Raw genomic sequence first — 233,952 nt, 5'->3', positions numbered from 1 at the left:
AGAACACACATCAAATTTCAGTCAGATCGGTATATTTCGTTGTGTTTGGCATTCGTTTGAATCGAGGGAGTCGAGTGATTTCTTTTTTCCATCATGACAACGCAACCAGCTCACGTCTCAGCAGTTGTGGTCACAAAATTCATGGAAATAGGATTACAACTCGTTTCACATCCCGATTATTTTCCAGATTGTTCCCCAATGTGAAAAATTGGCTGCTGGGAAAAATATTTTGTTCAACCGAGGTGGTGATTGCAGAAACGAATTGCTATTTTTCAGAGTTGGACAAATCCTTTATTCGGAATTATAAGCCTAAAGGAAGGGCCAATATTTCTATTATATTTCATTAAAACAAATTATTTGTGATAATTTAGTATTGAATAATTTTTATTTTTCAGGCCAAGGCGTAACTAGACTGAACTCATTTTTACGAAATGCACAAAACAATGCATATAGTAGGTTTGCCTTTCGCCTTCGTGCTTATTTTTCAATATAGACTATTTATCAAGTGTTTGGTATTCTGTAACAAAAATAAAAAGTTCTTTTCTTGATAAATTTTCAAGATGACAAATTGACAAATAAACGAATCAATTAACTTTTAAAGCAGCTTCAGACATTTCAGAATTGTGCTAAATTGTGTACACTAATTAGTGAAATCTAATCAAGAAAGTTTTATATACCACCTTTCTGTAGAGCTAGGTTAGGTTAGGTTTGGCAGCCGCATCGCACCTAGAGACAACGATGCCACTTAGATCACGAAATTGGTCCGTTGTGAGCCGCGTGGGCTGGGCTACATTTCCCTCTCCGTATTGAACCATCCTGAACTTTTGACAAAGTGTAAAAGGTTGTTGATACCTAAAGTGTATAGATTATCTAAATTCGTTAAAAAGTAGGATCTTAAATATCGGTTGCTGCTTCTAGCTAGAGCTGGACATGTGCAAAAAAGGTGTTGAATTGTTTCCAACTACTCCTCATTTCTGCAGCTACGACAGAAATAATGCGTGTAAACGCCTAATCTCCTTTCATGATTTCCTATGAGACAATGTCCTGTGAGGGCCCCTACTAATAAGGTCCTAATTTGAAGTCTACTCAGTTTTATAATACTCTTGGACAGACGTAGATTTAGCCATGTAGACTTGGCCATGTTTGCCTAGCAATTTCACAGGTGTTAACGCTAGTCCATCTTTGATTTCCAGAACTGATTCTGTAGAGCTAAAAAACAAGACTCTTGAATAAAAATAAAGAATTTATATGGCTTATTATAAAAAAAAACGCGGAATGAAAACATTTATTAACTTTTATTATAAAGAAAACCTCTACTCATCTGAAATTTTTTGTATTTTATCCTAGGAATGTAAAGTACATAGGAGACAAAACGCTGCAACTACCGATGTGTAGCTCGATCGTGTTTTGATTTTATAGTATGTAGATAAACCGCACAATCCAAGACCGTTGGCAGCCTTATCAATATGTATTATAACATTTATTCAATTATTTTTCCTTACCTACGTTTATTTGTTCCCTCTTGGAAAGATGTTTGCGCAAAGTGTTGTCCCTTACGTGCAGTAAGCATGAAGACATTTTTATAGAAGTAATGAATTTCAAGTATAAAGCCCAGAATTTCTAAAATAAATTTATGCCTATCTCCATTACCGGAGTTGATCGATTCCGAGCTCCTTTTATAGTTGACCCTATAAAAAGTTAGCAATCAGTTAAACGGGCTTTTTTAATACATTAGAAATACTCCTAGGCTACAATTTCCAAAAAGTCGTCGTTATAGCCTAAAAAAAGTAAAATTAATTCTTTTCGAAATAATTCTGAACATTTTGCTTTCGTTTATCAGATTAATGTTGTGAAATGCCTTATTTGTTGTCGTAACTTAATTAAAAAAGAAATATGAAAAAAAACCCAAAGTCCTCGGACGTATGGTATACCTCACCGAGTATTTCTACTTGTATTAATAAAAAACAAGTTTCTGAACATTCACGCTGCAGCTTTTCTGGGAAAATATTTATATAGAATTTTGGTAGCTCATGTTTTTATAGGGCCCCGAAAATAAAGAATGCTGTTTTAACTTTAAACTATTTTATTAAATTATTTCAAACTTAATTCAATAGCTTTAGCTTACATTATTATCTGGTTTAAATAATAACAAATCTATATGTATTATGAAAAGAGGGAAACAAATTGATCTTTGCATTAAAACCAATATCAATTGCTTAATGCACCTCTGCGTTTTGTCAAAGTCTCAACAATCTAACGTTCAATGCGTAGGTATGTGAAAATTTTCTAAATTTGTTGATCTTTCGCAAGTTAATTTTTCTCTAGAAGTGCCTTATTTCGATTCATCATTATTTTGCGAACTTTCCTTTATATGCCTATATATTTATATATGTAGGTATGTATGTACAGATGTATCTCGTAAAAGAAAGGCTTTCGATTCGACTAAGGCCCTTACAGTTAAATGCACTTAACCAGGAATGCCACATTTGAAAATGCCTTCCGCTCTTTTGCCGTTTCAAATTCGGACCAAGCTAAAGGGTTAAGTATTATTATATAGTTACTTTGTCAATATTTTCATGTTTCGAATATGTTCCAAATAACTATCTGGCGAGTGTATCATAACTGTATAACAAAGCGTTATTTGTATAATTAACACTTACACACGCATGCATACGGTATTTTGGTATTTGTATGTGTGTGCCAAGAGAAATGAACCCTGAGTGATTTTCTTCAATGCACTATATATGTAATAGTATTTTACTATTAAGCCAATGCTACTAAACTAATTATATTTTATTATACAACCTTTAAAATTACCGTTTTTACGTGTAAGATTATGCGAGCAGATAAAAATAAGTAGCTAATAAATGAATAATTAATTGTGTTAATATTTGTATACAATGTCTGTAAATGTCATTACAAGTGTGTGTAAAATGGAGAACAGAAATACATGCATAAATCGATAAATTATAATTATAATTATTTATTCAAAATCTTGTTTGTTTTTAGGCAAAAATTAAGCGAATTAAAAACTAAGTACAATAAAAGATTTAAAACCAATTATGATTTTTCATTCAAATCAGTATCAGAAAATAATTATTAGAGATTCCGACAGATTTGAATATCTTTTAACGAAAGTTGCTGGGGTGGCACTCCTTGGTCAGATATAAATCTGGGTCGTTCCGGCAACGTAGAACCGACTGTGGTGGGAACATTACAAACAGGATTGCTGTGAATTTAGTATAGGAGCCGCTGGACCCAATGCAGATAAGAAGTGATAAATATTGGGAAGGTAATGGGTTACCTTTGGATAAGTGCCATTAATTTCATTGCCGCTCTTGAGTTCTGAGCATTCATCAGCGTAAGAAATCAATGAAATTCCATTTGGCGGTTGGAGGTGCCTCGAAATGCAGAAATTGAACAGTAGTGAGGATGGGAAACACAATAATTTATCCTCCCATGCTTAGATGTTTCATATCGAGATATTATGGGTCAGATCTTCAGTCCTTGTAAAAGAGTGGAGTGCTCAATGTTTACCAGTACGTTGTGTAACTGACGGTATCAAAAGCCTTGGGAGTTTTGGTTAAGTCCAGTATTTTCACCTCCACGGAATAAGGAGATATCAGGAGATACGGCTCTCCTTAGTTGGCGGGATTCCCAGAATTCATTAGTTCGGCCACTTTTGCTAAGAGCCAGAAATAAGAAGGTTGGGGGAATGTACGAAAAATAGCGCTATGCTATTCCGTAAGCACCGGTGCTGCTAGATGTGATGAAGTACTAGATAGTGTTCAGAGCAGGGTTATTGCGGCACTCCTTGGTCGAGATCTATCCGATCCACACAAATACGCAAGACAGATTAAAAAAAAAGAAAACATATGTCACATCGAATCGACAATTGCAGTTCTTTAAATAAAATATGGATTAAAACTTGGATTCGTATCCAAAAATTGAGATGTACGAATGGACGGCCTATCAACAGGATATAAATGACACCCATCAAGTACTAATTAACATCTTGTTACACTCTCGCTTCATAAATACCCTTATCGGAGACCAACCATTACTCAACGCAAACAGAGATGGGGTTGTCTCGTGAAACCCACATAACGCCTCCACAACGTTCCGGATTTTGTGGTATGTTAAACTCCTACCGATCCAGTATAGATCCCAATAAATCTTAGTCGGACTTCTGCTGAGGCTGCTACAGTAAAAATTGATATGGGGAACATATCGCACCCTAAATACAAAAGGGTCACAACTCAAAATTTTCCACACTCGAGCCTAACTTGTTTACAGTAGCACAGAAAACAAACTATGTGACATATCACGCTGAAATTTGCCATGTAAGCTTATAACAGTCCTACCAAAAAACCAAAAATTTATTTTTGCCATATGTCATCCGCGGACCGTTTTATTGATAACGTCTCGTTCATATTTGAGCAGAACGTACATTTTGAGTTGTGACCCTTTTGTATTTAGGGTGCGATATATTCGGAAGCATTTATTCATGTCGAATAAACTTTACAGTAGTTTGCGAATATATGTAAATAGCATTACACTATATTTATCAAACAAATCATTCTCTGCATCAAACCTGACTACGTTACTCGTATTGCACTTTCTATTATAACAATTAGCCTCTCAAAATAGGATTCGAGAACTGTTCCGTATATGGAAACCATTTGCAGTAACAATACGAAACTTTTGTCATAGCAGCAGTAGAAACTTCTGGAGCCACACTTTCACATTGGCATCATGTCCAAGCGATACCTGTTTTTCGCGCGGAACAGCTAAGACCAGGCAATTTTGATGCGTTTGGTTGCTATGCTCAAGTATTCGTCCGTCAGAGGGTTTAAATGCTTGTAATCATGCGATCTCTTTTCACAGGATATGCTCCTTCCCGCTTTAGTTTTACTAAATCTATCGCTTGATATTTGAATACACTCAGATCCATCTACATCCATAGGCAAATCGGCAATACATTCATTGGCTTTGTTGATTGGCTCTTTGCCGGTTTTCCCCTCCAAGCCTTTGAACTCCGGCTGCATTTTAGTTTTGCGATGACTTTCCCGGCGTGCCAAAGGTAGAGCAAACGATTTGTAGATACGTACAAGTTCATCGTGTGGCATTTCCCGCAGGTTTGGTATGTTTAGTTGACGCTGTAAGAAATGTTTGCAAAAAATATATTATGGCTTGGTTCTTCCCAGAAGTGAGCCTCACCTCAATTAAAATGTTTAACAACTGTTCGTGCGTTAATAGTTCTGCAAACATATAATCCATGTTGTTGGATGCCACTCAATATAAATGCGTAAATACGGTTAAAATTAATTTTATTCTTGATGTTGTTCGATTTGATCTCCATTCATGCACGCATAGTTGCCAACTTTTTGCTTTAAGCACTAGTTTTAGTGGAAATCAAAGCGCCCAATTGCAAACTTGGTTCTTGTCATTGCCAGACTCAAATGCAGAAGTTGAAAGAGTTTTCAGTGCAATGAATACTTTTAAAAGCAAAACTCATAACCGTTTTTCCCTTCTTAAATCAAATGCATTATTATTATACATAAAAGACGGATAAAAAGAAAAAATTGTTGTGGCGATAATAATTTATCCAGGCACCTTGAACAGGTAATCGCGGGCAAAAACAACGAGAACAATGTATTTCGTTCTAAGTTTTGGGCATAGAATGTCAAATTCGATTAAAAAATGACTGTTAAGAGAAATAAAAAAATAAACATATATTTACAATTTAAAAACCAAATAAATAGGAACAAATCAAATCAGTTGCTCTATTGATACTACCTGTTCAATGTGCCTTGAACATACCAAATAATATAAATTGCTACATCGATTGTAAATACGTTTATAAAAATTCTATGAGGCAGTAGTCCGTTAGCCGTAGCACATTCATCGTGTGGCAAATGCAACCAACAATTCTATGTTTTGTCCAAAGGTGTCTTATGGCCCAAGTGAAGCGGTAATCTGCAAAAGATATTATTTGCGCAAATAAAATTGACGAAAACACCCAAAGTTGAATTTAATAGCTTGGCGCGATAAATTTCGTATGGGAAATCATGCTTTTTAATTATGGATTGGGAGTTAAGCACGAAAAAGCAGATCATCTACTTATATGGTAAACGGAAAGCCGTTCCATTCGCATAATTAAGGGGGAACGTCACTGTAAAAATTAAAAAAAATAGATTTTTTTTGCATAAATTGTTAGTATAACTACTCAAGAAAATGTGGTAAAAATTTTAAAGCGATATTCGCGTTATTCCCGATTCTATGTGCACTTAAGTGAGCGCCCGTCGATTCGGCCCCGTAGCGCTTTCGATACGATGCTTTATTTCAAACGCGTTTTTCTCCAAACGACTTTTTTTAATACGGTGGCAACGATTTCTCGAAGACTAATGAACCGATTTTAATTTTTTTTTTCAAAATTTTTGTTATCGCATTGGCTATCGTTGTACGTAGCCGATTTTCAAAATTTTGAAAATAACTAATATATTTTTTTGGGCCTGTTGAAAATCAAAAAAATGGTGAAAAACACACATCGAAATTCAAGTCTCCAACATTTTGTCAAAAAAAAAGAACGGCTACTTACAACGATAGCCACTATTGTGTATATTAATACAAGTTTTGGCTTTTGGAGTTCAGATAATTATTCATTGCTGTATCGCTGCCACCAAATACGCCATTTGTTTAACTCGTTACGTTTATTTACATAAATTTGCCAATTTTCAATAGTTTTTAATAAAAATTTACATCAACACAGTTTAATACACATATAATAAATTGCCTTTTGTCCGATCCTCGAATAATTCCTACTTACAAAAACAAATTCCCAAAAATCTACTATTTTTTGACCTCCCACGGCGGCGTTCCCCTTTAATCTTGATATTTCTTTTCTCGCACTATTGTCACATCTTGTTAAATTTCGGCGAGAGATACAAAATTTTCATGATCATATGTCAGCATATTCGTAGGGTTACGTGCTATTATTAAATTAAAATAGTTTTAGGAGATCTGTCTATTAAATAGATTTTAAAATCCAAATCAAATACCGCTAACAGAGTTTCATAAGTTTGATTGAATTTACTTATCCCATTCTCATTACATTCAATGAAGGTAATCTGTCTTACCATGCTATAAGTCATATTAAAATATAGTGGGGACTAAGTGTAAAGTGTAAGCACTGAAACTGACAACTAGCAGATGAGATTTGACAGCCACTACTCAGAGTTAAGGTTCGCTTTTGTTTTGTTGTTGGTTGCTTTATATTGCTTTTCTTTGCATTGCTTTTACGACACATGAGACATATATTGTGTGAATATTTTAATAATTAATACTAATTCAAAATGTTTAGAAAGTAAGTTTAGTGTTTAATGAGACCATTCCTAAAATTCACTTATTTCAATTGTCGATATTGCAGATTTGAAGAAAAGGAAAGTGTTTCATCGCTTCAGCAACTGAAATCTTCTGTCCAGAAGGGTATCCGTGCGAAATTGTTGGAAACGTATCCATTGTTGGAAACACACATTGACTTGATACTACCAAAAAAAGATTCGTACCGCATCGCTAAATGGTTACTATTATTTGTATACAAATGAAATGGTTTTAACTTCTTAATTACTTTTTAGCCACGATCATATTGAACTTTTAGTCACAGGGAGCGGCGAAATAGCGTTCTTCCGGCATCGCGAGGGTCAGTGGATGCCGACTTTGCGATTACTACACAAGTTTCCATATTTTGTAACTATGCAGCAAGTAGATAAGGGTGCCATTCGATTTGTATTAAGTGGTGCTAATATAATGTGTCCCGGCCTTACGTCGCCTGGCGCACAAATGACACCCTCCGATAAAGGAGCTGTTGTGGCAATAATGGCCGAAGGCAAAGAACATGCATTGGCCATTGGCATCACCACTTTGTCTACTGAAGAAATGTAAATTACAGCCTAGTGGTCTGTATTCTTATTAACTATATGTTTTTGTTTTACAGCTCGAAAGTTAACAAGGGCGTAGGAGTGGAAAATTGCCATTACCTTAATGATGGACTATGGAAAATGAAAGTTATAAAGTAAAAATCATAAAATATTAATCCGCATGATTGCAATAGCTAGTCTGAAAGAGCTATATTTAAATGTCTAAATGATTTTTGTATTAAAATACATCTATTTCTTTAGCTTATTGAATAAACATTAATTTTAAAGATATTTAATAATATGTTGTGTAGAAATATTTATAAATATGGATTATACTATTTAAAAATACTATGGATAAGCAGATAAGTAAGAATCGTTGCTGCATCTTTTTAATTATATGCCAAAATATGCGCGGGTCGAATCCAAGACCGATTGCTGGTGTGCTGCGTCACCAATTGGCGTTGTTGTTGTAGCAGCATAAACATTCCCCATACTTACATACGGTGAATGCTGCTGGAGTGACAGTCCTTGGCCGGATATAAATCTGGGTCGTTTCGGTAACGGAGAACCGACTGTCGTGGAAACGACCAATTAGCGTCGTTGTTGCTGTTGTTGGTTTTGTATCAGTTTACAAAGCCAATTATCGCCCCATGTTTATTACTTACTTATTTTTGTTTAGTTTTTGCTTACATACATATTGATATTCATTTAAATAATGTAGTGTGGTTTCTTGAGGTTAATAATGTAAGGTCTTTTTAATATCTTTAGCATGCCAAATCAAATGACGTATAAATTGTATAGGGTCATCTTCAACGGCGATTCGATGGTGACTTTCGCAACAAAGCAATTTCTTTGACCGGTCTGTAGGAGTCAGTTGTGGGTTAAGGCGTTCCAAAATAAAGGTAAAAAGAGAAAATGCAATAGTAAAGTGGTAATTCTATGATTTCGTCCTGGTGAGCCAATTGGTAAATTGTTGAGAAAATCATGAAAATCGCCGGAGCGGTATGTGAGACTTATTCCATAGCCCAGAAATTGAGCAAAAATTATAGAACTCAGTTTTACCTCTTCTTTGTTTCCTTATCTTTATCCCCTTCTTTTTCACTATTTCCATCCTTTTCCTTTTATTTACCTTTTTGGTTGAATTTTTGTCCCTATCTTAATCTTCACTATTTTATCTGTACGCATCTCTATTTTTATTTTTATCTTCGGCTTTGTGCTTTTCTTCAGCTATATATTCATCATTACTTTGTTCTTGTATTAATCATTACCCAAATTTTATTCCTTAACCCCTGCCTTTTCAGTCAGTATAATATTAAAGCATACATTTAGGAGTCATCCCATATATACAGGTTCTAGCATTTGTAACTATTTTTGTGTGAATTTTTTTGCCTTCTACATCAAAATATATTTAATTCTTTATACCTTAGAAATATGAATAGTTTATGAGTAAAAGGGATGTAAAGAAAACATGTTTGCCTATTTATATATAATATATTAGCATGTTCCTTGTGTTATTCCAAATACTTAATGTTGCCCTTGCAGACCCACCAGGTTCAGACTGAAAATCTATATTTTATGAAGAATCTAACTCCAATTGTGCGTCGGGATCGCTGTCATCAATATTTGATGAGACATATTCAAAGCCAGTACCAAGGCTTACCTCCGCCTCTTCTCGAGTGCGATCTCCATAAAAAACGCTAGGTTTCACTGACTAATCTCTATACACCATCCATAGGGTGTCGACGCTAATCTTCTTTTGGACTTCGGTATTCAATTTCTATTAGTTTATAATAATAGTAAATTTTTAGTAGAGGTATTTGTTTAGAATTGTTTGTCAGCCTATCCGGCTAATGGCCATTCATATGTAGGTAAGCCGAAAATATAAATTCTTAACCGAAAAATAAATCATAAAAATCACGAGCTTGAAATGAATATCTCTGGCATATATGGGCATACTCGTATGTATGTGGATGAGAAGGTTAGATATATGCACACACATTATAAATAGGTGATGAAAAAGATGCATTTTTCTTTTGTGATAAAACCACCTGTTGGAGTATTGAGGGATTTTCTAAACGAGAACACTACAGTTGATACTTGTGCATTTACTCATACGAACATTCTTATATTACAAATAAATAAATAGCTGGCGCTGGAGCCGTTTTCACGTACACGCCTTTATGCATACAAAAAATAACGAGCAGGGTAATAAGGCATAAGGCACTTCATAAGGATTAAATATCATGTATTTATGTATTTGCCATATACATACATATGTATGTACACACTACACATGACAGATAACATCAATATGCGTGTTTTAAGAGGCCCAAGAAAGCACGTGACCTTACGAGGGCATATATGCACTCATACATTTGTATGTGCTTTCAAGGATTAGTGGATAGCTGCATTGAGTGACGAACTACCAAGGAAGTATTTTAGCGATAAAACTGTCGAAATCACGCATTATTTTCGTTGACAATCAAGCAAACAAACCTGGGAAATCATGACAGGATGCACCATACAGCCGTTGAAAAATACTTAGGAACGATACCCAGTTCTCTCTCACTTAAATGATTTGCATATAAGTTTTTATTTTATAAATTAAAAATGTTTTCAACCTGTGTACTGAGTTAATTTTTACGTCGTTTTAAAGATGTTCTAGTGGATTTAAGTCGGCACTCGAAGATGCCCAATCCAGAACAGTGATCGAAAAGTCTTCGAAATACTTTTTTGCCACACGAAAAGTGTGCTTCGGATCATTGTCTTGTTGCAATTTCCAAATCACCGGTAAATTCTCTTCCGCATATGGTGGCATTACGCTTTGAAGTAACTGAACGTACCTGTTCACTTTCATATTAGCTTCAATGCGATGAATTGGCCCGACGCCGTTCCACGAAAAGCAGCCACACACTATTATTGAGCCTCCCCCGAGCTTTATGATTGGAGAGATGAACTTGGTACATTTTGGTCACCGTACAACTCCCTATCGCCTGGACCAACTTTATTATTTATTTTTGTTTCATCGCTGAATAAAATATAACGCTACTGATTTTGAGTCGAGGATATGTGCTCTCGGGCAAACTCAATTCGGCTTGGTTATTGCGATGCTGCTACCAATAGCTTCTTCCGTGCCAGTCGACCGTAAAGCCCTGCTTCAGCAAATCAAAGCGCTACTGTTCTTTTCGCCCCTTCCTGCGATCCTGTTTTGACAATCAAAGATCATTCTATCAGTCTGGCTAGTAGTCGTTCGTGCCTCTTTTTTCTGGGAACGTTTTCTGCAATTTTATGAGCAGAAAAATATTTCAGAGCATTAAGGGGGTAGTATGGTTAATTCGGTGTAAAACAAGCATATTTTTCGAAATTTTTTTTGTCGACACAGTTGATTTATTCAAAATTTTAAAATTACTTCATTATAAAGTCATATTTAAAGAATATTGTGTGAAATTTTCATTGATTTTTATGAAGAAATGAGTTGGTGGCAGCGAATCTTCGCGGACGTCTCATAAAAAAGTTTTATTGCGGTGTCCCTCAGAACTCATTACTGGATCAACTAAAATCAAAAAACCAAATTGATTTCATCAGCTAATAAAGTTTCGCAGGTCACAACGTCGAATTTTTTTTTTTTTTTTTTTTTTTTTAATTTTTTAAAGCGCTTTGAAGTCAAAACACCGATTTTTCATAAAAAAAACTTGAAAACTTTGTTGTTTTAAAATATGACAAAATTTAAAAAAAAAAAAAACTCGAGGTCATTACCTCGTGAATAAAGTAAAGAAACAAAAAAACCAAATTTGAAAAGAATCGGTGCAGTAGATATGAATCTACAGTGGACACCGACCGTAAAAAAGGCAAGTGTGAGAAAAACGCGTTTAAAGATTTGTGAAGCGTGAAATCCGGTTGGAGAGGTAGATACTTAATCCTTTGTGTCTTTGTCAATTTTACTCTAATGCACTTCAAACTTTCACACAATAATCTTAAGATGTTATAGAATAATTTAAAAAAAAAATGAAAAAAAAAAAATACCATACTACCCCCTTAAAAACCATGGTTTCTGAAAAGTTTAATGATGTTGAAATAGCACTGTAGGATAATCCGGTGTTTTGCAACTCTATGAAGAGCTTGGTTTTTACAAAATTTTGGACAAAGACCAAATCGTTCTTAAGTAAGTTTCTCACAAAAATATCAGTGCTCCTACTAAAACGCCAAAAAATCAATGCGAACCCTTCAACAGAAATAGATAAATGAACGCATTTCAATGAATGTGATCATTGCAAATATATTCCAGTGCAAAAAGTACCATTACGGGATCGTGCTCGATAAAATATGCGCATATAAGGTTTCCAACGCATCGTTCTTAAGTATTTTTCCACGGCTGTATGTACGTACTTTGTAGGTAAGTGTATATTATATGTGCATGAATGACGGTAAGCGGCTACCAGCAACAGACAGTATCGATTTTTCCAGTCGAGCAGCAGAAACATTAAGCAAAACATCCAATCGCTGGTCGCCAAAGTGATGGATGCCCGGACATGCGCCTTGGCTAATATTTTGATTGTAAAAGGCTCGATAGAGAACGTATCGAGTGACTAACATCATTCATGTGCAGTAGTGAGAGTCAGTTTTGTTTCCGATTGCCTTTAGAAACAACGTTTGAAGCCAATTTGGCTATTTGTGAATAGTAGAGGTCAAACCAGCAAAACAACTTTGTCAAGATGACGAGAAACGCTTGACTTTCTTCCCGACTTAGGTTGGATAAAATTTCATTAGAAAATCAACAACGAATCTTGGTAAAAAGTTAATATAATAATTCGCGCAGTGATGGAAGTGAGAGCAGTGCATTTTATAATATACCCAAAAAGTCTCGACTGTCTGTGAAATGGGATACACACACTTTTATTTGAGTATTCCCATTTGAAAACAGTTGTTATCAATTAAACAAAATCGAATTAAGTTTAACAAGAAAAATCAATATTAAATATTACAAATTTACTTCAATCGGAGATGTAACTACAGGATCTACATACATTTTTAAGTTAGCAAAGACGTGGGTCATTTATGTGAATTTTGTTTATTGTTGTACATCGTAAGGTCACAAATAAAGAAGTTCATAGTAAGGATGAAAACAAAAGCAATTTTCTCTTCAATTGATGCGAAATGATATCCTTGAAAGTGCATCAAAAGCATCTGTTGTATTATTGATTTTACACACACGAATTTATGTACATACATATATACTTAAGTACTTACATATGTATGCATATTTGAAGCACGTAAGATTATATTTTCTTTATGTTGTAGCTCTACTTGAATGGCAATCAGCGAAGCGAAACAGGATAAAACCCTACGCAGACAATAGTAGTGCTCACATCGACATCAAAGGAAGCATTTAGTGCAGTATGTATTTGCACATACATGCATACATATAATACATATGCTGCAAATATAGTTACTACAAAAACAAAAAAACCAAAAACACAAAAATAGCAAGCATAATACCCTATTAAGCATAAAGCTTCGGCAACAGGAAAAGTACTATAATTCGAATCAAACAATAAGCGACGTGGCTGACGGGCTATACGCGACATGGAAGACTTATTTTTGTTGATAATCAAGGAGTCGACAGGGACGAAGCACAATGCACTGAGGCAAACTGCGCAAATCGCCTACGGTGAGTGGATTTGCCGCATCAGAAATGTTCCCATTATTGTTCCCATGTTTTTTTTTGTTTTCTGCATAAAGTTTATTTGTTGAATTCAGCACACAGCGTAACTACTAAAAGTAATCAAATCTTGTTGCCTAAACCAATATTTTTCCACTATTTTCGCCATTGTCCATGTGTTTTATATATTTTGCAAATATAAATATATGTGTTTTCCTTCAAATAGATAAATTATATCGCCAGCATGGCATCCATCGGGATCCAGCACATGAGCTCCGTTCTGTATGTTTCACTGCACTACAAATGGCCTTAGACACGAAACGACCAAAGTTCATTACCATGGGCCTCAACGGACTTCATGTAAGTGAATATTAGAGCTGAGTTAAAGATTTGTACGTATAATAATTGTGAACAAAAACAAAATGATGCTATTTTCTGAAGATTGGGAATGGCTTAAGGCTGTAAATATTTTTTTATTTAGTCTAAGAATTTACAATCCTACAGTAAACAATCTTTACTACGATTAGCATCAGAAAAAATTAAGAAAAAAGCAGCCCTTGAAACAGAAAAGTTAAGGGAGACAGTTTGACCTCTTCTTCTTCTTGATTGACGCGATAACTGCTGGATCTTTATTCGCTGCACTATGCCTATGTCGTCGTAAATCTTATACAACTTATAGTTCCTTCGCCTACGATACGCGCCATCGTAAACGTGCTAAAGTCCAAAACTCGTCCACAGAATCTTTCTCTCAAACACTCCAAGCGTCGCTTCATCGGTTGTTGTTATCGTTTAAGCTTCTGCGCCATAACATAGAACGGGCATGATGAGAGCCTTGTAGAGTGTTAGTTTTGTTCGTTGAGAGAGGAGTTTACTACTCAATTGCCCGCTTAGTCCAAAGTAGCACTTGTTGACAAGAGAGATTCTACATTTGATTTCAAGGCTGGCTTTTTATTGGTGTTAATGCTGGTTCATAAAAAAACGAAGTCTCTTACAGCCTCGAAATCATAACTGTCAATAGTGGCGTTGGTGCCGATACGCAGGAGCGCCGACTGTTTGTTTGATGTCAGAAGGAACTTCGAAAGCGGAAGAAAGTTACGAAAAGGATCTTTGGGAACATTAAATCGAATACGTTTCAACCAAAAAAGACAATCAATTGCATTACTGCTGATGGCTTAGAATAGACGATTTTCAAGGGACTTAAGGTTTATGAGTAAAAGACAAGGAGGACATCACGGTACTTAAAGAACGAAGAGTGAATTTAATAAACAGTTTTTGTACACTTACAAAGCCTATTGGTGAGAAGCTGATTGCCGACCTTCATATAAAAGCAGCATATTCCAGACGTGGCCTAATAAATGATGTGAACAGAAGCTTAAAGGCGTTGCTGTTGAAGTTGCTGATGTTAAATGTGTTTTTTGACTCATGCAGCTATTGGCCTGCAGGCTGATAGTACCTACCTTGTTAGGTGCCGAGAAAGCAGCTACTGCGGCTTGGGCGTATAACGGTAATCGCTTTGTCCATATATTATTATATTTTATGGTATCGCCTAAAAAACGCATCTGCCTACAGTTGATTGGGTCTCTGGTTTTGCAGTTGCCTTTCTTTCAGCACCTGGTTAAGCTCACGTTGTTGGCCGTTGGTGCAAAATATGAATCATAGCGATCTGGGTCGGGTATCTGATCAATCGACGGCGTTTTAAGATTTAATGCAATGACGTGGAAGTCAGCTGAGTTGCTATTTCTTGCGAAGTCGCACCGGCGCTATTTTGAACCATCGTGGCTTTGGAGTCCATGCGAGGTGTTAGCAATTTTTTGTTTTGCAGAGGTTTACCCTTTTTATGGACGGCGTGTGCCAATTTTTTCCAAAAAAATTTAAATTACGCTAAAACGATCAGATCAGATCATCACTTTAGTGTCTTTTATTGCGAAATCCTATTTGGAAAGCTTAAGGGGCCTTGTAATTATCTTGTGTTGTCAGTTTGGCGGTCTGACGAAAATTTGAGCTGTCTATGCTACAAACTGAAAAGGTTTCTTGACTTGACCTTGACCTGGTACTTTCCAGCCGATGCTAAGAGCCAATTTGACAAAACAGAGGACGTCATTAAATTTAGAAGGCTTCAATTAAGTTGCACAGTAATATCTATGTTTGTATGCACGCATTTATTTAATGTCGCTCAATCGCAATCCAAAACCCAAATCCAAAAATCCATAAAATTTTTGCGCAAATGGCTTAAAACTGTTTCTCGGCGATACCACGAATACTAAGATGCCGGTTAACTTCCATTAATTCTGTAATTTTATCGCAATTATCTACATTTTTCTTAGCATCAAAAATGCTTAAACGGAATCGAGGAAACCAAAATTGCACATAATGAGTTGTTACAGTATCGACATCATAAACACCATTCATTATCAAAAAAAACTGTAAAATGTAATTTTATCTTTGTTGACTGCATTGTTAACACCCTGTAACTAACAACTGAATGGAGCAAATAAAAAACAGCAAAAGAGTGTTTTTAGTGTGAAATGTCACCTTGACAATGAACATAAACTTTAAAATGTTTGATCGATACTTGACGAGATATCGATCACCATAGCCATCTACAGAGAAAATAATGGATTCCTTTTTCGCGAAACTAATATAATGGATAATATATTATATTATTTGTTTAATATGTCATTAGTTATAATTGTCCTCTTCGTGGTCGTGCTTATTTATTGATTCTTGAGTCTTCGAACAAGGAAGTCTATTTATTCGGACTATTACAAAGGGCTTTGTGGTACCAAATGGTTTGTCAGCAATAAAGACAAATAGCGCACCCGATTAGACATTAAGAAACTTAAAAAGAAATTGCAAACTTTAATATTTTTAAATAAATCCCTATTTTATTTATTCTGACTAGGAAACCTATTTTGTATAGTATAGATGTAGTACGTACATATGTACATGTATGTGTATGAGCACTTTCACATATCCATCCAACTCTTTTTTATACGGTAGATATGCTGCGTTCCTTAAAAAACTATGTAAAAAATCGTGTAAATAATACATGCGACATACGACAAATTGAGGCTAGGTTCCACAACTTTAAAAAATCATGTAAGATGAAAAACTCTAAATATTTTCCCAAAAAATCGTGCAAAAGAAGCAATAATGAAGTCCATATTACACTCAAAATAATTTTTTTATTCAGTACAAAAAGTATTCAAAAACAAACTTCGACTTCATATCGTAATAAACGATCTTTTTATGCAATCAATAACGTTAAAACTAAATTGTTTTCAGATAGTACCGTTACTAGTTGAAGTAGATACAAGGAAAAAAAAATAGAAATGGCTAACTCTTTGTTGTTTACACTTTACAGAACACTTCAAGTTGATAATCGTAAGCAAACCTGCGTAGTTAAATAAAAAATAATAATGTTTGTTTTGGGAAACTCAGTTTATCGTAATTAATTTATTGATACTGTAAGATACCCAAATGGAAGACCGGCAAATAAAAATTTAATCTAACTTGTTCGCTTTATAGGGAAAGCATTAAAAAACAAAATAAATAAATAATTGGCGCGTACACTTCTGTTAGGTGTTTGGCCGAGCTCCTCCTCCTGTTTGTGGTGTGCGTGTTGATGTCGTTGCACAAATGAAGGAACCTACAGCTTTAAGCCGACGCCGAAGGGAAAATGCTTTTTATGAGGAGCTTTTTCATGGCAGAAATGTACTCGGAGGTTTGCCATTGCCTGCCGAGGGGCGACTGCTATTAGGAAAAACTTTTTCTTCATTTTGGTGTTTCACGGAGATTCGAACCTACGTTGTCCTAATGGTAGTTACGCACCAACTTCTTCGGCTGCGGCGGTTGCCAAAGCATTAACCAGTGAAATAATGTCTGTGTGTATTAGTGACTACGAGTATATTCTCATCAGTTTAAAAACAGCCGTCAAACGAAACTAATTTACATTTCTTTAACGAATGGTATATTAATTACTATTAAGATAAGCATCGTTTACTTTCATTGAGAAACAATATAGGATAGTAAGAATAGAATAGTAAATAATATACTGTAATGTGCAATGTTGATTATGAGTCATAAGGAACGAAAACTGCTTCGCCAATAAATATATTTTATGTGCATACATCGCCGGCATCACTAGCTCCGTTATGCATTTTACGCCTATTTACTAAATGTGTGGGTGTGGGTATGTTTGCGTATAGAAATATTGGAAAAGGTCCCAAAAACCCTTTGCAATGTTGATAATTGCCTTCCAGTGACTTATTAAATGTTAGCCACTAGGTTGTTCAATATGTTTTGCGGTTCGATAAGAAAAACTCAATTTTATGGTTTGAAATACTCTTTATTTTTCAGTACATCCTTAAAATCAACACAGTTGATCCAACGAGATTCCAATTTATGAATTCTATCCCTGAAGTGAGAATCGGGAAGTGCTGACAAATACGCTTCCACAGCTGTTATGACCTCATCATTTGATGAAAAACGTTTTTCACGCAAGAGTTTTTTAGGTTTGGAAGTAGATAGAAGTCTCTAGGGGCCAAATCTGGGGAATACGGTGGATGTTCCAACAATCCATGGATTTTAGCCATTGTCAAAATGCTCTTGTGATACGGTGCATTGACCTGATGAAAAATATTTTTTTTCTTTTGGAAACTGGTTCTTTTTTCACGAAATTTTTCCTTCAGCTGGTCTAAAAGGTTACAATAATATTAAAAATTTATTGGTTTACGAGTTTGCAAGTAGAGTAGGGTAGGTGAAATGGTTGAAGTGCTGGTCTGGCACTGCTCAAGTAGGACTAAAGCGCCGTTTTGATACCATTATGAGACGTCCAACAGGCAGATATCTACAGCCAGCCAGAGCTGTTGATATAATGGAGGCGATTCATTGGATTTAGGTTGGCGCACTGCCACAGGCTGTCGAAGAAAAGAGCGCCCAGTGGCCTTAATCGTCTAGCTGCCGAACCCGGACATTTACAGAGAAAATGCTCTACAATCTCCTTCTCTGAAAGGTCCCCACAGGTTCTGCAATGGGTGGTAAACCCTAGCTAATACACAAATGAAATTCCTTTTGCATCCCAATAAACTGAAAAACTCCGGAACCGAAGAACCAGGTTCACACCACTCTTTAGCCTCTTGTTTTGATTTAGGATCCTGCTGATAGATCCAAGTCTCATTCATAGTAATGAATCGATGCACAAGATTCATTTTATCCTTTCGAAAACGCTTCAAATGTTGCTGAGAAAGTCGTATTCGAATGTGCTTTTGTTCCATTGTTGCGAATGCGGCACCCATTGCGCACACAGCCTTCTGAAATCCAATACTTCAGTCAAAATATTGTTTAGACTGCCCAATGAGATTTCCAGGATTCTACTAAAACTCTTCCAATCACTCGACGGTTTTCCAATACGGCAACCAGTATTTTTTCTACGATTTCTGGTGTTGTTGCTGTTTTTGGACGCAGTTTTCCATTGTAGAAAGTATTGTGACACGTCGGTACTAATTGCCTTTGATCAGATTGAAATGAAACTTCACAAAAGTTGATAAGTTGAAAGAGTGTACCAACATAACAAAAATAAAAAACAAATTAGGCTAGTAGAACAATGGCGTAATTAAATATACTTATCTGCATTTCGATGTGCACTTCACCTAAATCCGATTTTTATATTTAGGCTCGCTTTCTTGGAGCTTGGTCTTGACAATTTTGCTTAATTTAGCAGGTGATACGATGTTTGGAAGCTCTAAGCATTTTTTTCGATTCTATTCGTGTACTTGAACCATAGAATAACTCTTATTTGCTTCTGGAAAATAATTTCGATTCATAATATCCAATAGTTTTAGGCGGTTTTTTTTTTTCAATTATTAAAAACTAATTTTGTGCTTTTGCATTTATTTAGTTATGTATAATATTTCTGTGAAAGTAGATATTTAATCGGTTTTCATTGCTTTGTGTGTAGCGCATTATCAAGGATGAACGTTTTTACATCGGCCTGGAACCGGAGGATGACTCAGTGTGGTTGCCCGCTCAGTTGTTGCGCGCCACAAATGGGATTTTACCCACAACTAGCAGTGAAGAGACCGTAATCAATGTTTTACGCTTGTTTTTGGCTATGGCTTGTTCCCCTGCGTGCACTTTAAATGGCCGGCTTCTCATCGAGACACTTTCACGCTGTGGCGAGTGTTGGGAATTGGGCTCACGTGCCACCAAAGCCGCCTCACTGGCAGCAGCATCACAATGCTTGCGCACTTTTTGCGCCTTTCTTATAGAAGAAGCAGAAGAGGTGAAGAAGACTGCACCGCCTGGTCTAATGACACAGACACAGGCATCGGCAGTGTACAATGAAGTGATTCCGGTAATGCAGTGGCTATGCAGTCGTTTAGTAGAGCCGGCGGCGAATGGTTCACCCAACAAAAAGCCTGAGAATAATTGCTCGCTTTATTTAACAGAATGCATTTTAACACTGACTTCGGCTTTGCCCCGAAATGTCCATGCAAATCCCCATTTCACATCATTCTTGTGGCAGAAATTCTGTCCTACTCTTGCAGCAGCATTGGGATCGCCAGGCCGCATTAATTTGGATAAAAAATTCACTTATAAGTAAGTGGGACTTATATTTATGTACCAATACGCCTATAGCTTTAATAAATAAATATGAAATTTCAACAGAGATGCGCTGAATATGATTGAAAACGAAGCTCGTGGCTTTTTTACTGGCCCTGGCCTAGATGGTCCACAAGCTCGTTGCGTGTACTTGACTGGAATCCAATTGCTGCGGATTGCAGGAGCCTATGGCTCGTTGCGACCTATGCTGGAGGCACTTTTTCATCGCATGCTTTTGCTGCCAACACCGCAAAATCGTACTGAGCCATTGAAATGTGTTCGAGAAATTCTGAAGAGTCCAGAGCGTTTGATCGATCTGGCGGTTATTCTTTACGTTGATAAAAATACTGGCCAAGGTTGCAGTGATGAAATGGCATTATTTCGACTGTAAGTTTTAAATGGTTATATCATGAGCGCATATCCATTCATATGCAAAATATTTGCACGTAATTTCAGTATGATCGATGCAATGGAAGAATGCGCTTATGGCATTAGTGCAGGTGCCGGAGTTGAGGCAGGCCTTCAGGCCAGCGTGGAGTGCATGGTGGCACTACTGGATAGTTTGCAAATTCTTTGCAGCGGCGAACTAACTGAATCAATGATTAGCGATCAGGTAATCATAATAAATATGTAACTAAACAACATAAATTAACAGGAGAATTGTCGTCCGTTTACTTATGTGTTTGTCTGTAGATTGTGAGCACCGTCAACAGTCGTCACGAAACATTAAAGGATGCCGATTACACGGGCCCATTAACTTATCAATCGATGGCGCGGCTGCCTGCTCCTTATCGCGATGCGATTGTAGAGTTTCGTCAAAGCGTTTTTGAAACCTCTTCAGGTTCAGACAGTGATGGCGATCATCCAGAACACGATGCAGCTTCAAATGGTTCAGGTGATACAGAGGGGCCTGAAGAGGAGGAGCAATCAACATCGAGTGATGAAACGTCACGTGTAGAAAACAGATGGCCCTACACCCACCTTGAGGCCCCAGTCATACCAGTACGCACCGATATTGACAATGATCGACAACATGCCCGAGATTTTGCAAAGGCATTGCGAAAAGATTTGGTACCGAAGCTGTTACGTATACGCTCCTGCATTGAGGTAGACGAGGCCATGCAAGAATTCGCCTCAGTCGTATGCCAAGAAAACACAATGAACTTCTCCGATTTCGATTATCACCTTACGGCCATCAATGCTGACGGCATTTACTTGGCGATTTATTCATCGTTACTGCTCAGTCTGCAACTTACAAAGGCTGGATATTATGAAGACATGCAGAAAGAGATATTAATTCCTATGTCGGAACAGCAGTTCGTTACATCTGTCCAGAACACTGGTGTTTTAGTGTACCTTTCATCTCCTTGGCTCTGTGAATTATATCAGTCAATATTGGTTTCGAATGGCTTAGAAGCGATGAGCAGGGAGGAACTGGAAGGTACCAATTCACGAAGTGCCCTGGTGGATATGCTTTGTGACGCAGGTGGCTTGGGACCCACCCAGATGCTTTCTGAGTGGCAACGGTTACAAATGGCAAATATAAAGTACACCGACGAACGGGACAACAAACGACGCGAGGCTGCAAAGAAACTTTGCCGGCGACTTTTGACTTGCTGCTGGGATTCGATGGTTATAGTTTTGAGCTCGGGTCTAGGTGATTTATCGTGTAGTAACTCAAATAAATTGATGGCCTTGTCTAAACGTACACTACGTGTCAAGACAAAGACAAACAAAACAAATGGAGAGGCATTATATGCGATGTGTCTGGACGGTCTGCATGCGGTAAATCCTTAAACAATTTATAAATCTATTGAATTTGCAAAATAATAAGATCTTGCACTTTCCTCAACTTTTAGGCGGCCACTTTAAGTAACAGCTTGAATCTACAGCACTTAGCTGGAAAAATTTTAAGCCTTTTGGCATCAAATGTGTGTCAGACAAACGGGCCGAGAATTTCTGCTAGCCAAGCAATGTCTATGGATGTGGTTTTAAATGGAGGCCTAAATTTAGGTTCTTATAGTTCGGATTGTTGGCAGTCAGTGTTTGCTGTGTGTCGTCATGTCAGCCAGCTGGAACACGAAATTTTCAGTTTACAAAATTCATCGATTGGAACGTCGCCGGGTACTGGCCGTCGAGATATGGAGACCGGTGAAAAGCTAAGCAATACAACTCAAAATGATAAGCTCAACTTGTCATCACTTCCTATAGATGACGACGAAACCTGGTAATATTGTTTTACAATTTATTTAGCTTAATTCACACATTTTTTTGTAATAAAAGTTTATTATAAAAGTTTACTCAACATGGCATAAACGTGAAATTATCATATATTATATGTATTTTTACAGCGTGGACGTCTACAGTTTCCTTCAAGCACCTCTACAGAGCCCTAATACTAATATCACATCAATACTGAAGGTTTACTCTGGCACTAATGAAACTGTGCTATTGAGTCAGAGTGACACCTCAAAAGTACTCTGCGCTTTATCGCACCAGGCTGAAAATCTCTTCTCCGATGCTGCTGAGCGTTTAAGTCTCCCGTCGCTGTGCCAGTTTCTGAAAAACCTTTGTAAAGCATCTCGCGAACAGCTCTATAAAAATACAGTTACACGCAAAGGCAGCCGCATTTGGTGGCCAAGCAAGGGTTGGAAGAAACTCGACACTCTACCCATGTCGCTTTTATTGCACCGCATCGGAGATGTTACCTTGAAGGTATTTAAAAGTTCCAGACCGCTTTTGCATATACTAAAGGTATGGGCTATCACTGGACCTCATCTAATGGACGTGAGTATTGAAACACGACTTATGTTGTGCAACAAAAACATCTATTGAGCTTTAAAATCTTCCAGGCTTCTTGCCATAGAGATCGTGTTATATCCAAAAGAGCCATAGAGTACATTCATGACGTAATTACAGCACTCTTGGTAGAGCAATCAGAGTTGCCACATTTCCATTTTAATGAGGCGCTACTGAAACCATTCGAAAATCTTTTGAGCATGGACACGTGCGACGTTGATGTGCAGGTACATTCATTCATTTCATAAATTAAATACTTACAGGTATGAAGTTAGGTTTATTATTAGGAGGATCTCTCGACAGTTGGTCTCTAATTCTCTTAAAATTTTTAAAAGCGTTACGAGCAGTTTTCTAGCAAAACGTTGTGAGAAAAAAAACTGAACTTAAAATTTTGGTTAAGCAAAGTGGTTGGTTTTTTACTTTTTAATTCAGTTTTTTTCTTTTCAATTTATGAAATAAATTTAATTAGGTATTCTTGTATACTCTTGTTTTTGCTCTACTTAGAGATTTGTATATTTTTCGCAACAAAACGAAATCAATTTCAAACAATTACGAAGGAAAACTTTGAAGCTATTGTCACGCGAGTTTCAGGAAGTCAATAAGACTCCTTTTATTTACCGTCCCTAATTTATTTCGGGCTGTCGTGTCGAATCAATAATCCTTTTTAGCCTTTTTTTTAATAATTCGAATTTTAGTTAATAGAGCAAAGAAAAAAAATATGTGGGCAATTTGCACAGCCAAATTTTAGATTATTTAATACGCAGGGTTGGACATTTTGCACTACCACTCAACTGCACTATCAGTAATTTTTTAGTGGTATTTAAAATAAGGATTTCATTTTCACTAAGTCTTCAGTTTTTCAGGGTTTTAACTATCCGCTTATTGTATTAATTATTTAGTGCATTACCCCGTTCATAGTATGTCGTCTAAGCACAGAGATGAAATAGATTTCACAAATCTGTCTTCAGTTTTTTTTTTGCGAAAATTACCCATCAAAAGTGAGAGGAGGTCAACTGTCAGCGCATAAGGTAGTGCTATGAAGTTATGTCTACCTTCTATATGGCATTAATACGTCTATTAAAAACCTGTTATGAATCAGATTTAAGTTTCCTTACCATTCATATTTCATTATCATTTAGTTTCTAAAATTGCATTATTACAACAACAAATGGCGGTAATTTTTATCATGTCAAAATTAGGAAAAAATCGCGTTTAAAATATTATGGCACAGACGATAGAGAGCTCAAATGCGGCTTAAATGAAATGTTGAATTTTAAATGTCGTAAAATAAGTAAAAATAACAATAACTTGTCTCTAATCGTAGTGTTGATTGGTGCATGCAAGAGGTAATGAAGCCATTCATTACGGCTTTTTATCATTGCTTACATACGAATTTGTAAAAAAGTCCTATAATAATTACCATAATTTCACTTTCTTTATAAATGTCCGGGATTGGCAACTAGACGATTAAGGTCACTGGGTTCTCCCTTCTTCGACAGCCTGAGGCAGCATTCCAACCTAAATCCCATCAACCTTCTCCTCTACATAAATCAAAAGCTCTGGTTAGCTGTTGAGGTCTCAAAATGGTATAAAAACGGTGCTTCAATGCTACTTGGAGAGTGACAGACTGTTACTTCAACCATTTCCCCTACCTACCTATAAGAATTGAACAAAATTTTGCCGACCAGTATTTCTTACATTTTTGATTATCCGCGAGTTTTATTTTATAGTTTTATTTCATTATGTCAAAGAGAAAGTATTAGAAAAAACCAGCAGTTATTTCAATGTGTATGTTCATATATAAGTATTCATATTAGGTGAATTGATGTACAGTTTAAATGTATCCTTACGCAGGTGTTTTACGAGTATTTAGTAAGAACTTTGTGGAAAGGATTTCGTGTTCTTGGATTGTAATTAGGTTATAGTTAAGTAATTGTAGTGAAATTACTTTTAATGAAAAGTTTCTTTCTCTCATTCAGGATCAAATTGTTGCCTGCTTGTACGAAATAGTGGAAGCACATCGGACGGAAATTCGTTCGGGTTGGCGCCCGCTTTTTGGAACATTACGCAATGCTCGGAGCCGAATGCTTAATATGAGTAATATTATCGACATATTCAGAGTCTTCCTTGATTCGGATAATACACTGGTATTTGCTAATGCTGGTTTGGATTGCATACTCTGCTTATTGTCTTACCTCGAGATATCTGGCGGTGGAGGGCAAAATAGCAATACATGCGGCGAAGAAGAAAACAACTTCCGACCGACAGAATTTTTACATGAAACTCTGCGTTTCCTGGAGCGCTGCTCATCCATTTTAGGATTTATGTTCAACATGCCGAAGTGTCCCAACTTTCATTCCACATACAAAATTAAAGGCATCTCCTATACCCACATAATCGATGCAAATATTCCAAACTCAATGGAGAACTTCACATACTTCGGTAATGATTACTTACAAACGAAAAATGAACAGCACATGATATCGTATCGATCGCTGCACATTGACAAGGATACAATCGTGAAGATCGATGAAATGGATAAACCGTCAGGGGTGTTAAAAGTTTGGTTCCTTCTGCTAGATGGCCTTACAAATTCACTCATAGTGTGTCCTTATTCACATCAAGCGCCAATTCTTCAAACAATTTTTAAACTCTTTAAAAATTTGCTATGCAGTCCCGGCATCGATTTCGGATTTTACTGCATAAATCATCTGTTGATACCGATGATTCAGGACTGGCTTCGTTATATAAATAAAACTGGTGCTCCATGGCCATTAATTGAGAAAAATTTCAAGCACTGTTGCTGCATGACCACCGATTTGGTAGTGGAATTCATCGAGAAGTCAGTAACAGATACCAGAAGGCAGTGTGTGCTAAAAACACGTGTAACCCAAATCGTACACACACCTCCTAACCTTAACTCGGGCAGCACTTCCAGCAACATTAACACTGAAAACTCTCTGTATTCTAAATTGAAGTTCGTCACCGAGCGGATTGACGATAATGAAAACACTCAGCATCATAATCAATACGACAGTTCGTCGTCGAGCGAGGAAAGCGGCACCAACATTATCGATTCGCCAACGAAAATATCCGGATCAGCTACATTGGCACTGAAACAACTACTACTTGTATTAATAGAGTGCGCTGCCCAGGCGCAGGAATCAGTGGCACGAGTGGGCGTTTCATGTCTGAAGCATGTCATTTTATCCACTGGCATGCTCTTTAATGAATCACAATGGATGATTGCCTGTTCGGCCATACACCGCGCCTGTACTGTGACCATCGCACCCTTGCGCCAATTGTCCTTTGCCTTCCATGAGAAGTCGAATAGTTTTTATGGAGACTGTGCTAATGTAAAAGTAGCAGCTCGCCGCGATAGTACCATGGATGAGTTAACTCGCATTTACTCATTGGCGCAGCAGGTGTTTCTTTCCGATAATCAAAGAGAGCCGGCCGCAAAGATATCCAGCCACTTGGACAAACATTTGACAGATGAACGAAGTTACTCCTTTCTCTTGTATCCATTAAACAATGGTTTTAATTCGAATCTAGACAATTTTGTAATTCGTATACCTTTCAAAAATTTGGTTGTTGGCTTATTGGCAAACCAGATGCTTTTACAGTTAGTTGCGAAACTTTTACTCTCCCGCTTAAAGTGTGTACCTCAGGCGGTGTCAACGTGCATCTTCGACAATTATGCAACATCAGCTTCAAGTCACGATTATGACTTGGACTTTCGCTCCAAGGAAATTCTATTGCGTTGCGTCAAACAGTATTTGACGAGTTCCCTAGAATTTGATTCCCGCCCCGGACTCAAGTTTTTAATGCAGAAGGTATCCAATATCGAGTATGCAGCAAATTTATATAAACAAATGACGTCATCTTGGATGATCTACTATATTGCTTTAGTGGATTCCTATTTAAATGACATTGTAGTTTATAATCTGGGCCCGGAAGATCTGAACTTTATATTGGAGTCCTGCTCCCGCCTAAATACAACCACCGTTAAAAAGAAGGAAAATTTTGTGCGATATTTGTTCTGTCTACAGGACGCTTGGAATCTTGTGTGCGAGCTATATTTAAATAACTCAGCAATGCATGAAATTGAAAATGGAAAACTGCGTTCTGGAGAAGCCGGAGATAAGCGCAGTTCGCAGCAAAAACTGATAAGCGCCAAACCAATGCGCATATCCATCAACAGCAATAGCGACAATGTCAGCACGTCCAGTCACTCAGAAACGACGGACTCCTCGCCCAATAAGTGTATTCAACTCGAGGAGGAGAATGTTACGATGACAACACTGATCAGTGAGTTCCAACCAAAAAGTCGCAATAATCCTTTCGACACGAACCGTCCGCAGAAGTGCGAATCGGAAGCGATTTCACCGGAAATAGAGCAGCAGCGCGCTTCAAGCATACTTAAGGACTCCAATTACAAGAAAGCTGCTTTAGCTCAACTCGTTGTAGCTTCAATGGAGCTGCTACATTCTTTGCCCGGTGAGGCCGAAGAGAATCTTAAGCTTCTAATGACACCAACGATAAGGGAAGCCTTCCGGCTTGTACAGTTGCAAGGCAATGAATTGAAGGTTAATCAATTTTAGGCTATGCTTGTTGAGTTTTATTTTGATTTGTAAAAGAAAGGATTTCGTAATCGAACTTCATTGAGCCCGATTCGAGCATAGGACTGGCAATGGAATTGATATACATACATCGGAATCATATAAGACGACTGAGCGGTACACATGCTGTCCATATACATACATAAATACATAAGGCATTAAGGGACATACATTTATATAAATACATGCGTATCCATACGTATATGTGTGTATGTGTATGTGCATATGTTTCTATATATATACATACATACATCCTACAAATATCACATAATTATGTACATGCATATTTGCCTACATACATTCGTACATACATACATTCATACATACATTGCATGCATACATATTAACATTCACTCCCCGCTGATTGGCGATACTCGTTATTTCTGCAGTTGTACGTAATTTCGAAAATACTTAATTCAGAAATATATAATATTTAACAAAATTGACAGTAAAAAAATTAAAAAAAAGGTTAGTAGCATATCGAGAAGCTTGAGGTATGAAAACTTGTACCAACAACAAATGACAAATCTCGCCAATCAGTATAGTAGTGATAAAATTTATTAAAAAAATATATAAATGCTTTATTTTTATAATGGGATATTTGCTTTTATGCGCTAACTACAAAACTATGCACGTACAAATTAAACTATATTTTTTAATCTGAGAGTAATACTTACCAAGACCTAATCAGCCTATCCCTAACGGTTTATTGGAATCCGGTTGAGAAGTACAACCACAAGAAACTTAATCATACCTAAAATCCACCACGTTTGAAGCCTACATATATTTGCCTAAAAGTCACTATCTGATAACTAAATATACTTATACATACATATACTACAATAAATATTTAAGTACAAGTCCACCAAACAAACTAACCATTTCATTTTCATGGGATGGCAGCAGACGGCAACACATTTCAAAATAAAAACTCAACACTTTGAGTTGACCAACGAAAATACCAGCACACTCTCGTCCTACATACATTTATGTAGCTCACTAATGTGTACTCTCTTAGAGGAGATTTTGGGGAAATTAATTCAAGGGATAATCACAAAACATATCCATGCAAGCATATGTGTACATGTGAATGCTAATATAAAGCAAATGTAAAGTATGCAGAATTTAAAAATGCGAATGTGCATACAACAGTTTCGGCGATTGCCCATAGAAACAATAACGCTTAGACTGCATTGGAGCTGAGAAATTTTCCATGGTAGGAAATGAAGTAGAAAACCGAACTGAAATAAAATATTATATATCGTTGCCAAAATAAACAAAGGCGAAAGGGTTAGAAAAACTTAAACAAAAGAAATTTTGTATTCGATTCTATTCGTATTAGCTAATTACAAAAACGAAATTTTTTTGCTTTAATACTCTAATTGGTTATGTAGAAGCGCACTTTAGTGCAGATTACCATAATAAGTAAAAAAAGAAGAATTTGGAAAAAATGCTGGTTAGAGCCTTTGTGCATTTTGGTAACCATATGTAAATATTTCATTCACATGTACATGTGTACGTACATAATTATTTACATTAGGGTGACCTATTATTTACAAACTCTGAAGTATTAATCTACACAACACGAAAAGTTCTTTGCTCAATTCCATGACTTTTATTGCCGCTTTCTTAATACTTTGAAAAGATTGTACTTAAGATGTTGGCGCAGAGCCAAACCCTCTTAGCCGTTTTTTGAAGTTTTTTAATATTAGAAATGAGAAATAAAACCCCAGACTTGAAAATATTTTACTGGTATATTTTACTAGTTTTATTATAAATATTGCAATACATGCAATTCCTTCGTTTTGGCAGTTGCCGCAGTCCAAAGAGTTCCAATACCACAAATAGATGGATAAGATTCGCCTAAGGAACTTTCAATTAATATTGTTAGCATTATTATTATTATAATTGTTATTATTATTATAAGTTTATTATTATTATTATTATTATTATTATTATCGAAAATTCGCATTTTAAACGAATCTTTTCGTTTAAATTAAAGTACGAAGTTTATTCCACCAATTTTTCCACGAATTTCTACTAAATATACTCACAAATTTTTTGGCGTCGGTTTTATACCGACAGGGCGAAATTTAGATTTCATTCCAATTACATTTTTTGCAAAATCTATTCTAATGAAATATTTGTTTGGGGTAAAAAAATAATGTCTCAATTATTTAAAGAATAGCTTTCTTCTAAGAAAGCCAGGTCACTCTAATGGAAATACTTATGCTTTAAATGTCATAGAACCCAGCAAAATGTAAAACTTCGGAACAATTGACAAGTTTTGATACGAATTCAAATAGGTATTCCAAACACACTATACATACTCGAAGAGAAGCACAACTTTTGAAACTCATTGTATCGTACTTTGTTTTTTTTTTTTGTTTTTTTGAATAAATATGAAATAGTACATAGTTGTATACACATTTATCTGAGTAGACCTTTGAGGTGCATATAAGTTCAGAACAGAATTTCCCTCCAACTCTGTAACGCAGGGAATCTACACGTGAAGTCAAATGAGTATAGAAATTTGTTGATGGGGTACATGTGTTTATAGATCTATAGTAAAAAACGTACATGATAATATAAATAAAATATGATGAATAAGCATGAACCGTGTGCGCGCCTAACGCTAAGTATAAATGCTAAATACATACATATATAAATTTATAAAACTATTATAATGTACATAAACACATCATAATCGTATATTAAAAATTATATTCTAGTTTAAGCATTATTGCCTACATTACAGTACACAAACAGTTTATTTAAAAAGGTGCAATGAACCCACGTTGCATAGACGTACATACATACATATACAATGTATAAGATATGGAAGTTGCCTTCGTACACACATACATGTGTGCAGAAAGGTAAGTAATTTAAGTGAGATAAGGCATGCGAAACATAATTTCCTTTTTTAGTTATATTTTTGGGGAAATTTATGGTAATAGTATTAATTAGATTTACTGATATACACACAAGCAAAGGAAAAGGGAAAAAGGGAAATTTTAAAAACAACCGTGACATTTTTTTATTAATTAACAGGGAACTGTTTTACACACAAAAACAATTTTTTTATTCACTTTACGTTTCAAATATGTTTACCGTTTTATATAATAAAAACTAAGCTTATACATGTACGGACATCCTTATGCCATATATAAGTATAATCAAATATAAAGAAAATAAATATTAGTTAAGGTCTTTCGGTATTTCATTAGTGACATGTTTGTTGCCATACATTACTTACACGCGAGTAACTTACATATGTACATATGTATACAACTGTAATTTTATTTACAAATTGGCTTGAGCTAAAAATTACCGCTTTTAAAGCGAGCATTTTCTAAGCAAATTTACGCTCATACACATAAATGCAAACACCTACTTGTAATAAAAATTAAAATGACAGTGTGAAAGCTTCTCAGCTTTTAAATATAATATTTTTTATGAAATGGGCGTGTATGTATGTGCATGCGAGAACTTTGCTTTTATTTTATTTTCATAGGCAATAATTCGCGGCGAAGAGAGAGGTGGAGTAATTGCGGCGCAAAAATTCGCATACCTTAAATAAATACAAAACACTCCTTTTCCTCTCCAAATATGTAGGTTTGTGGTAGAGAGGCACGAAGTATTTGTACTTACATGAAGAACTTTCGCTGTTTGCACATTTTTTTTATAATAATAAATAATATTATATACCTATCTGGAAGAATACCAGTTCTTCAAGTTTATAAAATGGGACAATATGCATATCTTTAGAAAAATATGCGTCATATATGTATGTATGTATGAAAGCAACGCAGGGTGTGTTGGTGTGCTATTGTGTGTTTAACTTTCGTACTTTTTTATTCTAAAATACAATAAATTATCTACACTTTTACAAAGTAATTAAAATATTATATTTTCGCTTTGAAAACTAAGCATAAAAAAGTTTATATACATACATACTTACTTTGTTGTAAACAAACTAACAAAAATTTAAATGCAAATGGATAATTATAAAACCAATAAAAAAGCGCTTTCGCATTCAAACCCAATTAATTTAAAGTATTTTTATTTATGAAAAATAGCTAAAAGCAACTCGTCTAACGCTTGTTTAAATCTTACAAATAAAAAGCGATTTAAAAAGGTGTAAAAGAGACTTTTTTAAACTTATATGGGACTTGTAAACTTATATTATAAAAAAATTTGAAAACAATTTTTGCTATGCTTTTCACTTTTTTTGAAAAGTTTGAACAGTTAATAATTGTTTTGCTTTAAATAACTTTCTGAGCAACGGTTTTCGAACCCGGCGTCACACATCATTTACTTTGGTTGTCACATCCAAAACGTTAACCAGCCAACATTTTCAATGCAGATACGTTTTCAGTTTTCTATGAATTTCCGTCAATTCTCACCTTTTTCTTGCTCTCCATAAATAATCCAATTTTTAAGCAACCTCTCAAGAGAGAGAGGTGCCAAAAACGTAAGTAAACCAAAACAAGCAAGACCGTGCATGTTTTCGTAGACGTGGGCTAAATACCCTCTACGAAATTGAAAACTGAAATATAATTATTATTAAATTATTGTAATTATATTTAAATATACAACTTAACATTAGAAGAGATACAAATAGCTCGGTCCCAATATTTATCATTCGAAACTTCCGCCAGAGCTGAAGAGGTGCTCCGCAACTACCTGAGCGGTCGTCACTCGTCAGTGATTTTTCGAGACCAAACATCAAAGCAGAGGAAGATTAAGCAAGGAGTACCGCAGGGTGGTGTCCTTTCCCCCTTTCTGATCAACTTCTACATCACGAAGCTCCACCAACCACCAGAGGGAGTCTCCCTCGCTTTTTCACTGCGAGGAATCTTCAACTTCCCCCACTAAGTACACGGCGACCCTCTTTATCACCTGGACAAAGGAGATCAAACTGCCCCTCAAGGTAAAAGTCGACACACCAATTCCGACGGTAAACAATCCAAAAATTTTGGGTGTAACCTTCGACAGTTTGCTCTCCTTCTCAGCGCACACAACCGCAATTGCCACAAAAGTCCAAAATCGCAACAAGGTCCTCAAATCGCTTGCCGGCAGCACTTGGGGCAAAGACAAAGAACTGTTGCTTTCGACATTTAAGGCAATTGGTCGGCCGGTACTAAACTATGCTGCGCCAGTCTGGTCGCCTGGGACTAGCGACACGCAGTGGATAAAGCTACAGACATGCCAAAATACTGCAATTCGGACTTCAACACTTTCACAATGAGGCACAAATGCTCCCTGTAATGGAGCAAAATAAACTGCTCAGCAAGCAGTTCCTGCTAGGATGCTACCGCAGGTCTCACTGATGCAGTCACTTGTTTGAGCCAGAGCCGCCTGCTAGGCACGTCAGGAGACACCTTTTAAACTACGCCGACGAGATTCAGGACAAAACTGACAGAAATCTACTGGACCAGGCAGTGTTTAAACAGTCAATAAACGACATTCACCGGGAAACCGTCACCACCTTCTTAAGCTCCCGTGTTATGAATGCCGTAATCGGAGTCAAACCACCACATATGAAGAGTTCCAGCTCCCCCGCGAGACACGTGTAACACTGGCACAATTACGTTTTGGATACTGCAGCAGTTCAACTCCTACTTATCCAGAATTGACCCCGACATACCTAACATATGTCCGGTATGTGAAGGTACCCCGCATGACACTAACCACCTTTTCACATGCCCTTTAAAACCGACTCATCTAACACCCCTTCTGGACCCAACCCGTCGAAACAGCATGTTTCCTGGGCCTACCTTTAGATGAGCCAGACGAAGACGACCGGTGATATACCCTACACTGACGGGGCTTCTATTACTGTTAAGGGGGGAAGGTGGTCTAGAATTTCGAAAAAATCGAAAAATTTTTTTTGTCTTAAAAGGTGCTTTAGGGCCTTAGAAATAATATACCAAATGAGGGATGCCAGCAAAAATGTCTAAATACCCAAATTTTTCATTCGACGGCAGTGCCTCGCAGGTATGCCCCGAACGCTATTTACAACTTTAAGCGCGTTTTTCTCGAAATCACTTTTTTTAAACTGGCCGAAGACATAACTCGAACAAATCTTTACCGATTCTTACGAAATTTTGACAATACATTGGAAATACCTTTCTCCGGAGACGTACGTAGGATTTTTTATTTATATTACATAGTTTTTTTTTAATCAACAATTTTATGTCGTTCTTTATAGTGAAAATTGTAACTTTTTGTTCAAACGTGCACCATTTCGCGAAAAAACAAAATATCGAAAAAATCCTACGTACGTTTCTTTCTGTTGTTATATAGAAACTAAAAAAATTTTATTTTTTGATCCAGGACAAAAATTAAGGAGTTTACGTCTTCGGCAATGGACCCACTAGAAAAAAAGGCGCCTTAGGAGAACTGCTGGACAGCGGCCATTTTGAAATTAATTCAGACGAAAAATTTTGTATTTGTACCATGAAAGCTATATTATTAAACCTATTTCACAGATTTTCGATTGATTCCTTTGTTGAGTCAAAATAAATTCATAAAATATGCCCATTTTTTGCGCTCTAGACCAGCTTCCCCCCTTAAAACAACAACAACAACCTCAAAAACTTCGGGCGTTGCGGCGCTTGTAGGATATGTATTGCCGTCTTGCTGCAACCACTGCTTAAATAATAGTTTGGAGAAAAAGAAATCCATTATTTTCACGGTAGATGATCAAACAATTTAAAGTTTATGATCGTTGTCAAGGTGACATCTCCCACTATTGTGCATTTTACAGTTTTTCTTTGATAATAATAAAGTGCTAGCCAGGCTTGTAACAGCTAATTACATAAAATTTTGGTTTCGTCGATCCGTTCCGGCATTTTTGATGTTAAAGAAAATATCGATAATGTCGGCAGTAGCATCGTCCAGGAACTAAAGATCGACCATAAAACAGTTTTAAATTATTTCCGCAAAAAAAAACATAATGTATTTCTTTTTCCCCAAACTCATTTATCGACGATGTCGAGTTTTGCCCGCAGGAAGTCGGTTAACATTGCTCTATAACGAGGACCGTTGACGGTAACGGGGTCTCCTTTCTCATTTCGGAAGAGACCACCTTGCCAGCAATCGAACCAAACAGTTAATCTTTGGGCATGCATTGATGCTGGGTTGAATACTTGAGGATTGTGTGCGCTCAAATAATGAAAATTTTACTTGTTAACATAGCCGCTGAGACAAAAATGCGCAGCGAATCTTCTTATTTTCAACTAAGCCGGAATTTCGTTAATATCTTTTAATAATTTCCACAACGCAGAAAAACCGTTTTTTATCGTTTTAGGTGTTTCGAACGGGGTTTGTACCCGTGCACTGTCGAATGGCAGTCACGCACAAGCATTTGCAACGGCGCCCACAATCGATTATAATCGCTGATTTCAATTATTGTTTTTAGGAAACCATAAAGTAGTGCAAACAGAACGAGCTATCGTATGAGTGCTTTACGAAAATACAAATTCAAAAGCAATAAAACAAAACTGACAAAATTAAATTCACAATTTAATTATTTTACGACAATAAACACTTAGTTTAAGTATTTAGCCTATTAGAACTAACATTGGATCTATCGCTAGGCAGCCGCGAAAACATTACTTCCTTCTTATCCGATTATTTATGGTACACCTTGAGGAGTTACATTTAAATGACTTTTATCAAACAAATACAAATTCTGACGGATTAAGGGACTCGGTTAGATTGAGCGGATGTATGGAAAGAAACGCTCATGAAGGGTATATGAATTATATTTTTCTACAAAAATGATTCATAGAATGATTTGTCAAAGAGTTCGGTTATGATCTGGTCACACAATTCTCATACACACACTAGGCAAAGCAGTCAGTTTTGGATTCTAAAATGAAGAAATCATGCTAAATGACAAGATATTTTGCAGTCAATAATATCGAATATTTTTGTTCTTAGTTTACTTTAAGTATTTATTTTATTAAGAGATTTTTGAAAGCGCGGTGCTAAGCACAATTTGTATCATCTACTGAATTCAAAAAAATTGCTTTGGCTTTAAAATTCCTCTTATTATAAGGCCTACATAGCACTGCAGGGAATAAAATGAATTTGTTCAATGAGTTTTGCGTGCAACTTAGAGCAATCATTTGCGTATATGTATAGACATATTGTTCTCATCTTTTCGAATTCATTCATAATTAGCGAGTTGTAATTATTACGTATGTACAAATTTATTACAAATTTAAAGTATGTTATGTGATATGTGAAGCAGATATAATCAGCTGTATGTCTTTTCATGCAGTGCTTTGGCATGCCGTGCACTGCTATGTACTACGCATAACCATAAGGCTTTTAGCATGTAAATACATATGTACATATGTACGTACCCATGTGTATGTACTACATAAAGCTAAATGAAAAGAAACCGAACGCCTCATACGCTGCGTAATGTACCACATGTCATTTGAGGGAAGGCCATTTTCTCTCAAGAAAAATTTGTATCACATTTAAAGAGTAAATGTCAATGTACAAGAAAATTGTGCAATAATGGCATAATGGTATCTTGTATCTCATTAAAATTGTATGAAGTACGTATACATATCATTATTGGCAATTTTGATAAACCTTTCTGTACATTTGCCATTTTTGACTTATCTTCGTCTTGCAGGAAAGCGACATGCTAAATTGAGCAGCCAGAGAGAGCGCATAATATCTGTCATGAGCGGCGAGCAGCCGTGAGTACAGTGAAATTTCACTTTGCATTTCATATTATTTTGGATAGTGGTAACGAAGAGAGTAGATGTGCTGTCTGTGAGTGGCTATATTTCTATGGCTTGTGCTTTGTGTTTAGTATTAATTTTCGTGCGTGCTAAATAGTCCATGACTTGGTCTAAATATTGAAAAAATTTATATATAATATATATATAAAACATCTGTTTCATCGAATAATTGAAAATATATCCATCTGAAAACTCCTTTTGTTTCAAAAATCCTTGTGAAAAGTATGGGGATGCGGTAGCTAATTCACATTTTCAAAGTAGTAATGTGTCTCTGACGATTACATACTTGGGCATGTATGTATGTATGTACTTGCTGGCCATCGGCATTGCTGCAGAAGGCATTGTTTGGTTGCTTTCGCTGATGCTGTCGTGTTTGACGCCAAAGTTGACGTTGACGCTGACTCCGCAGTGCCGAATGATACACAAATTTGTATCGTAGTCGATGCCAGCGCGCGTTGCAAAAAATTTGGAAGTGATAAAAGCAAAATATGTATGTGTATGTTTACAAATGTGTGTGTACCCATGTGCATATATTTACACATGTATATATAGTAAATAAAAAGTAAAACAAAAGATAAATTCAGTTCACTCAAGTCAATTTAATTGAAAGAGTTACAAAAGTGAAATGGTACTTGAAATCGCCAAACAGATGCAAAATAGTAGCATGGCGAATGGTGCGAAAATGCGATACATGTCGCACAATCAAATTTAAATTTGTGTCATTAGTGCATTTTACATTTATCGATCGAATTCTACTGTTGGCCCACTGCTGGTAGTATTTGGTGTCGGACGCAAGGAGTCAAGTGACGCGTATATGTCAGTGCCCGTCCCTGTATTTATACGACGCCGGTGCGTCCTATACATTCAAACAAACTATCTGTATATTTATGGTACATTCATACACATCCACATACATATAAACATACATGCTTACATACACAATTTATTTTTACAACACAGTAGAGTACTTTTAGTGTTAAAATTTTTGGTAAATGCGAAATGGCGCAAGCCTTGCACATACATACATACATATGTATGTAGGTAACTGGCTCCGATTTTTAAACAAACTACGGATTGAAGAGTGTTAATTGCCAGTTCCTGGACATTTAAAGAGTTTGAAGTGGAATCTAGAACCAGCTTATGCCAAAAAGGAAGAAATAACGTTAAATAAAGTGGCTGACACTGCAGCTAATGCCACCCACAAGCGAGCTACATATTTATCTGCACCGCAATGATAGTCTCTTCAGCTTTTTCACAATTCATCAGCATCAGTGCCACCTGCTTTCAATAACCGAGTGCTTCTAAAATCAATCTAAGGTAATTGGTTTTCAATCAAACATACAAACAAATGTATTATTCGCAATGTAGCTAATCCTACGCGTAAACACATACACATATAAAAATATTTCTGTGGTCACAAACAATAACCGCTCAAATGGTACTCGTTTAACTAAGCTTTCCAGTTAAATAAGTTTAAACGCCCAATTTGGCAGGCTTAAACTCAGTTTAAAAAAAGCACATACATTTTGCAATATATACTCTATTTACATATCTACATATAAACATAAAGCAATAAGTTGTTATTAGTGCTTTCACATTTAAAGTCTGAATCTGGATTCGTGTCGCCACATCCCTGAGCGTGAAAATTGAACTAATAAAAAATTGTTTTTCGAACGCCGATATTCGTGAGTGTGTGAGTAGCAGAATTTGAGCGATTATATAGTGTTTGTTTTTTGCGAATTTGAAGGTAAATCCAATATTCAGAGTATTCGCACAATGCTCCTCTCGACTACCCAACCAGATTTTTCATCTCCGAAAAGTGTATTTTCAATTAATTTATATTTTGGTGTTTAGGTATTTAAATCTTAGTCGATAGTTACTCTACTTTCCTTTGTAAATAGTCTGTAGGAAACTTGTGTGCATAGACTAAGTAAACAAATAATTAATTATTACAAATTAGTACAAATAATTGATTATTACTCCCTATCCTGCTACCAACGGTAGATGCCGCATCGAATTCTTTCAGAGCTGTGTCGTTTGAATACATTCGCACAACTTCACCTAGGCAGTGAGTTCGAAGGTATTTCAAGTTGCTTCCTGATATTTCCTATTTATTATTTATTGTATGCGTATGTCTGAACCCGCCTTAGCAATTTGGCTCCAGTTCAACAAAGCGCGCTTTTGGTGCTTTCCTCAAATCCAAGAAGGGGTTCGGGTACTTTTTCCCCCGGGCCCGGAGTTCTCCGATGGGCCCGGACTCGAGATTGTACGTATTTATATGAATTAGATATTATTGGAAAGGGCCCGCATTTGAAATTTTCCCCCGGGGCCCGGATATGCTCTCTACGGCCCTGGTTCAAAGTATCACTATTCAATAATGAGAATTTATCTTGGCCTTCAAATCAGTATGTAACCTTTAAACAAAGTTAAATTTATAACTGGCAACTAAAATGTGAACGCATCCATTCGCTTCGCTTCTTTATCCAGTTTAGAAGAGGCAAAAGTCTCAATGCGATTATTGAACCCGACGATATCAATACTAATAAGTCGATTTATTTTTCTGGGAATTTCACAAAATACTCATGAAAAAAGATTGAATACGATTTTAAGCAGTCCGATTTCATTGCAGTTGGTGCATATTGCCGCACGCAATTCGCGTTCATACATTCGTTCGACCATATTTCAATGACTCGGCAGGCAGTCCATCGGCTTATGCGGCTATTTAATGTATTCACCACTCACGATATTCAGTGAATAGTTCCTTATGATCAGATAATGGGAAGCCGGTTCCAAAGTCCCCAATGTTCCCAGAACATTGGCAACTAGATCACCATTTTTATTCCTGCATGGATTTGCTTAAGTATTAAAATTTATGCTTTTTTTTTAAGTAGCGCCGATCCATTTTGCAAAGGTAAGTGTTCGCTGATGTCTAACGACTTGCTCTGTGGCGCTCACACTGTTTAAGTCGTGGTGTGTAAAATTTATTGCCAAAATTTGTGGTTGGAATGTAATAAATTGTATCTGCTATAAAATACATATGTATATGTATTTATGAAGTTAAGTGCATATGCAAAAAGGCAATGATAACCTTATTCACGGGTCAACTATGCAAGCCGAACATAAAGTTTGTGCACTACAGAATGCCACCGGAGGGGAATTGCTTTCGACTACAGATACATACCTTCAGTTTTGCTGAAGAAATATTTTTAACTTTTCCCAGAGTGGAAAAATCAACAAAGCAATGTCTTGCAGATTTGAGTTGATGGGATCTACCCCCATCCAGGTGATAGACTGTTCACTAGTCAGGGCTAGTTTAGACAGGCCTAGGGTCCGGCATGTGAAGGCACCACGCACGACACTAACCACCTTTTCACATGCCCTTTAAAACCCACTCATCTAACACCTCTCTCCTTTTGGATCCAACCTGTCGAAACAGCATGTTTCCTGGGCCTACCTTTAGATGAGCCTGACGAAGATGACAGATGATATACTCTACTCTGACGGGGCTTCTATTACTGCTACAACAACAACAAAAACAACCCCCCCATCCAGATCCCTTATTTGACAAAACACAAACAATAGGAAGTTAAATAACAAACAGAGGAATTCAATAAGACCGGAGACTTTCTTTTATAAATAAAACAAAACAAAATTTGAAAAAACGTTTTTTTTTATCTCATCTTTTTTTTACGTATGAAATACAATATCCGTTAAATACCTACCACGACTCCTATGGTAGCACAGGATGCCATACCTAAAATTTTTCATGAGTTTTTTTCATAGTTCGGGCTATATAGGTTAGGTTATGGTGGTAGTCGGTCTGCACGACCAACTCACTTAGACCTCACAGGTCCGTTATGATACCACTGTGCTACACGGGAACCTCATTCATCTTCCTTCGTGGAACCATTTCGTGGCTCTTATGAAGCGTAGTATTGATGCCAACCCCACGCCAGACAGTTCTGTAAGAGAATTAAAAAAGTATTTACCTAGACAACCTGCTCTGATTTTAGCTAGGGCTGGACAATTGCAGAGGAAGTGCTCAACTGTTTGTTCCTCTTCCTCATCTCTGCAACTTCTGCAATATTCATGGGAGAAGACTCCTAGCCTCGAGGAATGCCTGCCAAATAGCCAGTGACCGGTTAAGCAAGCCACGACCTTCGAGATATTGTCTCTTGAGAGACTAAGCAATTCCTTTGTTCTTTTCTTGTTTATTTGCGGCCATAGTAGCCTAGCTGTTAGACACGTATCTTCATTTTTATTATTATTTTTATTATTAGTTTACTCGTGGCCATGGGTACTCCAATGGTACTTTTATCACTCAGCAGTTGGAGAGCGGTAACCTTTCTGGCTAGCTAATCTGCTTTACAGTTTCCCTCAATATCTCTATGTCGCGGAACGCAAATAAGGCTGACCTTGAATACGTCACTAATATCATTTAGAGCTGCCCGGCATTCCTGTGCAACCTATATATCATTTATAATGTGTATGTTTCTGTTCTTCAGACCAGAAGTTCGTTGTGGTCAAACCGTAAATATCGACGGCCATTTGACCTCGTTGTTTGGTGAGATAATGAGTCCTGGGAGCTCCATACGCAAAAAGACAATTGTTTCATGCGCTGTGAGACAAGGGGCACCGCCCGCACATTATAGAAGTCCATGTTATCTACTTCAGATCCTAAAAAATTTGTTATCATAATAATGATATCGTTCATCGTTCACAGTAAAAGAGTTATCATTTTCGACGAAATACCTACGGTCCGATGATTCTATCAACCTGAAAACTATACCATGCGTATACTTTTTTCTTGAATGACATTTGGATTTTCTGTACCCTAAATCCGGCAGTTTTGCTAGTTAACGTATACATCATTTAAGGGAAAATGTGCCTTATCGCTTATCACGAAATTTTTATAAAACGCTCCATGACAAAGTTTGCCAGTTTGAAAAAAATTACCATATTACAATTAATTGCTGTCAAAGATATGCATCACCATTGAACCACCCTATATTTTCATGCAAGGAATGAAATTTCATGTGGATTAGGGTGGTGTGCCTTGCCCCAGTATAATATTCGCCCAACTATATCCTGCATAAGAGTTAGCACCACTATTTTTCAATAACTCAGACGGGAGCCCTCTTCCGCAACGCTGTTGTTTTCTTATTATACAATAACCCATTGTCCATTTCAATTCGCCACTTATTTACTCACTTAATATCTGATCTGTTCCCTTAGCATAGAGTTTGTATGAGAAAGCAACAACAAACTTAACATCAAGTAGAAGTGATTGGAATCGACCTGAAGCGAGTTCGTTTATAGCTGCTTAGCTCGCACGCAACTTTTTTTGATCAGTACTTCCAATAATTTACTAAATTTATTATAAATATTTACTGTATGTATATATTTTATTTTGTTCATTTTGCATGATCGCTCTGAGGTTCTCCACAACTCTTTTCCTCGCCAGCTATAAACCAAATACATCAGTGCTGCCAAATACATATGCAACCAGCAACTTCATTTGTTGTTACGAGTATACCCGCGCACCTGTACCCAAGGGTATTATAATTTTGTTCACATAACAGTTGCATGCAATAGCATAAAGGAATCGAGATAGATACACTTATTTAGTGAGTCTTTGTCTTGCGGAAGCTACATATTCTTAGGGAATGGCCTTTTTGTTTTATCACCCAGATAATAAAGACTGCAATGCACCGTTTAGTATCCAGTGAGAGTTCGTAAGGTCTCTCTATCGGTACTATACGCTTTGCCTGCCTCTGTCACGGACTTTCCATTCAGTGTCGTATGAATTCCACGTTCTTCGATTTCTGATTCATGGAATCTAGCTATCATGACCTTCATGTCCTGGTACCCAGCTCAGTAAAATAGTGAAGATTTCTATGAGTTTGTTTGATTCCAAAAATTAACAACCAACCCAAATTAAGTTTTATTCAAATCTGCGCGTATATACAAAGTTTGGTCCGAACTGAATTTCGTCTCCCTTACTTGTTTTATTCGCGAATTGCTAAATGGTTGGCGAATCGAAAGAAGGTATTGATTCCTTCCGCCCCAACTGCAGCGGCGAATTATTAATTATTAAGTTCAAGCGCACTCCGTCACGCAAACTTGAATGGTTGCCTGCCTGTCTTCAATAAGCCAACTTTTAGTTATATACTCGTACATTCTAAACTTAAGGTTTGCAATGAAGGTGCAACTGTAATATTAACGGAACGCAATACCCGCGTGCATGGTGAAATCATGCTCTACAGATACCGATTATGCCCTTTGCGTAAAGTCTGCGCTAAAACCAAAACTGGTTTGAATGCCGTATAACTTTTACACGTTCATTTTATTTGCGATGCATTTAGTACAGTTAAAATCATTTTTTAATATCGTCTGATCGTAATGATATGCATATTACTTATAAATAGCCATTTATCTTCTAAAGCTGCCTGAGGTATGACTAGTTAAATGTGCAAAAAGTCAAAGTCCATCTAAGCAAAGTGTCGGAGTAAAATTAAAATTTCTGATTGGAAATTGCAGGGTTCGGAGAAAACAGTTGCAGTTACTCAAAGTTACGCCACATTGGCTCCGCTTGTTGGAAAAATTAAAAACTCGTTTAATAGAACGTCAGCCCTTCCCTTTATGCCATTTGTTTGGCATGATGATTATTATTATCGGCACATCCCTTTCGCTAAATTTGATTTTAAATGTGGGTATCTTAAAATACGAATTTATTCATGTAAAAAGAGTTTTGAAATTATAAATAATTATAAAGTTATTGATGTTTTCAATTTTCACAGTTGCTGTAGGTATCTACGGTAATTTCTGAGAAATCTTGATGAAAAGTGGGTATCTAATTCAAAATTTTTTTCTGTAACTCAGTCGGAGTTGTTGCTTTCATGCTGGTCGAAAATAACGTATCTACACTGCAGGTTACAAATACATTGTTTTAAAAAGTATTCTTGATCGTTTCAGTCCTACGGCCGCTTTGTTTCTAATTTGAACGTTCATATCTACGTTCTTTGTTAGTAGTAAATATAGTAAAAATGCTAAGCCTTTTTTTCATCCTAATAAATATTTTCGCTGCCATACCTTTGCTCTAAGTCGTTTCTTTCACTACGATTATTTCTGAGTGTGGCAGTCAAGAAGTAGATGCAGCATTATTTCTAGCAAACTTAATTTTTAATGTGGGATTTTTAGAACTACTTAATTATACTGTAAATATAATCGTGTTTGTTGAATAACACTGTGTGACAAAAAAAAAATTAAATATACTTTTATGGAGACCTAGCACAACTTGTGGCTGTAGAAAAACTAAACAAAATGGTATAGGAGAAATTTCCAATACACCCCCAAAATCTCATTTTATGGCCATAAAACCGTTTTTCAGTAGGTTGATGTGAAGAATCACTCCTAACTTCGCCAATTTCCATCCGATTTCAAATTTGTTTTTTAAGTTCGAAAGAAAAAAAACAAGACTTTTTCACAGTGTGTTGACAATTTTTCTGAAATGACAACTGACGAGACTGTAGGCGGAAGTATTTGGATTTTTTTTATTTTTTCTCTATTTTTTCAACTTTGACATAATTTTTACGATATTATCCGATATTAAGGATTTTTTTTAGTACACTACTGTTATAGTAAATTTAATTTTGCGTCGAATGAGCTATATTTGACTGTAATTGAATTAAAATTAATATAATAGAGTTGTATGAGTTTTAAGATTTTTTTTTTTTTTTACTAATTTGGTATGCGTTTCGAAGCATGAAAATGATAACAAGTGTCATTATAAACACATAATATTTATTGGAGTATTGTGCAGTGCAGCACTGTATGGTATGGTACGGTGCAGTACACAACGGAACTGGTTCCAAACTAAAAAATGCATTGGAAACAGCCCTTTGGAGTTTAGTATGGTACGGTACATTTGTCATTCTCTTCATCAGTTTTGAATACTTCTCTGTAAGAAATTCGACCATCATCATTCATCTGAAGTCGTCATCAACTAAATTCCATTGTTTAAATCGAGAAGCGAGCGTTTCAGATTGTCTTCCCGATAGAAGTAAATCACGAGAAAGGTCCTGAAAATCTGAATTTGATACAATGTGTCGTTCTGAAGACTTAGAACCAGACAGAAAGTATGCTTCATCATCAGGTTTATTGTTATCAGTTTGATCGTCATCAGCAATGAGTTGAACTTCCTTCAGTTCCTGCAGTTGAGTCAATCATATCATCCAAGACTACGGGGTTCTTAACAGTTGCAACATCAGCATACTTTATATGCTTTCGAGCTTTATAATGATGACCGTTTACGTCCGTTTTATAAAAATAACAATCATCTGGTTTATGATAAGGATGATGATGCCACATCATCGGAGAATATTGAGAAATTCGACTTTTCTGGCAACGTTTTGATTTCTGTCTCTTGAATATCAATGAAACAAACAATAAAACTTTAACTTTTTAATAAGGTTAAATTATACTAACAAACTTCTTTTGTTAATCAATGTACAGTATGAACTTAGGTACACTTGGGTGCTTTTTCATATTTTCATTGAAAAAAAATGTGCTATAATATGTCAGATATTTTCGTAAGTTCTAACCAGTTCCACGTCCTTATTCCCATTTAGCGTAAAGTTATACCTTCATACCAAATTAGTAAAAAAAAAATGAAATCTTAAAACTCACACAACTCTATTAATTTTAAATCAAGTACAGTCAAATATAGCTCATTCGGCGCAAAATCAAATTTACTATAACAGTAGTGTACTAAAAAAAATCCTCAATATCGGATAATATCGTAAAAATTATGTCAAAGTTGAAAAAATAGAGAAAAAATAAAAAAATTCCAAATACTTCCGCCTACAGTCTCGTCAGTTGTCATTTCAGAAAAATTGTCAACACACTGTCAAAAAGTCTTGTTTTTTTTCTTTCGAACTAAAAAAACAAATTTGAAATCGGATGGAAATTGGCGAAGTTAGAAGTGATTCTTCACATCAACCTACTGAAAAACGGTTTTATGGCCATAAATCGAGATTTTGGGGGTGTATTTCCAAATTTCTCCTATACCATTTTTCTTAGTTTTACTATACCTACAAGTTGTACTAGGTCTCCATAAAAGTATAAAAACACTGTCGCACAGTGTAATTTTACTTGCCATTCGGCAATTGTACAGCTTTCACAGTTTAATTTAATTTAAATCATTAATTTTTGCTTTCAGATGCCTGGACTCGTCGTGTTTAGACGGCGCTGGTCAGTAGGCTCAGATGATCTCGTAGTACCAGGAGCTTTTTTGTTGACTACGCATCTTATTTGGTAAGATATATGCATACACATTTAGTTAAATGAGTAACTGAACTTTAACATTTTTGCTTTTTTATAAAGTTTTGTAATAGTGTTGCTGTCATTATTGGTCTTCGAATACAACCTTGCGATTCTAAACTTGAAGTTACTTTTCGCTCTGCAGATCTGTTATTTGATAATATTATTTTGTAAGTATTCATGTGGATATACGATTTGCTTAAAATAATTTCTACCAATTTTTGTACATGTTGGATATCGCAACGAAGGCTCCGTTTGCGTTGAATCTGGCATCTGTGTTATATCTATGCGGGGTAGTATTTTGGACTCTGCCGCCCGAACATCGATCAACCTTTGGATATATCTAAAAAGCAGTAAGTGTGCATATCCATACATACATACATACATATATTCATACATGTATTCATATGTATGATAAATCTGTGCTGTTTCCATATGTGACCAATGTCGGTGTGAGTAATAGAGCCGTCACAATGGGCCCGTTGCGGCAACGAATTCGACTGTCAGCAAAATAGATTATGTGTATTTGAGACAAATTCGGTACAAATTGCCATACGTCATGTCGAAATGCACAAAAACTTACAACTTTGCCGTACGGCAAGTGCGGCGAACATGACATCTTTTTAAAGAATAACAATTTTGTATCGCGCGAAGTTCTATCGATGCATGGTCGCACTAACCGTCTACGACTATCATAAATTCTATTAAAACCCTCTTTCGTTTCAATAACCATTAATGTTATAATATATTTCACAACCGGCAAAAAACTTTTTATACACAACGAAATATAATATTTGTTTTAATAACATCTGTTTTTTACATGCAGCAATACTTTCATTCTGGCAACACATCAGTCAAATGGTTTGCCGCAACAGTTGCAACCCACCCATTATGACAGCCGGATTTACATTGTGTGATTTTTTGTGTAACAGTACGCGGGTTTGGTCCCAACGAAAGAACTGCCGGATTTAATACATTTTAAGAAGGGAAAAGCATAAATGAAAAATTAAGGGGGGAGCCTGGATTATGAAGTCTAAAAATTGCATCTCTTTGCGATTTTTTTTTTAAGGAAAAAATTAATTTAGCACTGCAAAGTTTTTTCTATCTTTTAATGGACATTTAAAAAGTATAAAAAATTTTTGTACTGGTTAAAATAAGTTGAAATAATGTTTAACATAGAAATTAGTAGAGCGCTGCAACGCTTGAGTTTCCAACTAGCGGAGAAGATACAGCTCGTAATAATCATGATTTTTTATTCTAGATGAACTAAGAAAACTGAGAGAAATTCCCAAATTTGGACTTTTTGGAGGTTTTCAAGAAAAAAATGACTTTCTATAAAAAAAAAATTCACTTCAACTTGGTATAAAAATCTTGAAAAATTTTTTTTATATATTTTGTTAGTTCAAATAGAAGAGAATTTAATACTGAAGGTAACAAGCTATGATTTATTTCAAAAGGTTCATTAGTTTTTTTTCATTCATGTACGCCAATTCAAAGAAATCATAAAAATGAAAAGTCGAGAAAAGAAGATAAAGTTTGTACTATAGCTGTCCGGTCACAGCGTAACTACCTAACGCTCGCCTACCTTTGGCTTTATATCTACGGGAATATTGAGAATTAGGCTCTGTAGCTTTGTGTGAATATTCTGAAATATATTAGGAATCGCTTAAAACGAAAAAAAAAATTGATTTTTTTACCTTATAAACCAGGCTCCCCCCTTAATAAAAGCAAAAAATTTTAAATACACCAAAAAAATTATGTACAACTGAGAAAAATCCTTTGTAACTTTGGCAATCTTTTCGTAAATATTTATCGCAAATTATTCATTTATTCCCACTTTCATATCCACAACAGAAAGAAAGTTACAGATATTTTTTACTAACAACCTGCCTTCAATAGCAAAAACCTCTTCTATGCGCCACTTGCCCGCTCGTTATTTTTATGCTTGATTAACTTGACGAAAAATCTCCATGTGAAAGCAACAACAAAGTTATAGAGTAAGATTCCCCGCTAGCGAGTACGGTTATAACTCATAAAACTGGTATTACTCACTACCTCACAAACAAATGTAATTTTAAGCAGCTCTATTCCAGTGCTGCCAAGATGTGTTCATTTATACCAGTTGCTTCATCTATTCGCCAGTTGCTAACGCTTGGAGAAAAGAATAGGCCTCAAGTAATTCTTTTCAAAATATGTAAGTTATGATAGATGAGCTTATCCGAAATTACTCAACACTTAAAGCGTGGCACAGGGAGCGATAAAGTTTCATATGCTTATCAAGGATGATAGATTACCAGGTTTGGCCATCAGCTAATGTGAAAAACCAAATTGTACGAATACCTTCAGCTGACACGTCACATGGGACTCAACAGCAGAATTCTCCGCCCATTTCACACAGATTCACATTCGTTGTGCAGTTGTCAACGAAGCAACGTAAGCGTCGACTGTGTTATTTTTTCGTATATCAGCAACATAATATCAATTGTTTCGTAAACAAACCGTTGTCATGATCAATGTGATGTCAGCCCATAAGCTGATTCTTTTAAATTCGCTGAAAGTCGGTTAACGGTCTGATCTTCTGAGAGTCCACACCTCTAAAAATTTGTTCACCATGTATGCACCTTGTGCCACTGAACACTTTTAATAGTATGATAAGGATATTCATCTAAACGCTTAAATCCCAAGCACTTAAACAACCTCAGAAAACCGCTGTCGATATTTATATGAAAGGTGATTTACACAAATTATGTAAGTTTAAGTGCCAAATTTATTACAGAAATATTTCTGGAAGTTATTCATAAAACAGAGGGTGTAGGTAAATATTTATATTTCAGGGTTTCGTAAATTTAGGCATTTAGATGAGCACCCCTCATGATGCAAAGAATAATGAGATGGCGCCCATCGTGGTCCCGTTACTTTGCGCTCAGCGAATTTGACAACTAGTTACGTGATTTTAGCTCCAGTATGGCCAGATTACCATTTTCGTAACTTGATTTATCATTTTTTTTTTTGTTATTTTTATTATTTTTTGTCTCGGAGTTTTAGTTCATTCCACATGACATTTTTCTAGCCTATTCTAATTAAAGGAATGTTTATAATTTTGTAAAATATACATTTTTTAATAATTATTTAAATAATTCACTCAGTTTTATTTAGCTTTACTTTTTTTTAATATCTGGTGGCATTGCCCGCGATTGCCGGTGTTGTTGGTGTTCTTCTGCTTTCGGCAGTCAAATCTCTCTCTCGCTACTGCAGAGTTGCCTAGCTTTGGATATACAAACGCACTAAATGCCCATTTAAAGAAAATAAAACACGAAATTTTTATTGAATTACTCAAAGAACTTTGTATGCGTGACAAATTGTCTGTAGAATGTGCGTTTTTTTTAAATAAATGTGTTATGCTTATGTACAATTTAATTTGAGTTTTTTTTGTTAAGCGAGACTCTTTTATTAAGGGAACGACTTTTTTGCTATATTTGAAGTTATGTAACTAGATAAGGTACTCTTTCTGTAAAAATGTCAGTATGGTTTCTTTAGTATTTTCTGGTATTTTGTTGCTTATTTTTACTATGAATACACCTCTTGATGCTCTATGTCTCACTAAGGATTGATGACCGGAAGAAACGATTACATGGTTTTAATTCGCATTCAATAAATTCAAAGGCTTTTTAAAATGTGTAAAAAGGTTTTCAATCTTAAGAAGAGTTGAGAGATAGGCATTTAATATTTTTGCATAACCTTAAACGGAGCCAAAAATTAAATTTGCACTTTCAAATTATCAAATTTTATAGGAGTAAAAAAATTTTCATTAGCACTAAAATCTTCTCAGAGTGGCCTTTTTTAAACTTCTTTTGTATAATAATACAGTTTTTTTTAACCTAAAGTTTCGCTAGCCTTAAATTAAAAACAAAAAGAAACAAACACCAAACTTAAAAATTGTCGCATTTTCGGTATAAAAAAGCACTAAATTTATTGCGAAGAGCAAATGGTTGGCAATACTGCACAACTCAGCAAACGTGACGTCACGTACGCTCTGATGGGCGCAATCTTGTTTCTATCATTCTTGAGCACCCCTTATGTACTTTTACAATATACTAGTCAAAACCAGACCCTCTTTAGTTTGCCGATAAAGTAGAGTTGGAAGTGAAGTATTTATTCTTACGCTTTGCGCAAAACTAAAAATAAATAAATTTTTTGGTTGTCCGTCCCGAAAGCCGATGCGCAAATGCGTATTTCAACGCAGATTTAATCACAATATTTCAGTGACTGACAATGGACTTACTTTATTCCTCTTCTCAGAACATGTTTCCACTGATTGCAGACAGCCTGCAAATACTTGATTAAGTAATTTCGCTTGCTGGTCTTTTCGGACCCATTATTATAAATTATTTGATTCACAAACACACCTAATTAAAGTCTCGCACAGCACAGATTCATTTGTAAATATGTATACTTATATATATTAATATAACGCATATTCGTACATACACGCGTATGTGTCTTTTTGAATTATTAAAAAGCGATTTCGTTTTTTTCCTTCCCCATAGTGGTAATATTTTTTGATATTACGTGGCTGGTATTAGGTACGATATGGTTGACAAACTATTATTTTGATGCACCCATCGATGAGGCCAAGAAGATCTTCATGGGTAATTATTATATAATTATTTCATTTTTAAATAAAGCGTATTTCATATTATTGCGATTTTGTTCACAGCCACCGTAATTTGCAATTGGGCATTGGTGTTCATAACTCTTATTACCATTTGGTGCACATTCGATGCTGCCGGCCGTTCATGGGTCAAAATGAAAAAGTATCAAAGGTCAATGAGAGAGACTGAGTCTCGCTTCAATTACAAGCGCAGCAACAGCATGAACCGTAATTGGCGCCAACGGTCAGTTCTTATCTAGTACAATAATATATAGTACAGTGTGCGCCACCTAACGTTTGAAATTTGAAATAGCTTTTAGTGAGAAACCAATGTTTTTTTTTTGTTTTCAATGTAAAATTTTTTATTTGAAAGTACAATCCTTACGGTTAATTATATATGTATATATATACATAATTGACGCATACACCCTCTTTGGGTACTTGGTCGAGCTCTTCCCCGTATTTGGGGTGCGCGTCTCGATGCTTTTCACAAATGCAGGGATCTACAGCTTTAAGCCGACTCCGAGCGGCAAATTGTTTGTTGAATGAGAAAATGCAGAAAAACGCACTGAGATTTGCCACTCTTTGTCGAGGAGCGATTAGAAAAAACTTTCTCTCAATTCGTGTTTTGTGCCCGGGGTTTCGACCCATTCGACCCTCAAGCCATTCGGCTACAAGGGTTGCCGATTAATTATGGAGTAGTATTTCACTGAAATGATTCCATGACTGCTCCTACAAGAGCCGTTGCGATGAACCCAATTTTTCAGCACATTTTCGATTGAATGGAACTACGTTTGGTCAATAGCTGCATTAATTTCATTTTTTTGTGAACGCAAAATGTTGCTGGATGAATCGCGAAATATTTATCTTTAATGACTCCTCACAAATAACAATCCAAGGGAGTGAAATCGTAGTGCTGGAAATGAACTTAGTCGGAAAAGCTGATTTTTCGGTAGAAATGATTTTCTTGCAGTTTCCGAAGGTGAATCACCATTTCAGAAGTACTTTTTTTAATATTAATGTTATTGCTGAAGCGTAAATGGACTCATTTCGAAAACCGCAGATGTTAACTTAATTTTCTGTCTTAATATCAATGAATTTAGGTTGACACATTAAAAATGAGCAGTGGTTAAAGTTTCAAACGTTGGATGGCCCACCCTGTATGCACTTATATATTTCCTATGAAAGTTCTTATTTTTTAATAGTTCTTATTTACTTATTAAACATATAGTGCATACATATCTACTCACATACATATACCTATGTAAATTTTTTTCTAAATTATTGTAGAAAAGTGATGCGTGCGTATCAAGACAGTTGGGACCACCGGTGTCGTCTACTGTTCTGTTGCATGGGTGGCACAGATCGCAATCGGAACTCCTTTACCGATATAGCCCGCCTGCTTAGTGATTTCTTTCGGGAACTGGACGTGGTGCCTTCAGATGTTGTTGCAGGCTTAGTGTTATTGCGAAAGTTCCAAAGAATAGAACGCGAAGCCGTTGTTCGTCAGGTAATTTTATTGTAATGCAGTTATTGCGCCCATTCAAAGGAAAAATGAAGGTATAGCTGGCTGGGTCTCAATTGTTTTCTTTTTAGCATTTACTCGCCTACAATATGTGGGGTCTTTTATTTATTTATTTTTTTCTACTAATCAGATTTTAAATTGTGGGTGGTAACTTTAGCCAAGTATTGTGCGTGTCTTATCTTTGAATGCATTCTCGCTATGATATACAATTAATTGTAGCCTCATACGTGGCATATACACATTTGACAGGGGACTAGGCCGAGATTCTCCTCCAATGTGTGGTTTCTGTTTTATTGGTTTCCATAAAATGGAACGTTATTATTTCAATATTTCATTTCCGGAGTGGGGTTTGAACCTATGAGACACTACCGGTATGTAATGCGCAAGCCGTCCCACCTGAAAAAATGGTAGTAAATAAAGTCTCATTTAACGGTCTCAGTATTCATTTATTTTATTTTATAAAGCCATATATGTAATAAATGTTGGTTTGCATCAATGTGTGTTTAAGAAGGATCTGGTTTGATGTTGCACCATAGTTTCAAAAACATCATCCGAGGGGAACACAAATATGAACAATCAACCAATGCTAGCCATCTCATTTTTAACATACAGTAGGTTCTGTTTTTATGCGGCTTTTTTTTATGCGGTTTTGAAATAGTGCGGTTTTTTTTTAAATTACAAAATGCATGTCGACCTATGGGGAATTGTACATATAAACAAGATTCTAAACCAGCTAAGCAAAAACTCATCACAGATTGCATCAGAAATGCTAACCCTACAAGTATAGAAGATATATAAAGATATAATTTTCAAAGATACAATATTTTGTTTATGCGATTTTATTTAATTATTTCAGATTCATGCGGTCTATGGAACGTATCTATAGTAATAATATGGGACTAGTGCCCTTTTTTATGCGATTATTTCAGATTTATGCGGTTTTAGCATTTGAAACGTATCTATAGTTTTACTATAGAACTAGTAGCTTTTTTTATGCTGTTTTTTCTTTATGCTGTTTCTTGCGGAACGTATCTACCGCATAAAAACAGAACCTACTGTACTCGTATATAGGTGAATCTAATACTACAAAATTTAAATGGTAAATGTAAGAACAAAAGTTCCTTTAAGAAGGAAACTGAAGCTTACGTAGCAATACATGGGATGAAATAAAAATTTAAACAAACTGATTGGAGTTATGAAAATCGTCATCTATTTGTTTCTTCTGCTAGAAGAAACATAATAAGTTATAAATCGATCTGTCATCGTCGAACTCAACTAGCAGTAAGACCAGGAAGATGAGTAGGTTTAAGGGAGCATGTGAAGAGGTGATTAGTGTCATGAGGGGTATGTTCCCATGCCGGCTATATATGCCTAATACTCTAAGGAAAAGTGGAGTTAATGTGTCCAAAGACATGATTCGAAGTCGTTTACGCGAAGAAGACCTCAAACTCCGGAGCAAAGAAACTGCTGCTTTCATTATCACACTCACACATTGAAAAAATACTTGTCCATACAAGGGCTAAGGCATATTCAGAACGGAATTGGACAAATGTAATATTCACATATGAATCTTGCTTTTGAGCCAATAGTTGTATACGTCGATCCTGGTGTTCTGCTGATAATGGACAACTTCAACGAACTGTTAAGCAACCGAGAAGCAACCTCTCCGAAAAAGGATTTGGCCGTTTATTTGTATGCAGTTTTGATGAATAAAATTTACCAAAAAGTATTATTACCGTCAACTACGAAGATGTTTGGAAGAACTAGCCAACCTTGGATTTTACAAGAAGACAATGATCCCAAGCATCGAAACGGAAGGTGTGAAGAGAGGAAACAACAAAATGGGATTAAAATGTTGGAGTGGCTTACATAGTCGCCTGATACCAACTCTATTGAAAAGGTCTGGGCAATAGTTCAGCGAAAGCTTAAAATAAGCATAACTATTTTCAAGAAATACATAATACTTCTGACGAAAGAATTGAAAAAAAGTTTCTTATTCAATAATGTTATCAATATATTTTGAGCAAAAATAACTTCAAATAATCTTTTCACTCTTCTAAAATGATTTTTGTTCGTATTGCAAATTTCCCCCAGGACGAAAGGCCTAATTATATTGCAATCGACAAAATTCGACGAAAAGTTAGGTTAGGTTAGCCTGGTTGGCAACAAGCCACGCATAGATACCAGATGGAGACCGACCTCTATGAATACCGAAAGTAGACATCATGTAGGATGTCAGCGCTTTTGGCATTCGACGAAAGGGCTAATTATATTTCAGTCAGTATCAGAAATATCAGAGCCTGAATTATACCTCTAAGTAAATTTGTACGGAGTTCAGACCAGCGTGTGTTCGGATTGCCGAGATGGTACTGTAGAAACTTCAATGTACCGTCTTTCGGAATTTGAGCTTAGCTGTCCTGTGAAATTTAGTTTCATGGGTATGCACACTTATTTATCGATAAGCGCTTATGTATTGCTATTGCATTCCAAATCTCTTGTAATTTTTTCTTTTTTGTATTTAGCGGAAAAATGGCACGTACGAGTTCTTGAGTGGTGTGCCAATTACTGACCGCACTCAGTTCCTAGCTTTAAACGATGCAAAAAACTACGATTTCTTCCAAACTATCATACACTACATGCATTTCGCTCAGGGTGCCTACGGCTGGCCAATGTACTTCATAATAAACCGTTCGAAAATGTATAATTTGCTACCTGAGTTAAAGTGAGTAAATAATTACTTTTGTCTCTACAAATATTCATATGTATATTTTTTGTTTGGAATTTAGATGCTTTACTTGTTGTTGCCGTCCCCAAACTGATACGCCCCCTATTATACAGGACAACTGTTGTTTTTGTAATTATGCCGCCCTAAAGAAAACTTTGCAAGTTGGTGATATAGAAATCATCTACGCCACCTACCATGTTGATGTGGGTGAGACGCCGTTTTTCGTGGCTGTAGATTATACTCAAAAGAAAATTGTAGTGAGCATACGTGGGACACTCAGTATGAAGGATATACTCACCGATTTAAACGCAGACGGGGAAGTGCTGCCACTCTCACCACCGAGAGACGACTGGCTGGGCCACAAAGGCATGGTGCAGGCAGCTATTTATATTAAGAATAAATTAGAGGAAGAAGGACTGATCGAGCGTGCGTTAAGTCGTAATCGTGATAAGGGAACACACACATTTGGATTAGTGTTAGTGGGCCATTCACTTGGTGCCGGAACTGCGGCTATATTAGCCATACTCATGAAAGCAGATTATCCGTCGTTACAGTGTTTTAGTTACTCACCACCAGGTGGGTTGCTCAGGTAAGCGACTGCTTTAAAACATTCATGACCATGCAATGAGTATATTTTTTGTTTTAAAGCATGCCCGCGGTGGAATATACAAAATCGTTTATCACATCCGTTGTGCTGGGGAAGGATGTCGTACCTCGCATCGGCTTACACCAGATGGAAGCTTTGCGTGCTGACTTAATTAACGCTATCCAACGAAGTGTTGATCCCAAAGTAAGTAATCGTTAAACAAACTTCTGGTGACATACTTACAACTCTGCACATTTATGTTTTTAGTGGAAAACAATATCCTGCTCTGTTATTTGCTGTGGCTGTGGACCCGAACCCACATCTGTTGTTGAGATGTCCGGCAAAGACACCCATATAAATCAATACCAAGAAGTAGGAGAGATAATTTTTAATAATATTTTAGCACTATTTATTTTACAATTTTTATGGCTTACTAGCAAAGAGACTCAGCACGTGCAACAAGTGCGCATCCAACGGACAGCTCTATTGCTTTGACATTACACCAGGTAAGCACGAATAAAACTCATGCATATGTGAAGCACAAATAGTAAATGAAATATTTTCTTCTTCATTTACTTTTAAGCCACTATACCCGCCCGGGCGCATAATTCACATAGTGCGACATCATCCGAAACCAGAAGAGTAAGCTTCTCTTTTATTTATTGTACATCTTTTCAATATGTCATGTGTGTATGTATTTGAGCTTTATTGCCGGCGCGTTTGAATTTTGGAAGAGTTTTAAAAATTTTAAGTTTGAGCCATGAGTTTTGGGAATAACGTTAGCATTCATTTTCTCTCTGGTCGGAACTCAGACTGCACTCAGTCTGTTTCATTACTTTTGGATTTATTTTCATCTGTGTTATGCCCACTCTATTTGTGATTATTGCGTGTTAAAGAGATATCTTGGGCGTTACAGATGTTTTTCTCTCAACACATTTTGCCCAAAAGCTTCATATCTAATCCTAACGAAGACGAGGCAGGCGTACATGAAGTGTTCCGCCGTCTCATTGACTGCCACTGTAGCAATACTCCAAAACAACTTGTTTTATTTATTCAGTCTATTGAACACACAAAAACTTCTTACAGAATTATTACTAAATTTATATAAGAGCTACAAAATGGAGTCCCGTAAATTTTTAAAAACATCCATTGAAAAGCAAAATCAAATGGTACATTGTTCGAGATCATGCTAAGTTCGTTTATACTCGAGGCGTGGGTAATAGGGGTTTTTTAAAGGAGTAATTAGTTTTGCGGCCGTCGTAGCCGAATAGCTTGGTGCGTGATTACAATTAATTCGGTGGTGCGTAGATTAGAATCTCCGTGCATGACGCAAAACCATAGCGGTCGCCTCTCGGCAGGCAATGGCAAACCTCCGAGTGTATTTCTGCCATGAAAAAGCTCCTCATAAAAAAATATCTGTCGTTCGGAGTCGGCTTGAAACTGTAGGTCCCTCTATTTGTGGAACAACACCAAGACGCACACCACAAATAGGAGGAAGAGCTGGGCCAAATACCTAACAAAAGCCTACGCGCCAATTATTTAATTGTAAAACATTTTTTAACATTTAAAGCAAGACAAGTTTTATTGTACCAAAAAATGTAGTTAATCTAGTTCAGTCTGATGCTGCACTGAACTCTAAAGTCTTCAGTATATAACTCAAAAATTAGCCTCGTAAAAGAAATTACTTATATTGCTGACGAACAGAATAAAAATAAAGGCCCTAATATACTCCCTTGTGGGACCCCAGATGACGCTTTTAAAGGCTCAGAAGCTCCCCTTCTATTGTGACTAAAGAATACTTATTACGTAGGAAAGATTTAATTTATCGCAACAAAAAAAATAATAATAATAATAATAATAATGAAACCCCAAGTACACTAACTAACGTATTAAAATTGGACAGTGTTTTCTGCTATTACAAAAACAACAATACCATCAATAATCAATTGCGCATATCGTCCATTGTTAGGTCAGAACTTACTGTAGATTACCGAGAGATACGTTGTTCAATAAGTTTTGCGGTTAGATAAGAAAGCACAATTTTGAAATACAGTTTATTATTCATTATAGTCTCCCTGCACATCCAACGAGATTCCAATTCATGAACTCCATCCCATCTTTTTTCCCCATCAGCTGGTCCAAAAGGTTTATTGTTTTACCAGTTTGCAAGTAATCCACAAACGAAATTCCTTTTGCATTCCAAAAAACTGATGTTAACACCTTCTTGGGCGATTTCTGAAGACGAACTCCTTTTGGTGCCGAAGAACCAGGTTCACACCACTCTTTAGCCTCTTGTTTTGATTTAGGATCATGCTGATAGATCCAAGTCTCATTCATGGTAATGAATCGGTGCACAAGATTCATTTTATCCTTTCGAAAACGCTTCAAATGTTGCTGAGAAAGTCGTATTCGAATGTGCTTTTGTTCCATTGTTGCGAATGCGGCACCCATTGCGCACTCAGCCTTCTGAAATCCAATACTTCAGTCAAAATATTGTTTAGACTGCCCAATGAGATTTCCAGGGTTCTACTAAAACTTTTCCAATCACTCGACGGTTTTCCAATACGATATCCTGTATTTTTCTACGATTTCTGGTGTTGTTGCTGTTTTTGAACGCAGTTTGATTTTTTTCTATTGCAGAAAATACTGTGACACGTCGGTACTAAATGTCTTGTAATCAAAGAATGGATTGTCGGATTAAAATGAAACTTCACAAACGTTGGTATGAAGAGTTTACCAATATAACCCTCTGTTATCGAACCACAAAACTTATTGAACAACCTAGTATTAGAGAGTTCTGGTCGTCGTGAGGGAGTAAATTGTATGTGTGTATTATTCGGTTATTTCCGGAATCCATAAACCCATTGTGAAATATTAATGATCAAATAATAGAAAATATCCTTTCTAATGTTCGCCCCTGAGCAGGCTATGAAAAGGCTACTCTTCGGATCTTAGTAATGCTAAATTTCGTCATATTCGAAAAAATTACGAATTCGTAAAATTTTGTGAAATTCGAAAACAATGGTAGCCGACGACTTTGTATTACTACTACAACAACAACAACGACTTTAACAAAATATAATATATGTATTTTGATACATTTTTCGTTTTTTAAGTAAATAATTAATTTGCATATGAAACGGGTTTCAATATAATAGTTTATTAACATTTCAGGCAAAAGTACGACAGCGGTTGGAGGTAGGCAAAATTCACCATCGAAAACTAGCCTGTAGTGCTTCCATCTGCACCCATTTATTGTACAAGTGCATGGCTATAACTTATGGCATGATCTCTGTATTATACTGATTTGAAGAGCCCTGTTCGTATATAAAAATAAAGTTGCATATACATAGTATACATTCATATATATGTATGTATGCATAAGTATTTGAAATTATAATAGTTTTTGACGATATTACCCACTTTTAATGCCTATTTTTCGTCCATTATCGAAAACGATGATTTGTAGAGTTGCATGATCTCCAAGCATGAAATACATACGAATATTGTGTATAAGTATATGTGCATTATGGCAGAAGAAGAGGAGTATGATCCCCTTACAATGAAAATGTATTTCCGAATTCCTTAAATAATTTTTTTAGCCACACTTGTTAGTCTCTAAATCTAGAAGTCTAAGCATGCATGTAAGCGTAAATAGTAAAGAAACTTCCTAAAATCTACAACTATTTATGCACATATATAGAAATAGATATACATATGTGTGTGTACATGTATATTGCAATTAAACATGTGAGTGTATTTTTTATGATTCCAGAAGTGTTCTAAAGAGTCATGAGCCGGTCTATCAGGCCATCTGGGCTGATACGTACGATTTCGATGAAGTTCTCATATCGCCGGTAATGCTGCAGGACCACATGCCCGACAAAGTATTGGCGGCGCTAAAAAAGGTAATTGCCGGCGCTACTGACGGTAGCAACACTTCGCTGTGTAGTACTGAGTCCTAGATGTTAAAAGTGAATTCTGATTTTAGTATTATATTAATTTTTGTAAAATGTATATGAAATTTTTAATTATTCCTTAAAGTCAAATCAAAGCTTGCCTTTTTTCGCCCTAGTATTATTGTTTACTTTGCTCTCTTTTTTTCACATATACCTACATTTAAGCCATTTGAGCCAGAGCTTATTGTTATTCAATTATAATAAGATACGAACATCACAGAAGGGTGCGATTTGCCCACAATTAATATATTTTTACGTTTTGAAGCTTTAATCAAAAGTAGAAACTAAAGTATTCGTTTTTCATTCAATTCAATTGTTTTGACTTATTTTTTATGTATTATTTGCCTATTTATTATATTTTGTAAAACGTTTCATTGTTTAGAAAGAACATATATTAATAAAGCCGTTATACACATTTGATATTTGTCGATTTCTTCCCCCCTACTCAAAAAAATATTGAACTGAAGGCATGCATCCGAATTAATCCTTAAAGCCGTTCTGCTTATTAATACATATGCACAGTTACATATACACATTTATGGCCGTTTCAACTGCAGCTGTAAACCACCTCTCATACATACATACATACATACATGTATTTATACACAACTCCAAACGCAGTTTGCTAGATTGCGATTATAAATATCTTCATATTTGGAACTTATTTGATTTATGTATGCACGTGTACTTGAGTGTAATTATATACATACATATATATATATATAAGCAATCCTTTAGCAGATCAACATTAACTGCACACAATTACTCGGCAGGTCGTGCGTAATAAAAATCGATCCGTAAAGGCATGCAAACCAGATCGTACTTGTAATGTCGATTCGGCAATATCCTCTCACATCTCTGCATCTCTTAATTGCGATACAAGGTATTATAACAAAAAATATAATCTGGTTATTTATCTTAAAAAAACAAAACAAAAAACATATTGTTTTCTTTTACCTATGTATGTATGTAAAATTTTATCTCTATGATACTATCCCTCGAATATACCAATCACTTGTTTCAATTCATTTTCGCATCTACTTATCGGAATAAGAAAACAAGCTTTTCGCTCTTACGCTTCAATCTATGTACTCAATAGTATACGTTTTCCTCTCCATTAACTTTTCTAACGCCTTTAAACCCTCCTCAACTACCAATTAGTATAAGGAAAGTGCGATGTTTGCCTATTGTGGTATACCAAATTATTTTCCATATAACACCCAACAAATCAACTAAATAAGCTAATATATCCTCCCTCTTCATTCACACTTAGTCTTTTGTACATACGCATGTACATATTTACTGCGACTTCACAGTGATTGTGTGCACGCCCGCTCCTTCGACTAATTGCTTATATTTTACATAAGATTTCATTACGATATTTCTTTTATTTGCTTTGTTTGGCGTTTTCGTTGGCTTTTTTGTTGTGGCAAAAAACAAAAAACTTCTTCAAGCAATACTTCGTTTTCTGTCATAGGTTGTAACCACGAGTGGACCGCGTAAACCGCAACGTCAAACCTCGAATGCCTTCTCCACCATATCCAACGATTGTAATCATTATGACTTCGATGTCGAACGTGTATCGCCTCTGGGCTCTATCGACCCGATAAGCATTTTAAAACTTGAAACCAACTTTAAACGACTGTCGCATAGTTCTTTTCCCAACATAAGCAGCTCTATCAATTTAACACCTACAACACAACACAAAATCTGTCATGAAACCTCTTTTGCCAATTTACAAGGTCCATTGGATATGCAAACGATAGGCACGCAATATTTTGCTGGACAAAATTCGAGTAAGACGTCATCTATTGCTGGCAGCATTTTGGGCCGAAGCCAGCTAAGTTCAGCTCAATACGACATATCAGTAGATGAGAGCATAACAACGGTAACGCGCCGAAGTCCTTCTGTACCGAGCGAAACTGCCACGGTGATCATAAATGATCCTGATCAATTACCCATTCAACGCTTAAAGGCTGTTGCTTTCGACATTGATTGCAATTCTAGTATACTAGTACAGTCGCCATCTCTTTATAATGCACCTAAAGGTATTTTACATCGTCAATATTCGGCACGCGTTGAGAAGCGGAAGCGTAATATGCCCATAACAGCATTGCGTAGGGCTTCGGACGCCTCACGACCAGTAGATTTATTGCATGATGACTGGCTCGGTTTGGCGCCGTTAGCTAGTCCAGAAACATTGTCTGAGATCTCTAGTATCTCGTCGCGCACAAGTGCTCCCATCAGTTTAGCTAACAGCATAGAACGTTATTTGCATAATTTAAATTTGAGCGGTGAGAGTGCAAACGGACGTGTCATGCTCGAAGACATATTCGAATCGCAACTGCATACCCCAAAAATTATGCGGCGGGCACCAAAGTTCAGTGAGAACCTGTCAACCTGCGCAGAGGATAGCCGAAATTTAGATCAATATAAACGTATGGGCCGAGTGTTTGTTACATTTCCGCCCATATTTGACAACGTTTATAATAATAACAATAATAACAATCAGCAGTCCAGCTTCGACTCGAGCGACGATAGTTACGAATCAGCGCAGAGTCTTAGTCGACTTCAGTCAAAACGTAATCCCACCACAGTACGTGAATCAACAGGCACCAATACGCTTCAACCGAAACAGAGTTCAAAATCCGCGGATCCATTAGATGGTGATACAACGGAACAAAGACAAGGTCAATATCCCATAAAGAAGTTAACTTTTAGTGATAGTGAAATTCTAAATGAAGATTGTTCGAGTCAGTGCCCCAATTGTCCATGCCACTTGGATGTAGGAACTGAAGTTAAAGTCGAGTGCTGCCAGCGCTTGGAACACAGCCAATGTTTAATGACGGTTTTAAACAAAGATGGAAACAGCGGATCAGCTGACACGACTTTTTATAGTGCCAACTCCTCCCTCGAACAATTCTCGACGCCGGGAAGAATGATGAGCCATAACAAAACCGCCTTTAATAGTAACTCCGAGTACCAAAGTGTCACCGAGGACACATTCAGCATACGACCAGGTGTTCTCGAATCACATTTTCCTGTATACGAAACTGATTCTCATCCAGTGCACCATAACGGGTCACAATCTGGTAATGCCTCCGAAATGCATGAAACTCCTAAATGTCCCTCATGCGATTTAGCACCCTCGACACAAATAAAACAAGATGTTATTGGTGGTCGAATACGCAAGAGGCTTTCATCCGAAGAATTTATATTTACTCGCAATGATGACTTTTCTTTGATTGCCCAATTGGGGGAGAAATCGAACAAACGTAAAGGTTGCGTCTATCCAGCGGGGAGTAATTGCAATATGCGGATAGCGCAACCACTGATGTGCACCAATACAGCAACAACGACTACTACAGCAGCCGCTGCAACAAAATCTTCACCAATTTTACAAATACAAAATTACTCAAACCAACTTGATTCACTATCTGTTTCGAGTCCCTCTAGCAAATGCCCTAGTCTAATACTTCATATAACTAATAGCGAAGAAAGTAGTGTCTGAAGCTCGTGGCAAGTACCTAATTAAATATATTAATATAATAAGTTTACATAGTATTAGTGCACGAAAGTATGTTTATAAGACATACAGTAGCCGCTCGTGTATGGGACCTATTTCAAACAGGCTTCGTTCACTCGAGTGCATTGTTGATATATTGGAGGCTGAATTTATATGCAGTTTCACTTATGCATCTTAGGTTGGAGAAAAATATTTTATCACATACATATGTGACATTTTAACAATGAATTACTAGTTTTTAAATTGATAATTTAATTTTAAAAAATATTGTAACTTATTTCGCAAATAGAGACTAAATATAATAATACTAAAAAATTATCTCTTAAACTCGGCGAAAACCGCTTAAGTGGTTAGCGCTGCAATCAAGAAAAAACAAATATTTTAACTTAAACTGAATGAGTAAAGTTTTTTTTTGTTTTTTTTTTATGTACCTCGCAGTTTTTATTTTTTAGTTTTTGTTCTTGTTGACAACCACCATTAACTGAATATTAACCTCGGAGCACAACTAAGAAATATAATTAAATAATTTAACTGCAAAAGCTGATAATTTCGTGACACTTTCATCTTCTTATAAGGAAATAAGAACTTCTTCTTTTTTGCTTTAAATTTGATACATGAGTCTTATGCGAAAAAGTCCTTTATATTAATTACAAAGGGGAAAATATTCTCTTGAATCAAATACTGCAAATAATCAGATGATAATGCACACATGAAAGAGAGGTCGAGTTCACTCTTTAGAACCGGCAGTTCAAAATTTGTCAGTATGTATGTTTTTGTTGACTCTTTCGGATATACAAGTGAGTGTCTATGTAACCGAGCGTCTACTGTATTTAGATCTTGTACAGAATCCTAAAATTGTATTTTTCGGCCGAACCTGAGGAGCTCTCCAGTTAGTGAATCATCAACACTTGTGCATTGTAAGGAACGAAGTGCAATACAAACCAGCTATACAACTGTGATCAAAAAAAGAAAAACTGTTTTTATTATAAAATGAGATGTGTTGTAGTATTTGCTGTAAACAAGTATGATTGGTAAATAAAGTATCCTCAAGCAGTCGGCTAAAGACGTTTTGATATTGAAAAAAGTGTGTTTTTGTATTCTCGTCGACGTATGGATACGATATTTCATTAATCAAACTCTTAAGAGATCTTAAAGTAATCTTATATTGTTTGTTAGTATTTTAATAATGGCAGCGCATGAACCACTTACACGATGAAAAAGATGTTTCAACTTCTACCATAAATAAATTCCAATTTGAATGCAAATAAATTCAAAAACAAAAAGTTATCAAAGGTAAGTATGCGGCCGTCGCACTGTGGTAATTCTCCCTATAACGACGTCTCAAAAATGATTCTTGTGAAAATAGGTTTTCCCCAATTGCTTTGATGTAATTCAATAGTTACTAGTCAAATAAGTCACTGAAAGGCAGAAAGATAGAATTACTTGACAGGCATTTCAAAAAAGTTTCCTATACGTGTTTCACACACTTTTCGAAAGTACAAGCCTTGAAGTAATGACAAAAAGTAAAATCGTAACGGTAGTACCGTGATCAGACATGTATGCTACGAGAAATAACTGATATATCATCAAATCCTGTGTGTATTATATGTCGAGCTAGATAGATATACTATAGAGATGAATGGTCTGAACAAAGCTTGACCTAACTTCGAAAAACGAAGAAGTATTCCATTACGGCCCTTCCACACTCCAGGCCTGGATTAAATTTATGGAAACCATTTTGCACATTTCATAGAATTTCGCGTTCAAGAAATGGTAAGCAAAACTCCCGAAAATAAAATAAGCAAAGAAGAGAAGAAAAAAATGTGCTAAGTAAGTTTCAAAATAGACAAACCCTGACGAGGAACTGGCAACGGCAATGATGGTAATACTGCGCGAAGATTTTTTTAACTATCAATATTTAGCCAATATTACTGGCATCGAAAGTTGATAAAGCGGCTATATAAATATTATATAATATTACAAACTACGTCAACTGAATTCGCAACAATGCTACCGGCCAATGCGCAATGGACCCTGCTCAATTATTTGTAAATAAACATAATTAGTATTACATGCCATCCTCACTCTATAAAATCCTTATTGATGGTGAAAATGTTATAAGACATTTCATAATTTTGCATATACGCCAATTGTCTGAGGGTACACAAGAACTCGAAACAAAGATTATAGACGATATCGATTATATAATTCCACGCAGAGTAATCGTTTAGCAACTAATGAGGATGTTCTACTTTAATTATTGTTCACATCAGATCCATATATATCAAGCCTAAGAGCACCAAACGTCACTTTAAAAAAGTAATTACTTAATGTTGCCAAAATGATCTAGGATTTGCTTGGAAACCAAAACTACAATGAATAATATATTCTGCTTTGATTAATAAATCTTTATAAATGCGCATTATTTCAAAATTTTATTTTCTGTTTATCATTTTCGTCTTTTCAATTTTCAAACCTTATTTTTAATAAAGTTTAATTCTAATTTCATTTAAATTTAATTCATTAAAAAGTCCATAATAGTAACAAATTTTCAAGTTATTACCACTTAAGATAAAAAAGATACACATTTTTGAGACAGTGTGCCCGTTTCCGTCTCACTGTGCGCCGTAACCATAGTTGGTTGTATGAGGCTACAATTAGCAAGGTTCCGGATTTGAAATCCACTATAGGAAATACCAATTGATAGAAAGGTTCTTTCCAATAGCGATCGCCCACCGACAGGCAATGACAAACCCACTGATATATAATATTTTACCACGAAAGAACTACATATTTTACTCATAAAAAAACCATCTGCCATTCGGGGTTGTATAAAACTCTGAGTTCCTCTAATTGTGGAACAACAACAATACACACACATCAAATTGGAGGAGGCGCTCGGCCAAACATCTTATAAAGATATGAGCACCAATTATATATTATTGTATATGTGTATGTATATAATAACTAAATATAAAGTAATTGAATAAGCTCTTTCTTTTTATAACTGGCCGTAATATTAATACAAAACTATACCTAATATAAAAAAATTAATATTTTTATTTTTCTCCCCGGTATTCATTCCGGTGTTACAGGTGTGGTAGGGATAATTTATAAGCTTATTTAAACTCGATTATTGCCCGGTTTAACTCCTACTCAAAATGCATATCCTTTATATAAAAATAAAAAATAGACTTGCAGGTGGCGCAGGAGCCTAAGTATTTGTACAAATAATATTTATGGCTCATATTCATATTCAGATAAGAAATCAATATTTTTTTTTATTTATTTATTTAAATAAAGCCACTAGGCGAGCAACGAGTGCCGCGAGTGCAAAATTATATTGAAGCTAAAAATAATTATTTTTACATTTAAACTAATAGATGTAATAAATTAAGTTAAGTAAAATTTTATTAACCATTTAACATATGCATACATTTAATATAGCAAGCAAATCATAGTCATCTATGAAACAAACTCAAAGTTTCAGATCCTTTTTGAAACTTACGACCTTGATAAAAAATTCCCGTAACAATCTCATAAGATGCTCTAAGTCAATTGATTTAAGTTCAGTTTGTTTTTGTTAGATTGCCACATTTGTGGCATTACCTATTTCCTATCAAAATTGTATCGCAACTGCTTGACATTTGTAAAAGTTACGCCGTCTTGAGTAAATCTACCTCTGCACGTGTTTTGGTTTCTTACATTTTTAAAAATGGATTTGAATTTACAACAACGAGTTTGTATTAAATTTGGGGTTAAAAATGGATTCAATGGTGCGAAAACCTTAGAAATGTTGAGAAACTTTTTCGGTAATGATAAAAAAAAAAATAAATAATTGGCGCGTACACTTCTGTTAGGTGTTTGACCGATCTCCTCCTCCTATTTGTGGTGTTATAGGAGCTTTTTCAAGGCAGAAATACACTCGGAGGTTTGCCATTGCCTGCCGAGGGGCGACCGCTATTAGAAAAATGTTTTTATTAATTTTACTTTCACCGAGATTCGAACCAACGACCTCTCTGTGAATTCTGAATAGTAATCACGCACCAACCCATTCGGCTACGGCGGCCGCCGGTAATGATACTCTAAAGAAAAAAGCCGTTTACGAACGCTTACATGAACGCTTCAGACGAGATCATGAGTCCAACGAGGATAACGAACGTAATGACAGGTCGTCGACATCGAAAACTGATGAAAACATCAGTGAAGTGAAAGAAAAGTTAATCAATAACCGCAAATTAACTATCAGAGACCTAGCAGAGAACTTGAACATTGCTTATGGATACGTTCAGGATATTGTTAATGATTTGTATTTGCACCGTGTTGCTGCAAAGTCGGCCACAAAGGCCTTGAATTGCATGCAAAAAAGGGACCTCGTTGATATCACCCAAGACATCATTTTCAAGGCTGAATCTGACCCAACATTCATCAAACGCATCAATATCGGAAACGAGATGTCGATATATGAGTACGACGCACAACCCAGACATAAGGCGAATGAATGGATGGTCCCAAATGAACCAAGACCAAAAAAACACGTCGATTTCACTCAAAAAGAAAGCGATCAACGGTATTGTACGTCACGAATTCTTCGCAGAAGTTCCGGCAGTTTATAAGGACTATTATTTGGGCGTTAATTCACCGAAATCGAAGGTTAGCTGGGATCCAGATTTAATCGACAAACATTATAATATTTATAATATTAAAAATATTTCAAATAAATTTGTAAAATACTAAATACATGGGACCGATGTGGTTAGTTGTGGTCATGTATTGTATGAAAATTCGTGGATGGATGATATTCCCTTAATTCTTAAAATGTTGTCTTTTTAGATCTAACGTTTTGTGAATTTGATAACCGGCTGCGTTATACACCATAATAATACAAAACCAAACATTGGGTTGGTGCATGACTCCCATTTGGGAGTGCGTAGGTTCGAATCTGCGTACATGAAACACCAAAATGAAGAAAGTATTTTATAATAGCGGTCGCCCATCGCCAGGCAATGGCAAGCCTCCGAGTGCCATGAAAAAAGCTCATCATAAAACACTATAAAAACCTCCAAATGTGGGTTTTTCCGCTTTCTTGCAGATAATGCCGTGGCAAGAAAATGTGTAGGTGTGCGTATAATATCTTGTGTTTGGTATTTTTTTTTTTTGCTTTTGCATACTTTTCCTCTTCACAACCAAATAGTTTCCCTTGCTTTTGTTTGTACTATATATTCTCGGGCAAGACGTCGCAGCAAATTCAGAAGGCGAAATCTTGTATTGGATCATTCTGGGTGCAACATGACGTGCTCAACTGCCATCGTTGTTAAGCAAGTTGAGCGGGATCGGGGCTCACATTTATTGTGCAGATGTTTGGTTGAGAATAGTATTGTTCCTAGTCTCAATCTAAGGAGTGTTATGTATTACTGACGAAAGAGATCAGTGTTATGATTTGATTTGGTTGATAGATTATGTTTTTTTATGAGATGGGGTCGAACGGTGCCAGACGTCAACGTAATATCTGAGTATAGGATGATAGATTGCCAAGTTTGGCCATCAGCATGGTGAAGAGATTTTTAAAATGGGGCTAAGATTAGACCGTTAGCCGGTGCTCAGCGAATTTGAACGAAACAGCTAACTGACTGACGTAACCGGGGTACAGCGGTTTTTTTATGAAACAAAGCGAAATTGTTTTGGATAAGTGAAAAAAGATCAACACAGTCTTCGCTCACGTTACTTCGTTGACGTCCGAACTGATTGGACGAGTGTGTGAATACGTGTGAAATGAGTCAGTGACGTGGCAGTCGAAGTGACTCGCTAAATTTCGTTTTTCGACATAGCGGATTGCCAAACCTGGTAATCTATCATCCTTGCAAGAATGATAGAATACAAAATTGCGACTTCCGAATTCGCTGCTGCCTAATGCTTCGAGAATATACAAACAAAAGGAAGAGAAATTGCTTGTTTGTGAAGAGGAGGAGTAAGCGAAAGCAATAGAAACTACCAAACGCAAGAAAGGCAAGGCATGGTGTACTATACCGGGGCGGGAGCCCTAGTAAACGGGGAAAATCAGATTAAATCTGGTAACGTAGAAACGGCAACAATGGGACACCGCACGAGACTAACTTTCTATTTACATGCCCTATCAAACCTTCTCACCTAATACCCCTTTCCCTCTGAACCCAACCTGTCAAAACAGCACGTTTTCTGCGTCTGCCGTTAAATGAGTTAGACGAAGACAACCGGTAACTACAATATATCTCACTGACAGGGTTTAGAAAGATGCAACAACAACAAAAACCAAACACAAGAAATTATACATGCACCCACTTTCTTTTCACCACTTCATTGGTAAAAAAACTGAATACTCACAAACAAGTAATTCGTCTTCCTTTTGTTTGTTTTGTATTATAAGTATTCATAACGTCAGCCAGTTTTTAAAATCGTGCAAAATGAAGTAGCGGTTTTCTGAAGACGCAACCTTTAGTTTCTGTACACCGTGCATTTACCTTAGGAACAAATCATTGTGTCTTCTAAATTTTAATGAAATTAGTTGTCAAGGCAAAACGAAGGAGTAAGCCAAACACAGAAACAAGTGAATCAACGTTGAATAATAACCAGAAAAACTTATTTTATAAACAGCAAAAAACAATAACAAGAAGTAATGCTGCCAATGTGTATTACGAATGCGCCGTGGAAGCAGGACAATTCGTGAATTACGTGCCGTGGGAACATAGCATAATTTTAATATATTAAATGAGTAGTGGTTTTATAAACACATATCGATATACGATTATACTTTCTTTAAAACAGCATCGACATTCAACAGAACGATAGTAAAATATAATCAAAATCGATACACAATATAAGAAATTTAAATAAAGTCGGAGCTGATTTTCTCTATTAAAGTAGTTAGTTGAATAATTCAGTAATCTGTTTCCTAACAATATTTATTATTTATAAACTTGTAATGTTGAGTACAAAAACCTTACGCTTTATTCCCTTTCAATTCATACGACGCAGACTAATACTATACACAGCGAAACGAGCGGGAGTATGTAACCATAACGATGAGGAAAGTTGCGATATTGACAAATACCTGGAAACGGGTTTCCTGTTATCAGAGAAGAACAAATTACGAGCTATGCAATGTATGCGAACACCACCACCCATTGGGTTAAGGTTGGGGAAGACGACAAACGAAACGTCATTTGCTGCTGTTCTGATTTGTCTCTGCACGGATGAAAGGGTGAGATTAGTACATTCATCGTTGATCACATATGTATGTACTTCAGAAATACACATTCCTAAATTATAAGACTCTGGTCTATTTTGATTGAACTATAAATATCAAACAAAACGAACTGTCCTTTATATAACAGTATTAAAATATACTCGAATAAACTGTGGGATGTCAACAAGCGGCAGATGCGAATGTATGATGCAGTTTAGTGTAATTCGACTAAATATTTGTTCATCAAAACTTATTAAACCGTCGATTGATTTTAATGCTAGAAATAATCCGAAGACCATAACTAACTTGATAGGTTTAATAAGGTAGTGCATCTCCTGAAACTCCAATATAGACAGTGTCCGAAGGTTTCCCCGTTCTTGTCAGCAGTGCATACTGATAAATATTTCATGGCATTCAAAGGTGCAGAGAGCATGCATTTATGTACATACGAAATAATAATAATGATGACGTGTTTTCGAATATTTATTTCGCTAAAACTAATGGCTTGAGGAAAATACATGTGAAATTTGATTGAAGCATTTTTTAGTCTTCTCAATCTTATTTTATAGGATGAGGTATCAATCCTGTACACCCGGCGCTCCAGTCGACTTTCTCGTCATAGTCGACAAATATCTTTTCCTGGTGGGTTACTAAGTTTTATTATTCCGTTTTGGTTTAACATGTTGTGTTTAGGTGGAATAATGGATCCGGACGATGCTGACTTCATAGATTGTGCGTTACGTGAAGCAGAGGAAGAAATTGGATTGTCTCGTAGACGCATACATGTCTGGGGATCAGGTACTATTATAAAACCTCGACATACTGCTGCTATAATGCCTGTTGTTGCCGTTGTGAATAATTTTAATTTGAAAGAGTTGAAACTCAACGAGGACGAAGTAGAGGAGGCATTGCTCATGCCCCTCAAAGAGCTGGTGCATCCTAAAACCTTGAGGCATACACAGTTCAGGGGTGGTTGGAGTACCCCCAATTTTGTGATTGGCCATAATAAAGTGTGGGGCATTACAGGCTTCATAACAAATACTTTTCTCCAGTGCCTGATTCCAATAGATTTAAAAAGACTTAAACATCATGCCAAATACATTCGCCCTTTTAAGATAAAAAAATAATCAAATAAACGAACAACTCTGTATATATCATCACTTATATTATTAAGTAATATTTTTGCACTAGGAAAACGAATTTAAAATGTATGTAAATAAATGCAATAGCGAAATAAATCAATGCTAGAAAAATGGAAAGGTGGTTGTGCCTAATTGTTTTCTGCGTTTGCTGCAATCATTCCATAGCAAATATTTAAATACTAATCACGTTCAGCGAAAATAGTAGAAAATCGAAGTTAGAGGTTTAGAATATATTTACAAGGTAGGCATGCTGAAACTGAGTAGAAAGTGAAATTAAGATTTTTTTTGTATAAAAAGCCTGTTTATTGTCATAAGTTACCCTGAAAATACCTTTGAGAGGTTTTTGAGAGCTCAAGTTTGCCCATTCCCTTCAAATTGAAACCTATCTACTATTATTACCTTATTATCCCCTCTTATTTAAAGGTCAAGTATGAGAGCCGAGAATCGGCATAGACACGAGCTGTCCCCAAGCTTCTGGGGCTTGTTCGTGGTATGTAATAAATACTAAGCTTTTATTTTTCTGATGCTCATTACATACTTATTTTGCATAGATAGGTGATGGTAAATACTTAAAAAAATAATGTAGTTTTCTAAAAATATTTTCATTGATTTGGCGGTAATTTACTATTGAAAATGACGACGAAAATAATGAAGCAATCATGCAAACAAAATTTTTAAGATGCAGATTTTAAGTCCTGTGCGCAGCAATGGCCGAATTTTGGGCAACTGGAAAGCTACACTTTTGATAGAATTAAAGTTATTCTAACTTCACATCGAACGTCATACGTCAAAAAATCATGGGACACAGCGGTTGTGATTGCTACTCGATTGTTCCTCACGAAACCACTGGTAATATTACGTTTGCCTAAATTCTCAACAAAAAGAAAAAGATGTTAACATCCTTGATGATTTTGTCCTGATGACCGATAGTTTTATTAACCGCCTCTTCTTATACCGGTTAACTATGGTGCGTATTCTAAGAGAAGTAATCCATGGGATCGCAGCAATGATTTCCTATGAGCTCGTACGGGTATGATTTTAGTGAGGGGTGTGTTTTGTCTGGCGCTGGATAATGCTTCATTGCCACTACGTACTATCTCTTCGTGCGTTCGCCTTCTCTTAATGGCCCTGGTAAGCCTTTTTAGTGGTGAGGGTGTTTTCCTGCAGTTTCTAGGTGGACCAAAGGGCAATAGTTGGCAAACAAGTTAAAGTTGTATTTATTCTAAGCTAAGGATTTTATTTATCGCGAAATTCGACCTGCTTGCTGAGCTTCTGCTTCCGCTAGTCGCCTCCATGAGTTAGATGGCCTACCACATCTCCGACTGCCTTTCGGTATAATCTAATTTTTCACAATACTTGCCATCACCAAGTAGGTGTCGCTCAATCAGATACATTCTGAATTTGAACTAAAACGGAGGTTAATTACAATTTTTCTCAATATCTCGACACAAGCGATAAATAAAGACTATTTATTGTGGTATCAAATATGTACGAAATTTTTATTATGTTTTATTTGATTGCATATGTATATGTAGAATCTGTATGTATATACAAAACAATTGTATCCTAAATTTAAGTAAGTTCGCATAGTTATAGATATAAAAGCATATAGAGAATATTCCATATATGCGAGTGTATTATTTTAATGTTACTTCTTGGCGTGCATACCATATTTTTAAATGTACATCTCACTAACAAGCGCATATTATATATTGCGGTTTTTAATTCAACGAAATTGTTTTAATTGAAAGCAATGGCATACTCGCTCCATTTCAATTTCAACTTTTTAAGTCCTCGTTTATTTAGTTTAGCTTTAATTCTTTGTTAATACAAATTTGATAAATACTTATCGTAAACATTAAAAAAATATGTATAATGAATGCATTTAAATCAAATGTCAGAGTTGGCAACAGAATCAAACTTATATTAAAAAAATAATCGCACTTAGTGTAAATATTTTCAAAATACTTATGCTCATTAAACAAAATAGATTCAAGTAAACAGTGTACATTGCCAATTTAAAGCAGAAACAAACTTAACTTAGAAAAAATATAACTGAAAAACTGCATACATATAAACATATGGTTTTCTTTTCGATTCTATTATCTTTATAACTGAAAAATACTTGTATGCTTCACCCGTTACATTGTATATGGGTATGTGCATGTGTACTGAAATTGGAATATTTTTGAAAGCAGAGATGTGGCTTCTTAACTCTACACGGGTTATGTTGACTTCAAGTTAACTTCTCAACTTGATCCGGTCATATTTCATCACCTAAACAAGATCTCCATTACTCTGTAATATCGATCGGAATGGAAGTAGTAAATGTTGGAGTTTCAAGCTCCTCGTGCTTTTTCATTTTTAACATCTGTAATTAGGTAATAACTTGTAACGAAACGTTTTGATTAGTTTAGTGATAATGTGACCCACCTGCTGTAATTTATAATGATTGATGATATCCTGATCTGCTGGGCATGACTGCGTGAAGGCATCCAACTGGTACATGTGGTACATGTAGCGCCATAGTGCAGTGAAATGTGTCTGCAAAAGCGTAAATGAAAGCTTACATGATGTAAAATATTTCTAAAAGATGTAATTTACCGGTATTTCAAAGTCCACAAAATATTTGCCTGCCACGCGGATATGCTGCAGTCTGGGCATAAGTTCGCAATCGAAGCAACACATGGTGTCGCCGGTTAGGAAGCGGGTATTTCGATTAGCCAAGTGGTCATTGATTTTTCTTAAGTGACTCAATAGCGCATTGTTCTTGGCTTCGTCCTTCTTCACCAACATAAGCTTGAGCTTTACGTACAAATTTTCAATCAGTGTTGCCACTTCTTTATCCTGTGTGTAAACAAAAATGTAAATATAAGGTCATTTGCAATTAATTTTTAAAAATTCAACTACCTGTACAAACAAATTGTATCCGCCAGGAATATTCTTCATAATATGCCTTTCAATTTTGTCATTCTCAAGGATTGCCAAACCATTATCAATCAAAATAGGCGGATGTGTGGCCTCGAAGTTGGTCCGAAAATCTGGCGGTGGCTTTTGCATGTCAACCGTCGTCACCTAATTTGATAAACATACATGAGCATTTAGAGTCACGGCGTTGACAAATAAGTTTTCAACTTACTTACCTTCAAACTGATAGTTTTAAGCTCTGCCAAAAGATACAAGTCCATAAAGTACTCCTGGCAAAAAAGGCAAGCACCTTTACGCCTGCCATCGATTGTGGACGCCTGAAATACAAATCAATTGCGATACGAATATCATTAGTTCGTCCGTACCAAAATACTTCCATTCAAAATACCAGCCCCAGATTCTGTTAACTATTCAACGAGATTCATGATGTTATTTATAATCACCTAAAGTTTCAATTTGCAAATGAAGCAATAAACAAGTCTCCCCAAATTTATGTGCAGAGATGGTTGCGCATGCCAAAAATGTATGCATCGATTCCCGACGGTTCACAGTGGTTGGAAGAGCAATTTTTGCGCGAACATTTTTTGGAAAAACTTCAGGGAATTAGGAGAAATTTGTAAGTTTGTTCATAAAATTGTACCAAAGGCCAAAAATATTCATTTACCAAATGAGTAACAAAATTTAACTAGCTTCCACTTCTTTAATAGAAAACTTTAAAACTACTCGTATTTGTTAGATGGCAAGATGGCACGAGTACCACGGGTACACTACAAGTAGCACCAGAGTGCTGTTTTGATACCATAATGTAGACCACTACACCTGCGAGAGTTTACACAACTTAAAGGAAGAAAATTTGCCTCGGACTATCACCAGACGGCCCACTAAGAAACCTCAAGCGCCTAGCCGCCAAACCCAGACACTTGAAAAGAAAGTGTTCAACAGTCTCTTTCTCTGCAGCATCCACACCGCTTCTGCGCATGAGTTCCGGTCACCAAGTGACTGGTGACCACCGCTATAAGTTTGGAAATTGAATAGCATGGCGTGTGAAAAAAATACTCGTATACAATGAACAGAATTTATTATTCCCACGCTAATTGATATATAAAAGTTCATATAATTGGGTTTCTTCCTTTTGTTTTTATAGCAATAAATAAATGGGTTCATTCACAAAAGGTGTTGGATGAAAAATGGCACGTGGTGAAAATAGGTTTTTCTGCCGGCATAAATGTTGTCCGACACATGGTTACTAAATATTATTGAAAATTGCATTTTTTTTTTAATACAGTATAGCGTTCGCCATAGCGAATCTCCGTGCTTGAAACACCAAAATCTTAGAAAAAGTTCTACATAGCCAAAACGACCCGGATTTATATCTGGCCAAGGACTGTCACTCCAGTAGTATTCCCCGTATATGTATGAGTAATGTTTATGATGGTACAACAACAAAAAGTTTTTTCTAATAGCGGTCGTCCCCAGGCAGGCAATGGCAAACCTCCGAGTGCATTTCTGCCGTGAAAAAGCTGCTCATAAAAAAATTTGCCGTTCGGAGTCAACTTAAAACTGCAGGTGATGTATTTGTGGTTTTTTTTTTATTTATAGAGATAGACAGTTTATTTGACAACTGCCACCTATCGAAATACAAATTTTATGGCATATTTGGATTCAATATGAGTAAATAAATTTCTAAAATTTCGTTCTCATCGGATCAGTCTTCGCAATTTTTTGCAAAAACTAATTTTTTATGTTTAGTTTTGGCTTGTTTAATATGTGTTGAAGTAAAGCTACGGCGACACGCTCATGCATTTGCTGTCCAGCAGCTTATATGTGTGCGTGTCGGGTGCATGATGCTTGCCCGCGAAAAATCTGAAATTATTGATTTTCATCATGCAAAAGCCGACAAGAAGTATGTGTGACACGAAACAAGTACGTGTGTCACCCGACACGCACGCATATAAGCTGCTGGACAGCAAATGCATGAGCGTGTCGCCGTAGCTTAAATAACAAATCAAAATATTTGTTTCAATAATATTTATTAAGAGGAAAATTCATGTATGAACAGTCAACAGTCCTAACCAATCATTGAGATCCAAAATAAATAGAAATAATCAATATGTTATTCTAAAAGATGATCCAGCAAGGACTGCTCTAGCATTTCTTCATCTTTATCAAAAACCGTTAGCAAATCTGTATAACATTTAGGTGATACGCAGGGCGACTTGCTTTCCTGCATTTGTGATTGCTCATCTATATCTAAATCATCAAACGCATTCGAAGCATTATGAAGTGTGTTTTCCTCGAGGTCGTTCGAGCATTCCACCGGCACACTTTTGCTACTGTCATCAGTAACTGCAGTTGTAGACGCGGTTTTTCTTCGTTTTATGTATCGCCATAAGGTCGTAAGCGGGAGCGAGAAGAATTCTGCAGCAAAACGCACTGACATGCCGTTTACGATGTGACCTCGATATGCTTGCTTTAATCGCTCTTGAACGCCATGATCAACCATGTCCTTACTGCCGTTCCTGATCCATACAGGCGGCAACATTCCACTCTCCTTAAGTCTTGTTTTATGTAGATGAACGGTCGATTTGGGCACATGCAAAGAGCGTGATATTTGCGATATTTGTATACCGGCCATAAGTTTACTGTGAATAAGCTCATCTAATTCCTTGTTAGCCCTTCGTCTTTTACGTTTGGGATGTTTTGCTACACGTGAGGACACGGTTGAACGCACCACATTATAGCGTTTTGCTGCCTCACCCAGACTCATGCCACCTTCCAGCACAGCATTCACCGCAAGTTGAACCGCTTCAGAGTTATGGGCACTCTTTTTTCTCTTCGCTGGAGCACTGAGATCACCAGAATCCGAAGTAATCTCAACCCCTTGGTAACTATTGCTATTGCTATCGCTACTGTCGGTATATGATCGCAGATCATTTTCAATTTCATCGAAAATTCCCTCGCATGCCTCAGCTACCATAGCGGCGAAGTCTAAATTACTCACTGCGCTACTGCAACGCAAATGTTCCTCTTTGACTGTTGCTTCTTCCATCATCTGATTTTGAGATAATGGAACTCTATTTTTCTGATTTATAGGCAGGCGGTCGTCAATCTTTCCGCTGTTCAAATTATCACTTAACTGGTTGGTTGTTGTGCGTTCTGTAATTGAGACAGTCTGTGATAAGTTTTCGTCCGGTTTCGGTGTTACAAATTCGAAGTAAAAATGTTGACTATCGTGATGAGTAAGTGCAAGAACATGATCCTCTGTAGCTTCGTTACTGCGTTGCGCTAAGACATCTTTGAGCGGAGAGGGTTGTTTTTCAGAGTTTATTGTTTTGCACTCATTGACATTTTGGTGCTGCTGCTGTGGCTTGAGATATAATTTCGATTGAGCGATATTCTCTTTCTCATCTACGCCATTCAAGACTTCACTCGGTGCTAAGTTGATTTTGCTCCCGTTCGCATTCCCCAAAATTTCATTTTCAAGCACAAATTCTTCCTAGAAAGGGGCAGAGGATAATGAAAGCATACTATTAGGGGTTCAAATCTTATCATATTGAGTTTACGAGAATATTTTCTACACTGAGTCTCCACCGTGCACACTCGTTTGCAATTATACAGCTAGAGAAACCCTTGTTAATTGTATCATGCGAGAGAGAGTTGAGAAGCGCTCACACATCATACGAGTATATATTTATAAGTATGCACTAAAGAGCATAAATGCTTCATATTAGCTATTAGACGCGGAGAAACTAGCTAAAACTAAGAGATATCTTTAGCTCCTCACTTTCACTTATTCACATACTCAATTCTACATGCTGGTGTTTTTATCCATTAGATGTTTAGTTTTCGCTCATTTCACAAAGCATACAACAGATTTCCTTTATTATTTAATGTATGTAAGTGCGCATATGTATTATGCTTTTAACGATATGGTTAGATTTGCTCAAATTGCTTATGTATATTGGCCAAGGTTAAAATTTTTGTTGAGCGCACGATTATTTTATGATATTGCATTTAGTAGTTGCGGTATTAATTTGAGCAGCTTTTTAGAAGCGTTTGAAAGTTATTTAATTAAAATAGTATAAAGAACGCAACATATACAGTGTCGGACAAAACTGAAGCACCGTCCTTTGGCTATATAAATTTGTATTTGTGTATTTAAAAAAAAAACTAAATATGTATATTAAATTGCACGTTTAAATGTGACTGGAAAATAACAATATACGCGAAATAGACGCGCATTATTACAGGTGTTTAAAAAATAAAGGTGTTTATTGTTAATATTTGGTTCATGTCCATTATTTTGTATGACGGCTTCGCACCTTCGGGGCATAGATTCAATCAAACTGTTTAAAACGTTTTGCTCCAGTTCAGCTAGAGTAAAGAGAGAATCCTTTTCTTTTAGCCGTGTGTTTGGGATCGTTATCGTGTTGGTAGATCCACTTTAGCAGAATTTCATCTCCAGCAAAAAATAACATAATATTCTGAAGGATATTTTTTATATAAAAATATCCATTATGCTATTAATGCGATGGATCGGTCCAACGCCATGATCTGAGAAACATCCGCAGTCCATTATGTTGCCCCTCCTTTTTCACAGTACCTTGCGAATAGCGTGGGCTATTCCATGCCGTTCCCACGGCAGTCGTCCTACGTTACCGCAACGCCCCGAGTTTATATCCCGCTAAGGACTATCATTCCAGCAGCATTCCCCGTACATGTATGAGTAATGTTTATGCTGCTACAACAACAACTCAAACAACAACGATGACCTGGGTTTAGTCGTTGGCCTTTTGGCCTTCGTACCAGCTTCTATCCATCAGAACCTTTGACATTTAATCAACGTTCGTCGATTATTTCGAAATATTTGGTTTCCTAACACTTCTTTAGGTTCTCAAGCCACATTCAACAGCTCGTCGCTAAGTGGATCTATAAGAAATGTTCAAGTGTAATTCACTTTGGATTGATTCGGCGGGATGTCGTTTTACAACGCTTGCGACTCCCATGTAAAGTGGTTAGGGAGCCAGAAGAACGAAAATGACTTATTGCGCTTGTGATTAATGCTACTTAATGATTCACCTTCTTCAAATTCGATTATAATTTTTCTCTATGTACTGCCAAATATTTGTTGCGAGCCATTTCACAAACATTTTATTGGTTTTTAACACGAAGCAACGCTGGCGGGTAAACACGAATGATTAAGCAATGTGGTACTTGTTGAGCAAAGTGAGTATATATAAACATGTGGGCTAGTTTTGTTGCAGTATATTCCCGCTAGGGATTGAAATATTCCCAGGAATACATGAAGTTATTAAAATTTTCTTCAAACAATGTCTCTATTTTAAAACATGAAAATACAGACAGATAATAGAAATCTACATTTTTACTGGTTTTGCTCGCCCTTAATTCAGTGGCCTTGAACCGTTCCCATTTTTATATATTTGGGGCAGGTGACAGCTGCACTAATTACCTCCGTATTTGTAAAAACCAAGCATTTCTCTAGGGTTTTTTCCGTGTGTTGATAGCCTGTGTTTTCAAGGTTTTCAATCCTTTGTTGTTGTCGCGTGAAAGTAGTAGTAAGTGGAGCGGAGTAAAACAATTGATCGCGCGTTTTGCGCTACCTGTTCAGCTGTTCAAGGTCAGAATAGTAGAGAGCAGAGCAATGTTTTCGGTAATATTGCTGCCACGAAATAGTTAATGCAAACACTGATTCTCACATTATGTCAATTTTTTTTCACAAAAGCAATAAAAAGAGGTTAAATTTGTTGAATGTTTATTTTAAATATATGTACATACAATCCTCCCCCTCCCGTATACACAAAAAATTCGTGCTTTAGTTTTTTCCGACACTGTATATTCACATTAAAATTCTACTAATTTGTATATATAAAAAGATCACATAAGATTCACGCAAGTTTTCTCTCTCTCTTAACCTGCCGTTATGCGCTGCTGATGTAGTTGATACAAGCAACGATTTCTTTACTGTAATAAGGTATTAATCCTTCTTTGGTATTCAAATATTTCCTGAGTATTTTTTATAATATATTTTGAATTGAATAGTTTTGTTATAGAATATTGTTTACAAATAATATTATTAATTTGCAGCTAAAATCTGGACATTGAAAGTTAATGATATAAACCAGCTATTACGATTTGAAAGAAGCATTGTGAGAAAAATCTTCGGCTTGAAGACGGCGGGTATCGTATCTGTTAAAACAACGAAATTGAAAACCTTATTGGTGGTGCGAATGTAATACGTTTTATTAAAGCGCAACGGATTAGAAAGCCAAATGAAAGAATTAAAAAAAAGTGTTTATTTTACGTCCGATAGAAGGAAGAAAAAGAAGCCAACCAAGAAAGAAATGGATGGCTTGGTGACGTCGAAGCAGACCTGACATGATGAATGTTCGTAATTGGAAAAAAATTGTAGCAAGAGAGAGTGAACTGGAGGAAAATTGTTGATGAAACTATGGACCACGACAGACTGTGAAGCTAAGAAGAATAAGCAGATACTGCAGCAAAGTATGCAGGGAAAGCAATAATCTTTTAAATCCCTAGTATGGGGGGAAACTGCTCACTTATGCACTAGTCTCCTACAGTACAACAAAGCACCAGAAGAGCACACACTCAACACCACCATTACTCAATCATAAACACAAATAACACACCTGCCACACCTCACGGTCAAACATCTCCTCAAATATCCGGTACTTCATTAGATCTTCCTTCTTAAGCAATCCCACAACCCAATCAATCTACCTAAACCTCCCACAACTCATTCGAACCATTAACGTTAAGATATAATCTCCTATTTTTATATTATCGACACAGCCAATAGCCATGGCCGCTAGCACTGTAAATTTAATTCAATAAATAAATAAATATTTCTTCATCTTTATCTTTTTTATATCAATTTGATGCATCGCAAACAATATTGCGCTCATTGGAAGATTTTTTAAATTTTTTAATTATCAGGGTTATTCTCTATATCTCGTACGCATCTCTTAAAATTGTATTTCATTCGGTGGTGGGCTTAAACTGTTGAGCTATGGGCCGTTGTGATATTGACTTATCTTTGAAAATTCACTAAAAAAGGATGAAGATCCACCAACATAAATCCTATATGTCGAGTTTCTTATAAAGTGGTTTCCAATAAGAGGTGTTATTTTGATATTCAAAGAATGGTAAGAATGGGTTCGTTGCTTGTGTTGCACGTAGCACCGTCTTGTTGAAAAGAATCGTTGCCCAGATCAATACCATCCAATTCCGGCCATAAAAAATCGTTAATCAGCTCTCGATAGCGCAATCATCACCGTAACTGTTGCTCCAGCTTCATTTTCGAAAAAGTAAGGTCCAATGACTCCGCCGGACCATAAATCGCACCAAACAGTCACACGTTGAGGATAGAGAGGCTTTTCTACAATAACTCTTGGATTTTCTGAGCTCCAGATCCGACAATTTTGCTTGTTGTCGAAGCCACCGAGGTGAAAATGGGCCTCATCACTCAAGATGATTTTTCGATGGAATTCCGAAATCAGCAAAGACACGACGTTGTTGATGATCGGGCGGCTTGAGTTCTTGTGCTAACTGGACTTTACAAGCCTTAAGACCCACATCTTTATGCTAAATACGGTGGAACGACGTTTGTGGAATGCCTAATTCCAAAGAACGACGAGGAATGGACAAACCTGGGTTTTCTTCAACACTTTCGGCTACAACAGCAATATTTTCGGCTGTTCTTGAGCGACGTGCACCGGTTTTATTCTTCACATCACTAACTTGTCCTAACAGCTCGAATTTTTTCACCAATTTCTGTATTGCGGTCTGCTTCACGATGACCCAAAAATGTTCGAGTTTTACGAACCGTCTCTGCCAAATTTTCACCATTTTTATAGTGAATTTTAATAATTTCAATGCGTTGTTTAAGCGTTTATCGTTCCATTTTCAGTAATGGCGTAGTTTCTACTTGTCAAATATCAAAAAATGACGGCGCACACCCGAAGAAGTCCGTGTACTGGTGGACTGATGAAATCTGCGGGCTGAGGCAAATATGCATCAAAAAAAGGAGGAAGTACACAAGAGCACGTAGAACAGGTCTCGCCATAGAAGAGCACGCCGAATACAAAGATGCAAAACGCATCTTAAAGACGGTCATCCAGAAGAGCAAGAAAGAAAAATGGGAGGAGCTAAGACGCGATATAAACCAAAACCCCTGGGGACTAGGATACAAAATTGTGCTAAATAAGCTAGGGGCAAGGCAGCGCCCTCCTGAACTTAGCGAAGCCACTATGGAAAACATAGTGAATACACTCTTCCCTACGCACGACCTCAGAGCAGATAGGGAATACATAGAAGAAAACGACTTGCCACCGTCTTTCACGGTAGAGGAATTGAAGGCAGCAGCAGCAACCCTCAAAAATAACAAAGCGCCAGGTCCTGACGGAATCCCATCGGAGGTGCTGAAAGTCATCGCAAACGAACGTCCGCAAGTACTGCTAAACATGTATAATGCCTGCTTATGTGAAGGAATCTTCCCAAAAATCTGGAAGAGGCAAAAGCTAGTTCTCATAAGCAAAGGTAAAGGAGACACGGAAGCCCCATCAGCGTACCGCCCCTTGTGCATGCTCGACACGACAGGGAAACTGTTAGAAAGACTGCTGAAGCCACGAATAGCAGCAGCGATAAGCAAATCGGGTGGCCTCTCAGATAGGCAACACGGTTTTAGGCAACGCAGGTCGACAACCGGAGCAATTGAGGATGTAGTGAAGAGTGTAGAAAAAGCACGGAGCAGAAATCACTTCTCCCGACCGATCGTGCTCTTAGCCACGATTGACGTAAGAAACGCCTTCAACAGCGCAAGATGGGAGGATATGATTGACGCACTTGAGAAGCGTTACAAAATACCTCAATACCTGATGAAGATGATCCGTAGCTACCTCAAAGATCATGTACTCATTTACGACACGAGTAGAGGACAACGGACAAAAGTGCTAACTGCAGGTGCGGCCCAAGGTTCAATCTTAGGCCCTGATCTCTGGAACGTCAGCTACGACGGCATCTTCAACATCGATATGCCCGACGAGTGTTATCTAGTAGGATATGCGGATGATGTTGCAGCAGTAATTACCGCACGCGATTTAGACGCGGCAAGACGGAAACTCTCACAGACGCTGATAAGAATCAAGACATGGCTCGACTCGCACGACCTTAGCTTGGCTCCGGAAAAGACGGAACTAATTCTACTTACGAGGGCGCGCATACCTCTAGAAGTAATAATGCCGGTCTACACGGAGAATATAAGGACTTCAAAAGTGGTGGAATACCTGGGCATCAGACTTGACAACAAGCTGACTTACTGGGCACAAATCCAACACGCTGCTGAAAAATCTGCCAAAATAATCGCAAACTTATCACGATTAATGGCTAATATCGGAGGCCCCATCGCAAGCAGGCGGAAGCTGCTCATGGACACAACGATATCCATCTTGCTATACGGCTGTGAAGTATGGGCGGACACACTCAAATCAGAATGTCGTCGGAAGATTCTTGCCAAGGCCCAAAGAACTGCTGCCCTCCGTGTTGCCTCAGCTTACCGCACGGTATCGGAAGCAGCAGTACTTATCATCAGCGGTACGATACCCATAGATCTCCTAGCGAGGGAACGAAAAGAACTATGGGACCTCAAAAAGAGCGAGACAAATGACACAGACGACCACACACGCGACCGCACAAATACCAGAAGGCAACAAGCTCGAGCACGCACACTCCAAATATGGCAAGAGCGCTGGGCGTCAGAGGCGAAAGGAAAATGGACAAAGAGACTGATACCAAACATAGATAAATGGTATGACAGGAAATTCGGTGAGGTGAACTATTACATCACCCAGATGCTATCTGGACATGGGTACTTTTATAAATACCTCAACAAAATAGGGAAAGCAGAAACTGCTGAATGCATCTACGGAGATGCACCCATTGACGATGCTGATCACACATTTTTCAAATGTGAGAGGTGGACAGCAGAGCGCAAAGCAATAGAAGATAGGCTAGGCCCCTTAAAAGCAGACAACATCATCCAAAAAATGGTCGAAAGTGCAGAAAGCTGGCAACTTATTGACACGTACGTGGAGCGCATTCTACGTGCCAAGAAATTTGACATGGATAGAGATGATCAATATACATACATCCATCCTACCTGAGTAGAAGATGAGCCGATAGCGTGATGCTGGCTCCAAAATTGGCGACCCTGGACGCAGGGGGAGTAGAAAAGGCTTCTTTCTGAACAGAACGCCTACTTGGATCTCCTCTGCCTACGATGAAATACTACCGGAGTCCCGGGGCAGAGGAAACATCCGGGAAGGAATGGGGAGGGATTGTTTTAGTGGCTACACCATTCGACGCAGTAGACGACGGTTACTGTAGTGCGAAGGCATTTTGAACCCTACCTCACCGCCAAAAAAAAAAAAAAAAAAAAAAAAAATCAAAAAATGACAGCTTCAAAAGTGACATCTACCGAAATAGGGGGCTATTCAAAATAACACCTGTTATTGGAAAACCCTTTAGAATCCGAAATGTTACTTTTGAAGTAAATATCTGGGGAGCGGATGTTGTTTGCAGCCTTCTCAACCTTTCTGCAACAATTTCATTTGGATCTTGTTGAAATTTCACACATTTAACCTACTATACTTGACACCTTCTTCGTTTAACGAATTTTTAAGTTTTATTCCAATGATTTTTGCATATTTGATCTTTAATACATATAATATATTAAAAAGGCATATCGCTAGTTTAGTGGAAGTGTCGTAATCCATTTTTTTTTAGATAAGAATGCTGAAGTTATCGCAAGCGATGCCATAGCGAAATAAAAGAAAACAGCTCTGTTCATAGACAATAATAACTAAATTTCTGACGTTCTTTTAACAGCACGCGAAATATGCATAAAATTGGGCTGTCAAAGTCAGAAAGTCAGGCGAAAAAAAATGTCGCCATGCAATTCTGCAACCCACATAAGAGTAGCGTTATTCTACTTTGCGGTATTTATTATTTTCAATAATGGTAACAGAGAAAACGTGTACTAAATATTTCATAACTTATAACTAAACATCTCAAATTAGGTATATTGAACTTTCATTTGCCCGTTTAATAGAATATTTTTTTTTTTGACATGACAGTTCCTAACGGATGTAATTTAATTAAAAACAAAAATTTTACCTATACGATGAATTACACGATGAATTACGCCATAAACTTTTAATAGTCCAGTCAAAAGAAGATTTAACTTAGTAACCTTCGGCTGTAGGAGTAGACCTTCTCTTTCATGTGGCCCCAAAGAAAAAAGTCACAAGGTGTTCAATCACAAAATCTCGGTGGTCAATTGTGATCACCTCTTCGAGAGATAACACGGTCTGGAAACTTTTCCCGTAAAAGATCAATGGTTTCGTTGCTTGTGTGACACGTAGCGGCGTCTTGTTGAAAGTAAACGTTGTCCAGGTCAATACCATCCAATTTCGGCCATAAAAATCGTTAAAAATCTCTTGATAGCCTTCCATATATTTAAATAACGTCTGTTATTGGAAAACCCTTGAGTTTACATAAAGGGAACCGATTAATCAAATACAATTTTTTACATCAAAAATTATTTAGTATTTTGTGTCACAGCAACATGTTGGGACTTTTCCTTTAAGGGTACCATCCTTCTTGTATTCCGGTCCACAAATCATCACAGTTTTTTAAATATTTACTTGTGACTTTCATTTTCACATCGTTCTACAAATTTTCTATGGGTCATTCCAAAACCTTAATCCATTGCTTGACGGTCTTTGCTTCGGATCGCTGTCCTACATAAATGCCCAATTTAATGGCTGAGACTCATACATAAAGACTTCTATTTTGTTTATTAGTTTAATAATAACATTATTAATATTGTAATAATAATAATAGGTTTGCACTTAAAACAAAATTATATTATTAATATTGAAATAATACAATAATATTATTAATATTATAATAATAATATTACTATTATTACTAATAAAATTGTATTAGTTTAAAATTTGTTTTTTTTTTTTATGTGTTCATAGCTGTATATCATTCAGGCCAATACCGTTAACCGGCTTGCAGCAATTTTGAAGGAACCAGCTGATTTGCTAACGTAACAGGGGATGTGACAGCTGTTTGTTTACGACAGAGGTCGGCAAAAAACGAGAGTGTTTTGGTGATGTACGAAAAAATCAACGTAGCCACTGCTCATGTTACTTCTTTGCCCTCTGAACAACGAAGGTTGATTGTATTCAACTCTCTCTCTGATACATCCCCTATGAAGTAACAGCAAAAGTTACTAACAATTTTGCTTGGAGTGGCCAAACCTTGTTCCTATCTTTCTTGGATGTATGGATGTAGATATGTATGTGACAAATACCTGATAACTAAATTTTCATCTTTACATTTATGTATTTTCTTACTACGTTTTCTTTATTCATATTTATTAATTTACAAGGCGGCTTTTTTCTCAGGGCTCAATGCATAACGTTTACTATATTAAAATATTTAATATTCCCATATAAATAATCATTGCGAACAGATTGAAACATAAAAGCAAAGATATTAAACAATGTATAATACCTTTGAGTTCCTAAAACTTTTGATAGTTTTTAATTTCAGGAAATTAAACTAAAGTAGACTTCAAATTTGTATGTGCTTTTCTAATCAGCAGACTAACGATATTGGCGTTCATCCAGCTATTCCGTTGTGTACACTTCGACAGCTGTAACAGTTATTTGTTTTAGATATTACATACAATATCTGCATTGTTCATCAATTCGTTAATGAGTAGGCAAAGTGCCGGTTGAGCATTTAACAAACATCAAGTATGATGATGTCATGCAAATGTGCTTCGCTCAAGTGTTCACGCCAAAAATACAATTGAAGAAAATTAAAAGAAGCTCTACGTTGCGGTTATGTGGCAAATATGTATGTATGTATATAAGTATATAGATGTACATATTAATACCCAGCATAATACGGCAACGGGTAAATGTCTGCAAATTCGAGTTAAAAAATATGCAACCTTAGTTATTATTAGATGACCGATATATTATTTTTTGTTTAGTTATTATTTCCTATACGGATACTTTCATACGTTTGTATTAATTTTATTTTCTGATCAATTAGATCTATGCGGCGGAAACTAGACATAATTTGTCGATCAAGGCACTAGTTCCGAACCGGCCAATTAGTAATGTAAAGGCGAAATATCAATCATTGCCTAGCAAAATTCTTCAATTTCTAAATGCGACCTAGTACGGCATAGCCTTTACTCACCAGAAGAGCACTAGTTTGAAAGAGCGGAACGCACTACAGGCTAAACGTATGCCTTACGAGTACAGATGTGTATTCTAAGCACAACACACATACATATTCATACATGCCAACAAATATGTATATATACATACATTAACAAACTTAGAAGGAGATAAAGTAAAATTGTAAAAAAATGGAAAATCAACAGCAAAACGAAGCAATTACAGCTCTGTATAGTCCTATAATTGTTTTCAATAAATAAACGTGAATATGAATGGAATATTTGCATGTGCATATATGAATATTCGGGGGTATAGCTTTGATATTAACTTTGTGTCGCATAATTCCGAGATACTCATCGAACTTTAACGGAAAAATAAACCTATAAACCTCAAAACCTATAATCAGTGAAGTTTTCTCGTAATGCTTGACTTCTTTTCACCTGACTTCGTAACACCTGATTCTAAAAACGGTAGCGCTTTGGCAGTAAAAAACGAACAACTAAAATTGTTAACCTTTTCATCTACCTATAGGGTAAGATCAAACGATGCCAGAGAAAAGAGAGGTAGATATGCCCATACATACATACTTCAGAGATATTTTCAATGCGATCTGGCTCACGAGCAACCCCATAAGATGTTCTAAATTGTATAAGAAACAAATTAATGTGTATACATATGTATGTAGGTATTTATGATTTTAAATTAATTTTTTGCAGCATTTCCAAAATATTTGCATCGAACAACCGAATTGACTGTACATTTACACTTTCCGATTCCAGAAAACTTGCCAACATCTATACAAATACTGTCCCTGATGAAGGCTAATGTTGATTATTATTAATGGAATTTTATGCTTGCTACCACTGATAAGATAATTCTATGCGTTCTTTGGCTCATGAACTGAAAAAATCATCAACTTAAAACTATTGTAGCCCCGCAAGGTTTTCTGACATATTTGAGATATTGCAAATTCCACCAACAAGGGAATCCAACACTCTTCATTATATCGATTTATTTGTTTTGCTTGCTTAACGTTCCAATCATGTTCTATTTAAAAATCATGAAGTCATTGGCTTACCAACTGTACATTAAAAATATATTAGAAAATTCCAATATTCAATGCTATTGAATCTTTTGTCAATTATTTATTGATATATTGGAAATACTCAGGTAATTAATTTTAAAAATTTAATTAAAAACAAATATTGCATTGGGTAAGGCTAGTAGCTGGCACCAAACCATGCAACGTCCTTACTTGGAGGGTATGATCAGAAGAGTTTTAAAGATCTCATAAACCTTCCTAAGAAGAAAGGCATTCTAGCTGACCACTGCAGGCTGCGCAATTATCGACTCTGCGACCTATATACAAATTACTACACTTTTTTCTTGAATGCGATGCCATAACGAAAAGAAGAGGTGAACATCTCGGCATAATACGGCCGGAAGAGAGGCAGAAACACTCAGCTCAACCCAGCTATGTTAGTTTTATTGAGGGAAGTGGGTCTGAATGAGGTATTGTGAAGAGTAGAAGGCACAAACACATCCTAAAGTCGAAATGCAAACCTCCATTTCATTACAATTTCTGGGTACCACATTGGAAACTTTATTAAATATTAACGTCAAATATATTCCCCCTTCTTCAATTTGAAAACGGCGATCATAATGCGATTCGTGGTCTGCGTATCCATGCTGAATGTTCGCGATTACACACATAACTTGTTTTGATCTTAGTCTATATTTGTTGCCTCTTATAATATGTCCGAAGTAAGCAGCATTTATTCCTGAAAATGGTTGGCAAATGCTGCTAGACTGGCAGTCCTTAGGTAGACAGATTTAATTTGGGGTTTGCACTTGGACCTGATGATCTTGTGTGCTCTCTACTCATCACAGTACATCATCCAAACCCAGTTCCCTTAATAAAATTAAGTCCATACTCCGAGATTTGAAGTTTTTTAATTTTTGTATTATTTCACTTTTTAAAGGTTAGCCTCGATAGGCCTCGCATTGCTTTGCATTGGTCTTTCTTAGTATACCAATGAAATTAGGTTTCAACCAGGACCTTGGATATTTCGCAGTTTCATACACATAGTTAAACACCTTCGTTCAACTGTCATTTACCTTCGCTGAGATTTCAACAACCTTTTACTTTTTTCGCAGTTTTGATAGCATTTCTTATTACAGGCATAGTTATTTGAAGTAGTGATCCATTACATCCTTTCATATCGTTTATCCAATATTTTTCTCTCTTCAATCGTCATTAAACAATTCATTGGCATATTGTAACCATATATACATATAATTGTTTTTCATTTAGCTTTATTGTTTGTATCATATAATATAATTTGCTCAATACACTCCTTTCAGGTTGTATATTCCCTTCAGTATTTTGTGTAAATTAAAACCGTGAATGATGATTGTCTGCAAAGTTATTTCAGCATTCGATCGAATTTGTCATGTTGTATTAGCATCGTTGCCATTAATAGGTTATGATCGGACGAAGGAACGTCTGCACTTGGATATACTCTTGTCCATATCATGGATGATTTAAATCCTTTGTTAATCAAGATTTAGTAAATTTGTCTAGTATTCTCTCTGGCAATTTGAAATAAGTGTTACCTATAATGAACTCTTCTTCTACGCTTATACCCCGGAAGTCAATTTTAAACCTGTTAAATTCGTTGATTGTCTAATTTACTTGATTCGTATAAACTTAGTGTATTCCATATCGCTACCTTGAAAGTTCCCTAATATTTTAAATCTTGTTATTTGTGAGTTGTTTGTATGTAATTGTCGTGGAAAAGTTCAGCTTCTGTATTACTACCAAGTCGAACTCATAGAATTTACCTGCGCTAGAGTATATATGTATTTTAATTTAGGAAACTGACCAGTTTCCGTTCAAACAAAATATAAAATATGACGCTCCATACAATATGAAGTCACATTTTTCGCCACCATTGAGAGTATTCAATGAAAAGTGGCTATCACAGATTTGTCAGCGCGCAATTTGTTGGTGATTGACAGTTCATACGATTACACAATGAGCAACCGCCACGCTGAACGAGAGGTGGCGAAGTTCTAGTAAAAAGCAATGCAGTCGCTAAAGAAAACTACTTCTTTATCAGTATTTTCCCAAACCAATTTTTATTATTTTCTATCTTTGTGTGCACTTGAATATGCAACTGTAGACATTCGTGCATACCGTTGCAGAAATACTTCCTTGCATTATTTTTAAAGTCTGAATCAAACCACTTGGCCTATGTAGAATGCTTGTATTTTATTTAGCTAATTACACATGTATGTATTTGTATTAATAATATAATTTGTTTAGAGTACTTTTAGTATGTATATGCGATTAGTTTTTAGTTGAGCTATACATTGCACGTAATGACATTGTTAAGCCCCAAAAGATCAGATGGGCAGCACGTGACTCATACGAAGGGGAATATGTGCAGAAAGATTACTGGAGACGAAGATGATCAGCCAAGAAAGGCTGACACTACGGCGGAAAGATGAAGTAGCAGAGGATCTTCCAACATTGGAGGTCAGAAACTGGTAGAAGACTGCACGTAAACGTCAAGAATGGTGAAAAGTAGTCTTCTAGATCAAGGCTCACAAGTAGCTGTAGCTTCTAATACGATGATGATTCATTGCACAAATAGTCGGAGGAGTGGAAGTCGAAAGAAATTTATAAAATCATGACTTATATACATATGTATGTATAATCAAATAAGGTACCAAGTTTCATATCAATTATTTAGAGTTTTACGATACACATACATATGTATGTACATTTACAGTGGGATAGGTGGTAGAATGCCCATTTTTCAAAACTATTTTAAAATTGTATACATAAGTATATTTTTATAAACCGAAAGGTAAGTGGTTGTCTTCATTGTTATGTTGAACTTTCGTATGAAATTAATGTGTATTTTAATTTCAGAGTGATAGAAAATGGGCACATAATCCAAAAGCGGCTTTTAATTAAAATAAATACTTATACAATCCATATGATTGCAATGATTCACAGCTTTGCATGCACATATGCATATACATATCTACAAATAGATGAAGTACCGCAATACAACAGCATCAATATATTGTATACAAATTTATTACACAGACAGAAGGGCGAGCAGTAGAACATATGTACATATGTATGTACCATATCCTCAAAATTTTCGTACAAAATCTTTCAAACAACAGAACAAAAATATATACTCTAGTGCTTAGGAAGTGATAAATTTACAAAAGCAATGAAATATAACTATATAAATAAACAGTTCCAGTTTCTAGAGCTTCATAAATAATAGATTCGAGAATCATTCGGATATATTGCCAAAACTTCTCTATAAATAGCAAGGAAAATTATTTTGTGCTCATAGCACCCGCCCACTTTTCGCATCGATATTTTACTACATATTCATATAAAAAATTTAGCGAAATTTCATGTGTATGTATGTATCCAAATACACACATACTACATGGGGTACGTGCATTTACTTAATTTTGCTAGGAAAACTGTCGCATTATAAGTGACGTACCACCAAAAACTATTTAAATATTTCAGCTAAAGCCACAAACACTGAATCAACATATGAGTTAGCAAAAGCTCTACATCATAAAGTATCAATAGGCACCAAACGTTTATATATACCATAATATGTTGTAGGACCATTCAATCACCAGACCAACCAGTCGGCGTAATAGCTATTGTGGCATATGAAATTTTAAAACGCAAACAGAAACCTGTTCTCATGCATCGAAGATAATATACACACACAGAGACGTTCCACCACGTTAGCTCCGCGAATTGTACAAACAAATAGCCCCACTGATAGTTCAGAAAAATAAAAAATTTTAAGTATGACACATTTTGGGGCAAAGATTGCTTTATATAAGACGACATGATCGTATGTACAAATGCATTTCTTAGGAACATATGTAAATACAGCATCCATAAATATTTATATAAAACACAGATGGGATCAAATTAAACTTTGACGCAAAAGTTCCATTGAAGTACCGAGAGTACACAAAAAAAATGACATTCTAACCTAGAGATCGAGATCGGCATTTACTTGCCTTTATATTGTCATATTAATCGAGGTTTGATAAAAATATTTTTATGCCTTAAAAAACTTTATCGCAACGAGATTTCAACAGAAATTAAAGCAGATAAACGCGCAAACTAAAAAACAAATGCAGAAAATAATCCAACTTACACACATATAAATACATGCATTCTCTAGAGTTGCTTTAGTTTCGAAACAATCTTCTCCTGATATAGTCCTGGCCTAATACCTTACGAAAACTGTTACACACTATACAATCCACGACAGCAAGACTTGATGCCACTCACCTTTATGATCAGTTCAATTTCAGGCACATCTCCATTACTCGTACCGTTGGTATCTTGGTTCTCAACTTCCGACATCTTGGAATCGCGTGACGTTTATGAAATTTCCAATTACTAAACGGAAAATGCAAACTACGAAAAAAATTAAGAAGTTATTGAAAGCCGTTCTTCTTAATCTTTTATCGACTTGCTAATATTTTATCCAAACACAATTTACTTCGTTTCGCCCAATTTAAGAAGTAAAACCACTTTCTGTAATGAAAATTCAGTATTGGTTTAACTAAATTTGAGAAATTACACACCTATTACCGAAAACGTACCACAATACAAATGCCTTTTTGGAGTACTGTAGAAAGGGTGCAAAGCAACTGAACTAACAGAGTTGCACTAAAATGCATTATTGAATACAAAATTGTAGGATTCTTGAACGCGATAGTTTGTATCGAGGCACAACCACTAGACCAACAACAGCGTTTTGTGCGTTTGATTGTCACGGCAAAGTACGGAGTACTGCAAAACAGAGTACGAATTTATCTTGTTTCATCGTATGCTGACAGCCGTATGGACACAGCGACAGAAAATAAAGAAATCCGATACCATGCAAGGATGATAGAATACATGGGTGCGCCTTCCGAATTCGCTGTGCCTTCAAAGCCAATGAATAAAGAACCAAAAGGAAGGCGAATTACTTGTTTTTGACGAGGAATAGAGCAATAGAAGCAATGGAAACAACCAAATACCAGAAATTATACGCATACAAATACACTTTCTTGCCCACGTTTTATCGATTTTTTTATGAAATAGGTTATCGAATAGCAAAACCGTTAAAATCGTGGTTAATATATCGTTAAAATATGTTTGTGAATTCCGCTACTGGATGCAACTCATTTCTAACTTAAGCGCGAAACACACTACTCAAACGGGTTATTAAACTAGGCAGACTACTAACTAGCTGACTTAAACTAGGCTACACAAAGGTAGCGCCCATCTCGTACCACTATTCTTCTCTCAGTGAATTTGAGAGAATTGCTATCTGTGTGACGTCACCCCGGTGTAATTGGTGATTGAAAACATGACTGTTTATTGTATTATATCTGTAATTTCTCCTTCTCCTTGCATTCCTCATCGCTTTTCATATATCTTCAAAAAATTATTTATCCATATCATTCTTGGTCTCGTGCGTAACGTAATTTTATAGAATGTACCGCCATTTCTACTAGAATGTGTAGAAATATATAATTTTATACGTATAAATCTATGTATTTATCTTTTGTTATTATTTAAGGTGCAGCGTCCGCAACAATTTGTTATATATGGGCTTGATCGTACGAACCTAGTATCGGTTGCCTATACTACTCTGGCTCCAAATTATTTCTCGTTGATTCCGCTCTGTTACATGCTTTACAGATATAGCAAGGAAAATTAATTTATTAAGCCAAGGAAATTACAATCTTACATACTACGAATAGCAAAAAGTAACAAGAATGTAATAATTCCAAAAAGGAAGTGCCTGAAAGATCAATTGACAGAAAAAGTGTTTAATAGCGGTTGGCCCTCAGCAAGCATTGGCAAATCTGTGAGTGTATTTCTGCCATGAAAAAGCACCTCATAGAGGGTATGTTTGACAAGCTGTTTGCGTATTGTATTGCGCGCTTTAATAATAGATAGTATTATGTGGGATATGACTGAACATACTCAGGTGTAAGTTTTTGCAAATAAATAAAGGTAAAAATTAGTATAATTGTCTGCTGTTGCACCTATTTTGCCCGATACGTATAGAAGGATTTTCAACTCACCTATGTCTCTCTTTCCTGCCTATACCAATAATGATGAAGATCTAAATAGCGATGCACAACCGGGAGATACTCCAACACATACGTCCACCTGGCTAGCTAACTGCAGCTTCCCTTTGGAAAACGAACATATTAAAAATTTGGGAAATGTGAAATACATTCAATCGAGTACTTCATCCAGCGATGTCGAAATCGAAGATTCGAAATCAAAGCATAAGAAAAAGAAAAAGTGTAAGAGAAAAAGTAAAATTAAAGGTAAGGATGATTGTGAAATGAAAATAATATTGCCTGCACTGGAATTCAACGGCAATGAAGAATATTACGTGGACAAGTCCAAGGCACAACAATTCCTTTCTGTACGCACTTTACATAAACCAGCTTGCCCACGATACCGCCACACATATTGCTTCCCTGTGGGAGGTTGGCGTCGGTATGACTTAAATAGTGAAAGAAAAGATAATAGGCGCTATTTTCAAATGAAGCTTAAAAAGTCTAGTAATCAGGCTTGTGATAATGTCATTCCGCTTCTAGATGAAAATGAATATACTGCGCGACTGGGCCTATTGAATCGAAAAACGTTTGAGACAACTTGTGATCTACAAGTCTGGTTGGATTTACTGTTATTGCAAGACCAAAATCCATACAAATGGTCCCGCTTGTTACTAGCTGAGAGGAAATTGGATATCATAAATAGGGCTTTAGCACGCTTTCCGCGCAATGAACAATTGTACAGACTATTTATTGACATTATTAATGTTACATATCCTTCTTTTGAGGTGACAAAGATGTTGGATCGTTTACTGAATAAAGATCCTTACAATTACACATTATGGACAGCGCAGATAATGACTACCCAGGGTTCAATGGCTCGATGTATCGTTCCAGATGTGCTTCATATCTATGAGCGTTGCATGTCAAAAATGCACCGAGCTCACCAAATTAACTCACCCTCTGTCGAAACAGCGAGCTCCAGCTCAGACGATATAATGATTCGATTATTCAACAATTGCGCGCTATTTCTCCGACAAGCAGGACTATATGAGAAATTCATTGCCTTACTAAAGCTTGCTCTGGAATTAAATGTTTCGACCGATCACTTCAAAGCTTTTACTCCTCTGGAATCTGATCAAAACACTCTTATTGAATTTGAGGAACTTGTTTTACAATCGGGATTACCTATGAATGAAATATGGCTCCGCATCGAAAGACTTCGCCAAGGATTTAATTTTTTACCATGTTCGGACACGATTAAATGCAATGATCCACAACGTATTGTATTCAACGAAGATATATGCCATTACATCTATCCATTAAAATCGCGAGAAAATTCATTTTATTTAATACTTTTAACTTTACGACTACTCAAAGTGCCCTTCATTCAGTGTGAAGGAATGTCAGAAAAGTTCAGCGCGCATTTGGAGCAAATAGGCGACTCCGACGCTATCGAAGATATACTAGCAGTTTGTTTGCAGCGTAGTTTTGCTATTTCTCAAAATTTACAAAATGAATTTCAAAAGGGAATTTTTACACTTGCCAAGGAAATGGCTGTAAGTCCTACGTTTTTAAGTAACACAATCGGCCATGATATCTACACTCGTTGCATCACTAACCTCTTGCTTGAATGTGCCGCCTCATATGAACACATTGATAAAAGGAAGCGCGAGTTCTTTGTTGTTCTCTGGTGCCGCTTTGAGCGTTTGTTGTTGATTCTTCAACGGTGTTGTTCAAGAATTGATGCTGATTATATAAAGGCAGGTCGAAAACGTTTCAAAAATTTACTTAAACAACCACCTAATCGCGATGTGCTTATTTTATATACTGAATTCGCTATGTACGAGTTTGAATCGTTAAGCCATCCCAAGGATATTGGATCAGTTCAGAAAATATTTGAAAATATAATTGCTTCACATTCGGCAAACGAAAGTCAAGCATCCGATTTATGCTATACGTATGTAACATTTGCGGAAATGCATATCGGATGCGGCGAGCTAAGGAAGGCATTGCAAATATTAATTTCTTATGCTTTAAGTAGCGACATCCAAAATGATGCACCAATTGGACCTGGGAAGAAACTTGCAGCTCTAAAGAAGGTAACCGAAAAGTTGGAACAGCTTATTGCTATCGAAAAAAATGTTGAAATCATGTTGCTAGAGCAATATTTGCTGCCCGATCATACAGTGTCGTTGTTAAAGGTGCGCATACTAATCCAATGTCTTATTGGACAAAAATTGGAAGCAACGACTTATCTAGATAAACTACTGAGTGTATTTCGAAGCGCCAATGATAGGCATAAGTTTCTACGTGAGCAAATCCAGGAAATTTATGTGATTGCATTGCAAATGCCATGCCAGAATTACATTGTGCCAAATACTTTGGTGCGAGATAAAATTTTTGCGGCTATCAGTGAGTTTCCGCGGAACCTGTTTCTCCTGCAACATTGCGGTATGTTGAGCTCGGAGCCATGGTTCCGAATACGCACAATTCTTCTTCGTGCACAACCAACAATATTGTCAGTGACATTTTTAATTGTCTTGGCACGTTATCGATTCCTGCAGGTGAACTGTGATGAGTTAATTACGAATGAGGTTGCAGATGTTATTAAATGGGATAAGCGATGTAACGAATTGATCATTCGTAATCGTATTCTGCATATATTTAAAACTTTGTCAAGTGATAATAAAACTCAACAGACGGGGAATGCCTTGCTAAGGAATGCACTATTTTGGCGATTATATATTCGATTTTTATCGGATCAGTGCACCGACTTTGAGACAAGCAAAAAGTGTCTGTTGAGTGCTTTGGATGAGTGTCCGTGGAGTAAGGCCCTGTACCTAGATGGCGCGACGTATGTACCGCAAGAGCTGACGCAGCTGCAAGACTTAATTATTGAAAAGCAATTACGTATATACTCACTTCCTGAAGAGCTTGAGATTCTACGAGAGCATTGAACTATGGAGATTATTTGGCGTATCTACATATGTATAAAATAGCCTACAATTTTTGCTTTTCTATAAGTATGTAAAATAAAACTAAAACCAAATTGGATAGTCTTCATGAAATAGCAACTAAAAATTAACATTTTAGGGGAGCACATGGATTTAAAATATTTATTGTATTACATAATATAATATATTTTAAACACATAATATAATATATTTTAAACACATAATTTGTACAAAAAATGTAAATATGTATTATATTGGCAAGTTATCAGTCATTGAAGATTAAACAAAAAAAAAACAAGTATTGTCAAATTTATATGTTTAATAGGCGCTTACATCGTTTATTAGGTAATTGGCCAAACTGCTACTCCAATTTGTGATATGCGGCTTAATGTTGTAGTACAACTGAAGGGGCCCACTATCCCCCGACTGAATGGCAGCTGTACTCAAGCTGTAAAATGGGAACAAATCGAATGTTACATTCAAATAACGTTTGTTTTTGATGAGTTAAAAGAGTTTAAAAGCAGTTTATAATTTAAACTTTCGTTTGTAAATTGCAAATCGCTCTTATCACCACTTTAAAGGTTGTAGTAATTGTTCCTTCTAATCCTCAATACAACTCTTTATTTGGCTTCTTCATTAACCCTCCTTTGGACAACCGGGTCTGGCCCTTTTTCTTCCTGTTCGAAGATCCCTTTTTAAATTTTTAGAAGCTACCTGGAAGCTGAAGTCGTTTGCTAGAATATAACTATGTAAAATTCACGTCCAAAGTCGAAAAAGTCTGGCTAGATGCGGATGTCCAACGGAAGGTTAAAGAAAAACGTATTTCCCAGTAATCTCTCCACATTTCCGGGTAAAAGGAAAAAATGTTTGCTTTGCAGGGGCTTCTTCCGCGAACAACTTGGAACACCCATACTGTCGATTCCTGTTTTGCTCCCAGCTCATTTGAGCAATTGTTGTTGTTGTTGTTGTAGCAGTATAAACATTCCCCATATGTGTGCGGGAAATGCTGCTAGAGTAAGTCTTTGGCCGGATATAAATCTGCGACGTTCCGTATGGTATCCGACTAAAAATTGTTGATGTAATTTTGAATGCATGCTAGTCCCACTAATGCCTAAGGATGCCAGCATCGATTGTTTCTGATTCAACAATTGTTTTTTGACGGCTTTACGAAATTCATCTTGCAAGGATCAACGACCACTTTTCACAGTGTCTAAGTGTGACACTTTAGTACCAAAAGCCGAAGTAAGTTCATCAATGCACTTCTGTCCACGTCGAAAATCGTAATAAATCATGGCACATAAATTTTTCACGAGTTGGTGCCATCTTTTGGGCGACATGAGTGAAAACGTTATATATAAGTAAAAAAAATACAAAACTCATCCCACGTATAGTTGCAAAGACGCAAAATATAAAAGGTAACCCTAGTATGAGGAAGTGATTTTTGTTTAACGGAAAATTATAACTAAAAACCGCTATTATTGCAACGAAGCCTGCAAGCAACTGAAAAATGATCTGAGCGAATCAACGCTCTGAATGTAAAATATGAATAAGAATGCGAAAGATATGAGAAAAGCGGGGTACTTAAACAGGTAAGTATCAACAAAGTGTATTAAATAAGGCAAGGTGTGATTGACAGTTGAAGAAAGCAGCGTCGCCTTTTAAGCCCTATATTCACGAAAAGTATACGAATTATTATTTAGAATCAATACCTGGTACATCATAGACTTAAATCCTAGATATACAAGATAGACCTGAAAGATCTATTGTGCCCCTTCATATAATCAGAGTATTTCTCTGAGACCAACTTTTTCAATCTATTTTAGTATTTGTCATATTTTACTGTGTTTTATTTCCTCCTCTGGTAAAATATGTTTTCCCAGGTGTAAGTTGTCCATGAATTTTTAACCAACAGCGAAACGAATACCATCCAACAAGCTATTGATTTCACCTGATATGGCTCCCTGCGATATTTCTCTGTTTGATCGAGTCACAAAACCACTACGGGGAACGGGGAACGATTTTTAACAGCCGAAAGCAAGTAATGGAGCCATCGAATACGGATCTGATGGCTGTACCGAAAATAGAGTTACAGAAATATTTTTAAAAATATACTTATATTCTGAATTTTCTGAACATATTCCGGGATCGTTTTGATCAAGATAGTATGTTAGAGTGAAAAGATACACCAAGCTACCTGGCTGTCTCCTGATCGAAAAACGCGAAACCAGATCGATCATGTTGTGATAGATGGAGGACACGCTTCTAGTGTATTAGATGTACGCACGATCCGAGGACCCAACATCGACTCGGATAATTACCTTGTTGCAGCCAAGCTGCGCACACGCCTCTGTGCAGCAAAAAACGTACATCTAACTACGCAAAGAATGTTCGACGTCGAAAAGCTGCAATCACAACAGGCCAGAAGATTCGCCACTCGACTCTCACTCCTGCTCTCAGAGAGCACTGCCCAACAAACGGGCATGCGCGAACAATGGAGCAACATTTCTCGTTCCCTACGTACCGCCGCCGAAGAAGGAATCGGATTCCGGCGAGCCTGAAAAAACAATTGGTACGACGAGGAATGTCATGCTGCCGCAGAAAGAAAGGATGCCGCCTATAGAGCCACGCTGCGATCGGGCGCAACGCGAGCCATGTGGGATCGCTACAGAGAGCTGAAAAAGGAAGAGAGACGTATTATCCGACAGAAGAAACGAGAGGCCGAAATACGTGAGTGCGAGGAGCTTGAGATGCTGGCCAATAGGAACAATGCCGAAAAATTCTACCAGAAAGTTCGGCGGCTTACAGAAGGTTTTAAGACCGGGGCGTTTTCCTGTAAGAACAAAGACGGCGATCTGGTGACTGACGTACAGAGCAATCTTAAATTATGGAGGGAACACTTCTCGAACCTGTTAAACGGTGACAGCTGCGCATGTCATAGAGAATGTGAAGATCCCGATACCCCAATCGTTGACGACGGAATTTTCGTTCCGTTACCCGACCATGACGAGGTGAGAATAGCAATATCACGGCTAAAGAACAACAAAGCCGCGGGCGCCGACGGACTGCCGGCTGAGCTATTCAAACATGGCGGCGAGGAGCTGGTAAGGTGCATGCATCAGTTCCTATGCAGAATATGGTCGGATGAAAGCATGCCTGCCGATTGGAATTTAAGTGTGCTCTGCCCAATCCATAAGAAGGGCGATCCTGCAATTTGTGCCAATTACCGCGGGATTAGTCTTCTAAATATCGCCTATAAGGTTCTAGCGAGCGTATTGTGTGAAAGGCTGAAGCCCACCGTCAACCAACTGATTGGACCTTATCAGTGTGGCTTCAGACCTGGAAAGTCTACCATCGACCAAATATTCACAATACGCCAAATCTTGGAAAAGACCCATGAAAGGAGAATCGACACACACCATCTTTTCGTCGACTTCAAAGCTACATTCGATAGTACGGAAAGAAGTTACCTGTATGCCGTGATGTCTGAATTTGGTATCCCTGCAAAACTAATACGGCTATGTAAGATGACGTTGCTCAACACCAGCACCGCCGTCAGAATTGGGAAGGACCTCTCCGAGCCGTTTGATACCAAACGAGGTTTCAGACAGGGTGACTCGCTGTCGTGTGACTTATTTAACCTGATGTTGGAGAGCATCGTACGAGCCGCAGAACTTAATCGCTCAGGCACAATTTTTTATAAGAGCGTACAATTGCTGGCGTATGCCGATGATATTGACATCTTCGGCCTTAGCAACCGCGCTGTTAGTTCTGCCTTCTCCGAACTGGATAAAGAGGCAAAGCGAATGGGTTTGGAGGTGAACGAGGACAAAACGAAGTACCTCCTGTCTTCAAACAAACAGTCGGCGCACTCGCGTATCGGCACCCATTTTACTGTTGACAGTTATAATTTTGAGGTTGTAAAAGACTTCGTGTATTTAGGAACCAGCATTAACACCGATAACAATGTCAGCCTTGAAATCCAACGTAGAATCTCTCTTGCCAACAAGTGCTACTTTGGACTAAGTAGGCAATTGAGTAGTAAAGTCCTCTCTCGACGAACAAAACTAACACTCTACAAGACTCTCACCATGCCCGTCCTAACGTATGGCGCAGAAGCTTGGACGATGACAACATCCGATGAAGCGACGCTTGGAGTGTTCGAGAGAAAGATTCTGCGTAAGATTTTTGGACCTTTGCACGTTGGCAACGGTGAATATCGTAGACGATGGAACAATGAGCTGTATGAGCTTTACGACGACATAGACATATTGCAGCGAATAAAGATCCAGCGGCTTCGTTGGCTGGGTCATGTCGTCCGAATGGATACAAACGCTCCGGCTTTGAAAGTATTCGATGCGGTACCAGCTGGTGGTAGCAGAGGAAGAGGAAGGCCTCCTCTGTGTTGGAAAGATCAGGTGGAGAAGGACTTGGCTTCACTTGGTGTGTCCAATTGGCGCCGGTTAACACGAGAAAGAAACGACTGGCGCGCTTTGTTAATCTCGGCCAAAATCCCGTAAGCGGTTATCGCGCCAATTAAAAAGAAGAAGTATGTTAGAGTGATATCCCAGCTATACTTATACTTATATTTCTCTGTGTGGAAATTTACATTGCCGCGATCTTTTCGCTTCTCGATTTCCTGTACAGCAGCTATCTGTATTGTATGCATTCTATTATTTTAGCGACGTTGATATGATGAAGAAATTGTTGGGTTCGGTTCGGCTTTGGCAAAAAAAAAAATCCGAACTTCCGAACCGATATCCATATGATTAGCTGTAATAATATTAAAAAAATAATAGTTTTTCATAAAATAACGAATTGAACACTTATCGTAATTAATATCTGCTGCGAAGAAATTGTGAATACTGTTAAAAAGTTACTTTACAAAGCCAGGTTCAGCAAAAAGTACGCCGGCCGAAAGACCCAATTGATTATCGACATATCCATGGAAAGACAAACAGCCAACTGTGTGATCGGGGTGATCAGATACCATTCACCAGCTATCGCAAACAAAGAGCTCGTCAAAATAATAATAATGAAATGATAACGTTTTAGATATTGGATCCTGCTAAGCTCCTATTTATTCAAAATAAGCTTCCACATCTAAAGTTGATGCCTAATATGTGAGAATGCCCACGATTATTACCAAATCTGCATGTATCCACTTAGACCAATCCATTAAAACCACTTAGGCCAAACCAGAACCGTTCGAAACAGCACGTTTCCTGACCCTTCTGCCAGACGCCGTCCATGTGAGCACCATCGATATTGGCAACATTTTTTAATTATATATATGTAATTACATAATAGAGCTTCCAGTTCTAATCCACAACTGGCCTCAGAGCCTCAGTGCAGAACATTTAAATGGCTAGAAGTGGGAAAATTTGCTCCTGAGATAACTGCTCTTCAGCACTATAGCGTGCAGAGGAAAAATGGTTTACACCAAAATTGATTATAATACCCCAAACATTGCAGTGTCAACAGCAAGAGTTACAAATTTATGCGCGTAACACGAGGGGCGGCTGATAATAATTTGAGTACCGCGTTGTAATTATATCCCTATTAGTAAAGGAAATACGCTGAAACCAGTTTTGGAAGAAATGTCAGTAGTTCTTGGGGATTCTGCACCTTCATACATAGCGTTCAACAAATGGGTGCGGCTATTTTTTATTTTGACTTGAAAAGGCGACGGGGGTGCCGGGTGACGATTGGTGAAGGCCCGATTGGAGGGAATTTCTGTGAAAACCTGCATATGAAAAAAATTTGTGCAAATTAGTTGCTCACACCATTCAGAAGTTAGCAATGGCTGGAGAGTTGTAAAGATTTTTTGGAATTGTGGAAGAATTCGTGGCTTTTCTTGAAGTTTAAAGAGGAAAAATTTTCCTTCGAAGTTACGGCTACGATTTCCTCTAATAGTGAGCGAAATGTATTGATAGCTTGCCTAGAGGGACCACAATAAATGGCAGTATAACGTTAATTTACTCGGTCAGTTACAAGAGGCAATCGCGGCAAGACAACGCTACGACATTCATAGAAATTGACCGCTCACCCTACAGTCTGCATCTGCCCTCAGTGATTTTTTATTTGCAAATTTAAAAAATGTACGGTAGAAAAGTAGAAACCCATTTTGAAGAGAAATCTAAAGGAACTTTGTGAAAACTGTATTTTAACTAAGCTACTTAGTTTAGGTCGCGAACATAACAGCCGCCCCTCGTATGTTGCAAGCTTTCAAATATTTCATTACATCGTGCTCTCATAGATAAAGAGCGTACCGCTAGCGAACCTGATTCAGAGATTGATTGGATTAATTTCCCTTGATTCAATTATTTATTTAATATAATAACAAATATGGACACACACTCACGCTGTATGTGTTGTCCCCAGCTGACCGCTAAAGAGCGTGGGACATTTCCCATTTGGCACCAACACTCCACAAAAATGGTACTCTGCATAGTGGATTTATTCGTTAGCGTAGTAGAGACTAGTGCTTGCTTTTCGGTATACTTCGGTGCCTCGCTGTTATGATGCTTGCGGCCCGTTGGCCGACTAACTGATAGCTTGCTCGCTTGGCCAACTTTTGCCTCTATGAGCTGCTAAATGTCTCAGTGTAACTTTGTCGTGTATTGCGTTCGGTTGAAATGATTTCGTGGTTGTGCCATTTTCGTATTTATATGTAGTACGCAATTGAAAATTAGAAAATAAAAGCAAAAAGCGCTTAAAGAAATACACACAAACATCATAAAAAATACAGAAAAGTTCGAAATCAAGTTAGGTTGGCTACGCGTTATAATATTAGTGAATATATTTCATTGGTTAAAGCGCTGGAGCGCAGTTGGTGACGATGGCAATAACACAGAGTTGACTGAGATGTCAGTACAGAAATAAAAAAAATAAAAAAATGCTATCATTGCTAATTTTTGTTGTTGTTGTTGTTATAGTAACGATAATGAATACAATTCAAATCAAGTGCCAATCAGTTATACTGGTCCAAAAGTTCGGGGTATTATCATCTTGACGGAAAAATCGCCATGAATACAAATTATTCACTCACAGCCCAACTACCACTCTTACTTCTTTTCCTCACGTGTTTTTCTTGGTGAAGGTACGGGGTTTGAGATACACATAACTTCAAGGCCTTGACGCTCGTCCTCCATTAATCATTTCTCAGTTAACCACCTCCCCTAAGCCCAACGAAAAAATACGAAATACAAAGCAAATACGAGAAAAGTAAAATATATATTATAAATAAAATCGAATAGAGCAAACAGAGTGATAAAGCGAAACCGAACATGGATTCATAATACTTATGAGTGTGTGCATTTGTGTGTGCGCTCTCTATTGTGTGTGTATGTGTTTATGTACATAAATATGTGCATATATTGTATGTGTGCTGATGTTGCTCAAATTAAGCAAAAAAATATATATCGCAAAATAATATTACGCATATATGTATACATACATATATATGAGAGACTGTTCTAATTTAAGCTCGAGCTGTAATCATATATATTTGCACTGTTTCTATTCGAGGAGGGAGCCCTTTGTTGCTCATACGCCATGCTTGCCCGCGTAATTGTATGCTTACATGTATTATGCATTTGTGTCAAAATATGATTATGTCTGAATTCGTTTGAAAATCCAACATCTATTATCAGCTCACGAAACTCCGGAGAGTCACGAAGTATTCTCGCTCAAAGAGAGAAATAAGCAAAACATTGCGCCAACGCAAAATTTGCGAAAACTTGCAAGTTCCATGGACAGCTGATAATTTTGTCGTTTGAATTTAAAAGCGTAAATTAAGGAAGATTAGAAAAATGTACTTTTGAAGTTTACCAAAAAAAATATTTACTTGCATTTTCAAAGATAAATGTGTACAAATGTATATATTTTTTGCTTACGATTTCTTACAAAAATTTCTCAAAGTCAAATACCACTTCGCTCTACCAATTTTTACTACCGTGCAAATTTGTTTTTGTAAATGAACACTATTTGGCAAAATTTGTGATAATTCGTACGGATTGTTTGTCGCTCGAATATTCTTAATATCTCTGTGTATTCCCGTATATGCATACACACGTATGAACATATTTCTGTATATGTAAATAAATTATTCTGAATGGCTATGCGAGCGTGCATTGACTGTTCGAGCGCTTTCAGAAAGCTTCATATTCCGCTCTTTAAACCTAAACTTTATACAAACTTAAGAATAATTTTATTTTTATTTTCCTTAATCATTCTCGTTACATTTTCACTCCATACTCTTCACCATTTAACTGCTTGTTCGAGTATTGGGTTATGTTTTGATTATAACTACCGCTAGTCTGCTTGTTTACACTGCCGATCTGATTTAAGAAGTGGGTATCTACACTGGAATTCAAACAAAACAATTAAAAAAGACCGCGTTTGCACTTGGGCTGTAAAAAGCATGTTTTTCATATACATAAGAATGTAAAAACAACTGTTATAGACTAATTCAAACGTAGAAAAATAACAAATTTCGATATATTCGTGTAAAATCCCTATAAGAAAAAATGTGAAAGAACCATATTTGCGCAGATAAAACATTTCTAACATTTTTACAGAATTGGAACACTAACAACGCCAAGTTACTTAGAAAGTGCAAAGATATCTTTAAATTTGACTTTTGTCTTAATAATATTGACTATTTAAGAGAAATGCATAATTAAGGGGTTAGTCTACTTTGTCACTTTAAAATTTTTCAATTTTTTTTTTTTGCATAATTTGAAAGTATATATATCCAGAAATATTGTGTAAAAATTTTAAGAAAATCCGAGCACTCTAACTATTTTTTTTTTACCTGAACATCATTTCGTCTACCTGCGCGTATAGCGTGCATTAAAAACTTTAAACGCGTTTTTCTCAAAACAACGTTTTCAAAATCTAGCTCCACTGTATCTCAAAAACTAATCAACCGATTTTCATAAAATTTGGATCACCTATTCTAGACATAATTTGCACCAAATTGACGCTCGGGGGTTTTGAAATTTTAAATTTTTACTATATATTTTTTTTAAATATGCGAAAAAAAAAACCGTTCTATCAAAAATTTTCCATTTTTATCAGCCATTTTTTTTGTCTTCATTAAAACCTAATATCCGAGGGTCATTTTGTAGCCAGTATCTTACTGAATCTGAAACATTTTGATTTTTTTGTTTCAGACAAGCCGTTCTTGAGTTCTGATGGAGCTGCCTCACCAACCCATGTTTGAGACGTTACGCTTCACTGCTATTTTTTTACTAAAAATACTATAAAATTGAATAAAAAAAAATTTATTTCTGAATTTTAAGACTTTATTTAATAAATCAAACAAATTTTATATTACTATCATTTATAGTTTTCTCAAAAAAAAAATCACGAATATAGCCTTTTTTTCGAGTCTCCAAAGTAGACTGACCCCTTAAACAAGTAAAGAAGTGCCAAATTCCGTGCAGGCCACGCTCTATATATCCGCGCATATTTTAGCAAAATTTAATCAAACAAACTCATAGGCAACGTATCACCAAAAAGGCGGTCGGAAATTCGGTAATTGTGTGCAAGTGCGCGGGTGTACAAATACTGAAATTCTGATCACCAGGAGGTGATATATCACTTATCTGTAATTATAGCTTTACATCCTAAAAAGGTGTAGAAAAGGGTAGTTTGAGTGATATAAACAACCAATCTCCTATTAAAAGTGTAGATATAGTACATATGTACCCACCTTTTAAACCACAACGGTAGATCAGAATAGTTACATACATACATGCATTTATATCTATACGCAATGTCATAAATTTAGAAATGCCTACGTATAAATAAATACAAACGCATGTCTGTATATATTTACGTACATATACACCAGCGATATTTCCAATGCGATTTTAGAATTTTCGGCAAGCATTAATAAATACTTAATTACTTATGTGTATGTACGTATGTACACCAATACGCATGAATACAAATATAAGTGGTGGCATATTCTGTTATCTGAATTAAGTCAACAATATTCTTATACTTACGTACATACGCACATGTACTTACATATATATAATATTTAACATATTTTCTCGCGCTGTTTTGACCTTGGCTAATTATGGTCATCATCGCCAAAAACAGACATTTTCGATAAGTTGAGTTTTTCCGTAAAAGTTTACACCAGTATTTGAAAAAAAAAAAATCATTTACATAGTGCGCTTGTAGGAATAAAATTATAACCTAATGTTCTCGAGCATCCACATGAAGTGAGCCAAAAAAATCTAAATTCACATAAACATAAACAAAAACAAAACAAATAACATGAACACGTACGTATGTAAATGTAAGTGTGTGTATGTGTGTATACGGCTGTAAATGTCTTAAAAGGTAGCTATTGATTTATTTACGGATATGGGTTAGAAAATATAAAACCCTTCGAAATAGAAATAGAAATTTAGAAATATGTAGTACTAAACTTTAAAAGTATTCTCGCAAAAAGCGAGATCATAATCGATACGAAAGGCCATTTTACTAAATATTATTCTAGAAATAATCATATAAGTGCATTGCCGAATCCAGCTTGCACTTGAAGCACAATAAATCATAATTCAGAATAGAATGGTTCGTGGATTGATTTAAAATTAAAGATGAAGCTACTATTTCGTATGCGCACATTTTTCATAACATTTTTATATGTACACTATATTTAATATGTGCATATATGTAATGGGTTTTTCAATAAGGGCGGGTAGATGTTGAAATGGAATAAAATGGCGTTTGCTGTGTGGCACGTAGCGCCGTCTTGCTGGAACCACATGTCGTCTAGGTCCATATGATTCAATATGGGCCATAAGAAATTGGAAGGGCCACCACGTCTACCGAAAAATGGGCGCAATGCGCGCAACGTTTGCGTTAATGAACACTCATTTTGATAATAAAGTTTTATCATTTGAATGTGCTGTTCAATCGTGTAACTTGCCGTGATGATTTGGCATGCACAACTGAATAATAAACAAAAGATTTGACAGATGTCACCAAAACAAAATGGCTGCCACAGGGCGCCAAAATCTACCCGCGCCAATTGAAAAACCCTTCACTTTTAAATCAATCCACGAATATATATATATATTATATACATATATATATATATATATGTGTGTGTAAAAGGCAATATGCCGACATTTATTTATTTGTGTATTTATATTCATGAGTATGCGGTAAGCGAAGACTAGGTTTCCAATGGGTTATGTATTGTATTAGCAGGTGGAGTTGAGCATTTCAAGAAATATTATACACGCACATATGTATGTATATATGACAGCCACAGAATTTGTGTTTGACCAGCTTTTTTATTTGGAAAGCTCTGGAGCGAGGAGTTTGTGTCAATGCAGTAAAAATTGGCATAGACTTAAAAAACAGACCGTTTTTATATTTATATACCCTACATTCCTAAAAACGAACACTTAGAAACATCCAGTTATAACCCAAGAACGATAGAAACAAGATTACATCCATCACAGAGTGCGTGGCGTCACATTGGCGCAGTTGCATAAGCGAGATGTGAAAATACGAGCAGGAATGCAAGAAAAAGAAGAAATCACACAAACAACACGTGAATAAGTGCGACGTCAGACACACAGCGATGCTGTCGAATTCGCTGAGAGCAAAGTAGCGGGAAGTTCCCCTCACAATTTTCATTTCCACTATCGTTATTGATCAAACCTAGTAATCTAGCATCCTTGGCCAAATTATTATTCTCTCCATAGTGGTTCTTCTTCTTCTTCTTCTTCTTAGCTTCACAGTCTGTGGCCGACCATAGCTTTATCAATAATCTTCCTCCAGTTTACACTCTCTCTCTCTCTTGCTATATATTTTCTCAATTAAGAAAGTTCATCACTTTTAAGTCTGCGTCGACGTTATCAAGGCATCTCTTTCTTGGTCGGCCTCTTTTTCTTCCTCTTATCGGACTGGACCTACAGTAAACTCTTTGTTTTTAATTCCTTCATTTGGCATTCTTATAATGTGACCAATCTACCTAATCCGCTGCGCTTTAATAAAACACATTTACACTCGCATCACCAATTAATATTACGAGGGTACGGCTCTTGGGCTCATTTTATTCAAGAGCCGTACAATTGCAAGTGAAAACTGGCTTCATTTAAATGCCCACCCTGTGCACGTCTACAGGTAAAATCCACCAAACAGAAAGAATGCCGCAGTCTTAAGAACGTCGGGATATCGATGTTGAAGGTTGTTCAGCAACACTTTGCGCTACAGCAGCAATATTCTCAGTAGAACGTCCAGTTTTTGCGCTACCAGTCCTTTCTCTATCAAGCTTTGAATTCTCGACTCATTCGGATGATTATTTCCACCAAAAATAAAGACAACACGAATTTTGCCATATGCTGCTCTTAAAGATCGACCATTTTCATATTAGGTTTAATCATTTTCACGCGTTCTTCTATCGTGTAAAATAATACATCTGTCTACTTGAAAGACCCTTTACATGCGTACATATTTCGAACTAACCAAAATCTTACTACAGACCGGTAAACATTGAGCAATAAAAAAATTCAGACATTTTAACTTTTGGTTGTGTGTTTGATAAATAAAGTCGAAATAGAAAATAAATAAACTAAAAATATACTCGCCTTTCATTTCGTATCATTTCGTATATTCTTAGAGGAAATTAATTTAATTTTATGAATATGAATGGCCATTTACTTAGTATTGTTTGTGGCTAGTAAAACTTGTCTGGTTAGTGCACATTTTTGGTATGCAAATTCTATTCTTGTACTAAATCCTAAATATTTCATAAAAAACTCTAATGTAGCAAAGCTATGCTTAATGTTTACATCTGCAGATATGTCAAAATTCTGACTTATAATCAATTTACTTATAGCGGTAATGAAACCACCTTCCTTTTCGTATCATGGGCCATAGTGGCTTCGTCTTTTATGTGCTTGACATGCAAATAAAAGGTATTAGATTCGATACCCATTTCATACTGCGGTTTCCTTCGGCAGCGAATGGCAAACTGGCAAGTGTATTTCTTCTAAGAAAACTCTCCTCTGCTATTCTGAGAGACTATACAACTTTAGGGAGCTGCATTTGTGGTATAAACATCCTGACCTAAGCGGCAATCAATGCATTTATCGGTTTGTATAAAAACTACTGAAATACTGTGCATACATACATACATACCTAGGTGCACATGTTAATTCAGTTATATTTTTATATACTATGTGTACTATGTATGCAGACATACATATTCATTTACGTAAAGGGACTAAGAAATCTATTTGAGAATTAAAGTGTAGAGTAAATTAATATGAATAATTTATTAGGAGGTAATTGTACATTTTAAATCATAATTATATATGTACATATTTATGAATGTTTGAATGTAAACCGATGTGTATGTTTATATGTATACTCGTTTGCATACATAAAAGTACATTTGAATGTTTGAACGTATGAAAATATATATTTGCATATTCTACTGCTACGTATGAAATAAAGAAACACAACTCCGTGAAGAAATATTTTTGCAACAATATGCGCCCACTAGGTGGTGCTGGTATTGATATGTACGTACATACATATGTATGTTTCGAAAAATTGTATCTATGATATATTAATATGTAAGCGCTTAAGAAGTATAAAGAAGTATAAATCTATCGATGCGTGACTTTCAAATTTGAGCAGAGAGAGAGAAGAATTAGAGGCCCGTATCAGGAACTGTAATTATACAGTTTTACTTCGATTTTGGTTAGAGAGTACCAGTGGAACCAAAGTTGAAATGTAATTGAATAACATATTACATAAACATAGTAGAGCATTGTTATTGAAATTTCTTTACATAATAAAGAACAAATATATTTATATATATGTATATATTATGTTAGGAAGGGAAATACATTATTTTTATTTTTTATTTTACGCAAATGGTTTGAAACTGTTTTATGGTCGATCTTTGGCTCCTGCGCGATGTTACGGTTACTAACATGCCGGTAAACCTCGATTTATTCTGTATGTTAATCCATGAAACCAAAATTGCACGTAATTAGCTGTTACAGTATCGGCACCATAAACACCATTCACAATTTCGCCTTTGGTCTGTCTTACATTTTCACCTTTATCAAAGAAAAACTGTAAAGTGTATCGAATTGACTATTTTTTGACTGCCATTGTTAACACCCTGTAACACACAGCTGAATGGAAAAAACAAAAAACCGCAAAATAATCTTTTTCATGTGAAATGTCACTTACAACGAGCATAAACTTTAAATTATTTGATCGATACTTTACGAGACATCGATCACTACAGCAAATAATTTCTTGTTCCCCAAACTTATACACCCGTTTTGGGTATTTGACCTAGCTCCTCCTCTTATTTGTAGCGTGCGTCTTGATGTTGTTCCACAAATGGTGGGATCTACAGTTTTAAGTCGACTGCGATGGCAGATGGTTTTTTATGAAGAGCTCTTTCATGGCAGAAATACACTCAGAGGTACGCCTTTCCCTGCCGATGGGTGACAGCTATTAGAAAAACTTGTTCCACCATTTGGTGTATCGTGCACAAAGAATCGAACCTGTGGCCGCCAATAGTTTCGACAAAACAAGAAAGAAAGAACAAATACATGGTGAAAATATTTCAAAGGTGAGCTACTTAGCAGACCGTTATTCGGCTCAGAGCGAATTTGGCAGAATCAGCTGATGGGCTGACGTAACTTGTGGTCACGAAGCAGTTAGTTTACGAAAAACTAAGTTTGTTTAAATGATATACGAAAAAAATAACCAATGACACTTCGTTACCGTCTGAGCAACGACTGATTGGGCGAATGTGTCAATATGTGTTTGGGTGATTGTGTTAATGTGTGTGAAATTATCGTGCAGATTTCGGCCGGCAATAAGATTGTTACATGAGAAAAAATCGACGCTGCCTTCGTTCATAATCTTAACTGATTGGACGAGTGTGTGAATAAATGTGAAATGATCGTGCTGAACTTGGCTAGCGAATCACTCCCGTTACGTGGCGGCTGAAGTTCCCCTCACAAGTTTGTTTTTCACCACAGCTAAGCAAACCTAGTAATTTATCATCCTTGGAACAAATAGGTTTCTTAAGATTTTATATTCATCTTGCAATACTCATTCCCTTAAAATAAAAGACATCGAAAAGCTTATTCGAAATTAATCAAAAAAGCTTATTCTTAATCAGGCTAACAATAAAAATTTACATGAGCGCATAAGAATGAGGATTACTATTTATAGCGCGATTTTATACGCAATTGGGTTTTCGTCTTGATATCGATGACGTTTAGGCACTCAAGGGCCAACTTGTTCAAGCACTCACACTAACATACAAATTAAATGAAGTCGGTTTACATACTCGTAGATAACCAGATGGTACCAAGTAAGAATTGAAATCAATATTAAAAAATTATTTATTTTTGAGTGTCCGGACTTCAGTGTTCGCCTCTGTATATTGATTTGAAAAAGTGCACAAAAAAGCACACAAAAATTTGAATCCGATCCAAATATGACGTCAAATAAGGTATTCAGTTTGTAAACAAAATGGAGCTGTAGAACTAAAAAAAAAAGGGAAACTCAAAAGTATTCAAGATGAAAATATGCAAATACATTTTTAAAACATAATATTTTTAGTTTTCTGTTAGAATTGCAGCCTATTTTTATGTAGATGTATATTTTCTTAAGGGAAATGTTTCTCAAATATTTGAAAATTTTGTATGACATGAGTAAAGAATTCAAAAATGTTCTTTAAAAAAATTCAAAAACACTGCCAACCTAAAAAGCATCGTACATAGATCATTATTGCCCCCACTGAATAATCAAGATTTAAATGATTCTCGCACTTGTTTAGTTCTATGATCGAGGGGCCTTCGAATGTATGCCCCTTTGAGTGGTTGGTGGCTTTCATGTGCAATAGAAATGCACTCAGGGATTTACCATAACCTGTCGAAGGAAGCTTATTATTTCGATTTTACATACCTGCTGCCACGTCGGTCGGACTAAGGTACCTACTAGCACTCGGTTGGTCCTCAACAATAAACGATAAATTACCAAACACATCAAACCGTCAGTTAATTATATTGCATATACATGGGACTTGTTTGCTTTTAGGCACGCATTTGCGTACTGTGCATACAAAAATATTGCGTATACGCCATGTGATGGACCCCGGAGAGAGATTAAAGGACATTTTCATCAGAGCTACTTCAGCTTTTTTAGAAATTGACTAAGTGAAGAAGTTATAACTTGACTGTAAAACTCCCCTGCATTTGTGGAAAAAATGTTGTGTTTGTGGCCAAACACCTAACTCAAGTGTACGCGCCAAGTATTTATTGTGTTTTTTTTATAACTTATAATTACTTGGGAGTTTCTTTGTTATTGACGACAACTTTGGTTGTTGTTATTGCTTGACCACTTGCTTGATTTCATTTTTTTACATCATATACGTAAATAGTTTTCATAACTTGTTTATTATGCTCTTCGCGACTTTTTTATATTCTTATGCTTTGCTCATTTACTTATTCTTTAAGTGAAATGAAAATTGGAAGCTTATGCAAAAACATTAATTCCATTACCTTATAGGTAAAAACTTAATATTATTAATAATAATTAAGAGAGCAGAAAAGCTCAATAGCTGAAGAAATCGAATAGCCAGATTTGTGAGAATAACGAACAACACACAATCGCAACATCGAGCGCTATGATCAAACGGAGCAAGTGGAAATGTCAATAAAGAGCGCAAAAAATTTATAGAAATTGGCAAGTTTTTTGAGAGCGGGCAAGCATATATTCAGTACACGTTTGTATATGTGAGATCGTATATAAGTACATTTTTATTTGCATAGATACGTATTTTTATAACAGCTAACAGCTACATACATATGTATGTACGTTGCACAAATTAAACTAACCGGTTTCGTGTCTTCTTAAAGTTGTTCTGGTTTGGTGTTTATTAAAACTGGTAACAATTATTGATTATAACGAAAATCGCTAACAAAACTCCAAACAAATAAAAAATTTACAATACGAATTTAAGTTAATGCTTACATGTGCATATTTATATTGAAGAGTGCGTATGTGCAACAGTTACTTATTTAATACATACATATGTACACATCAAAAACACTACCCAATAAATGGAAGGGGATATAAGTGAAGTAAAATGTGACTAAGATATAAAAGCCAATGTCCAAAAATGCTCAATCTTGAATAAAGAGTTGAGTTTATACAAAATAGTACATCAAAACAAACGATTGTTTGAATGAAACACGTACGTACATGCCGCCCCACCCTCATTGGGGTATTCCATGTATGGGAAATAAATTTTGTGACAAAAAATTAATTTTATAAATAAAACGAACTATACAATTTATGAAATATTAAATATTTATACTTTTTGAAGAAAGGAGGTTGGACTTTCTTCCCAAATGGAAATTTCATCTCAGGCTTACACGTTCAATTCCATTTAAAGACACGCACTGCGATCTTATACAGCGCCTCCGACAGTGGCCTCGCAGGCAATCGCTTTGAGGTGGCCCTGATACGAGCCAGTAAATTTACAAGCAGAACAACAGGCTGTTTCCACAGGATGGGACCCGAGCGAGAGGGGTGTTAGATGAGTAGGCTTAAGTGCGCATGTGAAGTGGTGGTTAGTGTCATGCAATGGTAACCTGTAATACGAGTACATATGTTGAGTATGGTTTGGCCAATTCTGGATATATAAGAGTATGCCTGCGACAATATCTAGAGCGCAATTGTCCTATTTTGGTTTTGGGTCGAGCTTGTTGTCTTGAGGTTCCAAATTATTGCAACCTCCGTAAACGGAGGCTTGGCTATTACGGAATATGGTCGTTGTTGGTTGACGTCGCCAGTTTTCCACTTGGGTCCCTGGACTGTTTTAGCAATTTAGTAAAAGAGTTATTGCTCCCTCTATTGACTCCTTCACGTTCCACAGCAGCGCAATGGCCCCACTGCATGCAAAGGCCCACTAACTCTTTTTCTTTAAAATCTTCATAATTACCATCCCATTGGTTATTCAGTAAAATAATTTTGTACACCAATGAAAAAAAGAACCACTATCCATCGCCTCATTTGAGCAATATGGAATAACTTATATAACGTCAAAGATGTACTCTATGCTTGGCTTTGTAAGACGTAACGCCTCCGAATTTACAAATCCGTATACTTACAACAAAGTTAGTATACTTCACTTATTCATTTGCATCTGTAGTTTGCGGTCTTTATTTGGAATGGTCGAATGGATTCAGAAAATATTTTTTTGTTAAATTTGCCCTTCGCTCTTTAAACTTCACGAATCCCATACTGTCTTATTCGTCTTGTCTCTTGCTTTTAAATCCTAAATCTCGAGATAGTCGCGTGTGCATTCTGTGTTTATCTTTTACTTACAACATTACTAGCATTGTTGTTGTAATGCCCTCATCCGTTCTCCTGGAACAGTTCTTCCGTTTTATTGTAGTAAGACAGGAACACGATATGCTCCTATATCTCGAGCATTTCGCGAATTTGATGACTTAAATAATAATGTCCCGTTTGTTTTCTTTTTGCCAAGAGAAGTTTTCTTAAATCTTTTGAATTCCTATTTTTAGTTTCATTACGCCTTTTCAATATTTCTAAGTTAATTTGTCCATTGTATGTAATGTTGTTAAACCATAGACTTAATTGAAGTAAATAAAGTATAATAAATAGTAATTCTTCGATTAGAGTTGTATACCACTTTCTCAATAGTGCGCACAAATATTTATTAAAAGTATGTACAAATGAGTCAGTTATACATACAGAATTTACCAGAAAGATGGTTTCAAAATTACTTCCAACTAAGGAACAAAACAACAAGGCAATGTATTGGTTCCCACATAGAACAAAATCAAATCAGCTGCTCCACTACTACTACTTGTTCAAAGTGTCTTGCTCCCAACGACATGCATAGTCGTATTTGATTAGGGAATGGGAGTATATTTGATAGTTTTAATCAGCTAAATGAATCAAATAATAACAATTTTTTGTTCGTATATTTTAGAAAATACTGGATGGTAGATTTATACTAAATATACTATATATTGTATACATGTACATACAGATATACAAAACAATGTGTGTGTACAGGTGTATTTGAAAAAAATTAGTACCAAGTTGGTTTTTTATCCTCATACCTATGCACATGTACAAATATATGTATGTATGTATGCGCGTCATACGAATCACTCTGTCTCATTGTCTGTTTTTAATAGAATTTTTCAAAGTTACATATATCCACGTCAAAACACCTCATCTGCCACACACTCAACTGCGCATTTCTTTTTTCAAAATCTGATATTTTTTTAAACAAAAACAACAACAACTGACGTAAAGCACAAAAATCCACATTTTAAAGTGATTTATTTATTAATATGAAATATAATTATAAATAACTACGTTACAATAGAAAGTCAACTAGCATCTGGGGCTATCGGCCTGTGAATTATTTAATATTGTGTTGTTCGTATACGAATTAATGTAAAATAACAAAATTGAAAAAATGTGCTGTGCTAGTGTAATATGCAATGAAATAATAAATACGTAATGCATTTCAAAAATCAAATGAATTCTATTTAGCTACATATATTGAATAAATTTTTTTTAGTGCAACAAAATATCATTAACTAAACAAGACTGCTTGAAAGTACCAGGTGCTCATCTGAATTTATGTACAGGTACGGACGTGCTAGCATGGACATATGTATGTATGTACGTATGTATACATATAGTACATCCCTGTTTGCTAAATCAACGTCCGATATTGTTGTGATTCCGGAAGGTAATTAATAATAACGCCATTTTATTATTACAGATATTTCTTAAATTATCTATCATATTTGCATTAATATCGACGACGACTTAATGTGTGTTGATCCTCTTTCTACCGGGTGCAAAGCCATACATAACACGCCGTATGGAACTGAATATGAAATAAGTGTAATGTGTTAAACATAATGGTGAGAATAGCAACAAAGCACCAAGTGTTGAATTCTAAATAATAGAGAGAGAATTCGCTCCCGTCACTCACGTTTTATTTCGTTGTGTTGAAAAGTTCTTTCAAAGAAATATAGTGCCAGCTGTTGACAAAATTGTCGATGAAATGTTGTGATCGTTAATGTTAAGTGATTTTTTGACAGGGAAGAAAGAATCGCGTCAGGAATCTGCTTTTTAGGGCAAAATGCAAATTCGACTCCGTTTACCAAATAAAATATAATAACTTTAAACATACGTTGGGGTACGACTATTGGCAATTCTGCAGGTGCCGTCATAAATGCTAATAAGTTATTATTTTTATTGTTTTTTATATAGCAATATAAAATTGTTAAATTTTGAGTATTAAATAGTTATACTATGCAACTTTTCCTTTTCGCTGAGACGAAGTTAGTGAATAAGCAAAATACTGCTAAAATATGGGAGGTGATGAAAATGTAAGATGATATTTTGCTGAGTTGCTTTCATTTAGTTACAATTTATTCACAAATACTATGAAAGTGCCATAACAACATAACAACAAGTGTCAACATAAAGAGTGTGATTGAGCAGTGTTAAGGTGATGATCCCATATACACTTTAAATTTTCGAATAATGCAATGCTCTTTCGACAGCACTTTGTCGGCCCTTAACATTTCAACCTCACTCGCCGCTTCGTTTGTTGTCGATTATTCTGATATTCTGATAGCGTTCAAAGCTACCATTTAGCCATAGAAGCTTTTATGGTAGAGCAAAGCGAACAGAGCCAGTAAAACAAGCCTGCACTGGGCTAGTTAATCAAGCACAGTAAAAAAGTTTTCACTACGATGTTAGACTGGAAGAGAAGAAGTAAGTTTTTATTTTATAAATACTACTTGAAAGTTTAATGCTGTTTATTTTTTGTTTTTAGCGCAAAATTAACAACACGCTCGGCGCGAAATAACTTTTGCAATATTGCGGCAGCTAACCAACCGACTATTAGCAACAGCCCAACAAAAAAGTAGCAAAGTCACAATATTGAAGGCGGCAAGCACACCCAAACCCAAGCACACCCAAACTTGCAGCTGTAAAACTGTAAAAATTCAAACAGTTGTGGAATTTTAAAAAATGTATAATTGTTCTTGATTAAACTAAAATCTTCGTTTCGTTTTAAATTTTTTTACACACTCGTATATTTCACGCATTTTTGCCATTATTTCAGAGCTCTGAGTTAAATATTCCTAAAACTCTCATGTGTTGGAACATTTTTAGTCCAAATTCGGATTCAGTACAACAAAGTTATCAAACGCGGCTAAAACCCTAATGATATCAAACATATTTTTTTGGTTGAATAGCGTTACAGTGCATACCTTTCTTTTGTTATTTTTAAATATGGAATGAAGGTAATGCGATTTAAAGTGAAACATAGTTTGGTCTTAATAATAAAAACAGCTGATTATTTTTTAATCATTTTCTATTTTTGGCTTGAATATGTTCGGTTCGGTTCGCTTCAGTTTCTGGCGGAATATTGATAAATTTGGCAGTAGGTCGACCTCATTCGTTGTTCTTTAATTATTCTGCAATGATATATAAGTACATATGTATGCATATACACATAAATAAAATAGCATTTTCGTTTTTTAATTTCAAAATCAAGCTTATGTAAGAATTGCCGCTTTCTATTATCACAAATGCAACTTTGGTGTCAATGGGAAGTTTTTGTTTTAATCACTACTCGCTTGATGGTTGGTAAATCGGCACCGGTCGCGAGTTCTTTGGTCATTTTCGAAAATTGCCTGCGTCAAAAAACTGACAACTGTAATTTGAAAATTTGGTTAAAAATATTTATTTATCTGAAATATAATTATAAATAATTACATTATGGTAGTAAGGCAACTAGCGTCTGGGGCTATCGGTCACTACATCTGCTACTACTTTTATTGATATTGGGAAGCACATTACTGAGTCGGTGTAAGTATCTAAATTTCGCCATCAGTTCCCCGTCTATTGACAAACACTTCGAAGATTTTTCGCAAATGTATACGAACGCTTTTAGGGAAGGAATAGAAAATGAGACTACACTTGATGCTGAGCCTATAAGAATAAGAAAGATTATCGCGACCCGCCTCCAATGAGTTCTTTGAGAATTTAATTTAAATCTGACAGATGTTATGCTTATTCTTTTACTGCGCAATCAAATATTTAGTCCCTTGTTATATACAACAGTTCCTGTCCGAATTCCCTTTTCCATAAGTGCGCGCGGGTGTAAAAAACACAATTATAGTAAAGTAAACAAAACCACAAATCAAGCCAAAAGAAACGAAAAACATTGTCAGCTATTTTTATTCATATATGTGTATATATACAACTAGCAAACCCGGCCCCCTTCGCTGGGCACACTAAAATAGAATAGATATGGTTTAGAACAGAAAATATATATGGTTTTCATATTATTTATTTCTTTATTTTTTATTATGGTTTAGAACAGAAAATATATATGGTTTTCATATTATTTATTTCTTTATTCTTTATTCAATCGCTTTGGCATAAACAATATTTTTTGGTTTTCTATTTGTTTTTGAGTAAATATAAAATATGTATAAATTGAAAATCAGGAAAAAAGAAGATTGTTTTTAAATTTCAAATCAACGCATATGAATAACTAAGAAACAATCGTCTTTTTTCGTGATCATCCATGAATTTTTCGTTTCAATTTATATGTTTTATTAAGCATTGGAGCACGAACACATAATTTCATTCGGATTTCACATTAAATTCTCAAATTTCGTAAGAAATTATTCACTGTTCCGCAATTTTCGCAAATGTATACGAACGCTTTTAGGGAAGGAATAGAAAATGAGACTACACTTGATGCTGAGCCTATAAGAATAAGAAAGATTATCGCGACCCGCCTCCAATGAGTTCTTTGAGAATTTAATTTAAATCTGACAGATGTTATGCTTATTCTTTTACTGCGCAATCAAATATTTAGTCCCTTGTTATATACAACAGTTCCTGTCCGAATTCCCTTTTCCATAAGTGCGCGCGGGTGTAAAAAACACAATTATAGTAAAGTAAACAAAACCACAAATCAAGCCAAAAGAAACGAAAAACATTGTCAGCTATTTTTATTCATATATGTGTATATATACAACTAGCAAACCCGGCCCCCTTCGCTGGGCACACTAAAATAGAATAGATATGGTTTAGAACAGAAAATATATATGGTTTTCATATTATTTATTTCTTTATTTTTTATTATGGTTTAGAACAGAAAATATATATGGTTTTCATATTATTTATTTCTTTATTCTTTATTCAATCGCTTTGGCATAAACAATATTTTTTGGTTTTCTATTTGTTTTTGAGTAAATATAAAATATGTATAAATTGAAAATCAGGAAAAAAGAAGATTGTTTTTAAATTTCAAATCAACGCATATGAATAACTAAGAAACAATCGTCTTTTTTCGTGATCATCCATGAATTTTTCGTTTCAATTTATATGTTTTATTAAGCATTGGAGCACGAACACATAATTTCATTCGGATTTCACATTAAATTCTCAAATTTCGTAAGAAATTATTCACTGTTCCAAATTCCACTCCAAAAAAATGCACAAACAATTTTTACATGTTGCACTTATGTTTTTTCCTTATGGCATCCAAATCAGAAAGAAATATTGACACATTGTAACTCCCAGTGTCAATTTGACAGTTCAGTTCCGCCCCAAGCGTTAAAAAAGTAAGCTACATTATGGCTGGTTCAAAAGAACGCTGTACCCGTTGCCAGTGCTCCGAATTACAACCAAACTTTACGAAACCCATTTTCAATACTTACTTAACAATGTGCGTAAGTTTGGTTTAATTCGGTGCAAAGACACGGCGGGTCCACGTTTTGGCATATATTTCGAGACCCTAGTCATCAATAGATATGAAAATTACCCCGTATTAAAGCACTTTCATTTGATACCCATATTGTACATACACAACCAAAGGTTACCCGGGTCCACGTTTTGGTCTCTATCTCGAGACCCTAGTCACGGAGTGGCATGAAAAATACTCTGAACTAAAGCATTCACCAACAGCTTCCATTTGATACCCATATTGTACGTACACGTCCGAAGGTTACCCGGATCCACGTTTTGACCTATATCTCGAGACCCTATCTACCAATAGGTATCCAAACTATACGGAAACCATCTGCAATACCTCCTTAACAATGTGTGTAAGTTTGGTTTAATTCGGTGCAAAGACACGGCGGGTCCACGTTTTGGCATATATATTATTTCCAGGCCCTAGTCATTAATAGGTATGAAAATTACCCGTATTAAAGCACTTATCAACAGCTTTCATTTGATATCCATATTGTACAAACACATTCTAGGGTCCACGTTTTGGTCTCTATCTCGAGACCCTAGTCACGGAGCGGCATGAAAAATACTCTGTACTAAAGCATTCACCAACAGCTTCAATTTGATATCCATATTGTACAAACACATTCTAGAGTCCACGTTTTGGTCTCTATCTCGAGACCCTAGTCACAGACCGGTATGAAAAATACTCTGAACTAAAGCATTCACCAACAGCTTCCATTTGATACCCATATTGTACATACACATCCGAAGGTTACCCGGGTCCACGTTTTGACCTATATCTCGAGCCCTATCCAAAATAAAATATAATCCATGTTACTCGTGGATAATGTAGCTTTCGAATGGTGAAAGAGTTTTTAAAATCGGTCCAGTAGTTTTTGAGCCTATTCATTACAACCAAACAAACAAACAAAGTTTTCCTCTTTATAATATTAGTATAGATATATATACTTGTATAATTGGCGCTTACACTCGTTCCAATTTTTATTCGCAAATAAAATTTTGATACAATTTTCAAATATTTTTATGCACACTTTTAAATTTAAACTCTTCTATTTCCATCTACCATATTTTCAAAAACTAATATGGCGGCCGCCGTATCCGAATGCGTTGGTACGTGACTACCATTAGGAATTCACAGAGAGAACGTTGGTTCGAATCTCGGTGAAACACCAAAATTAAGAAGAACATGAGAAACATTTTTCTAATAGCGGTCGACCCTCGGCAGGCAATGGCAAACCTCCGAGTGTATTTCTGCCATGAAAAGACTCCTCATAAAAATATCTGCCGTTCGAAGTCGGCTTAAAACTGTAGGTCCCTCCATTTGTGGAACAACTTCAAGACGCACTCCACAAATAGAAGGAGGAGCTCGGCCAAACACCCAAAAAGGGTACACGCGCCAATTATATATAAATATATATATATAATTTTATTTATAAAAACCTCGATTATTAAAAGTATTTTCAAATCGGTTCACCCTAATGTACATCTACTCTGATAAAAAAGTAAACTGAAGCTTTCGATTTGAAATACGCAGTCCCATCAACTCGGGCAATACTACCTTTGCTATCACAGTAAAATTTCATATCTGATTTTGCAGTGCCAAGAAGTTGCAGAGACACTGGTGTAGAACAAAAAAAAAACAAATGCTTGCAGGTAGTACAAACAATTCAAAGAAAGCTTTCTCTACTTAGAATACAAAGCGCGCTTTGAGCGACTAACCACATATGTATGTATGTACACTGAGAAACAACACGTGGAGGAAATCAAAGATTTGATGCTCTCAAATCCCTGATTAGCAATTCAAGGCCTCGCTAATACAACTAAGATTTCATTTAAGCTTGCCATAACAAAAATAGCGAAGCAAGAATTTTTAAAACTAATTAATAATAACGACGTTGTAACTGTCACTTCAAGTGATTTTTGGCTAAGCTAATTCAAAAAGAAAACTTGAATGTGTAAATGGACTATAAGCCTTACCCAGAAGTTTACTTTGGGGTCTTGAAAAAAGATGAACCACCCTATTACAGATATGCAGCAAAAATTATGTGTTGTTTGAAATTTAACTTACTTATGTATATTGTACACATGTGTGTGTGCATATTTCTTATAAGTGCAAAATAGTGCGTAAATATAGATATACATACATACATACATTATTTTATATATTTATTTATACAATATATAAACATGTAAATTGGCTCGCTTCAATCAGAATGCTGTCCGCGAATGCATTGGGTATAGTCGGCTGCTTGCTAAGTTTCTATTTCCTCCAGCGCTTTAGACAATATTGCGCAATACAAGTAGTTACTCTGAAAGAAATACGAACATGCCATTTTAAAAACTTGTTTTGTTATCATACTTTCAGGAATCATTCTTCACACTTTCAAATCGAATTCTTCCTTCCAGCATACCAACGCCGATATCTCACGAGTCACTTTACAATTTAATGTTAAGGGCGACGTTTATCTTCACAGCATAACAGTGCCAAACCCGAAAATTAAACGGACCAAGTCGCAATTTTCTTACACTACGACCTTAGCGCTATTAGAAGACCTAAGCTCAGTAACAAATACGGGAAGGTGTTAACTGGGGGCCATTGTTATGCGTAAAGTCTTTTTAATTTTGTTTGCTCGATTCCTCCATTCATTTGTGTGTCATTTTCAATAGTATATTACCGTCAGTATCGAAATTATCAAGAAAAATATTTGCATTTTTTTATTCTATTTTGAATTCAGAGTTCCATATATGAAAGCAGCAAATTCTGAAATATAATATTAAAATTAGAATTTCACATTTTAAGACGGCTTGAAATTTCATCACGCAAGCGGCGTCATCATTATGTGGTATAGTACGTCATCCACGTTAATGATGGAGTCATTGTTGTGTTATACTTAAAATTTACTTGGGAAAACTCACATTTTTCAATTAGCTTCAAATAGTCTGCTCAACATCCTCTTCTACTACAAAGTTATTATATTTTTTAATTGTCGAAGTCGCCACAAAATTAAAAAATTTATAATTAACTAACAAAATTATCAATTTTAGTCTTTCGACGGAAATCTATAATTTTTCTTCATTTAAACAATGTCACCGAATTTCATAGAAGAACCATCACAAAATTGAAGAAGTAAGCGAATTTTTGCAATTTTCTCAAATTTTTCGTGACTGCGAAATGCTACTTACACATGGTAATTATCTAGTCCATGGGACACATGAAAGAATGTATCAAGAAAAGTGAGGACCAATACGCATCTATTGAAATTGTTTAGTGAGAATCCCTTACTCCATTATTCCTGAAATGGAAAAAGAGTGGCAAAATTCCGATTGAATGATGCCATCGAGACGATGTTATCAGTCCTCTCCGAGGTATACTGAGTTTGTCGCAATAATAGACTGACATAACCATAAGTCTAAATCTTGCAATTGTGGCGGTGTTGGCAATAGCTTGAGGACATTATAGAGAAGCCATAGCTTTACTATATACTTTAGATAACTTTTAGCTGACTTTCAACGAGCCGAAAACTTTCATCAACAGTGAAAATTTTCTCACCTGTTGCCATGAAGGCCGTTGACCGCGTGCTACCGAAGAAGCTGCTTGCATCTATCGAGTCGGCTTTTCTTCAAGCGCGTTGGCGAAAGATGACCAGTTGAACGACGGAAGGCTTTCGATACATTCATTTCCATGGACATGATTTTCTTCTTTTTAAGGAAATTTCTGCGGATTCTTTCTCGAATGGCTTTTACGGCTGTTCTGGTTCGAACCACACGAGCTCGACCACTTCCTTTTCTGTCAGTCCCTTCAGACGCTTGGGAAAAACAAACATTCTCGAAATTATAAGTTTTTTCAGCAATTCACAAATCTCACTTGGCCTTTTACCTTTTATGTAATGCAATCGCTGTAAATATATACAAAGCCTCGGATGAGAACTGCTTTTACTGATAACGACCCCTGCAAACGAAATAAGAAATACGATTTGAGGGCATGCACCTGGAATGTCTGGTCCCTTAATGGGGAAGGTGAGAGTAAAGGCTGACATCACTGCCATTCAAGAAATACGATGGACGGGCAAAGCAAGAAAAACATAGGACCTTGCGACGTCTACTACAGCTGACATGTAAAGGAGCGCAAATTCGGTGTCGAATTTGTTGTGGGAGAGAGACTTCGTCGCCAAGTACTGTCGTTCACTCCGGAGGATGAGCGTCTCGCAATTATCCTCATCAAAGCGCGTTTTCTTAACATCTCGCTAATTTGCGCCCACGCCTCGACGGAAGAGAAGAACGATGCGATCAAAGATTCCTTCTATGAGCTTTTGGAGCGTTCTTATGAGCGTTGCCCCGCCATGACATAAAAATCGTGCTTGGCGACTTTAACGTCAGGGTGGGCAAGGAGGGAATTTTTGGTCCCACAGTCGGAAAGTTCAGCCTGCACAACGAAACATCCGGTAACGGACAGAGGCTGATCGACTTCGCCGGGACCCGAAACATGGTAGTCTGCAGCACCAGATTCCAGCATAAAAAGATACACCAAGCTACCTGGCTGTCTCCTGATCGAAAAACACGAAACCAGATCGATCATGTTGTGATAGATGGAAGACACGCTTCTAGTGTATTAGATGTATGTACGATCCGAGGATCCAACATCGACTCGGATCATTACCTTGTTGCAGCCAAACTGCGCACACGCCTCTGTGCAGCAAAAAACCTACATCTAACTACGCAAAGAATGTTCAACATCGAAAAACTGCAATCGCAACAGACAGCCAGAAGATTCGCCACTCGACTCTCACTCCTGCTCTCAAAGAGTACTGCTCAACAAACCGGCATGCACGAACAATGGAACAACATTTCTCGTTCTCTACGTACCGCCGCCGAAGAAGAAATCGGATTCCGGCGAGCCCGAAAACATAGTTGGTACGACGAGGAATGTCATGCTGCCGCAGAAAGAAAGGATGCCGCCTATAGAGCCACGCTGCGATCGGGCGCAACGCGAACCATGTGGGATCACTACAGAGAGCTAAAAAAGGAAGAGAGACGTATTATCCGATAAAAGAAACGAGAGGCCGAAATACGTGAGTGTGAAGAGTTTGAGATGCTGGTCAACAGGAACAATGCCCGAAAATTCTACCAGAAAGTTCGGCGGCTTTCCGAAGGTTTTAAAAATGGGGCGTTTTCCTGTAAGATCAAAGACGGCAAACTGGTGACTGACATCCAAAGCAATCTTAAATTATGGATGGAACACTTCCCGAACCTGTTAAACAGTGATAGCTACGCATGTCACAGAGAATGTGAAGATCCTGATACCCCAATCGTCGACGACGGAATTTTCGTTCCGCTACTCGACCATGACGAGGTGAGAATAGCGATAACGTGGCTAGAGAACAACAAAGCCGCGGGCGCCGACGGACTGCCGGCTGAGCTATTGAAAGATGGCGGGGAGGAGCTGGTAAGGTGCATGCATCAGCTTCTATGCCTAAATATTGCCTATACGCCAAATCTTGGAAAATACCCATGAAAGGAGAATCGACACACACCATCTTTTCGTCGATTTCAAAGCTACATTCGACAGTACGAAAAGGAGTTATCTGTATGCCGTGATGTCTGAATTTGGTATCCCCGCAAAACTAATACGGCTTTGCAAGATGACGTTGCTCAACAGCAATAGCGCCGTCAGAATTGGGAAGGACCTCTCCGAGCCGTTTGTGTGTCGTGTGACTTATTTAACCTGATATTGGAGAGCATCGTACGAGCCGCAGAACTTAATCGCTCAGGCACAATATTTTATAAGAGCGTACAATTGTTGGCGTATGCCGATGATATTGACATCATCGGCCTTAACAACCGCGCTGTTAGTTCTGCCTTCTCCAAACTGGATAAAGAGGCAAAGCGAATGGATTTGGAGGTGAACGAGGACAAAACGAAGTACCTCCTGTCTTCAAACAAACAGTCGGCGCACTTGCGTATCGGCACCCATGTCACTGTTGACAGTTATAATTTTGAGGTTGTAAAAGACTTCGTTTATGTAGGAAGAAGCATTAACACCGATAACAATGTCTGCCTTGAAATCTAACGTAGAATCTCTCTTGCCAACAAGAGCTACTTTGGACTAAGTAGGCAACTGAGCAGTAAAGTCCTCCCTCGACGGACAAAACTAACACATCATGCCCGTCCTAACGTATGGCGCAGAAGCTTGGACGATGACAACATCCGATGAAGCGATGCTTGGAGTGTTTGAGAGAAAGATTCTGCGAAAGATTTTTGGACCTTTGCACGTTGGCAACGGTGAATATCGCAGGCGATGGAACGATGAGCTCTTAGCACGGGAAAGAAACGACTGGCGCGCTTTGTTAAACTCGGTCAAAATCGTGTAAGTGGTTATCGCGCCAATTAAGAAGAGAATCACTGCAACGCGATTTTCCTTAGCTCCCCACTCCATTGCTAACAAGAGTAATTTGCCACGAAACTGAGTATAATTTATGAGTAGACAATGCATACGAACAAAGCAAAAATTAACGGAACTTTTTGCTGCGAATTTGTCATCGCCGTATGCATTGTACAATTTGTCACAGAATTTATGGCAATACTAGGTACTCATACATACATTTATTCTCATTTTATAACTGTACGACGAAATTCCAGATGGTGGCTTACTAGATTTCATATATACATACATTCATACATATGTATCTAATTTTGGAACCATTCAAAACTTTTTAAAATATATTATTTCTTGGTTAAAGTAGTCTTATTTAATTTTAATGCTTCCAAAGTTTTTTAATAAGTAATGAGCTTCAAAATAGAGGTTGATAAAAGTATTTGAATTCCTGTTGCTAAGATTTGTCTATTTACTTTGTTTTTACCCATCTCCAGTGGGTATACACAAATTTACTTGCATACATATTTAAAGATGTAAATTTCCTTTACAAAATGAATCTAACATTGCATAAATAGGTATGTAAGTATGTAAAAATTGCCTACGCCAAATTTAAACTCAAATTCAACTTCAAAGTCGTTTTTGTGCAGATAAAAAAGAACTTCATGGGCAATTTTATTACTGGCATTTAAAATGCGCATTTATTTGAAAACGCCACATTACTTTCTGCTTTACCACATTGAAATACTTCAAACCTCGCTACTAGGCTTTGGGTCAAGCGAGAATTTATTCTCTATTAATTTTATAAAACAAAAAAATTTTAATTTTCAACAAAATAGAAGAATTCGTTATATACTAGAATGTACAAATCTAATTGAAAGTATTAAAAAAAATCTACAGTCTTTGCGAACACGCAAATGACATTATCATTGAAAATGATTTTGCATGCTATTAGTCTACAAAATTTAAGAGACAAAAAAATGTTACTTATTTTAATTTATTTTTATTTTAAAGGCATTTCAATATTTTTGAATGTTTTAAAATTGGTATTCATCGTCATTAGAAGTTTTTAATTTTTTGGATGATTGAACATACTCAGATGTCAGATATATGTATACAATAGTATACTATATATTTAGGTTTTTCAATCTCAATGCCTTTCAGCTGAATGTAGCCTAATAGCCTAGACAGACGGTGGCGTTAATCGGGAGGAAAAGCTTATTTCGAAATTATCTCAAGAATTGAGTGCAATAGCGCGGAGAATTTTCTACGGCAACATTATTGAAAAATGACAGTTAATATCTATGTGAAAGAAAAATAAAAAATCCTTTAAAGAGAAGAACAAGAAAGGCTGAAGGCAATGCTAGTTAATACTAACACGTTCGAAATTACATTAATAGTTTTGGTATTTCGGAGCAGTTTGACAGTTTTTTGCAAATAAATAATTATTTCTTAGTATCAGTACAGCTAATATCTGTATTCGGTGCCTGCGGTCCATCTTCTATTGACAAAACTATCCAATAAGCAAATCAGTTGTTCATTAATTGCGCCGGTAAATCCAACTAACGCCGCTGTCGTCCTAGGCTATAAGAAATCAAGAGATAAATCTAAAGAAACTTTATAAAGGTGAATGCGCTAACGTAAGATGGTTGTGCGAGTTTTTTTTCATTTACTTTCAACCATTTTTTTCCTTTAAGGTCCATAATAGTTGGCGTAATTTCAACCATCGGGACTTGAGTTTTGAAAACTTTTATACCGAATACATTTAGTTTTATATTGTCCATATAAACAGTCGCACATCACAGGGTGCTTAGTACAGAGTTTTTCCAAAATACCTGTAACTTTATCCATTTGAATACTGTGCGAACAATTATCCAAACTGTAAAATACTAAAGCAAAATAATGTAAAATCTACACATCTGACAATTATTAGTATGTTCAAAAATACATCCTTTGAATCCATGTCTACACGGCTCCATTTCTAACATACAAATTCTACACATTCACAAATTCCGCTTGTTGTATATTATTTTGAAAAACCATATGGTTTTGCTTCATTTTAAACAAAAAAATTTGACATAAACGTTTAAAGTTAAAGTGGGTCCTATTCGTCTGCATGAGCTAATGCACGTAGCCAATGGCAAGAATTCCTTAATTTTCACCTTCCTTTTTTTATGGTGTTACCAACTTTTGAAGTTTAATAAGCCCCAAAACTTTGAAGAAAGTCCGTTCTACCATACTAAAAGCAGTAAATTGTCATTATATTAAAGACTGTTTTTCAGTTTGCATTTAACATACGTAAAAAATTAATTATAATACTCTCGGTGCCCCTGAACAAAATCAAATAAGAAGTTCCTACATGTTGATTTTTCTTTTTTAAATATAATGCTAAGTGAAATGAGAATCCTCTAACCAGAGCTTTTTGAGAAGACTGGTTTTTCAAGTCTAAGAACTATTTTTACTAACTTCATTTACAAAAATTTTAGAAATAATGAACATTTTATGTATATTATAAGTATACATTCATTACCCGTGAAAACTTTAAGAAATAAAAATATGTCGATTCTATAGCCTGCTCGCTAAAAAATGTAGTACTTTGACAACGTGCTCACACAACTGTTCGACATGGTAAAATATTGCATTTTAGGCATTCTAAAATCATGTCAACCTGTGTAACATTTTGGAAGTCTAAGTATTAGCCAAAGCATGCACCAAATATATTATATGCTCCAAACATTGCTAAATTGTTTGATCTACGCAAAATATCACTGTTTCCCAACAGTTTTTACACGGATTATCTTTAGATGCTGCATAATAAGCTTTTACCCAGGACTTCAAAAGAGTATTAACTACAGCATCAATAAGTAAAGCTCTTCCGGCGGGACTATCTGTAATAATGATTCAGTTATGTATGCCAATAAGTTTCATAAAAGGTGGAGAAAATACTAGCTTTAAGTTAAACAGTCAGTAGGAATTAATAATTAAATCTTTGTTTTCCTATGGCCAGCTATTTATTCTTACTCTAGACTTGATACTCCGGATAAATTGTTCATCTAAGCCCCAAATGGGAAGACCAAAAATATTGTTTAGCTGCTGATTTGAGATAAAAACTTTACAAAAATAATTTTCTTCTAATTTGTTGTTGTTAGTTTATTTATAATACAATAACAAGTCTGCAAAAAAATGTGCCTCCATTACATTTAAACTGTAAAAGTTATATCACAAATTATTTTCAAAATCTATTTTCAACTTGTGGCCATAAAATTAACTTCAAGTGATATTTAGCATTTTGCGTGTTTACCATCGGTATTAAATCAGCTGGTATATTGTAATTATGACAACAACAATTTTCTCTTTTTAATCTGTTTTTGTTTTTGTGCACCAATGCATTTACTGAAACTGCATAAATGGTTACGAATTTTGATTATAAAAATATTCACTGCCAACTCGCTCAACTTCTGCATTTGGGTATGACAATGACAAGAACCGAATTGCCAAATTTGCCATATTTTCAAATGGATTCCAACCAGCTGAGTCTTTAACTTGAACCCATTTTCGTGCATTTAAATCTGTAGATTCTTGTAAACTCAGAGCTGGCACAGCTTTAAATATTTGAATTCATTATATGTTTTCACTACTTAGGTATGAGAAATGCAGATTCCATTTGAGTTCAGAATAAAGTTCTTAAAAGGGCAGTGTGGTGCTTAAAACTCTATGTTAGCAACTATGGCACAACAACATCAAACCAAACCGTGCACTTGTGGAAAGTCAATCAGCAAAGCTTCCGAAGTTATTAGCATTGCACAAAATTCCAAGTTAAAACATTCTTCTTCCTTTTTTTTTTATTTTGACAAGCACCTAGGTGTGTGATGGTGTGAGTGCCTGGTCATTTTGCTTAAGCGTATTGGTGGGGTTGCTATGCTAAATTACAACTTTTATGGTAAATAAACACAATAAAATATCGACACAAAAATAAAAGATAATATCTTTGACTTGGAAAATTTAGAATAACAAATATTTGTAATATATTTCTTAGCTGGAGAAATGTTTTTTTATTGAGAAATATCTAAATTTATACGAAATTTTGTAGACTTTGTGATAGGATATTCTATTCAATTTGATAATTTTGTATGCAACCATGTTACGGGTGATCCCAGCTCTGGGTGTCTTTACTTATGGATCTGTGAAATGGTTACGAGTATTTTAGCGTCCGTTACTTCAGAACGCGTTTCTATACCTGCTCGACTTTAAAGCGTTTTTCCAAAGCACATTGAACATTATTTGGCCTCTAAATTGTCAAATTTTGTTTAAATTACTACAAACTATCAATCTTTGTTTGTAAATTTTAGCATTTTAGGGATCAAAAGCAGAACCAAAATACATTGTTCTCGTTGTTTTTACTCTACTACTACTACCTGTTCAATGCGCCTAGCGTTTTCTGAATCTTGCTATTTTTGAAGCTTGTGTACGCCATAATTGGACCAATCGCTGAGACATGTTGCACAGTACCTCTTCACATTATTCGGACAGATTTCTTCAGAGTTTTTTTAAATAATTACCAATCTTACAATAACAAATTAGAAGTTTTTTTATTAAGGAATATCGGTTGTTTTGCTTCGAATTTTCACGAAAAATCGAGAAATCCTCCCAAACCTCGAGAAACATCATTTAACAAATTCATTTAATTTTTTGTTTGAGATGATTCTATTGAGTGTTATAATTAAACAACTTTTTTTCACGGGACTCCGGAGATTCGGGGACATTTGCTCAATTTTCAAAATTTTGCTGTGAAAATTGTATTAAGACTTCCAACTATTAGGTGTTGCTTAATCTTTCTAAAACTATATAATACTATATACGCAAATGCATCCCGATAGGGATCTGGTTAAATGTATAATCCGTTCTGTTATTTTTGGTTCGGCAGCATAGCCTTTGTAAATGTACATATACATACATAAGCACGCAGTTATATGAAATAAATTAAAAAAGCTTGCGTTTTTTGCAGAAAAATTTAATGATACGCCACAAACTATGATGGCAAGTTGATAACTTTTGAATTGAGTAGCTCTTGAAAAACGCCGAGGTCCATCTGCTGCTACTAACGTTTCATCGTTAGCGCTGTTATGTTCCAAACAGCAAATGTTATCTCAAATGCATCCACATTTAATTATTGTAACGATTGAGTCTAAGTCTATATTTTCCTTGAAATGAAGTAATCGACCGAATCTTATTTTAAGTATCCTGAATGCATTTTCGACACCAATTCTTGTGGAAGGATGCAACAGGTTGTTTATGCTTTTTCTTCTTCGTATTACTAAAACAATAGCACTCATGCACTCATAGTAATGATCCGGATGGTTCAGGTGGGAATTGATTGGGATAATGAGCTGGATAGTCCAAGAAAACAGGCTAAATATATAAAAATACTAACCTAGGATGGCAAGAAAAAAAACTGGGGTAAATAGTAAGGGGAGTGCATTACTTGGTGGTGCCTTGCTGATCAAACTTGCTTAACCGTAGATCACTAAACGTGAACCAGTGTTACTCGTCTCAGAGATTACAAATTAAAAACAAATTAATTTTTATATTTCCTTTTCTTATTTCAAACACATGAGTGTAAATTAAGAGGAGTATTATATTATTTCTATTTAACTATTTATGAAAGTTCTGTTAGTGAGGTGGTGTGATGCGAATATGTCGAATTCGCAAAACTGCAGGCGTGCGTAGTCTATTAGACGAATGTTTAGTGATCCAGGGTTAAAGTTCGTCGCATTTTGTCACCTCCTTTTATGTACACACATATATAAATACATTCAAATTTGCAAATAAATAATTAAAATAAAACAAATGCAAGTGTATTTGAATTCATAAAAAAAAATCATTTTTTTTTTTTTGCATTATTTTTGCAGGTTATTGGTTTGTGAGGAACATTATGTTATACCCTTTTAATGTGGATTTAAACCGTATAAGTACTGTTCATTAGACAGCGCTAGTGTTGCCCGTCACCATGAGCACTTCTGAGACTCGCAGTGAAATAGTTACTTCTGATGAAGAAGATTTTAAACCGAACATTCCATATAACCTTGACGACGTACCAATTACGTCAACAATTCAGTCAAGCGGTTACAAATCGCAACCGCTTACAACCGCTTTCGAAACTCTGGACACAGAGGAAGATGACCCCAGCAATAATTTCAATTGCCAGATATGGGAAAATGACGATGGTTTCATGGATGATAATATATCCGCCTTAGATGTAGCCGAGTACGATGCGAGTACCTTGACTGGATCAAATTTAGCTACACCAGTTATGGGTATGGTATCCGATATGGTAGATGAAAAAACGTGTCGGCGCAATAGAACTGTGCCACAAACGAGCCCATTTCAAACTGAATTGAGCAGTTCAAACTTTTTTCAACTACCTACATCAATATCTGATGCCGATGCTGATGCAGCATCATCAACAGTCAGTGGAACGCTTACAGATTCCAGTGGAATTCCAACTTCTAATATTTACAACGAAAATATTGAACAAGACATTAAATATTCGCCCAGCGAAATGATCCTAGAACCACCGTCCATAACGCAGTACCATTACAATTTCACGCTTCCCCCATCACATGTACGTCCTTTGCAACCGCCTGTTTCTTATGGGAATTCATTGCCGCAAACGCATCATGGAACTAGTACTCATAGCTTTGTTCGTCCACACGCGCAGCCGCAGCAATCAATATATAGCCAATATCCGCAATCATCAAGCTACCATGCAAATATGTGGTACCCAAATGCACCGCACGGCTCAGCAAGTGGATACTACCGACCTTATGCTGGACATAGGTACCCTAATTTTGGCGGCTATCCTCACGATCCCATGTTGGATATGCTGCAGCTTTCCAATAGGTAAGTACTCACCAAAAATATGTAGTGAATTAAGCTCTTAGAAATAAGGAATAAAGATAGAATTAACATAAAAAAAGCGTACAACGTTCGCTGAACGATCTCTATGAGACCGAGGTTCATTTCATCATATTCACATATATATATTCGTCTTCTTGATAGTCTCTAAGCGCCTTGATAATCTATATTGTTGCTCGTGTTGCTCTGCCCATCGGAATAATGCAGTAGGGATCCCGGAATTATAATAAGATATCCCGAAACTAACAACCATCGCTAATAGCTGATGATAATGAATTACAACATCGCAGAGTTAAAAATGGAGTGTTGAGTTTTTTTATTCGATTTAGGATTCTTTCTTCTGCTAGGGACTTTGCCCCTAGCTTGCTAGATATTTGGTAGCTATTAATATAGATGAAACCAAATATAGCTTTCATATATAGAGTCCCAGCGGAAACGTTAAGATTGGTGTGCTGGCAGAGTATTTACTCTGGATGCTGAATTTACCCATTTTTCTGTCTACACCGGCGAAGCGCGCAAATGGTTTGCATTTGTGTAAAAACGCACTTGTGTAACTATAAATGTGTCATATGTTTTAGTTCAGATATTTTGGTATTATGAATCGTGGTAGGTATCAGTACTGTAGTCGTACAAGTTTACATTTGAAAATTATGATGAATTTGATACGTCATCCATTCACAAAGTTGAAAAAGTATTGGGTATTGTGTGGCTGTCTTATTACTCGTATTTGGATCACGTGCTGAGGCTAGACTTTGTGAGTATGTGTTACTGAGGAACGGAAGAAATCCGCGGTCGTGTTTGCACGAGCTTCAACGTGGACAACCTACACTTCTTAACTCAGCAGGACACTAATGAACCGCATCACATTTTTTCTATGCACAAACATGAGGGACCCCTATCGTGTCCAAGGGGAATCCTTGTAATGTTGAATCAATTACCCTCCATTGAAAATGATAATTACACACATTTCTTTTTATAGAAATTATTCAGGAGGAACTTATCTGGTGAGATGAGTTTGTTTACTGTAGAGCTCACTTAGTCTACTTATTGTTAGGCGAGAGCCAAGCAGCATAGTATTAATGAGCTTATTCTTGTATTTCAAAGTTGCAAGTGATATTAAATAGCATCTTAAAGATGAGAGCATATGCCAATTGCAAACGAAATTTTCCAGAATTATGCTCAGTTTTGATAGCAACCATAGGAACGAGGCAAAAATAATACACTAGAATAAAGTAACTAATTTTTCAGGTTTTTAGATAGCGGGTATTTCTGGAATATAAGATGTACAAATTAAATATTATAGAAGAAATTATTTACTTATATAAAGTAAAGTTTCAAGCCAAAAGTAGAGGTGCCATAACCATAACGCCATAAATTTGCTGATGGAACCAACATATGAGCAACACTGTTCGATTAGAGGTGACATGTCATATTTCCGCAGTCATAACCATTACCGTAAAGACCAATTGAATTTTGGTTTTTCGCAGTAACCATAACCAGTTGCATTGTAATTTGCTGCCTTCTACACTCGAGATGCACAAATATGTTGTTATGTGTTATGGTGTGGCACCTCTACTTTGAGCTTCAACCCCTGCTTGGCCTGTTTCTGACTACGTTATAATTCCGTGTTGACAACTAGCAACCCAAGCGAAAGCAAACAACGATATTGCCATATCGATCGACAAGGGTCCATGCAAATTAAGGAAGGGTCTGTTCACAATAGTATGTATGTATGTATATAATATCAAATAAAATAGTGCATTTATGGCTTACTTTGGACCTGAGTAGGCAGGGTAGTTGTCGTAATGTCCCACTTAGACCTGTCGTAGATCCATTGTGATACCACTGGAACTTATCCTTACACTTTTTTTTCCTTGTTCACTCCTCTCGGGAGCATAGGGCCTCGACAAGACTTGTCTTGCGTTGGTTTCGTTAATCGATTTCTGACAGGGTAGGTGATTAGCCTGCGGGAGTAAGGATGGGAAGAATAAGTTTTTGGGGTTGAGGAATGAGATTTTTTTGTTTGTTTTTTTTTTTTGTTAAAAAAAGGGAAAGTAGGTAAATTTGGAAAAGTGCGACGGCCGTGCTTTACGTTGGATTCGAACCCACAACCTCTGGGATGGCAGACTAATGCACTTACACTAGACTACCGAGGCCGCATCCTTAAATTATAGGCTCCATTTTAATAAATATATTCTGCAGCTTTTATAAACGAGCAAAGCTTTGTTAGTTCAAGATGCTCTATATCCGCTACATCTGTAAAGAATGCACCACCAAAAGTACGAAGTCTCCTTTTGGCTAAGCCTTCACACTCATATAGGAGGTGTCTGATTGTTTCCTCATCTTCCGTGTTAAGACAGCTTCTACAAAAAATCGTAGAATGGGAGTCCCAACCTTCTGGCTTGGTTACCTATAAAACAAAGACCATGCATAGTTCGCATGTAGTCAGGTTTTGCCAAATTTATTTTTTATTTACTATATTGTGGGTTTCCCTATTCATTAGTAATTTACAAGTGGCTAAGGGCATATGCGTCACCGTTTTATCCAATCGGATATCAAGGGTTTTACCTATTCTAGCAAGTTCATCTGCTTCACAGTTTCCTACCATGTACCTGTGGCCTGGCAACCAGATAAGGTGTACTTTGTGCTATTGAGATATGTCATTTAGAATCATTCTAAGACTATTTTTGACGAGCTTTTGACTGCTTGACTGTCTGAGCAAATAGAGACTTCATTTGTGGACAATACTCTCGTTTTTATCGATGTAAGCCCCTCCTTTATAGCCGTGACTTCCACTTGAAATACACTGCAATGATCAGGTAGGCGAAATGATTGATTAGCACCAAGTTTAACAGAGTAAACCCCTCCGCCTACTTTGTTATCTAACTTTGAGGCATCTGTATAGATGGTTATATCATTTTCGTTAGCAATAAGTCCGTTATCATAATGCTCTTTCTAAGGGAACGCGTGAAATAAAGGATTTATTTAGGTTAGGTTAGGTTAGCCAGGTTGCTTGTCTAAGACAAAACTCTCGGACTCTCTTAGATCTTTTTAAGAAGGTAACTAATCCCTCCAGTGCAAATTTGTAAATTTCCCAGGTCTTCAAAGAAATAATCGCCAAGATATTTGGCACGGCTTCTTTGAAGTGCAGGGCATCCCGCGAAAATTATATAAATACTTTTTCTCGTATAAATCCTTTTTTCACATATAATTCTGAACGTATATTGGTGAATAAGAAATTACAGAACGGAGCGCAATACAGCTTTTGCGTGTTGCGAAACTGTATGCGTAATGTGGGTACTTGTATATTGAGAATTACTGCTGCGGCGACCAGTAGAGTGGAGTGTAGCCAGTTTAGTTGAGCATATTTTTGTCTTTTCCATGGACTAGCGTCAACAAATCGTGGGCAGAAGAAAAGCCGATTAAGTGAAAGCAATTCTTAAGGTGAAAAGCAAGTTGACATTTTCGTATGTAGAGTTTTATGACTTTTTGAAAACAAGTCCAGAACCACTCCGCCAAATTGCTGTAATGCTGATATTTCACCAAAAATGAAGTCAAGACAAACTCGACGAAGATGGAAATTCGTTAGTTGATAGTTAATTTGATTGGTTTAGCATACGGGTGCAAATAAATAACGAATAAATTATGTACTAATATTAACATTTTTTTCAAATTTGATATCCTTTTATTAACATTTTTCTTTATTCCGATATCTCGCGAAATTATTGGTTGTAGTGGGGCTTTCCTTTTTTAGTGAAAAATTATGGGATGCTTAATCATGCCGTATAAAATGCAGTTGGAGTACGAGTACTTAGGGCACTTACAGGCGATGCAGGACTAGCAGAAAGTGCAACGCGTAACGGGGATAAATGAGCTAATGGTAACTATGCACTAGAGTACCGTATGTCTGTCGGACGCACTTAGCTGTTTTGAAATAGCGCATTAGGATTAACATCTAAAGCCTACGACTGCATACAATCTCTCTTCAACACTAGGGGTCAGTTCCGCGGGTTATACACATATGATAGGGGTAAGCCCACCAACAGACTACGTAGAGTCATTCCAGATTTTATAAGCATAGATTTATACATATCAACTGTTTCATAATTTTTAGAAAAATTTCATTCACATTATTTCGAAATATGTACATAGGTTATAGCAAAGAGCGATCGGTGTCTTAAATAATAAATAATTGAATCACTTAATTTGCAATGTTTTCAGTGGGCGTGAGGCAAGAAATCGAGCAGAAAAAAATAGACGTGACAAACTAAATCGATGCATTCAAGAGCTATCCACGATGGTGCCACACGTTGCAGAATCTCCCAAGCGTGTTGATAAAACTACGACTCTTCGTTTGTCCGCACATTATCTACGAGTACAGTACAGTAAGCACTGGAATAATTATATAAATTCACTTCATGCATTTAATTTTTCTTTTCAAATTTTACAGTATTTGGGGAAAGTCTCAATAGTCCTCGGCCGCAATATACGGACTCATTAATGGAAATGCTAGATAGATTTTTTATAGCGCTTACATGTCATGGGCAAATCGTCTTAATTTCATCGAGTGTTGAACAACACCTGGGTCATTGTCAGGTAATAAATACAAAGAGAAGCAAAAATCAATGGGAAAGTCAATAGTTTTAGATATTTTTTGCAAAATTCTTCAACTTACTATCAAAGTTTTTAAATTTTTTGCAAAAACTAACATGCTACCAAAATTCCTTCCTTTTCTTAACTTGATGACTTTTTGCGAAAACTACTACCCTGTTGAAGTGTGTGTTAGCAAAAGGTTAGGGCTTTCTAAATCACTTAGTTTATGAAAAATCTTGAGTTTATTAAAAATATAAAATGAAAGCCATTGGCTGATTTCTATTAAATAATGTCGCTCTTATGTATTTAGATAAGTGCGGGCATATACGTGAACGTCCATATAATATTAGGTTGAGGGGAAAAGTGCATTAGTTTTGCGTAGAATGTTTGCGCAAATAGTTTAAAACTGTTTTGTGGTCGATCCTTAGGTCCTGGGAGATGTTACGACTACTAACATGCCGGTCAACCTCGATTATTTTTGTGATTTCACCGACAAATTCAACGACGGGTCTGCCTGTACGAATTGCATCCTTAACATCAAAAATGCCTGAACGGAATCGAGGAAACCAAAATTGCACCTAATTAGTAGTTGTTAAAGTATCGGCACCATAAACACCATTCACAAAATGTAAAATGTACAAAATTTTCTCTTGTTGACTCCATTATTAACACCCTGTAACTCACAACTGAATGGAGCAAACAAAAAACAGTAAACAAGTTTTTTTAGTGTGAAATGTCACCTTGACAATGAGCATAAACTTTAAATTGTTTGATCGATACTTTACGAGATATCAATCACTACAGCCATCTACCGAGAAAAGAATGGATTTCTTTTCCACAAACTAATATTTGCTTTGCAGATTTCTATTCCTGAAGTTCTTTCATATATGCACTATGATTATGCTTCATTTCTACTCAACTATACTCAACTCGGGTAAAGCCAATAAGCACAAACGGTAAATATTCAACTTGAGTTGAAATCTGAAGGGAGATAATTTGAAGGCTGTCACACGTAATTTTTTTGTTATATATTTCTTTTAAAATAGCGTTTAAATCAATTACCTCCCGTGCAGCCAAATATTTTTTTCTTTTGCTTAATTTTCGTACAAATTCAAATTTTCAATTAGACTCTAAAACAGATTTTAGATTTCTATCGATGTATAAAAAATGTATACATACAATTTGAGTAGAATTTCCAATTGGGTATAAAACGCTGTTTCTGCATATGAACTGAATTTACCTGTGTCGAGTATAATTAAGTAGAAATAAAGCTTTAATTGTTTAAATTGCATTACATTGGTCGAACAGAAAGAAAAGGAGGTAGTATATTTATTTATTCAATTAATAGTCTAAAAAATACAGTATTTCTTATTTCTTAGGGAAGTACGTTTTATGTCGCCACCGAACAGCAGATGCGATTTTTTATGAGGATCTTTTTCATAGCAGGAATACACTCGGAGGTTTGCTATTGCCTACCCAGGAGCGACCGCTATAAAACACTCTTTCTATCATTTCTGATGTTCTTGAAGAAATGCTTTGAATCATCAGTAATTCCTTGTAGCGAAGTTTTATTGGCTCTTTTAGCTGCTGAAGTTCCGGTAGCTTCCCTTTTCCTTCCACACATCACATTGCCTGGGTTTCCCTTTTAAATTCGATTACTTTGGAGTGCTGGCACACTTTGTTCATTCTTCCGCCCTTAACGAATTTACATGCTGTACTCAATGGAATATCCGCTTCGTATGAAAAGGCAATTCCGTTATATGGAGTTCGGTTATTTCGATATCGGAACTGCATAAAGCTTCGCTATTGAGAATATTTATTTATTTGTTTACATAAATAGTACATAGTAAGACTAAGGTCTTTGAATAGTACTTCAACAATATTATAAAAAACTGGAATGTTTTTAACATACAAGTTTCTTAATCTAAATTTTACACCACTTCATTTACAAATCAATCTAATATATTTAACTTAACTATAATAATAAGAAGAAAAGAAGCAGTAGGAAAAGAAAAAAACAAAAGTAGTACGAGTAATTAGAGAATGTAGAGAGAAATTTAATGCGCTACTTTAATGCAATCAAACACTTTTAAAATAATTATAGACTTGTGCCCTGAAGTTAAATCTGTTAAGTCCAGCCTTCACAGTGTCGAGTAATGAGTTCCACACTTTAACAGCGTTAATGAAAAATAATCTAGATGATGGTAGGTAATTAAATTTTGGAACAATGAATTTGTTGTGTCTGCGAGACCTTACTGGTATCAACTTCTCTGTCAGATAGGGAAGAGACCTGAATACTATAAGTTTGCACAAAAATATGCAATTCCTAGCAGATAAATAGCTATTAAGGCAACAGCCTAGTAACCTTGATCTGAAGGCAGAGATATGGCCATATCTGCCAATCCCATATACAATTGATACAATTGTTTTAGGAGTTGGGTTGTCTTCCCCTCCTTGGTCATGTCGTAAGCCTTTCTTTTCGCTGATTTGCTCATTCTTGATATCACCTTTAATAGATGCTAGCTCTTACACATTCATTACATGTCAAACGATCTTCGTTAGTCCAATTTGATCGTAACTAGCTTCCTGTCATGATGGATGATTAATTCTCTTTCTTTTAAACTTCTGCTGGAATTTGTTTTTAAATTGCGTGCATCTGCGAAAGGCTGAGCTGTACCAACGGAGTGTTTCGGTACTCCAGAAATGTTACCCATGTTGGAGAGGCTAGTCTAGAGATGTCAGACAAAGAAAGGAAAAAGTCCGTTCGTGTTTTGAAACCGGAAGCTTTGCCTCACTTACTGAGCAACTTTCAGGTAGGTCATCAACATCCATAAGTCCAGAAGCGTCTGTCTCATAGTGAGCGGTTCCCTGGTCTGCGTCTGACCTGAGTAAGGCGGCAGACCTGGCAATAGGTATAAAATGCAACCTATCCAGCTGTATCAATTGTTCGCTAGATTTCCTCTGTATATTTCATTTGATATTTTTTGATAATATTATGGTTTATTCTAATTCCATATATTTAATAATATTCTAGATTATTTTGACTTTCGACTTCCATTTTTATAATGTACGTAAGTGATATACCTATAAATACCGAGCGGCCAGAATAACCGACCGTTATTTTTAACGTCTTCAATGAAAACTTCTCAGGAACTATGTAGATCTAGTCGCCACTACGGCGACGACGAATCAAAATTCCCGTAAAATGTAATCACAATTTTTGTAATATTTGTTGTAAAGGGTGATCAGATTGGAGGTACTTTTTCCAATATGGTTTTTTGACAGATCACGCATGACTACTGTCAAACTAAATACATAATTTTTTTCAGTATTCATTGACATTTCATCATGGAAAAACTTACCTGTACGCTTCAACAACTTTTACAAATCGTACAATTGTATTACGAAAATCGACGCTCTGTGAAAAGTGTTCATTGCGCGCTTGGGCCAACTAATGGTGTACATAATCCTTCAGCGATGAGACCCATTTTTGGCATAATGGCAACCCGAAGCCATTCAAGAATAGCCATTACATCCATTGAAAACAGCTGTTTGGCGAGTCTGGCGCCAATGTAATGGTGAATGGCGAACGCTATCTCGCCATGATAAACGACATTTTTATGCCGTGATGCGTAAATTGAAGTTCGTGATCTGCACAACATTTGGTACTAACAAGATGGCGCTGCTTGCCATACAGCCCGTGAAACAATGGATTTATTGTCTCGTCGTTTCGGTGAGCTATTTATCTCTCGTCTCGGACCAGTGGATTGGCCCCAAAAATCCACATGCTTTGTGGATAAACTAGCTTCGATTGAGGTATTGAAAGTCAAAATCACTGAAGTTATTAACGAAATACCGACCGAAGTCCTTTAGCGAGTCATTCAAAATTGGTGTTTACGGATGGCCGAATTACGCCGTAGTTGCGGCCAGCATTTGAAAGGGTTTATCTTTAAAGAATAAATGACTTTGCTCTACACAAAAATAAGAAAGATTGAATTTGAATTGTCGTTGTTTTATTTCAATTAAAATTCGCTAAACTGATCACCCTTTACAAGGAAAATATATTGGCGCGTTACTAGTGACGATTGCCGAAGTTTAGTGAAATCGCTTATTCAGAACAAGCTCCGTTCACTGCAAGGTCTTCTTTGCTATTAATTTTTTTCTAAATTAAATCAGCATTTTAATCTATATATATACCATATATGTATATTATAATATATATGAATGCTTTATACGCGTTGTATGTATGTGTATGTTTATAAGATTACTTTACTTACTTACTTTATAAAAAGTACTCTCGCCTGGGTACCTGGCCATAGGAATATTGAAGGAAATGACTCAGACAACACCTCTACCAACCAACCAACGTCTTTCGAATCGAAAAAATATCCACGCTAAATTTAAACATAACTTGCAGACATAAGTAAAATGATTTTTGTTAGGAGGCGTAGTTTAGGCAGGATAGATACAGTATGGATGGTAAGACTGAAAAATTGGTTTGAGGTCACTCTTCCGCGAATCTTTTGGATTCATTGACGAACCTTAATAGGTCCGGGGAAGAGTATGCACTTTATCCATACTCAGTACATCGCACCCTAATAGCCTAAGTCTGATTCTGGAAAACGCCGGACAGCTACAGAGAATATTATCTGCAGTGTGCTCACGGCAGAATAGGATTATATATATATCTGATATATATATATATGTAATTGGCGCGTGCACCCTTTTTGGGCGTGCACCCTTTTTGTTTGACCGAGCGCCTCCTCCTATTTGTGGAGTGCGTCTTGATGTTGTTCCACAAATGGAGGGACCTACAGTTTCAAGCCGACTCCGAACGGCAGATATTTTTATGAGGAGCTTTTTCATGGCAGAAATACACTCGGAGGTTTGCCTTTGCCTGCCGAGGGGCGACCGCTTTAGAAAAATGTTTTTCTTAATTTTTGGTGTTTCACCGAGATTCGAACCGACGTTCTCTCTGTGAATTCCGAATGGTAGTCACGCACCAACCCATTCGGCTACGGCGGCCCGATTATATAATATAGGGTCGTCAATGATTCGCATGGTATCCATGATTCCCATGCTAACCATATGCTCACCACAGACTCTTTAGATATTGGCAACAATCAGTGGGTGATAAACACGATAATTATGCAGTATCTTCTGGCTTATAAAAAATTATAACTATTTGATTCTTATTATTTATACACTTAATATTATATGTAAATATGTGTGTACATATATAAAACTGCGCGTTCGTGTATTCTTTTTTTTAGACTGATTTATATGGGCAAAATATTTTGAATATTACTCATCCCGAAGATCAGAACATAATGAAACAACAGTTAATACCTACCGATCTGGAACAGCTTTTTGACATACAGACCGATGATGATTCAGCCAATTCAAGGCCTCGAACAAAAGAAGAGGAGGAATATATCGACAAACGATTGCGAGATGACAAACGGAATTTCACTGTTAGGTAAATTTTCAATGAAAATTCATATTTACAGCAATTATGTATGTAAGTACGTAAGAGCGTATGTACTCGTATTTATACGTACTCTACAAATCATCTAACGTAGTATTTGTATTCACAGATTAGCCCGGGCTGGTCCGCGTTCGGAACCCACTGCATATGAAATTGTCAACATCGAAGGAAACTTTAGGCGCAGTGATGCAGCTCCGCGAGGCATGAAAATAAACACATTTCCCTCCAATATGCAAATGATCCGACGCTCGCGCGGTCGCGATGATGCGATACCATTGCATACAATAAGTGGAAATGATATTGTAAGTAAATCTGTGGTTAATAAGTGCATATGAATGTGTGTACATATGTAATGAATATATGTAATCCTTGTGTAAAAGAACCGAACCTTATATGGCATTATTAAAAAAACTCCAAAATAACTTCTTTTGTGGGGCAGGTGTTAATTGCGACGGCGCGCATTATTCGATTACCTAAAGTGATAAACAGCGTCACGGCAGCCAATTCAATGGAGTACAAAACAAGACATTTAATCGATGGAAGTATTATTGACTGCGACCAAAGAATTGGTCTTGTAGCCGGTTATATGACAAACGAAGTGTGTGGATTGAGCCCGTTCACATTTATGCATCAGGATGATGTGCGGTGGGTGATAGTAGCCCTACGGCAAAGTAAGTACTCCACAAGAGTAAGTCCTACCATACCAATAAATGTATTCTTTTCTGTCTGCACCTTCCTATTAAAACAGTGTACGATTGTTATAATTCATCTGGCGAGTCCACCTACAGACTTATAACTCGCAATGGACATTTTATCTATCTGCGATCAAAAGGTTATCTGGAAGTCCATAAAGAAACAAAAAAAGTGCACTCATTCATTTGTATAAATACTCTTCTGGATGAGGAAGAAGGCAAACGACGGATTCAGGAGATGAAAAATAAGTTTTCTATGATTGTGAATACAAAAATTCCGCAGTCGTCCGTGGATGAACCCGCTTCGAAAAACCCCCAACAACTTGAAAAAGCGGTACTATGCCTTATACAAAATTTGCAAAAGTCGCCAGCTGCAGAAGATGAAGATGATGGGGACTCGTCGACAGAGAGCTATGGCAGCGAATATATGTCTCCAGATTTGGGTCCAACGACATCTGCGGCAGCTATGCATCGATATAGCACTACTTCGCCTCCAACTCTATACTCTTCAATACGCGCTGCGGCTTTTCACTTTGCCAAATCAACTAAAACTCCATCACTTGCTTTAGTGCCACCCGAAACTTCTTCCGTTAAAACATCTATATCTAAAAGCGTTAGTGTAGTTAATATCACTGCAGCGAAACACCTGCACGGCAATCAGCAACAAAAATCGACGGATTTGGATGATTGTGAATCAGGAGTGCATTATGATTCGCGGACTGAGTCGGACAGAGTTGGTTCACTTAGTGAAAGCTGTTCATGTCAAAGTATAAACGCAGACCGCTGTCAACACTGTCAAGCACTTGAAAGTCAATTGGCAAGCTCTTCACCGACACCCACCAGCGCAATTCTTACTACTGCAGCAGAAGGGTCGGGAAACAAACGTTGTGGCGAACCAATACCCTGTACAGAATTAAAGTTACCCAAAAGGCCTTTAAAAAGCACAGGTACCAAATAGTTTCTTTTGTAGTTTTTGTGTATATTAAAATTATCGATTTACAGAAATCGAGCATGTGCTTTCGAGCTCACTAGACCAATTAGGTAAAACTCTGGATGAACAACTTAACGCAGCAATTGAGTTACGCGACAAGAGTAGTAAATACGAGATGCCTAATTCAAGCCAAAGAATTGAAGAAATAATGGTAAACTGCATTAATGAACTGTTTTATGTGTCTGATTTCTAACTGTTTGTTTGCATGTTTTTTTATTAAAGGAGGAACACCAAATACAAAGCAAAATCTATGTAGATATTAAAAGTGAGTATGAGGTGCAAAAGCAGAATAAATGCATCGATGTAAGCACAACGAAGGGCAGCGCGCTGGTGACAACACTTACTCCATTAGAGTCGCATTGTAATCAGCAACTGACAAATCAAAAACAACAGCACCAATTGAGTGATGAGGATAATGATGGGCATAAGCGATAAAAGTGATCAATTAGCATAATCAAAACAGAAAAGCAGCAAAAATTAGTCTGGTTTGGTTCAGACTGGGCCGAAAGTAAAAGCGCATGCTAGGCGAAATGCATAACTGTATCAAGTTTGTCGCTTACGATAACGCGCTTTTCGCACGGACAGGCCATTTTGGTCAGCAAGAACTTTCATTAATCAAGGGACTAGGGGATAAATTAAGCGCAAAGGAAATGATTTTCTTCAGGCTTCGAAGCTGGTCGGCATACGATTGCCAACTACCTCATTTATATGAAAAATAGTTTTTATATTTTAGTTAAACTGAGTAGCATATGTACATATATATTAAAGGGGAACGTTTGTGGGTGCCATATCGATTACGCTTTTTGCGTATCTCACTATGGCGTATGAGTGATTTTTCATTTTGCCGTTAGATATCTAGTATACGCGCACATGAATGTACGTATGTCACTGTGTATATATGTATAACGGTATTTACAAGTGCATATGTACTTGAACATAAATACACATGTAATGTAAGTATGCATGTATAAACACATACATCCATACGTGCATATGTTTGTATATTGAATAAGTAATAATAGGTTTCTTATAGGGAAAAGTATTTATGAAAAAAATAAATGTGTGTATGTAAGTTGAATTTATTATTAACACACTAATTCAAAAGGAGAAATTACAAATCTATACATATGTATGTATATATACACACAGGTACAGGTATAGATTACAGTTGGTATTTAAATATTGGTTCCCAACTGAAACCCATTTTATAGCGTACGTGTGTATATATACAAGTCCATACATGCATATAAACGATGAACGTAAAATTTGCTTGAACGCCTGAACAATTATTCGATTTTATAACCGTACATACAGGCATACACATACGAGTATGTACCCATGTCTATATCGATATACAACTTTTGTAAAAGCGTCATATTCGCTTGTATAGCATAGGCATACATACATGTATGTATGTATAATGTATGTGTATATATTATATAATATGTAAATTTTTTTAGTACTAATAAGTAATTTATCTTCGATTAAAAATATTAATTAGTAGCAACAACGAAAAATGTTGTAGGTATTTATTAGCGTAAATAAATATTAAAACGACACAAAGACTGTTCAAACTATATGTATAAGTAAATAAGTTAATTAATACATATTATATATGATATAATAAATTGTTGTGTGAATGAGCGTAACTGATTTGAATGAAATATGTACAATGTGTATTATTATTGTGTTATACGTACGCATGTATGTATGTATGGTTACATATTTGTAAGGAAATATATATGTATGTGTGTATCTACATGTATGGATACACAATAAAATGTGAATACGAACGTATACGTGTATATGGACGAGTATATGCACAAGTGCGTGCATATGGAAATGCGCGTGCGAGTATAAATAAGTACACATCTACACACACCTATGTATGTACATTGATATGTGAGAAGTGGCTTTGAAAAACTTAATGTTATCGAATGTTGGATGTTGAATGTTTTGCATTTGTTTTAAATTTGGAAAGTGCAACTGTAAACTATTTGTTACTATTTACACACCCACATCCATATAAGAGTAACTTACTATGTACTATTTACTGTAGATTAGCAAAAATAAAAGAAAAGATTGTTAAAAATAAATTCTAATTTCATGCAAAGATTCAGAGTGTCTAATAAAATGGGTTCATATGTAGCGGTCGACACTCGGCAGGCAATGACAGCCTCCGCAAAAGCTCATGATAAAAAAACATTGGCCGTTCAGGGTCGACTTGAAACTGTAGGTCCCCAATTTGGAAAAAAACGTCCACACGCACACCACCAATAGGAGGAGGAGGAGCTCGGCCAAACACCCAAAAATGGGTGTATACTGTATATGTATGCTTGATTGGACAATACAAGTTTAAAAACTGTAGGTTGTTTTAGAACCTAAGCCAAAGGTTTAGAAAACGACTTGAGAAAAATTTCTTCGAAAGAGTATCACTCAAAAAAGGCTTCTGTTATTTCATTGTATTCTACGCCACTTCTATTATTTTTTCTCCTATGTAAAAAGTAATTTATAAGGGGTATCAATTTAGAGGTGTCGGATTTGAAATAGAAATAAAATAACGAAAATTCAAATTGACTGAGCACTTTTTACTTTTAGTAGACGAGTTGTACATAATATGATAATGCCCGCTCGCCCTTTGGGAACTCATACGCAATATTCTTATGGTCTCCCTCTTAAGGGTGGGGGGGGGGGTAGGGTCACAAAATCGAAATTTTTTTTCTTCACTCATCTTATAGTAAATCATTTCAAGAATGTTGTGTCAAAATTTTAAGTGGATCGGAGCAGAACTCTCAAAGTTATAGCCTTTATAGGCACTCTACCTCGAATGCGGAGCATCGATAATTTTTCAGAGTCATTTTTTCAAACGCGTTTTTCTCGAAACGACTTCTTAAAAGTCGGTGCCAATCACAGCTCCGAAACTATTCAACCGATTCTTTTCAAATTTGGCACACGTTTTCTAAATCAAAAATACTTCACCCGCCCCCCCCCCCCCCCCCACTGTTTTTTTTTTATTTTTTTTTTTTAAGGTTGTTTTTCACTTACAAATATGGCGACATTTTTCGCCAAAAATGTTCGTTTTACGTTTTTTTGCCACCAAAACTACAAAAATGAAAAAAAAAAATTTTATTAATGGGGGGGAGGGGGGAGCATTACGTCATACTTTAACTGAAAAATTCGACTTTTTTAGTTTCAGATGATTGTCCGACGAATGCCGATTAGCACCGCAGAGCACCTCTCGAAAAACATATCTCCAAAAAAACTCTGTCATGGGCTTATTTGTCAATATTTTATTATTAATATTTTTTAAAAACTTATTGAAAAGATGTACAATAACATGCAACTGATTTTATTAAAGTATCTTAAGCCATATTTCTGTAAAAAATTAAAAAAAAAAAGTGTTTTTTTTAGCGCTAAACCCTACCACCCCCTTAAAAAGGCTATATGTTAAATTTCACACACATTTATTGTTATTAATGTTAATATGCATAAGTCTCATAAAAAAAATATATGTATATATAGACGGCCGTAGCCGAATGGGTTGGTGCGTGACTACCAAAATGAAGAAAAAGTTTGAAAAGCTGCAGATGGTTTTTTAAAAGGAGCTTTTTCATCTCAGAAATACACTCGGAGGTTTACCATTTTCCGGCGAGGGTCGACCGCTAATTAATACGTCGCCTCTGGGAACAATTATAGCACAGAGGGTTGTCGAGGGGAGCTCTCGTGCCAACGGAAAATAATGGTTTTCGGAGATCGGCAGCGGCACTTTGCTTTGTTACGCTAAATATTTTTGTTAATACCTATTCACGAGCCTTTTTAGCTTTTCCACCGTACAGGCTCTCGCTAACCGATTTATGTTGCATGTTGTTCGAGGTGCGTAATAAAATTGTCAGTATTGCAGCACTTACAAACGTCCAGTAATGCTTTTCGGCTTATCACATCGACTAAGTCGAATGGTCAGCACAACACATTCGACGTCTTCTTCGAATTACAAGTCTGTGTGTCGCGAAATATAGTACCGGAGGGGAATTAATTCAAAGAGCTCAAAGCTATAGTAAAGCTCTGACTATTCAGCTGTGAACTCAATTTCCTCTTACCCTTTAGCTATTTCTTCTAAAATTAATAGTTTGAGGTGTATCACACATTTGAACCTATAAAGTTCTTAAACGTTACGTTCGAATCTTTCGGTTTATTTTGCAGGTATGATTTGACGTTATTTTAAATCAAGTGTCATAAGTACTATGTACAGCATACAGAATATGGCGCTTCCGAAGACCCAAGGCGAATTTATTACAGGTGACAACAAACACATATAAGTAAAACCCTACATGCATTTGTTGTTGCGTTTGGTGGAAGCATCACGTCAAAATCAGCAAGCAAATGTAAACATACGAATGTAAACATACCAATACATTCAAACAAAGCATATCATTTTGACGTAAGCCATGCCTACGGCGAAAAATTCAGCTGGGTGAATGCTGTCACCTTATTAAATCCACCTTGCGAAGACCGCTACCAGCAAACGTTGATGAAATCTGCGGCTACTTTATTTTTCGCGATTTTGACAACCGATAACATCAGTGCCGCGAATAAACAAATAAATGGAAGAGAAGTTACAAGTTTAAAAACATTCAGTGAATGGTTTGGTGAAAATTTTGATTCCTAAACAAAGTACTGAAAACAACGTGGAGCGTGTTAATTTGTAAAAGCAACAAGAAATCACGACTTCCGAATTCGCTGCGTCGAAATAGCTCATGAATAAACAAATAAAAGGAAGGAAAATTACTTGATTGTGAAGAGGAAGAGTAGGTGAAAACAATGGAAACAACTAAACACAAGATTTTATGCACACACACACATTTTCTTGCCACGGCGTCCTCCGCATAAAAACGCAAAAAAACTGCATTTGTAGACATTATATCAATTTGTGCTTTCACACTTTAACACGCGGCACTTCGTTTTCATTAGTTTATATAGTTTAAATTTTACAAATCACAATATGACCAAGCCACTTACTGAATTTTTCGAATTTTCACAACTTTTCTAATTCTTTTGTTTGTTTTGTTCATCTGTTTTGTATTGGAAAGGAGCTTGGCGTCAGACTTGTCAAAATCGCGAAAAATAAAATAACTGTTTTGGCAAGACAGCACCTTCAAAATTCAGTTCGCCGTGCTCTTGTACCGTGACCACCTTTAATAGATTTGCCTAGCTTTTCTGAAATCATCAGCTAATCTTATCAAATATATCGATAGTTTTACACATCTTTAGGCAACTTGACTGTTGTTTTTCACAACACAATTTTTATATTTTATATATTAGCCCAGTACATATTTGGCCGCAATTACGAAGATGGATATAGTACCGACTTGTCGGGCATGCTTGAAAACGTCATTATCTTATATAGATCTCGAGACTCCTTTCGAGCAAAAAGTTTTCGGAATTCGACTGGACAATCAAACAAATGCATTTACTACATATATGGATTGCTTTCGAGCTTGCACTCAACTGCTAGCGACTGATCGAGAAGAACAAATGCCTCAAAGTCTTTGTGAACAGTGTGGATTTGAATTAGGTATTGCTTGGAACTTTCTGCAGAAAGCTATACAGACAGACAAAGTGTTGAAAACCTTCATAGGAAGCCGAAAATTAAAAGAACATATAAAGGCTGTGCAAATTGGTGACGATAACGAATATCATACTGAAATTGCAATTGTTTCAGATGAAAATACTTTCACTGCCGACAAAGTAGAGGTAAGCACAATTTTATTACCTATCACAAACCGTGATTTCCCCTCCTTAGTGCCCCAGTGTATTATTTTATATTGACAATTATACTTGGGGTAAATGGAGAGAACATCATCATACGCATGTTATCAATAAAATATTTAAACCACAATTTAAATTTTCTAACAGGAAAATAGCGAATCCTTTTCCGATAACGAGGGCGTTACAAAGGAGAATGTGATCGTTGACGAATCCGAAAATGAAGGTATTTATGTGCATATATCTTTTAATTAAAATGATTAATTCTACAATAATTTGTTTTCAACGTTTTTACTTTATTAGATGAAATGGTGTTTTGTTTGACATGTAGCTCCTATTTTAATTCTAAATTTGAACACAGTCATATTAGTACCCCTGGTACCTGCATAAAAATAATTGATGAAACCCAATTGAACACAAGCTTTAGCACCGATCTTTTACGAAGTGATAAAAAGAAGGACGAAGATCCATATGCAGCTAATAATAACGGTTCCCCAAATATAGAATACTGCATCTTGGAAGTAAGAGACGTTTCTGTGGAAAATAATAGTAAAACTAATGAAAGCTCTGAAGAATGTGATGAAGATGTTAAAAAGGTCTTGAAAGAAGATAGTATTGACAGCGTAATATCTAAGGAAATAGATGGAAGTTGTGATAAAATAATTGATAAAAGTATTACATTTATATATAGAATTTATACATAAATCTACCAATAGACTTTTTATATCACATAGATTCGAGCTCTGTTTTCTACTGCTCAACTTGCTTTCAATCGTTTGAAACACGTCGTGGTCTTTTACTTCATACGCGCACTCACTCGACCATTGATGGTAAAGAACTCGTCTGCAAAATTTGCAACAAAAAAGTCAATAAGGAGGAGACGATGCGTAAACACATAAAAAATACACATTCAACTATTATACAGTGCACTGAATGCAGCTATCGATGTCCGGAGCTCAAAATGTCAGACCACATACGTCGTTATCACGCCAAATCGAAGAACTTTGCTTGCAACATTTGCGGTGAGTGTGTATCTGTTTTGACTTTGTTTAAAAATGAAACATTCGAATTAAAAAAAATTTGTTTACTCATAATTAGACAAAATGTTCGTCTGCCAAAGTTTATTGAACACTCATCATAAGTATCATCAACGCAAAGAGGCAAATATTAAATCCGATGCCTGTGAAATTTGTGGCAAGCGATTCTCCACGCAGCATTACCTGCGTCTACATGTAGAAGTACATCGTAACGAACGACAACTTCACCAATGTGACTACTGTGATAAGATCTATGTTAGCAAAATTGCTCTTGAAAATCACATCCGCCTTCATAAAGGCGAAACAATAAACTGCGATCAGTGTGGTTTGTATCCCCATACAAAATTTTGGGTTACTCTTCAATAAAATATTTTGAATTTTTCAGGAAAGCAATTTGTACGTCAATATGAATTGAATGTGCACATGCGTTTCCATACACGTGACTATCCGTTTAAATGCGATGTTTGCGGGAAAAAATTCGCAATAAAGGGGCACTTACGTACGCATATGTGGAGGCATCAGGGACTGAAGTTGCAATGTGAGGAATGTGGAAAGCTGTTCACTTCGACCAAGGCATTGCAGGAACATTCATTTGTCCACAGCGAAATGCCATTTCCTTGCAGTTATTGTGGACGCGGCTACCCCTCAAAACAAAAGTGAGTTAAAATGATTACAGAGATGATTTCGTTAATTCTAGGTTCAATAATTTACACCAATTCAAATTTAAATTTAGGTTTAAAGTCCATCTTAAAATGACGCATCTCATCGAGCTTACTGAGGAGGAACTGCTAAAAGTAACAAAATCGCAACCGCCAAAGCCTTTGCAGCGAAAAAAACTTACTTTAGTACAAGCGGATAGTGTTATGAAAGAGATAGAGGTAAAAGATAGCGGTGGGGAAACTGTAAACGAAGGAGAAGAAATATTGGTCGAACTTTATTGACACTTATCTTTTATAATAAAATAATAATTTATTTAATATTAATAAGGCTTCGTTAATGTATTACGTGATTACATCTCCATAACACGCCCTCGGTAAATATTTTTTGTTTTTACTTTCAGAATAAGTTGATCAATTTCCTCAATATCTCCCACTTTGTGGACTCCACTAATATGGCGACGCATTCTGAAAGTAAATAGTTAGTACACTAAACCAAAAATGATTCCAACCATACTTCGATTTTTTTACAAAGCCCTTGTCGCATATAGAACACCGGAGTGGTAAGCCTGTATGCTCTTTACGATGTTGCAGCATTGTTGATTGATGAGCGTACTCTTTTCCACACAAGTTACATTTATACCGATGACCTTCATGGTGTCGCACGTGCTTATTTAGAACGTGAACATACCTAAAGCCTTTGTTACATTTCGGACATTTGTACGGTAGTTCACCAGAATGACTCCTTAGGTGAATTTGAAGATCGACGGATCTTGCGTACTGCTTTGAACAAACGGTGCATTCGAACGGAAGGCCAATATGTGTTTGTTTATGAAGCTTCAAACTACCGTTGTAGAAGAAACATTTCCCACACTCGTCACATTTGAATTTGGGTTCTCGATTTTTTTCATGAGTTTTAGAATGATTTTGGTATGCACGTTGTGTAAAAAATTTTCGTTGACACTGTTCGCAACTTATGGTCCTCTCTCTATTCTCTTCAGTGGTATACTCGTGCCTTTTCAATCTGACAGCGTCATTAAAGGTAGAAGCTGATTGCAAAACAAAATAAATAAGTTACGTATCTGCTATACTGATATATACACTTTTATATCACTAGCGGTTGACTGAAAATGCTCTAGGTTCCGAATTTTTGTTAGTAAAATAATGCGTTTTTGGAACAACTTTTATTCCAATATTATAGGCAGACTTGAAACTCAACGAAATTAATGACTTTTGAATTAAAATTAATTGTAACAGCAACCATAGGACCTTGGACTTTTTTTATTTGAAAGCACTACCCTTACAGTAGCCGATACGATGAACCTAATTTTCCTGCGAGTTGATGTGCTTGGTTTTTTTTTTTTGCACACTTCCATTTTGACGCACTGCTCGACCACGAGACTACGTATTCAATATAGATTTAGTTTCACAAATTGTACGAAAGGCGATTCTCTTCAAATGAATTTAAAATGCAATTGTCTTGCAGGAAGGTGAGTTGACATATTTTAAAATTACACAACGTTGCTTAAGCGTATATCCTATTTCGCCTACGTGCGCCTAACTTATTGTCTTAATACCAATGTATTTTAACTGACACATTTCACCCACCATATGAACAATTCGTTTATGTAAATAGGGCCTCTCAGTAGTTCACATAAACGAGCGAGTACTGTATTAGACGAAAATTCTTTGGGTAAATATGACAACTTTTACCTAAGTAATAAATGTCTGAATTTTGAAATATTTTCGTTTATAAGTCCCCAACTAATAAACATTTTTAATTTAAGCGGATAAGAGCCAAAAAATTGCATTTAATACAATCCTCGTATTAAAATTGGATAAGCTAATGTGTACTTAAGTTTTTCTCCGTGTTAATTGGAGCGATAGTCGCTTAAGCGATTTGCCCGGTTATAATCCTTAAAACACTCAGCTTTGGGTAACAATGTCTATTAAAGTATTATACTTTAAAAAAATTCAGTAAAATATATAAAAATATTACTAGGCATGCGTGTATAAATTAATCCTTTAGATCGTTTTAAAACATAAACTTACGGCATGCGTAGCAAAGTATCATATTTCTGCAATATTTGCAAATTAAAGCTTCAGACTCATCACAGTTTGCATTACTAATGCACTTTGTTTCTCTACTTCCTTTCTATTGTATTTTTTGTGATGTTTATGATAACTCACTTTCTGTTGTAGTTTCAATTTTTGAAAATAAATCATTTTCCGATTCCGAGATGTCGCTGTTTCCATCTTTTTCTGAACTTAATGTAGACTGCTGAGTTTCTGGTGAATTGTTCAAGTTTTTTGAATTACGAAATCCTCTTTGTTTCTCAATTATATCCTCAACATCTAAATTCTTTACGCAGCAAAAAATTAACACATATATTTATGTTTCTTAAGAAAAGTGGCAAACATAATCTACACACCTCTTGATATGATATCTCTTCGACGGAACCAACGCTGTGGCTAGAGGAGCCACACATTTGCATATTTACCAACTCAAATTCTGCTAACTGACTCTCGGAACTAGCAACATTTTTTTGTGAGAGAATACATAATTCTTGATCAGATTTTTGTGCTTTCCTTATAAATCTGAATGCATCTATTAACTCATGGTAACAGTCCTGGCACAAGTAGTGCATATTCGTTATGCGAGATGACATATAGCTTGTCTTTTTCACATCGATTTGCGTACATATTTGAAAGCATTCCGAAAGAGTTAATGGTTCACTAATATCGTCCAACGACATATACAAATCGCAAAGCTCTTTGGAATCCTTTTGTAATAAGCAGGCTCGACAGGTATTTATTATCGACATGCTTCTCACAAATTTATAAACAAATGGAAATCAAGGCGAATTCATATTGGCAGACATTTCCGAAATTAGAAATGCCAGACAGAATTGCGCAAGGCGGACTTATTACAGATGGCATTCGCCCAGCTGATTTTTTCGCCGTAGATATGAATAACATCTAAATTATTTGTTTTGTTTACATCTGTGTGTTTACTTTGCCATTTGTGTACATTGAGAATATATTGTGGGGGAATAAAACCCCACATGTGCTTTTTATTTATATTAACACTCTTTATTTGCGATGTATAATTCAAGAATAAAATTTTAGGCTGGAATTTAGAACAATGCCTATTTTGGAATTTCTGGCAAACTATAATGTTTTTTTTAATGAAACTTGGTGGAGATGTTAGTGAGGTGTTAAGGAACACTCTTTATAACTTTAAATTAATCGGGAAATAATAATTTTTTAATTATTTACATTCAAAATGCCCTTGGGAACATCACTATAATTTGCCACATTACACTCTATATTTTTTAACATTTCACTATAAATCACCAAGTATACACTCACACGCGTGTTTTTACCGATTTTTATGCTAATATTCTAATTATATCTATTAAAATTAAATGCAAATACATTTGCCTATTCAATCACATTCCAATTTTAAGCGCGAATAAGAAGAAGATTGGAATTACAACAGTATGGTGTTGCCGGATGCCTGCAAATGAAAACAAAAATTAAGTACTTGTGTTTAGTGTTAATGATGGGAATGGGGGTTATTGTGCCTGCTTACTACATACACGCATATGACGTTTTAATTTTGGGTTCAATGGTTTTAACACGGAAAGGAGTTTTACGCAAAAATACTGTGCATTGCGTAGCCGGAGTTGGACTGATGAGGGTTATTTTTTTGAAGCGCGGCCGAAGGCCGCCCACGCGAAAAGGAGTTCTACGCAAAAATACTGTGGATTGCGTAGCCGGAGTTGGACTGATGAGGGTTATTTTTTTGAAGTGCGGCCGAAGGCCACCCACGCGAAAAGGAGTTCTACGCAAAAATACTGTGGATTGCGTAGCCGGAGTTGGACTGATGAGGGTTATTTTTTTGAAGTGTGGCTGAAGGCCGCCCACGCGAAAAGGAGTTCTACGCAAAAATACTGTGGATTGCGTAGCCGGAGTTGGACTGATGAGGGTTATTTTTTTGAAGTGTGGCTGAAGGCCGCCCACGCGAAAAGGAGTTCTACGCAAAAATACTGTGGATTGCGTAGCCGGAGTTGGACTGATGAGGGTTATTTTTTTGAAGTGCGGCCGAAGGCCGCCCACGCGAAAAGGAGTTCTACGCAAAAATACTGTGGATTGCGTAGCCGGAGTTGGACTGATGAGGGTTATTTTTTTGAAGCGCGGCCGAAGGCCGCCTACGCGATAAAGAGTTCCACGCAAAAATACTGTGTTAATTAATTTAATTTAATTTTAATTACTTTATTATTTTTTGTGATACGCTTAATATCATTGTTTTTAAGTTTAAATGAGTTGTATGTTTTTATTTTCAAATTTATTTCTCAACTTTAAATTACAGCAAATACTGCAGTTTTACAATGAACCTTCCACTGAACATCCCTGCGTGCGAACTTCGTTTTCATTTCAGGTGTATGGCAACACCAACTTTTCGCTAAATTATAGAACTTTAACATTAAATTACTTAAAAACTATAAGCGTCCGGCAGGTTCTGTTTTCAGTTTTAAGATGGGGATACACTCCTCTATCACCCCCTTTTTACCGTTTTTTCCAAAGCGATAGGCATTATACTAAATTCTAGCCAAATTTTATACTTCTAAAGGAACTCTATTTTTATATGTCTTGTCGTTTCCAAGAACGCTTCTAGAATATTATCTATGTCTAGAATGATCTCTTTCGTAGAGTCAATAACGACGTTAAATTAAATTGAATAATGAATTCAGTGTGGCCAAAAGCATCGGTATAGATGTGTTCCCGTACGACTGCTGTGTTCCCACAGTATAATTTATGATTCAAATAATATCTAAAGCGAAATATTACAAAAAAAAAATAAAAATAAAAGTGTATCGAGTTTGAAAAGAGTTAAGCGTGTTAAAGGATCCTTTTTAGGTGTTCCCACGACAGTCGGTTCTACGTAGCCGAAACGACTCGGATTTATATCCGGCCAAGGACTGTGACTTCAGCAGTATTCCTCGTATATGAATGGGAAATGTTTATGCTGCTCCAACAACAACCCTTGAGTAAACGAATCTTATTCTAATATCTTGTTTCACATTTTACTTGTATACAATGAAATTGTTACAAATCAGCTGGTGCGAAAAAACCTAATTAATATACGACATATGAGGTTTCTTTATTTTCAGTTGAAAATATTGTTTGAATAATGAGGCAGAATGATATATAAATGAGTATGAAAATGAAGATCTACGAGTATATGCCAAGTCAGTGTCGCTGCTACTTGGAACTTAAAAGTCAAAATAGGTTTTTTTTTAGAAAAACGTAACAATATGGCTACAGAACATTTATCTACAACAGAATACATGTAAATATTGTTCATGCTCTACCGAAGTCACGTTGTAGGAATTCGCTTTTGAATGAACGGCGCTGTTTTGAGCGATGCCTGCACAGAAAATAAACAAACCTTTGTGCGAGTTACTTATTAGTCAATATTTATAATACATATTTTCAGATTAAGCATAATAATAAAAATGAAGTGTCGAGTGTTAAATTGCCAAAGCACAAATGATAATAAAGCCTCCAAATTAAGTTTTTTTGCTTTTCCTATGGATGACACAGTGGCGAGAAAGTGGGTAGAGTTCTGCCGGCAAAAAAAGCCATTTAACTTAATCTCGAGCGTAATTTGTATGAAGCATTTTACGGACAACGACTATCAAAATCTTTACCAGTACAACATGGGCAAGTACATTTCGCAATATTTAATTCAATAACGTTTTAACTAGAAACTTTAGGGTTTGCGAAATATCGCTTACTTAAACGCGGAGCTGTGCCAACAATTTTTAAATGCGTTGAGCCAGCAGCAGAGCCGCAGACGCAAGAAAAAAATTTCGACGAGCTTGAACAGCCGGAAGGTAGTTAAATTGTTGCATTTCAAAAACAATCTTTGGTAATTATACAGAAGAGCGGCCCTTCAGAAAATCAATATTTTTGTAAAATTTTTTCAATGATATCAATAAAATGTATTGTAAAAGAGTGTTTAAGATCGGGGGAACTATACTTTTATGTAGGATTTACTGTTAATATGAATATCAAATCCGGCGGGCGACACAACAAGAATTACCGCTTGAACATTATATAAGTGTTTTGAAATGTTGTCCAACTCCGGCTACGCAATCCACAGTATTTTTGCGTAAAACTCCTTTTCGCGTGGGCGGCCTTCGGCCGCGCTTCAAAAAAATAACCCTCATCAGTCCAACTCCGGCTACGCAATCCACAGTATTTTTGCGTAGAACTCCTTTTCGCGTGGGCGGCCTTCGGCCGCGCTTCAAAAAAATAACCCTCATCAGTCCAACTCCGGCTACGCAATCCACAGTATTTTTGCGTAGAACTCCTTTTCGCGTGGGCGGCCTTCGGCCGCGCTTCAAAAAAATAACCCTCATCAGTCCAACTCCGGCTACGCAATCCACAATATTTTTGCGTAGAACTCCTTAAACACTCTTTTACAATACATTTTATTGATATCATTGAAAAAATTTTACAAAAATATTGATTTTCTGAAGGGCCGCCGGATTTGATATTCATATTAACAGTAAATCCTACATAAAAGTATAGTTCCCCCGATCTTAAACACTCTTTTACAATACATTTTATTGATATCATTGAAAAAATTTTACAAAAATATTGATTTTCTGAAGGGCCGCTCTTCTGTATAATTACCCAATCTTTGCAGTCTCAGTGTTTTATTGAAGGTGTGTTAAGTGAATGCAGAAAGAAAAATCGGAGCCGGGAAAGCGTAGCTGATTCACCTACATGTAGCGTATCTCATCATGGCAACAGCATTCAAGATATCGGAGTTTTAGAAACTAAACTGTAAGTAATTACTAATTACAAAGTTAAATGTGTATTTCTAAAAATAAATTACATTCGTATTACTTGTAGAGTGGCCTTAAAGCGACAAAATTCAATTTTGCGAAAAGAAAACGGTAAGCTGTCCACAGATCTTACGAGCCTAAAGCAGCAATGCGACCTACAGGTAAAGTGTATTGAATCGATGACTTCCAAAATGCGAAATATGGAAGAGAAACTGGCTTCCATATTCACAAACGGGCAAATCAGCAAGCTTAAGACGGGAACTGAAAACAAGAATTGGGTGGAGGACGACATCGCACAGTCCATTAGTTTATATGCTGTCAGCCCAAAGGCATATAGACTGCTGTATAAACAATCTTTTCCACTTCCTTCAGTTCGAACACTACAACGTTGGGCACAAAAACTGACGTTTTCGCGTGGGTTAATCCAACCAGTTTTCCGCTTGTTGGCAGCTACTACACATATGGACCAATCACAAAAGCTAAGCGTATTGAGTTTCGACGAAATGAAATTAAGAAAGTCGCACTGTTACGACGTTTCATCGAACTCAGCATTAGCTAGCGTGAATTACGTGCAAGTAGCGATGCTGAGAGGTAAATTTTGCAATCAAAATTTATTTTAAACAATATTTTTTTAAATTCTAAATTTAAGGTTTAATGTCCAAGTGGAATCAGCCAGTCTTTTACGACTTTGATCGAAAAATGACTGCAGATTTGATACAACAAATTTTGCGGCGGTCCCACAGTTGTGGATACAACATTGTAGCTGTTGTGTGCGATTTAGGTGGTGTGAATAGATCGCTTTTTAACGAACTAGGCATAACCGAAGACCAGCCATGGCAAGTCATGATACTTAAATTATATATATTTTTACCCTTATAACACTTATTTTTTTTTACAGGTTCATTTTCAACAATCAAAAGGTTCTCGTTTTTGCTGACGTACCGCAATTGCTGAAGCTACTGCGGAATCATTTCCTTGATCAAGGGCTTCTTATTAATGGAAAGCCTGTAAAAAAGGAAATCATTTTGGAGTTATTGTCATGCACTTCTGTGGACTTGACAAAAACTCACAAGATTTCAGAAAATGACTTAAACTTGGCTGGGCCTGACCGCCACAAAGTAAAAGCAGCTGCGAAATTGTTTTCACATACGGTGGCGGAGGCTATCACGAGAGCAGCAAGTTTTGGTCATCTGCAAGAGCAAAATTGGTACGAATGCTCCGAATTATTCAAAATAGTATGTATTTTAGATAGTTTCACTATTATATGCCTTAATATTTTTAATATAGCGCGTTATTATTTCAGACGAATGATTGGTTTGACGTGTTCGATGTTAGGGTGCCTCACGCTGACTCGAGGACAGGGTGTCATGCTTACGGACTAGCAATCGAGGAGCAAAACAAAATCCTTGACAAGATGACCGATTTGATGGAAAACATGAGGGTGATGGGAAGATTTAGACTGTTACCTTTTCAAAAAGGTATACACGCATTTTTATCATGAAAGATTAAATCTTCAATTAAAAATGTATATATATTTTCCTTATAGGAATCATTCAGACAAATAAAGCATTAAAAATGATACTGCAGGAAGTTAAAGCTCGCTTTAATGTCAAGTATGTCTTGACATATCATCTCAATAAAGACATACTGGAGAACTTGTTCGACGTTATTCGTCCAAAAGACGGATTGCATGATCACCCTGACCAACAGGAGTTCAAGTACCGCATGAGGCTTTATTTACTGGGGTACAACAAGGGCGTGATAACCGACGCCAAAAATGTTGAAGAGGATGATGTGCCTGATATAGAAGTAACACAGCCCTCTCTTACCGGTACTTTAAATAATTTAAAGTTTTTTTAAACACTTAAAAAGTGTATTGCATTAATTATATTTGATTACTTTTACAGGATTAATGCTTAAAAATCTAAATTCTCAAACGGAACTGTTGCCAATTGAGGAGGTCGATTTGGAAGAACTAGAATTTGACCACCTAGAAAACTTAGCTGGATATATATGCCACAAGCTGAAGGACGACATCCCTAGCACTTCATTTAGATGTAATAACGACCAGTAGGAGGATACGGTACATTAGACAGGGCTAGTTTACTGGGGCGGCAGCCCTTGGTCGGGAAAAACCCCGAGTCATTCCGGTAACGTAGAACCGGCTGCCATGGGAATGGCCAGTCGTACTCTTGGGCGGCTCAACTGAGCGAGAGTGATTTATCAATACCTACCTCTTCTATGATGGATCATATGCAGCAAGTAGAGACAGTATTTAAAGCAATGCACGAAGATGATTTAAACTGGACTTAAAAATACATTGACGTAGGTCAATCATTGGGATCATTATCTAATATCATAGCGTTATATGTACAATGACTAAAAGTATTCCGAAAATACTGATAATTTTTAGTCATTATTTTCCATCACGGTTTAAATTATTTTTTGCGATTTTATAATTTGTTAATAATAATATTTTTCAATTTTATTGTATTGCTCAGAACATATAATCTTATTTTCTGAAGTCATGATTGTTTTGTGAGTTGTGATAAAAAGCACTGTGACGCAGCGAAGCAAGTGTCGATTTGTATGTTTTTTCTTTTATGCATTTGTATGTATATCTATATTTATATTTGATGCTATGGCAATATTTTGATGTACCTATTTTTTATTTTTGTGAGATTTTTATTTAATATAAAATATTTTATAATGCCTTAATAATAGTTACATTTTATTCTAATATTTATTTGCATTTACCCATAAGTGTTAAGAAAAATATATTACATCTTATTAAAAACCCCTCAAACGTAGTCTATTCTTTGCGTTTCAAACGCAACAAAGGAATAAAATGTATGCGTATTTCTGTTCTTTTTTTAAGAGCTTGAAAACTGGTGTATTTATAACTTGAACGCAATTGTAGAGAACTCACATCTGCACATTATGCTCCTTATGCTTTAGATCGTTAGAATTTAAAATGTGGTTTATTCTCAGTGATAAACCCAACTGGCGACTAAGTTTTTTTTTCAATATATTTAAATATTGTTTGGCGTTCATTGTGCCTTCAATAAACACCAAGTCTCCTACTCTACTTGAAATGCAAGGAAATTGTCCTAAATTTAACCGTGGGAACTATAAGTATATCCACCAAGAACCAAAGTTTGCTCAAATCAAGACTTCTTTTGTACACAACACTGATTTGCAAGCCGCCACGTGAACAACTCAATGGACAATTCAGTTTGGTACACTCTGCTCCATATATTATGAATTATTCACAGGAATATATATTCATAAGTCGCAACTTAAAGAGCATTAAATAGCCCGATGTCCAAAGTTGAAAAATGCATAAAATTATTCCACAAATAAATTATTTATTTATAGTTGCTTCCTCCTCTGTCTCAGAAAAATTATATGATATATTTCCACGTTTCCTACTTTCCTTAAGCCTCACAACGAAACTTTCAATTTCGGATAAGTCAACCTTGTGAACACACTTGATATGTCGACGAATCCTACATTAAAAAGAAACAACGACTTATTCACATTTAAATTCTACTTCAATTATTTTGTTTGCTTACTTGTACATTTCAGGAAATTCTTTTCCGCAAATTGAACATCGTAAGGGTAAACCTGTGTGTTCTAAACGATGTCTTTGTAGAGTCCATTCATATAAATATTCCTTCCCACAATCCTCACACTTCCATTGAATGCCTTCATGCAATTGTAAATGCTTTCGCAGTGTAGATCTTTTAGTGAAAGCCTTTTCGCACTTATCACATTTAAATGGGGTGTCACCAGTGTGGCTTCGTAGGTGCACTTCGAGATCCACGGAGCGAACGTAACGCTTTTGACAATATTTGCATTGAATCGTTTGACCAGCATGTTTTTGTTGGTGTACAAGAAGATTGCCCTTAAATAAAAATGATTGACCACAGTCATTGCAGTGGAATCGAGGTTTTCGACTGGGGTCGTGTGTTTTCAAATGATTTCTTCGTGCCATTTGTGTATAAAATTTCCGTCCACATACTCCACAAGCAAATTTTCGTTCTCTGTTATTTTCATGAATGAGTTCATGTTGCGTTAAAGTGCTGCGATGTCTGAACGTACGAGCTAAATTAACATGTACTTTAGGTGGCGTATTTAAAAAAATAATCAAAAAATACCTAGTGCAGGTGGCTAATGAAGATAAGACCGAAGATAAAATCCTGTGTGGAAAGAAACTGAGTATGTTAAAACTTTTTACAGGGTTTATTTTAAAAACATTTCCTTGCTATACTGTGGCTATAACCAAGATCATATGCATCAAAATTACAACACTTATACAACATTTAGAAAAATTGTAGTGAAATAAAATTCAAAAGACCGTTCGCAAAAGAAAGCTATTAAAAATCAACGCGAATTTTCGGAGGCTGCTTCAAACGTGCAGTTGAATATGCGAGAATTTATAGAGGTATAAAACGGCATAATCAGAATTTAAAGCAAATTCAGGGTAAAATCTTTGAATTTGTGATGAAGATCTTAAGAACTTCACTAAAATTTGTAACAGGTGTTGAAACTTTGATTATTATCTTATTGGATATAGCAAGGGTAATATTTTTATAGAGAATTAAATAAAAAGTTATAACGTGCTCAATTTCGTGACATGCAGTTTTTTGTTTCGGTCGTAAGTTATTTGCCATCTGTTGTAATAAGGCAAGTAACTATTGTACTTACGACACGACTTGCAGAGAAACGATTCTATACTTCGGTTGCAAGAATGACTTGAAAGCTGCCTTTTCGATATTGACTTCCCGCAGGTTTTGCAAATGTCGACTTCATCATTTTTTTCAACTTCTACCGCTTTTTTTCTAGTTTTATGCTGGCTGGCGCGAGGAGATCTTTCAGATGTGTTTGACGCAATTGGCTTGGCCGAATTTAATATTTCAGAAGCACACGAGCTTCCTTTAGTAACTTTTAATAAACACTCCTTTGAGTTTGAATTTTCATCGAGGAAAGCGTTGCTTACCAGAGTTAATGGTTCCTCATCAATTTCTCTTTCCTAAAAGTTGCAATTAGTAAATATTTTAAATGTAAGAAACGCTTTATTTTACTTACTTTGATATCAATTGGTGTAGATTCCTTCCCAACCCCAACCCATTCAAAATACTTCTTATCATTTTCCGAAAAAAACGTCCAGTAATTCATACGCAGTGTAGTGTCCGTCTCTCTAGCCTTTCTAATAAACACATAAGCTTCTTTGAGTTTTGCAGCACAGCTATAACAGAAATGCTCATATATTCTTATTGCCTTATCATTATCCTCATCTCCTCCTTTTAAAACTAAATTAAGCTGAGTGCATTGCTGAAAACAGTCTGCATATGACAAACTTTCGTTTATATCTTCTACTGGAAGATGCCAATTCAAAAGGGGTACTGAATTTTCCACTCTCAAACAAACTCGACACATGTTTCGTGATGATTCCATTGGCAGAATTTTAATTCTTCAATGATAAGTAACAGATATTTGAAAAATGGCAAAATACATCAAAACTTTTAAACTTGATATAACAAATACTTAGGGATAGGTACACGGAAAACTAATTGTGAAGAGATTAATCGACTATTTTCGTTTTCGATTTCCTTAGTGCTACCGAAATGCAGTGTTCGAAAATTTGTATAAATCTACCTTCAGAGATTTTTGGTAAGAAATAAGTCTTACAATTAATATATTTATTATCCTTGCATAAACGGTCTTTGGTAGTCTGCACATTTTGGAAAACGTATTTACATTACATTAAAGACTTTCATTATATTAAAAGTTTCAATCAATTTTCCAACACTAGACAGGCAATTACACTTTTGTAAACAAGAGGAAATACAACAATTTTTTTCCTCACGAATATGGATATTATTTATAAAATAGTGATTTTAATACAAACTTGATATCTCAGTTTTTGCATATTGTTTTAAAATTTAAATGGATACAGTAAAAATATGCAGAGCCTGTCTGTCACCAGAAGATCGAGTGCATCTACTAGATTGGTACCAGCCTATTGACTCCTCCAGATGCGATTTATCATACAAAGAGTGTTTTTGTAAGTGCACACAAATTAATCTCAGTTTAAAGGATGATCCAAGCGAATCTGATGAAACCCGAACGCAATACTTATGCTCTTGTTGCGCACAGAAACTTAAAGATGCTTATGATTTTATTGAAAAAGCGAGGAGAGCTGATAATGAATTACGTTGCGCGAAGAACGAGAAAGTGAAATTGGAGGCCGTGGAAAATAAATTTGAGTGGGTTCCAGTAGAAGTGAAGAAAGTGAAGATAAATAAGCCAGGACGGGAAGCAGCTGAGGTAAATAATTAATAATTTTTGTAGTGAATGGAATATATGAATATTTTTACTTGTTACAAAGGAACACCCTGAAGATGTAAAGGTCACATATACGTGGAATGAGAACTCAATGGACGATAATGGAATAGCTATTTCAGATGACTTCGAACATGGGGACAGCATTGATAAAAAATTAGCAAACGAATCGGATGAGCATTGCATGGACGAATTTGGGAAGCTGAATGATGAACGCAAAAATTCGAAAAATTTTAAGAAAAGAGGCAAAGTGAAAAATAAGTCCGATCGATCTGGGAAACATTTCAAAAGATTGGACGAGCTTGTGAATTGCGACGAATGTCAGAAAACCATGACGAGAAAAGCTTTGAGAAAACATAAGCCCCGTCACAAGCCCAAAATTTTTCTTTGTCAAGCCTGCCGTAAGTATTTTAATGTATTTCACTAATTTGGCCAAAATTATATGATTTAATATTAAACTTCATCAGCCAAAACATTTAGTGAAGCAAGTGGTCTAAAAAATCACGAACTTATCCACAGAGAAAATCGGGAGAGATATCCGTGTGACAAATGTAATCAAACATTCTTATCAAGGTATTCATACAAAAAACACATTCAGACGCATGAAAGCAACCGGAAACCGATATATCAATGCACTCAGTGCGAAAAATCATTTCTTCATAAAAACGGTCTAACAATTCACGAACTTCATCACAAAGGAGCCACAATAGAATGCAATATTTGCCAAAAACGATATGTGCGACAAATAGACTTGGACACCCATTTGCGAACTCATTCGGGAGAATCTCCGTTTGTGTGCCATATATGTGATAAATCGTTTATCCACAAACGTATCTTAAATAGGCACTTGCAATATCATGAGGGGTACTTTAGTTACACTTGCTTAACTTGTGGAGCAAAATTTTCAAAATATGACAAATACTATTCACATCGCATGCAACACACTGGTTTACCTTATAAATGTGGCTCATGTGAAAAACAATTTCCAGATGCTTACAAGCAAGTATTTTGTATATAACAATAACATTTAAACACTTGTTTCATCTGACTCAAATATCTATTTTAGAATTAAGCGCCACATTAGAGGGGTCCACAAGATTGAACAGGATAAAGAAGTAGAAAAACTCGTAGTGAGAATAAATATAACAAAGGAACATAGAGGACGAATAGTTGAAATTTTGAAGAATCCAGAAAATGAAAAATAATATTAATTACAGATCCATCAATCGGTTATGCAAAACATTTATTCGAAGCGCTTTGAAATAAACTTTAGCCGGATTTATGACATCAATGTATATATATATAAGTAGTTTAATTAAATGTGAAATGTCGTTAGTGAATGAAAAATTTAACAGTGAGTTATTCCGGTGATGTTGACCCGACTGACATAGGGACACAAGGTAATAGAAAGTATCAATTAATTTAAAAATCGAGTGATACAATCTTGGCATGCCGGTCCCCTAATATAAGGTGCTGTACCCTCTTTTAATTTTCACAATTCTTTTAAGTTCAACAGTTGCATCTTATGCAATATTGTCTTCTGGGTGTGCCTTTGAATATGGTATGCAAACATTATTTCTTCAATTAAAAAAGGACATAAAGGCACAATTAATGAGAAAATTAATTGAGTTGAATATTTTTGAATCATATTTCGAGTCAACTTTAGTTAGATGCACCCGGCTTTAAAAAGTACCAAATCGCTTAGTTATAAAAATTTGAAAGCGGAGCTTGATGGACTTTTTGTGCTGTTTATTGGGCAGAGAAAATTACTATCCCCTAAGTTACAATTTTCAATTGAGAAATATTGTTAATATTTCAAAAACTAATTAACCGATAGAAAAAATATGCCAACTCAAAGGCAATTAAAGGCAAATAATAATTACTGGAAACGAAATGACATGTAAATTAGCCAGGAAAAGGATGACTTCCCCATTTATAAGCCCAGAACCATTTTGTGACCTTGGGAAAAGTAACTTCTCTTATTCAAGAAGAAGATGAAAGACAAAATTGAACAATCTAACGGGTTTCTCGCAACCAAAACCAACAATAGGTAGGTTTGACCTAAACCGATTTAAAGGTTGTATGGAGTTAAATAAAAATAACTTTAGAACGAGCACAGGAATTCTAACACTCAGTGTAAATTGAATCATCATTTTACTAACCTGAGAATATACGCCAATGGAACTTGCACATTCTGTAGTGAGGAATGAAACTGTCATCCGCGTGCTGGCGTCTTGCCCAGCACTAAGAGGAGAAAATAAAACTCAATAAAATAGGACAAATACCAAAATTTATTGAAGAAGTTGGGCTCATAGAAATACTCTGATTCTATGAAGGGGGATCCTCATAATTGCTGTATTGTATATCAAACAATAACTTATAAAATGTCAATGAAATAACAACTTAATCAATATGTTTGATAATAAGCTTAGCTTTAATAGTTATTGTTGTTGTTGTAGCAGCAGAAACATTACCCATGCATATACGAGGAATGCTGCTGAATTAAAAGTCCTTGGCCGGATATAAATCCGAGTCGATCCTGTTACGTAGTACCGACTGTCGTGGGAACGTTGTAAAAATGTTGTAATATACATTGCTTTACCTAAACCCGCTTTTGTAAATTTCCTGCACACAATCTTTTGATATTAAACATTCTTTATTATTTTATTTTAATTCTAATCGTAAGTCTACACATATAAGTAAGTATACATAAATAAATAAATAATACTAATAATAAGGTAATTAAAATGTATTTCTTTTGTTGCGTATGCGTAAAAAACACATTTTTATAGAAAAAATAGGAACTATGTCCTATAGCAATTAAAAAATAAAATAAAAAATTTAGCATTCCCATAATTTTGAATAGTGTAGATCCATCAATATGGACTAGCACGAACAGCTACATATCTTAAAAATTGTCAAAATAAATAAAAACCACGAACATGAAAAGGAGCGCAGATGAAAATTGCACATAAGGCAAGAATATGGGTTGGTGTCGAAATTCTAAAAACAAAATTCTGCTTTTTTAAAATTCCGCTTTCAAAATTGTGCGCACTTTTTCAAAATAATTACATTACCTCTTTAAAATTGTTAACATTTACAGAATTTTGTAATACAGAACATTGTGGGATATTCATTGTCAAATTTAGGTATGGTTATTTGTTAGTAAAACTTTTTACACAATTTGAGTATATGCGCCCCATTGTTTTTAACATATTCGTACATATGTACATACCTACATTAATTATAGTTGACAACAGTTATAGGTACATTGGTATGTACATATGTTTGCAATCAAATATTACCTGGAGATGAGAACTTCTATCACAAATGAGGAATTACAATTTCACCACACCTGTCTACAACGGTTCTTATATTGAATGAATTAAGTCACACTACATATTTAAAAAGAATTGCAAAAAATATTGTAATTGGGTAAACTAAAATATTGTTATCGCTTTAACATATACATATGTATGTATATTTATGGAATAAATGTTTATTTTGTTACTTCTTGTATGACGAAAATCACAAAACTTGAATAAAGCAGAATTTTTCGCCTTAAACATGCAGAATTTTGAAAAAGCAGAATTTTAGAAAGCAGTATTTTAAAAAGCAGAATTTTATTTTAATTAATTTTTTTGCAATTTACAGAATTTTGTAATACAGAGTAATGACACGCTCCCCAAGAATATTACATAAAAGCAATTACGATAGCAATTAAAAAAAAATGAATATTCTCATCATTAGAACATGGATTATAATCTAGAAATCTAGACAAGAGATAAATTTCTATGGTTGTGTTAGGAATTGCCAAAATATTTAACGAATGAGTAGTTTGTGTTTGAAACTCTAGCTGCATCCCGAAATATAAATTTAAGCACATAAGACAAGAATATTGCATACTGGTAAAATCTTTTTAAAACACGCTCAAGAAATACTGATTTCTTTGAATATCTAATACGAACAGTAGGAATATACCTTCGTAACGATCTTTTGAGCTAATTTAATATGAGCAATAAATTAATTAACAAGAATTTAAGAATCAAATTTGATTTTAGGCCTATCCGATAGTGGGGTTTTTTGTTACATTTCACTTTAAATATTATGTTGGGTTGGCAACTAAGTAATTGCGGATTACACTCGTAATCCTTCAGTTGAATTTTTAGGTTTGCCGACGTAGTACAAATGTAAAACACATCTTGTTTTTTGATAGTTTGCAATTCAGTTGTCAATCAGTAAAAAAAGTTTTTTGATCGCTGAAAATGGAAAATCAAAAGGAACATTTTCGTCATGTTTTGCTTTTTTATTTCCGCAAGGGGAAAACCACATCGCAAGCTTATAAAAAGTTATGTGCTGTTTATGGTGACGAAGCCTCAAAAGAACGGCAATGTCAAAATTGGTTTGCCAAATTTCGTTCTGATGATTTTTCACTCGTCCAGTTGAAGTTGATGACGCCCTAATCAAAGCAATAATCGATTCGGATCGTCACAGTACAACACGTGAGATTGCAGAGAAGCTTCATGTATCACATATATGCATTGAAAATCTCTTAAAACAACTTGGCTATGTTCAAAAAGTAAGCAAAAATAAAGAATAAAGATATCTCGTTCCATGAAAGAATTATCCTTGATTTTCTAAAAAAATCCGCAATTACTTAGTTGCCCACCCAACATTTTGCTTTGAACACACCAACTATACAATATCAATGTAAATAGAAATGAACGTTACTTTCTTTTTCGCGATTTTGACAAGTGTGACTTCAGACACCATAATAGTGCAAAACAAATAAACAATAAATGATATGTTTATGAAAATTCGCAACATGGTATTCTATTATCCTTTAAAGTTCGTATGCAGGGAAGATTTTACAGATACGTTCGATCAGAAGAGTGCTTGCAAATTTGGAATAGTTTACATTTCAAGAATCTCAATACTACCAAGCCATTCATTAAATTTTCACAAACATGCAAATTCCCTTCCTTTTAGTTTGTTTTGTATTGGTAAGGGATCGGACATCAGGCTTGCCAAATCGGGAAAAATAAAGTAACTGCTTTGGGAAGACTCCACCAGTAGCAAAGAACGTAAATTGATAGAGAAGGCTCAGGAACGAATGGGCAGGTTAAATGTCAAATAACATCAAAACGCGGGTAAGAAAGTTAACAGAATTTACTCTCTGCCAGTAGTACTCAATTCGCTTTGATGACTACCTTAGCATATTCGCCTTGAGTACGCTCTCCGTTGGATATTTGTTATTTATTTGTAAGAAAACACCGCTATGTATTTGTAGAAATAAAGCTTAATTTTATGGAATCAAGGCACTTCCTGGGCATATTTACTTTGATATCATAATTTCCAAATATTGTCAAATTTAAATGGATTCAGTGAAGATATGTCGTGCTTGTCTGGCGACAGAAGATCGAGTTCATCTATTAGATTGGCGACAGCCTATTGATTCCTTGGAATACGTTTTGTCATACAAAGAGTGTTTTTGTAAATGCACACAAATCAATCTCAGTTTTAAAGATGACGGAATCGAATGTGATGAAGCCCGAACGCAATACCTGTGCCTTTACTGCACCCAGAAGCTCAAAGACGCTTATGATTTCATTGAAAAAGCGAGGAGAGCCGATAATGAATTACGTTGCGCAAAGGCCGAGAAAGTTGAATTGGAGAGCATCGAAAGCAATTTTGAATGGGTTCCAGTAGAAGTGAAGCTAATGGAAACTAATAAGCCAGTGGAGAAGGTATTTTAATTATAATTTCCGTAGAATAACCCAATAAGTATTTTTATTTTTTCAAAAGGACTGCAAGGAAGATATAAAGGAGACAAATGTGTGGAACGAACGCTTTATAGAGGATGCTAGAATAGATATGTCAAACAACATCAAACGCGAAGAAAATATGGACGAAAAATTGGCAAACGAACCGTATGAGCATTGTATGGACGAAGCTACGGTAGTTTTATCAAATGAGAGTGATCACCATAACTCTGCTCCCACATATTCGTGGAATGAGAACTCAATGGACGGTAATGGAATAGGTATTTCAGATGACTTCGAACATGGGGACAACATTGATAAAAAATTGGCAAATGAATCGGATGAGTATTGCATGGAAGAAGTTGGGAAGCTGAATGAAGACGAACGCAAAAATTTGAAAAATTTAAAGAAAAGAGGCAAAGTGAAAAATAAGTCCGATCGTTCTAGGAAACATTTCACAAGATTGGACGAGCTTGTCAATTGCGACGAATGTCAGAAAACCATGACGAGAAAAGCTTTGGGAAAACATAAGCCCCTTCACAAGCCCAAAATTTTTCTTTGCCAAACCTGTTGTAAGTATTTTAATGTATTTCACTAATTTGGCCAAAATTATATGATTTAATATTAAACTTCAACAGCCAAAACATTTAGTGAAGCAAGTGGTCTAAAAAATCACGAACTTATCCACAGAGAAAATCGGGAGAGATATCCGTGTGACAAATGTAATCAAACATTCTTATCAAGGTATTCATACAAAAAACACATTCAGACGCACGAAAGCAACCAGAAACCGATATATCAATGCACTCAGTGCGAAAAATCATTTCTTCATAAAAACGGTCTAACAATTCACGAACTTCATCACTAAGGAGCCACAATAGAATGCAATATTTGACAAAATCGATGCGACAAATAGAATTGGACACCCATTTGCGAACTCATTCGGGAGAATCTCCGTTTGTGTGCCATATATGTGATAAATCGTTTATCCACAAACGAATCTTAAATAGGCACTTGCAATATCATGAGGGATACTTCAGTTACACTTGCTTAACTTGTGGAGCAAAATTCTCAAAATATGACAAATACTATTCACATCGCATGCAACACACTGGTTTACCTTATAAATGTGGCTCATGTGAAAAACAATTTCCAGATGCTTACAAGCAAGTATTTTGTATATAACAATAACATTTAAACACTTGTTTCATCTGACTCAAATATCTATTTTAGAATTAAGCGCCACATTAGAGGGGTCCACAAGATTGAACAGGATAAAGAAGTAGAAAAACTCGTAGTGAGAATAAATATAACAAAGGAACATAGAGGACGAATAGTTGAAATTTTGAAGAATCCAGAAAATGAAAAATAATATTAATTACAGATCCATCAATCGGTTATGCAAAACATTTATTCGAAGCGCTTTGAAATAAACTTTAGCCGGATTTATGACATCAATCTTATATATCAAAATGGAGACGTTTTTTTGTGTTCGTTAGTCGCCGATTCACGCCTAAACGCATTCACCGATTTCAATCAAACTTTCACAGATCATTGGTATTGGTCCATAGATGGTTTATGTGAAGTTTTAAAGAAATCGGTAAAGGTATGCGTGTGTTGTGTAAGTGTGAAAAATACAATATTTGCGTGTTTCCCTTATACGGACATTACGTATACGGAATGAGAATACACGCAAATGAATAGAATATACACAGTCATGAATAACATTGTTTCGATGTCGGGTGACGTATGCGACTGTATTATTCGTAACGCAATAGTTGTCCTCTCTTTTCTTTCCTTTTTATGCATGCGTGACACGGCATCAAAGCACATTGCTTTTTTTTTAACTGGAAAAATATTTTGAGCTTCATTTGAACGTTTTATGATTTAGATAAAATAAAAATTCGTTAAATATATTTGATTCCATTAATAACCATAAGCCTGTATTATTCGAAGCTCAAAGTTTTTGGACAAATATTGAAACGTTTACTTAAACTAAATGTTAAATACAAATATAAATGCGCAAATGTAAAAGTTTAGATGGATTTAAAATATACGAAATTATTTAGCGGTTGAATCCATACATTTTTTGAAATCCATCATATGGATCGACAGTCGCCATAAATGTTCTTTTAAAAAATAAAATGTGTTAATTTGATGGTAGCTCGAGTATTAAGATCAGGTTTCTATTAGTATAACTTTGTTCATGGGTTTGCGTAATTTTTCTGTGGTGAAAGTCTAAAACCAAGAAAAGAAAACGCGAAAGCCGACGAGAAAAATGTAAAAAATAAATCCTCCTGCATGTATACATTTATACTCGAAAAAGTTATGCTAACACTTTTTTCATGCATTTACGTAGACAATTTTATATGAGCAAACGTACGTTTACGAGATAAATGCCTAAAAGCAGGTATTTATAACTAAAATAGCGCTCTCAGGCATTTCTGTAACAATACTTCTGTAAATTTCATGCTCCAAGTGTTCGAACATTGGTATAGCGCTGAAGACAAATGCTCAGGATATAATACAAAAATCCATATTTACTTGATTTCACATAGTAATATTATCATTGTTAAAAGAGAACAAGTTTTTATTAGGTAATAATTAAATAATGCAACCTTATGTGCTGCTTTGACGAGTGGAAAACCCAAAATAAATAATTATATTTGTATGTGTGTTTAAAAGAGTTGGATTATTTTGTGAGTGTAAGCAGTTTCAAAGTCAAAGAGTAGTTGCAACAATAAAAGGTACCTGAAACACATTTTCATTTAACAACTAAAATTGCAAATATGAGTGTGTTTTTCATTGTTGTTTTTTTTTTTGGGAAAAAATTTATAAAAATAAAATATATTGTGCGTAAAATTTTAATAATCAGTGAAAATAAAAAAACGGTGGTTTCGTTGTTGTTGTTAGCGATTGTAATGCACATTGTGAGTTTTTCATGTTTTTTTGATTAAATTCATTACTTTTCAATTATTTTGTTTTAACTTATTGGAAATCAACTTATGCGGCCAAAAGAATTAGAAATTTAATTTCAACAATAGAAAAAAGAAAATTATATTACTTACTGGAATGGGAAGAGTTTTGCAACAATGCAAATTAAATGTGTGGGATGAATGTGCAATGGCACATCAAAAATCAGTGGAAGCATTGGATAGAACTTTGAAAGATTTACGTATTAATCAAGAAATATTTTGGTGGTGCTTTAATATTATTGTCTGGTGATTTTCGTCAAACTTTGCCAGTAATTTCCCGTTCAACACCAGCAGGTGAATTAAAAGCATGTTTAAAGACATCCCATTTATGGAGGCACGTAAAAACTTTGACTTTGAAAACAAATCTGCGAGTTTATTTGCAAAATTATGCATCGGCTGACGAATTTTCAAGACAACCTCTGAAGATAGGAAATGGACAAATTCCTATTGATGCTGCTATTGGCTTAATCACTTTGCCAGATAATTTTTGTAATTTTGCACACACAAAACAAGAATTAGTTTCAAGTGTTTTTCCAAATATTGCGAGAAATCATCAAAATCACAATTGGTTAGCTGAGAGAGCAATACTGGCTGCGAAAAATAAGGATGTTGGTCAATTGAATGCGAATATTTTAAATGATATGCCTGGTGAGATTGTAACATTTAAATCAATTGATACAGTTATAAATCAAGATGACGCTGTAAATTATTCAACAGAATTTTTAAATTCCTTGGATTTACCTGGACCGCCGGCTCATCGCTTACAATTGAAAGTTGGTGCACCAATTATTTTACTTAGCAGATTAGCAGTCAAAAAGGTCATTAATAATCTTATTGAAGCAACAATTTTAAAAGGAAAATTCAAAGGTGAAGACGTATTGATTCCGCGTATTCCGCCGATTCCACCAGATTTAGCTTTTGACTTCAAAAGATTGCAATTTTCAATACGTCTTGCATTTGCAATGACAATAAACAAAGCACAAGGACAATCGCTGGAATTACGCTGAATTGACTTAGAATATCCATGCTTCTCCCACGGACAATTATATGTATCATGTTCACGTGTAGGAAAGCCATCAGTTCTGTTTATTTATACCACAACTCAGGGCAAAACAAAAAATGTAGTTTACGAAAAGGCTTTGCGTTAATTTAAGTTTAAAATTAACATTAATTTTATATTGTAAAAAAAGAATAAATACACATAGAGTGAATCTAAATCGAGTGTTCATTATTCATTTCTAATTTTGATATGCCTAGCGAAGCAGGCAGAGGGTCCGCTAGTGTATGTATATATAAGTAGTTTAATTAAATGTGAAATGTCGTTAGTGAATGAAAAATTTAACAGTGAGTTATTCCGGTGATGTTGACCCGACTGACATAGGGACACAAGGTAATAGAAAGTATCAATTAATTTAAAAATCGAGTGATATAATCTTGGCATGCCGGCCCTCTTTTAATTTTCACAATTCTTTTAAGTTCAACAGTTGCATCTTATGCAATATTGTCTTCTGGGTGTGCCTTTGAATATGGTATGCAAACATTATTTCTTCAATTAAAAAAGGACATAAAGGCACAATTAATGAGAAAATTAATTGAGTTGAATATTTTTGAATCATATTTCGAGTCAACTTTAATTAAAAAAAAAAAAATCGCTTAGTTATAAAAATCTGAGAGCGGAGCTTGATGGAAGAGAAAATTACTATCTCCTAAGTTCCAATTTTCAATTGAGAAATATAGTTAATATTTCAAAAACTAAATAACCGATTTAAAAAATTTGCCAACTCAAGGCATTTAAAGGCACATAATAATTACTGGAAACGAAATGACATGTAAATTAGCCAGGAAAAGGATGACTTCCCCATTTATAAGCCCAGAACCATTTTGTGACCTTGGGAAAAGTAACTTCTCTTATTCAAGAAGAAGATGAAAGACAAAATTGAACAATCTAACGGGTTTCTCGCAACCAAAACCAACAATAGGTAGGTTTGACCTAAACCGATTTAAAGGTTGTATGGAGTTAAATAAAAATAACTTTAGAACGAGCACAGGAATTCTAACACTCAGTGTAAATTAAATCATAATTTTACTAACCTGGGAATATACGCCAATGGAACTTGCACATTCTGTAGTGAGGAATGAAACTGTCATCCGCGTGCTGGCGTCTTGCCCAGTCAAATTGGATTTTTGGCCTATCCGGTTGTGGCTTTTTTTTGTTAAATTTCACTTTAAATATTATGTTGGGTTGGCAACTAAGTAATTGCGGATTTCACTCATAGATGCCTTCAGTTGAATTTTTAGGTTTGCAGACGTATTACAAATGTAAAACACATCTTGTTTTTTGATAGTTTGCAATTCAGTTGTCAATCAGTAAAAAAAAGAGGTTGTCTGTAAAGTCGGTTTACTGACGATAGTTTAACGTGACAACGTCATAAGAAAATATTGATGGAATGGTTGCAATTTTCAAAACAAAATTTTAATTTTATTTGTGTGATAGATATTTTGTATGGATATAGAGGAGGAGGTAAAAGGAATTGCAATGGAATAGGTCAAGTTACATTTACACAAACGTGAAAAATGACGAAACATTTATCAAATTCATGAAAGATTTCTTCAATTTCGATTGTGCATCAGACGTTAATAAGTCAACAACACTAAGAGGCACCATCATCGCTTTGCCTTTTTCAAGACACTTTACACTCGAAACACTCCCTTTCATTTCCTACTTTTTCTATCATCGTCCTATTCTCAACAGAGAAATGGTTCATTACCATGCACACAGGAAGAAGGCATATGCAAATACAAGTATGTGAATTTATATACAAATGCGCATATACATACATATACATACATATATATGCTCACTCAAGTAGGACAGAGCCAGATGTCGAACGTTGCCGAACGCGGGAGCCGATTGTGCTCTTTGTCGTTCGTTCCGCGCTCTCGCTTGCAGTTCAAGCACATTAGCTTACATTTGCTTGCGTACGGAATAGATTCGTATATTTGATATGTCCATATGGTTTGTATGCATCTTTACATATAGATTTGTTCTTTTTGAAAATTGCGCGAAATTGTATATGTATATGCATGTTTATATACATATATTAGTATACAACATATCTTATAAGGTATATGGTAAATATTACCATACATTTTTTCCTTCATATATAATAAAAAAATTAATAATAATAAAACAACAGGTATTATTAACAAACTTGGTTTTATTTTAAATTTTTCAAGTAAATTAAATTAATAATAATCAATAAGAAGGCATATGCAAATACAAATACGTGAATTTATATATGTACATATGCGCATATACATATACTTAAGTAGGCGACAGCAAGATGTCGAACGTTGCCGTTCGTTTGCTTTGTCGTTCGTTCCGCGCTTTCGCTTGCAGTTCATTCAAGGTAACGACAATGAGCAAGGTAACGGCAAATAAGCAAGATAACGACAAATGAGCAAGGTTACACTAATGAGCAAGGTAACGACACATTTTTTCGTGCGTGCAGCCTGTTAAATCGAATTATAAGATGTTATCACGTCAAAAAGTTTTTTGATAAGTTGCGTAGTTTTCGTTCGGCGTTCGTTGAAAAATGGAAAATCAAAAGGAACATTTTCGTCATGTTTTGCTTTTTTATTTCCGCAAGGGGAAAACCACATCGCAAGCTTATAAAAAGTTATGTGCTGTTTATGGTGACGAAGCCTCAAAAGAACGGCAATGTCAAAATTGGTTTGCCAAATTTCGTTCTGATGATTTTTCACTCGTCCAGTTGAAGTTGATGACGCCCTAATCAAAGCAATAATCGATTCGGATCGTCACAGTACAACACGTGAGATTGCAGAGAAGCTTCATGTATAACATATATGCATTGAAAATCTCTTAAAACAACTTGGCTATGTTCAAAAAGTAAGCAAAAATAAAGAATAAAGATATCTCGTTCCATGAAAGAATTGTCCTTGATTTTCTAAAAAAATCCGCAATTACTTAGTTGCCCACCCAATATTTTGCTGTGAACACACCAACTATACAACATCAATGTAAATAGAAAAGTAAGCAAACGAACGTAAACAAGATAGGAAATTTTGACGCAATTACATCTATGGCGAAAAAATCACCTGGGCTCATCCACCACCCAAAGTTTATTCAATACTAAAGGTGGCGTCTTCCCAAAACAGTTACTTTCTTTTTCGCGATTTTGACAAGTGTGACTTCAGACACCATAATAGTGCAAAACAAATAAACAATACATGATATGTTTATGAAAATTCGCAACATGGTATTCTATTATCCTTTAAAGTTCGTATGCAGGGAAGATTTTACAGATACGTTCGATCAGAAGAGTGTTTGCAAATTTGGAATAGTTTACATTTCAAGAATCACAATACTACCAAGCCATTCATTAAATTTTTACAAACATGCAAATTCCCTTCCTTTTAGTTTGTTTTGTATTGGTAAGGGACCGGACATCAGGCTTGCCAAATCGGGAAAAATAAAGTAACTGCTTTGGGAAGACTCCACCAGTAGCAAAGAACGTAAATTGATAGAGAAGGCTCAGGAAGGAATGGGCAGGTTAAATGTCAAATAACATCAAAACGCGGGTAAGAAAGTTAACAGAATTTACTCTCTGCCAGTAGTACTCAATTCGCTTTGATGACTACCTTAGCATATTCGCCTTGAGTACGCTCTCCGTTGGATATTTGTTATTTATTTGTAAGAAAACACCGCTATGTATTTGTAGAAATAAAGCTTAATTTTATGGAATCAAGGCACTTCCTGGGCATATTTACTTTGATATCATAATTTCCAAATATTGTCAAATTTAAATGGATTCAGTGAAGATATGTCGTGCTTGTCTGGCGACAGAAGATCGAGTTCATCTATTAGATTGGCGACAGCCTATTGATTCCTTGGAATACGTTTTGTCATACAAAGAGTGTTTTTGTAAATGCACACAAATCAATCTCAGTTTTAAAGATGACGGAATCGAATGTGATGAAGCCCGAACGCAATACCTGTGCCTTTACTGCACCCAGAAGCTCAAAGACGCTTATGATTTCATTGAAAAAGCGAGGAGAGCCGATAATGAATTACGTTGCGCAAAGGCCGAGAAAGTTGAATTGGAGAGCATCGAAAGCAATTTTGAATGGGTTCCAGTAGAAGTGAAGCTAATGGAAACTAATAAGTCAGTGGAGAAGGTATTTTATTTATAATTTCCGTAGAATAACCCAATAAGTATTTTTATTTTTTCAAAAGGACTGTAAAGAAGATATAAAGGAGACAAATGTGTGGGACGAACGCTTTATAGACGATGCTAGAATAGATATGTCAAATAACATCAAACGCGAAGAAAATATGGACGAAAAATTGGCAAACGAACCGTATGAGCATTGTATGGACGAAGCTACGGTAGTTTTATCAAATGAGAGTGATCACCATAACTCTTCTCCCAGAATTTTGAAAAGTGTAAAGGAGAGAAGCAGAGTAAAAAATGGGTCTAATCCTGCTAAGAAAATTTTACGAAGAATTAATGAACTTGTCAGCTGCGAAGACTGCGGGAAAACCATGACGAGAAAGGCTTTAAGCAATCATAAGCCCAGACACAAACCTAAAATATTTCTTTGTCAAGCCTGCCGTAAGTAAATTACTGCATATTCATCATTTTTATCCCATAACTAAATTATTAGTATTACTTTATTAGCAAAAACTTTTAGAGAAGCAGGTGGACTAAAGAATCATGAACTTAGTCACACAGAAAATCGGGAAAGGTACCCATGCGACAAATGCAATCAAACATTTTCAACGCCGTATACATACAAAAGACACATACAGACGCATGAAGACAACCGGAAACCGATCTATCAATGCACTCAATGCGAAAAATCGTTTCTTCATAAAAGCGGTCTAACAATCCATGAACTTCATCATAAAGGAGCCACATTAGAATGCCATATTTGCCAAAAGCGATATGTGCGACAAATAGACTTGGACACCCATTTGAGAACTCATTCGGGAGAATCTCCGTTTGAGTGTCATATATGTGACAAATCGTTTATCCACAAACGAATCTTAAATAGGCACTTGCAATATCATGAGGGATACTTTAGTTACACTTGCTTAACTTGTGGAGCAAAATTCTCAAAATATGACAAATACTATTTACATCGCATGCAGCACACTGGTTTACCTTATAAATGTGGCTCATGTGAAAAACAATTTCCAGATGCTTACAAGTAAGTTTTTTGTATTAATCAACAATATGTTTGTACTTATCTAATTTCTATTATATTTTTCTTATATGTTTTTAGAATTAAGCGCCATATTAAAGCTGTCCATAAAATAAAACAGGATAAAGAAGTAGAAAAACTCGTAGTGAGAATAAACACAACAAAGGAACATAGAGGACGAATAGTTGAAGTTTTGAAGAATCCAGAAAATGAAAAATAATATTAATTACAGATCCAGCAATCGGTTATGCAAAAAATTTATTCGAAGTAAATAATACCAACTAGTATTACAATGTCAATGTAAGTAATATAATTAAATGCAAACCTCTATTAGTTATCTTTATGTATTTGGTCTTATGAAATATGATCATTATAAGTGGAAGTAGACCACGCATTCTTTGCAATAAATAATTTGCTCATGAGAAGGTGCAATGTTGCTCGGCAAGTGAAAGAACAATGAATGCAGAACTAAAAATTTAATCATATTTCTTTTACTAAAACTGTTTAGTACCTGGAAAACTTAACATCTTTCTCTTTTATAGTAATACAATATAAATATGTCCAAGTTTTATTTTTATAACTACACATTCAATGAATTATATATCTTAATAAAATGTTTCAACAATTTAATCAGGTAAAAAATATATAAGTGACAAGAGTTATCGTATAAATTTTGAAAATTAATATTAACACAATTAGAGATCTGAAGATGTCCTCACAGACAGATATTAGACGCCTTTGATTCGCCACTTCTCTGCTCGCCATGTTGTTGTTGTTGTAGCAGTATCTTCGCCCTGTCAGTGTAGTGTAATTACCGGTCGTCTTCGTCTAGCTCATCTAACGGTAGGCCCAGGAAACTGGCTGTTTCGACGGGTTGGGTCCAGAGGGAGAGGGGTGTTAGATGAGTGGGTTTGTTGGGGCATGTGAAAAGGTGGTTAGTGTCGTGCGGGGTGCCTTCACATGCTGGACATATGTTTAGTATGTCGGGGTCGATTCTGGATAGGTAGGAGTTTAACCTGCTACAATATCCAGAACGTAATTGTGCCAAGATTACGCGGGACTCTCGGGGAAGCTGAAGCTCTTCATCTGCGATGGGTGGTGGTTGGACTCCGATAACGGCATTCGGGGGTCGGGAGCTTAGGAAGATGGTAAGGGTCTCCTGATGGATGTCGTTAATGGTCTGTCTGTATACTGTCTCATCCTGGAGTGGTCTGTCTGTTTTGTCCAGGATCTCGTCCACGTAGTTGAGGAAGTGTCTCCTGATGTGCCTGGGAGGTGGCTCGGGCTCGAGCAGGTGTCTGCATGGGTGAGGCCTGCGTTGACACCCTAGCAGAAACTGCTTGCCGAGCATTTTGTTGTGCTCCTTAACAGGGAGCATGTTGGCCTCATCGTGTAGGTGTTGAATTGGGGACATCAGGAGACATCCTGTCGCGGTCCTAATGGCAGTATTCTGGCAGGTCTGTAGCTTCGTCCACTGCGTATCACTGGTTCCAGGCGACCAGACAGGCGCGGCATAGTTGAGAACCGTTCGGCCTATTATTTTGAAAGTCGACAGCAACATTTCTTTGTCTTTGCCCCAAGTGCTGCCGGCGAGCGACTTGAGGACCTTGTTGCGATTCTGTACTCTCGTTGCAATAGCGGTTGTGTGCGCTGAGAAGGAGAGCAAGCTGTCAAAGGTGACTCCCAAAATTCTGCTCGCCATCTCTGGGCTCTGTTCACTTGGCGAAAAATTTGCATGTGAAAGCAACAACAAAGTTAGCGAGCAAGATTCGGCGCTAGCGAGTAAGATATAAACTGGTATAACTCACTATTTCAATAAACAAATGTAATTTAAACCAGCGCTACCAAGATATGTTTATACCAGTTGTTTCAACTATTCGCCACTTGCCAAACCTTGGTGAAACGAAGAGGTCTATTGAAGGATGTTCTGTTGCTTCGCTAAAAAACTAATGCCCAAAAGTGGTAATAAATATAATGTTAGATATTATAGGTTTATAGGATTTTATAGGAATTGTTTTAATTCAGTTTTCTGAAAGCCGTTTCCGAGGAACACATATAAGTGCACACCTACAGTGGCTCAATAAAAAACTCGGACATACAAAGCAGCTGCATGCTAATTTCAAAATTAGTGTAAAAAATGCAAGTTAAATATTTTTATATTTCTATTGGGTATTCAAATAATATTCTAAAAATAGTAATAATAATTTACAAATCTATTACCTCCTTGATATAAAAAATTGATCATGCAGCATTCGCAAAATTGGTGTAAAAAAAGAAGTCGGACATCTCGCATTGTTGCGATTGCTTGGCGGGGATTGTAAAACGGGGAATCCCATAATTAATTTGCTCTCCGTAGAACAGCGCAAAGAAAGAACCAAACTTTATGAATTAAAATAAAATTTCAGTCGCGTTTTGTTGAATAAAAATCCCAATTATAAACATGGGTAGACAGCGTGGACAAAGCTCAATTGAAATCAAAATTTTAATTATTTGTAATCATGAAAAGGATAAAACCGTTCGGGAAAGCATCCGACAGTTAGACATGGGAGTGGGTCGGTAATGGTATGGGATAGTATGTCCGGTGCTGTTATTATAAATTTGTGCTTCATTAACGGCAATACGGACCACAAACAATTCATAACAATTTTGAAAGAAAATTTTGTTCCAAGTGCTGAAATGTTGGGAATTAAGGACAACTCCCTGATACCATCAAGACAACGATCGCAAGCATAAGCGTCTATGGCTTATATACAACTGCCCTAAAGTACTTGAGACACCTCCACACTCAACACACTCCACACTCAAACTGAAAAAGCGAGAAAGACCTAGAAGATGCTAATTCTTCTTTAATAATAGTCTGAAGAAGTCTGAAAGCTGTGAGAAAAAAATAAAGGCTTACCGATTAAATATTAATTACACTGTTTTTTCTTAAATATTATTTACCTAACTCCACTTTATATAAATGTCCGAGTTCTTTTTTGCTATGTATTTTGCTAAGTTTTTATGTTGGTACTTTCTATGTACGAATGTGTTGAAGTTTGTTTATGTTTTTTGTAGTTTTGCAAAATACGCTCGACGAACGAAAATAAACTCATTAGATTTGTATTTAAATATATATTTTTTGATTTAAAACCATATCACTTGGGTGTCCGAATTCTTTATTGAGCCACTGTACATACCATATAATGACAATTATAAATAAAACACAAATTTCTAACGGCCTTTTTGTATTTTTTTATCTTCACGATTGCGCCAATCTGCACCAAATGAAATACATTTTTAGCGGCTCAAATTGGCCTGACATTGCAATTAGCTTTAGTAAATATGTAGTAAATAAGAGTAGAAATGCACGATGCACAGAATCCTAGAGGTGGCGTCTTCCGAAAACCGCTGCTTTATTTTTCAGGATTTTATCCACCGGCATGAGTTATAATAAAACAAAACAACTTGTTTGTAAATATTCAGTAAATGGCTTGTTATTATTGTAATTTTCCGATTTGTGACTTTCAAATTAAACAAACTTATGAACATTAAGTTCCCTGTGTAAAATTGTGAATGCACGAATGAATATAAAGCCTCCAATCGCAGCTTTTTTTTTGCCAATGACACTGTAGCAAGAAAGTAGGTGTGTACATAATAGGTCTGTTCATGAAGCAAAAAATTTGTAACAATTGCTACAATTGGATAACTTTTTACGTGTAAGAATTTGCAAATGAGAAAAACAGCTGATCGGAAAGTAGAAATAAACACAAACTAAAATTTACGAATTGAATTTGCTGTTCGTAAAACTTCCAAATTGTTACTGGTTTTGCGTTCATGTACTTTTTTTATGATTTTCTCTTTGAGAGCGCATTCTCGGAAATTAATTTACTGGATAATTTTTACATGAACAAACCTAATTTCCTGTGTTTGGCAGTTTCTATAGCTTTCGCTTACTCTTCTTCATAAAAAACAAGTCATTTCCCTTCCTTTCCTATTCTTCCACGATGACGTCGCACCGAATTCGGAACACGTAATCTTGTATTATATTATTTTGGGTGTGCACTCGCACAGAATATAAAGTAATAAAATAAATAGTGCAACAGAAAAATCTTAGAGCTTTTGTTTGTAACATATCCGAAATGAAAACTTAGGCTAGTAAATTTATAGAACTAACATAACTCTAAACTGTTTCGATCCTTTGTCGATTATTCATCGTTTTTTGATACTTTAATGGTGAGTTTATTTATTTGCGAAATATCTTCCACCTTGTGTACACTTTTGATATGCCGTCGAATCCTAAAAATTTGAGACTTCTGTAACAGTATGTAAAAATATTAGAATAAAAATTATTTACTTATTAGGTTCGGCAAATCCTTTGTCACACATAGCACACTTTAGTGGTAGACCTGTGTGATCCAATCGATGACGACTAAGTTTTGAGGGGTGTGAGTATTCTTTATTACAGATATCGCATTTATATCGGATACCATTATGAAGTAACTCGTGCTTTCTTAAAGCACTGGTTGTCATAAATGCCTTTTCACACTTAGAGCACTGGTAGGGCAGGTCACCGGAATGGTTCCGCATATGAACTTCCAAATCCACTTTTCGAACATAACGTTTCATGCAAACGCTACACTCATTTTTCGGGCCTGTGTGTTTCTGAAGATGTAGAGTAAGACTACCCTTGTGCATAAACACTTTATCGCATTGAGTGCACCGGAATTTGGCTTGACGCGTTGACAGGTGTATTTTAATATGTGTCTTATAAACGTCTTCCGTAAAAAATTTACGTCCACACTCGCTACAAGAAAAGTTTCGTTCACGATTTAAGTCATGTGTGCGTTGATGCCGTCTCAGGTTGTTTGCAATACTGAAAGAACTTGCTGCCAAAAAATTACTTAGCCTTTGAACGGGAAATACTGTCAATTACTTACGACAAATGTCACAAAGGAAGATCTTTGGTCTATGATAACGCGATTTATGCTCTCTTAACTTGTTCTCCGGAAATAGTTTTTTACAATATTCACAAGGAGTTTGCATATATTCAATACTAATATTTTTCGCTTTCATTTTTTTTCTTTCCGTTGTATTTCTTTTGGAATTGGATTTTGAGTTTTCATTTTTCAATAAATGGGCATTACAGTCCACAAGATAAATTGTCTCTTCAGATGTTTCCTTTTCTTGTAAGCAAATATGTTCTTTTGCAAAAGTTTCGTCATGTACATCCTGGACCTAATATACATATAATATATTATAAATTATTATTTAATAAAAGTTGGTATAATAATTTTGTAGTAAATACCGTTTCTAATTTAAAATCTGTTTTGCAATCAAAAGGATTCAACGTCGGCTCTGATTCAAGCTTTAAATTATCCACACTTTTTATGCATTTCTTTATACTATCAGTCGATCCTTTAGGAGGTATATCTTTAGGCTGCAATATAGGACTACCCAATAGGCTATCGTCAGGATCCGATTGTTTACAATTTTCTGATTTGCATTCATCGATCAATGTTAAACTTACTTTTCCCGTTTTAGTAATGCTTTCACGAGCTATGTGCTGGATATAAATATAATTATTACTACGGACTACAGGTGTATAAAAACTGTACAGTAAAATACACTACAAACCTTCGCATTTGGCGATAAATCCGCAGAAAAGTCGCTTTTACGCGATTCTTGTATATTTACATATTCAAATTCATTTGTTTCGGCAACATTTACATTATCATGTTTTTGTGATAGGAAGTATAATTCTTCGGCCGATTTTTGTGCTTTTCTTAAGAAGTGATATGAAATTCTTAACTCTTGAACGCAGTCAGAGCATAAAAAATGCATATTCTCATAGTAGGATGATGTAGCATCCGCTTTTTCAACATCCAATTGGGTACAAATTGTAAAACATTTCTGATATGTTAACGATTCATTCATAATATCTACTGACAAGAACCAATCATAAAGCTCCGAAAACTGTTTCTCAATTAAGCACGCACGGCATATATTTACCGCCATCGCGTCAACTGATAACGAATATAACAATAACACAAGGAAATATTTTATAAAAATCTAGTAGATATGAAACTATTAATATAGTCGATTTTTGTGATCGACTTTTATTCACAGCGAATATCTGGGTCCCTGTGATACAAGACCAAGGCAAATTGAATAACTCAGGTGGCGTCATTAAAACAGTTACTTTATTTTTCGCGATTTTGACAAGTCTGCGATTTTGCAATACAAAACAAATTAACAAAACAAACAGAATTAGGAGAAATTACATGTTTGTGAAAATTCAGTGAATGGCTTGGTAGTATTGTGATTTGTGAGATTTAAACTAATCAAACTAATGAAAACGAAGTGTCGTGTGTTAAATTGTGAAATCACAAATTAATATAAAGCCTCCGAATGCAGTTTGTTTGCGTTTTTATGCAGAATACTTCGGGGAAAGGAAGGAGAATTAATTGTTTGTGAAAAGGAAGAGCAGGCGAAAGCAATGGAGCACATCATTTCGCAGCTATATTTAAATAACATGCAAAAGCTAAATGTGAATAAATGTGAGTGTAGTATCACTGGCCCCTAGACTGACTGAATCAAGATAACTTCAAGATTGGTTGCCTATGGTTTTTACTATGTCTCAATTTAAAACCGCGCACTTCATTTAGACAAAATTATCAACTTTAATTTAAAAAAAAATCACTTCAAATAACGCACAATAAAACTACGCACTTTTGCACATTCGTATGCACCGTATTCGTAAACAAACTGTTGCCATAGTATGAGCATTGGCATATTAACTGTGTTTATTTTATTTTATTTTTTCGTATATCACTAGCGCAAGCTAAATTTTCCTAAACCCATTCCAAGTGACATCAGCCCATCTGTCAAATTCGCTCAGAGACGAATAACGGTTTGTCACGTAGTACACCTCTATAAATCTGTTTACCATGCCTTCAATGAATACAACATGAATAAGAGCAACAAAGATTTCAAGGCATGAGAAAAAATCGGAGTTGAAAGGATTAACAAGAAATACATATGGGCCACCCTGTATAATTATTTCTTCATTGCCAGGAACACGGCCATGATTTTGTCAGCTGTTTCTCTCAAAACGTCAACTGAAGAAATTCATTGTCCTGTGTTTTCAATTAATTAGTGTTTTTATTATGAAGTATTGAAAATAGTATGCGAAAGGAAAAATCTTTATGACGCAATACAAAAGATTAAAAAAATAGTTTGGCTAATTAAAAGCCATATTATATTGAAAAATAAAGTCATAGGTTATTAAAGATATTATCAAATGTCGTCTGCATCGGATGAGGACGTGGGCAAAACAGAAGCTGGAGCTATTGTCGACTTCTTTAAGTCGAGCTCTGAGGCGGATAATGAGCTATGCAATACTTTTAAGGACTCGGAACTAATGAATATTTCAGAGGGATTTTGTTATGCTGGTTATCGTTTGGACCAATACGCCCAGGATGTAGCGGATTTTAGCTCGCAATATGGCAGCGATTACAGTATATCTTATACAGCTCCTAACATTACGGGTAAACCTCGGAAGTATCCAGAATATGGGGACTTTCCAGAAACATATGCAATGGTTCGAATACATACATATGTATATATGTGTATCATACAAAAATACTTTTTTTTACAATTTTAATTAAAGCGTACTTACGGCGATTGGTGGAAAAAGGCATCAAGTTATGTTCCAGAAATTCAGCCTCAAAACTTTCCAAATATTCCAGCGGATGATTATATTGGTAAATATGTATTACAAATGAGTTATGTTATGTTAAGTTAAAAAGTAAAATTTATTTCACGCGATAGTTGTATATTTCGAGGAGTATGTTATTCCAGAGGAAATAGCGGTATTTGAAACATTCAATCCCGGAGCCTTAATTCGAATTTGGGCATATAGCATAACCAAAACTTGGTTTTGTCTTTGGGAAGCTGATAAATTATACAAACCTCCACCTCATACTGTAAACAAAGTACGCCGTTTTTCTCCGCAACTGAAAAAAATGAATTTGCCCACTAGGTAATTTTTTAACTACTGCCCAAAAAAATTTAATTATTTCACCGATTTAATTTTTTAGAACTATAAGACTAGAATTTAATCATTCATGTTTGGGTTACTTTACGGAAATCGATGCTGTTTTACTAGGAGGTAGAAAGGTGAATATTGAAAGCGCCCAACGAATAGTCGACTATTACGAACGTCAACGCAAATGTACGTAGATAATTTTTATAACTATTACTAGTTTATCTATACTCCAGGCCTACAAAAATATCCAAAGCATACTCATAGAATCAATAACTACACGAAAATTTACAAACTTTAGACAACGCAAAAATGCATTAGTGCAGCAATATTTTTAAGCCCTGCCTAGATAAGTGATCCATTAGATGTTGCTTTCAGGGTAACTTAGATTCCTAAGAAATAGATCGGACCAACTAAAATAAGTCCTCTCTTCATTATAGTTTATACACATGTTCGAAACCCAGGCACGATAGAAAAGCTTCGATTTTGTTTGTGGCCGGTACCAGATAATTTCTTCGGGACATCAACATATATGTATTTTGTTTTTTCCTCGTTAATTTTCAATCCAATTTTACCGGTTGCTTTTTCCATGTCACTGAAAGTATTTGCTAATGCATTAATGTTTTTGCTGATTTTCGCAATATCATCCGCGTACGCGTATATTTGTGTAGTTCTGTTATGCCAATTTCTTTTTGCATCAGTTACTTCATCTATTGCGAAGCAGAGTAAAAGATTAAAAACGGTTGAGGAAAGCGTGTCGCCTTGCCCAACTCCAGTCTGTATTTTAAAGGCCTTAGATAATCTGTCTTGTACCAAAACTCTCGATTCGGTATTGCGCATAGTAGCGCAGTTAATGTCGGGAGCTCCTGATCTTCTGTCATGTCCAGTCAGAGACCCACATACATTTTTTTTTGTTGTCGGGACAACTAGCAAGTGCAGCACTCAGACATTAATTGAGTCCATTGTACTACACTTGGATTCCCTTTTAATTTTCTTTAAATCTACCTCAAACCTGATTCGAGCGAAGGCGGGGCAGACGCACAGGAAGTGGTCCGCCGTCTCATCCTCCTCTTCACAATCTGGGCAGAGTACACTGTCTGAGATGCCCATCATCAGTCCAACCAGCCGTCTGCACTGCCCTCTGCTTAATGACTGAAGGTTTTGCGACAGTCGATCGGACTTGACAGGTAACATCAGTTTAGTCCATCTGCAGCCTCTCTCAGCCTGCCAAGCTCGCTTGTGGGTGGTAGTTACCCATTTGCTAACCGTGGCTGTGATGGCCGCAGAAGGGAGTCTCAAAACGGGCTCTGGGCCAAAGAAGTTGGCCTCAGAGCCCATCTTAGCTAAGGAGTCAGAGGTCTCGTTACCCGCGATACCCACGTGTTCCGGGACCCATGTTAGCATCAGGCTATTATGTCTACCGACATAGTTCAGCCTGGATTTACAGGACTTGACTACCCCTGATGTGGTTGGAGGGCTGTCTAAGGCCATAAGCGCAGCTTGGCTGTCGCTGCAGACACATATAGATCTGCCTCTCCATCGTACCCACATACATACACATATATATAATAATAACTATGATTATTTTATGCTTAGTGATTGTTTCCTATTTAGCACGATAATTTTTGATGCCCGTAAGTGCATTTCAATATTATAATACAAAGCAATGCGATTGTTTTACTGAATCTATAGTTCCTTAACTTGTGCATGCAAAAGTATTTTTGTTGGAAAGTAAGAAACAGTTCTATAATCGGTCGATATACTAATATTTTATAATATTGATTAAAATGTGTGCATATTTTTACACATTATTATTATTGTTTATTAAGCTAATAAATTCAAAGCTTAATGGAATATATAAGAGCTCACTTTAAAGCTATCGACTCGGTTCTATGTATATGTAAATCATATTTTCTTTGCAATTTTGTTTTCTAAACTTCGTGATAACATCTTTTTCCCGCCATATTTGTACTATGCTATTTAATACTTTATTCTCTAAATATTCACAGTTAAATATTATTAGTTAATATATTCTTTGCTATCTGTTAGTTCCGCGGCATCTTTCCCAACTTCCACGTCAATTTCATGTTTCCTTCACTTCATCTTCCATATAGTTTTTCTTTTTAAGTATATAGTTTTTTTGTATATATATATTTTTTATGGTATCACAATATCATAGAAGTCGGATTTTCTATTATTTAGTACCGACATACCAACATGCCACTTATTACTCGTACGTCCACGTTTGCATGGCTTCAGTCAGAATATCATGCAAAACCATGATTATATTTTCTAATCCAGGCGTACACTCGCAACTGACGTATAAGATTCTCAGCGCTATAATGCCGCCAATGTTCTCATTTTGTATTATTTTTTAGTTGGCACTTTAAAGTGAATTGACTCAAGGCCGAAAATCCTATATTCACTGTACTGATGTTTATGTATAAATACGTTCTTAAATTATTTTCGATGTTTTCAGGTTCCATTTTACGCAAATTACAAAGAATTCAATTTCGGCCAAATATCAAAGGCAACTATCATAAACATTTGAGAGAGTTTTTCGCGAACGACCTTAATAAATTCCTGAACGTTTTAAGTAATAGCACTGAAGTATTAAAGGACGAGCCTGATCTCCAATATTGTTACAAAAGTGTTGGACTCAACGATATGCCGGTGTGTATTTAATTTTTAACTTGTAACCCTCGGTGGCCGCAATAGCGAAGATTTTCCATTCCCATTTATCCTTTTGACTAAGAAGTTTACTCAATGCCAGCGGCTATTTGCGGGCACCCACGGTTGTAACCAATACGAAGGTTGTAATAATCCGTCACAAATAATTGCATTTTTTTGTGCTTTACAGTTTGAGATTATGTTGAAAATATTCAGTTACTTGGATTTAATATCGCTATTCTTAGTTGGACAAGTTTCCAAGTTCTTCTTTGACGTTTCCACACATCCATTGCTGTACAGCGAACTGAATTTAAAACCATATTGGCATCTCACATCAAGCGATTTATTATGCACTTTAGCAAAGAGAGCTACTGTTTTAAAAAAATTGGATTTATCATGGTGTGGTTTATTTAATACTATTTCCCCAACTGAATTTAAGAAGTGCGTAAGAGGATGAGGATTTAATTGTAATAACATTTTTTTTTTAATTTACACTATTTAAATTTTCCAATTAGATTTATACAGCAAAGAGGCGACAGTCTGATATGCTTAAGATTGGACTCATGCAAGATTTTAAATGCAAGTTGTATTGAAACTTTGGGAATAGTATGCGACAACTTAAGAGGTACTGGAATCGAGTTTTCACCATATTGTAAATCCGTTAATTAAATAATATGCATCTTCTAACTAGAACTTTCCCTGAGAAATTGTTCGACAGATCCGCCACTACTGAACTTCTCCTGCTTGGCAAATTTAAAGAATCTGGAAAGATTAGATTTATTTCAAACGGTAATCGAACCAGAGTTGATACTAACCATGTTAGAAAATAATCGAAAATTAAAACACTTGAATTTAGGTAAGCACTATTATTATTACACGTTTAATAAAATATCGCATGTATTTACATTCGTGCGGATTAGCATTTTGCGGAATAGCTGTTAACATGGACGCAGTGGCTCAGCATATAGGGCAATATAACCAAAGTTTAATCTCATTAGACTTGTGGAAGTCACGTTTTCTGTCGTCTGTAGGCTTGGAGGCATTATCAAAATGCCATGATTTGGAGGAAGTTGATTTTGGCTGGTGGTACATGCTTTCAATACTTATAAATAATAGAAATTAATTGATATCGTTTTAGTTTACGGGAGGTCTCTCTTGGAGATAGTTTAAAAAAATTGTTATTAAGTTGCACTAAACTCAAGAAACTATTTTTGGCCACTGTACGTGGAATAACCGACAGTGATGTGGAGAATATTGCAAACTTTTGCAGTAACTTGGAACAGTTAGACCTGATGGGAGTTTCAGGAATATCTAAGGAACGGTATTATGAGTAAGTGTTTCATTATATTTTTTCTTCGAGTGTGAAATGTAAATAAGCAGTGAAATGTTGCAGGGTGCTGGTGAAATGTGGAAAGCTGCAGTTATTGGATTTAAGTTTCTGTGATAATATTGACGGTGAAGAGGTACTCGTATTTTACTAATTTTATAGCAAAATCAACAGAGAAATATTTCTGGCTTATTACTTTCAGATTGCATTTTGGGCCCGCACCTTTAAAGTTAACATTAAATGCAGTCATATGCCTAATGTGCCTAATAATGTGAGATATTAATTAAAATTAGCGTTGTACAAAATTGAAAGTAACTAATTTTTTGTACGCATACAACTTATACAAATGTAAGCCAAATAATATATAAATATGGATAGACACACAAATTTCTTTGCAGTAAGTTTGCATTTTCAATAGGGAGAAACTCTTGACATTTATTTTGACAAGCTATAATATCCAACACAGCATGGAAATACGAAATTTACAAAAACTTGGAAACAATGCAGTCACCGTCACGCCAATTGGAATTTTCCACTTTGATTCAGACAGTCCATCGTTTTCTAAAGAACGCTATTTTTGAAAGGAATTTAAAGTTCAAACAGTTTGATTCAAGAGCTGACATCTTAAGTCAATCAGGAAGAGATTATTGAAGGCAGAGATCACCTGTATGCGAAGAAAATTATAATTGCGAAGATTAAACCCAATTTTATGTACCGCCTTTACTGCGAGGGTCCAGATCTAACGGCTGTAGAATTTTTAATTGCGAATTCTTTAGACGACTGCTTGCTGCCACTCGTACAACAGTTATAAGCACAAGTAACGAAACGTAAGATTTCCGATATTTTAATACTTGTGTGCTCTTATGCACAAGGATATTACTCGTATACGTTTGTTTATATAGCGCTTGTATGTAACAGCATAAATGAATCGATATGGATATAGACAGAGTCTGGTCAGCCACTGTAAAAAGAAGAGGGCGACATAGAGTGTAGTGCTAATGCGCCCAGCAAGGAATGTGGAAGCACCAACTCCAACAAGATGGATGAGTCTCTATTATAATTTATTATTAGAAGCCCTAGGAAGCTATTTATGTGAACCTCAGTAACAAACTGATACTACTAGGTACGAATTTAAGTAGTACAGGTAACTTCCAGAACTACTGACTATATGGAGTTCGAAGAAAAGCTGTTCTGAGACCAAGGCTCCATGAAGCCATAGTTAAAAAAAGAGACATTACATCCATACATACATAATTGGCGCGTACGCCCTTTTTGTGTGTTTGGCCGAAGCTCCTTCTCCTATTTGTGGTGTGCGTCTTGATGTTGTTCCACAAATGGGGGGACCTACACTTTCAAGCCGTTTCCGAACGGCAGATATTTTTATGAGGAGCTTTTTCATGGCAGAAATACACTCGGAGGTTTGCCATTGCCTGCCGAGGGGCGACCGCTATTAGAAAAAACTTTTCCTGCATTTTGGTCTTTCACCGAGATTTCAACCAACGTTTTCTCTCTGAAATCCGAATGGTAGTCACGCAGCAACCCATTCGGCTACGGCGGCCGCCATTAAATTAGGTAAATATCATAAGTATTAATGGCGTATGCAAATGCAGCAAGGAAGAGAGAGCGTGCATCTTGCTATCTACACGTTGGAATGGAACTGGAAGATGCGTGCCTATGAGCTCCTTTGATCTGGTCGGATGCTGTTGGCTATGAGGAAACTGTAATCTATGCCTTCTTTTACGCCGAAGATGCGTTCGACATTCGGCGGCATGAAAGGCAGTAGAGCACAGGAACGAAGAAGAAACCCTGTGACGGCTCGAAGACACCGAAAGGCATCGGTGTTGGGATCTATGGTCCCAAAACAAAGCTGGCTGTGCCTTTGAGTTGTTGTTGTTGTAGCAGAATGAACATTCCCCATACATATATGGGGAATACTGCTGAAGTGACAGTCCTTGGCCTGATATAAACCCGGGTCGTTCCGGTAACGTAGAACCGACTGTCGTGGGAACGATCCCAAAACAAAGCTGCCTGTGCATTTGAGTAGTTTCTAACGGTTTCTAAGCGAGAGTGTATGCCACCTGCTTATGTGAAGCGATCACTCTAGACAAGAGACTCCGCAATGAGCGACAGTTTTATTTTCCTTCGAGGTTAGGTTCTTTCGAGTCTAGAGTGCATAGAGAAACTCAAATGATTAGGATTGCATAAACACATCAGGCTCATATGGCTCAATGTATCTGTCACAACCCTGCGAAAGAAATTGTCCCAATCGTCAGGCTTGGTGTAATAATAGGCACGTAAGTCAAGGTCCCTAAGTAAAATTTTCAACGTAGTTAAAAGAAAAGGCCAGCAAGTTGAGAACAATGACGAATCGACATTTCGGCGTCTTCTTTCACACTATGGTCTATGAACTTCGTGAAACAAATTTATTATTTTTTCAAAGGGAATTTCCACAATTCGGAAGCGATAATTTATTCATAATAACTTGAACAGAAAAGTCAACACAGTTTGGCCTTCTCAGCTGTCAAATCATAGTAATCGATATCGATAGTTCTCATGCAGCCAAAGAAACACCCGATACATGTTCTTAACAACTATCGCAATTTTTATATATGGCAACTTCTTTCTTGTCGTCTGTCATTCGTTTTTTTGTTTTAGTACATTATTCGGTCAGTATTGTTTTTCGAGAATGTTCATAATTCATCATAATATGGAAATAAGGAACAACCTATTTATTTCCCTTGTAACAAAAATATTAAGAAACCTTATATATTTAGCATTTCTACAATATCCTTGCAATCCAATATTGATAATATAATGAGAGACCTATTTTAAAGTTTATAGTCTAATATCGAATAAATCTGTTCAAATAAGTGTAGTTTTCCTAAGAAATATTCTGTTCCTTTTAAATCTGTTGAGGAAAGTAAAATATGTGTATTATTGTAAGTATTACAGTTCCCTGACTTCAAATTAAAAATTTCCACATATTTTGTAAATATTATTTTTTATTATTAATTCAGTAACGGAATCGTCAAAAATTAGTAGTAGTGCCAACAATGTATTTGTAGGAAGTACTACATTTTTTACAGAAAATGAGCAAGATATTAATAAAGAAGCAACACTGAAAATATCCAGCGAATCTTGTTAATTCCACCATGGTATCCACCACTATTTTGTTCGGTAAGTGTCAAGGCGAATTTATTACAGGTGACAGCAAACACATATAAGTAAAACCCTACATGTATTGTTTGTTGCGTTTGTAAACATACGAATGTAAACATACCAATACATACAAACAAAGCATATCATTTTGACGTAAGCCATCCCTACGGCGAAAAATTCAGCTGGGTGAATGCTGTCACCTTATTAAATCCACCTTGGTAAGTGTGCGTACCCATAACCCACCTCGATCAAATAGTTGGTCAACTAAAAATCCTGCAATTTGCGGCGGCTCTAAGGCCGATCTCAGATTTCGTGCTGCGTATACATATTTATATTAGATGTGACCATTAAAAACAAACTAGAAAGAAAAAAAACATACACATTTTTATACAAATAGAGATTTGCAAACATTTGCAAGAAAGCTGCTAAACAGTTGTTTACTTTCTCAGTTGCATTCGAATCTGTTTATTTACATATATAGTTGGTTTTTTTGTTTTCCGTTTACAAGTATTTCGGTAAGTATTATGAAAAAATTAATCATTTTATTACACATTATTTTTTCACTTACCGAAGCTAGCCATAAAAATACCAACAAATGTTTTCTTGTAGTCTTCGGTTAGGAAAAATATAGCTGCATATCTCCCCTTGCAACAATTTTGCTCTTAGATTTTGAAAAAGGCTTCTTGAGATACGAAAATATGGAGATACGGAATTTTGTTTCTGCAAAAGCCGGTAAGTACATACATTCAATCAAATCTTTGTTTTCCTTTTTAAAAACAATCAAAATTTCCTTTTTCGTTGTAGCTTTTATTATTACTCGTATCTGATTCCTCAATGCACATTTTTTAGCTGGTGTCTGTATTCATTAAATCAATGAAATTAATCAAATAAATTTAATTAAATTTCTTCTTACTTCTATTGTTATTAAATCACTCATAATTATGTCTTTATAATTTTATAATTTTAAATATCAAATTGCTAATGCAAGTGCATAAAATTCTTTGAAAATTGTAAATGCTCTAGAAATAAATTTCATAATCAATTGGTATTTTAAATTAAACATTATAGTACAATAATTTTGTATTTTGTAATTTATACATCTTGCTGCTCAGCTGAGTGAAACTTAACGATTAAGTTGCATGTATACGGCCCTTAACAGAAGTTTAAATTTAAAGAGCTGGGATTAGTACATTGTGGTGCTAAATTGAAGAGTTAACAACACTGGAGGTATATCGTTGCTGTCGTACTCGCGTAAAGTCATCGTCAGTGGGATTTTCGTAGAAATGCGTTCCAATATTCACAAACTGTTTTTAAATTAAAACTTCTTAAATAATTCGGCAATCTGTTTTAGTCAAAATTATGTAAAAAAGTTGTCAGATAATCAATAAATAAAGAAAAAGTACAAATGTGTTGAAAAGTCCTAAATTTGGATAAAATGTGCGAATAGGAAACGATAAGAGAAAATTCCAAAGAGAAGAAAACAAGGTTAAAAAGTGGGAAGAAGTTGAAGTGGAAATAGAGAAAGCAAAAGAAGAATAAGTCTAAACAAAAGAAGGAAATTGGTGTATTGAAGAATCGCAGTGATAATTACGATTCGTGATTTGAGCAACCGGGGAAAGTTGCGCGTGAGTTTCTTTAATTAAAGTTCTACAAGAGAGAAATATTAGGCAAACATTGCAGCTCTATCTGCTGCATTGCGTACGTGAAAAAACTGCAAAAAATATGCAAAGGGGGCACGGCCCCAAAATCACGGTCGCGTCATAATCATTTGTTTCCATTGACTAGTAAAGAGGAAAGAAAAAACGAGAAAAAATTGATCCCGTCAGTCATTGGCTTGTTAGCGATATAAGTACTAATTCCGACAAGACTGGATTATTGTTAAAATTTATTCATTATGGATGAAGATGACAATGCATCCAGTGGTGGGGACATAAACCATGATGTAGTTTCCAGTGATAGACTTGGTGCTGGTGGAGTTGGAAACAGTGATATATCTAATGTTGATACAACTACAACTGAAGAGGATGAATCTGACGATGTTGATATTTCGATGGTAGTGAATTTACCATCGGGGGTTTCCATTAGCACCTCAGTTAGTTCAGAGTCGCGACCACAGCCTTTATACGTCGCTGCTCCAGCGGCAACCACATCCGGGCGGGTCGTACTCGATTTTCCTGATTGGGAATCAGTAGGCGCGACAGAAACGGATGATGGCTTGCTTACTGATGCTTCGTCAAATGCTTCGATTTCAGCAACCGCTACAGGTAGCACGGCCGGCAGCTCTGGAGGAGCTAAGCCTAGTTTTTTCTTTGGTACATCGTCATCTTTTAGTTTAAGAAGTCGAAAAGAAGTTGCAGCACTTATTAATGCAGAGTGTTGTCGTGGTGGAGCAACACCTGAGTTGGACGCTGTCATGGACAAGCTCTTCAATCCAGGAACCCCCATAGATAATGCCGATAATATAGAGTGGATTCGATGGTTAATTGCTGGCGGTCGTACACCGCAGGAATTCGTTAAAATTGGTAAGTTTCAACAACTATAAAGTTAAAGATATTCCTATTAGGCTTAAAAGAAAAGTATGTATGTATTTCATTATGTGTGTACTGTAGTTCATTTAGCAGCCAATAGCATGTTGATAACATTTTTTTCTCTCCAATCTAAATGTGTGCACACATTTAATGACATCATTAATAATATGAGCTGACAATCGTGTGGCTAAGATCAAAATAACATTTATATTTAATACCGACCATCCAGCATTTATACGCCGATTAAGAATAAGATGCGTTTTTCACTGCGAGGAATATCCTGCTTTCTCCCCCTAAATCCACGGCGTGGCTCTTTACCACCTGGACGAAGGAGGTCAATTTGCAGCTAAGGCTGAAAGTCGATGATACACCAATAACGACTGTTAACAACCCCAAAATTGTGGGTGTCACCTTCGACAGTTTGCTCTCCTTCTCAGCGCATACAAGCGTTTTTGCCACTACGCTCCAAAACAGCAACAAGGTTCTCAAATCGCTCCTGGCAGCACTTGGGGCAAAAGACAAAGAAATGTTGCAGGCGTCATTTAAAGCAACTAGCAGGCCAGTACTAAATTACGCTGCGCACATCTGCTCGCCTGGCATTAGTGATTCGCAGTTTTCAATGCTCCAGACGACTCATGACAGCCACGGGATGTCTCTTGATGTCTACTCTATATATAGACCAATATTAAATTACATTCATCGGGAGGGAGATACCTTCCTAAGAGGGAGATACCTTCCTAAGCTGCCGCGTGGGGTCCGCATAACTTTAGCTCAATGACGGTCTGGATATTGTAGAAGCTTAAACTCCTACCTATCAAATAGTACCATATCAATATATACCCATCACGTGCAGGTACATCGCACGACACTAATCACCTATTCACGTGTCCTCTTAAACCCACTCGTCTAACACCCCTCACCCTCTGGTCCCAACCTGTCGAAACAGCACGTTTCCTGGGTCTACTGTTAGATGAGTTAGATGATGATGATCGGCAACTATACAGCACTAGCGGGGCCTAGTGAGCTGCTAAAACAATAATAACAAGATGCGTTTTACTGAAAGGCGCATTTTACCGACATAAACCCACGTGATCGGTGTTTAAACAAAGGTCTCGCACACCATAGGACATTGTACACTGAATTTTATGCATATTGCGTACACGGCTTTTTATTTTATACTATACATAGTTTTTATTCAAATCCAATTTTGTATTTTTATCTTTGGTATTATTTTTTTTTCAATAGTGCGCAGTTATGATAATCATGCGAAATGTGGTCTAGTATGGGTACCGCACGTAGTGGCGTACCGATGTCGTACATGTGGTATTTCGCCATGTATGTCCATTTGTCGCGACTGCTTCAAGAAAGGCGATCACACCAATCATGACTTCAACATGTTCTTGTCGCAAGCAGGTGGTGCCTGCGATTGTGGCGATACATCTGTGATGAAAGCGGAGGGATTCTGCAGTGACCACGGCATCAATAACCGAGCCAATAAAGAGCCTGTTCCGTCTAATTTGCTAGCTGTGGCAGAAGCAATAATGCCCAAATTGCTGTTCCGATTACTTCAGCACTTTCGGGAGCATAGTGACGCAACATCACAAACGTATAACCTGGCCGCATATTCATGCGAGGAATTTGCGAATATGTTGATCGATCTGAATAATATGGGTGAAATAATGCGTAAAGTGATGACACGGGCCCTCATTAATACTGATGTAAGTATTCAGAAATGAATTGTTAGTTCCTCACTTAACGGCCAATTATGTTTTTTATTACAGGTCTATAAATTTTTTACTGAATCACCTTGCTTAGACACACGACATGGCCGATTTCTGAAGTCGAATCGTGAGAAATATGAAGAGGCTGTCAACCGTTTTCCTCGTCCTGAGCCGCCTGATGATTATAAACATCTACCTGCGTTGGGAGAAAAGCTCGTGCACACAACTCTTTTGGAGGAATTCATATTTTGGACATTTAAATTTGAATTCCCTCAAAATTTGGTGTGTTTCCTGCTTAATATGCTGCCCGATCAAGACTATAAGGTAACCAGAAACAGCTTTTCAATGGAGTTTTATGTACTCATCTTTAGTTACTTATAAATAAGTACATAATTTTTAAAAAGTGCAGTGGTTCAGTTTCAGTGGTTAAGTTTCCAGTTAAACTGAATTTCAGTTGAGTAACTTAACTTTTTTTCTGAGCGACTTTCATGAAATGAATAATTTTTTGAACGAGGTGGTCTTTTGCTTGAAAGGCTTTTTAGAAGTGGTAAATGTATAGATTTTTCCCAAAATTTTAAAACATCATCATAAACAATTCAACATATTAATCTGCTATATTTTTGAAATTCTCGAAAGCCGGGTGATTTTTGCCCTTTTCGAGATAGTACTTTTCTCCATAATTTCAAAATTCATACTGATATGGGTAAAATATAACTAGCTCAACACACGTTCTCGCCGTAAAAAATTTCAGTAATGCGCGGTCGCGCATTTTACGCGATTTTCTCTCAAAACCGTTACAGTTCGCGCGTGGGAAATTGTCACGAAAAATCACCTGTTTGGCGCATACCTATGTAGAACCGACCGCTGTAGCCGAATGGGTTGGTGCGTGATTACCATTTGGAGTACGTAGGTTCGAACCTCCGTGCATGAAACACCAAAATGGTACGAGTATAACAAGTCTTTCCCACGACAGTCGGTGCTACGTAACCGGAACGACCCGGATTTGTATCCGGCCAAGGACTGTCACTTCAGCAGCATTCCCAGTACACGTATGAGGATTGTTTATGCTGCTACAACAACAACAAGTTTTTTCTGATAGCGTTCGCTCCTCGACAGGCAATGGCAAACCTCCGAGTGCCATGAAAAAGCTCCTCATAAAAAAGTATCTGTCGTTCGGAGTCGGCTTAAAACTGAAGAAAGAAACAAGAAGCACACCACAAATAGGAGGAAGAGCTCTCCAAACACCTAACAAAAGTGTACGCGTCAATTTTTTATTTGTTTTATGTGGAGCTAAACTTTTTTTAAGAATCTATAACATAAATAATGGTAAATGAAGATATTTTTCAGTTTGATTCAATTTATTTATATTTGCCTCGATATTTGAGTCCAGATCTGAATCATATTTCATTCAATATAACATAATCGACAAGTACATTCGCTCGGTGACTTAGAGGAACTTATTATATGTTTTCGTATATACGTTTTACAATTTACTAAATTTCTTTCTTGGCAAAATTCTAGGAACATTTGACACGAACTTTCGTGATGCACTACAGCCGCATACCATCCGTTTTGGAAATGTCGCGCGATCCAGATACACTTAGTAATCGAGTTGTACACATGAGCGTCCAACTGTTTTCAAATGAAAGCTTAGCTTTGAAAATGGTTAAGGAACTGTCTTTACTGCATGTAATGATCATCAGTCTTAAGCTGATGATGTCGAAGATACTTATACAAAATACTTTACACGGTAAGTGCATACAATTCTACAGATGTATGTATAAGTGTAATAACCACATGTTCTGTATTTATAGATCCTAACAAAAATTTTCACTTTGTAATTGACTGCACGCGTCAAGTAATGAAGGATCATTGCTATTGGCCTCTGGTGTCGGACTTCAACAATGTACTCTCTCATGAATCAGTAGCTCTGGTGTTCTTGCGTGATGATAATCTAATTGACATGTGGTTTCAGTTTCTATCAATGCTGCAAGGCATGAACGTAAATGTGCGAGAGACCACCTCGCACGTAGAATTCGAACCTAATTCATATTATGCGGCATTCTCGTGCGAATTGGAAGCAAGCGCTTATCCCATGTGGTCTATTATATCGCATCTGCAGGACGGAACACATGCTCATTTAGCCAAAAAGATAATCACATACTGTGTCAATACTCTACATGAGTGGTTGGATGCCATTTACTTTTTGGAACCCAAACTGTCGCCGGTTGGTATAATTTATTAAATTTTTATTCAATACACTGTGGAGTATTGATGAGTGGGAACAAAGCAGGTTAGAAAGATGAGTTTTTTGTAGTAGCCTATGTGTCTAGGTAGCTCTTGCCAACGAGGTCATCTAACGGTATGGCCAGGAAACATTCTTTTTTGACAGGTTTAGGCTATATGAAAAGGGGTGCTAGATTAGTTGACATATGAAGTGATGGTTAGTATCGTGCGGTTTTTTTTACATTTTGAGCATCTTTCGGGGGGTACTCTTTGTATTTTGCTCTTTGTCTCGCATAAACTGCTTAATGTTACAAATCCTGTAGTTTCAAACGTTGTTTTTATATTTTATAATTTTTTGTATTTGTTTACAGATTCCTGAATAATTGCACAGGTCTTCATGGTTTTTTATTATATGAGATTGGTTTCCGAAGTATTTTTCTGAACTGAACACGATTCTGGGGTCCAAAAGTACTTGTCAGCGAGGTAGAAGTTTATAAAACCGTGTTTTTAAACTCTCTTTTTGAAACAGCCTGGCGTGTTAGAGACTTCAAATTAACCCCTCATTTTTTACTCTATTAATTGCATATATGGTAAAAAAAGAAGTTGTGAATAAAATGCGGTTAGCTCTTTACGATCGATTTCCAAACTATTCAAATGCAATTCAGCTAAACTCTTAAAAATGTATAATTGGCGTGTCATTGTTTCCAAAATCCAAAATGACGGGCACCTTGACTTTCGCTCAACTTTTTTATTTTTCTTAACACAAATCTTGATTAATTACTTATTTAACCAGCATTGCGGCCAAAGAGTTTTTCGACCGTTTTCTAATAGCAAAAAATTTTTTTTTAGTTAATCCAACTCTCGAATGGTTAAGGGTAGTATCGAATGGAATGTCTTATTTATCGGGAGCAAAATAGAAAAATTAAATACTTCGAATTTAATGCATTGTAAACTTTTGAATTGATGGTGGCTTGGTTGGACTTAGGTCTCTTTTATTGAAGTCTCAATTAGAGTTTTCAGTTTTAGCTATAATGTGTAACTCACATATTAATTTTTCTTACTTAATGAGACAAAAAACAAAAATAAATACCAGAGTTTTAATAATTATTCCGGATACTTTGTATAATGGCATTAGCGAAAAATTGCAAGCATTTACAGTACCAATCCTACATAAATTTGCAATTTGTTTGTCTTGCCTTTGTTTGTTAGTGCCTCTTGGAATGAAAAGAGAGGGGAAGTACGAGTTTATGGTAAAATTTTCTTTCCTCCATATATATACATATATGCATTAATTCTTACATATATCTATTTACCACCGTAACGTATTTTTATTTTGAAACAGGATGAAATGATGCAAGCCTCCTTTCACTTCCCACTTCATCGTTATTTGGCAGCGTTTCTTTGTCAGGCTGTTACCAAAATGGGGATGTCATTATCGGAAGTACTGCCCACAAGGTCCTATATACTGCCACTATTAATGATACATCCTCTGCGCGTGCAGGTGAGTGCCCTTTAAATTTTACTCTCTTAAATTAGATGTTAATTTTACTAAATTATGAAAACAAAAATTGCCTCCAACCAAAAAAGAAACATGTATACTCGTACACATTAAGTTGGCAATATATTTTTATTTATTTATTAATTTTTATGTAGAATCATTAGCATTATTATAATCTTTTTTCCTTTTGACCCAAACGCTTATTTATGAGCTTATCGAGGCATCCTTTTCTACATCCTTGTGATAAATTTTGGATCAAATGATTTTGGTTGTAACGATTCACCCTTTCTCAATAGTAAAAAACTAAATCAATAGGATTATAAGAATCACATAGGCATACAATCTGCCCAAACTCAACTATAAAAACTATTTGACCAATTCGATTCTAATACGAGTAAACTGGATTTGCATGTGTTAATAATGTTTATTATACGCAATATATTAAATTAAATGTTTGTCACCACTATTAGCAATAATCGCTTCGAGTCATACCTTGCGTTAATTTCTATCCAAGTTGTGGAGGTAATCGGCTCCAAACTGGTTTGCCGTCTATATTTATTTTCCTTTGAGTTTTTGCTTAACTGCTGGACAAACTTTTCAGTTGGGTTGGCATCAGGCAACTGTGAAAGCCAATGAAACATTTCAATCCCATTTTGTGGTTCCTCTCTACACAACTTCCGCTTCGATGCTTGGGATCGTTGTCTTCTTGTAATATTCAACGTTGCATAGTTCTACTAAAAATCTTCTCTGACTGTAATAATGCTTTTTGGTAAATTTTATTCAAGACTGCATTCAAATTTGCAGTAAAAATAAATAAACGTCCAAATCCTTTTTCGGAGAAACAGCCTCAAACATGAGCCTTAACTGGATGCTTAACAGTTCGATGAAGTTTTCGATTATCACCAGTACATCAGAACCGACGTATGCATTACGTGAATATTACGATTGTCCAATCCCGTGCTGAATTTTCCTTAGCCCATGCAAGTCTTTTTTCAATGGGTGATAATGAGAGCAGCGGGTTTTTCAAGGTGCTCCGGAATTTGTGGTTTTCTATACGTAAACGCCCTCGAATCGTGTCTTTCGATAAATTAGCACAACTTTTCTTTAAAACTGCTTTCACGCAAGGATAAGTTCGCTTTTGCGACAAACAAATCAATGATCTTTTGATCTTGCGTTGGAAAGATATACTTCCATTAGGTAGACTGTTATAAGTCGACGGCCGCCGTAGCTGAATAGATTGATGCGTGACTGCAATTCAGAAGTACACAGGTACGAAACTCCGGGCATGGAACACCAAATGATAGACCAAGTTTTTTCCTAATAGCGGTCGCCCCTCGGCGAACAATGACAAATCTCCGTGTACATATATTTCTATCATGAAACAGATCCCCATATAAAACCACCTGCCGTTCGGAGTCCGCTTAAGACTGTAGGTTCCGCCATTTAAGGAACAGCATCAAGATGCGTCCAACAAATAGGAGGAACTCGGCCAAACACCTAAAAAAAGGGTGTAAGTGCATAACAATTCGCCCAATTAAAAAAAAAAACTGTATTGGCCTACTGTTTTAATATAAATAAGTGCAAAGGTGCAAAAGTAGGATTTGACAAGTCCGGCGGCGAATATTTCTTGAAGGAAATCAAGTGTGTTAATAAAAGATTCGGTTCAGGACGCCTCTGAAATGAGAATTCGAGGGAAGATCGCTATCTAGAAGACTGTGGATTAGAAATATATACGTGGGGGACCTAATATGTTGTTTTAACATCTCAGATGAATTTGCAATTAAGTAATTTTAGTTCAACGGCGGCTGTTTGATTTGTGAGTGGTGACCATTCGGTTGGTATTGTGTTCGATGTCTACTCTGAACATGAAACATCAATAAACAGCAACTGAGGTTGGGCAAGGAATGGCAGGCCTGCGGCTGAATTTTTGCAATGAAAAGGCTTCTCACAAAAAATATCTGCGATTCAGAGGCGGCCACTCCATTTGCTGTACATCAAATCCACACCATATATTAGAGGCGGAGCTCGGGTAAGACCTAACCAAGTATGCACGTGCCATATTGTTAGGAAATTTCTTGCCCCTGTACCAAATACATAGAAAATTAGAAAATAACATTTAATATGCCTTAACTTAAAAAGTAGCTTCATTGAATGAAAATGCATTAAAGTCAGAGTACGAAATGTTTAAATAAATAAATAAATAATTGGCGCGTACACTTCTGTTAGGTGTTTGGCCGAGCTCCTCCTCCTATTTGTGGTGTGCGTCTTGGTGTTGTTCCACAAATGGAGGGACCTACAGTTTCAAGCCGACTCCGAACGGCAGATATTTTTATGAGGAGCTTTTTCATGGCAGAAATACACTCGGAGGTTTACCATTGCCTGCCGAGGGGCGACCGCTATTAGAAAAATGTTTTTATTAATTTTGCTTTCACCGAGATTCGAACCAACGACCTCTCAGTGAATTCCGAATGGTGATCACGCACCAACCCATTCGGCTACGGCGGCCGCCGAAATGTTTACCACAAAAAAATGCTCGTTGGTAATCTAACTGTGTGGAAATCTAACTTGTATTAAATAAATTTATTAAAGGTTCGGTATTGGCCGCGCTAAGAAGGCTATCTTTAGGATTCTTTATTAATTTTATTAAAAATTTTATTCAAAATTGTGAACGTTATAAAAGTCTCATACTAACTAATAATTTATTCGATTTGAAAATTTAATACCCTTTTCCTCAAATCTCTTCTAGTTATAATATAATTCCCTTTATAAACTCTCCCTTCTATCTCCTAAAACTGCGGTAAGAAAAGTTGATACCAAATCAAAAAGAAAACAATGCAGACACACCATTTAGTTTAGTTTCTGTTTTATTTTAAATAAAATTATTTTTCTTTTGATAAGTGAAATTAATGGTTCCAATTCAAATGTATTCCTACAAGCGCACATGAGGCTCACTAAAAAATTATATACTCTGAATTTTCAAACGGATATCTTTTGTTAGTTCGAGTGAATACCAATTTAAATAGATACGATATATTAGTATTATAAAATATACAGACGCATACACCTAAGCTTTATAAATTAATTTATATTTTGCGGCACTCGAATGTGAGGCGTAAAATCGTAAGTCATAATCTTTGGTGCTAGAAAACCGCCATAACCTTGTCGACCCTTGTGGTATATACCGAGACCGGAAAGAGGCACCGGAGGGTTAGATACCACCTCCTGTGTATCTATGAAAGGCACCGTACTTTGCGCGGCATCCTTATCCATGTTCGTATTGACAAAATCAATATACTGGTTGTGTCGAGAGTCGGGTATAGATTTGACTATAGTGCGGGTGGACATATCTGGGTTGTTGAGATTTACTTTTTGTCTGCAAATAATATTGATTTATCAAAATGTTTCTTCTACTAATTTGATTTAAAGTTACCTTCGATCTCCGCTTACGTCTGTGTTATCGTTAGACTTCCAAAAGCTATTAATTTCTGGAGATATTAATTTGCCTTCCAGAAAATCGTATTCGGCTAATTTGGCTTCTACGTTTAAATGAGCACCAACAACTCGGAAACGCACACCAACGACTACATATGAATTGTCGTCTGTGTAGATGTCGTCCAAGTCCATTGACCGGCTTTCGTAACTGAGTGTATGATAATCCCGCCCATTGCGCACGTTTCTATCGAATATTTGATAATTGTCAACTGGTTTCCATCTTTGGCTAGTCCTATTTATGCCACCTCTTGGTAGAAGTTGTCCTTCTTCGATTTGCAAGTGAAATACGCGATTACTTTTTACGAAACGTAAACCTGTGACTACTCTACAAATTTAAAAATAAAGTTTCGGAAAACTGATTTCGTGATTTGTTCAACCAACTATCTTCAAGCAGAACTTGCCTATTGTTTTCTACGTCTGCTACTGTTTCGCGTAGATTGAAGTAGCGATCAGATTTTATACTAATTTCATCGCACAAACAGAAGCAATAGCTGCAATGCCACAAAAGATAGCGCCACCAGGAGTCCACCTATAGATATACGTAATGTTGAATGAATATAGGTATGTAGATTTAAAGACACCTTGAGATGTGCTTTACCTTTGTACTACCACGCACACAAGCTGATCTCTGACCAAGTACGCGGCCATTTTCATATTCAATATATTCATAGCGACGCGTGCTATTTCGGCCCTGAAATGAAAAATAATTATTTCTATTAAACAAAATCTTGTCTAGTAATTTATGGTTGTTCAACGTACAGCGGGGCAAACCCACATGTCTGAGTCCACAAATGTGCAGTGATACACCTTGCCTGAGCATCTAGGTTGACGTGCGCAATACAGATCCTTAAAGCAACCCTCTGATCTGGTTGATTGGTAAAAATCACAAGTCTCACGGCATGTTTCCTCTTTGTTTAAGTCAACTTCATTCTCGATATAGCCCTGTAAAAGCCGAGTAACCTCATCATAATTTTTACCTCTTATAAATTTAGCTGGGTCACATCGCCAAACAATGCGGTCGGCACGACGCATAACCTCTCGCAATAGTTTTAGCGTTCGACCAGTACGTTTTTCATAGTCCATACGCGTCAAGTTCACTTCTTCGGTATAATTGCCTGTAAATATGGTAGAACTCATGTTGTAAACAAATAGACACATTTTGCCCATAAATCTACCTTTGCCGTAGATTCTTAGCATCATCCAGGAAAACTCCATCATAATGTATCCCTTTAGTTCAGTAAGGGCTATATCGGCATAAAGTGAATAGACGAATTGTTGTGCTGACTGTTGTGTATGGCATATTTTGTCCGTCGATTCCTGGAATCAAACAATCATCATTGTTTTAAAAATTAATGAGCAAGTTTTCAAATTGCAAATGACACCGTAATTACTACCGACATACCCATTCATATTAATGTTTAGTGAAGGCCTACATATTGTTTCCTAAAAAATGTTGCATAAACAATATCATCCACATTCAGATTTTCTTTTATGGTATAGAATTTTGAATTGGAGAAAAAATAATTTTGAAAAATATATAGTGTAGTATCATTAGTATCTAGTTAATATATGATTTCTAGCATTTGATATCGTGACTGGAAAAGAACTATTCCATGTTCGCAGTGGTCAGATGTCACTTACAAATATGCTGTCACTAGAGAGCTTCCAATTTGAAAGACTCATCGTAAATTAACTCCTTTGTATTACATACTTGTAGTCGTTTTAGTGGCTTTCTAATGGGATGAGCGTTATGGGAACAGGCAGCTGCTTTTAAATGAATCTATAGGTAGAAAATCGTCATCATTTTTTAACAACATGAAAATTACTTTAACCCTTTGAGGCAACTCAGTTTTCTTTTTTTAAACAAAATATGCAAAATTATTCCATTATATTTGTTTTTCACAGTAATCGTTTATCTTGGCATACATATGCACATATATGTTGTAAACTGCATATTATCTCTCATATTAAACGGTCTATTATCCTTTTAACTCCTCGGAGTTATCTAAAAATAATTGAAGTAATTTTATTAGAAATACATATAAGCATTGACTAATTTTCACTAATATGTTAGTTAAACGGATATTGCGATAAATAAAAAGCGGCTTGTTGCAGCCAATATTTCTAGGTGTCTATTTCGAGCCTATCCTTCACATGTGGGATATACGTAAATGCGTGTGTATGTACATATCGTTCACAAAGTAACGATAATAAACTAACCAACATTGCTCTATAATAGAGTGTTTGCTTCACCATGACTAGCTCGATATCCTGGAAAATGCGCGACATAGAAAAGGTATTATCATTGCGAAGCACAGTTTCGCAAAAGTCCAGAACGGCGCGCTCACTTAGCTCATCGGTGTTGTTGTGCTCGTTCATGAAATTCTGCAAATGCATGAAATAAAGCATTGTGAACGTATTTAAATTGCGGTCAGGAGTCGCTCCAAATGTATGTTCCATATTGATTTGTATAGCGCACCTTATAGTAACCGAATATGCTGTCGATTTGCAGCAGATCTCGCTCCAGCAGACTCCATTCGTAGTGATTTAGTATATCATATTTTCCCATCTCAAAATTGCTTTGCAGATTATTATTAATGAACTTGCGAAAGGCGTCAAATACTTTTCGCACTTGAGAAATTTTGCTGGTACCTTCCTTATTCAAGTAATTCCATAGTTTGTCCTCTAGAGCAAATTGGTCATGGCGTATTGCGTTGACTTCCAATTCCGGAAGTTGCGCCTTAAATTTTATCTCGGCAGACGCAGTTAAGCATAAACCAATTAACGCCAGGAAGAACAAGACGTTTGGAATGGTTGACATTGCGAATTGATAATTAACTTTATATTTGTTGTATTTCTTTTAATGTCAATAATCAAATTTTTTCCGAGCCTGAATATATGTTACAAATTAAAATCATTACAATATAAGTTTAGAAATCTGTATGCGGGTGTTTACGTAAAGCGTAGACTATGTGGCCAACTTTTATAGCATTCGAATATTTTTCATATGTACATACATAGGTGTGTGTGTGTGTATGGCTATGTATTATTATGCTTTGTTGTTTCTACTGAAAATGAAACCTCAGCACATTTCAATATTTGCAAGTCTTTGTTTTCTCCTTCAGTTCACACAAACGCTTGCAGAGAACGTTAAATATAGAGAATTCTCACGAGCTACGAATAGTGTGAATTGTCAAAAATGAAGTGAAACCGCGAACACTATTTCACCTCGCTTAACTCGACAGCGGGGAAGTTCTTAACAGGGCTGATTACAGTGAATTATGTACAAGTACATTGGCTCTGCTCAGTTTTTGGTTTCTGTATGAAATCAAATTGACGAATGCCGACGGCATTTTGCAAGGCATTTGCTTGTGCATTTTTATGTTCAATTTGTATTTTCAAACAAAGGTGATGAAGAAAAATGATTGAAATTATTATATGCGCCAACATTTCAAATCAAAGTAACTTTATATTTTGATTTAATTTACCTCTCACATTTTGGTATGTGCGTTTTAGTAAATTTAAAACTAAACAAATTTGATGAAAATTTTTACTAATATTTTCGAAATTAATTCATAGCATACAAGTGTTTTGGTATATCGACATATGTACATATTTACATTTGAATATGCATTTTTTGTTCCTTTGGCAAACCAAATCTTTTTCAATTTACATTTTATTACAGGGAATAATAATATACATACATTTGTATGTATGCATTTTCTAGATAGTATAAAACTTTAAAATAAATAAAGGAAACAAAGAAACGTATTTGCATATATGGGACAACTAAATTCAATTGCATCTTTATTAAATATACATATATATGTTGCACGCATATGTGTGCACTGAAGCAACATGACCTACCTCACGAGCATCGCCTTATATTTCATGTAAATAACCTAATGATCAAATTCCTGCCTCACAAAAGCTAAAACAAATTTCTTTTGAATACTCATGTACATATTTGTATGTGCGTATGTACACTTGGTGCCCATATCCCTTCAAACAAATCAAAAAATTCTGTATACAAAACGCTTCATTACCAGGCACACAGAAAGATGGCATATGCAAATATAAATATTGAATTCAAGCAAAACAATGCTTATTAATATACACATATGCATGTACATACAAGCGCACACACAGGGCATTCGCTTTATTCCTCAAAATGCGTATGTCGTTCAAAGCTAAAATTCTATGCCTAGCGACTACAAGAACAAAATGCTGAACAGTCGCGGCGGCGCCGAACAGTTTCAACTATTGTAGTGTGCAACAAAAACTCATCTTCAAAAAATTCATTGATAAATTCGAGCTCATAGTTCTAAGAGCAAGAATTTTCATTCATAAAACGAGCCGCCCATATGCCAATTTTCTCGACAATTCGAAAATAGTCAATATTGGAATATTTCGCGTAGAATTATTTGCCAATATTTGATAAATCTTCAATTTTTGTCAAGTCGAGTGCCCGCGGCATCGTACATATGTATGCAAAAATATATGTATGTAAATATGTCTTTCTAAATGCTCGACAGCCGCAGCTGCTGTGCGTCAAGTGCGCGCATGAGCATACAGTAAGTTGCAGAAGAAAACAAGTAGCTTAAAAAAAAGGTCTGATTCGGACATTTTAATACTAAGATAAAATTTGGAAACAATTATTTTATGTTAACTGATAGTAGGCAAATAGTTAATTAGTAGATTACTTTACGTATGTAGTTTTTCAATTGATAAAAAGTGCACAAAACATATGCATATATGTATCTGCAGCTAGAAACTTACTCTGAAATCAGAGCATTTGAAGATGCCTGTAACATTTCAAGCTTACTGTACATACAATGCTGTGCCAATGAATGTGCGCTGCGCCATGAGTGCGCGCTGGATTTCTTGCGAAGTTTTACCGTTTTATCTTGAGCTGTGGCTGGTGAGCACACATACACACAGCATATACATATGCGCAAATGTATATAAATTCACAAATGTATATAAATTCACAAATTTACATTTGCATATGCCATCTTCCTGTGCGCCTGGTAATGAAGCGTTTGCTATAGAGGATTTTGATTCAGTTGGAAGGGATCAACAAAGTTTTACAGACACCAGACAGACAGACATTACATATTTATATAATTTTGGATGATTTGGAAAAATTCAAATTATAGGTCATATTAAAAAGCTACCTAACATTCTTTGCTTCTAATCACCAAGAAATTCTTATCGACTGCTGCTAAATTTACATAATTCAGCCCCTTCCTGTTAATTTTTGTTGAAAAATGTGTCAGTGGTGAATTGTCTTCGCGAGACGAGTACCCCTCGAAAATGAACACTTTCCAGTCATTAAGACTTCTCTATTCATTAACGTTCTCTGCGCTTGTTCTGTATTTATGACGAATAACGCGCATTGAACTTTTCTTTTTCGTCGAAATTCCACTCACACCGATAGGGAAATCCGTTTATCACTATTTTATCACTTTAGTGGTAGCACCTTTACATTTTATAAATACTAAATAATACGCTGATTTCGCGAGAAAATATAAAATTGTGTGTTAACAAATATAATTCATCAATAAATTTTCGATGCAGAAATGTTCAGTATCATGCGATGCCAATGGAAGTAAGCTGTTTGTTACTTTTCTTTAATTTTAAAATAATTCTGGTGCCGAGCCAGTTAGTCTGTTTTGTTCGATATGCAAAATTAAAGTAAAACACACAACTAAAAATGAGAATTTTATTGTGAAGAGAGATGCAAAACCCGTAATTGAGTTGAGAATAATAGAGGATGGCACATGTAAACGAACTGACTAGTTGACGAACAACAAACCAGTACCAGGTGAGATTTGTTAGACCAAAGAAAAGAGAGGCGAAGAGAGTTGTGCATGTATGCATGTATGCATATATGCATGTGTACCTCTTCTGTGGTGTATGTTGTACTGTTCGATTGTTTTACTCCCGCATGTAGACCGATGTACTGGATGCTTGTATATAAATATCATATATTATATTATATACCATGCTTTGGCGATTTATCAGAGCCAATCGTAATGTTGTTTTAGTTTGATTTAATAATAAACCAATTTTCCGTTTACAGTTCGTATCTTTTTTACTCGGCTTTGATTATAGATACGTTTTCCATTGCGGAATGTGTCTAAAATATTTTTTTTAAAGATCATACATGTAGATTTGTAAGATGCACTTAGCATCCTCGGGGTAGGTGAAGAGGGTGGAGACGTGCGTCATGTTCGCGTGGTATGTGCAAACACTTTACTGAACATTTTTGCAAAGATTTCAAAAATAAATTTAATTCAACTTTACTTTTTGTGCCGTCATTGTTAGAAAAAAAAAACATTAGTAAGACTGCGAAAGCAAATGACAAAATTTTATATTTTAATCATTTTGAACAAAATTTTTTTCTTTTGCTACATGTCTCGCCCTAACCAACTGCTTCCAACCTTTCTCTTTCACCAATGCGCTCAGTAAATTGCTCTTTCTCACAATTTATAAATTGCACTTACATTTTTTACCTATTATTTTTACAACGTCAACAATTTAGTGTTGCCACTCTAAAAAAAATTATTTACTTCTGCATTAAATTTCATTTCTAGGAATTGTAAATAATTTCATAAACTCATGACACATTCTTGTCTTGTATTAATATTGTTCGTCTGTTCGTTGCGATTTAACTAATTTGTTCATTTAAAATCAACTTTAAGTTTCTTTCGTAGACTTGCTATTTCTTGGTCTTCTAAGTCTTTGTCGGCGCACGAGTGGTTGAATGAGTCATGCAAATGTTTATTTATGCTCTACTATGTAGTATCAACTGAACAGCTTCGCCGATTTCTCTGACACTTTCTTCATTGTGGCAATTTGCGAGTTTGCCTTGTGTACACAAGTATAAACAGATTGCTTGAGTTTAGTTCCTTTGTTAGGTTTATATTGAATATGAGATTATGCTCAATACTATGAATACTAAGTATCATGATACTCCGAAAAAATAATAAAAATCTCCATTGTTAGCAGTGGATTGAAACGAAAAATGAATTCAAATTCTTTAAAAAACTTAAAAAAGGAATGAGGGGTAGTCATTGACAAGAAACGTAGCCTCGAGATTACATAAGATATGCAGCATAGTATGCTGCAACTGTGAGTGCCTGTAGCATTATACATATGTACATTTTTTACCTCATACGTTTGTGCTAGTAAGGATAGCATATTCGTTGTTGTATTTTCCTTTTCCTCCGGCCCGAGTAGAGTTAAATGCAAGCGTTCCATCAAATGGTGCACCGAGTATGCATTCGGTGAAACTGTCCATTCGGCGAAAGTTATTAGAGTGCTTTCTTCAAGCTTATGCTGGTGGGCTTCGTATTTCTGCATTTGTTGGAAACGGGAAGAAATGCGATTCATCGTGTCATGGATATCATTCATCTTAGTCATAAGTGGCACATTTTGATTCATGAATTCTGTTACAGATTCAACTGCCACAGCGACGTTTTGAGCATACTTAAGAAAACAAATTTTATTGATGCGAATTGTAATGTTTATACATAAGTATGCATGTGTGTGCAAACCTTTTGCTCCGTTTGGTCTATCTGGCGGCCCAATTCTTTCAGCCGTTGCAAAACTTTACGTTGTTTTTCACGCATCAGCGGAAACTCGATATTTTGAGCAAATTGTGATTGTTGAACAATGTCCCAAGCCTTTAGTATTCCAACAGTAACTTCTTTCACTACATGAATAATATCAAGTACGTCCTCAATAACAGCATCGGCGGGCGGTGGTGTGGTGAAGAAGAGAAGAAAAACAACCACAAGCCAAGACCAGTCTCTTTTGAAATGCATAGTTCTTTTTTTTATTTCTATTATTATAGGTGTTTGAATGAGATCTTTGTAATTTTTACAAATTTAACACATATTTTATTTTACAATAGCGGAGATCGCGTTTTATGAAAAATTTCAGCACAAAACTAAGAGAACATGTATAAATTATTAAAACGCGTTTAACCGAAAGTGACGCTTCACGCACACCAAACACCAAACACCGCATCAACGCTCGTCAGAGGCCAGTAAACGAATAATGAAAATTGTTGACTAACTCAGAGAGTGTCAAATATTATATATTCAAAGAGCATTCGTAAATGCTGTTATCTTATAATAACAACAGAATGACACTCTCTGTTATCTGAACTCCTACTCCGAAATGTTAAATCTCACATCAGTTCTTAAATTCAACTGTTTGCTAACTGCAAAAGTGGAAAAGTGCATATGGGCAAACGGAACTTTTATTTCACTCCAAGTTAGGGATCCATAATTTAAAAGTGATAAGTAAAATTATCGTAAGGATGTATACATGTATGATATTTACATATACAGTGTACTCTCTCTTAAGCGGACACCTAAGGCACTGACAAATTCATTCGTTTATAAAAAGTGTCTGCTTATGAGAAAAGTATAAATAGTATATAAAAAGTATACATACATACATAATAGGAAATTCAATATTTTTATAACAATTTCTTCAAGAATTACAAAACAAAATTTTCTATACAAGATATTCAAAATTATTTATAAATAAGAAACTTTAGCTTGGCGGGTTTTTCATTTAATTTCAGCATCTTGAAGGTATATTTGAAGATCAGCAAGCAGTTCAACACTCTTAAGGTTGCTGTTATTTAAAGAAGAAGCTTTTGGTTTTCTTATAGCTAAATCAGCCTTTTTATAAGAAGTTAACTTGTCAACCTCATTTTCTATTTGGATTTCGCTCTAAACTCGATTAATAACGTTGGAGAACTGAGCAAATGCTGATAGCGGAAGCTTATCTTCTGCGGTTCAATCTCTATCATCATTGGGCATATCTGTTTTCCCAAACCCAGCTTTAACAAACGCCCGAGGTGTTGCAGATTTCCCCTTAACTAAAAGGCGTTCTTTTCTCCAGCTATATTGACGCAGTATAAATTCGTGACCCTATTCTTAGCCATATTTTCACCTGTGTTTTTTCACCTTTTAATGCAATGGTCGTATAATGCTCGGAAAAACAAGCCAGTCCAAGCAACCGTTGGACCAAAATGGAAATCGGTTGTACTATACATGGTAGAACCGTCTATCTAACATGCCTATGTTGATACAACGGGTGGAGCGTGTATACTACGCTTTAAGCATTGCAATCATTGTACAGAAGAACAAGTAAAAGCACTCTTCTTCTTCCTGTTTTTTTTTTGTCAGGCACCCTGGGTGTGAATTTGCAGGCACATTACTTATGTTACTTATGGATCTGTAAAACGATTGCGATTCACTTACACTGAGCAGCAAAACTGTGCGCACAAACTATTTTCTTTGGCATTTATGCTCATATACATATGTATGTATGTCAGAAAATTATCAAAATTTTACAACATACTTTTTCGAATTTAACTCAATCCTTACTTATGTAAAATATTCCACTAAGAATAATCTTAAGTACTACTTTTGGCCCTAAGCTATAGATAAATATCGATAACGCTTGCCATATATTGCGCAGCAAAAGTGTGTGTACTTTGGTACTTTCTTGAAGTAGCGTGGGTGCGTCATTGGTATTTAGTATGCGTTTGCTCAAATGATTCATTTGAAGTTGGTGAAAGAAAAATTATTACAAGGTTCTGGAAGGAAGGAAAAACTTTTCCCGAAATAGGAGCAACCGTCGGAAGAACCAGTTCTCAGTCCAGAGAGTCATTAAAAACTTTAAAGAAAGTAGAGTTACTCATCCCGTCTACGAACTGGCCGACCTCCACTACTTACAAATCGGGAAGAACGATATATCGTGCAGCAAATACAAAATAAGCCTAGGGTTACGGCAAGAAAAATTGTAGAAAACATCAGTTTATAGTTTTCCAAATCCGTTAGCAAAGATGCTGTGCGAAGAACTGTGAAAAAGGTTGCATTTTATAGCCCTAGTAAATTGACAGAAGTGACTCGCCTTTGCCAAAGAATATGTACATAAATAAGTCCAAAGAGTTATGGAATAAGGTGCTTTTCATAGATTAGAGTAAGTGCTGCATTTTTGGTCTCAAAGGTATACAACTTGTGTGAAGAAAACCAGGAAGCGAACTTGATGTTCAAAATTTGAAAGCGATTGTGAAATATGGCCTCCGCCGGAGTAATGGTTTTGGGTTGCATTTGTGCAAAATGAGTGGGAGGTTATACCGGCAACTATGGATCATAAAGCTTTGGTTGTTATACAACGTCCCAAAACAGCTTAAAAGTCCTCCACAATGTCCTGATTTAAATCCTATAGACCATGTATGGGATTTATTGGAGCGTAGGATTCGCCAGAATACCATTGCATCCAAGGAAATGCTCAAAAATTTAATGATAGATGAGTGGAACAGAATCACATCCGACGAAACGTTAAAGTTAGTGGAATCTATGCCAAGGCATTTACTAGAGGTTATCAGAAGGAAAGGTTATCTAACGTCTTACTAATTGTAGTTCTAAGTGCTTAGTACCTGCCTTAATTTCTACGGAGACTTTTGCACTCAATATCCTTGAAGTATTTTTGAGTTGGGTTTGTTGTTGTTTTTGTACAATGCTTGTGTTTTTTGTTGATATCTTTGTACCAAAGTATGTGTATCATAATAATAAATTAAATAAATGAAAATTTAAGCTTGGATCAAGGCGAATTGAGTATACATATACGGTGGCGCCATTAAAAAACAGTTACTTTATTATGACGTCAGCTCAGTTCGCAATACAAAACAAATAAAAGTAGGAAATTCAAATTAACAAATTTGGCTTGGTAGTATTGTGATTTGTGAGATTTGAAATAATCAAACCAATGAAGTGGCAAGAAAGTGTGTGTATAATTCCGTGTGTTTGGTTGTTTCCCTTGTTTTCGCCTATTCTTCTTCTTCACAAACAAGTAATTTCCTTTCCGTTGGCTTGTTTTTTAACCGCTCATTGGCGCAATCTGTTTCTCTGTCATTCTTGAGTTTGGATTATCTTTTCAATGAATGAAATGTTAGCTTTGCCTTCTACGCATATGATAAGAAACTAAATACATGTGTGTGTATGTACATACATACATACTTATGTATGTTTTTTACTGCATTAAATTCAAGTAAGGGAATTCCCCTACATACATACTTGTTCATGTATTATTGAATAAGCAACAGCTGTAGGGATATGGTAAAGAGTAAACGGAAAAAGAATGTTGTTGCCTGTCCGGTTAAAGGGAATTAAAATACCCTTTGGGGTGGAATACAAGTGTCCGCGATCTGTTATGAGAGAGTTGTCCGCTCAAGAGAGAAGCATTAAAGAATCTTTAGGGATATTTTTAGTACTAAAAAACGGTTTGTTTGTGGGAGCTCTCCGCTTAAGAGAGATGCCCGTTAGAAGAGTACAATACATACAAAGATTGTACAATTAAAAAAATTTTTAGTATATGTTTCGAAACAAGGAATTTTCTTTTCAAAAAGTTAAAACGATCAAATTTCATGAATACATACATATATACGAATATATGAATACGTATGTATGTATGTACAATAAACTAATCTATTGGTTTTTATCATTGCCATACATCGTCTTTGCATTTATCCAATTAATTTATTATATTTTTCATAGGAATTAATTTCCAGATATGTTGAAGTCTATTGAAAAGAGGATGGAAATTTTTTACGCTTCTCCCCCTTTTAACCAGATTCCACAAGCTCAATCGGGTTTTTGAGCGTGGCGTTTTTGGCACTAAACCATGGCTTAACATATTTAGCTCTGTACTTTGAGCTTTTGTTGTTGAAATACCACATTCAACGGCATTTTCCACTCCGCATATGGCAAATTAAGAGTCTCTATTGTAAAATATTTTGTACTGGTATTTGTCCATAATGCCATTAATTTTATATAATGACCCGACTCCGCTTGCTGAAAAGCAGCCCCACTCCATTATACTACCTCCACCGCCTGTCTGTTGTTTGCTGCTGTTGAACCAAACTCGTCAAAGTGAATCTCTCATATTCAACATGATCTTTCGACGGGATGGATTAAGAGGTTAAAAGGGGTGTTAAATGAGTAGGTTTAACGTGATACGTGAATAGATGGTTAGCGTCATGCGTGGTACCTTCACATGCCGGATATACAGACCCGGACATAAGTATTGGCACACGGCCCTTTATAAAAAGTTGTTTGAAATGTAGGCAATATTAATTTCTCCGAATTTTCTTATATTTTCTAATTTTTAAACTATTGATTAGTGTGAGTTTTATTTATTGTATCGATATAGTTTAAATATGTAACTCACACTGACCACTTTCTAGGGGCACATTATAATGTATAAAATCTTTTTGTGTGTTCTTTGATAGAGTTTCTTCTATGAGATTCTGGCTGGAAAATGGGTGCGCAACGGATTACAAATCAAAGGCCAAGCCATGACCTATATACAGGCGAACTTTTGCAATTCTATGGCTGATATGGACTTATTCTTTTTGCAAATCTGCGCTACAAATTTGCCACAGTACTTCTTTTTGCAGAACACAATCGAGCTGTTTGGTGTTGGCCAGTGGTTAGAGTTGGCACCTTTAAAGCAACCTCAAAAGATGGAGCAATGCTCAATGTTAGAGGGATTTCTAACGTTCCTAGCAACACTAGTTACCAGTCGCACCAATCTAGGTAACGACGAGGCTACACAATGTATTATTGAGATCAGCGCCTTACTGGCTACGGAAAATAAAACGCATTCACAACTGCTCGAGTTGATGCCTGAGAGATCTGGTAATGTGCATACGAAAAATTTCGAAAACTTCCTTAAAAAGTTGTCGGTGTACAAGGCACCGTCTTCAGGCTCGGAGAATTTGGAACAGGGTCTTTTCACGCCTATAGACGATGTGTGGGAGGAGTATTATGATCCTTTGCATGTACTACTACGTGCAGTACATCGTCGGGATTTTCAATCGTCTCTCGATCGGTTTACAAACTACGTCAAGAGTAAAAATAAGATGCCAGCGAGCGGCAATTTATGGCCACCGTTTCGTATGCCACGTCCTGTGGGTGAAGCCTTCAACGATCCCTGTCGGATTTTGAACTCTCGGATATTTCACTCGACCATACTGTCGATTTTGTTTCGGGCGGTGCACTCACGTGATGTGTCTGAGCACTTGTTAGCACTGGCAATTTTTCTGTTGGAAGTTGCTGTCGAAAAGAGCGAGGATGCTATCAGCTCTAGCAATGATAAGGCTGCTGTAGTAGAGTGTGAGCCGAAAGGCAAACCTGGTTACTCATTTGCAATGAGACGCGATCCACCCAAACTTTTCCATTGCTATCCGACAGATAATCTTAGATGCAATTTACGATACGTTGTCACGAAACTTTCCCTAAAGTCTCACGAGCCACAGGTATCGCCAGCGAATTATCGTTCCAGTCAATTTTACGGAGATTTGGATTATGATGTGGAAACAGATGCGGCGGGGTCTTTGCCTATGATTGGTGGTAGTGATGATGACTTGGATGAAGATTCGATGAGTGTAAGTGTGATGGGTCCGACCTCGACTGCAATGGTACGCATGCAGAATATGGAGGTGGCTTTGCCACCGGACCTTTCTGTAGTGCCAGAACAGGGCTTGGTAATCAGACAGGATAGTGAAGAAGACGATACGTTGCCAGAGACGGATGATGCTATTGAGGGTGCCTCGCCATCAGTTGGATTTCGTTTCTCGTTGCAACCTATTACATTGCCCGAGAGCGGAATGGAAGTGGCTATACGCAGAGAATTGCAGATGCTAGCTGGCGGTAGCGTTACGACTGGTGGTGCAAGTAGCACGTCGGGCGGTGGCTTAAGAAGGACTACGGAAGCTCAACACCACCCACAGCAACAGAATGAGATGTTTTCACCTACCACTAACAATACTAACAGTATGTTACTACCATTTCAACGAGTGCAGCCTGTGGCTGTGCCGGTCAGTAACAGAAGTATAGTTCCCGCAACAACAATGCGAGGCGTTTTAGGAGTACCTACTTTGGGCGGACGTCGGGGTTTCGATTCGGGCACACGTAAGCGCACTACACAATTGGTGGACAACGCAATCGGGGGACAAAACAAGGACGAAGTTCCCATCGAGGAGAGCATTCTTTCTCTGCTTTTAAAGCTGCATTCCCAACTTAGTGGTACATTGGATAGTTTCTCATTGAGTGATGTTGAAGATGAGGAGGAAGAAGAAGAGGAAGAAGAAGATGCAGCAGAAATGATGCAAATTCCTAATAGAAACGTGGAAAAAGAAAACGCTGAATCAGGAAAAACAGCGACAGCCTCATTTGTAAGTAGTTCCGACATAGGAGGAGTATTTAAGGTAGACGCATCAAGTGAGAAATCGAAGAACACCTTTGAATCTCCTGCCGCCATGGATATAGACTGTTCGGAGGCAAGCACTTCGGCTGCTGCTTCCAACTTGAGTTTGGATTCTAGTCAACGAGAACACCAGTACAGCAGCACAAGTAGGAAGCGAAGTCGTAATTATAAAAAAATACGCGTATCTGATTCGCGTATTGGCGATGGTCCATATTTTATCGGTAATCTTATACGTAAAATAGCCAAACGCGATGAGTTGTGTGCCCAAAGCATTGACGAGATACGTTCGAGACTTTGGCCAAATCAACGAGAGAAGCAAGCCGAACAAAAGGCGCGCGAAGCCAGGGAAAAAGAAGAGCGTCGGAAGCGCGCCCGCGAACGACAAATGAAGATGATGCAAGATTTCGCAAATAAACAAAAAGAATTTATGCAAACGACAGCTCATAACATGGAGTGCGGTATGGACGACGAAGATGACGATCTGTACGAAGAGCAGCCGCGCGAAAAGGAGTACGACTGTATTATTTGCAACTGCACGACACCTAGTACGGAATCCAATCCTATTGGGCTTGTGGTATTAGTAGAATCTAGTGGCATTGTCGGACATCGACGTCGTACTGCTGAACGTTTGCCGCTACCGCTTTGCGACGAAGACGAAAAGCGTCTGCAGCAGACCACACGGTTAGCTACTGAGTTTAACCGACGCACTGACCTATTGAGTTTGAAGTTTGGCGAAGAGTCTTGGTATCTTTCCAACAACATGGCTTATGAAAATGGTGTGCACGTGCAATCATGTGGCCACCATGTTCACCTCAGTTGCCTCGATGCTTACTTAAAAACACTGTACGCGACACAGCGTCAGCATCAACATGAACGCGGGGAGTTTTATTGTCCAGTATGCAGGCAGCTGTCAAACTCGGTATTGCCATTGAGCCCCCAACTGGACAGACCAACTCCCATGGTGCGCTCGGGTACGCAACCGTTTGAGCAACTAGTTGCGGAGTTGACGAACCTAATCAAAGAAAACGTGCGGCCAATGGTAAGCGCATATGCATATAAATTATTGCCTCAATTGTTACTTGAATATTTTCCTTTTCGGGTTTTCACGCTTTAGCAGACGTCTACGAAGCTCTCGGAAGCCATGGGTCGTGCTATGGAGGACATGACTAATATAACTCATCGTAAAATGAAGCGAGTACCACCAACGTTTCGCAGTTTATTTGTCTTCGTCACTTCAATCGCCCGCACGAACTTAGAGTCTGAAATTATACAGCGTGGCGGATCTCTATGCACAACTAATCTCACACGTTACAAGCCCAAGCGTGACTGCATTGTTCCCCTTTTGCATGTATTGTCAGTACATGTTCGGGTGCTGGTCGAATGGCCCCTGTGGCGGTCGTGGGCTTCACTTGCTGGTTTACCAGTGACCGATGCGGCTCCAGTGCCTTCGCATTGTCGCGAACTGATACCAAGCCTTTTAGCCGATCCCATAGCATTGCTGCTGAAATTTATTCTACTGGCTCCTTTACATCTGGACCAAGGTATGTGTGGTATATCCGAACTGTATGATTGAGTAACATTTAAAACTAATTGCAACTTCTTACAGATTTCTTCACATGCATGGTAAAGGTTATGTACAATTTGTTGTACTATCAAATAGTCGTACAACTTTGTGTTACGCTCACTGACATGGAATGTGATTACATCATATCCAAATATAACAAATCTCCTTCCGTGGATGACGGTGACGCTGGCTCCCGTCGTAACTCCTCTCGAACAAGTGGTGGCGGTGCATCGAATATGCCCTATTTAGGCCGCGCTATGGCGTTGGTATTGAATCACACAAATCGCATGTCGCATTTGCGTCGTGAAAGCATACCGAGTACTTCAACGGCCGCTGCAATGGCCGCAATGACAGCATCGGCTGGATTAAATACATTCTGTAATCCTGCATACCCATCGACTAGCAGTGGAAATGGCGTTGGCGCCGGAGCTCCAAATTCTCAGGTTGAAGTAAACCTAAAATCCATGGAAGCTCGATTGCAAACACTTTGCCTGCCCTTTCTGCGTATTGCAGCACTGTTAAGGCAACATCTTTATAGGCATGACATGCCTGAGATATCAGCACCAGGCTTAGAGTTTGTACGACTCGTTTATTACTTGGAACTAGTAAGTGACTCCATGGATTGGGACTGCTTTAATGCTTCAAAAGGTTTATGTTTTATCGCTGGCACTGAACAAACTTTGCCCAAGTTTTGGTGTGAGCAACTGATGGATATTCGACCACCAACCGATACGGTGCGCGAGCTCGTCATCATAAACCAGCACGCATCCTGGCAGCAACCGAAACTTCTTGAGCTACCACGCGAGTATGAGCGCTTATTCACGGTAAGATTGTAATCAAAATAGGTATCGAAAATGTATTTTGATTTCTTTTTGGTGTTCCTTGCAGTATTATCACGAAAGACCTTGTCTGAATTGCTACAAAGTGCCAAAGGAGAGCTCCATTTGTTTATTGTGCGGCACAATAGTGTGCCTTAAACAAACTTGCTGTGCAGAAAACGATTGTTGCGAGGCTGTGCGCGTAAGTATACATTTATCTAAGCATGAAAAAATATGGTTGAATGTGTATGTTTGTATAATATACCCTATTATTACTCATTTCGGACTCAACTTTAGCATACAATAACTTGTGGAGGGGGAATCGGAATCTTTCTTGTAGTTACATCCACATACATAATAGTGATTCGGGGGCGACGCGCCTGCCTTTGGGGATCGCTGTATTTAGATGACTTCGATGAAGAAGATCGGGATCTTAAGTGAGTTGAATGCTGTCGCATGTTTTGTATATTAGGAATTTTCTTAACCATCTATTCATTTCGTGTACAGGCGTGGAAAGCCACTGTATCTCAGCCAGGACCGCTTCACATTATTAGAGTCGCAATGGCTTTCACATAAGTTTGCGCATACGAAACACACTTGGGTGTTCCATCGGGATTTGTTGTGAAATATGGAAGAATTATTAAGAAGCATACAAGAGCTAGTGGGACAAATCTAAATAGTTGTTCGCTTAGCAAAAAATGTAACGAAATACGTATATTATGAACAATATGTTCAAGTCTAATTTAAAATATGAAAAATCTCGAAAAGTTGACGAGACAAAGCAGTAAAATAATAATCAGTCGTGTTTGTAAAATGCGTTACAAGTAAAATGCAGCAAATAATCGCTTTGCTTTTATATTATTTATAAGCTATAGGAGTTTCAGTTGTACTGCAGTTTATTTGCGTTTAAATAACGTAGCTGAAAACGCGGAAAATAAATATGAAAACCGAAATGGAAAATGGCTTATGAGAAGCTGGAGTTTGTCAGATCTAATATTTAAAGCAAATGAAATGTTTAAGCAAAAATCAAAAGGCAGTTTAGAAACTAAGTGTTATCCAATTACAAACTTTTGTAACGGATATTCAAATATTGCTGAAGTGTTCTTTATATTGATATTACAATAACTTGGAGTAGTGTTCGAAAAACAATAAATATAGGATAAAACATCCGGTTACAGCGGTTAAAACAGCATAAATATAAAAAATATACAATCTGTATGCACAGATTTGCAATGGCGATTGGCATATGGCATATGGCAATTTCAAGCCGGTCTTGGTATGGTGTATTTTATGCTTGTGTAATATATTTGCTATGAGAAATTCATTTGACTAAGGCTAGAGAAAGCAAAATGGAAACATATAATAGTTTAAAACGTAAAATATTTAATATTCATTTATGTGATATAAAATAATATTATGCGACAATTAAATAAAAATGTGAAAGAACTAAACGTATTTGAATATTCGGAATGAGACTTATTTTTTTCATTTTGCATTCGAAATAAGAAACTATAGTAATCAAATTGAATGAATGGGTGACATTTAAATTACGATAATGCTCTTATATTTAATATTATCATTAGCTAGATGAAGATATAAATTTCTTTCGAGACACATTATTTAATGAAATAAAGAAAAATAAATCGTACTTCCAACATATATTTGAACTCATTTTATATATGCACATAGATATGTGCATGAGATATTTGCGTATGTTTTCAGCTGATTTTTGTTTACATATTTGGGAATGGAGTGCCTTGTGTAATTTACATTCCTCCCTAGAAACCGAAATGCAGACGGAGCTTGTAGGTTTGCCAATATTAGGGATTTATATTGGATTAGATTAGATTCTTATGAGCTTTGCAATTCGACCTCATGGTCTTTTGTGGCTTCTACTCATCACAGTATCTCAACCAGACCCAGTGCCCTCATTAAACTCAGGATGGAGTTGGGTTGAAATTAGCGTATGTGTCTTTCTTCTGGCTGCAAATCCCGATCAAGTGCGGATGACCTCGCAGTCTGTAGTAGTCTGTGAGAATGCCCGTGAGCATTCTCAGTTTATCCTTGGGGAGGGTTGGTTGCACCCTCAAAAAAGGGGTTCCGCCTAGCGTAGCCCCATAGTTTGGTGCCAGCAAACCTCTCTCAGCCCTAGCTCTTCACTCCTAAGCTTCTTCTTGATGGTGTGTTATCCCACAGCGAGGAAGAGTTCGCGTCCTATTAAAGGCAAGACCGCAGCCTCTTTCGCCAATGCATGCGCCATTTCGTTCCCATTTATAGCCCTGTGTCCTGGGACCCAAATAAGCCGGATTCAATTCTCCGTTCCTAGTAGATTAAGTTTCTCGATACACTCAAGGACCAGTGAGTATTTGATCTCACAGGACGATAGGGCCATGAGTGCCGACTGACTGTCACTCAGTATGGCAATTCGGTCATTCCGGAAATTTCTGTCTAAGTGTATCTCTGCACATAGACAAATTGAATACATCTCTGCTTGGAAGATGCTTGGAAAACTGGACATCGGCACAGAGCGCTTGGTTTTGGGAATGTAAATTTCAACGCCTATGCCTTCTGGGGTCTTCGAGCCATCTATGTGCCAGTGCAGGGTGCACTCCTCGAGTTTCTTTTATATTTATATTTCTATTAAATAACAATTTATTGATTTATCGAAATGCATCGTAACGCGATAACATCGTCGCAAATCGCAATTTTCTTAGATTGCGAAACAATTTTTTTTAACTTTATTTTAATTTGAGATTGTTTTAAAACTTTTCATTTAAACAGCGAAGTATAAACTCAAAATTTCCTTTTAAAATCACGTTCAGCTCATTTCAAACTTAAGATTCCTTTTTAGTCATGAAACTTTTTCAATTGACTATGAAACATGAGTATTTCAATTTTGGAAAAACTTAACACATTCGCAACGGGCTATTTTTCCTTAAATTTTCATAGAAATCGGGCTATTTTATGGTAGCAATGTAAATAAATTTAAACATATATGTATAAAAACTGCGGTAATTATTTTTATAACTATTATATTTTATAGAAATTTTCAGAAGTTGTACATAAGAAGTATTAGTATTTTGTTTTAGTATGATAGTCGGTGAAACAGCTTCCTTTGTGTAACGATACTTCACTGAATTTGCATACATAACGTGTTTCGCTCCTTACCCCATATGTTTTACATACTAGACATGACTTGTGGGATTCTTTTTATTCTTTGTTGGCTTTATTGTCTCCAGGGTGTGTTTTTTCATGTCACCAGACAATCTACCAGGTGGTGTTGAAGTTGGACCAGTAGCTCGCGATGTTGTGGGCTGCAATTCATCAACTTTTTCAGTTAACCAGGCCCTCGCAACTGCTAATAAATATTTTCATACACAATGTTTTTATTTATATTTATCGCTTTGTATATTACACAGCTGTTAAATAGTGAAATATTTATTATATTTAATGCTGCCTTTTTGGTCCATTTGGTTGTTTTTCGTATGATAGAATAATAGGAGAGGTATTGATCTACACGATCAACACCTTTCATGAATTTGTTGTATTTTATGATATAGGAAAAAAACCGAAATGAGATATTCGAAGTAAACAGTTAACATGTGTCGACCTAAAAGAGAGCCAAAGGAGTCCGGGATGTAAATATCCTTGCAGAAAGTATTTCTGTTCAGACCAGGAAAGCACACTTCTCACAAAACGAGAATTCTCGCGACAAAACGAGAATTCTCGTTTCCCGATGCGAAAGTGTTAACATAAAATCCGACGAATATACTCTAATTAATTAAGTAACTACTAATTTTTCGTATATATTGTGCATACAGTCTGCCTAATAGAATCGGGACCGCCATAACTTAAGGGGTTATATACCTTGTGAGCCCGAAAAAATGGACGATTGTTTAAATTTTTTTTAAATATATTTTAGAACTTTTATTCAAAGGAGGCGTTTATGATACTGAAGGATAACTCTCGAAGAATACATTTTGGTGTTTTTATTTTAAAAAATGTTATTATTTATTGTTGATATCGCTCCTCCCCCGAATCGCCGTTTTTTAGAAGAGGCTTGCGGTGATCACGGTAGCGTATGAGCAGCTCCACTGAAATCAAAAAAATTAAATGATAATTGTAGAAAAATGGTTTTCGTGAATCTGAACAATTTATTTACCCAAAAAAACTTTTCTCGACAAGAAAACCGCTTTGCACCAATTAACGATTTTTGAGGGGTTGAAAAATTAAAAAAAAATGTATGCCAGTGCACTATGCAAATATTTATAAAAAGTGAACTGTTCAGATTCACGAGGTTGCAACTTCGAATAATTTAAAAAAAGTTTATACAAATCGGTCAAATAGTTTTTGATAAATAATGATCACCGCGACGGTAATTTTCAAAAAAGTTTTGCGTGAACTTCATTTATGGGTAAGGTCGCGCGTTTCCAAGGTCTGTAAGTTTCGTTCTAGTGCTACGATCTTTATGATTTTTTGAATTTATATTTTTAAGATGATGTACTTTTAGAATATGCCATAAAAAAAATTTCGATTTTTTAGTCCAACACAAGGTGTATAACCCCTTAAAAACTATTTGAACAATTCGATTCGATGGGTGAATAATATTTATTAAGCCCAATATATTCAATAAAATGTTTGACACCATTATTAGCTATAATCGCTTCGTGTCAAGTTCAGGTAATCGGTTCCAGATCTACATTGACAACTGTTTGACCGCGCATTTGATTTCTTTTGAGTTTGTTTCTTAACTGCTGCCCAAACTTTTCCATAGGGTTGGCATTAGGCGACTCTCAAAGCCAACTAAACATTTCAGTCCCACTTTGTTGTTTCCTCTCTACACAGCTTCCGCTTTGATGCTTGGGATCGTTGTCATCCTGAATGTTACTTGTAGTCATGATTCAATTATAGAAGATTAGGAAAGTAAGCAGCTTTCTCGCCCCCTCTTGACAAATCGGTTCCCTTATGTGCCTGGTGCCTTCTATAATTCAATCATGACTTGTAGTTACCTTTTATAAGGCACTATATTTTATAAGGGTGCTGGGAACGTACGCTCCTTGTTGGAAATATCAAATGGAGAACGAATTGGTTGCATGTAGTGTCTTTGATTGACATCAGTTAGCACGATGGACGTCTTCGTTGAACTCGGCCAAGGTCGCTTAAGCTGCTACTGCGCTAATGAAGAAAAATAGCAATCCCGTTTGTTTTTCCTTCTTCTAGTCTACTTATAGGAGAGCCCAATCATTCATATATTGTGACGAATCATGAACACTCATGAAACGTCTGGCAACACTACCCGACGTATGGAGTACTAAAAAAACATGAATGTTGGATGACAAGACAGAAGTTGCCACATCTATAAACTACAATTAGTTGTTAAGTATATAAACAGAGGTGCCTACACACAAGATATACGTTTATAAGTTGAACGTGTGAACCTACAAAGTAACATAAAGTGAAATTAAATAGAGTAAGCAAGTTGTGTTGCCATTAGTTTGCGTCTTTTATCCGATGAAGTGATCGACTTCAAAGGAATTATAGAGAGACGTTTTATTTGACAAAAACGTAGCAATATAATAATTTAGGGCCTTATAACCACATCTTGGCGACTCAATTAGTCGGATATGCGATCTATTATTATTATTTTTTTTTATTGTTTAATATGTATTGTCACGTTATTATGGAGCTAAAGGTAGTGGTTCAATTATATGGGCCGACTTTTTGAATACTTCTTCCTTCAGATTAGCCCTTTTGTCACGAATTTCTTCTTTCAAGCTGAGGAGTCCAATTGTCCCGTTCCTGTTGTGATAGTGTATGACTACACCTCAAAGGTTAATAATTTTGTATCTATAGAAAAATTGTTTACGAATTACGTTCAAGGAAATATTTTTAAAATAACTCTTTGGTTTTATCATTGAGTTAAAAAGAGATCCAAGAAGACAAGACAAGGTTCGACACCAAAAAGGCCGTGTTTACGAATGAGCTTACAAATGAACGATAAACTTTTTTAAATGTTGACAAAGTGATGAAGTCATGTATTTCTCACAAGTAATTTCAAAGTTGTGTAAAAAGTAAAATATTTCGAACATCTTGAAATATATTTACCAAAGCTTCACTGTATTACTCACGTTTATGCTCAAGTATATCTCTCTTCCAGAGTGTATATAAAACAAATCGTAAATAACAGAATATGGTCCAATCAGTCGAGCCCCGCATCGAAGCAGTGAGAATAAAAGTTGAGCACGGCTGTAAAGCCCTAACAAAGTGGCGCTTACTCAACCGCAGCGAGTAGAGCAAAATCATACACCGTCGTAGGAGAACATGCCAATAGTGTACATAAGTACAGTATACTTATATATACATACATATGTGTATGTATACTCTGTAGTAAAACGGATAGTTTTTCCAGAGGAAGAGGAGTAGCTCTTTTGGAGACGGAACTAGATCACTCTTTTAACTATGATATTTACCGCCTCTATTGCATCTGTAAAAGGCAAGAGCAAGAGGATCACGATCGCCTTAACTTAGGTATGGAAACAGACATAGGTACCGGCTAACGCTGTATCAAGAATTTCCTAGTAAATTTGGTAGTAGTCAGAACTACACGGTGTTTCGATAAGACTGCAGATATTATTTTATAATTAAATTGTCGAAATTTTGTTTTATTTTATCAAGGTTTTTAGTCTATGGCCAAAACTTTTTGAAATAGTTCGGATTGAATATCATTTATAGCTCGTTCTTCAGCTTTGGAATCAAATCGGGCTTATTGGCATAGTCCAGGGGTCGGAAGAGTCAAATATTACGATTTACAAATTTTTAAAGTTTTTAAGGAGCCACAAATTTTTTTCTTTTCAACAATAAATAGTACTCGATAAATAAAACTTTTAAATAAAAAAATATCTATTTATTTATAATATAAGTAGCGCGTTACGCAACAAATTAGATAATTATATATGGCACTATTAGATAATTACTTATTATTTAAGTCAAAAATTTACTTAAAATACAAATTTACTTGAAATAAAAAAAATACCGGCAACACTAACTTGGACTTCAATAACAAAGACTTGAGCAAACAAATTGAACGCGAGCGATGGCTATGCATGGGTTTAGAAAGTTTGGATAAATTTGGCTCATAATGTGTTGTTTTAAGTTTCAAACACGGCTCTAAATTTGCATTTGTTAGTTGGCTTTTACTTTGCTTTTAATTGTATTCATGCAAGAGAATGCTTGTTCGCACGAAGATAGTCAGCACTCCAAATGCCAGCTTCTTCACCTCTCTGTAGCCATCTGGAAGACTATTCCATGCGTCGAATCCCGTCATTTCTGGGTCTCGAACTCTTCCAACTTGTTTTTCAACTCTGTAAACTTTCCACTCCACAAAGCTTTACTTTTTAAATCGATCAATTGCATTTCTAGAGATCCAGTATCAATTCCAAATGACTCAATGTGGATTTTGCTACCATTTGTGTTGATGAATTTGAATATTTGTTAGAGTTGTTTTGTTGGTTTGGAATTGCTCAAATCTGTCAGCAAATTCAGCCTTAAGTTTTTCTATAACTGTGCTGAAGTAATTCGTGTCAATGATTGCACTGGTTTTATCGCGATAATGCTTTAGAGATTAAAAATGAAATAATCAACTGCTCTAATATGTTCTGCCAAAAAAAATTAATTTTTCTTCAAAACAAACGAATCATCCTACCAAAACAAGGGGTGGATTCCCCTTTCCTTGCAGTTTGAGGTTCAGGATATCTACCATAAAGGAACACTTTTCATCACGTAGTTGTAGAGAAAGAAGTTTATTGGTGTCGAATTGTAAGAACTCAGCGGCCATTTGACATCGTTATTTCGTGAGATAATACGTCTTCATTCAATAGATGAAAGAATTAAATCTGCTATAGATGAAATAAATAAATCTGCTAATAGGAAGTACTGTTCAGATCAAAGGTTTTATCACGAATGCAGAAAATCAAGATGTATAAAACTTTGATACGTCCGGTTCTTACTTATGGTGCTGAAATTTGGACACTGAAAGCTAACGATATAAACCAGCTATTGCGATTTGAAAGATCCATAATGAGAAAAATCTACAGCTACGGCTTGAAAATGGCACGTATCGCATCCGTTACAACAATGAAATTGAAAACCTTATTGGTGGTGGAAACGTAATACGCTTTATTAAAGTGCAGCGGATTAGATGGATTGGCCACATCATAAGAATGCCCAACGAAAGAATCCAAAAAAGGTGTTTACTTTGCGTCCAATTGGAGGAGGAAAGAGAGGCCAACCAAGAAAGAGATGGCTTGATGACGTAGAAGCAAACTTAAAAGCGATGAACTTTCGTAATTGGATAAATGAGGCGAGAGAGAGAGACTGAATTGGAGGAGGATTGTTGATGAAGCTATGGTCCACCACAGACTGTGAAGTTAAGAGAGAGAGAGAGATCTTCATTCCCAATACGGCCGTTGTTTCATGCGTTGGGTGGTAAGTGCCGCCGCCCTTTTGAAATCATATATTGTCCAAACCAAACAGCGACTCGTTGTGGGTGTAGAGTGTTTTTTAATGGCATTTGAATTTGCAGAGGTTTTGCTTGTTAACGCGAAATGCACTTCTTGCAGAATGAAAATTTCATAAAACGTTTGGATCACTGTTACGCGTTGCACAACTGAATATCGCTCCATGCACAAGTTTGCCGAAACCTGCACTGCCAATTGTCTGAA

General features: G+C 36.1%; 20 protein-coding genes across 45 annotated transcripts; 13 read left to right on the top strand and 7 right to left on the bottom strand.

Annotated features, from left to right (window-relative positions):
* Window positions 1-4,492: 4,492 nt before the first annotated feature.
* Window positions 4,493-5,385, bottom strand: LOC129238484 (uncharacterized). Its single transcript, XM_054873513.1, has 2 exons — window positions 5,221-5,385; window positions 4,493-5,159 (listed from the first exon to the last, which is right to left on the bottom strand). The coding sequence occupies exons 1-2, from the start codon at window positions 5,278-5,280 to the stop codon at window positions 4,791-4,793; spliced, it is 429 nt and encodes a 142-aa protein (XP_054729488.1). The 5' UTR covers window positions 5,281-5,385; the 3' UTR covers window positions 4,493-4,790.
* Window positions 5,386-7,253: 1,868 nt separating this feature from the next.
* On the top strand, window positions 7,254-8,218 carry LOC129237949 (malignant T-cell-amplified sequence 1 homolog). The gene is made up of 4 exons (XM_054872950.1): window positions 7,254-7,366; window positions 7,430-7,582; window positions 7,638-7,940; window positions 7,997-8,218. The coding sequence occupies exons 1-4, from the start codon at window positions 7,356-7,358 to the stop codon at window positions 8,076-8,078; spliced, it is 549 nt and encodes a 182-aa protein (XP_054728925.1). The 5' UTR covers window positions 7,254-7,355; the 3' UTR covers window positions 8,079-8,218.
* A 4,356-nt stretch (window positions 8,219-12,574) lies between these two features.
* Window positions 12,575-29,464, top strand: LOC129238918 (brefeldin A-inhibited guanine nucleotide-exchange protein 3). Its single transcript, XM_054874151.1, has 11 exons — window positions 12,575-12,706; window positions 13,218-13,587; window positions 13,805-13,938; window positions 19,538-20,178; window positions 20,248-20,568; window positions 20,638-20,794; window positions 20,875-21,966; window positions 22,041-22,408; window positions 22,533-22,968; window positions 23,034-23,207; window positions 24,960-29,464. Exons 2-11 carry the CDS (start codon window positions 13,503-13,505, stop codon window positions 27,582-27,584), a joined length of 6,033 nt encoding a protein of 2,010 aa, XP_054730126.1. The 5' UTR covers window positions 12,575-12,706; window positions 13,218-13,502; the 3' UTR covers window positions 27,585-29,464.
* A 6,904-nt stretch (window positions 29,465-36,368) lies between these two features.
* On the top strand, window positions 36,369-63,749 carry LOC129237915 (uncharacterized). 6 transcript variants are annotated; one of them, XM_054872898.1, is made up of 17 exons: window positions 36,369-36,407; window positions 37,351-37,693; window positions 45,597-45,691; window positions 45,761-45,867; window positions 45,946-46,050; window positions 50,245-50,346; window positions 50,415-50,592; window positions 51,639-51,858; window positions 54,396-54,595; window positions 54,660-55,187; window positions 55,247-55,388; window positions 55,452-55,556; window positions 55,622-55,690; window positions 55,768-55,826; window positions 58,359-58,382; window positions 58,960-59,092; window positions 60,621-63,749. In XM_054872898.1, the coding sequence occupies exons 3-17, from the start codon at window positions 45,597-45,599 to the stop codon at window positions 62,652-62,654; spliced, it is 4,101 nt and encodes a 1,366-aa protein (XP_054728873.1). In that variant the 5' UTR covers window positions 36,369-36,407; window positions 37,351-37,693; the 3' UTR covers window positions 62,655-63,749. The 6 variants fall into 6 exon arrangements, with proteins under 6 accessions (XP_054728873.1, XP_054728872.1, XP_054728870.1 ...); XM_054872897.1 differs by having other exon boundaries at window positions 36,386-36,458; XM_054872895.1 differs by having other exon boundaries at window positions 36,393-36,407; window positions 37,337-37,693.
* A 5,747-nt stretch (window positions 63,750-69,496) lies between these two features.
* LOC129236853 (mitochondrial coenzyme A diphosphatase NUDT8) lies at window positions 69,497-72,414 on the top strand. 3 transcript variants are annotated; one of them, XM_054871122.1, is made up of 4 exons: window positions 69,497-69,568; window positions 69,681-69,906; window positions 70,461-70,533; window positions 70,585-72,414. In XM_054871122.1, exons 2-4 carry the CDS (start codon window positions 69,802-69,804, stop codon window positions 71,016-71,018), a joined length of 612 nt encoding a protein of 203 aa, XP_054727097.1. In that variant the 5' UTR covers window positions 69,497-69,568; window positions 69,681-69,801; the 3' UTR covers window positions 71,019-72,414. The 3 variants fall into 3 exon arrangements, with proteins under 3 accessions (XP_054727097.1, XP_054727096.1, XP_054727095.1); XM_054871121.1 differs by lacking the exon at window positions 69,497-69,568 and having other exon boundaries at window positions 69,576-69,906; window positions 70,585-70,689; window positions 70,765-72,414; XM_054871120.1 differs by lacking the exon at window positions 69,497-69,568 and having other exon boundaries at window positions 69,576-69,906.
* Window positions 72,415-72,936: 522 nt separating this feature from the next.
* On the bottom strand, window positions 72,937-93,004 carry LOC129236852 (chloride intracellular channel exc-4). Of its 6 annotated transcripts, XM_054871119.1 has the most exons (6): window positions 92,622-92,914; window positions 74,177-74,278; window positions 73,944-74,108; window positions 73,638-73,880; window positions 73,467-73,577; window positions 72,937-73,404 (listed from the first exon to the last, which is right to left on the bottom strand). In XM_054871119.1, the coding sequence occupies exons 1-6, from the start codon at window positions 92,694-92,696 to the stop codon at window positions 73,327-73,329; spliced, it is 774 nt and encodes a 257-aa protein (XP_054727094.1). In that variant the 5' UTR covers window positions 92,697-92,914; the 3' UTR covers window positions 72,937-73,326. The 6 variants fall into 6 exon arrangements, with proteins under 6 accessions (XP_054727094.1, XP_054727093.1, XP_054727089.1 ...); XM_054871118.1 differs by lacking the exons at window positions 72,937-73,404; window positions 73,467-73,577; window positions 73,638-73,880; window positions 73,944-74,108; window positions 74,177-74,278 and adding exons at window positions 75,977-77,457; window positions 92,939-92,956 and having other exon boundaries at window positions 92,622-92,750; window positions 92,836-92,870; XM_054871114.1 differs by lacking the exons at window positions 72,937-73,404; window positions 73,467-73,577; window positions 73,638-73,880; window positions 73,944-74,108; window positions 74,177-74,278 and adding exons at window positions 75,977-77,457; window positions 92,939-93,004 and having other exon boundaries at window positions 92,622-92,870.
* Window positions 93,005-94,299: 1,295 nt separating this feature from the next.
* On the top strand, window positions 94,300-97,527 carry LOC129238621 (nuclear exosome regulator NRDE2). The gene has a single exon (XM_054873702.1). The coding sequence runs from the start codon at window positions 94,417-94,419 to the stop codon at window positions 97,357-97,359; it is 2,943 nt and encodes a 980-aa protein (XP_054729677.1). The 5' UTR covers window positions 94,300-94,416; the 3' UTR covers window positions 97,360-97,527.
* A 6,357-nt stretch (window positions 97,528-103,884) lies between these two features.
* LOC129237260 (uncharacterized) lies at window positions 103,885-148,689 on the top strand. Of its 8 annotated transcripts, XM_054871878.1 has the most exons (12): window positions 103,885-104,222; window positions 116,804-116,937; window positions 117,002-117,175; window positions 133,501-134,491; window positions 138,728-138,891; window positions 138,957-139,102; window positions 144,373-144,578; window positions 144,697-144,889; window positions 145,027-145,258; window positions 145,336-146,226; window positions 146,282-146,421; window positions 146,493-148,689. In XM_054871878.1, exons 4-12 carry the CDS (start codon window positions 133,599-133,601, stop codon window positions 146,703-146,705), a joined length of 3,078 nt encoding a protein of 1,025 aa, XP_054727853.1. In that variant the 5' UTR covers window positions 103,885-104,222; window positions 116,804-116,937; window positions 117,002-117,175; window positions 133,501-133,598; the 3' UTR covers window positions 146,706-148,689. The 8 variants fall into 8 exon arrangements, with proteins under 8 accessions (XP_054727853.1, XP_054727857.1, XP_054727856.1 ...); XM_054871882.1 differs by lacking the exon at window positions 116,804-116,937 and having other exon boundaries at window positions 103,885-104,029; XM_054871881.1 differs by lacking the exon at window positions 116,804-116,937 and having other exon boundaries at window positions 103,885-104,120.
* Window positions 148,690-151,543: 2,854 nt separating this feature from the next.
* LOC129237057 (oocyte zinc finger protein XlCOF6-like) lies at window positions 151,544-154,011 on the top strand. The gene is made up of 7 exons (XM_054871454.1): window positions 151,544-152,021; window positions 152,184-152,259; window positions 152,337-152,705; window positions 152,768-153,055; window positions 153,132-153,395; window positions 153,456-153,726; window positions 153,804-154,011. Exons 1-7 carry the CDS (start codon window positions 151,620-151,622, stop codon window positions 154,009-154,011), a joined length of 1,878 nt encoding a protein of 625 aa, XP_054727429.1. The 5' UTR covers window positions 151,544-151,619.
* On the bottom strand, window positions 153,969-156,635 carry LOC129237063 (putative zinc finger protein 286B). Its single transcript, XM_054871461.1, has 4 exons — window positions 156,159-156,635; window positions 155,917-156,088; window positions 154,244-154,775; window positions 153,969-154,194 (listed from the first exon to the last, which is right to left on the bottom strand). Exons 1-4 carry the CDS (start codon window positions 156,549-156,551, stop codon window positions 154,080-154,082), a joined length of 1,212 nt encoding a protein of 403 aa, XP_054727436.1. The 5' UTR covers window positions 156,552-156,635; the 3' UTR covers window positions 153,969-154,079.
* A 7,302-nt stretch (window positions 156,636-163,937) lies between these two features.
* On the bottom strand, window positions 163,938-178,041 carry LOC129237062 (zinc finger protein 519-like). Of its 2 annotated transcripts, XM_054871460.1 has the most exons (5): window positions 177,766-178,041; window positions 165,681-166,065; window positions 165,300-165,624; window positions 164,165-164,696; window positions 163,938-164,098 (listed from the first exon to the last, which is right to left on the bottom strand). In XM_054871460.1, the coding sequence occupies exons 2-5, from the start codon at window positions 166,047-166,049 to the stop codon at window positions 163,954-163,956; spliced, it is 1,371 nt and encodes a 456-aa protein (XP_054727435.1). In that variant the 5' UTR covers window positions 166,050-166,065; window positions 177,766-178,041; the 3' UTR covers window positions 163,938-163,953. The 2 variants fall into 2 exon arrangements, with proteins under 2 accessions (XP_054727435.1, XP_054727434.1); XM_054871459.1 differs by lacking the exon at window positions 177,766-178,041 and having other exon boundaries at window positions 165,681-166,346.
* Window positions 166,427-169,286, top strand: LOC129237060 (zinc finger protein 846-like). 2 transcript variants are annotated; one of them, XM_054871457.1, is made up of 4 exons: window positions 166,427-166,922; window positions 166,984-167,338; window positions 167,405-167,936; window positions 168,004-169,286. In XM_054871457.1, exons 1-4 carry the CDS (start codon window positions 166,542-166,544, stop codon window positions 168,140-168,142), a joined length of 1,407 nt encoding a protein of 468 aa, XP_054727432.1. In that variant the 5' UTR covers window positions 166,427-166,541; the 3' UTR covers window positions 168,143-169,286. The 2 variants fall into 2 exon arrangements, with proteins under 2 accessions (XP_054727432.1, XP_054727433.1); XM_054871458.1 differs by having other exon boundaries at window positions 167,405-167,940; window positions 168,004-168,101.
* LOC129237064 (zinc finger protein 33B-like) lies at window positions 172,155-173,567 on the top strand. Its single transcript, XM_054871463.1, has 3 exons — window positions 172,155-172,684; window positions 172,743-173,271; window positions 173,338-173,567. The coding sequence occupies exons 1-3, from the start codon at window positions 172,313-172,315 to the stop codon at window positions 173,565-173,567; spliced, it is 1,131 nt and encodes a 376-aa protein (XP_054727438.1). The 5' UTR covers window positions 172,155-172,312.
* LOC129237066 (gastrula zinc finger protein XlCGF49.1-like) lies at window positions 173,582-174,030 on the top strand. The gene is made up of 2 exons (XM_054871465.1): window positions 173,582-173,869; window positions 173,933-174,030. The coding sequence occupies exons 1-2, from the start codon at window positions 173,582-173,584 to the stop codon at window positions 173,936-173,938; spliced, it is 294 nt and encodes a 97-aa protein (XP_054727440.1). The 3' UTR covers window positions 173,939-174,030.
* Window positions 178,042-180,349: 2,308 nt separating the features above from the next.
* Window positions 180,350-182,201, top strand: LOC129237059 (zinc finger protein 91-like). Its single transcript, XM_054871456.1, has 4 exons — window positions 180,350-180,873; window positions 180,932-181,310; window positions 181,377-181,908; window positions 181,984-182,201. Exons 1-4 carry the CDS (start codon window positions 180,502-180,504, stop codon window positions 182,120-182,122), a joined length of 1,422 nt encoding a protein of 473 aa, XP_054727431.1. The 5' UTR covers window positions 180,350-180,501; the 3' UTR covers window positions 182,123-182,201.
* Window positions 182,202-182,506: 305 nt separating this feature from the next.
* Window positions 182,507-183,391, bottom strand: LOC129237065 (uncharacterized). The gene has a single exon (XM_054871464.1). It carries the CDS (start codon window positions 183,314-183,316, stop codon window positions 182,714-182,716), a length of 603 nt encoding a protein of 200 aa, XP_054727439.1. The 5' UTR covers window positions 183,317-183,391; the 3' UTR covers window positions 182,507-182,713.
* Window positions 183,392-184,774: 1,383 nt separating this feature from the next.
* LOC129237058 (zinc finger protein ZFP2-like) lies at window positions 184,775-187,980 on the bottom strand. The gene is made up of 5 exons (XM_054871455.1): window positions 187,519-187,980; window positions 187,190-187,447; window positions 186,822-187,119; window positions 186,239-186,770; window positions 184,775-186,180 (listed from the first exon to the last, which is right to left on the bottom strand). The coding sequence occupies exons 1-5, from the start codon at window positions 187,897-187,899 to the stop codon at window positions 186,090-186,092; spliced, it is 1,560 nt and encodes a 519-aa protein (XP_054727430.1). The 5' UTR covers window positions 187,900-187,980; the 3' UTR covers window positions 184,775-186,089.
* A 780-nt stretch (window positions 187,981-188,760) lies between these two features.
* LOC129237056 (F-box/LRR-repeat protein 4) lies at window positions 188,761-194,312 on the top strand. Of its 4 annotated transcripts, none has more exons than XM_054871452.1 (12): window positions 188,761-189,484; window positions 189,554-189,647; window positions 189,715-189,925; window positions 189,984-190,117; window positions 192,408-192,601; window positions 192,789-193,039; window positions 193,114-193,223; window positions 193,290-193,387; window positions 193,455-193,684; window positions 193,737-193,928; window positions 193,992-194,061; window positions 194,128-194,312. In XM_054871452.1, exons 1-12 carry the CDS (start codon window positions 189,185-189,187, stop codon window positions 194,206-194,208), a joined length of 1,965 nt encoding a protein of 654 aa, XP_054727427.1. In that variant the 5' UTR covers window positions 188,761-189,184; the 3' UTR covers window positions 194,209-194,312. The 4 variants fall into 4 exon arrangements, with proteins under 4 accessions (XP_054727427.1, XP_054727426.1, XP_054727428.1 ...); XM_054871451.1 differs by having other exon boundaries at window positions 188,763-189,484; window positions 193,290-193,454; window positions 193,519-193,681; XM_054871453.1 differs by having other exon boundaries at window positions 188,764-189,484; window positions 189,745-189,925; window positions 193,290-193,454; window positions 193,519-193,684.
* Window positions 194,313-198,273: 3,961 nt separating this feature from the next.
* Window positions 198,274-226,891, top strand: LOC129239523 (E3 ubiquitin-protein ligase Ubr3). Its single transcript, XM_054875063.1, has 12 exons — window positions 198,274-199,606; window positions 200,858-201,330; window positions 201,394-201,657; window positions 202,855-203,083; window positions 203,148-203,560; window positions 204,902-205,060; window positions 220,872-223,889; window positions 223,965-224,391; window positions 224,457-225,238; window positions 225,303-225,434; window positions 225,530-225,669; window positions 225,740-226,891. The coding sequence occupies exons 1-12, from the start codon at window positions 198,979-198,981 to the stop codon at window positions 225,855-225,857; spliced, it is 6,783 nt and encodes a 2,260-aa protein (XP_054731038.1). The 5' UTR covers window positions 198,274-198,978; the 3' UTR covers window positions 225,858-226,891.
* LOC129239524 (uncharacterized) lies at window positions 207,904-216,621 on the bottom strand. Of its 2 annotated transcripts, none has more exons than XM_054875064.1 (8): window positions 216,112-216,621; window positions 215,726-216,043; window positions 209,725-209,866; window positions 209,309-209,664; window positions 209,148-209,240; window positions 208,951-209,078; window positions 208,488-208,874; window positions 207,904-208,430 (listed from the first exon to the last, which is right to left on the bottom strand). In XM_054875064.1, exons 1-8 carry the CDS (start codon window positions 216,379-216,381, stop codon window positions 208,136-208,138), a joined length of 1,989 nt encoding a protein of 662 aa, XP_054731039.1. In that variant the 5' UTR covers window positions 216,382-216,621; the 3' UTR covers window positions 207,904-208,135. The 2 variants fall into 2 exon arrangements, with proteins under 2 accessions (XP_054731039.1, XP_054731040.1); XM_054875065.1 differs by lacking the exons at window positions 215,726-216,043; window positions 216,112-216,621 and adding exons at window positions 210,770-210,934; window positions 211,029-211,684.
* Window positions 226,892-233,952: the final 7,061 nt, after the last annotated feature.

Source organism: Anastrepha obliqua, chromosome 2, assembly GCF_027943255.1.
Source record: "Anastrepha obliqua isolate idAnaObli1 chromosome 2, idAnaObli1_1.0, whole genome shotgun sequence".
NCBI lineage: Eukaryota > Metazoa > Arthropoda > Insecta > Diptera > Tephritidae > Anastrepha > Anastrepha obliqua.
This window is presented reverse-complemented; position numbering and strand designations above follow the sequence as displayed.

What these genes read in the sequence shown, in the direction of transcription:
- LOC129238484 (XM_054873513.1), bottom strand. Translation starts at nt 5,280, where the DNA reads ATGGATTATATGTTTGCAGAACTATTAACGCACGAACAGTTGTTAAAC. An exon ending in TGTTAAACATTTTAATTGAG is followed by an intron (nt 5,160 to 5,220) that starts GTGAGGCTCACT and finishes CATTTCTTACAG; the next exon opens with CGTCAACTAAACATACCAAA.
- LOC129237949 (XM_054872950.1), top strand. An exon ending in TCGTACCGCATCGCTAAATG is followed by an intron (nt 7,583 to 7,637) that starts GTTACTATTATT and finishes ATTACTTTTTAG; the next exon opens with CCACGATCATATTGAACTTT. An exon ending in ACTTTGTCTACTGAAGAAAT is followed by an intron (nt 7,941 to 7,996) that starts GTAAATTACAGC and finishes TTTGTTTTACAG; the next exon opens with CTCGAAAGTTAACAAGGGCG.
- LOC129238918 (XM_054874151.1), top strand. Translation starts at nt 13,503, where the DNA reads ATGGAAGACTTATTTTTGTTGATAATCAAGGAGTCGACAGGGACGAAG. An exon ending in TGGGCCTCAACGGACTTCAT is followed by an intron (nt 13,939 to 19,537) that starts GTAAGTGAATAT and finishes CTTTGTGTGTAG; the next exon opens with CGCATTATCAAGGATGAACG. An exon ending in GTCTGGACGGTCTGCATGCG is followed by an intron (nt 21,967 to 22,040) that starts GTAAATCCTTAA and finishes CTCAACTTTTAG; the next exon opens with GCGGCCACTTTAAGTAACAG.
- LOC129237915 (XM_054872898.1), top strand. Translation starts at nt 45,597, where the DNA reads ATGCCTGGACTCGTCGTGTTTAGACGGCGCTGGTCAGTAGGCTCAGAT. An exon ending in AACGAAGTGTTGATCCCAAA is followed by an intron (nt 55,389 to 55,451) that starts GTAAGTAATCGT and finishes TTATGTTTTTAG; the next exon opens with TGGAAAACAATATCCTGCTC. An exon ending in TATTGGCGGCGCTAAAAAAG is followed by an intron (nt 59,093 to 60,620) that starts GTAATTGCCGGC and finishes TTTCTGTCATAG; the next exon opens with GTTGTAACCACGAGTGGACC.
- LOC129236853 (XM_054871120.1), top strand. Translation starts at nt 69,628, where the DNA reads ATGTTGAGTACAAAAACCTTACGCTTTATTCCCTTTCAATTCATACGA. An exon ending in GTCTCTGCACGGATGAAAGG is followed by an intron (nt 69,907 to 70,460) that starts GTGAGATTAGTA and finishes CTTATTTTATAG; the next exon opens with GATGAGGTATCAATCCTGTA. An exon ending in TCGACAAATATCTTTTCCTG is followed by an intron (nt 70,534 to 70,584) that starts GTGGGTTACTAA and finishes TGTTGTGTTTAG; the next exon opens with GTGGAATAATGGATCCGGAC.
- LOC129236852 (XM_054871114.1), bottom strand. Translation starts at nt 92,696, where the DNA reads ATGTCGGAAGTTGAGAACCAAGATACCAACGGTACGAGTAATGGAGAT. An exon ending in AAATTGAACTGATCATAAAG is followed by an intron (nt 77,458 to 92,621) that starts GTGAGTGGCATC and finishes GCCCCTTTCTAG; the next exon opens with GAAGAATTTGTGCTTGAAAA.
- LOC129238621 (XM_054873702.1), top strand. Translation starts at nt 94,417, where the DNA reads ATGTCTCTCTTTCCTGCCTATACCAATAATGATGAAGATCTAAATAGC.
- LOC129237260 (XM_054871882.1), top strand. Translation starts at nt 133,599, where the DNA reads ATGAGCACTTCTGAGACTCGCAGTGAAATAGTTACTTCTGATGAAGAA. An exon ending in TTATCTACGAGTACAGTACA is followed by an intron (nt 138,892 to 138,956) that starts GTAAGCACTGGA and finishes CAAATTTTACAG; the next exon opens with TATTTGGGGAAAGTCTCAAT. An exon ending in AAGGCCTTTAAAAAGCACAG is followed by an intron (nt 146,227 to 146,281) that starts GTACCAAATAGT and finishes ATCGATTTACAG; the next exon opens with AAATCGAGCATGTGCTTTCG.
- LOC129237057 (XM_054871454.1), top strand. Translation starts at nt 151,620, where the DNA reads ATGGATATAGTACCGACTTGTCGGGCATGCTTGAAAACGTCATTATCT. An exon ending in TGACGAATCCGAAAATGAAG is followed by an intron (nt 152,260 to 152,336) that starts GTATTTATGTGC and finishes TTACTTTATTAG; the next exon opens with ATGAAATGGTGTTTTGTTTG. An exon ending in GGCTACCCCTCAAAACAAAA is followed by an intron (nt 153,727 to 153,803) that starts GTGAGTTAAAAT and finishes ATTTAAATTTAG; the next exon opens with GTTTAAAGTCCATCTTAAAA.
- LOC129237063 (XM_054871461.1), bottom strand. Translation starts at nt 156,551, where the DNA reads ATGTCGATAATAAATACCTGTCGAGCCTGCTTATTACAAAAGGATTCC. An exon ending in AAGAGATATCATATCAAGAG is followed by an intron (nt 156,089 to 156,158) that starts GTGTGTAGATTA and finishes TGCTGCGTAAAG; the next exon opens with AATTTAGATGTTGAGGATAT. An exon ending in GGCTTTGTAAAAAAATCGAA is followed by an intron (nt 154,195 to 154,243) that starts GTATGGTTGGAA and finishes ATTTACTTTCAG; the next exon opens with AATGCGTCGCCATATTAGTG.
- LOC129237062 (XM_054871460.1), bottom strand. Translation starts at nt 166,049, where the DNA reads ATGGAATCATCACGAAACATGTGTCGAGTTTGTTTGAGAGTGGAAAAT. An exon ending in CTACACCAATTGATATCAAA is followed by an intron (nt 165,625 to 165,680) that starts GTAAGTAAAATA and finishes TGCAACTTTTAG; the next exon opens with GAAAGAGAAATTGATGAGGA. An exon ending in GTTTCTCTGCAAGTCGTGTC is followed by an intron (nt 164,697 to 165,299) that starts GTAAGTACAATA and finishes ATGTTAATTTAG; the next exon opens with CTCGTACGTTCAGACATCGC.
- LOC129237060 (XM_054871457.1), top strand. Translation starts at nt 166,542, where the DNA reads ATGGATACAGTAAAAATATGCAGAGCCTGTCTGTCACCAGAAGATCGA. An exon ending in TTTTCTTTGTCAAGCCTGCC is followed by an intron (nt 167,339 to 167,404) that starts GTAAGTATTTTA and finishes AAACTTCATCAG; the next exon opens with CCAAAACATTTAGTGAAGCA. An exon ending in CAATTTCCAGATGCTTACAA is followed by an intron (nt 167,937 to 168,003) that starts GCAAGTATTTTG and finishes TATCTATTTTAG; the next exon opens with AATTAAGCGCCACATTAGAG.
- LOC129237064 (XM_054871463.1), top strand. Translation starts at nt 172,313, where the DNA reads ATGGATTCAGTGAAGATATGTCGTGCTTGTCTGGCGACAGAAGATCGA. An exon ending in CTAATAAGCCAGTGGAGAAG is followed by an intron (nt 172,685 to 172,742) that starts GTATTTTAATTA and finishes TTTTTTCAAAAG; the next exon opens with GACTGCAAGGAAGATATAAA. An exon ending in TTTTCTTTGCCAAACCTGTT is followed by an intron (nt 173,272 to 173,337) that starts GTAAGTATTTTA and finishes AAACTTCAACAG; the next exon opens with CCAAAACATTTAGTGAAGCA.
- LOC129237066 (XM_054871465.1), top strand. Translation starts at nt 173,582, where the DNA reads ATGCAATATTTGACAAAATCGATGCGACAAATAGAATTGGACACCCAT.
- LOC129237059 (XM_054871456.1), top strand. Translation starts at nt 180,502, where the DNA reads ATGGATTCAGTGAAGATATGTCGTGCTTGTCTGGCGACAGAAGATCGA. An exon ending in CTAATAAGTCAGTGGAGAAG is followed by an intron (nt 180,874 to 180,931) that starts GTATTTTATTTA and finishes TTTTTTCAAAAG; the next exon opens with GACTGTAAAGAAGATATAAA. An exon ending in ATTTCTTTGTCAAGCCTGCC is followed by an intron (nt 181,311 to 181,376) that starts GTAAGTAAATTA and finishes TTACTTTATTAG; the next exon opens with CAAAAACTTTTAGAGAAGCA.
- LOC129237065 (XM_054871464.1), bottom strand. Translation starts at nt 183,316, where the DNA reads ATGTCCCCAATTCAACACCTACACGATGAGGCCAACATGCTCCCTGTT.
- LOC129237058 (XM_054871455.1), bottom strand. Translation starts at nt 187,899, where the DNA reads ATGGCGGTAAATATATGCCGTGCGTGCTTAATTGAGAAACAGTTTTCG. An exon ending in ATTTATCGCCAAATGCGAAG is followed by an intron (nt 187,448 to 187,518) that starts GTTTGTAGTGTA and finishes ATTTATATCCAG; the next exon opens with CACATAGCTCGTGAAAGCAT. An exon ending in GGATTTGCCGAACCTAATAA is followed by an intron (nt 186,181 to 186,238) that starts GTAAATAATTTT and finishes TCAAATTTTTAG; the next exon opens with GATTCGACGGCATATCAAAA.
- LOC129237056 (XM_054871450.1), top strand. Translation starts at nt 189,185, where the DNA reads ATGTCGTCTGCATCGGATGAGGACGTGGGCAAAACAGAAGCTGGAGCT. An exon ending in TTCCAGAAACATATGCAATG is followed by an intron (nt 189,485 to 189,553) that starts GTTCGAATACAT and finishes TTTTAATTAAAG; the next exon opens with CGTACTTACGGCGATTGGTG. An exon ending in AGTATGCGACAACTTAAGAG is followed by an intron (nt 193,224 to 193,289) that starts GTACTGGAATCG and finishes TCTTCTAACTAG; the next exon opens with AACTTTCCCTGAGAAATTGT.
- LOC129239523 (XM_054875063.1), top strand. Translation starts at nt 198,979, where the DNA reads ATGGATGAAGATGACAATGCATCCAGTGGTGGGGACATAAACCATGAT. An exon ending in GCAGGAATTCGTTAAAATTG is followed by an intron (nt 199,607 to 200,857) that starts GTAAGTTTCAAC and finishes TTTTTTCAATAG; the next exon opens with TGCGCAGTTATGATAATCAT. An exon ending in GGGCCCTCATTAATACTGAT is followed by an intron (nt 201,331 to 201,393) that starts GTAAGTATTCAG and finishes TTTTTATTACAG; the next exon opens with GTCTATAAATTTTTTACTGA.
- LOC129239524 (XM_054875064.1), bottom strand. Translation starts at nt 216,381, where the DNA reads ATGCATTTCAAAAGAGACTGGTCTTGGCTTGTGGTTGTTTTTCTTCTC. An exon ending in ACATGTGGGTTTGCCCCGCT is followed by an intron (nt 209,241 to 209,308) that starts GTACGTTGAACA and finishes TTTTCATTTCAG; the next exon opens with GGCCGAAATAGCACGCGTCG. An exon ending in GTGTGCGTGGTAGTACAAAG is followed by an intron (nt 209,079 to 209,147) that starts GTAAAGCACATC and finishes GTATATCTATAG; the next exon opens with GTGGACTCCTGGTGGCGCTA.